This window comes from Hippopotamus amphibius, chromosome 16 (assembly GCF_030028045.1).
Source record: "Hippopotamus amphibius kiboko isolate mHipAmp2 chromosome 16, mHipAmp2.hap2, whole genome shotgun sequence".
NCBI lineage: Eukaryota > Metazoa > Chordata > Mammalia > Artiodactyla > Hippopotamidae > Hippopotamus > Hippopotamus amphibius.
Genome location: NC_080201.1, coordinates 34714668 through 35001449, shown reverse-complemented (window position 1 = coordinate 35001449; position 286782 = coordinate 34714668). Strand labels below are relative to the sequence as shown.

Here is a 286782-nt window from a genome sequence, read left to right as displayed (position 1 = left end):
TGTGGCAGGAGATGATTAGACTGAGACCAGGTTGTGAATGGCAGAGTTTGCTCACCTCTGCTTTTTGACAGGTAAGGTAATTAGATCACCTCTGACTTGTGTTTTCATTGAGATCAGAGGCCTCATCTTCATTCATTGGACAGTATTTATTGAGCACCTATATTTGCCAAGTGTTTTTTCAGGTAGTGGGAGAGTAATGATGCCCAGGACAGTGTCCCTTCTCTGGGGGAACTCGTAGTCTTGTGCTTTTGAAATTACTTCTCACTAGGAAGGGTTCAGTAACTATTTTTGGTAGGGTGTTTTTTTGTTGTTGTTATAGGAATGAACTGGTAATGGTTCGTGCATTTGGAATGAATGGAGGGAATATTGCTACATTGACCTGCTACATTGAAAATATAAAACATACATTAATTTTTATAGCATAGCAATATGGAGAACTAGTGTTTTTGGAAGTCTCCAGATTCTCATATTTTATCTTTTTTTGGCCATGCCACACAGCTTGCAGGATCTTAGTTCCCTGGCCAGGAATGGAACCTGGGCCTCAGCAGTGAAAGCCCAGAATCCTAACCACTAGGCAACCAGGGAACTCCCCAAATTCTCATATTTTAGATAATTAAATGTTACATACATTCATGCACAAGTGGGGAGGTAGGAATCAATATTGTTCTAAGATTTTTAACGTTTTTATATTTCAAACTCTTCCTTTACAGGTGTCGTTCTTCACATCATTATGGAACCATCCATTTTTCACCATTAGCTGTATCACTTTAATAGGCTTGTTCTTTGCTGGAATACACAAGAGAGTAGTTGCACCGTCAATGTATCCTTTACCATGAATTGAGTTTTATTTTCTGAACTAAATTATAGCACTTTCTCAATCTCTAGGTGTTTTTAAAACCTTATCTTGAAATAAAAATTTTCCTTTGACCACATTTATACAGTATAGCTGCTCGATGTCGAACTGTATTAGCAGAGTACAACATGTCTTGTGATGATGTAAGTATTTTCATGAGAAAACTATAGACGTGTGAAAGGACTGAAGTGTTTTGGCTTACGTAAAACAGACATTTTATTAACAATAAATTGTCTCCATGGAATTAATAGGGGGAATATTCGTTGTAGCATTGATTCTAAGACACTTTTTCTTTTACAGTGTAACATCTCAGAAAATTGAGATGCTTCTAATAATCAGTGGTGTCTTACAATTAAATTGGTAGAGTTGAGAGTTTAATCTTTCCTAATGGCATAGTCATGATCCATCTTCTAATTGAAGCTGTCTTAGATTCAGTGAATTACAGTGGTCATTATTGGCCAAAAATGGCTCAGTGGGAGTTGGTTTTGTAAACTTCTGTTATGTATCTCATGCTGTTCCATATGTAGGATTTTAAAGAGTCATAGGTTAATTGACAAGACTGCGGGCATAGGAACCTACCGTGTTTTTAAAAGTTAATTACATATCAATATAAGAATCACTCACAATTTTGATTTATTTATAAAAGCATTTTTACCTTCAATATAAATAACTTTTAAGTAATACCTACCCAGTATAGAAAATTAGAATAAAAAGCCAAAAATAATAGGGCAGAAAGACAGCTGGATCAGTGGAAGAGAATAAGGATTAAACAGTGCAATTTTTTAAAAATTAGTAGAAGATAAGAGCAGTCTTTCAAGCCAAAAGAGAAGAAATAGGCTATTTGTAGTGTTGACACAGTTGGCTCTTCATTTGGAAAAAATGAATTTAGATTTCTACCTCACACCAATTAAAAGTAAATTCCAGGTAAAATCTTAAATAGGTTTAAAAAGGCGTATACATCACACCATAAAAGAATTAGAAGAAAATATAGAAGGATATGTTTATAACCTTGGGATAGGAAAATGTCTTATTAAGAAACAAAACAAATGCCATAATGGAAGAAGTTGGATACATTTAATTGCACCAACATTTGAAGATTTTGTACAGCAGAAGGCAAGAAGTTAAGCAGTAATTAGAAGAAATCATTTGTAAGGTATCTAATAGATGAAGGGTAGCATCCAGAATATTCGAAGACCTATTAAAAATCCATAATAAAAAGACAAATAGTACCTTTTTAAAATGGAAAAGGTCCGTCACAGAAGTGGAAATACAGATGGCCAATAAACATGTAAAGACTGGACAGCCTCATTTGTGATCAGGGAAATGCAGAGTGAAACTGAGGTCATTTGTAATACCTGTCAGATTGGTAAAATTAAGTAACTCCAGTATTGTGGTGAAATAATGCAGCCACACACTGCTTGTTGGAGATATACATTGATGCAGCCATTTCGAAGGGCAGTTTTCATCTTTCTTATAAAAGTGTAATATATGCATGCCTCATGACCCAACCATTCTACTTTTCTCCGGCTACCCTGGTTGGGGGGACCATCACGGAGACAAGTACAAGGTTGTTCATTGTAACATCTTTAGCAGTAGTGAAAAAAATGGAAATAATTCTTGTTTCTCAACAGGGGAGTGGTAAAATTGGTTATGTTAAAGCCACATCGTAGGAAATCAGAAGTATGTCTGTAAATATGGACATGAAAGTATCTCTGAGACACAAAAAGTAAATTACCAAACAGTATGCTCAGTTTGGTACTTTTTTTTTTTAAGTTTTAATTATGTAAATTTCCAAACATAAAAAAGCCAAGAGAAGAGCTAAATGAACTTCCATGTATCATTGGCCATTGTCAACAATAAATCAACTCATGGCCATTCTTATCTCATGTGTACCCCTGCCCACCTTCCCCATCATCAGGTTATTTAAAGACAAATCCCAAGTGATTTATTTTACCCTCAGTGAGCATGATAGAAGCACCAAATTTTTTATTCACTCAGGTGAATGTAAATCCATAGAAACCAATCTGGAAGAATTCATGCTAAAACTGATTTCCTCTTTAAGAGGGCTAGAATTTGAGGTAAATGGAAGGATGACTTCAGCTTGTCTTGTTTGAACTTTGTATAACAAGATTACATTAATGTCCTGTGTAATTTAAAATAGATTTAAAGTGGATTAAAACCATGGTGTTTTTATACAATGGAATACTATACATTTTATATTGTAATAGCAATATAAAAGGGTACAAACTGCTGAAACATAGTAACATTGATGAATTTCAGAAATAGAGTAAAAGAAGTAGATGCAAAAGAACACACAGTGTGTGATTCCATTTACTTAAAGATCAGAGGCAGGCAGGTTTATTTATGGTAAGCAGTTATGTGGTGCAAGGAGTAGGGGGTACCATTGACCTTGGAAAGAGCATGGCGGGGAACTTTCTGAGTGGTGCTGATATTCTGTAGCTTGATCTGGGTGGTGGCAACATGGGTATATACATTTGTCAAAACCCATAAAACCGTAAGATTTGAGCATTTTTATTGTACATGAATTATAACCAGTAAGACAGTAGAAAAACAGTATCAGAGTTATACCAAGATATAAAGGAATTACCAAAAATTAAATGAAACTGAGAATTGAGAGGGAGGCAGAATCCTGATAGCACTTGACCTGAGGATAATAAAATGTGTTCCTAAAAACCACCTAGAATTTTACCAACCAAAGATAATCACTATGTTTTATATTTTATTGTGTATTCTCATTTACTTTTATAAAAGAAAGATGTTATAATCAAGTTTATGAATAAAGAACCATTAAAAAAAATAAAAAGATGTTACGAATAATTCATATCTGCTTCTTTGACCCAACATTAGGATATAAGAGCCACCATATATTGGGCATTAACTGTGTGCGGGGTTCCGGGCCTGTTTTTTTAATCTGCATGATCTCAAGTGAGGTTTTCCATTTTGTTTAATTCCATACTGTCCCATTCTATGAACGCATCATAATTTAATCCCCATGTCCACACTTTGCAAGTTATATATATTGTACATTTTTCATTAGAACTTAAGCTCCATGAGGACGAGGAACTTCGTCTAGTTCATTGCTGGGTCCGTAGCATTTCACAAGGTCTGGCATGTAATAGGCATTCAATAAATGCTCAGTTAATAGCACCTAAATGTACATCTTTACACTTACATCTAGTTTCCTTCAGATAAATTCCTAGAAGTGGAATTGTTTGGATTACATGGTGTGTACTTTTTTTTCCCTTTTTTTTGGATAAATGTGACGGCCTTACAGAAGAGCCGTATCCATGTGTACTGAATACCAGCAGTGTCTGAGTGTCTCTTGTTTCCAGCCATTGGTTTACACTTTAACTTGAGGAAATTAGTGTTAATGTTAGGAAAAGGGGAAAGTTTTTATTCAAATACACAGTTTTATTTATGTTTTATAGACTTCACTTGGTAAGGAGCATACATCAGTCTTGTAATTGGAATTTTATTTTATCCAGTGCGTTGGTTGGCTGATTTTCTGTGGATAGAGAATTCATCAAATATAGATTGTATGTGTGTGTTTTAAAGTACTAAAGATTTTATTTTATTTTATTTTTTTCTTCTTTGGAGAAATTTAGATCTTCTGCGCTTTTTGTAAAATTCATCTTTATTGGAGTATAATTGTTTTGCAATGTTGTGTTTCTACTATTAAAGTACTAAAGATTTTAGAAGAAAGTCCCACACAAAGAACACTTTGAAAACATAATTATTAATTGCTTAATCTTTAGTAAATATGGGGGAGTGTTCTAATGCCCTTTAAGGTTTCTAGATAAGTGGTGATGTTTTTAATAGAACTGTATGTTTTTAAATTTTTTTTTTTTTTTTTTTTTCATTTTTACAGACAGGAAAACTAATTTTGAAACCTAGGCCTCACGTTCAGTGACAATCTGCATTCATTGTTATGGGACTTAAAACAACTTTTCTTCAAAAAGTGATAGAGCAAAAAGCCATAAAGGATTCCTTTTACAGTTGGATATGTGAACGTCATAGCAACAATGGACAAGAAGTGTGCAATATTTACCCAGATTATCTTCATGATGATGACTCAAGTTATCAGTGCTTTGATACCTTTGATTATCTGTGTTTCAGTATTAGTGTCACTTTAGTACTTCAGATCCTGCAAAGGTTTTTGCAGATGAAGTATATATGTATGTTACTAAGTTAAACTTAGAAACAGAACCTCATCCAGTTTTTATAATGTATTTTTGCAAACTACTGTAAATAGCAAATCATTGACAATGTTAAAAAGGAAACGTTATGTGGACTTTGTTCTCCTGCACCAGTATTTCAGGAACATCTGCTTGCCATCTCCACAGCTCTTTAAAACCAGCTATTACATATAGCTGTGCCTTTCATTCTTACACTCCTCTCTTTTAATCATAATGCAGGAAAAACATCGGATTGAGCTTAGACTAAGGAAAATTCATTTCCATTATGTTGTAAAAAATTATAGATGTTTTGAGAAACAATTTTTGTTAAAGTAGATAGTGAACTTCAGCCACTATTGTGATATTTTCCAGTTCATTGTTTTCATTTAATGCTAAATATACTTTATATTTTTTTAATGATTTTAAGAACACTCCAAAGGCTTCTGAATAGACAAGTTTAGTTATAAATTATGTATTGTCTGGGAATTTGATAGTCACCATTTTAGATAATTGGATTTTATGCTGTGGTAGACATGCTGTTACACTAGTTTTGTGCAGGTGTGATTGATCATCCACTCCATCACAGGGATAACTTGGGAGCAGTGCCACAAACTAGAGTCTACAATTCTCACTGTTTAGAGAGTGTTAATGACATACTGTGTATGTATATTAGCAACATGTACTATAATAGCCCTTAGAATTAAACTGTTGGGATTGCTGTAAATATTTTAAAGAACTGGAGGTGCCTTTTACCTGTTTGTTAGAAGATTTTGAAAGGTTTAAATTATTTCATGAGCAATCTTTTAAATTTCATTTAAAGTAAAGCAGAGAATTCAAAGACAGGACAAAAAGACTTTTTAACAAGGCTGCCATTTATCTTAAATGTGTTCATCTTGGCTTTCACATGTATAAAATTTTATTCTTTGAACTGCAGCAATAAAACCCTCTGCTCCTACAAAGTCTTAAGAGGGTATTCTATATATTCTACATTGTTTTATTTCCTGTAAATTTTGTAGGTAAATATGTGCATAAAAATAAATACTTTATATATACTTAGTGCTTGGGCTTTTTCCTTGGTTCATTTTAAGTCTGTAACTGAAAAAAAAAAAATTTTTTTTTTTAGACATACTATGTGTGTCAGATACAGGCTAACATAAAATGAGTCAGATACATGTTGAGTAAAATGAGATATTTTACTGTAATTCTGTGTCCAGTAGAGAAAATTTCAAGTAGCAATTGAAGGTACCCAATTTATTAGGCTGTGAATGCTTTTGATATTTCTTTTTTAAAAAATATTTATTTATTTATTTGGCTGCACTGGCTGTTAGTTGCAGCATGCAGGATATTCATTTGTGGCATGCAGCTAGTTCCCTGACCTGGGGTCGAACCCAGGCCCCCTGCCTTGGGAGTGTGGAGTTCCAACCGCTGGACCACCAGGGAAGTCCCATTTTAATATTTCTTATTTATCGTTGTCTGATAACATTTGGTGTTCAATTAGGAAATGCAGGTTTTCTCAAAAATTGAGCTTTACAAACTTGGATCGCTAGTTTCCCCCAAGACTATAAAGCTGAAGAGGGATTTTATATGTCCTAAATCCTTTTTGGAATCATCAGCTACTTTGTGTATTTAACAAAAGCCTTGAATCTTTTCCCCTAGAAAAATATGTCTGTTTATGTACATGTACTATGCATGTACTTGGAGGGGATTTCAAAAATTTCGTACTGCCAGGCTACTTGGAATCCATTGGCTCCAAGAAAGAAACTTTTGTGACAGTTCCAAAGATTTTTCATACCTTTACTTCTAACAGAACAATTCATTTTCCAAAAAAGTATTTGCTCTGGTTGAAATGGCCCAAGGATCCTGGAGCTTCCCTTGTGGTCCGGTGGGTAAGGGGGGCCCAAGTTCTGTCCCTGGTTGGGGAGCTGGATCCCACATGCATGCCACAGCTAGGAGTCCGAATGCTGTAACTGGGAGTTCACGTGTCATAACTAAGAAGTCCACATGCTGCAACTAAAGATCCCACGTGCCTCAACTAAGACCCCACACAGCCAAAATAATAATTTTTTTTTTTTTTAAAGAAATGGCCCAAGGATCCTTCTCAGTTTAGCTTCTCATCACCAGCACCCTCACTCTCTCATGCGCCTTTCCACACTTAGGAAATTACTGTTGAGTCTAGCCCTCTGACTTTACAGGTGGAGAAGACAGTCTTAAATTTTCAGAGTGACTTTACATTTGCATGACTTATTGAAGACAACTAGGGACTTCCCTGGTGGCACAGTGGTTAAGAATCTGCCTGCCAATGCAGGGGACACAGAGTTGATCCTCAGTCTGAGAAGATCCCACATGCCACAGAGCAACTAAGCCCATGCACCACAACTGCTGATCCTGTACTCTAGAGCCCTCTAGCCACAACTATTGAGCTCGAGTGCTACAACTGCTGAAGCCCGAGCGCCTGGAGCCCATATTTTGCAACAAGAGAAGCCCGTGCACCCCAACGAAGAGTAGCCCCTGCTCGCTACAACTAGAGAAAGCCTGTGCAGCCAGTAAGTAAATAAATTTATTAAAAAAAAAAAAAAGACAACCAACACCAAGTCTCTTGACTCAGATTGAAAGGGTGTTTGTGTGTTGAACTCAAGTCACGAGCCATTATAATGGTATGGTTAAGAATGTAGACTCTTAGGCCAAACTGTCTGGATTCTAATCTCAGATCTACTACTAGCTAGTTTTGTAACCTTAGGCAAATTAGTAACCTTGCTTTTTTCATTTATAAAATGGGTATAATGCCAATCTCCTAGGTAGAGGAAGATAATGTATAGGATATAGGTATATCACCAATCCAGGTTTATATCAAGTATTGTTAATTCATGGAGAGCACTTAAACAGTGCTTGGCTACAGAGTGAGTGCTCAGTAAATCTAGTTGTTAAACCAAACACTGAAAGTAAGAAAAAAACAACAAAAAACCTCATCGTTACAATGTTCCATAATGGCAACATCTCAGTTGAGATAACCATGAGGAAGTTCTGCTTATCTTTTTTTTTTTTTTTAATTTTATTTTTTTTTGGGGGGGGTACATCAGGTTCTATCATCTGTTTTTATACACATATCCCCGTATTCCCTCCCTTCCTTGACTCCCCCCCCTCGAGTCCCCTGCTTATCTTTTGAATCAAGCAAACTCCTTAAATACGAAGAGAAAGGCTATTCAGAATCGAATGATTTAATAAACCGGAAATGATTCTAGGTGTTTTCTCAAGCAACTTCACTGAAAACATTTAAGGCTGTGACTGCCCGATGGTGCTGCTTTTTTTTCTTTTTTTTGGCACACGGGCTTAGTTGCTCCGCGGCATGTGGGATCTTCCCGGAGCTGGGATCGAACCCGTAACCTCTGCATTGTCAGGCGGATTCTTAACCACTGCGCCACTTAGGAAGGCCGGTGCTGTTTTTTTGAGTGGCTCTTTTCTCCTTTAGAACTGGACTCTTGATGGGCATTTTGTAGAGACTTGAGTTAAGCATCCTTCTGGCTGACAGATGGTCTGCCCTCATCAGCAACTAAAGTAGCTCTCTCATTTCCTCTCCTGTTGAAACCACAGAAACTTGAGTCTCATTCTTTTTCCAAACTAAACTTTATATGCTTTACATTAGGTAAGTATAATTTCTTTTTCCACTGAAAATAGGTGTACCTTGTCTGCATCATAGAACACAAAAATTTTTTAAATTCATGTTTTTAGTGAATGATTGTCTGCTATGCAAGTGTGATTTGTGTGAGAGACAAAATAAAAAATATCTTTTACCTGAAAGTTTTAGGTGTGCTCTCTCATCACCTTTGTACATTGCCTTTTAAGTGGCAAGTGCTTTGTTAGGTATTTGTGTGAGGAAGAATTTTTGCACTCTCAGAACTTGTTGTATAGGAGGAATACAGGCTAGTGATAGAGCAGTTATGTGGTTTAAAAGTGTGGGATGCTCTAGGAGCCCAGAGGACACGGGCCAGTTCAGACACAACTTTCTAAAGGTTATTTCCTTCCCATCTGAAGGGTCAGTCGGGGGCGGGGGGGGGGGCAGAGGCAGTGCTTGAATTTGGAGCAGCATGGAGTTGGAGAGGCATTGTGGCAAGAGATGAGGCTGGAAGTAAGTAGGCATCTGGGGTTGGGAGTTTCATGAAGGCAGTGGGAAGCCACCAAAGTGTTTTGGTAGGGAAGTGATTTAACTGGATTTGCATTTTATGATCATGACTGCTGCTGTGTGGACTGAAGGGCCATGACCTGGGAGGGCAGTTAGGAACTGCTGCTGTATAGTTCAGGTGAGAGATCAGGGCTCCTGAACCAGAGAAGAGCTTTTAGTAGTCAAATGCGTGGGACTTAGTGGGAGGCCAAGAGAGGGAGCAGGTGAACATAGGCTACCATTTTTTCCATCCTGTGTTACCTGTTACAGAAATAAAGTTTCCGTGATCACCAATGATTGGAAACTATCATATCTTCTTGGAGAGTCCCTGTGCTCTGAAGCATATTAAAAGCTCCAAGTGGTCCTGCAGTAGAGAAACCTGTTTCCCTGACGTTTTGTGAAACGCCTGCTAACATTCACTCTGGGCATTTGAATATTTATCATGATTTCTGTCTACCAAGTTTTTTTTGAATGTCCTTGCTAGGTTTGAGGAGTGCCAACTGAATGAGTCCAGTCTTTCCCAGGACAACACAGAACTCTTCCCTGCTTTGCATTTGGGATGCAGGTGAGGCCATAAAGCGAGTTTCCATTGCAGGGTGCTTAGTAGGGCTCAGTGGTGGTGGCACCAGTTTCCTCATCAAGCCAGGTCAATGGCATTTTTTCTAAAACTTTAGCCTTGAACCGGTCTCTGGATCTCTCCAAAATTCTGTGAGTTGCCCAATATCCTTTTGATAATGTTTCAGTTTAATCAGCCAAAGTCAGCTTCTCTTATTGACTTCTCTTGTGTGTTCCAAGAGCACACTTTGAGCAGAGTTGACCCGTCCAAGTAAGAGACCAGGGAGCTGCTTCAAACCAAGCGTGATGTCATCTACCAGGTAACGGGGCTTTGGGCCATGTGCAGTGGAAGAGCCCAGGCTGGCAAATTGACTTGGGTTTATGGTCCTGGTTCCTCTGTTAACCACTTGGGCGGGTGACTTATTCTTAAGTCCCTATATTGAGTCCTTGTCATCCATGTATCTTTGCATTGGGAAGATGCTGTTACTGTTGGTTCAATGAATGAATGAATGAATCTTAACTTTGGTATTTAAGTTTTGTACATAATTACACTAAGTTATAAGTTTTCTTACATAATGTATCTAGTTTTGAGGGGAGATTCTTAAGATAGAGGGCTAAATACTAAGATTTGTAATGTAAATAACAGTAGGGAAACTAAAATAACTAAGTCTATTATAACCTCATTAAGTAAGTCAAAAGAGAAATACGGTTTATCCTTGCTAGAAGTTGCTTTCTATATTTTAATTTTCCTACAATTATCTGTCAGTATCACACATTTTCACCTTGCCTTCCCCTGAAAACCATTTAAAACCAAAAAAAACCCCAACAAATTGTTACTATGGAAAAATTTAAACACATGTAAAAGTAGAGAGACTAGTATAATGGACGTCCATGGACCCATCACCCAACTTCAACAGTTATCAACATATACATAACTAATTTTGTCCCTTGTGTACACCCTATTTCTACTTCCTCACTCCCACGAAGGATTATTTTGAAGTAAATCCCAGATATTGTCTCATTTAATCTGTAAACATGCCAGTAAATATCTCCAAAAGATAAGGACTCTTTCAATATAGCCACTATATCACACCTAAAACAATAATTTCATACCATCAACTATTCAGCTCATACTTCCCCAATTGTCTCATAAGTGTCTCTTTTACAGTTGGTTTGTCTGAATCAAGAATCAGATAAAGCAAATTTGAATAGCAACAGTTTGGAAAAAAACAACCTAGGGTCTGGGGCCAGATGGATTTCCAACTGGATTTCAGTTTTTGAAATTCCTATTTCTGAGTTATATCTGATTACATTTGTGAACTCATGTATATAGAATAGTTTTTCAAAAAATAAAGTGACTGCAGTCAAGAGCTTCCACAGTAAACAGCATTATCACAGGGAACATCACTGCTGTCTTCTTTGTGTGTTAATAACTTCGAAAGAAATGGGGACCCCAATACGCAAGCCACAGTGAAAGTCTGGTATGACTGCTGTGCAGCATGCTTAGAGAGTTCTCAGTCCAGAAAAGGGCAGGAGGAAAGGAGGGAGATCATAGGAAGAAACTGGAATGGATATGTTTGAACACATGGAAAATAATGTTGACAAAGATGTTAGACATTTGGAAAAAAAATAATGACAGAATGAAGGGAAGCCAGGATAATGAAAAAAAAAGGCAGTTACTAACTCTAAGAAAAATTAGGTGTTGTATAAGAAAGAGACTGTGGTTTTAGTGGACTTCTTAGAAGGTTAGCAGTGAGCAATATTTTCATTGTCCTAGTAATTTGGACAGTGATTGTTGATTTAATCAAGAATCGTAGTACAGTTTTGTTGGATGAAGAAGAAATGGAGAGGGTATAGGAGAGTTAAGTCCTTACCTACCAGGGCAAGAAGGTAAGAAATAGTGTATGATACTGACAAAGAGTAATAGCTTATCATTTGGGAATATGGAGATAACAGAAACAGGTAGAGGAATTGAGAATGTCTACTTCCTAGATTGGGCTTGGAGTTGGGAAGAAGTAAAGCAAGGGACTGCTGTTCTTCCTTTTATGACTTTTCAAATTGTGTATGTACATGAAATACTTCTTTTCAGTGAGATGGCAAAATAAATACAAGTTTGCTGGGTGGAGTAGTTCATTTTATGAAACAGATATAGAAAGCATTTTGCCCAATTTGGGAGCCCTTGCTCTGCTCTTATAGTCATTTTCTATGTCCCTCTCTTTATCTGGTGTTACTCATTAAAACTTTGGTTTCCTCAAGACTTCCCTGGTGGTCCAGTGGTTAAGAATCCACCTGCCAGTGCAGGGGACATGGGTTCAATCCCTGGTCTGGGAAGATCCCACATGCCAGGGAGCAACTAAGCCCATGCACCACAACTACTGAGCCTGTGCTCTACAGCCTACAAGCCACAACTAATGAACCCACATGCCACAACTACTGAAGCCTGTGTGCCTAGAGCCCATGCTCCACAACAAGAGAAGCCACACAATGAGAAGCCTGCGTGCTGCAACAAAGAGTAGCCCCTACTCCCCTTAACTAGAGAAAGCCCGTGCCCAGCAATGAAGACCCAGTGCAGCCAATAAATAAATAAACTTATCAAAAAAAAGAAAAGAAACAGGGATAGATTTTGCAGGCTTTTAAAAAAACCAGCTTTATTGAAGTTAATTTATATAAAACAACTCTATTATACAGTTTTTAACTGTACAGTTTGATGAATTTTGATAAATGTTGCACCCATGTAACAATCATTGCAAGCAAGATACAGAACATTTCAGTCACCCCAAAGGGCTCCCTTGCACCGTTTCCCAGGCAATTCCCATCCCCAACCCCTGGCTCTGGACAACTCCTGTCGGCTCTATCACTATAGATTAGATTTGTGGTGTCTAGAGTTTCATATAAATGAAATCATAGTATAATCACACAGTACAATTCTTTTTTGTCTGGTTTCTTTTGCTAAACATGTTTTTGAGATTTTTATCTATGTCAATAATGTATCTGTAATTCATTCCTTTTCTTTGCCTTTTTGTTTCATTTACCTGTTGATGGGTATTTGAATTGTTTCCAGGTGGGAGCTGTTATTAACAGAGCTTCTGTGAATATTCATGTACAGGTCAGTGTGGATATATTCACTTTTCTTGGAAATACCTGGATTGGGATTGCTGGATCATGGGCTGTGTGTATGTAATTTTACAAGAAACCACCAACTGTTTTCTAAAGTGGTTGCCCCATTTTACATTCCTACCAGCAATGTTTGAAGGTTCCAAGTGCTATACATGCACTAAAAAGGCTAAAATGAGAAAGACTGACAATACTGATTTAGGCGAGGAGATGGAACAACTGACTGTTGACTTTTGCGTAAATAGGATGCTCTTAAAATGTTCTCCCATCGCTCTGTTTGGATCAAAACCATTTAAGGTTTGTTGCTTTCCAAAGGTTGGGTGAGTTAGATGGGATTTAGAGCAATCTGTATTAGGATTAAATCCTATCAAGTAGAAATGATTTGTTCTAATCTAGGCATTTTTCACAGTGTTTTTTGGCCAAAGAGCCAACAAAGCAGGCAATAGTTTTCAAGGGCAAAGATGTGAATATCCTACAACACAAAATTGACCTGGCTCATTTTAGGCAAGACCACTAGCTATCAGCTTTCTTAAAAAAAAAAAAGAAAAAAGAAAAGAAACTTTTAAAATATTAGTTCTCTCTTTGAAGAAAGTTTTAACCTGCTAGGACAATATTAAAAATTGAAAGAATTGAAAGGCTACATCAGCAATTGGTGTATTTTTGTCACTTTTGCTATTGGCTAAATAAGTGAAATGACAATTTTAAGTCTGAACTTTTTATAGAGAGATTATGTATTTCTTTTGCAAGCACGAGGGTGAGTCAAAAGTTATCCGCACTCTGGTTATATTAAAACTTCTATAAATTCTACAGCCAGAGTGTGGATAATTTTTGACTCACTCTCATATAATGTGGCATCAGCAACCACGATTTTTCAGTTTACTTAACTTTGCATTTTATCACATATGATACAGATTCCCTAAGTAATCAATTTGTAATTTTTTTACTATTTGAGATGCATAAAACCAGGTGTCAGTCATTTTTTAAAAATTCCTTACCTTCATTTTACTTGAAAATTTAATAAATCCTGATTTTGATCTCGCTTAGAAGGTAATGAAAAAGCAAAAATGTGTAATCACAGTTACTTATAAAAAACTGAAGTGATGTTATCCCACTGATCAGTTAAAACAAATAAAACATGTACTAAATTACAATAATCTTTAGATGACCTAAAGCTAGTTTTCACAAGCTCAGTTAAAACCAGATGGGAATATACCAGCTCTTCACTGGAGAGCTAGAAGCACCTAGAGTGAGAGTGGATTCATTGAGAGCTGGGCAAGGAAAGTAAGGAACTACCAATAGGAAGGCTATGTTGCTCACCTGGGAGAAAAAAATAAACTGCAGTATTAAATGGGTTTATTTAGACAATTATGATTTTTTACGTGGGAAATTTTATAAGAACTCCACAAACGTAAGATTGTTTTACTACATGGAACCCTTGTGCTACAACTAACCTGGAAACAACATCCACCAATATTCATATTCATGACGTTGATGTTAACAAAAGGTACCGAGAGCTGATGCAGATACAGGAACCACGGGAGGAGCCCTGAATGGAACAGAGTCTCTTAACAGCGGAGTCTCTAGGCACCAAGGGCAGCACTGATCTATGGCAGGTGGGTGTGGGGGTAATAGGAAAGGAATAGGGACCACATCAGGGAATTGGATTGCATTTCTTTTTAAAATTTTTTATGATTTAAAAATAATTATGCAGGGACTTCCCTGGTGGCGCAGTGGTTGAGAATCCGCCTGCCAGTGCAGGGGATGGGTTCGAGCCCTGATCTGGGAAGATCCCACATGCCGCAGAGCAACTAAGCCTGTGTGCCACAACTACTGAGCCTGCGCTCTAGAGCCCACGAGCCACAACTAATGAGCCCATGCTCCACAACTACTGAAGCCCTCGCACCTAGAGCCCGTGCTCCACGAGACAAGCTAACTCAATGAGAGGCCTGAGCATCGAAGAGTAGCCCCTGCTCTCCACAGCTACAGAAAGCCCGCACGCAACAACGAAGACCCAACATAGCCAATAAATAAAAATAAATTTATTTTAAAAAATAAAAAATAATTAAAAAATAAAAAATTATGCAAATACTACCTACTCATTTTAGAAAACCCCCAAAATAAAATAGTTCAAACCTAAGATATTTAAATAATCTCCTTTAATTCCGCTTATAGTCAAACACAGGTGACACTTTGGTATATATAATCTCCCTCTGTATGTGTTTTTCCAAATGGGATTATACTATATATGCTGCTTTGTAAATTTTGTAAAAAGTATGAACTTTTTACTTCATAGTACCTGGTGAACACTTTTTTTGCCTTATGAATAAACACTGTCAAAGGATAATTTTCAACAAGTTTAAGATTTCACTCATCATATAAACGTATAGCAAGCCATGTGTCGGTTCCGTAATGAAGGAACCAGGAAGATGGTAATATTGGTTTAAAGGAGGAGCAGAACTTTAGTCCGTGAGGAAAAATATGCTTAAAGAAGACTGCTAGGAAACCATAAACCTCCTAGAAAGAAGAAAACATAGACAGAACTCTGTGGTTTTTGGTTTTTATTATTAATTTATTTATTTAAATTAATTTTTATTGGAGTATATAGTTGCTTTACAATGTTGTGTTCATAGGCAGAACTCTTTGACATAAATTGTAGCAATATGTTTTTGGATCTGTCTCCTAAAGTGAAGGAAATAAAAGCAAAAATAAACAAATGGGACCTAATTAAACCTAAAAGCTTTTGCACGGCAAAGTAAACCATTGACAAAATGAAAAGGAAACCTACTGAATGGGAGAAAATGTTTGCAAATGATATGACTGATAAGAGGTTAATATCCAAAATATAGAAACAAGTCAACATCAAAAAACAAACAACCCATTTAAAAAATGAGCAGAAGAACTGAATAGACACTTTTCCACAGAAGACATACAGATGGCCAACAGGCACATGAAAAGATGCTCAACATCATTAATTGTCAGAAAAATGCAAATTAAAACCACAGTGAGATATCACCTCACACCTGTCAGAATAGCTATTATCAAAAAGTACACAAATAACAAATGTTAGTGAGGATGTGGAGAAAAGGGAGCCCTCACACACTGTTGGTGGGAATGTAAATTGGTGTAGCCATTGTGGAAAACAGTATGGAGGGTTCTCAAAAAACTAAAAATAGAACTACCATATGACCCAGCAATTCCACTCCTGGATATATATACCAGTGTGTGTATATGTACATATATATATATAGAGAGAGAGAGAGAACTAATTTGAAAAGATGCATTCCCCCCAATGTTCATAACAGCTTTTTTTTTTTAAATAAATTTATTTATTTATTTATTGGCTGTGCTAGGTCTCCGTTGCTGCACACGGGCTTTCTCTAGTTGCTGAGAGCGGGGGCTACACTTCATTTTGGTGCACAGGCTCCTCATTTTAGTGGCTTCTCTTGTTGCGGAGCACGGGCCCTAGGCACATGGGCTTCAGCAGTTGCGGCACATGGGCTCAGTAGTTGTGGCTCACGGGCTCTAGAGCGCAGGCTCAATAGTTGTGGCGCACGGGCTTAGTTGCTCCGTGGCATGTGGAATCTTCCCAGGGCAGGGCTTGAACATTGGCAGGTGGATTCTTTACCACTGTGCCACCTAGGAAGTCCTCATAGCAGCATGATTTACAATTGCCAAGATGTAGAAGCAACCTTAGTGTCCATCAACAGATGAGTGGATAAAGAAGATGTATATATATACAATGGAATACTACTGTCATAAAAAAAATGAAATTTTGCCATTTTCAACAACATGGATGAACTTGGAGGGTATTATGCTAAGTGAAATAAGTCGGACAGAGAGAGACAAATACTGTATTGTATCACTCGTGGAATCTAAAAAATAAAACAAAATAGTGAATATAACAAAGAAGAAATAGACTCACAGATATAGAGAACAAACTAGTGGTTACCAGTGGGGAGAGGGAAGTGGGAAGGGGATTAAGAAGTACAAACTACTAGGGACTTCCCTGGCAGTCCAGCGGTTAAGACTCCTTCACTTTCACTGCAGGGGACACAGGTTAGATCCCTGGTTGGGGAACTAAGATCCCGCAAGCCATGTGCTGCAAGGTGCAGCCAAAAAAAAAAAAAAAGTACAAACTACTTTGTATAAAATAAATAAGCTACAAGGATATATTGTACAACACAGGGAATATATTTTATATACATTTTAATATTTTATAGTAACTATAAATGGAATATAACCTTTAAAAATTGTGAATCACTATGTGGTACACCTGACACTTATATAATGTACATCAACGATACCTCAATAAAAAAAAAAGAAGATTGCTAGTTAGGTATGAAATTTGTTAATATTCTACAAGACAATGAAATTGTATTCTTTGAGGTTATATTTTCTACTAAATAGAAATAATTTGCATCTCAATAGGACAAAATCATTTGCAATTTATCAATCTGTAAATTATATCTAACTTCATACAGTCTAGGCCAACAATTAAATAGTCACTCAACAAAAGTACATTCCTCTGATTCTCAACCTAAGGCAATATTGCTGCCTAGGAGGCATTTGTCCTCTGAGGGGCAAATTCATCCCCCTGTTTAGAACCCCTGCTGTAGATTTGCACTGTACAAATACACCAAAGGCCGAGGATAGAGTATCTGCTGGGACACGAGGGAGCAGGAGGACGATAGGCAGGCCCCACAGGACAGCCATCGTTTTGGTTTACATCTCCTATCCCACAATGAGTCTCTAACACTCAGAGGAACTGGAAGTAGATCTGAGACTGCGTACCAGGAAAATGAAAATGATTAATGCCAGGGTGCACTGTGGAAGCTTGCTGAGCTATACAGCCCCCAGGCCTGGGTAAAGGAAAGTCCAAGGGAATTTCTGGGGTGACTGAAGAGGATCCCAGGCCAGAGATGAGGTGTTGGAAGCATGTGGCAGGGTGCTGTGGCCGCATAGCTGTGTCATGTAAAAATCTGAGACTGATTCTACATGATTCAGTTACACATCTACATGGGACTCTCAAAGGTTTTCAATGAATGTTGATCAGAGTGTGTTTTAGGAAGATTACCCAAAAAAATGGGAAGGGGGAGAAACAGGAGTCTGAGAGAACAGCTAGTTGCTAGTTAAAACAAAAACTGTCTGCCGATAATTACAAGCATTTTTATTGTCTCAAAAGGGAAGAGGCTTCCAAGCCATTTAATTCAAAAATTCCCTCTTGACAAAGATCATTTGTAGGAAAAGGGGATGGTTGGCTGCATCATTGACACGGATCATGTCAATCATTTTTCGGCTGGATTTTTTAAAATGACTGGTTACGGTCATTTAAGGTTAATTAGACTGGTTAAAGGTCACTTGACTGTCCCTAAGACTGATGATCTTAGGTGGTTCCTGGAAGGGCCCTTAAGTTCATTAGTTTATCATTCCTTTTTCGCAGAAATGTTAATTTCTCACTGGAAAGAGTAACGAAACAGATCCCAAAGTTCTCCCTAAGGTTTTGAGCTATTTATCCTTGTTCATCCCCACAATGAGAGAAATAGCAAGAATCTGTTTTGTCTCCCCCTATTCTGTCTAGATCGCATGCCCTACTCTCTCTTTTTATTAATTTATTTATTTATTGGCTGGGTTGGGTCTCCATTGCTGCGCATGGGCTTTCTCTAGTTATGGTGGTGGTGGGGGGAGCTACTCTTATGGTGCTCGGATTTCTAATTGTGGTGCAGAGGGCGGGCTTCAGTAGTTATGGCACATGGGCTCAGTAGTTGTGGCACACAGGCTTAGTTGCTGTGCAGCATGTGAGATTTTCCTGGCCCAGGGATTGAACCCATGTCCCCTACATTTGCAGGCGGATTCTTTTTTTTTTTTAAATAAATTTATTTTATTGGCTGTGTTGGGTCTTTTTTTTTGCTGTGCGCAGGCTTTCATTTTAGTTGCAGTGAGTGGGGGCTACTCTTCGTTGTGGTGCACAGGCTCCTCATTGCCGTGGCTTCTCTTGTTGCAGAGCACGGGCTCTAGGTGTGTGGGCTTCAGTAGTTGCAGCACATTGGCTCAATAGTTGTGGCTCATGGGCTCTAGAGTGCAGGCTCAATAGTTGTGGTGCACAGGCTTAGCTGCTCCACGGCATGTGGGATCCTCCTGGAGCAGGGATCGAACCTGTGTCCCCTGCATTGGCAGGCAGATTCTCAACAACTGCGTCACGTAGGAAGCCCCTGCAGGCGGATTCTTAACCACCGCACCACCTGGGAAGCCCCACTCTTTCTTGATTATGTGGTCTCTATTCACTTAAGAAATGGCATGCTTATTTTGTGCCAGGTCTTGGCCAGTGTTGGGAAGACACAGTGATGTGTGAAAACAGGCAGTCTTATCCTCACAAGGTTTAGTGTGCAGTTGGGCAGGGTATGGGTATAAGTATTGTGTAGAACTATACACAAATAACTTTAAGTTGTACCTGTAATTTTGAACTGTGCTTTGAAGCAAAGGAACAGGGTACGTGCCATCTCAAGGGAGACCCATCTCAGGCTTCAAATCAGAGGAGGCACCTATGAAGAAGTGACTTTTGCATTCACCAGGACAGGGGTGGGGTCTGGGGCTGGCCCAAAGTCCTAAGGCAGAAGAGAAGTTGGCCTTTTGGAGGGTGGCTAAAGGGCAGAATGCAAGAGGTGACGTGAGATGAAGCTGGAGGCTGGGATGAGACACTGCAGCCAGCTAAGATTTTTATTCCCATCCTAAAAGAAAGGGAAGCCATTTGAAAGGTTTCAAGCAAGGGAATGCATATTAAAAAGTTGGAGGGATATTTATTTTGAAAAAAAAATTACTTCAGCTGCTCAATGGATGGGCAGGGTGGAAAAAGACCAGAAGGCCATGTGGTCAAGACAAGAGAAGATAGTAGCTTGGACTAGGGAGGTTAGGAGATCAATAGCCAGATAAGAGAGACACAGGAAGTAAAACCTACCAAACGTATATGTGCGGCTCCAAGTTTTCCTTGTACCTAAAGTTGGTCTTTGATAGGCCCGAGCTTCTGTACAACTTCAGCTACACCTCTGTGATTACTTCCCAAAATATGCTGTAGTAATTAGTCATTTCCCTTACTAGACAGTGAACTCTTCCTGGGTAGGTTGTCATGGCATGTAACTTTTCTCCTATACATTGTTGACCTGAAAACTATGTATCTATTGGGTGCTCAATAAATACATGTAACTATAAAGACTACATAAGATTCTCCTGTACTTCTCCTTATGAGTACTTACCACAACTGTAATTAAACAGTTACTCATATAATCATATACTTAACACATCTCTCACTAAACTGTAAACTCCATAAGGACCAGGGCAAATGACAAGGGTCCATATCTGTCTTGGTTATTGTTTTATCCCAATGCCCAGCACTCTAGCTCATACTCAATAAATATTTGTGAAAGAATCCTTTTGTTATTTGTTAAATGAAAGTTTCAACCAAACATTTATATGGTGCTTATTATGAGCCAGTCTCTGTTCTTAGCATATTAAACACATTAACACATTTACCCTTATAACAACTCCATTAGGTATATATCATTGATATCCCCATTTCGAAACTGAGGCAGGAATGGTAACTTCTCACGGAGTCCATCTTATCAACTAGGGACTTTGTCTATGACAGGAGCTGTGCTAGGCTCAAAATAAAATCGTGGTTAAAATATTTTTTGAGGACCTACTGCATACATCAGGCTTGGAGTTAGGCGCTTTACATAATATTTTTTTAAGCCTCACAATAAGCTGGCAAGTTAGGTATCCTTAATCGCATTCGATTATTATGGTAATAAAGGTTTGGCAAGTTCACTAACTTGATAAACGTCACTAGCCGGAAGGCGGAGTCGGCTCTACCATTCAAACCCAACCTTCCCCTTCCAGAGACAGCCGGTAGGAAACGCCCCTCCGCAAGGCCTGGCCCCGCCCACCGCCCCCTCTACGGCTGCGCGCTCCCCGCGTCAGCCCCCCCCCGCCTACAAGCCACGCGCACGCGCACTGCTTTCCCATGTGGGCTCCGGCCGTCATCGGGCCCAGCTGAGCCGCTGCACGTAGACCACCCCCCCGCCCCAGGCTGCAAGACCCTGCTGCCAACTGAGCAGACTCCACCGTCCTGCTGTTGCCCTCCTCTCTCGGTCTTCCCCGCAGCGCACTTCGCCATGGGCAAGAGCCGGACGAAGCGCTTCAAGCGACCCCAGTTCTCCCCTACGGGCGACTGTCAGGCCGAGGCGGCGGCGGCGGCGGCGGCGAACGGGACTGAGCTCGAGGAGGACGACGGGCCAGCGGCGGAGCTGCTGGAAAAAGTGAGGCGAGGGCTGGCCGGGCCGCGCGGGCGGGGGCGGGGGGCAGGCTTCGCGCGCGGCACCCCCGGCACGCCGCGCGCCCCCGCCGCCGCGCCCCCGCGCGTGCGCTCCGCTCTCGCCCTGACACTTGCTCTTCCGCGCAGCTGCAGCACCCGAGCGCCGAGGTCCGCGAGTGCGCCTGCGCGGGGCTGGCCCGGCTGGTGCAGCAGCGGCCGGCGCTCGCGGGCCTGGCTCGCCGGGACGCCGTGCGCCGCCTCGGGCCGCTGCTGCTCGACCCCAGCCTGGCGGTGCGGGAGACGGCGGCCGGCGCGCTGAGGTGAGCAGGGAAGGGCGGCTGGGGTGGTGCCTGGGATCCGGGCGCGCGGCGTCTGGCCGGCGCCTCCTGTGTGCCGCGCGGGAGGGTTCATCCTCAGGGCGCTGTCTGCGGCAGCTCGGGAGGGCCGAGAACGGCCCAGGCTCTTCTGCTTGCAGAGGGGGGATTTGAACTCAGGCTTCGGACTCCGGAGGACCCCATGCGCCCCGAACGACACGAATTCCATCCGTCTGCCTGCCGGCTTCACCTGCAGTAGCCACCTGCCAAGTGTCCTCTCCTCAAAGCCTAGCGCACGTTGTACCCTTTCCAGGGAGCGTGCATAGAGTCTTGAGGTTCAGTGAGCTCTTCCAGTATATATGCCAGGTGTTCTAGGTGTGGGGGATTTTGAGCAGACAGGACATTGAGCAAGACAGCCAAGGTCCCTGCCTTCACAGAACCCGTGTTGATGCGGAGACGGACAGAAAACTAGTAAACAGGCGAAACAATATTAGGTTGTAAGAGGTGCTGTGGAGAAACCAAGAGGATGATGAGTTGCGGGTGGGAAGTTACATTAAATTGGGTGATCTTTAGATGACAGTTGTGAACTGAGAGCTGACGGAAGCTAGAGCCAGGCGTGGACAAACAAGGGAAAGAGCATTCCTGACAAAGGGGACAGCAACGGCAGAGGGCTTGGAGTGGTTAAAGAATGGGAAAGTTATGTGGCCGAGCAGAGTAGAGGGCAGGCATTGTAAGAGTTCAGGCTGGAGAGATGGATGAGGACTCGGTGGTGTAGAGCTAAAGGACCTATTCTAAGCAGGAGTGACTGGTCTGCTTTACCTTTTCAAAAGGCCGCACTGATAGCTGTGCAGAGAATGGACTGTAGAGGGGGCAAGAGTAAAGTTAGTATTTGTAGTTCTCACAGTCTGTATTCTGTTTCATTCATTGATTTAACAGGTATATATTGAGTACCTCCTGTGCACCAGGCAGTGGGCTAGGCCTTGGGCATGTGGAGTGAGCAAGGCACACAGTTTCTGTCCTGAATGGATCTTACAGTATTGAGGGAGGTAGGCATTATACAAAAAAATCACACAAGTGTGTAATTACAACCAATGATATTTACAGAAGATGCTATGAGAAGGTGTACCTGGAGGTTCAGGGAAGAAAACCCTAAGGGCATGATGTTTGAGATGAGATCTGGGGGATGAGTTGGGGTTAAGCACTTGACGGAGGAAACAGCGTGTGGAAAGCCCTCCCCGCCCCCCTGGAAGCATACGCACGCTAAGAGCTCCTGGGAGGTGGTGAGGCGTCTTCTCGTTTCTCTTCATATCCTGAGTGCCTAGCACAGTGCTGTGCATTCAGAGGGCAGGCAGCGTCTTTACAATCAAAATTAAATTTAGTCAGGATTGCTTCAGGGAAGGGCATTCTCAGTAGCCTCACCCTTCCTACCCTTGAAGTCTTGATTCCAGGAAAAGTTCCCTTCATGTAAGATCAGGCAGGGGAGCTCCCTGGCGGTCCGGTGGTTAGGACTCTGTGCTCTCTCTGTGGAGGGCGCAGGTGCAATCCCTGCTTGGGGAACTAAATAAAAGATCAGGCAGTGATTGATTCACATTAAAGAGGAGAAGTCTTCCCTCTCCCTGTGTACCATCTCATTCTTGAGAACTAAGTTGTTACAAGACAGAGTCATCTGTTGACTTCATGTAAAGCAAGGATCAGAACAGGTGGAGATCTGTGGATCGGTTCTGCAGCACCTCAACAGGAATCATAAGCGATTTCATCCAGGAAACCTTAAGTCTGGGTAGAAATAGAAATAAACTTGGGCGCTTAATATGTTTTGTGACGTGTGATCTGAAAGCAAAACCTGTTTTAAACTTCTTGCGTAGAAATCTCAGTGCTTGCGGCGGTTTCGAAGTTTGTGATGACATGGTGACCAAGGATATCATGACTCCGCTGGTTGCGCTGCTGAAAGAGGTACGCCCATCTCCCCAGTCACTGCCAGTGTACACACTCAGACAGTGTGGGGTTTCGTTTTGCTTTTTAAGTACTTTGCTGTTAGTTATTTTTTTTTCCCTCAAAACATTCTATAGGAATTGTATTTCTTTCCTGGAAACATGATCTCATCATGGATACTAGTCTCTTGTTTGTCCCCACTACCTTTATTTATCTGCTTGCTAGAAAAGCCCTTCCTAAATTTATAGACTGACTCCCTTAGACCTTAAACTTCATACGATGAAAATAATTCGTATTTATTGGTTGCTTATTTATGTGTCAGGTGCGGTCTTGTGTATTATTTCACTTAATCCTCAGAGCAGTCCTCTTTGGCAGATATTGTTATTCTTGCTTTACAGATCAGGAAGCTGAAGCACAGACATTAGGAATTTGCCGAGAAGACTAGATTAAGTTCTCATATTTCATATCGTGCCACCTTTATTGTATGATGTAGTTCAGGGATTAAGGTGCTCTCCCTCTGTCATGCCTCTGGTCCACTATTCTGTATTGACGGGTAGTCTTCACTTAAGGCCATATTAAGAATATCCAGTTTTGATGAGAGGCATCAGTCTTGTTCCCTTAAGAACAGTGATTCTGCTGGGGTGATGTGCCCCACAGCGGACATTTTTGGCAATGCCTGGAGGCATTTTTGATTGTCACAGCTTCAGGGTAGGGGTTGCTACTGGCCTCTAGTGGGTAGAGGCCAAGGATGCTACTAAACATCCTGTATCACATATATGATAGCCACGTGTACCACAACAAAGAATCATCCCATCCAAAATGTCAGTAGTGCCGAGATTGAGAAGCCTGCTTTAGAAGGTGCGTGGATTGTAGGAGAGGGGCAGAATTGCAGAGTGGTTCAGAGCACCCACTTTGGAGCCAGAATGCCTGGATCTGAATCCCACTTCAGTAGATACTAAGCTGCACCTTCAGCAAGCACTCTGTACCTCCGTTTCCTATTTGTAGTAGGAGATGGGGGATAACAGTTCATCTACTTTATAGGTTTGTGGGGAGGATTAAATGACTTAATAGACATGAAGTGCTTAGCATAGTGCCTTGCACACAGAAGGTATTGTATAGATGTTAGCTCTTATTATGTGTTACTTTTCTTTGCCTTATACACTATCTTTATCACATTAGATAAAATTTTTTGTATTGATTTTACATTTTCACTTAAAATGTGAAATGCTTTATATCCAGTTTGTACAGTGTCTTGTGAAGCTTTCTTGTCCACACTTCTTGCCAGAAGGGCACGGGGTTATGGGAACTGTACTGCTTATGAGAATTTGATGATCTTGTTAACCACTATCATGTTTAGTTTTTGTGATTCTTCACTGTCTTTAGCCTTTCTGTTTAATTATTCTTTTGAACAAAGGTGCTAATCATGGTATTTGGTTACAGTGTAGTACTGGACTGGATTCAAATGAGATGTCTCCACAGGAAAAAAAAGATCAGAACAGAAATTCTATTGAAAACATAGCCAATGAGGCCATAAACGTGCTGTGGAATATATGGTAAGATGCTTTCCAGATGCAGCCTCCTCCTTCAATGCTGTTCAGGCTGCTCCTCTCTCTCTTAAACTGCAGAGGAATCTCTGTTCTCCTTGATAGGCCTGTAAATCTGATGTTAATGCTTGGTAGAAGATTTCAGCAAGTGACCTAAGATCAACCGTCCTTCCCAAGCCCTTCTCCTCATAGCATCGCTGCGTCTTTTCTTTTTTTCTTTCTTTGGGCATGCCACGTGGCATGCGGATCCTAGTTCCCTAACCAGGGATCAGACCCCTGCCCCCTGCAGTGGAAATATGGAGTCTTAACCACTGGACTGCCAGGCAAGTTCCACTACATCTTTTTTTGCTTTACAACTCTTCTCTCCAGTCATTGCTACTGACAAAGATAAGAGGAGTTGCGGTCATTAGTACCCACTGCACCCCCTTGCTGCCCCACTGCCCCTGGATCTTAAGCAGCAGCGGTCTTAAAGCTGGCCAGGCTCCGGTGCAGTAGACACTTTGGTCTGGCATCTGGAATGAGATAGGGACCACAGACCTCAGTGGGTGCTTTATTCATCTACCCTGGCAGGTGCCATTTGACGTGGAAGTAGATGCCTGAGAAGAGCGCCTTTGGCCCCAGTAGGAAGAATACCGTGCTCCATTCCATCATTGCAGCAGTTGGGGGGCAGGAGTCGGGGCAGGCGGATTTGCTTTTAGGAATGGAGATGGTTAGAAGTACAGCCTGGAATTTTTTTTTTTTTTGCTACCCCATTTTATTGTCCCACATTTCTAGCCAGGTTCTAGCAAGAATCTGTCGTAGTTCCTTATTTTCAGTCAGTAGTGATGATTATTTCTGATCTAGAAGCACAAGTATTTCTCAGAATACAAGGTTGAGTTGGACCCTGGAAAGCTGCCTACACAGCAGTCCAGACTTGCCTATGATTGCATCTTAAACTAGTGCATACATTCCACCAGGAGAATTGGAGAGGTCAGATTTGAGGAAATGGCATTCAAGCAAGCTAGTGGGTGCTGTTTTTCATATAACTTTAACTTATATAAATTGTTGAACTTGGAAATTTAAAAAAAATTTTCTTTGAAAAGTGCCTGAAAAAGTGGTCTCCAGAGTGATCTGTCTTTCCTGAGTGCCCATGAGCCCTGTCTATATCATTTCCCGTTACCACAGCTCTTAACATTTTTGTTTCAAAGTTTAGGTTTTAAATTATATTTACACATGTATATATTAGATTATCTTAACACATGTATGCTTTATTTCCTGACTATACCTGACTTTACTGTGGGCTTCTTGAGGGGAGGTTCATAGCAGTGTTGCAGTATCTAGATGGATGGATGGATGGGCAGGCAGAAAATTGTTTATCTTTAGACAACAGGGTTGAATTTAATCATTTAGTCAGCTCTGTTAGCCTGTCATGTGTACATGTGATATGTCTGGAGGAATATTCTTCTCTGGAACCATGGATGAAATTATTAGCTCTGTGTACCCTATATTTAGCATATATGTTAATTAATAACATTGGTAACATTAATTCTGATTCTTTTATTAAAAGATAGTGTAATTTCAAAAATATTTGTCATGACAATTTCTCTGTTGCAGACTGCAAATTCAGTTAAAATTATAGCAGTCTAAATGGAATGAATAAAATTTAATTTTACTTTCTTTTGAATTTGTGCTTTTTGTGTGATAAGTATAGAGCCCTTTTATCCTTACTTGAATTTGTTATTACTGTGATATAGTGGAAGGACAAGGAGGCTGGACCCAAGGACTCACCACTAACAGAAATGTGTGATCTTTGGACAGATCACTTCACTCTTTGGGTTCTGGGTTTCCTTATCCACAAAATTAGGAATCGAAGTAAATGATTTCTAAGCTCTCTTCCATCTTTAACCTCCTGTAAGGAAACTGGCACGTGGGTAAAGAGATTGGCTAAAGATCCGACTGTGATGGAAGTAGACATACAGATAGCCAGTTCTGTTCATTCATGCACAGCGCCTATGAACGGGCATTGGTTTCTTCATCTGTAAAAATGGTGGATGTTTGACTATAACTCTTTGGTTCTGTTATAAAGCCTAATTATTTTTTCATGAATTTCTGTGGTTGATTTCTTAATGTTAAAATGTGAATAGTAAAACTTTTTTTTCCCCCTTCAATTTAGTGAATGCAGTAGTAGAGCAGTGTCTATATTCAACAAAGAAGGGTGTTTGGAGATTGTATTAAAGTATTTAAGTAGGTTTTCCACCAATGTTGACCTGGCTATTTCAGTAGGTAAGTGAAGAAAAGTATGTGTGGCCTTATTCCAAATTTTTCATTCAGACATAGCTTGTTCATTCTACAGGAGTGATTTTTTTTTTTCTCATTATATATAAATGCATAGCTGAGCTCTATTCTGAATCTTTCATAATCTGTGATTAATGCTTTACTTACTCATACAGTTTTCCTGCTCTTGACTCTGAGAGGGAGGAAAGTAATTATGTGAGCATATGTGGTTTCTAGTGTATTACCATTCTTAGAAGCCCTTATTAATTCTTGAAGCTTTCATCTCCCATGTACTGAGAAACAGTGACCCACAACGACCAGGCCTTTGAGCCAAAGTTAATTGGAATGTAGGCTTGTTTAAATGGCTTGTACCACTATCTCATACTTCTAGCAGAATACTTTTGATAACCTGTGCTTTTTTTTTTTTTTTTTTTCTTTTTTCTTTTTTCTTGGGAAAATTTTAAGCTAAAGGTATATGCACATTCATGAACCTGTGCTTTTTTTGAGAGAGGAAAATAAGTGATTGGAATTTCACGTAGGCCTGCTTCCCTTCCAGACAGGGAAAGCAAAGTCTGGCGGCTTCAGCTGCCTTGGCTCTCTCGCCTTCTGTACGTAGGGTTAGAGAGCCACCGGGGGCCCTCACTCAGCAGGGGGAGGAAACAGAAACCAGAGGGTGGGTGGCTAAGCAGAACTCTGGGGGCCAGTGGAGAAATAATGGATGAAAAGCAGTTTTTTTTCCTACCCATCATAATGATAGGCACCTGGCTGTCCTTTTATTTAACTGTGTGTTTCTCCTGGCAAGGACAAGTTTATTCTCCTTACCAAAGTAAGGTATTCCCCTTGCCGATGTTTCTCTTGGCTCTGGTGGAAATAGAACAGAAAAGGAAAAAATAATAGTGGAATAAATACTACTGAGAAAAAAATTTTAAATCATTTTCTCAAAACTGAATCTTTGGCAAAGGGGAGACTTGAGTAAATGTGGATTTTAAAAACAGATGAACTAGGAAATTGGTAGGTGACTTTTAGTCTCAGTGGGCAGTCTTTATTACAGTAAGAATTTCAGGAAAATTCACAGCTTTTAAAAGAAAAACTTCACTGCTCTTTTTGGGCCTTAAGTTTTGTAGATTTGGTTATTTATTTAGTTTTTTTCCTAAGGAACTTTTTAAAAGAACTTTAAAAAAGTGAATCAGAATAACTTTGCATTGTATTATATAACAGTATTTTCCTTGACACTTAGCTAGGTTCATGATTTTTTTAAACAAATGTCAAATACTTTTTTGTTTTGTTTGTTTTTTGTTTGTTTTTTTTTGCGGGGAGAGCGGGCCTTCAGATATTTTTGTTTTGAAAATGAAGCAAGTAAAGTGAAATTCTGATTCCTATACTCTGTATTTTTAATATAGCTTTCTTTGAGCTTGTGTTGTCTTAGCAACCCCAATTTATCTTGGCTTTTTGCTAAAGTGAATTTAATTAGGCTCTTAATGAAAAAAATATTACATTTGGATTTATGTTTATGTACATATATGCTTATGTATGGATTTGTATATAAATGTATTTTGGAAACCAAACTAGAGCACAGCAATAGCATGTCTTTTTGACTAATTTGGATGGGAACGATCTGCTTTGGAATTTTTAGACCGGAAAGAAATAGATTTGTATGGAATTCAGTATCTCAAAGAAAACAAGTTTGGGCTTGCTTCCTCTTTTGTGCTTTAGAGGTCTCTTCTGTCAAACCTTTCATGCAATCCCAATTGTTTTTATGCTTTTAGTTAATTATCTCTAATACACAAGTTTTAAATCCATTGTCTTGTTTTAATGCCAAAGAAGAGTTAAGTGCTAAATGAATCTAGTGTATTAATATTTTACCATCTCTTAATTTGCTCATATTTTTAGATAAAATACTTTTTTCCTTTATTATGCCTCATCAGAAATAACCCTAACTTTTAAGGTAATACTGAATTTCAGAGAAGCCAGAATGTCCCCAAACCCAGGGCTTTTCATCGACAACAGCTACCCTGAGAGTGTTCTCAGTGTACAGGTGTTCAGTCTGCAGGCTGTTTGATGCTGGTCTGTGATGCATACAGAAACTGAGGCTAAGCCTTTATAGATGTTTATTGTAATTTCACATTGTCACGGCAATTAAGAGCCTTTTAAATTATATTCTATAAAAGTATAGTTCTGTAAAGGATTAGAAATTAAGAAAAAAGGTCTTTTATAGCTCTGATAGTTTGGGAAGCCTCATTTGCATGTACCGTGTTTGAGGGAAAGCATGTATGTCCTACAAAAGCTACTTGTGTCCAAAGAAGTTGTAAAGATGCAAATGTTTTTTGATGAGTTATTTTGGTTTAAATTATTGTAGCAGAATTAATTTGTTTCTAAATATTTGATATTTATCTTTATAGCATATTGTTTGCAGACAGTAACTGAAGATAACCCAGAGCTACTGAAATCTTTCAATGCCCCAGCATTGCATATGCTGGAATCAGCAATGCTCTCTCCTGTCAATTCCATGGAGTATATTCTATTAAAGACATTGGTGGCAGGTGAGATTTAGCCATGTGTGATAGTGTGCTTGTTTAGTAACTTGTAGCAGGTAGAGGTGGAGGCCAAAATCCAATCATTCCCCCATTTCACCACATCAGGGCTTTCTGTGCTTATGTCTGTTCTGAAATTTTTAATATTTAAGTGAATAATGTTAAAATTAATTCAAGCCGTTCTGCATAGTTTCAGAGCCTTCTAAGATTAGACATGTTTTAAGTTTAACCAGCTACTGTTGTCTGATAAAGAAATGTCGTTGTCAGCACCCCTTCTTATTTATGAACCAGTGAGTTCAGAAGTTGACTGTAGGCATCTAAGACATGACCCCTCACTTTCCTATAAGATCTTCACCCCCAGCGCTTCTCCCCAGAATTTCTAAATACAGAAATAAGAAATAATCTGATGACATGTTGAGTAGTAGGTAACTTATTTTATCTTTTCCTCTTGTCCTTTGGTCTTCCAGGGGTAATTTTGTTGTGGCCACACTGCACAGTTTGCAGGATCTCAGTTCCCCAGCCAGGGATTGAACCCCAGGCCACAATAGTGAAAGTCCAGAATCCTAACCACTAAGCAACCAGGAAACTGCCCCCATCTTAACCAATTTTAAGTGTACAGTTAAGTAGTATTAAGTATATTTGCACTCTGTACACATTAAACAACTCCCCGTTTCCCCCTCCTCTCAGCCCCCAGCAGCCACTATCCTCCTTTCTGTCTCTATGGATTTGACTACTCTAGGTGCCTCATATAAGTGGAATCATACAGTGTTTTTCTTTTTGTGTCTGGCTTATTTCACTTAGCATAATGTCCTCAAGGTTCATTCCTGTTGTAGCATGTGTCAGAATTTCCTTCCTTTTTAAGGCTGAAAAATACTCCACTGTATGGATATATGACCTTTTGTTTATCCATTCATCCGTGGATGGAGACTTGGATTGCTTCCACCTTTTGGTTATTGAATAACACTGCTGTGAATATGGGTCTGCAAATACCTGAGTCCTTGCTTTCAATTCTTTTTGAATATGTGTACCCAGAAATTATTTTTATTTTAACAGTCACTTTTTTTTTTTTTTAAGTCTGACTACTTAGTGGTAGCTATTCTAGTTTCATGAGCAAAAACCAAAAACCTACTCTCTGGTTTGTCTGTGAGAGCTTGGAATTTTAGTGCATTCCATTCATTCCACTCTTGGAATATAAGAAGCTGCTTAGGAGAGCAGCTCAGGTTGAGCTGAAAGAAATCAAGGCAACTCTATTTGTCCTTGTCAAAGAAACTTGATCGGCGTTCTCTTGGTCTGTTGCTCTCTGGTGTATCAGAGGAAGGCATTGTATGCCAAGAAAGGGAGAGGATTGTGAAGGACTGCTGTAATAAAGGGAGCTGCCTCTGTGCAGAGCTTTTTGACATTTAATAAAAACTGAACAAAGGCAGCGGGATCAAGATTTTTTGAAATTATACCTGCGCTTAAAGAACTACTCTTGTGGGAACTGTATTTAATAAAAGATTTCACTGTCGATTTCTTCGTTCTTATGCTCATTTTTTTTCCACAGGCACAATTTGGAATCTAAAGGACATTATTCCATCCAAGAGTCAGGCAGAAATCATAAATGCCATACTAAAGATCTTATCTGAAGTTCTGGAAATGGATGCTGGCGAAACCGTTATTCAAATGAAGGAGGCCGAAACTCAAAGGATAAAAACTGCTGCAGAGACTGAGGACACATTACAGAATGCCAACGGTGATGATTTGATTGAAGATGATGAAATGGAAGAAATTCCTCATAGACGGAAAGTCAAAAGGAAAACTTTCATTTCAGATTTACTTCCAGTAAGTCGGATTGATGCTTTCAGACCTATTTTCTTTCAATAGGTGTCCTGAGTTTTGTAGGAAAATGTTATAGCAAAGTTAATTATAAAGTGAATTTCAGTTAAAAAAAAGTCATATTTTCCCATTAACTCTCATTATAACATCAGAAATCTCCCAAAGGAGACAAAAAAAATTTCCTAAGATGAAACTTTTATACAGAGAAGATTTGAAAGATGGGGTAGAGCATTGCTTTTGCAGCACTTCAGAAGCATGTGGTCATCTTCCTAATGCTTGTATCTGCCACGTCAGTCACACGTTCTCTCCCAGACTGTCTTCAAACTAAAGGAATTTTTACTTTGCTTGGATTGTCCCTTGCATTCTTGTCTCCTGTTTTAGTGTTTAGCCTTGATGAAGTCACAAGCCAAACTTTCATTTACCCCCCACTGCTGAGCAGAGGAGGTTGGGCGATTGTGAGAATTAATGATGGTTTGTAGTTTTTACAAGACTGGGTAATTGTGGCTTCCTTGTGCTAGTGGGCGTGATGTTGGGGTGAGGGCGAGCAGTCTTGGGTGCAGGAAACATTTCAACCGAGCCAGTCAGCAGAGGTGGAGCCATATTTTGGGAAGTATTCTTCCCAAGGAGGAGAGCAAGTCGTTAGGAAGACAGAGAGGACGGTGAGTTGGGCTTTATTCATCCAGGTGCATGTTTTCTGTGCTTACGCTGTGCGCCAGGCCCTGTGCCAGATGCTGCTGATAGAAAGATGATTAAGACATATTTCCTGTCTTTGGGGACCTTTTCTATCCTGAGGGGATAGACATGTAATTATAACTTATTATAATGCCTGTGCTAAGTACAGTGATAGCGCTGTGCACAGACTTCTGAGGGAGTCATAGCTATAGAATAGGCACACCTGACTCAGCCCTGATGGGAGCAGAAAGGAAGACGCTCTCAGAAAAGGCTTTATGGACAGAATACCTGAGCTGTCTTAAAGGATGGGGTAAGAAACAGCATGGTGAAAGCAGGTTAGTGTTGCCTGAGGGGCCCAGAGGCAGGAAGACCAGTCAGGAGGCTGCTGAAGTCATTCTGAAGAAAGATGATGAAGCCTGAACGGGAAGAACCTAGTAATCTCTTCTCACACTTTGTACCTTCTCACACGTGGCCTGTCCTGAGTCATGTACGATGAACTGAAACTGAGAAGGATCTTAAGTCAGTGTGTTAAAGTTTTGATAGATTTATTCTTACAAGAATTCCTCATGGGCATAAACGCATCAGCATGCCACTGTCCTACATTCACGACGTCTTGTGAAGCTGAATTGGTGGTCTTCTAAAGCAATCAAACGCTGCTGTTAAGAACTGTTTTCTCAGTCCCCACGTAGCCGTTAGGTGCATTGTGTTAAGTGCTGGGGTGAGTATAATAATGCAAAGGCCACCCTGTCCTTGAGTCGCTTGCAAATTGTAAAGCGGCTTAAAAATCATATCACCCCCTTTTGGTGCAGGAGGCATGTATTTGAACCCCAGATTACTCCCTGTCTCACTTGTACATCTGAGTCAGAGTGGGTCGAATTTAAAATCAGCAAAGCAAGATAGGCAAAGGCATAGCTGAGAGCCTTGTCATTCCAAAGGGTGTTTACAGAACACAAGCAGCATCTCCTCAGGCACCACATGGAGGTAAGTTGCAAATCTGGGAGCCACGTGTGGAAAGCAGGTGTAACAGATCAGGGCTTGAAGGCTTTTCTGCAAGGTGGCGTCGTTGCTCTGACCAGGTCACTGTATCCTGCTGGATGCACATACTGTGTTTCCCCACCCCAAATTCCCATCACAGCGGAAGTGGAAATTCCAGTTGGGCTGTCAGGAGTCTTATTAAAGATTGGACGTGCCTGGCTGGGAGTGGGAGAACAGCACCCCTCCAGATTTTCCCCGGCTTTACTTCCCCAGCTTTACTTCCAGGGGCCCTGCAGGGAGTAAGTGGGGATTGAGATCCAGGTCCACCAAGGCGATGTGCCACTGTTTAAAAGTATCGATATTTAACTGTTATGTAGAGATTCACTTTCCCAAGTATTACTTAGAAATGGAATTTCGGTGCTTAGAAAATTCAGTGTTTTCTCCCAGCAAAAGCTTGCTCTTTAAAGCCTGTTGCCATAGCTGAGTAGACTGGATGATTAACATGCTGGTCAGGCAGCCAGTGCTTAAGTGCCGGTAGGGTGCTACGCATCATGCGGCCGTATGCCAGGAGTACAAGTTCACAGCCGGGCAGCTCTGGTCACTCACGCTGCCCGGTGGCTTGTGCAGGGATCAAAACCCTCAGTTGCGTCATATAACCTAAGGTATAATCACAAATCTGTAACGAGAGAACCAACCCAAGTTGTTGCTGTAATGTGCAGAAGCAGAACACTCCCTACCCAGCTTCCACAGTTAGCAGTTATCAAATCATGGTCTGTTTTCTTTCATCTATTTCCCCACCCACTCTCCCCTCTCACTACTGAATATTTGGAAGCAAATCTCAGCTGTCATAACATCTCCTCCCGACTGGTTCATGTCAGTTTGATAACAGTAAGAAGCAGGGAAATGTTCTGAGCAGGAAAGTCAGGTAAAGAAGTGGAACTTAGTTTCAGAGTTCTCCTAAACCAGACCTTCCTGTGCGTGAAGTGGATGAGAGCCCAGCAAGGGCACATCTTACGTAGCTTTGAGTCTCCTCTAAGAAATGTAGTTATTCATTACACACTTGAAGTAAGTAGGAATAAATTTTAGATACATTCTTGCCAGCAATAAAAGGAATAGAAATATATAGGGATTCCTAAACTACATCTATTAAATTAGCAATCTGCTTTTTTTTTTTTTTTTTTTTTAAGAATGTGGTTCAAAATTACAGTTAAATCATTGCACAAGAAATTGCTGGAGAATTATAAATGAGTACAAACATTCTGGAAAAGGAGAACAGGAATGTGTCACAAGATCTATAGATATGTTTTTAACCTTTGATCCAGTAAATCTGAGGAAATAATTTAATCAAGTAATCTGAAATATTCCACGCTAGAGGAATGCTTAATAAATTATAATATATCCATTTAATGGGATATTGTACATCCATTGAAAAGACAATTAGGAAACTTTTGAAATTGGGAATCATCCAAACAACAAAATATACATTATCTTTAGCTTATGCACTGTTTTGGAATATCTGTGTAGGCGTTTCACTTTTCATAGGTGACTTAAGAATTAAAGTCATATAAGTTTATACAGCTCATTTTGAGAATGTTAATTGATAAGTTAGGTTCATGTTATTTGTTTCCAGAAGAAAAAGTCCCCCTCTTTCTTCAGTCTTAAAGAAATGCTAGGAAGCAACAGGCCTATTTGCTCCATAGGCAAGCTCTGTTGGTCATATAAGGGCGAATTGGTAATTCTGGTTAATGGAGTCTTTTCCAAGAAGACATCTAAGCGTCTAAAAGCAGATTTGTTGTGTATAAGTGCCTGGTGTCTGTAATGAACTCTTGTTTTAATCGTTGTATGCTGAGCTACTTCTTAACACATTAGATTAACTTTCAGGGTGAATTCAGTTCAGAATTCCTGAATATTTATCTGTTCTCTCCAGCTAACCAAGTAACACTTAGAGAATAACTGTGCAGATAGATGGAAACCCAGCTGCACAGAGGCGAGAGGAATCATAATGCGTTTGTCCTTCCAGCACTTTATGACTTTACTTCTACTACTCACCCCCACCCATGTCCTCTATTCTAAGTGCAGATATCATTTAGTAGGCTTTAACTAATGAAAGTCACATGAAAATATTTTTCCAGGCGCTTCCCTGGTGGTCCATTGGTTAAGACTTCTCCTTCCAATGGGGGGGGTACAGGTTTGATCCCTGGTCAAGGAGCTAAGATTCCACGTGCCTGGAGGCCAAGAACCAAAACATAAAACAGAAGCTATATTGTAACAAATTCAAGAAAGACTTTAAAAATGGTCTGCATCAAAAAAGTCTTAAAATTGCAGTGTGTTAAAAAAATATATATATATTTCCAGACATTTAAGAGTTGGTCATTTGCTTTTTGTTGTTGTTGTTGTTTTTTTTCTAAGCCCACTGACAAGGAGCTGAGAGAGACCATAGCATTGCTGACAGCACAGCAGACTGCTCTGGAAATCATTGTCAACATGTGCTGCAGTGAAGGTTTGTGACCAGCTCCCATTTCAATATCCTCCTCTGGACTGGGAGGGCAGCTTCCCTGAGGATGATCTTAAATAGTCCAGTTCTGTGTGATCTGCGCTCTTCGCAGATCCCACCGACGATGAATGGGAAGAGCTTTCCAGCAGCGATGAAAGCGACACTTTTATGGAGAGTTCCCTCAGTGAGTGCCGTGGGCAGCTGCTGTCTCCCCTCTGCCTCTCCCATGAGGTTCACGCTGCTCTCACAAACTACCTCATCCCAAAGAAGGTAATCTGTCTTCAGTCCTTGCTCATTGTAGAGCATGGGGAAGGCTTAAGAAAGCTGTTGCTTGTGTGTGCAAAAGAAGCGCGCTAACACTGCCAGGTGTGGGTAGCTGGCAAGATCTGGGAAACTAAACAATGAACAGCACTGGAGGTGGGCTGAAGTATATCTTTATTAAGCCTAACCATCTCACTTAGAAGTCACGTGTTGGAATTTTATAAAGGAATCGTGTGTAAAAACTCTACTCTTTAACCTTTGCCGTACTGTCTTTTCAACATAGATTTTTGAGAAAACTACCTTTCCAAACAGCATTGCAGTTGATGTGTGTTCTAGGAACCCCACTTGGAAACCTTTGATTAGAAAGTAAGAACTTTTCTGTTTTCAAAACCATTTGTCCGTTTGTTATTACATGAAATGATGGACCATCAAATAGAAGATGCCGACTTCGCTCCGATTCAAGAGTTCTGTTCCTGTGTCCTGTGTGTGTTCCGTAGAGAGGTGTGCGCATATGTGCAGTAAGGCACGAGAGTGCACACAGCAATGTAGTTCACAGTTGCCCCAACTTGGAAACAACCTCAACGTCCATTAGTGGCAGAATGGATAAATACTGACATAATCACGCAATAGAATACATACAGCAATAAAAGGAGTCTGAACTAGAACCACCCACAAAAATAGGTAACATTAAACTGTTTCACTTAGGGATGCATACATAGTGGGTAAACCTATAAAGAAAAGCAAGGAAACGTCTGCTATAAAAGTCTGGATAGTGGTGACCTTTAGGGGTCAAGGAGGTGGGGCATGATAGGGAAGCGAGAGGCCCCCTTTTTTTTTTTAATTGAAATATAGTTGATTTACAATGTTGTGTTAGTTTCAGGTGTACAGCGAAGTGATTCAGATATGTATTCTTTTTCAGATTCTTTTCCCTTATAGGTTATTACAAAATATTGAGTATAGTTCCCTGTGCTATACAGTAGGTCCTTGTTGCTTAACTATTTTATATATAGTAGTGTGTATATGTTATTCCCAAACTCCTAATTTATCCCTGCCCCCCTTTCCCCTTTGGTAACCATAAGTTTGTTTTCTATGCCTGTGTGTGTGTTTCTGTTTTGTAAATAAGTACATCTGCATCTTCTTTTATTAGGTTCTACCTATAAGTGATATCATATGATACTTGTTTTTTTCTGGCTGACTTCACTTAGTGTAATAACCTCTAGGTCCATCCATGTTACTGCAAATGGCATTATTTCATTCTTTTTTATGGCTGAGCAGTATTCCATTGTATAAATATACCACATCTACTTTACCCATTTATCTGTCAGTGGCCATTTAGGTTGTTTCCATATCTTGAATATTGTAAATGGTGGTAACATTGTTTACTTCTTTACTTCGATGTTTGCTTTTTAAACCTTTAAACTCTGTATATTCGTTGAGCGCTTTACATATGTCATGTTTCACAATTTAAAATAATTTTAAAGATGCTGCCATGCATAGAAATTTTTCTCAAGCAGATTCCATATGACACATAAATGAGCTGTGCCTCAGAGGCCTTGAGTGTTCAAACAGTTTGATCTGGTAAGATGAACAGTTCACCTTACAAGTCCTTGCTCACTGCCCTAGACCTCCTTCTGCTTACAGATGGTCCCCCTCAGAATCTGACGCTTAGGTTCAAAGTCAGTGCTGAATTCTGTTGGGTGACTGTAAGAGGAACAGACAGCATTCTCTCTCTCCCTTTGCAGAATGAGCACTATACAATGCAGAGCCCTCGTGTGTCTCCAGAGTCTTGTCTCCCTCCTGGATGTGGACCATCTGGGAGGACCTGCAGCCCTTCAGACACTTGCACAGCATCTGTCCCAGCTGCTTTTTTCTCAGCCAGGTAAATATTTAGGCCTTATTGTGAAAAATGACTAGGATGGAGCAGAATTTTGAAGGGCCAGGAACTTGGAGTTTGTAATTATACACTGTCTCTCATCCAACCTGCAAAAACCTTTCCCAAACACTAACAGTCATGTATTTATAATTGCCAGGAGTATAGAGTCAAAACAAGGTATGCAAACAGGCCTCTGGGTTATATTTTTCTTTTTCATTAAAATTGCTTGCATTTAGTTATGTCAGCACAATTAAGGCTGCATCACAAGTATCATAACTATTAGGCTTCATTAAGATATTTGGGTAATTCTCTGTTCTTTAGTTTTTTAGTTTTCTTCTTAAATATGAAACCGTTCGATTTACGTTTGATTGGGTGCTGCGAATGTGTATAACAGAAGTCACAAGTTTTGAGAGCATATAAAGTGAAAAGCGTCCCTCCTTTTTCTCACACCACCCAGTTCCTCTCCCAGAATCAGTCACTGTGACCAATTTCTTGTGTATTCTTCCAGAGAGATTCTTGATACAAAAGTATGTAGGTGTGTTTTTAAGGCAAATGATAAGCTACTATACACACAATTCTACACCTTGCTTTTTTTCTAACACATATCTTTCTGCAAACACATTTGTCTGGTGTAAGCTGAATCTCTAAGTTACAGGTCTCTGATATGGATTAATTTCCTTTGTATACAGAAACCTAGAGAGATACTGTACATAGTTAAGTGTTTGTTTTTTGTTTTTTTTTTTTAATTTTTACTGGAGTACAGTTGAGTTACAGTGTTGCATTAGTTTCTGCTGTACTGGGAAGTGAATCAATTACACATACATCCACTCTTTTTTAGATTGTTTTCCCATATAGGTAATTGCAGAGTATTGAGAAGAGGTCCCTGTGCTATACAGTAGGTCCTTATTCGTTAACCTGTTTTATATATAGTAGTGTGTATGCCCATCCCAATCTCCCAGTTTATCCCTCCCTTCCTTCCCCTGGTAAACATAAGTTTGTTTCTACATCTGTGACTCTGTTTCTGTTTTGTAAATCAGTTAATTTGTATCATTTTTTTAGATTCCACATATAAGCAATATCATAGGATATTTGTTAACTCTTCTTTTTAAATGACCTAGCTGTGGCAGTGTAAATAGATTGCCATAGTTCACTGTAATAGAATCTCATTTAACTTTGCCACATTAAACTATAGGAGCTCAAACGAAACAGAGAGGAAATAGTAGCACTTTACATAGTAAAGGAAAATTCTCCACATTGCTGGCATGTATGTCTGGAGCGAGGGTTAATATGGGAGATATGAATCTGCTCTGTTTCTTTGCAGAACTGTTTAACATTTCCCCTTCTCATAAACAGTACTAAGTCCAAGAGCTGAAACTCTTAGAAGATCAAAATATGGTCACTTTTGACTAAATACAAGGTTCTGTATAAACATTCCTTCAAGAGTTGGTCCCTGATTCTTTAAGACACCTATTTTGCACTCTATGAAGAGGTGCTGTATATTTAATGATGCACGTTTTAGAAGTTCTAGATTAATTTTTAAAGAGTAAGTAAATAAAAGTTCAGAGACTCATTATATAGTTATCAACATTTGTCCATTAATAGATGGAGTTTTGAAGTGCTCTCAGGCTGTGTATTCTTTAGCTGGCACGACCATGTGAAAACCATGCCCAGCCAAGACAGGATGTAGACAGGATATGAGCAGGGGTAGCCCCATCCCCATTTCAAGCCCAGACTGGGCCGGCTCTGGAGTACAAAGGTGACTTGTCAGTGCGAGTTGGCCAGATGATGACTGTTTGTATTTCTCTCCCAGCCTTATAAACCTGAAGAGATCGGGATGGTATGGGGGGCAGGGGGGATGGTTCGCATCAGCCCAGCAGGATGTCCTGGGGAGAGGTGGTTGGGGGAGGACTGCTCTTGCTCATGCCCGCTCCCAGCCACTCATTCCCATGAGCTCCTTGCAAGGAGCAGGGCCGGATAGGGGAGTCCACAGCCAGGCCCCCAGGTGAGCAGGACCTACCCAAGCCTCTTAGTGCTTCCAAGACCTGCTTAACCTGAGAGAACCCCATCTGCTCTAGTTACACAATTACCATCTCCTTCCTCTGGGCCATTTCTCAATGAGAGTCCAGGCAAGGTCCCACAAGCCCCATCCGCTGCCAACATGAAGAGTTTATTTCGCTGGAAATAAGTGCGCATATTCTGTGCCTCTGCCCTGCAGATAACACTTTGGTGTGTCTCTCCTAGTTTGTCTGACTGTTTGTGGTCCCTGGTACTTGCACATTTATTACCTGGAAAGATCACAAGAGAACCATAACAAGCTGAGCCTTAGAGAAATACGGAAAGTTTCTGAATTGTGGGAAAGTGGGAAAGTACAGTTAAACACTTTGATTTTTAAATTCCAGTATTCTAGCTATTGTTGGCATAACCCTGTTATCAGAATGAAATTTTTGATAAAGGATAATTACTTATATTTATACTATTCTAGTATAGTCCTTCCAAACATTTGGGATTTATTAAATAATGTAACCTTGTGAGTTCTATCTGAATAATGTGAGCTGTTATTGAAGAATTTGGTGGGGAGAATGGGGCTAAATTTCTCTAACTTTTTTGTGTTACCATGTTTGAAAGTTAAATCTATGAGGATCATACAGCTGTATCGTATTTGACTTTTTTCAGATTTAATGCTGAAATACACTTCTGAATAGTTATAAAATCTGTGATGCATACGTGCATAGGTTTGTGGTTGACATCAGAGATAAAATGAGCAAGTCTTTAGTAGAATCTGGTTCTTGCATTCAAAACACCAACATCTTTGTCTCCTTCATTTAAAATATTGATCTTCAAGACAAGAAATTTTTAGCAACGTTGTATTTGCAGATTGGGTCAGTTTGTCATTTGCTCCATTATATGGGTTCTAAAATCATTTAGGATTCCCTGTCTCCCTAGATTTTGGGAAGCAGAAAGCTCTTTTTCATTACAATTAGAATAGTAGTAGCATCCATTCTGAGATATGTTTTTTATTCCATATCAGAACATTGCACACCAGTCTGCAAAATTCACCTAAATATAAGTTGCTGCTTGATTACTTGTGGATTGACTCTTTACCTACATTTAGGTGTGCTGCAAATTCTTAGATACTGTACAAAGTTGTTGAGGGGAAAGACATTTTGAATCACCTCTTTCGTTTAACTTTTTTTGACATTTACTTAATTTCTTTTGACAATACCACATGTGTTGACCTTTTACTGAGAGTTTGTCAGAAAGGCAGAGTTGTTTGAACTTCCTACCCTAACTTGGATAAATGACCAGGAATGTGAATTAAATAAAAATCACCTAAATTTAGGGAAAGTATGATTTCATATAATGTAAAACAGTAGCATACTTTAGATTAGGATTTTGAATCTAAGATGATTGTTATTTTCCTAAGAATAGAGGATAGAAAAAAAATTGGTTCTGAGATGTGTTCTAGTTTGTATTGAGTTAGTTCTTCATAACATGGCTTAACTGTTTTATGTGCAGCTTACAAATTTCCAGGGCTACACTTATAGCTTTAATCAAATATAATTTACTTTTCAGAGCCAGTATGGTGACTTTTTGGAAGTTTAATGGTAACGATTTTATACCAATGTTTGAGGACCTGTTTAGGTACTAGGTTTTATGAGGTAGACATTATCACCCCACCTTCCTGATGAGGATGCTGAGATTTTGAGATTTAAGAATTTTTTCACGGGCGTTCCTTCTTTTAACAACTATTTATTTGTTGACTTTATGCCACGCACTATTCTAGGTCCAAGGGATACAGGCATGAACAAGATAAGGCAAGGAGCTTGCATTCTCATAAAGGTTTAATGTCATTTTGGCTAGAAAGGAAGATCATAAAAAGCAGAATGGTATGAGGTGTCACATTAGTTACTGTGGAAGGACCCCTCTGAGGAGGGAACACTTGGGTTGAGACCAAAATGAGAGGTCACATAATGTCACAGGCTGGATTCTGTCCCTGGTCTGTCTGATCCTAAAGCATCCTAGTATCTGTTCTGTGATACTTACAGGAATTCTCTACCTCTTTGTATAACATGTATCTAAAAATGGGAGAGCCAGAAGATATAACAAGCCTTGATTCTAGTCTGTGCAGAAGTTGCCTTGCTCTCATGCAGCCCAAAAAGGGGCATCAGAATCCTTATACGGGCAAGGGACCATAGGGGAGAAAGCCAAGGTGTCACTGCTACGTAACAAATCACCCCAAAACTTGGTGGCTTAAAACAGCAATAATCATGTGCTATTTTTCATGGTTTCTATGGGTCAGGGATTTAGAAAGTGTCCAGTAGAGATGGTTTTCTCTACTCCACCATGTCTACTTCATTGATTCTCAACCAGCCGCAGTTTTTACCCCCGAGGACCTTCATCAATGTCTGGAGGCATTTTTTGTTGTTATAACTTGGGGGTTGCTGCTGGTATCTAGAGGGTAGAGGCCAGAGAAGCTGTCAAATATCCTGAGGCACAGGGGCCCCTACACACACCACAAAGAATTATCTGGTCCCAAATGTCCACACTGCTGAGGTTGAGAAACCCTAGCCTAGGACCTCTGCTGGAAGACTGGGAACCGGAAACATCTGAGGCCTGTTCACTCACATGTCTGGAGGCTGGTGTGGGGCGGTCAGCCAGAACACCCATCTCTGACCTCTTCGTGTGACCTGGGCTTCCATCACGTGGTGGCTGGGTTCCAAGGGTGAGAGCTGAGAGAAAGAAGAGAGCAGTTGCATTGAGTCAGGTGGAAGTCATGCCTTTTACCATCTAGCCTGTCTCTTTCACATGTTTTCTTGGTTGAAGAAGCTACAAAGTCCCACTCAGGTTCAAGGAGAGAGGAATTAGACTGCACAGTCTTTATGGGAAGTGGCAAGCTTCTGCAAGACCATGTAGAACTGGAAATACTGTTGTGGCTATTTTTGGAAAATACAACCTATCACACCACATCAGTTGCTTTCCCTTCCCACCAGAGGGTTAGGTAACCAGCTCACCTGGGCGGTCCTCATCTCACCCTTCTGTACGGCTGTGTTAGCAAAATTGTTTATTGCTGTTGTTCTGGTTTGTCCTGTGTGGGAAGAAGGGACACGAAGAAAAGAGTAAAAATGAGCACACGTGGGAAGGGGAGGTTGGGTCAGTAAAAACTGTGGGAGCCACTGAAAACCAGAGAGGTGTAGTGGTCTGGCCCTGCACAAGCAGCACTTCTTGGCTGGGCAGTGGGCTTGGGTTGGTGAGGAGGCACTCTGAGTTGTGAGATGACTCCACCCTCTGTCTGCCCAGCACCGTGACAGCAATCTGTGAAAAGCTGACCTCAGTCTACAAAGGCTAGCTCAGGTTTATCGTGTGCTAAAGCGTGAGTTAAATGAAAATGCAGCCTCTACAAGTCAGGGACTGTCATGACTGCTTTAATTGTGGTCCTCCTTCAAACTCAAATACACAGTTCACTGGAAGTTTGGGCTTAAATATCAAGTTTTTTTTCTTATAATAGTGTAAATTAACATTTAACGTGCTCTGTTTTGACTTTTTCTACAAAATAGCTCTGCTTAGAGAAAGACCAATTTATATTTCACTTTTGTGTTTTAGATTTTGCTAAGCATGTTGACTTTTTAGAAGCCATAAGTAGTGCCTTGAGGGCCCTTTTGCAAACAATGGCCTCCAAGAACATTCCTCAGGTAAGGTTTTAAAATTTTTATGTGAAACGAGCAAAGATTCTGTATTATGGAGGCAAAAGTTATTACTTAACTATTTTAAAGTATTTGTTTCTGTTGAAAGAGAAATGCATGATCCTTGTAAAGTGAAAACAAAAGTACTTAAAGTATAAAAGTAAAATCTTTTCCTTCTCCCCACCACCGCCACCAAAACAGAGTTTTTTAGCTGATATAATGTATTTGACATGTGTTGTATTTTCTCTGACAGTCATTTGCCTCTTTTTAAACATTTTATTACAGAAATTTTCAAGCGTGTCCTCCGTATCCTCCACAGTGATCTGTCTCCACCTCTGTGATAGGTGCCTTACCACTTTTATTTTTCACTTTTCATGGAGGAAATTTCCAAACGTCCCTAAGAGCAGAGATGATAGTACAGTTACCTGGAAGCATGGTCATCAGGTGTCAGCAGGTTGCCAACATCTCGTCACTCTTGTTTCTTTCACTTTCCCTACATTTTTGTTTTTGCTTCTTGGCATGGCTAAAGCAAATCATATTATTTCACCCATGAATATTTAGTTGTGTGCTTCATTATGTGTCTGTGACAGAAAATGAACGTTTAAAAAAACTTAACAGCAAAAATACCCTTATCCCAAACCCCCAAATTAACAGACTTTTTAAGTTATCATTTGATATGCAGTCTGAGTTCAGTTTTCCCTGTTTGATTTAAAAATGTCTTTTTTTTTTCCAATTGGTTTATTAATTGGAAATTAAATCAGCATCTAAGAAGGATCCACTTATTGTTCTTAGTTGATATTTTGGTCTCTTAAATATGTATATTTTAACAGGTTTGGTGAGATTTAATTTACATGCCATACAGTTCACCCATTTAAAGTATACAAGTCAGTAGTTTTTAATGCATTGACAGATTCTTAAATCTCTGAATTTATAACATTTCCCCTACCTGCCCCCCTTTCCCCATGCTATTTATTCATTGGAGAAGCTATCATTTGTCCTAAAGAATTTTCCCCATTCTCAGATTTGGCTGGTTAAACAATGTCATTGTTTAATGGGTCCCTTTGTCTCCCATATTTCCTATAAATTGGGAGCTAGATCTAGAGCCTTAATTAGATTCAGGATCAGATTTTTTAGGCAAAAATAATTCGTAGTGCTGTATGTATATTCTACTTTTACATCACAAATCACATATTGTTATAAAATAGTAATGTTAAGATCAATCAGTGGATTCACTTGTAGTAGCCAGTGATTTTTGTTTTATAGATCCATTATTTCATTAGGGTTTGCAAAATGGAGATATCCTAATTTTGTCGTTCCTTTTAGACTTATTAGCTGTGATTCTTTTATAAATAAAAACTTTCTATTTCATCAATTAGTTGCTAACTTTGAAATGAATTTCATACCAAAAAAGATAGGGTATGATTCTCCCTCCCCCATCCCACCCTTTTTTCCAGAATAATGGGTTGGTATCCTAGCAGTCTCTAAAAATGACCAGTTTTTTAAAACATCATTATAAACTCATTATTATTTGCTTTACCCTATAGAATATAGTTAATAATTTCAAAATAATGATATTATTACTAACAATAACACTACTAAATGCAGTTTCATATTTCTTTGTGATTCTTCATGTTCTTAGGGGGAAAAATCCCTCTGGGACTATACAAATTACTGTGTTTTAAAGTTGCTTGAAAAAATTCTCTTTGCGGCTTGTTATAAAGTTAGCTTCAGTTGTTTCAGCTTGTTTAAAAGCATTTTTTGTTTGGTTGCTTTAATTTTTATTTTTTAATTATATAAAATATTTACACAGTTTCAGAGTTAAAACTGAAACGATATATTCAGAGAAAAATATGGTGTATACATACTATGGAATATTATTCAGCTTTAAAGAGGAATGAAATTCTGATACATACTCCTGCATGGATGAGCCTTGAGGACATTATGCTACATGACATAACCAGGCACAAAAGGACAAATATTGTATGAATCCTCTTATGCGGGACCTAGAGTAGTTAAATTCATAGGGACAGAAAGTAGAACAGTGGTTACCAGGGGTTGGGGTAAGCAGGGGGCGTGGGGAGACATTGTTTAATGAGTACAGGGTTGCAGTATGGAATGATGCAGGAGTTCTGGGGCTGGATGGTGGTGATGGTTGGTTGCACAACAGTGTGAATATACTGTACTTACTGCCACTGAACTGTACATTTAAAAATGGTTAAAATTGTAAGTTTTATGTATATTTTACCCCCCCAAAAAAAGGATATATATATATACATACATATGTATTTAGAGAGGTCTAGTTTCTGTCCCTTTGCCCCTGTTCTTTCCTTTGTGCCGTTGGAAATCATCCTTTTTGATTTTTTTATTTATCATTCTATTATTGTTTTTTGGAAAACATAAGCAAAATATGTATGTGTTTGTGGTTCATTCCTTTTCTTAAAAGTAGTGCTTCTGCACTTTGCTTTTCTCCCTTGTTAATCATCACCATATGTAGACATGTTTCTCATTTCTTTTTTACAGCTTCATATCACTCCATTGTGTACATATTCCATATTTATTCAAGTGTCTTCATTAATGGATATTTTAGGTGTTTCCAGTCTTTGGTTATTTACAAATACAACTGCAGTGAATAGCCTTTTTACAGAAGTTCTGTGGTGTTTTTGCCATTGTGTCCTTGGGATCGATTCCTAAAAGTGGGCTTGCCGGCTCAGAGAACAGCTGGATTAGTTGGTTTGCTCTAGGTATTGCTGTAGTCCCCTCCTTAGAATCTGAGCCGTTTTGAATCTCCACCAGAACCGTCTGAGAGTGCCAGTTTTGCCAGAGCCTCACCAGAAGAATATGTTGTCAAATATTGGATCTTAACTGGTCAGATGGGTGAGAAAATATGTCTCAATTTTAATTTGCATTTCTCTCACTATGAGGAGGTTGGACATCTTTTCATGTGTTATAACGTCCTTCACATTTCTTTTTCTGTGACTTTTCCCATCTTTTGCCAGTTTTCCTTATTGGGTCTGTGGTCTTTTTCCTCTTTGTATATAAGGACAAATCCTAGGGCTTTGCCCCTAGTCTACAGAAGCAGAAACTCTGGGGAGGGGCCCAGCGATGTCTGTTCTCCAGGTGACAGTGAGCAGGCCTCTTCTTAGTTCAGAATTACCAACTGTATGTAGGAGTGATTAGGATATGTAATAACTTCCCCACTGAGTGTTTGTGTTACTTGTAGAGTTGTGCTGCCTGTAGAAGAGACTCGCGCCAGTCCCGTTGCACATGCTGTTGGAATTGGCTGAGTTTAACATGCTAAATACTTTTCTCTTTCAACAGTGCATGACTCCCGACCAGCTGATGACACTGTGCAGAGCGGGCATCCACAGTAGTAACGTCGGGGTGCGAGTAAACGTGGTTAGTATTTTAGGAATCACTGGCAGCGTCCTAGCCAAAGAAGATGGCACACTTGACACTCTTAAGGTAAAACCATATACTTCCAACCTAAACTATTAAATCATTAGAAATGGGAGAAGAGTGACTATTGGTGTGGGATTTTGAAAACTTCTGTGAACTTCATGAGAAGAAATCATATCAAGAAGTTGCTTACTGGGAACGTCCTGGTGGTCCAGTGGTTAAGACTCCAGTGCAGGGGGCACGCTTCCAATGCAGGGGACACAGGTTCGGTCCCGGGTCAGGGAACTAAGATCCCACATGCTGTGTGGTGTGGCCAAAAAATAAAATTTTTTTAAAAATTGCAAAAAAAAAAAAGAAGTTGCTTACTAAGGTATATTATTAGAGTATACCCTTTGGCTTGATCTGTCTCCATGAATCAGATAGGTACTTGAGGAGCTGGGTTGAGTTTTGCCATTTAACTTTACTCTGGAATTGCTTTTTCAAAAATAAATCTGTCTTTAATGGAAGGCCAAGGTTCAGAGTTGTTACAGACGCACTTCCCTTTGCTGTTGCATTAAATGTGTGCATGTTTTATTCTCCTACCGACGAAGGAACAATCCAGACAGTTTTCTCAGCGCACCAGGCTGAAGCACATTCTGAACAGTGCCACCCGGTTCAGCCTCAGACCACTCCGTAAATTTTAAGTGGCAACTCTGGTAGTGCCAGCACACCAGGAACTCACTCAGCATGTTTGCTTCCAGCATTTTATCTTAGCAAGTTGCTCAGGAACTGCACTGCCAAAGAAACTAAAAGGACAGTAACAGTAAAATTACCCTTGTCGTGCTAATAATTGCTGAAGTGTAGATTACTGATAATGGATAATAAACTGATTATGATTATTATTTTTAAATGAATTCATTTATTTATTTATTTTTATTCTTTGATTGTGTTGGGTCTTTGCCACATGCGGGCTTTCTCTAGTTGTGGCGAGCAGAGGCTACTCTTCTTTGTGGTGCACAGGCTTCTCATTGCAATGGCTTCTCTTGTTGCACAGCACAGGCTCTAGGCATGTGGGCTTCAGTAGTTGCAGCACACAGGCTCAATAGTTGTGGCTTGCAGGCTCTAGAGCACAGGCTCAGTAGTTGTGGTACACAGGCTTAGTTGCTCCGCAGCATGTGGGATCTTCCCGGACTAGGAAGCAAACCTGTGTCCCCTGCATTGGTAGGCGGATTCTTAACTACTGTGCCACCAGGAAAGTCCCTAAACTGATGATTATAAAGTACTTCTTAACTTGCTAAGAGCTTAAAAGTGTGGCTGGTATTTTTTAGAACCTTATTTTGAAAAGATGATACATGCATATAGCAAAACTTTTAGGAAAGTAGAAAAGAATCCATAGTGAAAAGAAGCATCTCCACTCCTAAGCTTCCCATCCCCCAGTGCCACTCTGGAGAGGCAGCCACTGTTACCTGCTTCTTCTCTGTCATTCCAGGGATCCTGATGTAATGACACTGAGTGAGAGAGCACGGCTCTGTACGTGTACACAAACACTGATGAGCACGTGTAGGTGTAATCACTTCCCATCCCTTAAGACTGTAATGTCCAAGGTCCACTTTAGGGGAACAGCAAGTTTTTCTCAGGCGTCACATAGGATTTTTCTATTTTTCCTCACATGAGATTTTTAAAATGTTTTTATTTAGTCACATTTTCAAGCATGAAGAAAAGTAGAAAGTACAGTGAATTTTGTATAGCCATTAGCATATTTAACAGTTACTAGTTTTCTGTCATATGTACTTCATGTAGGTCCTCTGCTGAGTGTGTTGAAGTAAATTAAAGACATCCTGGTATTCACCCCTGTGGGTTCAGTATACATGTCCCTGTTTTTAACTGTCCCTTAAAAATAGGGACAGTTTCCTATATAACCACCATTATCATGCCGTACACAATTAACAGTTGTTTCTTAACATGTCTAATACCTAGTCCTTATTCAGATTTTTCCAATTCCAAAAATACCTGTTTACGGATAGTTTGTTTAAACCAGGATCTGAGTAAAGTCTACGTGCTGTGCTTGGTTTGGGGTCTTCTAAGCCTCTCTTCGTCTAGAGCTGTGCTCCTTCTAGCACCACCTACCACCACCTGTTTTTTCTCAGCTTCTGGGTCAGTTGGCTCATAATGTTCAGCCTTCTAGATTTGTCTGGTTGCTTCTTTGTGGTGTTAAGCTTGTTCCTTTATCCCCTGAATTTCCTGCAGAGTGGAAGTTAGATCTAAAGGTTAGGTTAGATTCAGATTAATCTTTTCAATAAAACTACTTCATAGGTGATGCTGTACCTTTCATGTTATATGATAGGATATTAAATTTAAATACTATCCTAGAGGTTATCTAGACCACTTATATTCAGATGAGAAAACTGAGGCCCAGAGTGGGTAATGGACTGTCCCAGAGTCATCCTGTTATTTATGGTAGAGCTGAAGTTTGGGCTCAGCATCTCCACTCTCCCAGCCATAATACCAGATGCGCATACCGCCTTTAAGACGTAAAGCGTGAAGCAGAACAGCCAAAATAAAATAACTTCTCTCTTGAACAAGTCTTTACAGGTTGGGAGTGGTCTGTTCATTAGCTAGCTAATTGTGAAAAAAATGGATGGTAAAGATCAGCGTGAAGCAAAATGAGATTAAGTAATTCTTTGTTTTTTAACTGTCTTAGAGTGTTTTTCATATAATTTTAAAAACAGGGTTTTTTGTTACAGATAACAGTTATATGCATTTTGACACCACGGGAAAAGTCTTTTTGATGGAGATATATAGAAGGGAAAATTTAATAATTTCCAATATCAGTCTTTCATATATCATTTATGGATCTTGATTTGTTTTATTTAGGAATACAAGCTCTAAGATTTAAAATTTATCTGCTTATATTATACTTGGTACTGTATTTTTATAAATATATGTGAAGTCTTTCGTCTTTTAAAGTTTTAATTTTTTCCTATCATTTTTATATAAAATTTTATGCACGAGTAGTTGTCACATGTAGAGTTAGTACTTATTTTGAAAGCTGACTTAGGATATTGGATGATAACTGTGTTTTGTTGTCCCCAGACCATCGGGTGCTTTCTGCTTGAGGTTGCCACCAAAGATCCCTCACTTGTAGTAGCAGGAGAGGCTTTGGATGCCCTCTTCGACGTTTTTGCAGATGGTAAAGAAGCTGAAAGGGCCTCGGTTCAAATTAAATTGTTGTCTGCTCTGAAGGAATTCCAGCCAGTCTTCAAAACGAAGGTATGTAGTGTTTTATTTAGAAATGCTGAATTCTCAGCATTCAATGGGAGGAGGGCGTATGTGGTTCTCTCTGTGATTCTCAGTGATTCATATAGCACTTTATCCCCAGTTCTGTGTAAATGCTTGTTGGCTGAGTCAGGGCTCAGTCACCCTTTCGGTTGAATCACTGTGACTTGAGCCAAAATGGTGTCGACAAGTTCCTCTTTCTGCAGCGGTTTAGAAACGTTAACAGTGCTTATGTGTAAGCACTACAGTCTGGCCTGCAAAGTACTTTCATACACATGTTAAATTTATTTTATATCATGTAATGCATTATAGGCTGATTTCATTGTTACGAATATTTCCCTTTGGTGCTCTGAAACAAAGGCCAAACACGCTTCAGGCTGGTCTGTAATGGAGAATGTAGCTACCTTCATTTGCCCTTTTATTGATTGATTTATTCATCAGAAGCATCAAAGCTAACTGAGTCAAAAAAATTTTTTTTCAGTAACTGTTTTCTTGGTTGGGGGAAAGCAACCAGAAGTTTTAAAAACAACCTTTGATCATGTGTCCAAGTTTACTGGTTCTCCTCTGATCTGAATGTCTATTTCATTTGGAGAAATAAAAATATTTGTATTTTTTGCTTTTACACTTTAAAATAAACTTTTGCTTTTAAATCTTTGTTAAGAGAATAGAGGCTTTAATGGAAAATCAGCTTACTTTTTTTGCTTTCCAATATGTATTTCTTTTCTCTAACAAGCTTCTAAGGCAGAATTTAATTCCCCTGGCCGGAATTCTATGATAAGTTTTTAGGTGAATATGATCGTATGTCTAGAAATTTAAACTTTTTGAATCTTTTTTTAGGGCATTAAAAAATAGTTTTCTTTTGCAGAGGAAAAAAAATAGTGGCACATGCCATGTACATTTTGTGTCATAGTTGCATCATCGTTGGTTTAGGAACATTAATAATTGGTTTGTTGTTAACATTTTCATGTTTTGGTACCCTACATTTAAAAATGTGGTGATGGTGGCTGACACTTATTGAGTTAAGCTTCACCAGTAGGTGACTTTAGTCTTGGGGGGAGAAGTTGATCAGTTCACTCTTAATTATGCTTTGTTTCAGCCTGTAGTTTTACTTGTTTGTTTGTCTGGGTTTTGTTTTGTTTTGAGATATAATTGACATATAACATAGTGTTAGTTTTAGGTGTACAACCTAAAGATTTGATACATGTATATATTACAAAATGATTACAATAAGTTTAGTTAACATTTATCACCACACATAGTTACAACATTTTTTTCTTGTAATGAAAACTTTAAAATTCAACTTTCTTAGTAACTTTCAAATATATAATACAGTGTTGTTAACTGTAGCCACCTTGCTATACATTATAACCCCAGGACTGACTTCTCTTATACAGTTTAGCCTTGAGTAACCCTGGGTGGACCCTCTTAAATACACGGATTTTCCTCGGTGGTAAATACTCCAGTACTGCGTGATCCGCAGTGGGTTGAATTCGTGGCCGACAGCAAACTTACACTCGGGTTTCTGACTGAGGGGTGGGGAGGTAGCGCCCCTGACCACTGCCTTGTTCAGGGTGAGCTGGAACTGGAAGTGTGTACCTGCTGGCTGCCTCCACCCATTTCACCCACACCCCTCTCCACCCGCTGGGGTTTACTTTTTAAGCAGTGAGAAGTTTTGTTCCCACCCGTTCCCAGCCTCATGGGTAACCAAATTGAATGGTGTTTCTCTAAGCAAAAATAAACGTACCTTAGTATTTTCCCCTTTTACTATCCGAAAGATAGTATAATATGTTCACAGTCCTGCACTTTGTGTGCTTTTACTTAACATTGTCTCCTAGAGACATTTCCATACCAGTACATGGAGGATGTCCACATTGTTCTTAAAGATCACAGGCCCTTTAAACTTATGAAAAAGGAGTCCGTGTGGTAAGGAGAAAATGTCCCCTTTTCCTGCAGCTGCAAGGAAAGCAGATGCAGTTAAGAGTCATTAAACTCTGCAGAAGCAAATGCTTTAGAGAGCAGTTGCATGAACTGTGAACTAGGAAAATAACCCCGAACCTCTGGAACGTCCGTTGTGCTGATTGATTTTCCTACTTAACATGCACTGCAGTGATGGTGATAGTTAATTGTTTTTCTTTTCTCAAAGCTATAAAACCCTGATGAAATTTCTGTTAGCTGCAATGGCAGCATGTAGTTTTTTATACGAAGCTCCTTTGTGAATGAAGCCACAGTTGCATTAAAGGCTGTTTGGTATCTATTCAGCCCCAAATTGCATTTAAACACAATACAACACATTTTACTAAAAAACTTCTCTAAAGCAGCTGTCCTCAGAAGTGCCCCGTAGCAGCAGCAGCCACATCACCTGCTAACTTGTTACAAGTGCAGGTGCTCAGGCCCAGCTCCAGACCTACTGAAAATCAGAAACTGTGTGGATAAGCCCACCCATTTTTTTGAACATTTTTTAAAATTACTTTATTTCTTTACTGGCTCTGTTGGGTCTTTGTTGCTACACGTGGGCTTTCTGTAGTTGCGGCAAGCGGGGGCTACTCTTCATTGTGGTACGTGGGCTTCTCGGTACAGTGGCTTCTCTTTTTGTGGAGCATGGACTCTAGGCATGTGGGCTTCAGTAGTTGTGGCATACGGGCTCAGTAGTTGTGGCTTGTGGGCTGTAGAGGGCAGGCTCAGCCGTTGTGGTGCACAGGCTCAGCCATTGTGGTGCACGGGCTTAGCTGCTCTGCGGCATGTGGGATCTTCCTGGACCAGAGATCGAACCCGTGTCCCCTGCATTGGCAGGCGGATTCTTAACCACTGCACCACCAGGGAAGTCCCAGGCCCGCCAATTTTTTTTAACAAGCCTTCCAGTTGCTAAAATGTGAGAACCACGGCTCTGGATTAGAGGTGAGGTATAGTTCACATACCATACAACTCATTCTTTTAAAGTCTACAGTTCAGTTCTTAACTGTCATTTAAAAGGTGCCCAATCTTAATTTATCTTTATTTTAACTCATGTACTGTGTTCCATTACCTTGGAAGTGAAAATGTTTCACCAAATTCTGACTGCTGTTTGTTCTAAAAATAAATACAGCCCAAATTAAATGCTGACTTATTTAAAGGAATTAATGATGTATACCAAATCACATATGCTATTTTTTTGGCAGATACGAAAAGAAGGGAGAGCTAAATACAGTCCAGATCAGCTATGTGTTCTCGACAACGTGAAGATGAATTTGAGAAGGTTTGTCACTTATCAAGAAACTGTTGAAAAAAGACTGACTACTTGAAAGAGACCAGTCCTTGCACCAAAGTATTCAGTGCTGAAGAACACTAGAGGGTTTCCTTTCAGTGTTTGTGTTTCTGGAAGTCATTTTTTAATGTGTACACTAATTTGAAACCTCACAGAAACTACAGAAGCTGTTAGACATTCTTTTTGAAGCTCTGGGATCTGTGTGGCATTGCTCTCAGAAATGTTTACAGCATGTTTTAATCACTGGAAACACAAAGAGTGGAAACACAAGGAAATCTCAGGTGCTTCTTCATGAGCAGTGAAGATGCTTCCAAACGATCATGTTTTCATTGAATTTTGCAGAAAAGGAATATCCAAAGCATTACTTGGATGCTTTTTTAAGCCATTATCATTTTTATATTAGCTGAATCTTTAACTGAAATATGAAGACAAACTATAAATTTTTTTTGGTGTGAAGTGTATGGATCATGCTTACCGTTTGTGAAGAGGGGAATGAGTTGGAGTCATATTCCACCCTTTAGCTGACTGTGCTACTGGCTCATAAGCTCATTGTCAGCCTCTTTACAAAAGGATCTGATTGGTTGTTGCTTTGTAACATCACTCCTTATTTAATTTAGTATGAAATCAGAATTGGAAGAATGTGTTTTTAAATAAATAACTTTTTAATTGAAAGCTTTACATCTTGGAAAATCTTCTTTTTTAAAATATCAGATAATCCTGTTCCTGGGTGTTTACTTGCTAATGGATCTTGCTTTGAATATATATGTGCTATTAAAAACAAGACTTTACAGCAAGAGTCTCCAGTATTACTGTCAATGTCCTTGAAGTAGTAGGGTGGCAGGTGGAGCAAAGGGAGGGCGTTTCAGTGACATCACTGTCTGAGTGGGGCCCCTGGACCAGGTCCGTTGTCTGTCCATTTGCCTGGTCAGAGGAGTTGTTGGAGATTTGAAAATTTTTTCACTGTAGATCTCAGTTGACCATTTAAAAGGCCCATTACCCAGCATAAGACTTAACTTTAGTTACCATTTATCAACCTTTAGGATCAACTCTCCCAGCAACTTTCAGATGTACAATATGGTATTGTTAACTGGAGCCACAGGCTGTACACAGTACATGCCCCGTAATTTATAGTTGGAAGTTTGTACCTTTTGACCACCTTCACCCATTTTGCTTGCCCTACATCACCCCACCCCCACCCCCCACCTCTGGCAACTGACAGTCTGTTCTCTCTTTGAGTTTGGTTGTTTGGTTATTTGTTTTTTTCTTTTAGATTCCACACATAAGTGAGATCATACAGTATTTGTTTTTCTCTGATTTATTTCACTTAGCATAATGTCCTCAAGGTCACAAATGGCAGGATTTCCTTCTTTTTTATGGTTGAATAATATCCCATTGTGTATATACACTGCATTCTCTTTATCCATACATCCATTGATGGACCTTTAGGTTGTTTCCATGTCTTGGCTATTGTGAATAATACAGTAATAAACATATGGTGCAGATATCTTTTTTAGATTAATTTATTGGCTGCGTTGGGTCTTTGTTGCTGTGCACGGGCTTTCTCTAGTGTGGAGAGCGGGGGCTACTCTTTGTTGTGGTGCTCGGGCTTCTCATTGTGGTGGCTTCTCTTGTTGAGGAGCACCTGCTCCAGGCGCATGGGCTTCAGGAGTTGTGGCACATGGGCTTCAGGAGTTGTGGCACATGGGCTTCAGGAGTTGTGGCACATGGGCTTCAGGAGTTGTGGCACATGGGCTTCAGGAGTTGTGGCACATGGGCTTAGTTGCTCCACGGCATGTGGGATTTTCCCGGCTCAGGCGTCAAAACTTGTGTCCCCTGTGTTGGCAGGCGGATTCTTAACCACTGCGCCACTAGGGAAGCCCCAGGTATCTTTTTGAGACAGTGATTTTGTTTCTTTCAGATCTATACCCAGAGGTGGAATTGCTGGATCATATCGTGGTTCTATTTTGAATTTTCTGAGGAGTCTCCCTACTGTGTTCATAGTGGCTACACCAATTTACTTTCCCACCAATATTGCACAAGGGTGCCCTTTTCTCCACATCCTCACCAACACTTATCTCTCATCTTTTTGAAAACAGCCATTCTAGCAGGTGTGAGGTGATACCTCTTTGTGGTTTTGAGAGACACGTTCTTCCCATGAAGAAAAGTTTCAGAGTTCTCCCTGCTTCCGATATTTATAGCATATATTCATTTCCAAGGAGAATAAAATTTCCAATTTTGTCATCTTTCCAACCTATAAACATTATGCAAAATATCTAGTGCGGGGCCTAGTACATCGTAGGCTCTTGATAAATATTTGTCGAACAAATAAGTGTTAGTGATTTTCTGTCTGGTTAGGCAAGCTTGTTGCAGTTGTTGCCTGCAGCATCACCCTGTGGGACAGTAGGACGTGAGTTATTATACTGGGCATATGCCATCCCCCCAGTTTTTCAGGCTCTGAGGCCTTAGTAGTCTGCATTGCTACCGTTTAATTTTGCTACTCTGAACAAAAGGAAAGATAGAAAAAGACTGAATATACTCTACAGCTGTTTACATAATAGCTCAGCAAGCATATGCATATTATTCATGGCACAGGAAAATAGAAACCATAGTTTTTTCCTGTAGGAAAATAAGACGGCTTTAAAATACAGTTGTTTGCAAATTATCCAGAATAGTCCATTAAAAATACACACTGTTTTAAGAGTGGAAGTACAAGGTCATGTGAGAGCCTTTGTTCTAGAAGATATTTTTAAGTGTCCAACCTGCCATAGCATGTTTATCCAAGGAAATCAAAATCACTGCTTTACTTCTCTCTCTCTCTGCCTTTAAGATGGAAACTCATTTAAAATAGAATTGATTTTGAAATATTCGTCATTTAATTACATTGCTTTATCTGCAGTTTTATCTTTTGTCTTTATCTAGTCTTTCAAAGAAATACCTTTGAGGTATCAGGGTAGAGAAAGTTTCTTATCTCTTCACCGTTCCTGTTCAGCCAGTTCTGTCGTAAGCTTGCTTCCTGCCTTTTTGAAATTGCATGGACCAATACTTGATTGTACAGGCAGACCTCAGAGATATTGCCGATTCGGGTCCAGACAACTGCATTAAAGCAAACATTGCAATAAAGTGAGTCACGAATTTTTTAATTTCCCATTGCATATAAAAGTTATCTTTATACTATACTGTAGTCTATTAAGTGTGCAATAGCATTGTGTTTAAAAAAATAATGTACATACCTTAATTTTAAAATACTTTATTGCTGAAAGATGCTACCCATCATCTGAGCCTTCAGTGAGTTGTAATCTTTTTGCTGGTGGAGGATCTTGCCTTGATGGCTGCTGACTGATCAGGGTGGTGGTCGCTGAAGGTTGGGGTGACTGTTGGAATTTAAGTCACCAGTGAAGCATCTATTGACTCTTCCTTTTGCAAACAAGTTCTTTGTAGCATGCAAAGCTGCTTGATAGCATTTTATCCACAGACCTTCTTTCAGGATTGGAGTCAATCCTCTCAGACCCTGCTGCTGCCTTGTCAACTAAGCTTTTGCTCATTCATAAACAAGCAACTCCTCATCCATTACAGTTTTATCCTGAGATGGCAGCAATTCAGTCACATTTTCAGACTCCACTTATGATTCTAGTTCTCTTGCTATTTCCACCACATCTGCAGTGAAATCTTGAACTCTTCAAAGTCATCCATTAGAGCTGGAGTCAACTTCTTTCAAACTCCTGTTCATGTTGATATTTTTACCTCTTCCCATGATTCATGAATGTTTTCAATGGCACCTAGAATGGTGAGTCCTTTCTACAAGGTTTTCAGTTTATTTTGCCCAGGTCCATCAGAGGAATGGTATCTATGGCAGCAATAGCCTTACAAAATGGAAAATAATAAAACTTGAAAGTGGAAATTACTCTTTTATCCATGGGCTGCAGAAGGGTTGTTGTGTTAGCAGGCAGGAAAACATTAATCTCTCTGTACATCTCCATCAGAGCTCTTGGGTGACCAGGTGCATTGTCAGTGGTCATTAATATTTTGAAAGGCATCATTTTTTCTGAGCAGTAGGTCTCAACAGTGAGCATAAACTATTCAGTAAACCATGTTGTAAACAGATGTGCTGTCATCCTACTTTATTGTTTCATTTATAGAGCACAGGTAGAGTATATTTAGCATAATTCTTAAGGGTCCTAGGATTTTTGGAATGGTAAAGCAGTATTGGGTTCAACTTAAAAAGTCACCAGCTGCATTAGCCCCTGACAAGAGAGTCAGCCTGTCTTTTTTTTTAATAAATAAATTTATTTATTTATTTAATTTATTGGCTGCACTGGGTCTTCATTGCTGCTCACAGGGTTTCTGTAGTTGCGGAGAGCGGGGGCTAGGCGCGTGGGCTTCAGTAGTTGTGGCATGTGGGCTCGTTAGTTGTGGCTCACGTGCTTAGTAGCTCCACAGCATATGAGATCTTCCCAGGGCAGGGATCAAACCCGTGTCCCCTGCATTGGCAGGTGGATTCTTAACCGCTGTGCCACCAGGGAAGTCCCCAGCCTGTCTTTTGAAGCTTTGAAACCAGACATTGACATAACTTCTCTAGCTATAAGTCCTAGATGGCATCTTCGTCCAGTATAAGGCTGTTTCATCTACGATGAAAATCTGTTTAGTGTAGACCTCATTAATGATCTTAGCTAGACCTTCTGGATAACTTGCTGCAGCTTCTACATCAGTATCTGCTGCTTCACTTTGCACTTTTATGTTATAGAGATGGTTTCTTTCCTTAAACTTCACAAACCAACCTCTGCTACCTTCAAGCTTTCTTCTGCAGCTTCTTACCTTCTCAGCCTTCATCGAATTAAAGAGAGTTAGGGCCTTGCTCTGGATTAGGTTTTGGTTTAAGGGAATGTTGTGGTGGTTTGATCTTCTATCCAGATCACTCAAACTTTCTCCATTTCAGCTCTAAGGCTCACTTTCTTCTCATTCCTGTGTTCACTCGAGTAGAACTTCTCATTTCCTTCAAGCACTTTTCCTCTGCGTTCACAACGTGGCTAACTGTTTGGTGCAAGAGTCCGAACTTTTGGCCCATCTCGGCTTTCACATGCCTTCCTCACTGAGCTTCATCATTTCTAGCTTTTAATTTAAAGTGAGACATGTGACTCCTTTCACTTGAACACTTAGAGACCAGTTAGGGCTATTCATTGGCCTAATTTCAATACCGTTTTGTCTCAGGCAATAGGGAGGCCTAATAGAGGGAGAGTAATGGGACAGCCCATCAGTGGAGCAGTCAGAACACACACACAAGTTATTCAGTCCATCATCTTATCCAGGTGTGGTTCGTGGTGCCCCAAACAATTACAGTAGTCAACATCAAAGATCTTTGATCACAGATCACCGTAACAAATATAACAATAATGAAAATTTTGAAATATTGTGAGAAATTCCAAAATGTGATGCAGACACAGAGTGAGGAAATTTGTAAAAAACGCTGTTATCTGTGAAGCGCAAGGTATGCCTGATTTAGCAGATATATAGGACATGAGCAATTTTAACACTCTCTTCTCCATATCCAGAAACTCTTTGTTTTCAGCAACAATAAATTTGTATTATGCTATTTTAAAACATCTGCTTTAAGGAGCAGAACACTTTCTTTCCTTGCCATTTTATTTTTACAAAATATGGATTTATAATATATGGTTAGCCCATATATTCTGTCTCCTTCAAAATAAAGTCTGTCATCGTCTGTCTTGTTACTGCTTAGATTTATTTCCTTTTTTTAAAGTATACTGAAGTATAGTTGATTTATAATGTGTTAATTTCTGCTGTATAGGAAAGTGACTCAGTTATACACATATACATTCTTTTTCATATTCTTTTCCGTTATGGTTTATCACAGGATATTGAATATAGTTCCCTGTGCTCTACAGTAGGACATTGTTTATCCATTCTATATATAATGGTTTGCATCTGCTAATCCCAAACACCCAATACTTCCCTGCCCTTCCACTCTTTCCCCTTGGCAATCACAGATCTGTTCTCTGTCTGTAAGTCTGTTTCTGTTTCATAGACAAGTTCATTTGTGTCCTGTTTTAGATTCCACATATAAATTATATCATTTGGTATTTGTCTTTCTCTTTTTCACTTACTTTGCTCAGTATGCTAATCTCTGTGTCCACCCATGTTGTTGCAAATGGCATCATTCTTTTCTATGGCTGAATAATATTCCATTATATTTATATACCACATTCTCTTTATCCATTCATCTGTCGATGGACATTTTGGTTGTTTCATGTCTTGGCTGTTGTAAATAGTGCTGCTATGAACATAGGGGTGGCATGTATCTTTCTGAATTATAGTTTTGTCTGGATATACGCCCAGGAGTGGGATTGCTGGATCATATGCCAGCTCTATTTTTAGTTTTTTGAGGAACCTCCATACTGTTTTCCATAGTGGCTGCATGTTCCCATCAACAGTGAGAATCAGGAGGGTTCCCTTTTCTCCACACCCTCTCCAGCATTTGTTATTTGTAGATTTTTGAATGATGGCCCTTCTGACCAGTGTGAGATGGTACCTCATTGTATGCTTAGATTTGTTTCTAAGCATTTATTTCTATTTTAAGTGGACTGTAATATTGATAGATTGTCTGCTGCCAAAGAAATTCTCGATCCTTCGGATGATTCTGCCCCAGGACTTGCACTGTTGTGGAGCCAACGCCAAGTCAGGTATTAGTGAGATATTCGTGGCAGGAATAGGAGGCCTGTGGTCACAATGGTGTCCTCTTTGGAGCGGCAGTTTCTTACTAGATCGTTCCTGTGGCTGCACCGTGTCCCTCGTGCCGTGTCTGCATTTCCTGCCTATTTACAGAGCCTGATCCTCCAGCCCTCTCATCAATCTTGTGAGCTACCCTAGAACTTTATAATAAATTCTCTTTTTTGATAGCCATGCTCAGTTTCTGCTGCTTGCAACCTAAAACGCCTGATTGATAGGTATCCTTCTACAACTTTCTGGGCACATCCATCTATACCTACACGAATATTTTGTTTTTTCAATAGGAACATAATGTTCTGCAGCTTGGCTTTTTTCTTTAACAGTCATTCAGGGATGTATGGTCATGTCAGACTCGTGGTTAGATTTTAGAGTAAACCTTCTTAAATGTGAAAAATCACTTCATTTTCACTGGATGGTCTGTTAGATCTAAGCTTGGTAGGTTGGGGTGAATTTGCTTTGCTAGACCTTTTTTTTTTTCAATTGAAGTATAATTGATTTACAAAGTTGTGTTAATTGCTACTGTAGAGCAGAGTGATTCAGTTATACAAATACATACATTCTTTTTCATTATGCTTTATCACAGGATATTGAATATAGTTCCCTGTGCTACACAGTAGGACCTTGTTGTCTATCCATTCAATATATAATGGTTGGCATCCCTAGGCCTGTTCTTGAGACAGCACTTTTAAACGTTCTTTTGTCTTCCAGTGGTTTGGAGAATTGAATCTCCTCATGTGTTGGACCTAATCCCAAAGTTATATTAAAAATAAACCCATGGAAACTATAAGATGGGGGCCAAAGATTTTTAGAAATCTAGTACTTATTTTACAGTAGTAATTCCTAACCTTTTCCAGGTCCTTAATTATGCTGAGAATCTGATGAAAATCATAGACCCTTCAAATAAATGCACTGCATTAGTTATCTCCAGTGTAACAAATTACCCCACATTTAATAGCTTAAAATAATAAAATTTATAATCTCACAGTTTCTGTGGATCAGGAATTCAGGAGCAGCTTAGCTGGGTGGTTCTGCCTCAGGGTCTCACAAGGTCACAGTAAAGATGTCTTCCAGGGCTGCAGTCAGCTGAAGACTTGACTGGGCTGGGGCATTTCTTCCAAGGTGGCCCATTCACTTGTCTATTGGCAGGAAGCCTCAGTCCTCATGACACAGCAACTGGCTTTCCCCAGAGTCAGTATTCCAAGAGAGGGAAAAGGAGAAAGCTGTGATGCCTTTTATAACCTATTTTCAAGAATATGAAAAAGAATATGTATATGTATAACTGAATCACTTTTCTGTAGCAGCAGAAATTAACACAACATTGTAAATCAACTATACTTCAATGAAATTTAAAAATTAAATAAATATAACCTGTTTTCAGAAATAACACACCATCACTCCAACCATGTTCTACTTGCTGTGAGCCACTAAATCCAACCCATACTCAGGGAGAGGAGAATTAAGTTCCGCATCTTGAAGAAAGGAATAGCAAAGCTTTGGTGGACGTATTTTTAAACATACATACCTTTATTCTGCATCGGAGTTCAGACTGTTTATGGATTTTTCATTTCACACATGGACATCAGGTTGAGTTTTGTGATTTTATGCTGAGTTGGTTACTCTTCCAACTTTAAGTCAAAAAGTATTCTGAGCACTTCTAGATGCAATTATCTATTAATTAATTTTTAAGAATTTTATTGAAGTGTAGTTGATTTACAATGTTGTGTTAACTTCTGCTGCACAGCAAAGTGATTCAGTTGTACATATATATACATTCTTTTTCATATTCTTTTCCATTATGGTTTATCACAGGATATTGAATATAGTTCCCTGTGCTCTACAGTAGGAGCTTGTTGTTTATCCATTCTATATATAATAGTTTGCATCTGCTAATCCCAAACTCCCAGTCCTTCCCTCCCCCACCCTCCCTTGGCAGCCATGAGTCTGTTCTCTATGTCTGTGCATCTATTTCTGTTTTCATAGATAAGTTCATTTGTGTCATATTTTAGATTCCACATGTAAGTGATATCATATGGTGTTTGTCTTTCTCTTTCTGACTTAATTCACTTAAGTATGATAATCTCTAGGTCCATCCACGTTGCCTCAAATGGCATTATTTCATTCTTTTTTTATGGCTGAGTAGTATTCTGCTGTATATATATATAGCACATCTTCTTTATCCATTCATCTGTCGATGGACATTTAGGTTGTTTCCATGTCTTGACTATTGTAAATAGTGCTGCTATGAACATAGAGGTGACTGTATCTTTTCAAATTATAGTTTTGTCTGGATATATGCCCAGGAGCTGGATTGCTGAATCATACGGTCATTCTATTTTCAGTTTTTTAAGGAAACTCCATATTGTTTTCCATAGTGGCTGCACCAGTTTACATCCCCACCAACAGCATAGGAGGGTTCCCTTTTCTACATACCCTCTCCAGCATTTGTTATTTGTAGACTTTTTAAAAAAAAATTATTTATTTTTTTTGGCCATGCTTTGCGGCATGTGGGAACTTAATTCCTTAACCAGGGATGGAACCTGTGTCCCCTGCAGTGGAAGCACAGGGTTTTAACCTGCGTGGGCTCTTTGTTGCATGGGCTTCTCTCGTTGCAGCGTGCGGGCTTCTCTCTAGTTACGGCGCGTGGGCTTAGTTGCCCCGTGGCATGTGCGATCTTAGTTTCCGCCACCAGGGATCAAACCCACATCCCCTGCGTGGGAAGGCAGATTCTTGACCACTGGACCACCAGGGAAGTGCCCCGTGCAGAATTTTTAATGATGGCCGTTCTGACTAGTGTGAGGTAGTACCTCATTGTGGTTTGCATTTCTGTAATGATGAGCTAGATGTAATTGTCTATTAACAGATTTCTTTATTCGTTCAACATTTAGTGTTTTATTAAACAAATATTGCCCCCATTGTTATCTTTTCTCCACATTGGAGTGAGAGTAGTCTTTTTTTTTTAATAAACTGCAGCTTTTTAAAAAAAATAAATTTATTTTTTATTTATTTTATTTTTGGCTGCATTGAGGCTTCGTTTCTACGTGTGAGCTTTCTGTAGTTGCAGAGAGCAGGGACAACTCTTGGTTGTGGTGCGCAGGCTTCTCAGTGTCGTGGCTTCTCTTGTTGCGGAGCACGGGCTCTAGGCACATGGGCTTCAGTAGTTGTGACATGTGGGCTTAATAGTTGTGGCTTGCGGGCTCTAGAGCACAGGCTCAGTTGTTGTGGCGCACAGGCTTGTTTGCTCCGTGGGCATGTGGGATCTTCCCAGAGCAGGGATCGAACCCTTGTCCCCTGCATTGGCAGGCGGATTCTTAACCACTGCACCACCAGGGAAGCCTGAGAGTAGTCTTTGAAACATGAATGAACTCCTGTTGCTTCGTTGCTTTTTGCTCTAACACTTCAATGGTCACCATTACCCATAAGATAAAGTTTAAAATCCTTGTCATCCCCTGCAAGTAGCATGATGACATGTTCAGGTTTGCCTGAGAGTCCAGCATAATTTTTTTTTAAAGATTTATTTTATTATTTATTTATATATTTATTTTATTTTTGGCAGCGTTGGGTCTTCGTTGCTGTGTACAGGCTTTCTCTAGTTGTGGCAAGCAGGGGCTCCTCTTCAAGGCGGTGCGCAGGCTTCTCATTGCAGTGACTTCTCTTGTTGCGGAGCACGGTCTCTTAGGTGCATGGGCTTCAGTAGCTGTGGCACACGGGCTTAGTTGTTCCACAGCATGTGGGATCTTCCTGGACCAGGGATCGAACCTGTGTCCCCTGCATTGGCAGGCAGATTTCCAACCACTGCACCACCAGGGAAGCCCTAGCATAATTATTAACAGCACCCTATTTGACTATCAGAAGTGCTCTGGATTAAGATTAAAGGAAACTAATGAGACAGTGTAAGATCCAGCATTGGATCTGGGAACCAGGATAGAAGCAGCTGTAATGGACATAACTGAAGCAACTGAGCAAGTTGAATTTGTAATGTGGACTGGATAGTAGTATTTGTATCACTGTTAAATGTCTCAATTTGATTACTGTGTTTATGAAGGGGAATGTCCTTGTTCTTAGGAAATACACATTGAAGCATTTAGGAGTAAAGGAGCAGGATGTCTCTGACTTTCAAATGATTCAGAAAAAAAATTCATCTATATATGAATGTAGAAAGAAAGAAAGCAAATGGGGCAAAATGTAAAGAAATAGTGAATTGGGTAAAGGGCACATGGGACTTCTTTGAACTATTTTTATATATATATATATTTATTTATTTACTTATTTATTTATTTTATTGGCTGTGTTGAGTCTTTTTTTTTTTTTTTTTTTTGGCACACGGACTTAGTTGCTCCGCGGCATGTGGGATCTTCCTGGAGCTGGGATTGAACCCGTGACCTCTGCATTGGCAGGCGGGTTCTTAACCACTGCGCCACCTAGGAAGCCCGTGTGTGTTGAGTCTTTTTGGCTGTACGCGGGCTTTCTTTTAGTTGCGATGAGTGGGGGCTACTCTTCATTGTGGTCTGTGGGCTCCTCATTGCTGTGGCTTCTCTTGTTGCCGAGCACTGGCTCTAGGTGCGTGGGCTTCAGTAGTTGCAGCACGTGGGCTCAATAGTTGTGACTCGTGGTCTCTAAAGCACAGGCTCAGTAGTTGTGGCACACGGGCTTAGTTGCTCCGCGGCATGTGGGATCTTCCTGGAGCAGGGATTGAACCCGTGTTCCCTGAATTGGCAGGCAGATTCTTAACCACTGAGCCACCTAGGAAGCCCCAACTGCTTTGAACTATTCTTGTGCTTTTTATCAAGTTTGAGCTTATATCAAAATTAAAACTTAGAAAAATAATGTTTTTAAATTAGGGGGAAAAGTTCTCCAGCTTAGACACTAAATTAAATGATCATCCTAACCATAACCCCCTACAGTCTGGTCCTGCTTGACCCCTGGTTTCTGCTATCTGCCTCGCTCTCTAAGTTTTAGCTGTTCTGTCCTCTGTTCCGTTGTTTGAATGCACCTTGCTCCGCCATTCACACGTGTATGCAAACCCACTGTCTGGCTTCTTTTCCCACTTAATCTAGTGAATTCCTATTCATCCTTCAAAACTCAGCTCAAATAGCAATTGCACAGGGAAACTTTCTGTAATCCTTCAGACAAGATCAGGAGTTATGTCCTAGCCACTCACAGCATCTTTTTTTTTTTAAGTTTTTCATCTTTATCGGAGTATAATTGCTTTACAGTATTGTGTTAGTTTCTGCTGTACAACAAAGTGAATCAGCTATATGTACACATGTATCCCCATATCCCCTCCCCCTTGAGCCTCCCTCCCACCCTCCTATCCCACCCCTGTAGGTCTTCACAAAGCATCATGGTGATCTCCCTGTGCTCTGTAGCAGCTTCCCACTAGCTATGTATTTTATATTTGGTAGTGTATATATGTCAATGCTACTCTCTCACTATGTACCATCTTGTACTATATACCCTTCTTTCGTAGCACATCATTCTTCATCAGAATGTTAGCACTTGCCTAACTGTGTGCCAAGCACTCTGCTTCTGAGGACGCCAAGGTAAGGAAAATGTCTTTACAGGGCTTATGGACTCGTAGGAGACAGGCATAGTCGATGTAAAATTACAAACGTGGAAAGTGCTGCAGACAGAAACTACATGCTGCTATGAGGCCATAAGAGAGACTTGCTCTAGTCAGAGAGGTCAGGGGAGGCTTACCTGGATACCCAGGAGTAACCTGAGAGGTAAGAGAAAAACCAGAGGAGTCCAAAGACAGGGGGGCACTAGGGAATGCTTTCAGGAGGAAGGGGCCAAGATCATGGAATGTGGTTCAGGGCCAGGAAGAGGGAAGATGAAACACAGCCACCGGTTTAGTGACTCAGATGTCACCAGTGTCAGTAGTGAGAGTTATGCCCATGGAGTGATCAGATCAGAAGTCAGCGTGGCGGGAGTTGGGGGGGATGTAAGAGGGGAGGAAATGAAGCTTGTGCAGAGACCAGTCTTCAGAGAGATTTGTGAGGGAAAAAGGAGAGAAGGCAGTAGCTGAAGAAAGGAGTCACACATGTTCATTTACTATAAATGAATGAATGAATCTGCAATATATTGGATATGGACAATAGAGCAAAGGAAAATCCCAGGCTGATCCTGGCTTCCAACTGGTTGAATAGCAGTCCATTTGTTGAGAGGGGAAGCAAGACCCAAGTTAGGTGGAACACACGTGTAGTTTGAGTTGAGGAAGCATTTACCTAGGAAGCCTTAATTTCCCTTTTAAACAAGTTGGTTTTTGCCTCTCCTAATGTCCACTCCTGCCGAGACCAGCTCGGCGACTCGAGGTGAGTGGCGGGTGCCGCAAGCTTGAAGAAGACACAGACACAGACTGAAGAGAAAGATGGGACCGGGGGACTCAAGACCTCTCGGATCAAGAGCCCTGCTGACTCATCCCAGGTTGCTTTTATTGAGTTCGTGGGCTAACATTCTCAGGTTACACTCATAAACAATCAAAGGCCTCAAATGACTGGGGCAATGATCCTTGTTTGCCTCCTGGGTCCGAGCTGAGCAGGTGTGGATTTGAGCTGGGTGTGGAGAGCAAAACAGCCCTGGGGGCAGGAGACCTCTCTCAGATATTGGGGGTCTGTGCCCCACCCGTGTTGGCCCCTCTGCGGCTGTGCCTGTCTTAGGTTGTTCCTCCTCTGAGGAATCTTACCCATCTTTGGCTAACCAGCCATCCTTCAGGACCAAACAGGGTGATATTAGTCTCCACGCCCCGCACCCTCAGCTCCTCCACTGCTCAAGCAGGACATTCTGAATCCCATCGCTTGGCCCACATACTTCAACATTTTCAAGGTTTCAAAATGTCTTCCCACACACTCCTGTTTACTGCTTCTCATGGTAATGAGCATTGAGGGTTTCAAAGTCTTAGTGAACGCTCTTCTCATATGATCCCAAAAGTTCACCTTAGTCTCACTATCTAACAACAAAAAAAAATGTACATCTTCATATAGTGGAAGATTCTCAAACTTTGCCTTATTAGAGAAATTTATATCTTTAATTGAAACTACTTTGGTCCCCTTAATTGAGCATTTTCTTATTTTAATGAACAGAAGTAACTTGAGTCATTTTTTTCTGGGCAGAGTGAGAAATTACAATCAAGTAGTTCCAGTATTTGCTCAAATATATTTTTATCCTTCCTAATCTCATATAGGAATCCTAATTATGAGAACACAGTTTCCCTAAAATTTTAACATTTTCAGCAATGTATGCCGGTTCATGGAAAGAACAAAATCTATTGAATAAAGAAGTTATAGTCTTCAGTTACTTCCATTTAGTATGAATGAAATCAGGAAAAATACTTTCCTCCTCTCATTTGTAGGAACCAATTTCGTGAGTTTATTTAACATAAAGGAAATTAGAGTTATTCAAGTAAAATAGGAAGAAATGAAGATTTTTTTGACTGAATGCTATTGAATTAAAGGAATAGTGGATTTGTTTTGGGGCCATGAGATTTTAAATTACAGATAGTGGAATAGGTACAGAACATGGAGCTGAAATGATTTCACAAATGTGTTGGAAATAGTCGCCTTCCTTTTTCCTTTTTTATTTCAAAGATTAGTGTACAAAGTCAGAAAAGAAGTTTAAAATCATGGCCATTTTTAAAACATTACATACTCTAAGGAAATAACTCCATATCATGTAATTTTTTTCATTAAAAGTTACATATGAATTTAATGTTTCACAATTTGATAAAAGTAAAACTGATAAGCTACCAAAAATTTTTTAAGCCATATGAAAGATAAGGAAGTTTTCACCTTTGGCCTTTCACTTTGACCTTGAAGTATAAAGTAAAATAAGTTCTGAAAAATTCAGATGACATTTTCCATTGCTCTACTTAAGTTATAGTTCCTTTGAATTGTTTAATTTAAAAATTTAAAAATTTATTTTTATTTTTATTTTTTTGGCCACACCCCGTGACTTGCAGGACCTTAGTTCTCCGACCAGGGATTGAATCTGGGTCCCTGAAGTGAAAGCACTGAGTCCTAACCACTGGACTGCCAGGGAATTCCCTCAATTCTTTAAAGTTATATTCAGTGGGTATTACATGCATATGTTAAGCAATTAAACAATGCTAGAGAGGTCCTTGAAAAGTTTTTCTATCTCCCAGTTCCTCTCCCCCAAAAATGTACCCCTTCTGGTTTTACATGCATCCTTCTAGAAATGCTCTTTGCATGATAAAGCTCATACATGCATTCTTCCTCTGTTTTGTAGAAAAATGTTAGTGTACTCTTTTCTTTTTTTAAGCTCGTTATTGGAATATATTTGCTTTACACTCTTGTACCAGTTTTTGAGGTACACCAAAGTGAATCAGCTGTATTTATACATATATCCCCGTATCACCTCCCTCCCGCGATTCCCTCCCGCTCTCCCTGTCCTGGCCCTCTAAGGCATCACCCATCATCAAGTTGATCTCCTTTTGTTATACAGCAGCTTCCCACTAGCTAGCTATTTTACAGTTGGTAGTGTAAATATGTCTATGCTACTCCCTCACTTCGTCCCAGCTTCCCCTTCGCCCCCCACACCAGCCCCGTGTCCTCAAGTCCATTCTCTACATCTGTATCTCCACTCTTGCCCTGTCACTGGGTTCATCAATACCATTTCTTCAGATTCCGTATATATGAGTTGGCATACGATATTTGTTTTTCTCTTTCTGGCTTGCTTCACTTTGTATGACAGTCTCTAGGTCTATCCACCTTATTACATATAGTTCAATTTCATTCCTTTTTATGGCTGAGTAATATTCCATTGTATATATATGCCACATCTTCTTTATCCATTCATCTGTTGATGGGCATTTAGGTTGCTTCCATGTCCTGGCTATTGTAAATAGTGCTGCAGTGAACATTATGGTACATGTTTCTTTTTGGATTATGGTTTTCTCTGGGTATATGCCCAGTAGTGGGATTACTGGGTCATATGGCAGTTCCATTTTTAGTTTTTTAAGGAATCTCCAAACTGTTTTCCATTGTGGCTGTACCAGCTTACATTCCCACCAACAGAGCAGGAGAGTTCCCTTTTCTACACACTCTCTCCAACAAAAAATGTTAGTGTACTCTTCATACTGTTCAAGACCTTCATGTCAATATCTTCAAGATATTTCCATGGCAAATTTTATAGAACCCCCCCCCCCCTTTTCAAGCAGCTCCATAGAGTTCCATAGAAGGACTGGAACCATGATTTAATGACTCTCCCCTTAGATAGGGAGGCAGCATTGCATCCAGGTCAAGAGATCAGACTCTGGAGCCAGGTAGCCTGGGTTTGAATCTGACTCTTTCACTCTCTCACTGTGTTAAACTGGACAAGTAACTTAATTTCTGTGCCTCAGTTTTCTCATCTGAAAAAGGGAATAATGACATTAGACCCTTAGTAGGTCTAATGTTGAGGGTTAAGTGGGCTAATATTTGTAAAACACAGAACAGTGCCTAACACATATTAAAAGCTATACAAATGTTTCTTACCTAGATAGATGCCTAGATCATTTCCAGTCTTTTGCTGTTACAGATAATGCTGAAGTGAATATGCTAGTACTTAAGTAAATATCTATGCACAAGATCCTAGGACTTGAATTACTAACAGATAAGAAGTATACACATACACACACATGCTTATATAATGTATAATATATATTATAACACATATTATGTGGTCCCTTCCCACGCATCTCATCTAAAATAGCACACCCTTGGGAATTCCCTGGTTGTCCAGTGGTTAGGACTCGGTGCTTTCACTGCTGGGGCCCAGGTTCAATCCCTGGTCGGGAAACTAAGATCCTGCAAGCCATGCGGCACAGCCAAAAAAAATAAAAATAAATTAAAAAATAAAATGCAATAGTACACCCTGTGCACACTATACTCTCTTACTCTGCTGTTTATTTCTTCTTTAGTACTTATCACCATTTGAGATATACTTTTATTTAGAATATCATATTTTTAATTCCATAAATCGGCCCAGATTTCTTCTCTTTACATTTGGAAAGAAGAATAGCAGCCAGAAACCGGAGAAAACTCCTGTGTTCTAAGTTTTTCATTGCTTTAGAGAGGGCTTTAGAAAGACCAGGCCACCTGGAAGCCGTGTGTTATGTAGCACTCACCTTGCCTTTTCTTCTTAGTGCTGGAAGGTGCAGAAGTCGCTGTTCTGCCTTCCCGGGACTTAACAGGGTCCCTGCAGTGGATGAGAGGCCCGTGAGTCTCTGTGATGTGTAATGACATGGGAAGCCGAATAAATTCTGGAAGAAACAAGAGAAAAGAGGCAACTAATCCTGCTTAGAAGTTTTAGGAAGACAGATGCAGCAGATGCTGTCCTGCAGATCTACCCTCATCCTTGCCCCCTTGGTGCACACCTGCCTAATTTCCAGCTGCCGGCCCCTACATTTCCTTGCCTGTGGACTTTCTTTGGCCCCCAGGTCTTTCTTGGCCCCAGCATAAGAATGGATAAAACCTCCCCCTTCCCAATCCCTCCATCAATGACTAGCAGGAGGAGGTGTAATAACTACCTAGCACACTTGCCCCAGGAAAGGGTGGTTCTGAGGTCCCCGCGTGCCCCAGCAAGATTAAGTCTTCGTTACCGACACTGGTACCCTGCTTGAAAACAAACCCTTCCTTGTTGCCTTCGATCCCCATCTGGGTTTCCTTCTCCCCACAGGTGTCTCCTCGGATCACCTCCCACATAAACTGAAACCTTGGCTCAGTGCCTGCTTCTGGGAGAATCCAAAACAACACAAGACATATTTAAGTTGCGTTTTAGGGGGAAAAGCTGTGTGTATAAAATTTGCAAGTTCACAAATTTATATTCTGGGTGTGCAAGAGTTTTGTGCATTAGCCATACCTGTGGAGTGGTGTTAGTCCTATCTTAGATTTCTTGCCTTAAAAGATAATTCTCATTTCTATTTATCAAACTAATTTCTTTCTGCTGATATCAAAAATTGCTTAGGCCAGCCCAAATCTCTATTTAGAAATTTATTTGATGATCAATTAAATTATATTTTGATCTACTTAGAATCAGAATAATATAGCTATTTAACACAAGTATTAGTGTTAAAAAATACTTCCCTGGTGGCTCAGTGGTTAAGAATCCACCTGCCAATGCAGGGGCCACGGGTTCGATCTCTGGTCTGGGAAGATCCCACATGCTGCAGAGCAACTAAGCCCGTGCGCCACAACTACTGAGCCAGAGTGCTGCAACTACTGAAGCCCACACGCCTAGAGCCCGTGCTCCGCAACAAGAGAAGCCACTGCAATGAGACGCCCTGGTGCGGCAATGGAGAGTAGCCCCCACTAGCTGCAACTAGAGAAAGCCTGTGCACAGCAGCAAAGACCCAATGCAGCCAAGAAATAAATAAATAAAATAAAACATTCTTTTTAAAAAAAAATACTAGTAGGAAAATATGATGGCACTTCCCATACTTGTCATGTCATTGCCAACTACATGGGAAGGAAATTCAAGAGGGAAATCTTTCATCCTAAAATTTGAAGTCGCTGGTGGATTCTGAGGTCCAAACAACTAATCTCAAAGCTGATTTTTCAGATCTAACCTGTGAGCATGTGGATGGAAGTACTTGCTGAACTATATGTGAAATTGCACTTGAAAAGCCAATTGGTAAGTTCTTGTCTAAGAGGAGTGAGGCGAAATGAGATACTGGAAAATCAGAGCAATACACCTAGTTTGAAAAACAAGGTTTTAATCCAGGAGAAATGACAGGTATAAAAAATATAAGAATATGCTTATCTAAATTATTTGAATAGGTCTGGGGATTAATTTAGAAAAATAAAAATAGAGTTGTTATTAAAAAAACATGCTTTTAAGATTTAGACCAGCATAGTCTCCTTACAGCAGTGTTTATGATAGCAAAAGATTGCAAACTTCCTAATGTCCATCTGTAGAAGGGTGGCTAAATTCTGTATGGCATTAATAGAGGAGGAAAGTATATTTACACGTACTAACACCAAGAGATCTCTAAGATTGCTAAGTGAAAAGAAAGTTACATTACAAAATGCACATCTAGGGACTTCCTAGGTGGCACAGTGGTTAAGAATCCACCTGCCAGTGCAGAGGATACAGGTTCGATCCCTGCTTCAGGAAGATCCTGCATGCCTCGGAGCAACTAAGCCTGTGCGCCACAACTACTGAGCCTGTGTGCCGCAACTACTGAAGCCCACATGCCTAGAGCCCATGCTCCGCAACAAGAGAAGCCACCACAATGAGGAGCCCACGCACCACAATGAAGAGTAGCCCCCACTCGCCAGAACTAGAGAAAGCCTATGTGCAACAATGAAGACCCAATGCAGCCAATAAAAATAAATAAATTAATTAATTAAATTTAAAAAACCACAGACATAAAAAAACAAGATGCACATCTGTATTTTTAAGATACATTATGTGTTTTTATAAAGATACATAGGTATGTGTTTAAGGGTATGTGTGTGTGTATTGATTTTTTAAATTATTTATTGTTTGTCTCCCCTACTAGACAGTAAGTTCTATCAAATCAAGTTTTATGGTCACTGCTATACGTACCCCCAGTGTCCTTACCAGCAACTCAGTAATTATTGTTATTTAAGTGTATATGTGTGTGTGTTGCTCTTCTTTCTTTGTGGCAAAATATGCATAAATATATATATATAAATATACTTAAATATAACATCAATTTATCATTTTAACCCTTTTAAAGTGTACAGTTCAGTGGCATTAAGGACGTTCACATTGTTGTGCAACCATCACCACCATCCACCTCCAGAATTTTTTTCGTTTTCCTCAACCAAAACTCTGTACCATTAAACATTAACTCCCCCCACCCCACAGCCCTGGACAACCATCATTTTACTTTCTGTCTCTACGAATTTGACTACTCTAGGTACCTCCGTATAAGTGGAATCATATAATATTTGTTGTTTTGTGACTGACATTTCACTTAACATGTATTGAAGGTTCATCCATGTCTGAGCATGTATTGCATTCTTTTAAATCAGTTTATCTGTTGATGGACACTTGGGCTGCTTCCTGCTCTTGGCTGCTGTGAGTACCGCTGCTATGGGCCTGAGTGTGTACGTATCTGCTCAAGTCTCTGATTTCAATTCTTTTAGGTATATACTCAGAAGTGGAATTGCTGTACGGTGTGGTAGTTCTACTTTTAATTTTTTGAGGAACTGACATAATGTTTTCCCCAGCAGCTGCACCATTTTACATCGCCACCAACAGTGCAAGCTTGCAATTTCTCCACATCCTTGACAATACTCGCTATTTTTTTAAGTTTTGATAATCGCCATCCTAATGGGAGTGAGGTAGTCAATAGTTATTTTTTTGAATAAACAAACCGATATTTCTAAAATTAGAATAATTACTGTTTATTGCATGACATCTTGTCTAAGGATACTAATGTTACAAAAGAATAGTTGTATCCTTTTGAGATGCACTGTTTCAGTTCAACAGCAAGAGCATTGGACTTTCATTTTATACAGGAGATCTAATATACCCTAAGACAAACTATAATGCTAAACCCAAAGTATTGCTTTAACTATGATAAATAATGTCTCTCTTTTGTCAAAGGGAGACCAAAACTTTTGATCTTTCAAGATCCTGTCATATACATTCTCACTTATGGCATGTAACTAAGTATTTAAATACAATGAAAAGTAACATTCACAGTCAAAAAACAAAATGAAACAAAACAAAAGTAACATTCATGACAAAAAGTTAAAACATACAACTACCATATGACCCGGCAATTCCACCACTCCCAGGTATGTATCCAAAAGAACTGAGAAGAGGTATTCAAAGAAAAACATGTAAACAAAAGTTATAGCAGCACTGTTCACAATAGCCAAAAGTTGGAAGCAACCCAAATGCCTATTATGGATGAACAGAAAAACTAAACATAGGATATTCATACAATGAAATATTGTTCAGCCATAGAAAGGAATGCTCATGCTACAATATGCACCTTGAAAACATCCTAAGTGAGAGAAACCAGGCAGAAAGGCCACACTTTTATGATTCCGTTTATGAGAAATATCCAAAGAAGGTAAATCCATAGAGATGCAAAGCAGATTAGAAGTGATGGTTGCATAAGACTGTGAATGCACTAAGTGCCGCTGAATTTTACCCTTTTAGATGGTTAAAATGGTGAATGTTTTTGTAAGTGAATTTTTTCCTTGAAAAGAAAGTAATACGCCTTCACCTAGCAGTAAGAGTGGGCAAAGTACAAAAGAGTATGGAAGGGTATAAGGAACAAATTCTTGCATCTCATGCTTCAAGTCCATTCCTTAGAGGTAATGACTGCCAACAGTTTCTTGTAAATCCTTCCAGAAAATATTGATGCTTAAAATTTTTTTTTTACAGAAACTGAATCATAATCTATACACTGCTCTGCACTGTGCCTTTTCCACTTAATGATATAGCCTAGTGAGTTCTCCATGTCAACATGTTTACTGCTGGCCCATTCATTTTAACAGTTGCATAGCAGTATTTTATTGACTGAACGTACCTTAAATCGTTTGACTAGCTGCCTCCTGTTGGATGCTTAGGTTATTTACAGTTCTTGGCTACAGCAGACAATACAATTTTTTTTTACAATTTGATATATATTTTTTCTTATTAGTAATGTATACATGGCAATAACAATCTCCCAATTCATCTGACCCCAACTCCCCCCCCACTTTCCCCCCTTGCTGTCTATGTGTTTGTTCTCTACATCTGTGTGTCCACCCACGTCTCTACAAATGTCCCAATTTCGCTCCTTTTTACAGCTGAGTAATATTCCATTGTATATATGTGCCACATCTTCTTTATCCATTCATCTGTTGATGGACATTTCGGTTGCTTCCATGTCCTGGCTATTGTAAATAGTGCTGCAGTGAACATTGGGGTGCGTGTGTCTTGACAATACAATTTTAAACATTGTTATTTAAAGACCTTTGTGCACAATGCAAACATATATGTGGGATAAATCTCCAAAACTGGATTTTCTGGGTGTTAAGAACTATACTGTGCCTCTAACTCCTGCCCCCTGCCAAATTTACATCTTGAAATCTTAACCCTCAATGTGTATTTGGAGATAGGGTTTTTAGGGAGGTAATTAAAGTTAAATGCAGTCATAAGGGTGGGGCCTTAATCCAACAGAACTTGTGTCATTTTAAGGAGAGGAAGGGATTCCAGAGATCTCTCTCTTCCATGTGTGCACATTGAGGACACAGGGAAAAAATGTCATCTACAAACTGAAAACAGAGTTCTCACCAGAATCCAACCGCACTGGCCCCTTGATCTTGGACTTCCAGCCTCCAGAACTGAGAGAAAACAAATTTCTGTTGTTTCAGCCAGCCCCCCAGCCTGTGATAGTCTATTAAGGCAGCCTGAGTAAACTAAAACACTGGGACAAAGGACATACACATTTTTAATTTAATAGAGGGACCAAAATAATCCTCTGAAGCTTTAGCTCCACTTTACTCTTCCACACGCAGTAAACAAGGCTTGTTTCTCCCATATTCTCACCAGCACTGGGTATAATCCCCTGTTTAATCTTTGTCAATCTGAGAGACACAAAAAAATGCACCTAACTTTAATGTACGCTTGAAGTTGAGATTGTTTTTCAAATGTATGTGTGACTTTCAGAGTGAATCCTTTATCCTCCCTCTCCATCCCTGAAAGCCCATTATGTGGTATTACATGAAAGCTCATCCAACTCCACAGGGACGTTTCAAGTAACTTTCTTATTCACTTTCCATTTCCTCTTGCTTCTTTAATAATTCATGAGTTGAAATGGCTATAAAAGAAATAAAGGTAAGAGAACATTATTTGGGGGTCTCTCATAGTTGGTAGTAAGATATTTAATTCACTGAGAGTTGGAAAAATGAACTGTAGATCATAAAATGTTATAGATGAACGTAAGCTTCCAGTAGAGTCAAATTTTCTCAACTGCCTGATCGCCACGTGAAATGTATTTGAACAGTTTTAGAATAGAAGTTGTTATTACATGTGTCCATGGACTGATAGAAGTAGGGATGAGGGAAATGTGCAATTTTTGTTCTTTGAGATATGCTGAGCTAGGTTCTTCCTGATCATTCTTCTTTCTTTCTTCTCGGGAATGCCAGGGCACTCTGCTCCAGGGGCTTCCAGGTGCCCCATTCGAATCACACATCCCCTATGCCTGTCCTCCAGGTGCTTGCATTCCAACCAGATGAAAAAGAATGGACTACAATGACAAATAATGATTAGAAAAGACATCCACATGGACCACTGGACTACGAGCGATGTTCTTGACTTATGCCTCTTTGTACCCCAGTGTTAAATGTTGGTGGAATGAGTGAATGTATGTATGTATGAATGAATGAATGGCAAAGATACCAATTACTTAAGTAGCCAAAGGTTTCTTGGGAAGGATATTATTTTGGCCAAGAGGCTGAGCACAGCTTTTCATCTTCATAGGATTCAAAGTCATGACTGTGTAGCCACATTGGCAAAATCTGTGGCTTGAACAGATTGAACAATCAAGATGACCTATGAAAAACTAAAATAGTTTACACACACACACACTCACACACACAAAATGAATTACAATTTGAGAAGCTGAATAGCAATACTACTCACTGTTTTTTAGCCATTAATTCACAAATGTTGATTAATCATTGAACATTCATTTTGATTGTGTTTTCAGACACAGTTTTAGAACTTTGAACAAGGTCAATAATCTTGTGTTGCTGTGGTCCTAGTCCCTCACTAATTATTGAGAGTGAATAATTATGTCAAATATTTTCTAGAACACTGGGGGAAACGGATTTCAGTATATCTGAAATTTGTTACACAGGCTAGTTTCAAAACAGATTGGGGCTACAGATTTGAAACAATTCCACTAACATGATGTCTACAGTGGTGGGGGGGGTGTTTGTTTTTTGTTTGTTTGTTTGTTTGTTTTGGTAAGTGATAATGTTGGCAGTTTCTGTTTGTGGCACATGGTGTGTGGCCTCTCAGAGCTGTATACTGTACTCTGATTCAGTTTTCCTTGCTCAGCAACGGGTCCATTTGTCCTCAGCCTGCAAATTTCAGTTGGCTTTTTTTCACTTCTGCCAAACCAATATGTAAATCCTCCCCCCGCCCCCCGCCTCACCTTATTATTTTGGCCACATTTTTCAAAACTTATCAGACCATCCCAAAACTCCAGGATAACTCTGTAACTTAAATTTTTCAAATTTTTCTTTAATGAGATGCCTTTTAGACTGGATACACGATAAAGAAGGGAAAAACTTGGCACTGTCTTGCATTTTACTGTAGAAAAGGCCCTTGTGGCTTGACTTACATATGTCTGGAAACAGAATTTGCCTTTCTGCTTCTTTGAGAGGCAGTCAAAGCATGATGTGCAAGTCCAAAACGTATTTAGTTCTGTCTGTAGCAAATCTTTTGTTGAAGGATTTGCTTACCACGAAACTTTCTGGAAGGGGATTGGGGGGAAATGAATAATAGACTAGGGTGTTGCTTGGATGGGAAAAGAAGAGCACTGCTTAAAGGAGTAAGTGCTGAAGAAATGATTTTACTTTAGAAAGCATTAAAATTTGAAGTCATGGGAGCTATTTTGTTCTGTCGTGTATGTGTTTAAGTAATACATTTATAGTGTAAAACTATTTTTCAAACAGTTCAAAAAGGTATAAAATGAAAGGCTCCCTCCTTCACGGATTTCTAGTACTTTCATTTTCCTCTCCAGACTTTTGTCCGTTTCTTGTAGACCCTTCTAGAGGAATTCTAGATTTATGCAGTTACACACATACACACACACAAGTAGTAGCATATTAGGGCACTATTGTCCACTTTGTTTTCTCTGTTTTGCTTTTTCATAACAATGTATTCATTCAACAGACATTTATTGGGCACTTAATATATGTTGGATTCGGTTCTAAGTACTCAGGATAGAACAACAAACAAAACAAACTATGCGGAAGAGGAAGGAATTAAACAAAAATGTGAACACCAGTACGTGGGGATCATGGGTGGGTGGGGGTGCGTCTTAGAGTCTGTCAGCCTCACAAACCAAGCCCCTGTGGTCACAGAGCTTACATTATAGTGGGGGAAGACAGACAACAAAGACAGACAGATAAATGTTGCAAATAAGTGCTAAAGCAGAACAATAAAGGTGGCTACATGGAACAGAAGTGAAGGGTGCAGTCCGGGCAGGCCTCCCGGGGGGCAGCAACATGGGAGCAGGAAGGAAGTGAGGGAGCTGCACAGAGAGCTAAGAGAAGTGGGCTCCAGCCTAAGACAGCAAGTGCACAGGCCCTACCTTGTGGGCTTGCTGGAGAGTTCTGTAACTCTCAGCAGACGGGTGTGGCTGCAGCCATCGCTAAGGTGGTAGGACACGAGGCCAGAGAGGAGATGGAGTCAGACGGGATAGGGCCTTGTGGGTGTAAGGATCTCTGAGCAAGATGCAGAGCTGTTGGAAAATTGGGGGCAGAGGAGAAACACTGTTTGGCTTACCTTTGCAAAAGATCACATGGTTCCTGGGGTGAGAACAGACTGGAGGGAGGCAGTGGAAACAGGGAGACCAGTTTGTAGGCTGTTTTAATCATCTCGGCAGGAAACAATGGTGGTTTGAAGAGTTGCCGGTATGTTTCCTGGAAAGTAGGTGGCTCTAGTCTGAGTTGGAGTCTGCAGCACTGAGGGTGGAATGGATGTGTGGTGGGAAGGAAAGAGAAAGGTTAAGGGTTATGGCATGGATTTGGGTCTGAGCCACTTGAAGAATGGTGTCACCGTTTACTGAGATGCCGAAGACAGTGGAAGGAATGAGTTTTGGCAGAAAAAAATCTAGAGTTTGATTTTATTATACACTGGAATGAGAAGAGTATAATCCCCTTTGTATTTTTAAAAGTTCACTCTGGTTGCTGCGCCATGTTGGACTGAGAAGTTAAAGTGTGGATGCTCTGAGACAACAATTGGATGGGTATTGTGGTGGCCCAGGCAAGGAGCATTGGTGGCCTGGGCTCAGCAGAATACGATGGGAGGAGGGAAGTGAATGGACTTGTGATGTGTCCTGGAGGTTAAATAGGGCAGGTCTGGAGGTTGTCTGAAGATAGTAGGACCGATTTTGTTGCGGGGAAGACCATACTTGCCTGATGGGCATAAAGCAGAAGGTGACTCTCAAAGGAGAACAAGAGCAAGAGTAAAACTGGATTGTTCACAGGGGCTTTAGAAACTTCTTTCATGAACAAGTGTCTTGGGACTTCCCTGGTGGCACAGCGGTAAGGAATCTGCCTGCCACTGCAGGGGACGTAAATTCAATCCCTGGTCTGGGAAGATCCCACATGCCGTGGAGAGGCTAAGCCCCTGCGCCACAAGTACTGAGCCTGTGTGCACTGCAGCTACTGAAGCCCTGCACACTTAGAGCCTGAGCTCCACAAGAGAAGCCACCGCACTGAGAAGCCCGCGCACCGCAACGAAGACCCAACTCAGCCAAAACATACGTACAAACATACATACATACATACATAAATCCCCCAATTAAAACAACAACAACAACAAAATAGTGCCTTAGTCAGGCTGCCATAATAGAATACCACAGAAAACCATAGGTGGCTTATAAGCAACAGAAATTTATTTCCTGCAGTTTTGGAGACTGGGAGCCTAAGGTTGGGGTTCCAGCATGGTCAGGTTCTGCTGAGGACCCTCTTTCACGTTGCAGACTGCCAATTTCTTGATATATTTTCATATGGTGGAGAGCAGAGAGAGGAAGCTAGTTCTCTCCTGACTCTCATAAGGGCACCAATCCCATTCATGAGGGCTCCACCCTCATGACCTCATCTAATCCTCATCCTATACCCAACACCCCTCCCCGCCCCCCACTCCTATACCATCACATCAGGGAGTAGGGTTTGGGAGAACATAAACATTTAATCTTAACACAAATAACATGTATTAGTCAGGGTTCTCCAGGGAAACAGAACAGGGGGGATATATATATTATCTATTATTTGGATTTATTATATATATAATATAGATCCAGATATAGAGATTTCTATGGTGATTCACTCTGAGGAATTGGCTTATGCAATTGTGAACTCTGGGAAGCCTCATGATCTCCTGTCTGTAAGCTGGAGACCCAAGAAAACCAGTGGTATAATTTAGTCCAAGTCTGAATGCCTGAGAACCAGGGACACTAATGATATAAATCCCAGTCCAGACTGGAAAAGATGAGACGAGATGAAATGTCTCAGCTGAATCAGCAAGGCATGGAGAAGGAGGTGAATTCCTCCTTCCTCTGCCTTTTGTCCTATTCATGCCCTGAATTCATAGGATAAGGCCCACCCTCACTGGGGAGGGCATCTACTTTACGTCCATTGATTCAAATCAAATGATTGCTAATCTCATCCAAAGCATCCTCACAGACACAACCAGCAATGATGCCAGTCAAGTTGATACATAAAATTAACCATCATACTAAGTAACTATTTTTCGAGAAGTTCTGGACTGCGTTTCAAGTTATGTAGCTTCTAGGAAGAGAATGTTCTAGAGTGAGCCTTTGACTTTTAGTAAGGGCCTTTGTCTTTAGAAATGGAATTTCTCTGCTTCAGCTGTTCAATGACGTGACAAAAGTAGTTGTGGGTGAGCCCCTTCTTAGGCAAGACCACCTTCCCTGGGGTCTTCTCCCTCATCCACAGACTGCCCTGCAGTGATGAGTTGGTCTTTTTTTTTAAATTAATTAATTAATTTACTTATTGGCTCTGTTGGGTCTTTGTTGCTGCGTGGACTTTAGTTGCATCGAGTGGGGGCGACTCTTCATTGGCGTATGCGGGCTTCACATTGTGGCGGCTTCTGTTATTGTGGAGCATGGTCTCCAGGTGCACAGGCTTCAGTAATTGTGGCACACAGCCTCAGTAGTTGTGGCACATGGGCTTAGTTGCTCCGCGGCATGTGGGGTCTTCCCTGATCGAACCCGTGTCCCCTGCATTGGCAGGCGGATTCTTAATCACTGGGCCACCAGGGCAGGTCGGCAGTGATGAGTTAAAAGGAAATGTGGAGTTGTTTTTTTTCCCCATCTTTATTGGAGTATAATTGATTTACAATGTTGTTAGTTTCTGCTGTACAACAAAGTGAATCAGCTATATGTATACATGAGTGTTGGATTTTGGCTGAATTTCTGGGCATTCTCTCCAGAGAGTGGTTGCCCAGGGACCATCATCACCTGCTTTGCCTTCTCAGGACCAATGATGCTACTTCTCTTACAAACAGGAAAGATGGTAGAAGGAGTTGCCTTAATATCCTTGTGGAAACTTGAATCTGAAAAATGTTTGGACTTTTTACAGATTGCTCAAAAATTATGGGAAAGTGCACTCATGCTGGCAGTGTTTTCTTTTTTTTTTCCCCATTGTCCATTAGGCTGGGCAAGCAATTGTTTGTAGGGGCTTTAGCAGCTACCATGGTCATGTTATATGGAAACACCACTCAAAACAGAGATCATCAAGGCAAATCAATAGAGATAGAAAGTAGATTAGTAGTTGCCTGGGGCTGGGCTGGGAAAAGGGACCAACTGCAAATAGGCCCTAGAGATCTTTTCAGGGTTGGAAATATTCCAAAATTGGATTGTGGTGATGGCTGTACAACTCTGTGAATTTAGTAAAAGTCATTAAATTGTATACTTAACATGAGTGAATTTTACCATATAGAAATTATAGTATAAAGACTTTAAACACACACATATGTGTACACACACACACACACACACACACGCATACACACACAGATATTCTCACCAAAGATCCCAGAGGGCACACAATTTGAGCAGTTTTTTTCCTAAAAGTTAGGAATGGGAGAAATTTTCACTATACAGAACAAGATACAGGCTTCCACATCGCCTGTTATTTTGAAGTCTCATTGAAATTTAATTCCCTACTTGGAATCCTCTTTGTACTCACAAAGGAGGAAACAAACATGGTCCAATGGTGTATGTATTCTGCACAAAAAAGGGAAAGTTGTAAACGGTGCCTAAACCCAATATTATTAATACCTGGAGCAAATACTTTATTTTCTAAACACAGAAGATATTAATAACTAGAACTATGTGACTATTATTCATGGTTTTGTGGACTCTGGAGTGGAGTAATATAATCACACACTGTCTAAGATTTAATTATAATGACAATTATTAATAACACCGTGTAGTATGTATGTATGTGCAATTCCACTTCTGTTTTACTCAAGTTAATTAAATCAACAACATCATTCTTAAATTTGCCTGATTCTTGGGTAACTTGCTTCTCCTTTATCCACTCAGTTTTTACTCTACAGAATCTTGCTGTTTCTGTAAATCTTGCAAGTTGAGACCATCAACTCAATATTTTCTTTCCTAAGAACAAGAATACTGAGAGTGAATAGGACATTATATTATGCAGGAAAATGCCTGGGTTTTGATAGCTGTGTGTTTGGCTCATCAATTTAAGGAAGGTGGTTTCAAAGAACGTAATGTTCTAAATAGCAAAATGAAAAGCTTGAGTAATCAAAATGTATTATTGAAATTAGTGTAGTCTTTCTCTTTGGTTACAGTAGTAGATTACTATGAGACAAAACACTGCAGATTTGTTGGGGAAAGTGAATATATTTTTTTGTATTTAAAATTCCCTACTGTTTTTAGACTGGATGGTTTTTGAGGAAACTTCCAGAAGAGATACTTTATGATTCTGTATGCATTCAACACTCAATTACATTGCCTTATCATCCTGCATACAAAGTATATTCCTGCCTCAGGGCCTTTGCACTTGCTATTCTGTCTGATGTGTCATTCCCTAGATGGTCATGGTCCACTCCCTCACTTAAGTCCCTGATCAAATATCACTTCCTCAGAGCGGTCTTCCCTGATTAGCCCATCTAAAAATAGCATACAGTCACTATCCTTTTAGCTTGCTTTCTTCCCCCCACAGCACTTAGCCACTGTCTGACCATATATGCTTGCCTTATTCAGTAGAATGTAAGGTTCATGAAGGGAGGGACGTCACCAGTATTGTTCATCTCTATATCCCCAGATTTTGGCACATAATGATGCTCAAGACATGTTTTTTGAATTGAATGAATTTTAATATGACTTACATATTTACCTTTTTTTTTGCCTCCCTAACCAGACAGTAAATTCATGGAAGGCAGCCAAAGGCCCTGGTTGCTTACTTATCTTCTCTAAAACAATTAGCTCAGTCTTGCAAGGATGCTAAACATTCAACCAAGCTTTACTGAATGAATGCCATAAAACACAGATGTGTGACACAGCTAACCACTCAGAGTCACCTGCAGGTGAACAAGAACAGTAATGTCTTGCCTTTCAGCCCACATTTTACAAAGTACTTTTATGTATACTAACTCATCTGATCATTCTGCTAATAGTTTAGTAGTTCTTAAGGTTTGCCTGAAGAAACAAGCATTCAAATATAACAAATGTTAATTTCTGGCATGTACTATGGCTAATTCTGAATACTTTTTTGAGGGGTGGGGGGGTGGTTTAAATATCATTTAGGGCTTCCCTGTTGGTGCAGTGGTAAAGAATCTGCCTGCCAATGCAGGGGACATGGGTTCGAGCCCTGGTCTGGGAAGATCCCACATGCCGCAGAGCTACTAAGCCTGTGCGCCACAACTACTGAGCCCACGTGCCACAACTACTGAAGCCCATGTGGCTATAGCCTGTACTCTGCAATGGAGAGTAGCCCCCGTTCTCTGCAACTAGAGAAAGCTTGTGAGCAGCAAGAAAGACCCAATGCAGCCAATAAATAAATAAATAAATAAATAAATAAATTTACTTAAAGTCATTTAATGTGTTCTTGGACGTCTGAAAAGATACTTAATGAGATTTAAAATAAATAAGCAAATAAGTAAAAATAAAGACTGTCTTGAAACATATGCATAGAGAGATTTTTTCGAAGAGTGCTTTTTTTTCTTTCTTTCGAAAGGTGTTTATCAAAGTCTTTATGGTAGTTATTTCTAGATGGTGGGATCTTATTTATTTATTTATTTATTTATTTTTGGCTGCATTGGGTCTTTGTCGCTGCTTGTGGGCTTCCTCTAGTTACCCTGAGCCGGGGCGAGTTTTCATTGAATGGTGCCTGCACTTCTCACTGCGGTGGCTTCTCTTGTTGCAGAGCACAGGCTCTAGGTGCATGGGCTCCAGTAGTTGTGGCATGAGGGCTTCAGTAGTTGTGGCACATAGACTTAGTTGCTCCACAGCACGTGGGATCTTCCCAAACCAGGGCTCGAACCCATGCCCCCTGCATTGGCAGGTAGATTCTTAACCACTGGGCCACCAGTGAAGTCCCTAGATGGTGGGATCTTGATATTGTTTACTTTTTTTTGGCTTTGCATTTTTCTCACTTGAAGTTTTAAAACAAATTTGAAGTCGTGAAAAATAATTTTTCTATACAATGCTTTATTATTGCTTAATTTGCCAGTGTGAATAGCATAAAAATATCACCACTCATTTTCCTGGCTATGTAATTCTCAGGACATAGCAAATTTCATTCTGAGAAAACTTTTAATACTGATTTATAATAAAGCAATTACAACAAACAAATAGAATGAACCAAAATTCTTTGGGGTTTTTTGGTGTGTTTTCCATATTTATGCCCATGTTATTCTCTGAGCAAGAAAAAAGGTAGAGCAATGCTTCGTAATTTGTTAATTTTTCACCTTTGCCAAACAAACAAACAAACAAAACCTTCCTTTCCAGGATATTGAGCTCCCAAAATAAGCCAATATCGGGCGTTAGGGGCTCATTTTGGACTTTGGACCAACCATAGAAGGGACACATGAAATGTGCTCACTTATTTTCCTTTTTTCTCTTGATGATTTAAAAACACTTAAAACTCCCTTTTCCTTGTCTTTTCCCCACAGGGATTGGGAAGATATGCAAATAACCACTTTGTGGAAAATCTTTACTGATGCCAACAACATGGTCCCCAAATTAGGCTCACAAGGTCTGGGGTTTTCTTTAATTCTGAACTAAGAAGGTGCACCTTCGGGCAAGTGAGGTTTCTTCACACGCTGAGCAGCTCGCGTCTGTCTCCCGGCCCGGGTGCGTCTGCGCGTGTGTGTGTGTGCAAGTCTGCGTTAAGTGGGTCTGGGGTGTGTGACGGCGGTTTCGAGGCCACGGCTCACTCACTCCGCGAAGAAGCGCGCCCAGCCGCGGAGGGGGGCGCAGGTTTCTCCAGTCTCGGGGTCGCGTGGGGGGACCCTCCGCCGAGGCCTGCGGCTCCCGACCCCAGCCAGGGCGCGGCAGGCCGGGCGCAGGGAGCAGCGGGGTGGCCCGGCAGCCTGCGTCCCGGCAGGGTCCAGCACACACGATCGGGTGGAGAGGGGCGCATTTCCCCCCCTCTAGAACGGTGCTTGGAGCGGAGATCTCGGGAGGGGTCGGAGAAGCCCGGGGTCCCGGCGCTGCAGACTAGGGGAGGGGACAGTGGGCGGGGCGGCACCTCCCATCATCCATTCCCTGCGGAGGGGGCGGCGACCTCCGTCCGGCCTCACACAGCCTCAGGGACGGGGAAACTGAGACGAGAGGCGGCACGCGCGTCAGGGGCGGCCGGATACCCAGGTACGTGCTACCCTCTCCCTAGCCGGCGCCGGGACGGTTGGACCGGGCGGTTGCGGCCCCGGACGCGGCTTCCCGCGGCCTCCCGCGGCCTCCCGCGGCCTCTGTGACGCACGCCGCGGCCTCTGAGGCTGGAGTGGTGGCGCGGCGCGGCAGGGGCCTGGAGAGCGCGGGGGGGCGGGGCGGGGCGGGGCGGGGCGGGGCGGGGGCGGAGCGAGTGGGGCGGAGCCGGCAGAGGCCCCGCCCCGGGGGCGGAGGAGCGAAGACGCTACGGAGCAGGCGCGTCCCGCTGCCGCCGCCGCCGCCGCCGCCGCCGCCGCCGCCGCCGCCGCCGCCGCCGCTCGCCCTTCTCCAGAGCCGCCGCTGCCGCCGCCATTTGCACGGGGACCCCGGTGACAGGGCTCGGCAGAGGGGCGGAGGGAGGGGGGAGGGCCCGCGGAGCCCCCGAGGGCGGGAGCGACGCCGCCGGCGCCGGCCGGGCTCCCAGCGCAACCGCGCCGCCCGCGGCGGGCCCCGAGCAGCAGCAGCAGCGGCGGCAGCAGCGGCAGCAGCAGCCGAGGCCGGGCGTGCGCCTGAGGCGCGGCGGCGGCGGCCCTACGGGCAGCCGGGAGGGGCGGGGGCAGCGGCCGCCGCCGTTTGATGGATCCGAGGATCGCCTGGTTCCAGCCAGAGCAGCTCGGACCGTCCAACAGTCTGTGGATGCAGATCTGGGAGACGACCCAGGGACTGAGGAACCTCTACTTCAACCACCACTGTCACAGCAGCGGCGGCGCGAGCGGCGGCGGCGGCGGCGGCGGCGGCAGCAGCAGCACGGCCACCGGCGGGAGCGGCAGCAGCACCGGCAGCCCCGGCGGCGCGGCCCCCGCCCCGGTCCCGGCCGGCATGTACCGTTCCGGGGAGCGCCTGCTGGGCGGCCACGCGCAGCCGGCGGAGCAGCGGGACTTCCTGCCCCTGGAGACGACCAACAACAACAACAACCACCACCAGCCCGCGGCCTGGGCCCGCCGGGCTGCCGCCGGCCCCTCGGCGTCCCCGTCCCCCTCGGCGTCCTCGTCCCCGCACCCCTCGGCCGCCGTCCCCGCCGGGGAACCCGCCGACCCAGCCTCGGGCAGCAGCAACAAGAGGAAGCGCGACAACAAGGCCAGCACCTACGGACTCAACTACAGCCTGCTGCAGCCCAGCGGAGGGCGGGCCGCGGGGGGCGGCCGGGCGGACGGCGGCGGGGGCGTGTACAGCGGGACCCCGTGGAAGCGGAGGAACTACAACCAGGGAGTCGTGGGGTGAGTGGTGGCCCTGCGGCCTGGCGGCCTGGCCCTTCCTTGCACACGCGCAGCCGGGCACACGCCCACAGGAGGGGGATTGGCGGGGAGCCTGGGTGAGGCCACCCCCCTCTGCCTGCCTTCTTTGCTGCTCCTCAGGGGGCCGATGGCCATCTCTCCATCCCTCCGCCATCCACACCTTTCCCCAACCTTCGTTAGCGGTCCACGCGTTTCCCCCCCTCCCCCTCAGCTCCACGCCTTCTCTGGACATCCCCTCAGCCATCCACACCCTCCCTTCCCTCCCTTAGTCATCCACATCCTCCTTCTTAACCGTCCACATCTTCCCTGGACCCCCCTTACCCATCCACTCTTTCCTCCCATCCCCCCTAGTCAAACACACCTTCCCTCTATTCCCTCTCCAGTCGTGTAGCCCACCCCACCCTGCTCCCCATCATCACACCCCAAAATGAAGTCGCTTAGCACAGGCAAATCATTCATTCCCTGAGAACATTCCTGTGTTAGTGCCTTTTGACGGTACAGGACCTGGAGGTGCTTTCCTTGCCAAGAATAGAAACATCCAGAAAGCTCCTCCCCCTCCCCCAATCCCAAACAGGAATCGTGTCAGCCCTGAAAGGCTTTGCCTGCTGTTGACCCTTTGGCCCATCTCTTTATTTTTTATTTTTAAAAATTTCCTATATTAGCGATACCTTGCTCAGTGGGGAGTGAGGAATGGGGTGACAGTTAAGTTTAGGCTAGTGGAGATGGTGACCTCTTCTTCTCAGGCGGATAGAACTTTCTAGGAGTTCATGGTCCTTGGCCCCAGTTTCTCGCTGTAAAGTTGGCATTCTGGCAGAGACAGCCACTGCTTTTCATTCTAGGGGGTAACTTTATGCTAATGAGTGAATGTTGCAGCACTAATGACTTTCAGTTTAAAGTTCAACTGTTACAAAATGGAATCTTACCTGACCCCTAGTGAATTATGTACATAAGCAGAGACTGTTTCCAGCTAGATTTCCCTTCTTGAAGAGCCCCTGTGCTGGAATAGATTACAGAGTCTTTTGTAAAAATTTTTGTAAAATAAAGCTTTTGTGGTGTGTGTGTGTGTGTGTGTGTGTGTGTGTGTGTAGCTTGAATATGGAGAATGAGCTTTAAAATTACTTTTCATTTTTCATATTTTGTTTTACATTGTGGGCTACAGTAGGCAAATGAAGTCGCCATTAGTAGTCCCTTGTGAAACCTTTTCTTAGATTCACCCATTCAGATCTGCCCTGCTTTGGCAAGCAGAGAGAGTTCTGTGTACCTTTTTGAAGATCTGGGTAAAATGAGTTGGTGGGTTCCATCTGCTTGAAGTGGGCTGGTGTCTGCTATATGCTACTATTACAACTCCCACCTTTTATGGAAAAATGCAGTCAAGCATTTTTAGGACTGGTACTGGGATGCATATAAAACCTGTCCTCACTTTCCAGAGGGGAACCTTTTTGGGTTCAGTCCTCTGTTGCTAAGCTTCAAGGGCGCTCTCCATGGTCATCTCGTTTTAAGAAAAAGCTCATGGTTCCATCCTGTTAGCATTTCCAAGATGAAGCATAAACCTGTGGTTTAGTGACAAGCAAATTGATATTGAGAGATTCTAGTAGTTTCATTTCACAGGAACAAACTCCAGTTAAGTAATCACTATCAACTAAAACCTCGAAGTTCCCTAGTTTCGTTTTACTGAAGCTTCTGCATATGTATGTAGCAACGATACATTATAAATCCAAAATGTTGGCTGCCTCTCTTTTTGATAGATTAGAAATTCTCCTCTCTTCTACTTGCTGTTTAATGTTGAGGATACTGTAAAAGGCTCATATTTGAACTTAGGTAGAAGCAAGATGTTCTTGTTCCTGATTCAAATATTATACTGTCTTCAGAGGGATTAAGGAGAGAAATGTCCATTTCCCAGAGGGATTACTGTTTAAAAACTGATTGTAAACTTGTCTTAAAACTGCTTATCACTTCATCAGATGTTCCATTCTTTTGCCTCCTTCTTTAGCGGATGTCAGCAGTTAAATTTTTTTAATTTTATTAAGCGGTTCCTAAGAGTGTTTTTGTAAGAGTGCCTGGGTGCTTAAAAATTCTTGTGATTTACAGATCCTTATTTCTTGACTTTCACAAAAGTTTTGCTGTTTTTAATACAGGTATTTTTAAAAATCTGAATTCAGAATGCACCTCAGTGTTATGCTATTCTGAAATTAAATATAGTAAAGCTATTTTGAGTTCTTAAGATGACTGACATTTAGCTAATAGGTTAACAAATTGTGGTGGTCCCTGGCCTCTGAACTGATATGACTGTCCAGATAGGGAGAGGAAGAAAAAGCACATGAACAGTGGACTGGAATTGTGGGACAGCTGTATACACACTCTGTCTCACATCTTTGATCTCTCTGTGTTCTCTGTTTTGGCCAGATTGGTTGACTTATTCCCCGAACTCTCCAAGATACTGTTCAAAATTCTGACTTCATTGCCCAGGTTCTTGATTTTTTTGGTTCTTCCTCTGAAATCTTGTAGTACTTGTTTCATGCTCTGGATGTAGCTTGCTTATGTTTAATTTTCCTTTTATGTATATGTTTTCTCTTACTAAGTCACTAGTTAAGATGAAATTTCTTTCTTTCATTTTAATTGAGGTAAGATGGACATTTCTTAAATGTAGAGTAAGATGTTTGGATTTCATCCCAAAGTCTTCATAGTCCTCTTTCAAAATTAAAACTCACCTGGGCTTACCATCTCAGCCTTCTCTGTATACCCCAGATCCAGGGAGTTTGTTTGCTTTTTTTTTTTTCTTTATAAAGTTGCTTTCACTTATTCTGTTTCTTGGGATTCATTCCCTGTCAATGCTGGCTTTTGTGTAGGAAGAAGTCCACCTGCTCCTTCTGATTGTCCATGAAAATGAGCTTTAAGTCCTTTTCTTTTCAAAGGTTTAATTGTTGATCATTATGGAGAAGGAAGAGAAGACAAAAAGTAGCAGACATGGGAAACTTTTGGAGATTCAGAGTCCTTGGTCCTGAACCCAGGTGTCCAGAAACTTCTTGTGGAAGGTGCTTGGTGCTTGTCCAAGCTCATGAAGATAGGCTTGTGTTGGCTGCACTACCAGATCTGTAGATATTTTTTTCAAGGCTTGGATGACTTGCTCAAAATAACGTTTTAGAGTATGAATTTGACTGTGGGACATCAAGAAGTCCTTGCTGGGAAACTTGGGTTTAAGGAATACTTTTTTGAACTGGGATGATGGGGATGGGGATGGGAACGAATGAATGTGAGAGATACTACAAGGTAAGAATGGAAAAGATTCTGACTCCCTTCATGGATTTAATGACAACTTTGAATTTGAGTGACTGGGGAAATGTTAGTGTTATTGTTGAAAATAAAGGTTATGACGGTTAGTTTGGAGCAAAAGGTATGGTGATGTTTAGATAGAACTGTCTAGCAGGGAGGTGGAGTTTTGGGGCTGAGATATAGTCATCTTTACTGTAGTGGGGCGGTGGCCTTCCTTATGTATGTTGTACACTGTATCACAGTAAGTTCAAGATGTTGACACCATTCTTCGGCACTGGCCTTATGGCCTCTGACTATTTCTATACAATATGATCAGTGGAATTGGTGTCAGTGCTGGGCTCCAAAGCGATCAGGCAGATAACATGAAAGAATTTAGAGGCCTTATTCCAAGGGTTTGCTCTAATTTCTGTGCATTTGCAATTGTAGCCCACAGTAATTCTTCAGTGAACTAGGACCGTCAAGTTGTTGAATTTTACATTTTGTTGCTTAAATGTGCTTTCAAGAAGACATTACATTTTCTGCAGTGTAGATTCTACACTAACAATGTATAGTTAGTGTAGATAACTACGCTAATGAGACTTTCAAATCTGGTATACTGCGTTCAACTAAGCTGCTTCCATACCATAACTCATCTTCTATCTAAAATCTGTGACAATGAACACTGTCCAAATCATTGGCATTTTAGCATGTGGAATTTTCTTCAACATCCGTTAAGTTTTTAGGTGTTGAAAGGCAAAAGGAAACAATGACTAGAGCTTGTTGGACTCTGTCCTGGGGTCACAGAGAAGGTTTATTTTTTTTCTGGAAAGGAAGCATGGGAAAGGGGTACTAGAGAAGTCTAAGATAGGGAGGAGGATGGGAGTGTGTGTTACAGCAGTTCTGGTCCTGGTGTGATAGATGGCCTTATATCACAGCTTCTTCCATGAAACCCCTACTAGTAAATCTTAGTGTTAGGAGTCCAGAAGGGTCCATCAGAAGAAAATTCATGGGCTCCCTTGCTGATATAGGACTGGTCAGATAGTTGTGGTTAGGTATTCTTATACCTGCTGAAGCTGAGAAAAATTTAAGCCACTTTTCTATGCAAAGTAGAAAAGCAAGGTGTTGTATGATTTTATGCAGCTTTCTTTTTTTCCTTTAGAGTAAAATTTAGTGGAGGAAACTATTTCAGGATCACACCCACTGCACTGGAGACTGTATGTATTAATGATTTATACACACATAGGTATGGAGTAGTCTTAAAGGGGCTGTAGGCCAAAGAGGATGCTCATTTGAAGAATCAGTGTCCAGTTCCCAGCAGCTGGTCTGAGACTCCTATTTTGACTCTTTCCTACAAAGCTGGCTGGACAGCTCAGCCTGCTTCAGGTATTCAGAGGATGGCCAGTAGAGTGTTCTTTCTAACCCTCTGAATATTTGTCAGGAACTCGGCTGCTACAGAACACCACAAAGACTTTAAATTCATTTTTACCATTTTTAACATGACACAGAATTGTTTTTTTTCTAAGAGAATGTTTATTGAAGTTGAGGATGCCCTTGAGCTAGACTTTTCATTAATTTGAACCCAAACAGCAGGTGCTAATTTATTTCCATCCTTTAAGTTACTTGATAGTATTAGAGACTTCTGGGTCATGTGGAAATTTGAGTTAAGGATTTTGGGAAAAAACTGAATGTGGAGCTGTTTTTTGTTATGCACTGGCTCCTTAATCACTTGAACAGTTTCAGAGTGTGAAAAAAATCTTGCCATATGCATAAGAGATTTCATGTAGTATCTGGTAACTGAACTCTGGAATTGTAGCTCAAGTCATGCTTTCTGCTGAAATAGTTTGAATAGTATGCAGAAGCCTGTGATTTCAAATTAGTTGCTTTATTAAAATTGCTCTATAAAATAAAAGTGCTCATGGAGCCTTTTTACCACGTTCCATATGCTATGTTAAACCTTTTGTGTTTGTTATATTAACCTTCTCATGCATAGCCCCATATAATGTTTTTTAAACTTTTTATTTTGAAATATAGATTCACAGAAAGTTGCAAAAAATAGTACAGAAAGATCCCATGTTCCCTTCACCTAGTTTCTGTGCAGTAAGAACATCTTACATAACTGTAGTTTAATATAAAAACCAGGAAATTGACGTTGTTATAATCCATATCCTTATTCAGATTTCACCAGTCTTATATGCACTCATTTGTGTTGTGTGTGTGTGTTTAGTTCTGTGCAGTTTTTGGCTATTGCAAATAAAGCTACTATAAACATTCATGTAGTACACGTTTTGATGTGAATGTAAGTTTTCATTTTGGGGGGATAAATTCCCCAAAGTGCTGGGTAATTTGGTAAGCACATATTTAGTTTTAAAAGAAACCCCTAAACTCTCTTCTGGAGCCGCTATATCAGATTACATTCCTACCAGCAACCTATGTGAGATCTGGTTTCTTTGCATCCTCACCAGCATTTGGTATTATCACTGTTTTTTATTTTAGCTGTTCTCATATGAGTAGTGATAGTTCATTATGCTTTTATCACTTTAACCTTCTCATAAATAACTCCACCTAATTTTAACTTTAATTTTTATTTTAAAAACTTCTTAACAGTATTGAGAATGTCCTCAATTAATCTCTAAGTAAAATTGACTTAAAAGGGCCTTACTTTTCAATTTGCTTTGATTTTATTCTTAGCAATATTACTTTAACTCTCTTATCTTTGAGTTACTTTGAGTTACTTTGTAGTCCTTTACATGTTGCTTTTTCTTAGAAACTCGAATGAAGTTGAGCTTTATTTTCATTTTCTAAAAACATAATAGGGCAACTTCAGAGCTGATTTCAAAATTTAGAGTCCTTCCTTTCATATGTTATGAGTAAACTTTATTTTCTGTTGGCTTGACTATATTTTGGGGAGTAAGCCCTGTATTTAGTGCTGGCTTTTTTGTTGGTGGTGGTAGTAAGGTTTTTGTTTTGTTTTAACAGTATTTTTATATCTGAAAAATACCTTCATACTGTGTGGAATAAATATTTTATCTTCATATCTATGGTAGAATAAACTGTGTTTCATTGGAACCATTTTCTGGACTGAGAATTGGGACCTGGTCTCTTATTTTTCCCTTACCAGCCCCTTGTAGTCACTGTTTTGATTTTCTCAAAATAGTATAACTTCTAGCACTGTCAAATTTGTATTATAAATTGTAAATTTATTGTATTGAAAATTTCTGCCAAAGCAAGAGTAAGGATGCATTAGGATTGTGGTTGTAGAGTTTTTTTTTTTTTTTAGAAATGTACTTTTTAAAATTAATTAATGAAGTTATTGGCCGTGTCGGGTCATCGTTGCTGTGCATGGGCTTTCTCTAGTTGCGGTGAGTGGGGGCTACTCTTCATTGTGGTTCATGGGCTCCTAATTGTAGTGGCTTCTCTTGTTGCGGAGCACAGGCTCTAGGCACATGGGCTTCAGTAGCTGCGGCACACGGGCTCAGTAGTTGTGGCACATGGGCTTAGTTGCTCCAAGGAATGTGGGATCTTCCCGGATCCGAACCCGTGTCCCCTGCATTGGCAGGCGGATTCTTAACCACTGTGCCACCAGGGAAGTCCCAATGGTTGTGGAGTTTTAAAAGTTATCTTCTGGTAATCTGGATTTAATAAAGTGTTAGGTCTGTGATGAGATTTTAAATTGGATGTCTCTATTCTTAAATTTAGTTATTAACCCTTTGTTTTCTTCTTTAAGATGTTAATACTCGGACTACTCGTTTTTAAAATTAGCATAGTAGCATAGACATATTTACACTACCAACTGTAAAATAGATAGCTAGTGGGAAGTTGCTGTGTAACAAAAAGAGATCAACTTGATGGGAGATGCCTTAGAGGGCCAGGACGGGGTGGAAGGGGGAGTCGCGGGAGGGAGGGGAAATGGGGATATATGTATAAATACAGCTGATTCATTTTGGTGTAGCTCAAAAGCTGGTACAAGAGTGTAAAGCAAATATATTCCAATAAAGAGCTTTAAAATAAATAATAAATAAATAAATAAATAAATAAATAAATAAATAAATAAAATTAGCATATATTCTATATGCTACAAATACATGCTAATTGTCAAAAAAGTTAGAAAATACAGCTAAACCAAAGGAACAAAAAATAGCCCCCATGATACTACTACCAGGACATAACTACTGTTAGCATATTTTGGTATAGATATTTTTAGACTTTTAAATGTATGTATACATATATTTCCTTTTTTCTGTCTATCAATATGGACTCCACTATGGGTATACTAAAATTTTATTTCAATTTAAAGAAAAAAATTTTTTAGATAACAGAAATTTATTCTCTCAAAATCTGGAGGCCAGAAGTTAGAACTGATTTTTACCTTGAAGATTGTTTTCTGCTTTGGGAGAAGGGCATCAGACTATTGTGGGCATACTTTTTTGACTTAAAAAAATGTGTTAATATGACAAGCATCTTGCATATGAAATAATTTCTTTTTTTAAATATAAATTTGTTTATTTATTTAATGGCTGCGTTGGCTCTTTGTTGCTGCATACGGGCTTTCTCTAGTTGCAGAGAGCACGAGCTACTCTTCATTGTGGTGCGCAGGCTTCTCATTGTCATGGCTTCTCTTGTGGAACATGGGCTGTAGGTGTGCAGGCTTCAGTGGTTGTGGCACAGTGACTCAGTTGCTCTGCGGCATGTAGGATCTTCTGGGACCAGGGCTTGAACCTGTGTCCCCTGCATTGGCAAGCAGACTCTTAACCACTGGGCCATGAGGGAAGTCCCTGAAATACATTTCTGCAGCATTTTAAAATACCACATTACCTTTAGTATGACTCTGTGTACCTACTGTGTGTGGACATAGTATTCCATTGATTGAATGCACCCTAATTTATTTCACCATTCCCCAGTTGAACATTTAGTTTCCAATCTTTTGTTTTTAATAAAAGACGTGTTTCTAGCTGAGCCTTTGCCCCGGAGAGGATTATTTCTTTTATTTTTGTACTTATTTTTACTGAGATAAAGTTAGTATATTATCATATTCACCCTTTTAAAGTGTACAGGTCAGTGGTTTTAGAATATTACAAGATTGTGCAACCATCACAGCGATCTAATTCCAGAACGTTTTCATCACCACAGAAAGAAACCCTGTACCCATTATCACTCTCCACTATCCCCTTCAGATCCTGGAAGCCTCATGCAGACTTTCTCTCTCTGTGGATTTATGATTCTGGACATTTCATAAGAATAGAATCATATAATATGTGGCCTTTTGTGTCTGGCTTCTTTCACTTAGCATGTTTTCAGAGTTCATTTATTTTGTAGCATGTATCAGTACTTCATTCCTTTTTATGCCTAAATATTCCAGTGTATGAATATTCCACATTTTGTTTATCCATTTATTAGTTGATGGACATTTGGACTGTTGCCACTTTTTGGCCATTATGACTGGTGAACATTCATGTAGAGTTTTTTTGTGGATATGTGTGTTCATTTTTCTTGGGTAAATACTGAGGAGTGAAATTGCTGGGTCGTATGAAATGGCTATAATATTTTTCATTCCCATCAGCAATGTCTGGAGTTTCTAGTTTCTCCATGTTCTTGTCAATACTTTTCATTATCTGTCTTTTTTATTATAGCCATCCTATTGTGAAGTGGTATCTCATTGTAGTTTTGATTGTGTTTCCCTACTGACTAAGGGTGTTGAGCATCTTTTCATTTGCTTGTAGGCTGCATGTATATCTTCTTTGGAGAAATGTTGCTTGCTCATTTTTTTTAGTGGATTGTCTTTTTATTGTTTTTTTGTAAGAGTTCTTTATATATTTTAGATTATAGACCCTTATCAGATAGATGATTTGCAGATATTTTCTCCCATTCTGTGGATTGTCTTTATATTATCTTTTTTTTTTTTTTTTTTAAATTTTCGGCTGCATCAGGCCTTAGTTGAGGCATGCAGGCTCTTCTCTGCAGCAGGTGGGCTCTGTAGTTTGCAGCACGTGGGCTTCTCTAGTTGAGGTGCGTGGGCTTAGTAGTTGTGGCCTGAGGTCTTAGTTGCCCTGAGGCATGTGGGATCTTAGTTCCCCGATCAGGGATTGAACCTGTGTCCCCTGCATTGCGGGATGGATTCTTTACCAGTGGACCACCAGGGAAGTCCCTATGTTATCTTGATATTATCCTTTGAAGCACAAAGTTTTGTTTGTTTTTTCTATTTTATAAATTCCAATTCATCTATTATTTTTCTCTGTTGCTTGTATTTTAGGTGTCATATCTAAGAAACCATTGCCAAGATCACGAAAATTGACCCCTATTTTGCCTTTTAAGAGTTTTACAGTTTTAGCTCTTATATTTAGGTCTTTGATCCATTTTGAATTAATTTTTGTATGTAGTGTGAGGTAGAGGTCCAACTTCATTCTTTTGCGTGTGGATATCAGGATGTCCCAGCACCATTTATTAAAGACTGTCCTTTCTCTATAAATTGTCTTGCCACGTGGTTATTTCTTGATGATAAAGTTTTAGATTGGAGAATGTTTGTATGTTTTAAGGCTCTTGCCAAATTTCCCTGTGCAAAGATTGGATCAGTTTCCCCTGCAGTAACAGTGTGCAAGAGTCCGAATTTTCCCTAAACCTTCATCATTGCTACATATTACAAATAAAAACAAATACCAGTACAAAAGAAAACAGTTTTTTTTGCCAGCTTTATAGGTAAAAATACTGTTTTACAGATTTAATTTGCACATGCCTTTACATTAATTGGCTATTTTTCTTTTCAGTTTCTTATTTCCCTTGCCTTTCTTTCTGTTGGAGATGTTTGTCTTACTAATTTATAAGAGCCCTTGTTCTGTCCTATTAGAAGTACATGTAATTTTTAATTCTAATTTTATGATTATTTATGGTTTTTATTAGGATATAACTTACATATAATAAATTCACCCCTTTAAATTGTACAGATAGGTGACTTTTGGAAATATATATGGTCGTGTGACCACAGCAATCAAAATGTAGGAAGAAGATGTAAAACATTTCCATCACTCAGAAAGTACCCTCATGCCTTGTTACAGTCAGACCCTTTATCCCATCACTTCCCCTAAGCAACCACTTTTGCCTTTTTTAGGATTTCAATTAAATGGAATTATATATGCTCTGTAGTCTTTTGTGTCTGACTTCTTTCTCTTAGCATGATGTTTTGGAGATTCAGCCGTATTGTATATAATATAGTTGTTGGTTACTTTGTAATACCGAAGAACATTTTATTATATGGATCTATCACAATATGTTCATCCTTTCTTTATGACCTATAGATTTTGTAAACATGTCCTCTGCTTTTGGTTCTGTATTACTTGTTGATTTTGTGCCTCATCTCCAAACAGACCAGAATGATCCACACATTTTTTTGGTTGGATAATCAACTGCTGTATGCAAGCCACTGTGCTAGGCTTTTTGTGGGAAGTAAAGACAGTAAAACATTCTCTGTCTTCTAAGCAATTATGGTCTGATTGGATAAATTGGATAAGGTGGAGCGGTTGTTTTTGACTAATGAGTAAGAGTGGAGATTTTTGCTAATGTTTTGAAAGATTGGTTAGGTTGTGGAGGCTTGGAAAGGAAAAATTGATGGTATTGGTTTCATATGAGAAGTCCTAAAGGGATAGGTTCGATATACAGTGGTCCCTGGGTATCCATAGGGGATTGGTTCCAGGAGCCCCCGTGAATACCAAAGTACGGAGATGCTCAAATCCCTTACATAAAATGGTGTAGTGCAGTGAATACAGTTGGCCCTCTGTATCTGTGGGGTTTGCATCTACGGAGTCAGCTGACCATGGATTGAAATTTTGATCTGTGGTTGGTTGATTCTGTGGATGTGAAACCCATGGATACGGAGGGCTGACTGTGTTGTATTTAGCATAATTGAGATAGATGGGGGAGCAGGATCCACTATGATGGACTGTGATGGTTCACCTTTCTCAGAGGAATTTGAGATCTGAAATTACTTCATTTCTTTTTTTTAAATTTATTTATGTATTTATTTGTTAGCTGCATTGGGTCTTCGTTGCTGCACACGGGCTTTCTTTAGTTGCGGTGAGCTGGGGCTACTCTTTATTGTGGTGTGCAGGCTTCTCATTGCTGTGGCTTCTCTTGTTGCAGAGTGCAGGCTCTAGGTGCGTGGGCTTCAGTAGTTGTGGCACATGGGCTCAGTAGTTTTGGCTCACAGGCTCTAGAGCACAGGCTCAATAGTTGCGCACGGGCTTAGTTGCTCCGTGGCATGTGGGATCTTCCTTGACCAGGGATTGAACCTGTGTCCCCTGCATTGGCAGGCGGATTCTCAACCAGTGCGCCACCAGGGAAGTCCTTGAAATTACTTCATTTCTTAAAACCTTCTTATTATGGAAAGTTACAAACAGTATGGAAGTAGACAGAATAGATAATGAGCATCCATGTACTCATCACACGGCTTCAACAGTCATCACCCCATGGCCAAACTTGTTTCACCTGTATGCCAATCCATTTCCATTCCACGTTATTTTGAAGCAAATTCCAGATGTCACGTCATTTTATATAAATGTTTCTGTATGCATGCGTCTACAGATGAGGACTTAAAAAGAAACCATGATCACGATACCATTAACAATAATTCCTTAGTTACATCAAATATCCAATGTTTATGTTTTCCCAATTGCCCCATAATTATTTTTTTTAACAGTTTATTCCAATCTGAATCCAAATGAGTTTCTTGCATTGCTATTGGTTGAAATGCCTTTTAAATCTTTTAATCAACAGCTTTCTCTGCCATCTGTTTTCTCCCCTGTTAATTTATTTGTTGGAGAAACTGGGTTGTTTTTCCTATAGACTTTTATACTTTCTGCGTTTTGCTAATTGCATTCCTGTGGTGTCAATTTAATGTGTTACATTGTCTCCCTGTATTTTCTATAAATTTGTAATTAGATTTAGAGGCTTGTCTAGATTTTTGTTGTTGTTTGTTGCAAGAACACTTCATAGATGGTGGTGTGTACTTTTCCCAGGAGACATATAGTGTCTGAATATCTTTCTTTTTGTGATGTTAGTAGCCATTAATGATCATTGTCTATAAATATTAGTTCATTATTAGGGTTGTATACTTGTGATATTCTTATTCTCTTGATCCTTATCATTTACTTGCTGAAACACTCCTGAAAAGAGAAGCTTTTCCTCCTCAGCCATTTGGTTGTCCTCAGGGTACAGTTCTCATAGGGAAAATAGGATAAGAGTGAGAAAGGGGATATAACTTTTAAGTAGCTCAGTTAATGAGCTGTCGTCCCTTAGGAAAGAGAAGCAAGGGTGGGCTACAGGAAGCTGAAGTGGGCTTTGGGCCCACTAGTGAGTGGAAAAGTGCCTGATGTGTAGAAGAGGCAGTAGTGAACTGTACTTGGCCTTTGGTAGGTGGCTGGGACTGTCAGGGGAGCCCTTGGCCCACAGCCACACCTGACCTTTGCTTTCAGCTTGTGGTAGCTGAAGAAAACCACGATGGATGTGGTGGCCTGTGAGCCTCTGCTCAGGAGAAAGAATTCTCACAGCCTTAACTCAGCAATCAGGAGTAATACATTTATTTTTCCTTTAAAGTTGGATTATGTTTCTTCATGTTGTGCTAATCTTCTTTAACCTTAGGCTCATGTAACCCATATAGCATTATAGGAAGGATTCCTACTGGGAGTAAATCTTTAGCACTTTACCACTTATTTTAAAAGTTGCTGTTTACATATAAAAACCATGTAGCAAGGTGTGTAAAGGAAGGGCAGTATGACCTCTGTAAAGGAAGGCTCCAAGAAGATGACCTGAATTGAGCCTCTAGGTCATGGTTTGGCTTCAGCTTCCGTAGGAGTTTATGGTTGTCCCTTCTGGGGAGTTTGGTAGGCAGGGAGAACCGTGAGTCCTGGGCAGAGTGGAGATATTCATGGACATTTCTGTTCTGAAGTAGCTGGTCCTCTATTTTTTCTCCCCAAGAGCCGTGTGTGTGTGTGTGTGTGTGTGTGTGTGTGTGTGTGTGTGTGTTTTATGTATACGTGTGTATATATGTGTGTGTATATAATTTTTCTTGGAACAGTTTTACGTTTACAGAAAAATTGAATAGAAAGTACAGAGTTCTCATATACTCCCTTACTTCCCCTCCCCACCCCAGTTTCCCCTATAATTAACATATTGTATTTATTGTATTTGTTACAATTGACAGGCCATATATTGATACATTTTGATTAATTAAAGTCCATAGTTTACATTAGGATTCGCTCTTTGTGTTGTACACTGTGTGGGTTTGGCGAATGTATATAATGACATGTATCCATCATTATAAGAATGATATCACGAAGAGTAGTTCCACTGCCCTAAAAAAATCCCATATTCCACCTATTCGTCCCCTTCTTCCCCTGAGCCCCTGGCAACCACTGATCTTTTTACTGTCTTCATATTTTTGTGTTTTCCAGAATGTTGGAAATCATACAGTATGCGACCATTTCAGGTTGTCTGCTTTCACTTAGCAGTATGCGTTTAAAGTTCCTTTATATCTTTTCCTGGCTTGATAGCTCATTTTTATTGCTGAATAGTACTCCATTGTATGGATGTACGACAACTTATTTATCCAGTTACCTGTTGAAGGGCATCTTGGTTATTCCAGGTTTGGGCAGTTATGAATAAAGCTGCTGTAAACATCTGTATGCAGGTTTCTGTGTGAACATAAGTTTTCAGCTCCTTTGGGTTAATACCGAGGAGTACGAGAGTCCTGGATGGATGGTAAGAGTATATTTAGTTTTGTAAGACACTGCCAAACAGTCTTCCAAAGTGGCTGTACTATTTTGCATTCCCACCAGCAATCAATGGGAATTCTTGCTGCTTCACACCCTCTCCAGCATTTGGTGTTGTCAGTGTTTTGGATTTTGGCCATTCTAATAGGTGTGTAGTGGTATCTCATTGTTTTAATTTGCAGTTCCTTAATGACATGTGATGGCAGGTATCTTTTCTTATACTTGTCATCTGTATTTTCTTTGGTAAGGTGTCTCCTCAGATATTTTGCTTTGTTTTTTAATTGAAGTATAGTTGACTTAAATATTGTATTAATTTCAAGTGTGCAGCATAGTAATTTGAAGTTTTTATAGATTATACTCCATGTTTTGCTCATTTTTAAGTTGGGTTATTTTCATATTGTTCGGTTTAAATATTTTGGATATCAGCCCTTTATTAAACATGTGTTTTGTAAAAAAATTTTTCCCAGTCTATGACTTGCCTTTTCATTCACTTGATAGTGTCTTTTGCAGAGCAGAAGTTTTTACTTTTAGTGAAGTCCAATTTAGCAATTTTCTCTCATGAATTGTGCTTTTGGTATTGTGTCTGAGAAGTCATGACCAAACTCAAGGTCACCTAAATTTTTTCTTAGGTTATCTTCTAGGAATGTTATAGTTTTGTGTTTTACATTTAGGTATATGATACATTTTTTAGTTAATATTTATGAAAGATGGACTGTGTCTAGATTCAGTTTTTTGCATGAGTGTCCAGTTGTTCCAGCACCGTTTTCTAAAAAGACTGTGCTTGCTCCATTGAATTGCCTTTGCTCCTTTGTCAAAGATCAGTGGACTGTATTTTGTGTAGGTATATTTCTGGGCCTTTCTATTCTGTTCCATGTTTAGTCTTTCTCCAGTACCACTCTGTCTTGATTACTTTAGCATCATTGTAAGTCTTGAAGTCAGGTATTGTCATTCCTCTGACTTTATTCTTTTCCTTCTGTATTATTTTGGCTATTCTGGATCTTTTGCCTTTCCAAATAAATTTTAGAATCAGTTTGTTGATATGCACAAATTGTCTTGCTGGAATTGTGATTGGGATTTCATTGAAACTGTAGATCAAGTTGCAAAGAAATGGGATAGCCCTCCATTTCTTTAGATCTTTGATTTCTTTCATCAGAGTTTTGTAGTTTTCTTCATATAGATCTTGAATGTATGTTGCTACATCTGTACCTAAGTATTTCTGTTTTTGTTTTTGTTTTTATGCGAATGTAAATGGTATTACATTTTAAATGCCAGGTTTCGATTGTTTATTGCTAGTATATAAGAAAGCAATTGACTTTTGTTTAATAACTTTGTATCCTGTAACCTTGCTTTAATGGCTTATTAGTTCCAGGATTTTTTTGTTGTTGTTTCTTTCGGATTTTCTACATAGATAATCATGTCAGCAGCAAAGTCAATTTTATCCTTCCTTTCCAATCTATACACTTTTTTCTATTATTTGCTTTTTTTGACAATATTATTTTTATTGAGAAATAATTGACATATATCACTGTATTCACTTTAGGTGTACAACATAAGGATTTAATATATGAATATATTGTGAAATGATTATTACCACAATAAGTTTAGTTAAGATCCATCACCACACATAGTTACAGATTTATTTTCTTATGATAACTTTAAAGATCTATTCTCTTAGCAACTTTCAAATATACAGTATACCCTACTGAATATTACATCCCCAGGACTTCTTTATCTTACAACTGGAAGTTTGTACCTTTTGACTTACAATATATACACTTTTTATTTCTTTGTTTTATTATTGCATTAGGACTTCTAATATGATGTTGATTAGGAGTGGTGAGAGCAGACATCTTGCCTTGTTCCTAATCTTAGTGGGAAAGTATCTAATTTCTCATAATTAAGTAGCTGTAAGATTTTTGTAATATGTTATTTATCAAGTTGAGTAACGTCTCTGTTTCCGATTTGCTGTGTTTTTTTTTTTTCTTTTTCTTTCTTTCTTTCTCTCTCTCTCTCTCTTTCTTTCTCGCTCTCTTTTTCACTCTCTGTGCCACAAGGCATGGGGGATCTTAGTTCTCCAACTAGGGACTGAACACGTGGCCCCTGCAGTGGAAGCACGGAGTCCTAACCACTGGACCGCCAGGGAATTCTCTTGCTGAGTGTTTTTGATTGGGTGTTAGATTTTTTTCAAATGCTTTTGCTGTCTATTTGATATGATTATAGGATTTTTTCTTCTTTCGTTAGCCTATTGATGTGATGGATTACATAAATTTATTTTTGAATGTTGACTCAGTCTTGCATACCTGGAATAAATCCCACTTGGTCATGGTGTATAATTGTTTTTTGTACATTGTTGGATTTGGTTTGCTCCTGTTTTGTTCAAGATTTTTACATCTATGTGCAGGAGAGATACTGATCTATGGTTTTTCTTTTTTTCTTTTTTTTTTCTTTTGTAGTTTTTCTTATAATGTTTGGGGATTAGGGTGATGGTCTCAGAGAATAAGTTAGAAACTATTTCCTCTGCTTCTATTTTCTGGAAGAGTTTGTAGAGAATTGAGATAATTTCTTCCTTAAATCTTTGGTGGATTTCCCTAGTGAACCCATCTGGGGTTGGTGCTTTTTATTTTAAGAGGGGTATTAGTTATTGATTCAGTTTCCTTAATAGATATAGGCCTATTCATGTTGTTCTTTTTTTTTCCCATAAGTCCAAAGGATGACTTCATTTATAAAAGTTTAAAACATGTAAGTTGCAAAATGACAAACCTATTTATCATAATCTAATTAGATAAGGGCATTAGGTAAATTATCAACAGAAAAACTTACATTCTTCCAATGGAAAAGGAGCTCAACTCTCATGGTAGTTACATTTTAAGTACAATAGAGAATCAATATATTATTGCTTTTACATACTTAACGCATTCGTGAGAGTCTAATCTGAGTTTTGTAAGCAGTTTTATCCAACATTACTCTAGTTCCCCACCTTTGGAAGACAAAGCCCATTTCACTTCACACTTCCACAGACAGACAACCCACCCTGCTAGTTCTTAAAGCTATCAAGCTTCTTAATGGATTTCAGGCACAAGATAATTGGTGATTTCTTCTACTTTATCCCTATTGCAATTAATTCCACTTTTCAAACCCCCAACTAGAAAGGCACCGATAATCCCTTCATTTCAATTGATAGGTTTTGCTGCAAAGCATTTTAAAATAATGAGCATTGTTTTGCCCACTCCTCCAAATAATACTTTTAGAAGGCATGATTTCCCAATGGAGATTTATACAGGCCATTTAAATAGAACATCACCCAAATGCACAAAGGCACTAAGAAAAAGCTGGAGGGTACTGCTTACCATTTTAGGTGTGGTCACCCAGACTTATTACAAACTAGATTTAAAAGAAAAAAAAAAAACTTTTCACTTTGGACAATGCAAGAACAAATAGCAATTTAAGTTTGGGTATCAGGTGTCAATGCATGACAGGTGATGAATCCATTTGACTTGAGACAACTTTTCAGATAAGTTTATTTGAAGAAAAATAATGTTCCTTTATTATCCTGTTAATATCCATAGGGTCAGTAGTAATGACCCTTCTTTCATTTCTGACATTAGTAATTAGTGTCTTCTCTCTTTTTTCTCAGTTTGGTTAGAGGTTTATCCATTTCATTCATCTTTCCAAAGAGTCAGCTTTTGTTTCATTGATTTTTCTCTATAGATTTCTTTTTTCACTGATTTCTTCTCAAATTTTAATTATTTTCTTGTCCTTACTTTGAACATAATTTGTTCATCTTTTTCTAGTTTCCAAAGGTAGACACTTAGATAATTGATTTTTAGATCTGTCTTCTAATATTTGCATTCAGTGATACAAATTTTCCTCTATGTACTGTCTTCCCTGTATGCCACAGGTTTTGATAAGTTGTATTTTCATTTTCATTTAGTTAGGACTATCTCTTGAGGCTTCTTCTTTGACCTAAGTTTTATTTAATTTCCCAAGTATTTAATCTCCAAATATTGTATTTGGGGTTTTCCAGCTATTTTTTAATTACTGATTTCTAGTTTAATTCCATTGTGGTCTGAGAGTATACTTTGTATGATTTCTGTTCTTTAAAATTTGTTAAGGTGTGTTTTATGGCCCAGGATGTGGTCTGCTTACAGGTCTCCCCCCTCCCCCAAAGAAATGTGATAATATAAGGTTCTCTCATTTTTATTGTATGTGACTTCAAAGTAACATAGTTAAAAAAAATCAGAATGAAGCAACCCAAGTGTTCATTGATGGATGAATGGGTACACAAAATGTTGTAATATACACACAATGGAATATCATTCAGCTTTATAAAGGAAGGGAATTCTAACACATGCTATGACATGGATGAAACTTAAGGATGTGCTAAGAGAAAAAAAGCCTGTCACAAAGGACAGATATTGAATGATTCTACTTCTGTGAGATATCTAAATTCACAGAGACAGAAAGTGGAACAGTGATTGCTAGGGGTTTGGGGCAAGGGAGAAGAGAATGGGGAGTTAGTGTTTAATGGGTGCAGTTTCATTTGGGGAAGATTAAAAAGTTCTGGAGCAAAGTTTCAGTTATGCAGTATATACAAGTTCTGGAGATCTATACAGCATAGTGCCAATAACTAATAATACTGTATTGTATACTATAATTTGCTAAGAGGGTATATCTTTTGTTACGTATTCTTACCACACACATTAAAAAAATAAATAAAGGGGGCAAGAGGGAACTTTTGGGAGGTGTTAGATATGTTTCTGACCTTGATGGTTGGTGATAGTTTTACAAGTATAGTTATATACATTAAATATTTTACATGTCAATCATACTTCAATAAAGTGGTTTAAAAAAAAGTTCTGTAGATGAATAGCGGTGATAGTTTCACAAGATATATATGTGTTAATGCCATAGAACTGAACCCTTAAAAATGGTTAAAATGGTAAATTTTATGTGTATTTTACCACAATTTTTAAAAATGGAAAAAATATTTAAATCTGAACATTGACAAAGAAAAGGCTGATGAGTTATTTTTAAAATTTCTTTATTCCAAATGTTTGTATTTACTTTGAGACTTACATGACTAGTTGAATTTTCATTGTGATTGATCTGCTACTCTAATTACGTTCAGTTAGGGTTTCTTACAGTTTGATGAGGAATGGAATTTTTATGTAGATTAGCACAAAATTTTATATATGATGAATCTGATACTTGCAGAAGACATTCATGCATTTATTTAAGGACACTCTGCTTATGGAGTTGACTGATTTGTGACCACAAGGTAGAATCATCATGGGGTTTGAGATGTTCTTTGGAGGACATTTATTCCAATCCTTTAAAAAATTGGTAATTTGAACCTCAGAGAGGTTAAATGACTTTACCAGGTTTCAAGTTAGTGGAGTGACTTTATCTTTAGCCGAAACCAGGGCTTCTTACCAGCCCTAGTCTGTAATGGATCTTAGTCATAAAGAGTCTGGTCTCACGTCATATTTAAAAAATAATAACATGCAGCACAGATTGAGAAGTATTACTTAAAAGGATCTTTTAGGGCATGGGTTCCCCAACCTGGCTAATTATCAGAATCCCCTGGACCCCATTGCTATAAGAGGGATTCCTCTTATGGGGATGGGGACGGGGTTGGGGTGGAGATGAGATGCTGAAAGTTCTCCGAAGTTACGCTCAAAATGGAATAGCTTTGTCTTCCCAATAACTTTTCTGTATTGATTAAAACCAGACCAAGTGAACGAAACAACTTCAAAATAGTTATGTGGGCAACAGATATCATCCTAATGAGATGAAGTTTGGCTCAGGCCTTGTAACACTATTGTTTTTTGGATGAAAAGTAAAAATGCTTGTTAAGGAATTTGAGATTGTGTGTAAGATTTTTAAAAAATTTGGTCTTGTAGTAAAAGTGCTTTTTTCCTTTTTTTGACAAGGAGGACATCTGGGGTTTTTTTTAAGGAAGGAAGCGTATTTACATTGTTGGAGAGGTGCAAAGGGAAGTGTGTGTTTGTATTTAAATATGAAGACAGGGCACCTTCAATGCCCTTTATTAGTTAGACTCAAACCGCCTGTGTTCTTATAGATTTGAATTTCCTTAATGGAATATTAGATAAATCACATGCAATTTATTATCCAGAGATTTTTCTTAAATTATAATTATGTAAGTAAGCCATGAATTTATTCTCCTTGTAACAACTCAAAACATTACAGAAAAGTCAGGAGTCTCCTGTGACCACCATTCTTAGCCCCAGCTGCTTCTTCAGAGATAGTGATTGTTTGCAGTATCCTGTGGATCCTCCCAAAACTTTTCCTGCCAGGTGGATTGGCCAAAGAAAATAAATATTATTTTGTAAATTTTGCTTTTTTTCCACATAATATGTCATGGAAATTTTTTCATGTCAGTTCACGTGCTGTGTAGAATTCAACTGTATAGTTGTACCATAATTTTTAAAGCCATTTTCCTACTGGTGAACACAAATGTTGTTTCCACTGTTTCCTATTCCAGAGCTGCAGTGCACGTTCTTGTGGATGGATGCCTCTGTGTGCACATGGGCTGTGACTGCGGGGGTAAAATGCTCAGTTGTCCTCCAGCCAGGTTACACTGCAGAGGTGTTGAAGAGGGGACTCAGGAGAATTTGCAAGTATGTCAGTGAAGACAAGAGAGTAGCAGAGCATATTCACTTTTTTCCTGTTTATAATTGTCAAAAATTTGAGGAGTGTTTTGACTTGCTATGTGGACCCTGAATGTCTGCATGCCCAGTGCCAGTGTGCTGGCTGCTGACTTAGAAATAGTTTATAAAAAACGCTGAATTAGGTTAGTGATGTGAAGATGATTAACAGATAATGGTAGCCAGAATAATTGTGTCAAAACAGCAAGAAATATCAAGAGAATTTGATGAGTTCTGCATTTCCTTTGGTGCTTGCCTTTCATAATAGTGTTAGAAACTTTAGGTTGTATATTTGATAATTTTTCTTGTATATTTGATCACTTGACTGTAAAATAACAAATATGCCATTTCAAAGAAGCTCTTCATTAAAAAGTATCAACTATATATTAGTCTCCATAAACTCTTATTTGTGTCGTAAAAGATCTATTTTAAAAAAATACAATTTTCTTCTACTTGAAAGATCTTATTGCTTCTCCTAGTTTACATTTTGCATGGTCTTTTCTATGTATTTACACAGTCTGTGATGTAGTGTTTTTTGGAGAGGGTAGAACATATTTTCCTGACTATACCAGGATTTACTTAAGCACTCCCATGTTGTTGGACATCTAAGTTGCTTTTTATTTTCTGTTGTAAATAAAGCATGAGAAACATACTTATAAGTGTTGTTACTTTTCAGCCAGTTTCTCCATCTGTGTTCCTCAAAATAAAATTGCTGGATTTCGAATTATGTGTTGCCAGAAAGACTGTGAGGGTTAACAGTGAATGAGGGAAACTTACCACTTTTCTGAAGGCTCCCAGGCTCCTCCCCACCCCCAAGCAGATGGGGCTTTATCAGTTTACTTATTTTTATCTTGGAATAGTGGTTGTGAGATTTTTGCCCCATGGGTTTGTTGGTGTGTGTCTGTGTTTTGAGTTATGTGTAAATGTGTTGGCTGTATTATTATTCTACTTTGAAGTTTCACTAGTGTGTTAATGTTCTTATTTTTTCACGCATAGCAATTTCTTATCTGAAAGTGAGGTAATAGTGGACTTGGCACCATTGAATTAGAACATCGGCAGTTCGTCCTTGGCCAGAAGATCATATGCCCAGGAAAGCGGTGATTACATGAGGGACGCAGCAGTTCCAGAAATGGTTGGTTGTCTCTTCCAGTGGAGAAGAATGCCAAAGAGTTATTTAGATTTTTGTAACTTTCCATAAAATGAGACAAAACTCCCTAAGTAACGGTAAATTTAAGGAAATATAATATGCGCTCATTGGTAGGGAAGTTAATGGTGCAAATGGCTTTTGTTTTTGTTTTTTGCTTTTGACTTTCTGTGGATGCTTGAAGATTATCCTGTGAAACCAGCAGTGCCCAGGAGGGAGCTGAAGTGGGCAGGCTCAGATTCATGGTCTCTGTGATGACATGTGGAGAAGCTTTTGGGACTCTCAGATTAGATTGATTTTGCATTAAAAGTTCTGAATGCCTTAGATACATGTTGACCCTGGAATTCCTAGGCTCTTTTTGGGTCTTAATATTTTCAGTATTTCAAAAAGGGTTAACTGTTTGCCTGTTACTTTGGTCCCCGTGCTAAGTAAAATGTCAAGTTGTTTTGTTTTCAGTTTGTGTAGGTCATTTATTACCTGAATATACAAGTCTTCTTTCTGTTGACTTATAGACTCTCCTCTTCCTCGTTTATTTTACTTTGTAGTAACATACAGGTTAAGGCAGAATCTTTTTGGGCCTGTAATGGCAGCTTGTCCTTTCTTTTTTCCCTAATAACAGCCTCACTGAAATATGTGCAGTTCAAATGTTTTTAAGAATATTCACAGAGTTGTGCAGCTGTCAGAATGAGTTTTAGAACGTTTTCATCACCCCCAAAACAAACGTCATATCCAGTAGCAGCTACTTTCTATCTCTATGAATTTGCTTATTTGGGACATTTCATATAAATGGAATTATATAATATAGGTGTCCTTTTGTGTGTGCCTTCCTTCACTTAGCATGTTTTTAAGGTTCATCCACGTTGTAGTATGTATCATTCCTTTATGTGGCCAAATAACATTTCCCTGTGTGTACATTTTGTTTATCCATTCGTCAATTGATGGACATTTGAATTGTTTCCACTTTTTGGCTATTGTGAATAATGCTGTTATGAACAGTTTTTGCGTGGGCATACATTTTCAGTTCTCTTGCATAGATACCTAGGAGTGTTCCCCCTTTTGGTTCTTAGTATCATTTTGAGCCTGGTGTACTTTTTTTTTTTTTGGCACACGAGCTTAGTTGCTCTGCGGCATGTGGGATCTTCCTGGAGCTGGGATCGAACCTGTGACCTCTGCATTGGCAGGTGGATTCTTAACCACTGCGCCACCTAGGAAGCCCGAGCCTGGTGTACTTTTATAACTCCCCTACTTACATGGAAATAGTGTCTAATCGTGTGTGTGTGTGTGTGTGTGTGTGTGTGAGAGAGAGGGGGGGGGGGGGGGGTGGGCTGGGGCAGGGAGAATGACTTATGAATGGCTCTAGGGTTATTTTCACCCTGATCTTATTTGTACAGTCTTGATATAACTGGCAAAGTAGCAAAGCTCCAAGTTGTAGTTGTTTCCAAGTTCTGGCTTATTTGGGAATTTTTGCCTTTTATTGACAATTTTCAGTTACCTGCAGTAAGTAATTATGAACCAATCTTAACTGTATTACTAGCCTGGAATGAATTTAATTCTGTGTAGAAATGCTGCAGTTTTTACATTAATTCTAATGGGAATTAGTGTTCTTTTAACTTGCAATTTTGGAAGCAAGCACAAATTGTAGGACCAGTAATGGTCTCACAGTGAGAGATAGTAAGTCTGGCTAGTGAATGCTGATTGACAGCTCTGACTGCTTGTTGATGGCAGCTTAGCTCTATGGGGAGAGGGGAGGAACGGGAAGCAGAAGGTGCCCTTGTTGGTAAGTTGGGAACATGGCTTATATCTGGGCTGTGTGCTCATTCATTGTGTAGAATGGCTAAAGGAAGTTTTAATTCTTTATTATGTAAACTTCTGATTCTTAGTCATTTCAGATTTTTGTTATTAACTATTTCAAACATGTGGAGAGGACCCCTGAGTACTCACCACCTGGATTTAACAAATTTGACTTTTTCTTTCTTTTTCCCTCCCTCCTCTTTTCCTTCCCTTTCTTTTTTATTTTTTCTTTTCTTTTCTTAAGGAATACAGCTTTTCAGATACACTTGAACGCTGTTTGGCACACCTCCCATTTACCTTCCTCCTTTCCCAGAGGTAACCACTTTTGCAAGGCAGATGTTTTTATGCTTCTGTGTTTACATCCATAGCAGTATATACCATTGGTGTCTGTATTTTTAAACATTACATAAATGGTTTAATTTTTAATTCTAACTCTGTAGCAGTGCTTCTCAAATTAAGATCTTCATAAAATATTTTTGGCAGATATCCAGTGTTAGCTTAAGTTTTTCTTATTGTGATAAAATATACATAACATAAAATTTACTATTATTAAGTATACAATTCAGTGGCATTAAGTACATTCACATAATTGTGCAACCATCACCACTATCAATTTCCAGAATTTTTCATCATTCCAAATAGAAACTAACTACCCATTAAACGATCACTCCCCATTCCTCCCTCCCCTCCAGCCCCTGGTAACTAACCTCTATTCTGCTTTTCCTTTGAATTTGCCTATTCTAGGTACTTCATATAAATGGAAATATACAATATTTGTCCTTTTGTGTCTGGCTTATTATTTCACTTAGCATAACATTTTTAACATGCGTATTATAGCATATATCAAAATATCCTTCGTTTTTAATGCCAACTAATATTCCACATTTTGTTTATCCATTCATCTGTTGATGGACATTTGGTTTGTTTCCACCTTTTAGCTATCATGAATAATGCTTTGGACATTGATGTTTAAGTATCTGAGTTTCTGCTTTAAGTTCTTCTAGGTTTATACCTAGGAGTGGAATTGCTGGATCATATGGTAATTCTACTTTTTGAGAAACTGCCAAACTATTTTCACCTCAGCTAAACCATTTTTAACATTCCCACCAGCAATGCAGGAGGGTTCTGATTTTTCCACATCTCACCAACACTTGTTAATTTATGTTTATTTGATGATAGCCATCCTAGTGGATTAAAATAATCTGATGGTATTGATTTGCATTTCTCTAATGACTAACGATATTGAGTATCTTTTCATGTGCTTATTGAGTATTCATATAGCTTCTTTGGAGAAATGTCCATTCAAGTCCTTTGTCCATTTTTGAATTGGGATTTGATTTTGTTGTTGAACTGTAGGAGTTCTTTGTATATTTTAATACTAATCCCTTATGAGATATATGATTTGAAAAAATTTTCTCCTATTCTGTTGGTTGTCTTTTCACTCTCTTAATAGTGTCATTTGATGCACGTAAGTTTACAATTTCGACAAAATCTGATTTATCTGTTTTTTCTTTTGTTGCCTGTGCTTTTGGTTTTATAGCCAAGAGGTCATTGCCAAATTCACTGTCATGACTCTCCAGCGTTTCTTCTAAGAATTTTATAGTTTTGATTCTGAAGTTTAGGTCTTTGATCCATTCTGAGTTAATTTTTGTATATGGTGTAAGGTAAGAGTCCAACTTCATTCTTTTGCATGCGGATATCCAATTTCCCCCGCACCATTTGTTGAAAAGACTGTCCTTTCCCCATCGATTGCTCTTGGCACCCTAGCTCAAGTTATTTTTATTACAATGTAAGAATGCACACAAGGATAAATTTCTTATGCTTAAACGATTACAAAAACAAAACAACCTGGACTTCCCTGGTGGTGCAGTGGTTAAGAATCCACCTGCCAGTGCAGGAGACACAGGTTCGACTCTTGGTCTGGGAAGATCCCACGTGCTGTGGAGCAACTAAGCCCCTGCGCCACAACTACTGAGCCTGCACTCTAGAGCCTGTGTGCCACAACTGCTGAAGCCCACCTGCCACAACTACTGAAGCCCGTGTGCTTAGAGGCCATGCTCTGCAACAAGATAAGCCACCACACTGAGAAGCCCGAGCACTGCAACAAAGAGTAGCCCTCACTCTCCGCAACTAGAGAAAGCCTTCGCGCAGCAATGGAGACCCAACACAGCCAAAAAAAGAAAAAACAAAAGCAAAAAAACCCAAAACCCAACCAATTAAACACAGATAAAATGACAGAATCAATAAAATTAAAATTAACTGTATGGGACAGATGATGTTTTACTCAGATCAAATTGCTACTCTCAATGTAAATATGCTATTGCTTGCTGTGATTTTGGGAATGCACTGGAAATGCCTTTATTACCTTGCCATGTGGCAACTCAATTCTCTCATCACTTTTCTCTATTTTTTTAAAATTTATATTTTATTATTATTATTATTTTTTATTTTATTGGCTGCATTGGGTCTTTGTTGCTGTGCGCTGGCTTTCTGTAATTGCGGAGAGCCGGGGCTACTTCTTGTTGCAGTGCGTGGGCTTCTTATTGCAATGGCTTCTCTCATTGTGGAACATGGGCTTTAGGTGCTTGGGCTTCAGTAGTTGTGGCACTTGGGCTCAGTAGTTGTGGCACATGGGCTTAGTTGCTCTGAGGCATGTGGGATCTTCCCAGACCAGGGCTTGAACCCGTGTCCCCCGCATTGGCAGGCGGATTCTTAACCATGGTGCCACCAGGGAAGCCTGTCACTTTTCTCTATTCTGAAAACCATAAAAATTTTCAGGGGTGCCATTTGACCTTTACTTGGCATATATGTGTGATACATGTATCAGATCTTACCCTGTTCTTAACTTTTAGTACAGACCAATCAAAATCCTACCGTTTGACCTTATCCTGATGGTGAACACAACAGCACACTGGCTGGGGAATTCCTGGGCAGCTCTGTTTCCAGGGAAGCACCTGGATGATCCAGAACAAGCTTATGCTAATATTATTAGAGTAATATTGCAGTGAAAACATACGGTTTAAGAATTCTCATAGAGAACATATGGACTTGGAAGAAGTTTCTACAGAGCCATGTGGCATGTGGGATCTTAGTTCCCCGGCCAGGGATCAAACCCTCTCCCCCTGCATTGGAAGCTCGGAGTCTTAACCACTGGACCATCAGGGAAGTCCCAGTTTCAGTTATTTTTATTATAACTCCAGGTTTTTTTTTTTTATTGCTTATCTTTAGTGCTTTTCCATGTTATTGCTTTTTCTCTTGATTACAACCAAAATAAAGGCTGGTATTCTTAATCTCAGATCATGATGTATGTTATTTAAATATAATTTTACTGCCAGAAATCTGTCAAAGTTGGCCTTTATTGCATTAGTTTTGTTTTATGTGGTTAATATGACCCTCGAATACCATGTCTTCTCACTGTTAAATTCTCAACTGAGTTGTTCCTGTTTGAAGTGTAAGAATGCCAATTTGATTTTAAAATACTGGAAGTGAGTTATGGTGAGGTAGAGCTGTGAAGAAAGAACCTTCATGTTCCTCTGGTTATAAATGCCTTTGGCATTTGTTTCTACTTGAAGACAACTTTTTCCTAATGCTTTTTTGAGGGAAGAACATCTTACCTCTTCAGACAGGTCTGGGGGCAAATGGCTAAAAGACATGAACTAAAACACTGGGCTCTCTCCTGACAGGAAATCCCCTTCATGCTCTCTCTTTCAATTGTTCTAGTATGTAAATGAGTTTCCTATTTGTGTGAACTCCTTTATTTAGCACCTAAAATCAAACTCTTTATCTTCTCTGCATGACATGAAGTTGTGCCCTAGTCTAATTCTTGGATGTAATTAAATACTTCTATTAAAAATATAATGGTTTTCTAAATTTGTGTCAAGAAACAACCAGAGAATCATATTTATTAAGAAAATGACCTTTTTAGTATTTTCACAAGACTAATAGCATAGAACCTAGTTCTTCGGTGATGTGTCTGTGTTGGCTTTTTTTTTTTTTTTTAAAACAGTGCAGTTTTAAATGCTGTTAAAAATTGTTGTAAAATATGTAAAAATAATTTTTTATAACGTAAATTACTTTTAAAGGTACAATTTAGGGGCATTCAGTACATTAGACCCTTGAACAACACAGGAGTTTGAGCCCCACCCTCTGTGCAGTTGAAAATCTGTGTATAACTTAGAGTCAGGCCTCCTGACCCCATATATGCTGTTCCTCCATATCCACAGTTCATTTTTTTTTTTAACATCTTTATTGGATTATAATTGCTTTACAATGTTGTATTAGTTTCTGCTGTACGACAAAGTGAATCAGCTATACGTATACATGTATCCCCTCCCTCTTGAGCCTCCCTCCCACCCTCCCCATCCCACCCCTCTAGGTCGTCACAAAGCACGGAGCTGTGCTCCCTGTGCTATACTGCAGCTTCCCACTAGCTATGTTACACATGCTAGTGTATACATGTCAGTGCTTACTCTCAATTCGTCTCAGCCTCTCCTTCCCTCCCTGTGTGCACAGGTCTGTTCTCTACATCTGCGTCTTTGTTCCTGCCCTGCCACTAGGTTCATCAGTAGCATTTTCCTACATTCCATATGTATGGAATGTATATATATTTTTTTTTTCCCCAAACAGAATCCCCATACCTGTTAAGAATTCCCCCCCTCCCCCCAATTTCCCTTCTCCTTAGCTTCTGGCAGCCAATAATCTGCTTTCTGTTTCTGTGGATTTACCTATTCTGGACATTTCATATACATGGATTCATACAATATGTGGTCTTTTGTGTCTGGCTTTCACTTAATGTAAAATTTTTAGAGTTTATCCATGTTGTAGCATGTATCAGTACTTAATTCCTTTTCATATCTATTATATGGATATATCACATTTTATTAATGATAAGTCTTTTGGTTAGCTAAATTTTTAAAAATTATGGTAAAAATTACACGTAATATAAAATTTACCGTTTTGGCCATTTTTAAGTGTACAGTTCAGTGGCTTAAGTATATTTACATGGTTGGCAAGTCATCACTGCTACTGTCCATCTTCAGAAATTTTTCATCTTCTCCAACTGACATTTTGTATCCATTATATGTTAATTCCCCATTCTCTGCTTCCCCCAACCTCCGGCAATCACCATTCTACTTTCTTTCTCTATGGTAGAGACTTGACCATTCTAGGTACCTCATATAAATAGAATCATATGGTACTTTTTTTTTAATTAATTTTTTTTGAAAAGTAGTTGCATTACAATGTTGTGTTAGTTTCAGGTGTACAGGAAGGTGATTAAGTTATACAGATATATACAAATATAAGTATTTTTTAATTATTATTTTTTTTTAATTTATTTTTTGGCTGTGTTGGGTCTTCATTGCTGTGCACGGGCTTTCTCTAGCTGTGGTGAGCGGAGGCTACTCTTCGTTGCGGTGCACAGTCTTCTGTAATTGCAGCACGAGGCCTCAGTAGTTGTGGCACTTGGGCCCTAGAGCATGAGGGCTTCAGTAGTTGTGGCACACGAGCTTAGTTGCTCCGCAGCATGTGGGATCTTCCTGGACCAGGGATCGAATCTATGTCTCCTGGATTCTTAACCACTGTGCCACCAGGGAAGTCCCCTGTATTCTTTTTTTACATTCTCTTCCGTTGTAGGTTATTAGAAGATATTCTGTATAGTTCCCTGTGCTATACAGTAGGTCCTTGTTGGTTATCAATTTTTTTTATAGTATTATGTATATTTTAATCCCAAACTCTTAATTTATCCCTCTCCCCGCCCTTTCCCCTTTGGTAAACATAAGCTTGCTTTCTATGTCTGTGAGTCTATTTCTGTTTTGGAAATAAGTTCATTGTATCTGGTATTTGTCCTTCTTATTTCACTTATGGTAAATCCCTCAAGGATCATCCATGTTGTAGCACGTCAGAATTTCCTTCCTTTTTAAAACTGAATAATATTTTATTGTGAGATACATAGATCACATTTTGTTTATCCATTCTTCTGTTGATGGACATTTGGGTTGCTTCTACCTTTTGGCTGTTGTGAATAATGCTGTTATGAACATGGGTGTACAAGCATTATGTTTGAGTCTCTGCTTTCAGTTCTTCTTGCTGTATACCCAGAAGTGAAATTGCTAGATCATATGATAAATCTATATCTGACTTTTTGAGGATCTGCCATCCTGTTTTCCATAGCAGCTGCACCATTTTACACTCCTGTGAGCACAAGTAGTATGAGTTCCAGTTTCTCCACATCCTTGCCAACACCTACTGTTTTGTTTTTTTGATAAGAGCAATCCTAATGGCTACTTTAAAACTGTATTTTAAGTTTTAATGTATAATTGTTATTTCTTTAAAAAAATTTTATTTATTTATTTATTTATTTATTTAGCCTGTGCTGGAATGTATAGCTAAATTTTAAAATATAGCTAAGCACTTAGAAGTTAACTGTCTTTTTTTTTTTTTTTTAATATCAGTAACAAGTATAATCTTAGTTGATCCTTTGGTATGAACTGGGATGGGAGCTTGGAAATGTTGAGGAGACAGTTGTTACTATAGTACTTCTAAAAACTGTAAGTACTAGAAGGAGCAAAGGGTGTCTGAAAAAGATGAAGTGAGGGGGAGAGGTACTGATGGCTACCATGTTAAATGACTGCTGTTTTGGTGGACCTGTCTTATAGAAGTGACTAGTCATACCCTCTTGTCACACTTGTATATGTGGGAGCTCATGGAGTCCCAAAGCCTGAGAGGGTCAGTAGGGCCACTCTAAAGTGTACCAAGTGCCAGGCTGGGGTGCCAGTGTGGGCTGGAGCCTCACAGAGCTGCTGAGTGGTCATTAATGTCCCTGATTTGTAGATGCAGGCCCTGAGACTGAGGGAAGTTGGTAGCTTCTGAAAGATCATTCAGCTAGAAAAGTCTTAGCTGGGATTTGAGAGTAATTTTACCTCTGTGATCCTGATGGTTGGTGTGTTCAAATGAGGAGATCTTTTTTTCCAGATTTTGTTATGCCATTGATTTTCTCTGTCATCTTAGGGAGATCAGTTATTCCCTATTTTTTAAAAAATTCTTGGGAATGCCCTGGCAGTCCAGTGATTAGGACTCGGGGCTTTCACTGCTGAGGGCCCAGATTCGATCCCTAATCGAGGAACTAAGATCCTGCAAGCCACACGGGAAGGCCAAAAAAAAAAAATCTTTTAGTTAGAAAGTAACTCCTGCATAGCCTGCCTCACAGAATTATTGTGGATGGTTGAATTAGGGAGTAGTTAACAGCTCTTTGAAAAATATGAAGTACCATGTAGAAGTGAGATGCTTTGTCAAGGGAAGGCCCCTCTAAAGCATGCTCCTGTCCCATCAATATCACTTCCAAAGCCTAGCACCACAACTGGGAACTTGATTCTTTGGAGAAACCCTTCAGCTCTCAGTGAGTTTACTTTCCTTTAATGCTGGTATTAAGCATGATGGATGCTGAAATAGTGAAGGGGCAGAAGTTAGAATGTCATGGTAAGAACGATCCGCTAGCAAAGCAGTGGAGCCCACATTTAGACCCCAAGCTGCGCTGGTTGATGCTGGACAGCTACCAGTGTGCACAGTGATGGCCCCGAGTTATGAAAACAGAAGGAAGGCTTTTTATGTCTGGTATAGTGATATAGCATATTTTTCATCATGATAATATTTTTAGAATGCAGAGAGGAAAGTTTGGCAATGCTTATATATTTCATTTTCTGTTAGTTAAGAGGTATTGTTTTATTATCACTACAGGGCCTCTTTAAAATAACAAAGTGCTCACAGTGTCTTCTAAAAAATGTATATGCATAAACATATATAGATTTGGTAGGCTATCTGAGCTCTTTATTTCGTCCATGCATCTTAAATTTTTTAAATTATTTTCAGAGATTAAGGATAAATTTAGTGGGAGTCTTTACAAAGTTGATGAGTAAGCATTATTATTATAAAGTGCTGTATGGCCAAGTATAGACATATTAGAAATACTCTTGAAATAGTAATCATCAGGCCTCACTTTGGAGTAGAAGAAATAATATAGAAGAACTTCACAGTGCGTTGCATATAGATGTGACTACTAATAACTTATGCAGATTTTAAGAGAAGTTAGGTGGTAAATGAGACATATGTACAGTTGACCTCTGAGCAGCATGGGGGTTAGGGACACTGAGTCTGCAGTCGAAAATCCATGTATAATAGAGTCGGCCCTCTATATCCGCAGTTCATTAGTGTCTGCGGTTGCTCCGTATCCACGGATTCAACGAACACGAATCCTTTAGTGCCGTAGTCTCTACTATTGAAAAAAAAAATCTGTGTATAAGTGGACCTGCGCAGTTCCAACTTGTGTATTTAAAGTACATTTGGCCTGTGAAATTTAACATGGTGAAACAGTAGCAGGTTTAGATAATTTTTATAATCAGTGTTTAAAATGTTATGTATATCCAGAAATGTGTCTTCCTGTGATCTGCTGGTTGGCTGCTCAATGAAATTATCAGGTGTATTGTTTCTGTTTTGTTTGCTATTAATTGGGTTAAGAAAATTACCTAGTTAGGAAAATGGTAGGGGGGTTGATTTATTAAGATAGTGGGTTTCTGTTTGACTTTAAACATTTTTGTTGTTATTGTAATCTTAGTGGCTTGTTTGTGAACTTTATTTAGGAGGAAGCTACATACCTAGAGTTGTGTCTTTTACTTTAATCACCATCCATCATCATCATTGTCATCATGAAAGCAAGACACTAACTACCATGTTGCTTTATTCTGGCAAAAAGTGTAACAGATACTTTTTGCTGAAAATAACTTTTATTGAGGGAAGCCTTAAATGAAATTTGTCTGCTAAAAAGAATACAACTTGAGTAAACCAGGAATATGTAGACACTTCCATAACCTGATAAAAAATGACATTTTCAAACCAATATACAATATAAAACACTAGAAACATTTTGTATTGAGTCAGGAGCAAGGCATGGGTGCCTGCCCTTACCAGTAGGTACTGTTTGGCCTTATCTTGGTAATTCTAGCCCATGCAGTTGGGCTAGAAAATTGTCTGGCTGGTCATAAAATAAACATATAAAAGTCATTAGCTTTTCTTTTTTTTTAAAGCAGGTTTGTTTATTTATTTATTTGGCTGAGTTGGGTCCTCGTTGCGCACGGGCTTTCTCTAGTTTTGGCAAGCGGGGGCTGCTCTTCTTTGCAGTGTGCAGACTTCTCATTGCGGTGGATTCTCTTGTTGCGGATCATGGGCTCTAGGTGTGGGCTTCAGTAGTTGTGGCTCTTGGGCTCAGTAGTTGTGGCGCTCTGCTGCACATGGGATCTTCCTGGACGAGGAATCGATCCTGTGTCCCCTGGGTTGGTAGGCACATTCTTAACCACTGTGCTACCAGGGAAGTCCTCGCTTTTCCATATAAAAGAAAATATTATTTTAAAAAGGAAAGAAGATTTCACTCACTACAACATTAAAACCCATAAAATACTTTAAAACACAGCTAGAAATGTGAAGAAAATAAAAAAAAGTTACCGTGGCATAAAAGACTTGAAGTCAGCTCATTAATTTGTTAATTCATGTAATTCAAAATAAAAATCTCAATGAATTTTTTCTGAGGGGGGAGAGTGACTTGTTAAAATGATTCTGAAGAGCTGCTGGAACAATAAACAGACAAGAATAGCCAAGAAAACTATAGTTTTGAAAACTATAGTTTGTGTTTGGGGAGGATTAGTTTTGTACTATCAACTATTTATAGATTTATACAAAAATTTTGAAGTGTAACCTGAGCCCTAGAATAGACAGAAATAGCAATAGATCTGAAAAGAAAGCCTAAGACCTGACCCAGCTGTGCATGAGTTTAATATATAATCAAAGGCTTTGTGTGTAAATCAGGATTTTTTCCAAGTGCAAGGGAAAGAAAACCAACCATCTTGGTTTAAGCAAAAACTAAAGAGGACATTTATTTTGTCAAGTGCCTGGGGTACCCTTGGGTTGGTACTTGCTTCAGTTATTCTAGAGGGGGCTCAAATGCTGTCTCTCCCTGACTTTGCTTCTTTCTCAGAATTGGCTCCAGTCTCTCCTGTAGCTGATGGGCTTCCTTTTTGCAGCTAGAGGAAAAGGAGGTGTGGTTGTTGATACTTCCAGGCTTCTATTTTTACAGCTTGAGGTCGAAGAAGAAAATGACCTTCCTTAGTGTCAGTATGTGAAATCCTGAGGAAAGACATCACGTAGACTGCTGGGGTCATGTGCCCACCCCCGGCCGTGTCTGTCGGATGCTGCGCTAATGGAGTTATGCGTGCCTGCTGCTATCCAGGACTCTGCTAGCTCTGCTTTGCAGCCTCACCAGAATCACTGGTGAGGGAGAGGAACAGTAGGGAGAGGAATTGTTCCCCAAGGGAAGGGGGTGGGGGAGTAGAATTACTGAGGGAAGCAGGGGACAGGCCATTGGGCAGACTGGAACTGCAGGTATACACTCAATCATTAAGGAAAGGATGCCGTATTTAATAAAGGGTGCTGGACACTTGATTAATTACTTGGAAAAAAAAGAAGTTATGGAACTTCGCTGGTGGTACAGTGGTTAAGAATCCACCTGCCAATGCGGGGAATTGGGTTCGAGCCCTGGTCCGGGAAGTCTGTGCGCCACAACTACTAGGTGCTCTGGAGCCTGAGAGCCACAATTACTGAGCCCACGTGCTGCAACTGCTGAAGCCCACGTGCCTAGAGCCCGTGCTCCACAGCAAGAGAAGCCACTGCACTGCGAAGCCTGCACACCGCAACAGAGTAGCCCCCGCTCGCCACAACTAGAGAAAGCTTACAGGCAGCAATGAAGACCTAACACAGCCAATAAATAAGTAAATAAATAAATTAACTAAATAAATAAAAATTTTTTAAAAATTAAAAAAAGAAGTTATATCCCTACCTTTCACCATATTCGGTTAAATTCTAAATGAATAAGTGGTAGTTAATTTGACAAAAGGAAAAAAATCAAATAACTGGAAGAAATATAGTCAGATTTTTAAAGTAGATTTTATTATTTTTGAGCAGTTTTAGGTTCACAGCAAAATTGAGTGGAAGATACAGAGATTACTTCCTATTTTCCACCGGAGTAGTACATTTGTTAAAATCAATGCATCTCCATTATCACCCAAAGTCCATAGTTTTCATTAGCGTTTACACTTGGTGTTGTACATTTTATGGATTTGAGTAAATGTATAATAACATGTATCCACTGTTATAATGTTATTCAGAATAGTTTCATTGCCCTAAAAATCTTCTGTGCTCTGCCTGTTCATCCCTCCCTCCCTTCAACCTCTGGCAACCAATTTCCTTTTACTGTCGCCATAGTTTTGCCTTTTCCAGAATGTCAGTTAGTTAGAACCCTACAGTATGTAGCCTTTTCAGATTGACTTCTTTCACTTGGGAATACACAGTTAAGGTACCTCCGTGTCTTTACATGGCTTTGATAGCTCATTTCTTTTTAGTGTTGAATCATATTTGTTGTCTGCTTGTACCATAGTTTGTTTATCTGGTTGTCTACTGAAGGACATCTTGGTTTGGGCAGTTATGAATAAAGCTGCTATAAACATCTGTATGCAAGTTTTTTTTATTAATTAATTTATTCACTTATTTATTGGTTGCATTGCATCTTCATTGCTCTGTGTGGGCTTTCCATGTTTATGGAGACCGGGGGCTTCTTTTCATTGCAGTATGCACGCTTCTTATTGTGCTGGCTTCTCTTCTTGTGGAGCACGGGCTCTAGACGTGTGGGCTTCAGTAGTTGTGACTCACGGGCTCTAGAGTGCAGGTTCAGTAGTTGTGGGATCTTCCCGGACCAGGGCTCAAACCTGTGTGCCCTGCCTTGGCAGGCGGATTCTTAACCACTGCACCACCAGGGAAGCCCCTGTATGCAGGTTTTTTTTTAGCTCATTTAGGTAAATACCAGGGAGTGTGATTGCTGGATCATATGGTAAGAATATGTGTAGGGTTTTTTTGTTTGTTTTGGCTATGTCAGGTCTTAGTGGCAGCATGTGGGATCTTCCTTGAGACACACGGGATCTTTTTGTTGCAGCGCAGGCTGTCCGTTGTGGCGCGCGGGCTTATCTCTGAGTTGTGGTTTTCTCTCTCTAGTTGCGACATGTAAGCTCCAGGGCATGTGGGCTCTGTAGTTTGCGGCACTCAGGCTCTCTCGTTGAGGCACCTGACCTCAGTAGTGGTGCCACGCAGGCTCAGTTGCCCTGCAGCATGTGGGATCTTAGTTCCCTGACCGGGGATCAAACCCACGCCCCCTGCATTGGAAGGTAGATTCTTTACCACTGGACCACCAGGGAAGTCCCGAGTATGCTTAGTTTTGTAAGAAGCTTCCAAAGTGTCTTTCAAAGTGGCTATGCCATTTTGCATACCACCAGCAGTATATGAGAGATTTGTTGCTCCTGGTCCTGCTAGCATTTGGTGTTGTCAGTGTTTTGGATTTAGACCATTCTAACAGATGCGTAGTGGTATCGGACTGTTGTTTTAATTTGCAGCTCCCTAATGACATATGATGTTGAGTATCTTTTCATATGGTTATTTGGCATCTGTGGGGATTTTTGTTTGTTTTTTTGTTTATTTTTTTGGTAAGGTATCTGGTCAAGTCTTTTGCCCATTTTTAAGTTGAGTTGTTTGTTTTCTTCCTTGAGTTTTAAGAGTTCTTTGTGTATTTTGGATACCAGTCCTTTGTCAGATTATGTGTTTTGCAAATCTTTTCTCCCAGTCTGTGGCTTGTCTTCTCATTCTCTTGACAGTTAGGTATTTTTCTAATCTCAAGGTAAAAAAGCCTTTTGAAACATATAGGAAAGGGAGACTTAAAAGCAGAGATTGCAGACTGAAATCCTAATGGCTGGATCAGACCTGCACATATGTTACGTTTTGCCTGCACTATTTTGTTTCTTTTATCTTGTGAAAATTGTGTCCAAATTTTAAAATAAAAATTTTACCTGCAAGTCTGGATTTCTGGCTTATCTTGAAAAATGGGAAGTGTTGGCAGTGCTGGACTCACATTCGTATGTGGCAAGCAGTGGCCAGCATTAAGTGGTAGCTGCTTCCTTCAAATGGGTTTTCCAGTTAAACCACCTTCTACCACTACCTAACAAGCCCCAACACTGCAATTGCATATGAGTTGCCTTTTACTGTTGTAGTCCTATTCATTTACCGTAGCTATCTTTTCCTTTCAGGCAAAGATTCATAGGTGTAAGTCCATTAGGAAAAAAAAAAAGGTTTTTATGCACATTGAAAAAACTTCACAAAATGGAAAGGCTAACCACAAATAGTATTTGCTGTCTATAGCAAAAGGTTAATAGCCATAATATATAAAAAATGCTAATGAACCAGTACAAAAATAAGGCAAATGCAACACAAAAAATAATAAAAGTTTCTCTTTAAAAATAATTCCTGAATGACTCCCGACAATGAACTACCACTCAATAAGTCCTTGCTGTGCTTTCTCCAAAAATAAATAAATAAATAAATAAATAAATAAATAAATAAATAAAAAAAATTCCCAGTACTCTCAGTGCCTCATACTTAGATGTTTAGTAAATAGCTGATATTTATTGAGGGTTTACTATGTGCAAAGTAAGCAGTAAACCCTATGCCTAGCCCTTTCTGTACTCTTGTTTAATTCCTATAGAAACTCTCCAAGATAGATACTATCGTCCTTATTTCGCAGATGGGAAGTAGGCTGGGAGAGGTAGAGCACCTACTCAGACATACCTGTCAGTAGTGACGCAGGGGTCTGATTAAAGAGCATGCTCTTTAAACTACTGTGTTAATTCCATCTAACAGCTTATTGAAATGAGTTGAAAAAGAGAGAATACAAATGTCCAATAAGCAGGGAGAAAATTCCTAACCTTATTAGGAATCAAAGAATAAAAACAAAACACTCTCCGTTGGTGTGGAGGTTGGGGAAGGACCCTCATGCATTTCTTTGGGAGACCATATCAGCACCCATTCTGGCAGAGGGCATTTTGGGAATATCCTTCAAAACTCTTTAACTGTTCATGTCTTTTCACCAAGGGGTTCCACGTGTAAGAATTTATTCTAAGAGAAAAATTAGAGTTGATTACAGATTTATGTACAAAGATAGCATTATAATGTGAATTATAGTAGTGAAAAATTGGAAACAGCCTAAATGCTCAGTGATGAGGGATTGGTAGAATAAATTAGGGTATACAGGCATACCTTGAATATAATGCAGGTTTAGTTCCAGACCACTGCAATAAAGTGAATATTGCGATAAAGCAAGTCACATAAATTTTTTTGGTTTTCCAGTGCATATAAAAGTTATCTTTGCACTGTTATGTGATCTATTAAGTGTGCAATAGCATTAGGTCTTAAAAAATAATGTGCCTACCTTAATTAAAAAATACTTTAATGCTAAAATGCTGTCATCGGACAATACAAGGTTGCCACAAACCTTTAATTTGTAAAAAATGCAATATCTGCAAATTGCAATAAAGCAAAGCTAGTATCAGATGACATGTACAGCGACTGTGATATAGTCACTGTGTTTTTCCACTGACTTGAAGATGGTATGTGGAGTAAAGCAGTTTGCAGGAGGTATTTGGTGACTGTGTGTGGCTGGTGCCTGGTCACCACCGGCTGTGTTTGCTGCTGTTTACAGGGTGGAGCTATAGGTGATTAAGTCATATCCAGCAACCCCACCACCACCCTGTGTGCTCTTCTAAACAGCTGTAAATGTCCTTATCTCTTTCAGAGTTCATTTTGTTGTTGTTACATTTTTTTTAATAAATTTATTTATTTATTTATTTATTTATTTTATTGGCTGTGTTGGGTCTTCGTTGCTGCACACAGGCTTTCTCTAGTTGTGGCGAGCGGGGGCTACTCTTCCTTGTGGTGTGCGGGCTTCTCATTGCAGTGGCCTCTCCTGTTGCAGAGCACGGGCTCCAGGCGCTTGGGCTTCAGTAGTTGTGGCACATGGGCTCAATAGTTGTGGCTCACGGGCTCCAGAGCACAGGCTCAATAGTTGTGGCGCACAGGCTTAGTTGCTCCACGGCATGTGGTATCTTCCTGGGGCAGGGATCGAACCTGTGTCCTCTGAATTGGCAGGCGGATTCTTACCCACTGCGTCACCTAGGAAGTCCCATGTTGTTGTTAAATTTTAAAGAATATAGGACCTTGATAGTCTAGGTTTATAAACATTATGTTTTTGATGTACATGTAAATGAATTCATTGTGAATCAGTTTGTTTTTGTTTTTTCACTTAAGCTTTAAAAAATTCTGTAAACAATGCCAGCACTTATTCAAAGATCTCAACAGTAAAGGGAAAAAAACAGTAAATTATGAAAGCCTTTCTCCAAGTTAGCCTTGTTCCCAGTTCCGTTATCCGAGGTAATCATTATTAACAGTTATGTAGGGGTCCTTAAAAGTGAGGTGCCCTGTGTTGGTTCTGTGCCTCGTTTACCAGTACAGGAGAAGACAGTGCAAGTGCTTGTGTATTTATACAGCAGTATCTGTTCTTAAACACCAGCCCCTCCAACCAGAGATAAACAAATAAATTTAAAATAAATTAAAAAATTTTCATATTAGAATTGTATGGGTTAAACACATCCATATTTCATTGTTATATTTAAGAATATAACAAACTTCTGTAGAACGAACTATTTTTATTGACATTTGAACTTGTAGGTAAGGAAAGATTCAGCCTCGTTTATTTATTTATTTATTTTCTACTCTGTAAATATTTGAGTACCTTCCATTTGGGAAATAAATCTACTAACTAAGCTTTTATTTCAAGATATTTGCTCTTAGTTGGGAAATACTATCAACTGTTCTTTGAGCTTCCCAACTTTCTCCAGATTTGGTTAGATCTGCTCAGAGTGGTGAGGGAGTTCAGAATTTTTACTGGAAGGGGGGAGAATTAATGTCTAGAATTAGATAAAGCAACTCTTAGGTAATAGTTTCTTTCCTCTTGACTCTCTTTTCTTTTTCTTTATACTTGCTTGAAAGCAGTAGCAGGGTTGAGTGGTGAAAGTAAGGGGATTGGAAGAAGTCAGGTGGTTTTCATTATCTCCCTTCATTAGCAGTAAAGGGAGAAGGGACAGAGAGGAAATCAAAGAAAAACCATCCTTATGAAACATTGGCCTGATAAAACTGTGGTCCAGAAATTGACAGCAACAGATGATGGCATTTAAAAGGAATGCTCTAATTTCTAGGAAGGCAGGTATGAGCACCTCTTAAAAGAAGGAAAAAATGAAAACTTTATAATTTAGGATACAGAGACAAGTATCCATTCTCTGCAGTTTTACTCCCTTGTCCTAACCAAGTAGGGGCTGACACAGCAAATAGGATATTCCTTAACTATGAAAAACAGTTTTGAATGCCTACAAATGTAGTTTGCAGACCTAAAATATGTAGACTCTTTTTTCCTTTTAAATGATTTTACATTGTCATTTGTATTTTCTTTCTTTCTTCCTTTTTTTTTTGATATTTATTTGGCTGCATTGGGTCTTAGTTGCAGCATGTGAACTCTTAGTTGTGGCATGTGGAATCTAGTTCCACCAGGGATTGAACCCAGGCCACCCCTGCATTGTGAGCATGGAGCCTTAGCCACTAGACCACCAGGGAAGTCGCTCTCTCCTGTTTTTTAAAATCTTAGTATACAATGAGAATTATTTGGAGTGTGAATACTTCTCTTGTATAAATAGAAGAGGTAGAGGGCTTTTTCTTTTTAGCTTTGATGCTGGTAATCTTCCTCAAAACAATTGTAAACTTCAGCCTTTACAAAAATTACATGCTCATTGTGGATATTTTCTTATAGCCATATCTCTATGCACATGCAGACTTATTTCCTTAGCCTACATTCTGAGAAGTGGAATTACCCTCTCTAACTCTAAAGGACATCTGTAGTTTTGAGGCCAAATTGCCCTCCTTTCTGGTTCTGACATTTTTCACAGTGTGAATGTCCATTTCCCTGAATCCTGGTACCAAGCTCATTTTAAGGCACACAATGTCCCTTTTATGATGTGGACACAGGTGTGGGTGGATGTACAATATGTCAGCTGAGGGTCCCTTCCTCAAGAAGTGCTTTGCTATACTGCGTCCTCGGTCTGGGAACACAGAGCTGAATCAGAGAGTTGAGTCAGAGCAGGGAGGCCTTGTAGGTGGGGGACTGGCTGTGAACTCGCTGGGACTGACTGCTGGGCAGGAAGGTAGGACTAGGACTAGAGCGTCAGGAGCATTGAGGAGGAGCTGAAGTAATGCTGCTTCTGGAAACTTGACTGAGGAGGTCCTGGTTGAGCTCTCAGAGGCTGAGTAAGAAGGTATTCCAGGCACAGGGCCTGCCTGTGCAAGGGCGGGGCTCTCGAAGAGCCTTGGCATGTTCCTGCACAGTTCTTTGTGGCTGTACTGGGGAGAAGAAGCATCAGGAAGTGACACAGAAAGCTTGAGGAAGGGTGATCACGTGGAAGTTGGCCCAGAGAAAGGAAAAGCTAGGGGCAGGGAGACCAGTTTGGTTTCCATTTTGGGGAAACAACTCAGGGGAGAAAGTGCAAGGAGGAAGACTAGGCTTTGGAGGAAGACTAGGCTTTGGAAGAATACAAGAAATTTCATTTTGAACTTACTGAGTTTGAGGTGACATCTAGGTAGAGGAGTCTAGCTGGCAGCTGGAAATATAGGAGAACAGGTGTGTGTGTGTGTGTGTGTGTGTGTGTGTGTGTGTTGTGTGTGTGCTGTGTGACAATTTCTTTGTAAAAGTCAAATTCTGGAGCCTCCTGAAGATGTCACTCAGACTGCTCTAGGGATTGCCCTAGGGCTTGCTGTTACTCACTTCTCTTGCTGCCTACTTGCATTTGAAAAAAAATCAAACAGTACAAAAGGGTATATATAAATGCCTGTACCTCAGACCTCAGTCCTACCCCCTACCCTCGCAGAGGAAACCACTGTGAGCAGTTTTTATGTATTCTTCCAGAAATTTGTCTTGCATATACACACACATTGAAGTCCCTAGAAAGTGTGAGTCAGACAGCAGCAGAAACTTACTACTATACTGACTGCATGTTGCAGTGTCTGCTTCTGTGAGCCTGGGTTTGGGGTCCCTCTCTGCTCAGGTCTTCCATGTGCCTGGTGTGTAGCCTTTTTGTCTGCAAAGCTAGGTTATTAGAGTAACTTGAGTCTTTTTAAGTGTTGTTTTCTTTAATGATATTTTTTCCTGTTATGAAGATCTTGTTATAAAAATATACAATGGTAATTAACATGTGTGCATTTTAAAAGTTAGGCTATATATATCAATGTGTACTTTAAAAAAAGTGAGTCTCTCCCTACCCTCAAATTTGCTCACCAGGTTTAATCACCATAAGCAGTTTGGTATGTAGACTCTGTTCTGTGAGGTGGAGGGTGGGGGAAATACGCATACACACGGGTGTGTGTGCGCACACACGTGTGTATTTTTCACATAGGAGAATGAAAAGATGACAAGTGACCTATAATCTCTCCAAATAGATAATGATGATTCCTGTTAGAGGAGCAAACAAATACACACTGGTGGTTTAAAGGAAATTATAAAATTATACAGTGATATAAAATAAAAAACTAGTCTCCCTACCTCCCTAACTCTCCTGCCATGCCCTGTCCCTCAGGTCATCACTGTTCACAGTTCTCCTTCCAGAAAATGTGTGTGTATGTGATTTATTTATTTATTTATTTATTTAATTGGCTGTGTTGGGTCTTTGTTGCTGCGTGTGGGCTTTCTTTAGTTGCGGTGAGTGGGGGCTACTCTTTGTTGTGGTGCGCAGGCTCCTCATTGCTGTGGCTTCTCTTGTTGCGGAGCACGGGCTCTAGGCACATGGGCTTCAGTAATTGCAGCACATGGGCTCAATAGTTGTGGCTCACAGGCTCTAAAGCGCAGGCTCAGTAGTTGTGGCCCATGGGCTTAGTTGCTCCGCGGCATGTGGGATCTTCCTGGAGCAGGGATCGAACCCGTGTCCCCTGCATTGGCAGGTGGATTTGTAACCACTGCGCCATCTAGGAAGCCCTGTGTGTGTCTTTTTAATGCACTTGAAAGGGATCCTTTCTTTTAAACATAAAGCAACAAATCTTAGATCTTTCTCTACCAGCTCTTCATCATTCTTTTTAATGGGTTATTGGCTATAATTGAAGGGAAGGTCAATGAATACTCCTATGATGATATAATTGGAATCATATGATGGACATTGAGGCTGTTTCTTTTTTTTGGCGGGGGAGGGTTGCATTGGGTCTTTGTTGCTGCACGCAGGCTTTCTCTAGCTGTGGTGAGTGGGAGCTAATCTTTGTTGCGGTGCAAGGGCTTCTCATTGTGGTGGCTTCTTTTGTTGTGGAGCACAGGCTCTAGGCATGCGGGCTTCAGTAGTTGCAGCATGCAGGCTCAGTAGTTGTGACTCGCAGGCTCTAGAGCGCAGACTCAATAGTTGTGGCACATGGGCTTAGTTGCTCCGTGGCATGTGAGATCTTCCCAGACCAGGAATTGAAACCGTGTCCCTTGCATTTGCAGGCAGATTCTTAACCACTGTGCCACCAGGGCAGTCCCAGAGGCTGTTTCTAAATTATTTAGTATCCTAAATCATGCTATGGTGAATATCCTTGTTCCCTCATGGAAATATTTCTGAAGGATGAAAAGAAGGGGATTTGTTTTTAAACAGCTTTACAAAAAACTGCACAGATTTAATGCAGATATTCAACTTGGTGAGTTTGGACACATGCATGCCTCCATGAACCATCACTGCCATCAAGGTAATAGATATATCCAACACCTCCAAAAGTTTCCTTGTGTCCCCTCACTTGTTTTTTGTGGTAAGAATACAACCTGAAATCTGTCCTCCGAACAAATTTTTAAGTGCATAACGCAGTATTGTTAACTACAGGTGCTGTGTTGTACAGCCTATCTCTAGAACTTATTCATCTTGTTTAACTGAAACTTTGTATCCAGTGACCAAGTCCCCATCCCCCACCCCTTCGCTAGCCCCGGGCATCCACCATTCTATTCTCTGCTTCTATGAGTTTGACTTTTAAATATTGCACATAAGTGGAATCATGTAGTATTTGTCTTTCTCTGCTTGGCTTATTTCACTTAGCATAATGTCCTTCAGGTTTGTCTGTGTTGCAAATGGCAAGATTTCCTTTTTTAAGGCCGAATAATATGTCATTATAGTCATAGACCATGTTTTCTTTATCTGGTCATCTGTCAGTGTACATTTGGGTTGTTTCCATATCTTGGCTATTGCGAATAATGCTGCAGTAAACATGAGAGTGTAGGTACTCTTCCAGATCCTGATTTTAATAAAAGGGGAATTTTAAAAATTATTTGCATAAACAGTATTTATCACTTATTAATACAAAAACCTATGGATAGGTTGTAGTAATTTATATTTTTACACATAGCATGTGAGTGCCTCTTCCATATATCCTGGTCAAAATTGGTTATTATTAATCTTAAAATTTTGGGGGTGTGGAAGTATCTTGTTATTGACAGTAACTGAATAGAACCTTGTCAATGCCTTCATGTAAGTCTGAAGTTATAATTAACGACGATTACAGTTATGGAAACTGGAAAGCTTGACCTTGGTGTGGCAGTGTTCTCAGGCACATCGCAAGCTGGGCAGGCGTCCCTCAGGAGGCAGGGTTTGCCCCTGAACAGGTCTGGCTGAACTGCAGGGGGTAGTGTTGAGCAGAGGGGCCAGCCGTGGGGCACCTGCCTGCCTTGGCCTGGAGGCATTAGGGAGACTGCCCTGTTGCCTCTGGTTTTAAGGGCACAGAGGCTCCTAAGAGACTCACAGCCCAGCCCTGGGCAGCCCAGCTGAAAAGGTGTGAAGCAGTTCTTCCCTTTGATAGCCAGAGAAGTTGAGCCTTTGAGGGCCATTTTGAAAGGCTAGCATTTCTCCTCTGGTAGAAATTTTCTCAGAGCAAAAGTACTTTTTTTTTTTCATGTCTCTGTTTTGACCTAAATTATCTGTGAGGTTGTACTTTTTAAAATATAGAAGCTATTTTTTGTTGATATTTCTTCATTGTCACGTTAAATTTTTGTATTATCATTAATTTTGAGATTAAGGTAAATTTTACCCCAGCAAATTAATTTTGATTCTCACTCCTTTTTTTAGGGGGGAGGGATATTCGCTCCAGTTACATAGTCACTTCTTTTATCATATTGCTTTTATATTATATACTTTTCCTTTAAAAACAGGGAATGGGTATGGTTTCTTGCTCACTTCATCTTTTAAAAAGAAAACATTGATACCCTAATAGAGGGCATTTTATTTTGGTCACTCAGGAACTTTGATCACAGGAGAGTTGTATATTATAATTTAAGATGAGAAACTGTAAGATTGGGTAGGTAGCATACAGCATACTTACTAATTTAATCATATTGAGTTTTGACCCAGGTGTGGAACAAACTGAAGTTTTCTCTGAATAGTTGATTTCAGAGGCATAAAGTTACATGAATATGTGAAAGCAAAGTTTCTCTAGTTTACAGCCTTTATTAGGTCATCATGTCACTCAAAAGCGTGCCCAGCATGTACTAGGCACTCCAAAAATGGGATTCAGTTCCTTTAGGATTTTTGAAGCACCTAGATGTACATGGCACTATGCCAGTAAAATCATGCAGTCCACAGGGATAGAGCCCCTCACAATTATTTAAAAATCTTTACTGGAAGTTTATTTCCTAAATATACCAAGATTTCTCACTTAGTTCTTTAAGCATTTTACACGTAGCTTGTTAAATATAGACGAGATAGGTAGTGATGTTTGTGTTTGGTGTGGGTAAGGAGATGACCCTGGCAAGCCTGAGAGGGGTCCTCTTGTTCTTGCTGTTGAAGTATGTTTTTAAGAGCCCTCCTTTTTTTTTCCTTATTCCTCTTTACTCCTTCCAATATGGCAAATGCAAATCAATAAAAGAAGTAAGGTAAGCTGTAGAACAATGTTTTCCTAAATGGGAAGATTATTATTAAAGTTTAGGCTAGTCTTGATTTCAGGATTTGTCACGTAAAACTGTAATACCCTGCCTCCAAATTAATGTGCTGATTAGAAACCTAAAAGCCTAGTGATAAACAGGAATTTTAGGATCTTCTCTACTTTTTACCAAGTTTAAAAATCTCCTAGAAGACCTTTGTTTGCTTCATGGTCATCTAGTTTTTTTATTTACAGTTGTAGTGACGGGGACCTCGCTACCTTGCAAGGCAACCCCTTTCCATTTCCTGAAGCTGTCATCATTGGAAAGTACTCCTGTTCATCTGCAGCCTGCCTGTGGCGGAACAGTGGAGAATATATGTATTACACATCACCAAACTGCTTCAAATGAGTATTTCTTTTCATCGTTAGATGGAAACTACCCAGGGCAAGGATCATGTGTGACTAGCCTTTTTTCTGGTAATGCCTCAAACACAGGCACTGGAAAGTGTTCAGAGGGTGAGTTCCATATGTCTTGAAGATTAACTGGAAGCCGGGCTAAATATTTTTTGCCTGTATTTGAATTCGAAAATGTGTAAGCGAGTGGGCCTTTGTAGAGTAGATAACGACAGTCCGATGTAGGAGGTTTTTTCCCATTGGTTAGACACGGAAGTATTCTGCAGCGAGGTGCTCTTGAGCCGCAGGTGAACTGTGATGTGCATGGCACGTGACGCGGTTAGGGAAGACGCCCACCTGCCTTGTTGATGTTTGCGGTCCTCACCCCTGCCCGAAGTGCAGAAGAGCAGCGCAGGCTGCGGAGTCTGCAGTGACTGGTCGTTTAGCTGTCGTCCTCAGGAAGCTGAGGAGGATGACCTTAGAGAGTACATTAAAATCTGGGAAGCTTACAAAAAAATCAGAAGATCCTAGGGTACCTAGGAGCATACCATAGAAGTCTTGACTGCACCTACAGAACTCCCTGGTGTTTTAAAATCCAGTTTTTCTGTGGTATTGCCCAGTGAACAGGCAGAACGCTGCTGTAAATCATTCCTTACCAAATGGCCCAGGGTCTGAAACTAAGGGCCTGAAAAGGCTCCTGGTTGCCAACCCCTAGGTTGTGCCTGAGGACACCGAGGCCAGAAAGCACCAGTCGCTTTTCGAAAGGAACATAGCTGCCCTCAGGCAGAGCCTGAGTCTGGAACTCAAGTTTTTTGACTCTGTCTAAAAATAAAACATCAGAAGAGGCAGAAACTGTTGATTGCTTACTCAGCCACATTTTAAATGTTATAGCCAGTGGAGGTGGGGACTTAGACATTTTTCTTCCCTTTCCTTATGACCATTTTGGATCTGCTGGTGTTTCTAACTTCCTGTGAATCCTGTCCCTGCTCTGGACCTGAATGAGCTTGCTGCTGTGGACATACCTCTCCTTCCAGGTTCTGTTACTTTAAGGCTGCCCTGCCTACCACTGCCCCGCAACGTGCTCCCCTCTGGCACTTGGCACCTTTGCTATTTAACTAGTGCCCTTCTTCTGGCTTCCCGGTCCATCACAGCTGTGCTAGACTGAGACATCCTCACTCTGGTTTACCTCCAGCTACCTGGAGCCAGGCCTCCTGCCTTGTCTGTGTGCAACACAAGTTTAGCAGATTTCTTCTTATTTTATCCTCAGTTTTTCCTCCTAAAGGTAGCTCTTCACAGTTGCACCAGCTTAAGGAATGCTATTTTCATTTTCTTCTGTTCTACAGTAGTAATTGACTACATTCAGCTTCTTAGCTGCTTAGTTTTTCCTTTCCTCTTGTTCATTGAGTCCCCCAGCTCCTCAGGCCTCAGCCCTTGAAGGCATCCTCACTTCTCTCTTTCCATTGCTGGTCATGGGCTGCGGCCCAGCCATTGTGTCTGTGTGTGTGGCATTTCTGGAGCCCATTTCTTTCCTGCCACCATCCTCCAGGCCTTCATCTCGTCCTTCTACAGTTGCAGTAATTTATGAGCCACTCTCTCCGTATCCAGTCTTGTCTCTTTGCCAAATCCATTGGCTGCACCATTGCCAGATGAATCTTCTTAAAATGCTCCATTTTTGAAGTCAGTCTTTCTCTGGTGCCTCTCAGAAACATTTAAATAGTTCCCTGTTACCACTGGGGAAGGTCTGAACTTCTTAGCTTGTCGTTCAAAGCCTGCTGTCATCAGGTGCTGGCTTCCTCTCAGGTGGTGCTCCTCCCTCTGCTCCTCCCTCTGCCGCAGGCTGTGCCCTTTGCTCGGTGCTCCCTGAGTGTGCCTCGCACGTCTCCGTCTCAGGAAGTCTTTTTAGCTCCTTCATGGAGCCTTGTCTGCCAGCCATTCTTTTCAGGTCTTTGCTGATATTCACTGGCTGACCTGTTCATTTGACACTTAATTCACTAAGCAAACCTTATGAAAGACATGCTGTTTTGCTCCTGTGAGGAATGGATTACAGAGGGGTAAGAGGGTCATCCCCACTGCCAGGAAGCTTGTCTCTGTCACCTGGATTCTGTATCTTCTTGTGTTTATATCTACGGGATCAAAAGTGTAAAGGCAGAGGCCAAACCTTACACTTGAAATTTAAGAAATTTAAAAACCACCAGCACCCAGCAAGTATTCTGCACAGGCAGATAATAAATGCTGTGAAAGCTGCTAGTACACTTCCATTAAGACTTCTTGGAATTTGGAATTTCTTGTTTTATTTAATCATTTTGGCATTTTGATTAAGTTTTGTACATTCCCATTTTAGCTTATCATGAATTGTAACATTAAAATTAAGTTGAGAAATCTATGAATGTAAAATCGTCAGTTGAGTTGTAATACTTAATTAGGTAAGATTATTTAAGATAGTGATTTCTCATTAGATTGGCCTTGCCCATATTAACTTTCCTGCTTTTTTTCTTCAGTCTGCATGAAGAAATCAGTGATTTTTATGAATATATGTCTCCAAGACCAGAGGAGGAGAAGATGCGGATGGAGGTGGTGAACAGGATCGAGAGTGTGATTAAAGAGCTCTGGCCCAGCGCTGATGTGAGTACCTTTCTGGGTAGAAGGATGCTTAGGTGCTTAGGTGGTAATATCACTGTGTATGTGCATCTATAGAGTTTTGGTCTAATGAAATTTTAAAAGCAAACAATTTTCTTCAGCCTTTAGAATTTTGGGCTTCCTAGTTGTTTGCATTGAATTGGATGACTTACTTAAAATTATTTCTTTGCAGTACCGAATAGCAGCTACTAAAGGCAAACTATTTTTAGGAATCATTACTATTAAGAGAAGAAAGACACATCAAGCCTCCTTGTAGTAGTGGGTTACTTGGAACGTGATGTATCAAAACCCGGTTACTATTTTGTTCTAACCTGTCAGTATGAACATTAGATAATATGTTTATAGCCGAATGCAGATGTCAAGTAGGAATTTATGTCATTTGAAGTTCATTTTCATGGCTCATGCAGGCGTGTGTTCTACTCTCCTGAAACTGTTGTTTTCTTCTCTTTCTCTGATCACTCCTTGTCTCCTAGTATAGCTCTCACCCAGCGAACACAACTTTCGCCCAAGATTTCCTCTGCTTCTTTGTGGTTCTCATTGTTGACGCTCACTTTTTAGGGCTCCTTTGAGGTCTGTTCTACAATATTGTCCATTCAAAGAAGTAACTAATTAGAATCCATTACATTGTGTTATATAACTTTTCTTTAGACTCTGTCATGGGTGGCAAAGGCAAAGCCAGGGTAGTTTTTTTGGTCCAGCTGACCAAACAAAGAAGCTTCAAACGAGACACTATAGGTACTGGGAATAGGGGAGGACACGAATATTTTATTGAGCATCCACTATATACGACATTGTTTCTCCTGTGTGACCTAGATCGGCAGCTTTCAACTGGGGACAGGTTTCTCCAGGAGGCATTTGGCAATGTCAGAGACGTTTTTTATTATCGTGACTGGTGAGGTACTCCCTGGCATGTAGCGAGTAGAGGCCAAGGAGGTTGCTAAACATCACATGATGCACAGGACAGCTCCTCAAAACAAAGAATGACCTGCCCCGGAAGCCCATAGTGCTGAAGTTGAGAAACCCTGATCTAAATCATTCCTCCTCCTGCTGAGGTGGGGGATTTTATCCACATTTTTTTTTGCAAATGAGGAACACGAGGCTGTGATTAGGTTCCTGGGTCCATCTCATGTCAAAGGTTGAATTTTTCTCATTGTTCATCCTTTATTGGAATTATACTTGTATACACATATCTGCCTGAGTCTTCCATTGTTCTCCATGATTTGAGGTAGCATGTGTCCTGGTTTTATGCCACAGCATGATGTTATAATGACAGTGCCTGGTGTTCTCTGTGGAGATGGCCTACAGGCCGGCACTTGCCCTGCAGTTGAAGTAGTCTGACCCTAATTCAATAATTTTTGAGAAGACTCCTTTTGAGACAACAGAAGTTAAGGATTTGTGTTTGTGTCTCTAGATTAGAAGGGAACATTAGTGACCTGAACATTACTTTTGAAAGGTTTCTATTTAAGTCTACATGTTTGATATTTGAGCCTAATAAGCTTAAACTATATTCCAAATGTCTGCCTGTGAGACATGGGATCCCGCTTCAGGGAAGGCATGGTGTTAGAAAAAAAAATGCTCCTGTAGTACTAAAAATTACCAGTAGAGGGTAGCAAAACCCTGCATTTCTCCATAGTGTGGTGGCTTTTCATCTGATATTTTAATATAACAATTTTTTCTATTTTAGGTCCAGATATTTGGAAGTTTTAAAACTGGCCTGTATTTACCTACCAGGTTAGTACATTTATGAAGCTTTCAAGGGATTGTGCATTTTTCGAGAATGTATTCATTTTGACTGTTGAATGTGTAAGAATAGAAACAAAATAGATTTATGAAACAAAAATTCACTTTCCTGGATTTTATTCGAATTATCTTGAGGTAGAATATCACTGCAGAGAACTGCAGAACACCATAACTTAACCCACTAATACAGATGTTAATGTAATATTATGGTAAAACACCTGATTATGCTGTAGAGATTTGTATACCCTGGAATGCCAGGTCTCTCATTTTTTAATTAAGAACTCATACAATTAGCTCCTGTTCCAGAGTTCTGACTCAGAAATTCAGGGTACAAACTCTTCTCTGAGGAAAGTCTTGGTCTTCTCAGGCCTCTTGTTTATTTCGGCATTCTCAAATGAGGGTTTTTTGGCCCATAGCTGGGGGCGTGGGTGGGGTGTATGTGTTGGGGATGGTTTTGGGGGATAGTAAGACTTCCTTGAGGAGTGCGTACCTGTTTTCTAAGAATTGCAATGCTTTGGTGTTTATGAAGCAAGAACATTTCATCGTGTTTTTGTCTTTATCGTGGTAAGAGCACTCAACATGAGATTTACCCTCTTAGCAAATGTTCAAGTGCACTGTAGGCGTCCATCAAGTTTTTCATTTGAGTTTGATTCAGTCTACTTTACCCAAACTTAAAATGTGTTAAAGTGGATGGGTTCTAGCAATTTCCATTCTTCCCATTGCTGTCCTAGGCCTACAAAAGCCATAAAATATTTAACTTTGAGTTCATTAATATTTTTCCTTATTTAGGTTCTGAGCCTCAGCAAAACCTGAGTCACTCTTCTAAAAATTTAATTAAATTTTGTGAACAGGTGCTACATTCCTCTAGTTCAGATTTGAAAAGGGCACAAAAATAATTACAACGAAAAGTCTGGATCACACCTCTCTCCCCCAGTTTCTCCCCTTGGAGGAGCTGCTGTAACCAGTTCCTTGCACATCCTTCCAGAGATATTCTATGCGTATAAAAGGAAATGTGTGTATCTTCCTTTTTTACACAAATGGTAGCATACTAGATGCACTGCCTGCATCTTGCTTTTTATACGTAATAACGTAAGTCACAATCAGTTAACCTCATTCACTGGGAAGGTCTTAAGTTTTTTAGTACCAGAAGCCTTTATGAACAGGAAACATTAACAGGTGTTTTTGAGGTTTTACTTCTTTCAAAATCACTCTGGGAAATGACTGGGAGAAGGAGGAGGTTGTTAAAATCACCAATTTCTATTTCCTGTCTAAAAACAGTCCTCACTAACCCATGTAGTCTTCATTGGGCAGGGTGAGAAATGGGTTTCCATTGTACCAACTTGCTGTCTGTCGCTTAAATGAGTTAAAGCAAGAACAGTTTCTTACTTCTTTAAACAACTCTCGTGTGTGCTCTGTGTTCAGTGACATTGATCTTGTGGTGTTTGGGAAGTGGGAGAACCTCCCCCTCTGGACCCTGGAAGAAGCTCTTCGGAAGCATAAGGTTGCAGATGAGGATTCGGTGAAAGTTCTAGACAAAGCAACTGTAAGTTCTTCAACATTTCATCTTAAACTCTCTAGTTACTTATGCATGAAACTTGTAAAATTACAATTTAATTTTGGTGAGCACAGTCGGATTGTGAGTGAATTATTCTTTCCTTTTGTTAATGATCTCAATGCTTGTACATAAAAAGTGTATTTGTGAGACAAATGAATTATTCTGGTTATACATTTCTTTAAAAATATTATTCAATTTTATCATTCATAATACTGTAGATTTTTTAATATAAAAATATAAGTAATAATATGGATATCTAATAAAGTCTGTAGTTACACAGATGTTGCTCTTCTGTCATTTTGTATCCTTGAAGAACTATATTAATTGAAATTTTGTATATCAATTCATATTTTAACTAATGGAATGGACATTAAAGAATTTTCATGGAGGCTCATTTTATAAATAAATATGTCTGTTTTAGAAGTTTGGATTTTCACGTATTAGGTTTTATTAGAGCACAACAGCTTGTACTGTTTTTTATTAAAAGCTGTTAATTTGGAAATCCAGTCTGTACACAGAGTTTGCTGGCCAAGTTTTCTAACGTGTGGTAGACCTAGAGCTTTTTTTTTTTTTTTTTAAAGAATTCCTTATCTCTCATATAAATCATTCTGTCATTTTTTATTTGAGAATAATTCTCACATTTTAAGTTCTCTTGTTAGGTTGTTTTTTGGGCTCTTTGTAAAACTGACCAAAAATACCAGTGACTTATTGTGTGTGACTTAAGAATCTAGCAATTTTCTTATTGGAAACAGTTTGGTGCTGTGGGCTGACATTCATAATTCTTGATCTTCTTGAGTTGGAATCTGTCCTTCAAAGCATATTAATGTCGAGAAAGGTTTTTGTTACCCGATTTCAAACCTCTCAGTCAGTAGAAATTACAGAATATATTGCATGAAGTTAAATGCTAAATATGTAATGTAAAATATCTAGAATGCCAAGTCAGCTATGGTACAGAGTGTTTAGAATACTCAATGTTTTTATGTCCTCAGTGAGGAGGTCGAGACTTCAAGTCTGGTAACCTTTCATTCCCCGATTTTGTCATTTAATTTGTTTAAAGTATTTAAATTTTACCTTTCTTCTCTTTCTAGGTACCTATTATTAAATTAACAGATTCTTTCACCGAAGTGAAAGTTGATATCAGCTTTAATGTACAGAATGGTGTGAGAGCAGCTGACCTCATCAAAGATTTTACCAAGGTCAGAGAGTTTATAGTGTTTATTCAGTAAAAATATTAGAAATGGAGTTGTGTTTTGAGATTCTGTTGTGGTGGTGTTCTGATATACTTGACTAAACTATTTTTATACATGTATTGCTGACAGATGCTTCTTTTCTGTGCAGTGGTTTTACTTTCCTTGAATCTGCTTGTAATAATCAGTAATTTATAATGTGACCTCAAGTGAGAATTAAGGGTTGAGGAAGCTTTTGAAGAACTTCTCTGCTCTAGATCCCTCCTCTTAGGGAGGTAAGGGCTGAGTCATGCTGCACAGTTGATTCTTGTCTGCTTTCAGTCTCCAAGAGTTCAGATTAAGACCGTGTCTAGGGAGCCTTTTCTAGATTTTAATCTCCAAGTCACCTGTAAGGTAGGTCCTGCAGGTGTCCTTACCTTACCTTGAAGTGATTCAAGTCTGCTTCTGCTTATTCTGTTTTCTTCCCAGATAGGGCAGAATCTGTCAGCATCATCTTCAGAACATTTCACATGTTTGAACACATCGCTTTTTTCTCCCTCAACTAAAACTGTACTGCTTTGGCTTATATAGAATTATCTTTTCTCTCCATTCACAAGTTTTTTCTTTAGCAGCTCTTTGGGTTCACCTTTTTCTGTTTATGTGAGAAAAAATTTTAACTATCCTGTGGTAAACATTATATTGTTATATAAATGAGCAGAGTACAGAAAAGCAGAAAAAGAAAAGAAATATCTGTAATCCGACTCATTTGGAGGTATCGGGTGTGTATAAAATTTCTTTTTACCAGAAAAGAAACTTTTTAGAAAATTGAGAATAACATGCTCGATAAAAAAACGTAACAGTATAAAAGGGTTGTGAAAAGTGAGTCACCCTCATACCTTATATGCTTAGATCCGCTTCCTAGGATTTGCCTTCATCAGCTTTTTCTCTTTGCTTGTTCATCCTCATCTTGAAATTTTTAGCAAAAGGAATAGCACACTATATACGTGATGTCTCATACTTTTTTTTGAACTTAATATTTTGGAGGGTTTTTCTGTATCAGCACAGTCCGGGTTCCTTCGTTCTTTCCACGGACTGCACGGTTGTTCCTTGTCAGGGTGTGTCGTGCTTTGTGCAGCACTTCCCCAGTGCTGCTTCCAGTGGTGTTTTCTGCTACAGAAGGTGCTTGGTGGACATCCTGCCATGCCTGCATCTTTCTTTACACTAATGAATTGTTTGTAGGAAGATTCCTGAAAGTGGAATTTCTGGGTCAGAGGATACATGCAGAAAAAATTTCTGATGGAAATTTGCCTAATTGTTCTTTAAAGAGACCACATTTCTGAGTTCAGCTGTAGTGTTTAAAAATGATTATTTCTCCATATTTTTGTTTCTTGTACTTGTTTACTTTGATATGATTTGCAAAAGTATAAACTTTTTTCTTTCTTACGGAAGCAGTTTGTGTTTATTGTAAGTGTCAAGAAAAGAATGGAAGTCACTGGTAATCATACGAGCCCTGTGTGATGGCTGTTGACCTCTTTCTCCATGTCTGTGCCTGTGTTGTTCCCCTCAGCATCCCTGGCCTAGGGCCTGGCTTGTGGAGCGTACTTAGTGAGTGTGTGCATGAGTGAAAGACGGACTCACGCTGTCCATATTTGCCAGCGTGGGTGTTCTTACCCTTTCTTTGAAAAGCATGGAAGGTGGGTCTGTGTGTTCACCTGCCTGCGTGGAGGACAGTAGGCAGGATGGCTGCTGCTCCTGGGCTCTGCAGAATCACCTGAAGGACCCTGGCCTGCCCATGGAGTGCCACCTACAATAAGGGATTCTTTAATATCCCACTGATTTAGTGCCCTAAGAGATGGGAGCTCTCTTAGGTGTAGTGGTTAGGACTCCGCGCTTTCACTACAGGGGTCCCGGATTCAATCCCTGATTGGGGAACTAAGATCCCACAAGCCGCGAGGCAAAAGAAAGAGTTTAGACGTTGTCCTGTACTGTGTCTGTTGCCTATTTACAACTGAATCTTATTCGCTAAGGGTCATAAATGAGTGTCACAAAATATGTATTGCTAGTGTTTCTGTCCTGTAACAAGTGCTTGGATGCCATCATTTACATCTACATGTTGTAGACTTCAAATGTGAGGAGACAATCCTTAATTACTTATAGTTTTTTTATAGCTTGTTTTTAAAATAGAAGATTAAGTATATTACATATCTCCACCAAAGTTTGTAATGTAAGGACCAGTTTATACTTAGAGACAATTTATGCGGTTAATGCTTAGAGTTATTATTGATAAAGGAATTCATTGAAAATATAATTTTCTTTTCCAGAAATATCCTGTATTACCATACTTGGTTTTAGTATTGAAACAGTTCTTATTACAGAGGGACCTTAATGAAGTATTTACAGGTGGAATTGGTTCTTATAGTCTCTTTTTAATGGCAGTAAGTTTCCTTCAGGTAAGTTATACCATGCTAGTGTACACTAAACATTTTTTAAAATAAATCAGTTGGGAATCATTTCGGAAAAAATTTAAATTAAGCTGTAATTACAATGTTTCCCTTGATTACTTAAGACTTTCCCCTTTAAACTGGGTACCTTTTTATAATTTAGCAAATAAGTACTTTAAAATCCCTAGGGAAGAATTTTTTTGTTTGTTTTTAATCCCATGTGCTCTGTGAGGGTGGGTCAAAAATTATCCACAGTCCGGTTATATTAAAACTTCTGTTGGCTGCACTGCCTTATCAGCACTTTCCATTCAAGCCTACTGTCTCCCCAATCACTGCTGTGCAGGTCTGAACGTGTTACATCAGTTCATTTGTAACTGTGGTGGGGGCAAAATGGATGCCCCACTTGTGATTTGCACGAAAGAAGAGCAGCGTGCAGTGATTCATTTTTTTGTGGTCTGAGGGTGTGCATGTCCGCACACTTCTGCCCACACTGTCAACACTCTGCAAAAACTTTGTTTTGAGGTGTTAAAGCATCCTCCCTATAGGGGGGATCTTGCTCCTTTGGACTTTCATCACCTGTTTGATCCCCTGATGAAGAAGTGAAGACAGCGGTGCATTCATGGCTCGCCGCTCAGCCTAAAACATTTTTTAATGAGGGAATACAAAAGCTTGTTGACAGATGGACAAAGTGTATTGAAAAGCAAGGAGATTATGTTGGAAAATGATATTTGTCTTTTCTAAAAGTTAATTAAATTCTGCAACCAGAATGAGGATAATTTTTGACTCACCCTCATAGTATTTCACTGCAGATTTTAACATTCAGAAGTATGGTGTGGTTTCCACAGGTGTAAATAGTAATATAAATGCCAAAGATATGAATGTCGTCTAAGCAAGCACTCTTGTAAGTTTAGCTGGAGTTGAGCCTTGCTGTCTGGGTGAGGTGAGTGGGAAGTCGTAATATCATCAGTGCACGTATTTATGCGGCGCCGTGTTGCCAGCTGCCTGACTCTGCTGGTGAAGCAGAATGACTTCCCTGATGTTGGGCCAAGCCGGCCCTCTCAGCGTCTTGGAGCAGCTGTAAAATTCAGCCTTGTAAACTGTCCCCCACAGTTCCACCCACACCCATGGGGCTTTAATTTAATTTAGGTTGTCTGTAATAGAAGTCCATTACCTATTGACTGCTATGCTCAACCAAAATTATAGTAATACTGTTCATAGAAGTTAGAATGTCATTTATTATCCTCACCTTGAATTTAGAGAAAATCAAATATAATTTTTTTTTCTTCTCATTTTAGTTACATCCCAGGGAAGATGCTTGCATCCCCAATACAAACTATGGTGTTCTCTTAATAGAATTTTTTGAATTATATGGACGACACTTCAATTATTTAAAGACTGGCATCCGGATAAAGGATGGTGGTTCCTATGTGGCCAAAGATGAAGTACAGAAAAATATGCTAGATGGCTACAGGCCATCCATGCTTTATATTGAAGATCCTTTACAACCAGGTATTGAATTTAGGTAAATTTACGGACATTCAAAGAAAAGGGCATTGGGAATTCCCTGGCGGTCCAGCAGTTAGGACTCCACACTTTCACTGCTGAGGGCCCGGGTTCAATCCCTGGTCCGGTTCAATCCCTGGTCGGGGAAGTTTGCACAAACTGTGCGGTGTGGCCAAAAAAAGAAAAGAAAAAGAAAAGGGTGTTGTCAGTCATCATATTGTGTTTTAAACTCTCTTCAGATGAAAAATTAAGGATTAACTTGTAATTGCAGTTATTCTTTTTTACTCAGATGTTTTCTAAGCAAACACATGAACATAAACACACACAGCAGAAAAACGCATACTTCCAAATGAGTCGAATTGGGGGTAGAATCCATTCGACTCTTAAAGGCAAAGGAGAATGGGTAGTAACTGTTTGGGTGGGTTTGTGTATTTCCAGTTTGGTGCCATTTTTCTTCTTTCTTGAGTCTTCACTGCTCCTGATTTTAACCAGTTGTCAGCCAGAGGAGGTTTAAGTGAGGATTCTGAGGTCCTTAGAGGGAGTGAGCACGCTCATATGTCTCAGAATTCATGAGAGAAAGGGTACCAAGAGACAGTTTATTTTCCCTTTGGACTCCTTCTTCTCTCTTTAATTTTGCATAGTTTCCCTGTGCTTTTTCCAGCTTTATGTTGGCTTGAAAGTGAGCAGAAAATTAATTCCTCCTGTCCTTTCATGATGCTTTGTTTGTTTGCTTGTATGCTAATTTTTCTGGGCAATATTTTTTCCTGATATAATTGTAAAATATTTAGATTCTGTTTTATTGGACTTCAATGGAAATGCTTTTAGTCATTTGCTTTAATGTATTGACTTTAAAAATAAGGAAAGGGAATTAAGAAATAGAGTAGTTACCTAGGAGCCCTTTTCCGGCTTAATGAGCCATCTTATAAACATTAATAGTTCTGTGTGGGGACTTTCCTGGCGGTCCAGTGGTTAAGACTCCATGCTTCCAATTCAGGGGTTGTGGGTTCGGTCCCTGGTTGGGGAACTAGGATCCCATATGCTGTGCGGCGCAGCCAAAAAAAAAAAAAAAAAAAAAAAAGGAAAACAACACAGGTTTTTTTCAGCAAGGTGGTCCTTGCTTTTTAGGAGCTCATAATTTAGTGCAGGAGAAGTTTATATAGCTAACAAGCAAAAAATAAGTATTTCTAATTTAGCCTGGTTTCACTCTTAGGGGAAAACAGGCAGTTACTTCTTTTATTTGCATGACTGTGTATGGGATAGTCCTGTTGGGCCCGAAGACATTTAGGCAATTTATATGCCATATATTTATGCATGATCCACATGTTTAGGGCCTGGGGAGCTGTGGGACCAACTAACAGCTCAGATTTGGAGTGCGGCTCTAGCAGGGTAGTGAGTGTGCTTGCTTTCCCAGAAGAGGGCTCCTGAACATTTGGTTCATGTTAAGCCACGGTAAATTTTAATATCTTGTGTATATATTTCTTTTAAAGGTAATGATGTTGGAAGGAGTTCCTATGGGGCCATGCAGGTGAAGCAGGCCTTTGATTATGCCTACGTTGTTTTGAGTCATGCTGTTTCGCCAATAGCAAAGTACTATCCCAACAACGAAACGGAGAGGTAAAAGTTTAACTAAAATCAGCCCATTGGGTCAAAATTGGTTGTGGCTTCTTATCTTCAAATTAATGTACCTCCCCTCTTTTTTTTTTAAACACTTGCAGCATATTAGGTAGAATAATTAGAGTAACAGATGAAGTTGCCACATATAGAGATTGGATATCAAAGCAGTGGGGCTTACAGAGTAGGCCTGAGCCTTCATGCAATGGTAAGAGTTTTTCATTGATTGATTGACTGAGTATTAGAGGCTTTTCTGTGTTGTGTGTGCTTAATGGGAAGAAACGTTTTCCAATCTTTTGCCACTTTTTCAGGAAATGGTGTTACCTTGATAGTAGATACTCAGCAGTTAGATAAATGTAATAATAATCTATCTGAAGAAAATGAAGCCCTTGGAAAATGTAGAAGTAAAACTTCGGAATCTATTAGTAAACACTCTTCAAACTCTTCATCAGGTCCAGTGTCTTCCTCTTCTGCCACACAGTCCAGCTCTAGTGATGTTGTAAGTATGGAGACGTAGTTTTTTAAACCTAGACCCTAAGGAGTTCTGTTGTTGGGGACAATTCTGTCTAGAGAGCCAAGGCTAACTCATTTTCTTATTTGTTCCTGGGAAATTTTAATATCTTTAATGATTGTATTTTTTCTCAACATTGTGTTAAAGTTTTCAAGCATACAGCAAGAAGTGAAAGAGTTTTAGTGACCATCCCTATGACGCACCACCACTAGATTCTTATCACACTTACCCATTCATTCACCAGTTCATCTTATTCTTTGATACATTTCAGTGTCGCAGACATTAGCACACTCCCCACAAAGTACTGTTGTGTGCTCACCATTAACCACAGTTCATTGTCGTCCAGTTTTTTCTTTTGATAGAAAATTAACATATAAGGAAATCTTAATTATACATTTTCTAAATTTTAACAAATGCATACACACGTGTAACCCCAAGTCCTATCAAGATATAGACTAGTACCATGACCCCAGAGACTTCCCTCTTGATGTTTTAGAGTAAATTCCCAATCTTGCCCTCAGAGTAACCACTGTTATGATTTTCTAATACCATAGGTCAGTTTTGTCTGTTTCAAAATTTTATATAAGGGGGATATATACTCTCTTGTTTTCCATTTAGAAATGTACAATTAACTGGTTTTTTTTTTTTTAGCGTATTTATAATATTGTGCAGCTATCACCACTATCTAATTCCAGGACATTTCCATCACCCCCCAAAAGAAACCTATTAGCAGCCTCTAATTTCTTCTGTCCCCCCATGCCCTGGAAATCCCTAGTCTACTTTCTGCCCTATCCTGATTGAATTTTTTAGTATCAATTATACCTACACTTACTTATCCTCATCAGAGTTAATTTTGAGTTTACTTAAAATTGAGACCTACTAATAAAATGGGCTTTATTGACTTTATTAAGTGTATGACATAAAATAATCTAAATATGGAAGAGACAGTTTCTTGTTGTTGCTGATGACCGTTTATCATAATGAAGTCAAACCCTCACATGCAGAATCTACCTGTGTGCTCTTCTGGTTCCTAGAGCAGAGCTGTGGAGGACAGAATGCTGAGCTAGGTGTCACAGACACAGAGGGGCGGAAGCAGAGATGGCCTTGAGAGGGAGCACTGGGGACTGAGAATATGTGTCTCCGAAATGCGGGGCAAGTGTGAGGGTGAAGGGTAGACCTGAGGAAGGAGTAGCAGTCATGGCCCAAGCAGCCCAGAAGCAGGTGGTGCTCAGCCCAGTGTCTCTGGGGAGTCCTCTCCACTCAGTGTGTTTGGTTGGAGGGAGCACTGGTTTGTCGTTGCAGACTCTCAGAGACTGAGCCTTATAAAGTGATTGTTTTGTGTTTGGTTGAAGACCTTGAATCAGGGACAGGGACCCAGGTCCTCACTCTTTACCGTGCTCGTCCCACTATACCATGGTTCATTTTCTGTAAATAAAAATGCAGATAAACTTGGACCTCTGTGAGCTCCTTCAAGGCCGATTAACAAGGTCAGGCGTGGGCAGTGGATTTCACAATGAACAGAAGCCCTCTGATAAAATAAGCCACTTTAAGTGTTTGGAGGAAAACTTAAGCAATTAATTTTGTAAATTCCTCAGTGTGCTTCCTTTAACTCCCAAATGTTTATTAGACTTAGTCCAGAGAGCACTTAGCTGAAGTTGTTTTCCTTTCTTAATATTGAATGTCTAAATGATGACTGTGTCACGTTCTAATTCATATGACTTGTGTTAGGATTCCGATGCGACACCATGCAAAACCCCGAAACAGCTGCTCTGCCGCCCGTCCACTGGGAACCGGGTCGGGTCGCAGGATGTGTCCTTGGAGTCCTCTCAGGCAGGTGGGAAAATGCAGAGCACCCAGACCACTAACACACCCAACAGCACCAACAAATCCCAGGTGTGTGGAATTTGTGTTTTTGATTGTTAGTATTCAATATAGAATATTTAGAGTTTTTTACATACATATACATACATACATACACATACATACATACACACACATATACATTATGGGTTCGAAGAAAGCTCTAGGTTAAAGAACAAATGTACTTTGTTCTAAGAGGTTCCAGAGCACGACAGTGCTTCTAGTAACGGGATGTCCTGAGGATCTTTGTGAGACGCCATTGTAGCATAAGCCTTTGTGGGAATCTAGCGACTGGTTCTTGAACATGTCCCAGCCAACCCACCTTATTACAGATTCAGCATTAAAAAAAAAATTGCTTCAAGTTATAAAAAGGTTTAATTGTACTTGAAGTAAACTCACGTGAAGTTTTTGCATGACCTCATTGCAGTGTGTGCACATCTGGGAATAGCACATCCTTTTTTTGTTTTAATATTCAATACCTAGTTGCCTTTGTTGAAGTGATCAGACAGCAGTCAGCCATGGTCAGCTGATTAGCTTTGACTTAAAAAGGCCACAGAGACACCCTGTTGTAAGCTTTCCAGTTGCCTAGAATGTAATTCATGATGAGCAATGAAGCAAAATGAGGGGAGGAGGCCATTTCATACTGGCCTCTGGCCTAAGGCCATCACACCCTCTCCCAGTACATCAGGGGCCCTGGAGAAGGCCCCTTGGCAGTAGAGATTGACTGTTATGTCAGTCACCTCAGGTGTGAGGACTCGCGGAACCCACTTTACCTGTACAGCTTTAGTCATGTGTGCCAAACACAGACTCGTTTAGAAATGGCAATTAAAGTGACATGTGATAGCAGGAAAGGAGTGGCCGGCCTTGATGACCCCTGACCTGGCAGCACACCTGCATGTCTAACAGCTTCTCCCAGTAATGCCCTTTATTATGTGGTATGTTAGTTGATAGGTTCCTTAAGAAGAGTCTTACATTCCATGTACTCTGTTAAGATGGCAAGGCTTCTTCTTAACAGAAGTGGTCTGTGCTTTTTGATATTTCCATCAAAAAATAATGTAAAAGTTTTAGAGCCCAAGGGAGTTAACCCCTGTAGCATTGTTTTCTGCCTGCTAGATAAGTCAGCATATTCCTAGCTATGAAAGCTCCCTGAGGCAGGTCTTAGCGAGTGCTCTGTTGAATCTGCAACACTGATGTCTTTTTGACCGCTTTCCTTCTCTGCAGCATGGATCAGCAAGGCTCTTTCGTTCTTCCAGCAAAGGCTTCCAAGGTACAACCCAAACAAGCCATGGTTCCTTGATGACAAACAAACAACATCAAGGCAAATCAAATAATCAGTATTACCATGGCAAAAAGAGGAAACACAAGAGGGACGCCCCCCTCTCAGACCTTTGTAGATAGTCGGCATTGTACGATGGACTGTCTTCTGTGTGCAATGATCTCATGCTCAGGACAGTTGGATAGGGACTCCTGGGAGACATTCGGGAGCCTTACACTGTTCAGACGTTGATTTAGCAACTGCGTTTTTTCCCAGCTCGCCACGGAATGGATCATGAAGACTGACAACTGCAAAAACAAAAAGCAAGCAAAAAAGGGGAAAAAAAAAAGGCTGCTCATTTGATAAGTCATATGCTATAACAGGGTCATTTTAAGATTTAAAGCTTGAATGTAAAATAAATCTATTTCTCATTGGCTTTATGCAGAGTTATAGGGAATAGTATTCAGTGTGGGGTAGGGTGATAGAAACAAGAAACAATTTCAGAGGATGGGGTGGGGAAGGAAAACACAGGTATCTTATAGGAAGTCCAGATTTCAAAGGGGAAAGTGATCTGTGCATGTTTTTTTTTTTTTTTTTTAATATTTTTGCATATATTTACCATTTTATTGTGTGTATATATAGATGACCATATAGGAAAATTGATATTTGTAATAGTGGATTTGTTAATACTTTTTACATAACATTACTGTTTAAATTGTAAACAGATTTTTCTCAGGATTAGTTTGAAAAATAATCTGAATTGTCATCTTAACATCCATCTATAGGGAAGTGATTAGTTCTATTACTGAATTTGTTTCCTCAGCATTGAAATGACTTAATAGAACCCTTGTGACCTGCTGCAAAAATTTTCCTCTCTAAAGAAAAGGTTATGGTGGCAAATGATGTTTATTTTATTTTGTAAAAAGGAAAAAAATACGTACTATGTACTTTTGTGTAAACACTGAAAAAATCTCTAGTCATCTCTAAGAATTAACTTGCAACTGTTTTCTATAGTGCTGTCGTCTTGGACAGTGGGCAATTACATGACTTTGTGTTTGTTTCCTTTGCAGTCTTTTTTTTTTTTTTTCTTTTCTTCCTAATAGGAAAAAAAAAAAAAAGGCCACCCGCATCTGGTCCCATTCCTGTTGCAGTGAAACCTCGAGTTCCACAGACTTTGCATGCTGGCTTCTCTAACCCTGTGTGCTGCGTGTGCTTGTTTTTCTCATCTCTTATTCTTTTTTAAATTCATGCTTAACTACTGTGGGAGAGAATAACTGTAAACAGCTTTAATTAAATCATACTTATAAAAAACTATTTTCTTATACTCCACTTTATGCTTTTGGTATTGTTGATCTTTAAAAATTAAATGGTCTTTGATAATGGATCTATTTTGTATTGCCTTATTAAGACCAAATACTTCTTGTCATCCCATTCTTTATCCTCTCCTTTCATGGAATTGTTAATCTTTAATTAAAACTTTTTTAAACATTGGCTTGTTTCAATCATACTGTAAATTTTGGTTGTGGTCAGTTTTGAGTGCAAATGAGATGTATAATTCTGTTATTCATCACATGCTGAGTTTGAAACTCGGTTGGGAATATTGAATAGAATGTAAGTGACGTTTCTGAAAATGCTTTCTTTCAAGGCGAACGCTCTTATGTTTAGCATCAGTGTGTGTGGCTCTGTTAAGTACAGCCATTTCTGAGATGAGATTCTTTTATAAATATATACATATAAAGTACTATTGGCTTTTAGGAATTTCTTTTATATACATTTATGAAATACTGAAGACCAATCAGACCATTAATGGACACTTAGTGCAACTTTTTATAAAGAAAATAATGCTAAAATAAGACCAAAACTGATGTCATCACTGAAATTAAGTTTTCAATATGTTCGTATTTTAATTCACAACGGAAAAATGTGTTCCAAAACTGGAAATTCATAATACTTGTGTAAACCGTGGAAGATTTTAAATGTGATGTTATTTTGACAATGTTTTAAATTTTAGAGTCACATTTTATTCTGATCAGAATTTTTATCAAGATGTTGAGCTTTTGTTTTTTGGAGCTAGTTTGTCATAACATATTGTGCATAATCACAGTATTTATTTTCTAGGACTATTGTGAATGTGTAGAGTTATGTTTACTGCTAAGGGAACAATTATTTATAAAATAATATTAAATCCAGTATTAGCTGCCTATTTCAGACACTTAATACTTGCAGAGATCCATGTTACATTTACCACACTGAAGTTTTTTTTTTTTTAAAGAATCACCCTCATTGTTGAAAGTAAATGTACTCTTAGGGTGCAGATATTAGTGTTTCAATAAGCATGTGATTATATTAAGGTGGTGGTAGCGGGAAGATAATCTTGATTCCATTGGGAATCTTAGGTTTTCGTAAATTTATTGGGAAAATAGTTTTTCCTGTACTGCTGACGTTTCTTTTTGGTAAACAGTATCTTTCTAAAAGAAAAGCATGAAGGAGAAATTGAGGTGTGTACCTTTCCTCAAATGACCAGCATTGTATTCGTGAATACTGTGTATCTTGCAATGAACGGTGTGGAAGCTGTTCATTTTTCAACCTGAAGTAAAATACTTTCAAGAACTTTTAGTTTGCCTGCTTATTTGTTTTGTACATTTCATCTCTGTATTTGACTCGTGTCTTTTTTGAGTTTAAATGCTTTCTATAAAAATTTTGTGACTATGTCAGAAACGTGCCATTTAAATATTATAGTCCATCCACATCCACGAGTCATGGCCTTTCCTTTGCTCGTAGTGGTTGAATGGGACTTTACAGATTCTGCCTCACTGCGGTGACAGTTCTCTGGTCGTCACCTATGCGTACCTGGTTGGTGTGGAAGCTCCTTAAAAAAGTCATAATAAACCTTTAAATACTGGTTTTTAGAGGTACTGATGGGTCAAAGAGGTGTCAGCACAAAACCTGAGTTGTTATGCTTTGATGATAAAGTTTAATGCATTTTTTCTTCCAGCTTTAAGGTGTCCATGAAGGTGCCCAGTTTTTAGTGTCTTTGATTTGTTTGGAGATGTTGTGCATGGCTTGCAAATCTAGCTTTGATCTGTGGGATCTACTGGTTTTGCATGTAGTTGCCCTTCAACAGTTGACCATATTGTATTTTTGTCCTGTTTTGAGTGTTTTACCTTTACTTGCATTTCGAGCCTCTCGTTAACGTTTAAGTTATTTGCTCTGGCTCCAGATATTCCTGGAAAAAGTTTTCACAGAGCAAAACATGTGCGGTAGGGAGAGCGTTTTTAATAGTCTTTTTTCCTTTGGAGTCTTAGAGCTCCATGTGTTTTCTTTTCATTCCCTCCCCCATGATATGGATGGTGAGTGTCCATTGTATTTGCCTTAACCTACAGCCTAGCGTTTGGGGGTTCTGTACTATGGGTGGGTCACCAGAATATGACTGCTCTGAACTGCAGGACCCTATTGCTGTGACATGTATTCATTGCAAAGACCTCCCCGATGATTAGGATGTAGTTTTGTAGCTTGCTCTGTAGAAATCCCTAGGAATCACCATTATCAGGTATTATAAGTTTTGCTGATATTTTTATTGTTCATGACATATCTTCTCAACTTTAATATTGATCTAAAGTTTGAAACCAATCAGTTCCCTCAATTATCACCTGCTGTTGATGTCTTAGTGTTTCAGTCCATAGCTCGGAATGTTGATAGGAAATTAGTTGCTTCTCAGTTAACTTTTCAAGCATTAGATGGTAAACTATAAAAAAGATACTCCCAATTTTGCTGTGATAAGTATTAAAATGTCAAAATTAACAGAAGAGTTTATACTTATCCATCAGTTCTTACTCTGATTAAACGGAATTAATGGAAAGCGATATTCTCATATTTTGTAAGCAGAATATTCAATAAATGACTTTATTAAGTCTGAGTAGGAAAGTTATATTTAGTAGTTACTTTATCCTAATTTTCATCAGTGACATAGTTCATCTAGTGAAATATGTAGCATTGAAGTGGAAGCAAAGATATATGTAAGTAATTCCTTGGAATTGGTGTCTTTACCTTGTCTCAGTTTCTAAACCTCAAGTCTCTTAACTGCCTGCATTTTTGTCAGAACATTTATGGGTGGGATGATGTTAAAGAACAAATTTTAATATGCTTCTTGATAGTTACCATAACTAAGAAACAATCTTAGTAGTAACTAATCTCCAAATTTTACCGCGGAGATTTGCATGACTTGAAAACTGCGTCACCCAGAAGCCTTTTTCTCGACCATCTTCTTGTGAGCTGACTTGACTTTACACTTTAAGCAACTTTTTTTCTTCAAAGAGAATGAACTAAATACCTGTATACATTGAATGTTGACAAAATTATTACCCAGAGGAAATGCTTATAAAGTCTGCTGATCTGTTTGATATCCAGAGCTAAATATTTACTTAAGGACAGTGTTTAGCTAATAAACTGCTAATGTGCTCATGTTTGTTTTGCTTCTGTCAGGCTGGGGTTTTGTTTTTGTTTTTTTCTGAGCATTTGGCCTTTACATACTTGAGTATGTGCCTTATTAACTTTAAGTTTAGCCTAGTCCATAGTCCGCTAGCCTGAAGGAGGTAACACTTTAGAAGGAGGTTGAACCAGAGAGGTGGAGATAAGTGCATCCCCTTTGATGACTAAAAACTTGAGGTATCTCCTGGATTTACCGAGAGAAATGTTAGCCATGTCAGTAAGAAGAGATGCTAACAGGGAAGTCAGGTGTTCTCATTTTGTGTATTTCAGCAAACGTGTTGATTGGTATTTGCACATCATCTTAATTTTGCCTTTTAAGTCCTTTTGGTTCCACACAGCCACGGCTTCTTTTCGTTGCAGCAGCTTCTACGTGTCCTGATTACAGGGAAGGTCTCCACTAAGGAAACAGTCTGGATGAATTTGTTAGGAGTGTTGTTTTATCTTAAAGGTCCTGTGGTAACGGGAGATTATGAAGTAAAGCAAGCTCGTCGTTACCCACTGGTGGGGTGGGTGGGGAGGGGAGAAGAAAGGCCTAGGAGAAGCATTCTCTAAAACCAGTAACTTGGTGAAGTTTAGTCCTTGTCTCTTATGAATTAGTCTGCCATACCCTTAAAGAGAATGAGGTTTGCTGGTTATCAGCCACTTTCTTTGAGTTTAAATTTCTCTTCATCTTTCCCCTTGGGTTCTGTGCAACTCATAGCTGTTCCCTAAATCATTTCATATTACCTTTTATACTTGGTTGCGACTTGTCATAGTATGTCTCTTTGTCCCTAAAAATAATCTCTGAAATTTAAGATACCCTCTCTCTGATGTTTACATATTGAAATTTTCAGTCACTTTAAAAAGAAGTCTTTTGAAAGTCCTGTGATGCTAAAACAATTCAAAGATTTGTTACAAATATCAGAGTCTTCACACTGTACTCACTACTAACAAGCACCCTCTTATGTGGTGTGAAAGATGAGAAGTTAGGTGGCAGCCAGTGTAGGGTCTGGATAGGAAACGTGAAAGACTATTGAGATGAATATTTTTTAGTGGAATGTACATAGATATATGTATATATTTAGCAGTTTGATGAACCTGTTTGTTTTTAATAATCTTTTATTTATTTCCTTCTTTGATTAGCATTGCCTTCTGTGTTAAGAAATGCGGACTCCTGTGAGGTGCTGGAGGTTTGAATCATCTTGAAAGCTTTCCAATCTTGTCTAGTTACTGCTGCAGAGGCACTAAGGAATTTACCAGAAAAAGAGATTTGATAACAAATGATTTATGAAATCTCAGCATGTCCTGAGGTCATGTCACTGGGCACCAGTTACCAATGCTATGAATGAATTGCACATCTGGAAGCTTTTTTTTTTTTTTTTTTAAAGCTAATGACGATTTCTTCAAAGATGTCAATTGTTTGCCTTAAAAATTTTATAAATTGCATTTCTACACACATCCGCCCCCAGTGCTTACCATTGGGTTTATTATTCATAATCTGCAATTCAATAAAGGTTTTGTGCTTTGATTTATCTTCAGAACCTCTGGTATGAGCCTTTATGTAAGACTTGAATAGCTACTTCAAAAAAAATTATCTTGTAATTCTAAGGACAGCCCAATTAAGGCTGGTAAGAGGTTTTCTTGTATCTGTACCGATAGTATTTCTGTGGGTTTTCATTTTTTTAAATGCCAGCAGTGGAATGGAAGATGCTTGAAGATGCTTTTCTTTTTTTCTTTTTTTCCCTCCTACCCATGTTCTAGCCAAAGATATCCTTTTGGCCTCCCCATAGCCATTGCAAGCCTGTGGGAACTGACTCCCTTGAATTTGAATATTTGCAAATATCAACCCAGTTTTATCCTTTGCTTTAATGTAAGGGGTTGTGCTTGCTGTACTAAAAATTGAGATACCATATGTTCAGTGGAGCAGATTACACAGACTCTTACAATAGAGTAATGAAAATGTTAGGTTCTCCAAAGAACAGAGAGAAGCAGGGTTAATAATCAAGTGCAACTGAAGCATGTGTTCAGAATTCTGCTCACCCAGGGAGTAGAGCTGGCACTCCTGTAATATGGACCAGTGGTGCTTGCCTGGAACCCAGCTGAGTGGTGGTGGGGAAAATCCTGGCTTGTTTGCTTCAGGATAATTACAAGCTTGGTTTCAGGTGAAGAGTAGCTCAGCAGTCTGTAGGCAACTGGCTGGTAAAACCAGACTGCCCACTCCAGCCTGATTTCTTTTGTTCACCTTTTACACATTTACTGGAAATGTTCTCTTTAAAAAAGCAATGAAGTATAATCCTGTTAAATAGCATCCCAGAAATTTCTCAAAGTAAATTAGAAAATTAACAATATACAGGACAATTTTGTGCATATACCCAGACACAGTGAATTTACTTAATTTCTCAACTAATATATGAATGTATGTTCCATTGTGAAGAAATGTAATATGTAAAGATATCTACATAAAAGGAGTTAGTTACCCTTCACCCTCTTAACCCTTTAATGTTAGAGCCAGCTGCTTTAATATTTTGGGATGTACACTTCTAGATTTTAAAAAATGCGTTTCCATGCATAAACATATCTGCACAAATATAATTTCAGAGGGGTCTTTTCCCCTTGGACATGAGTGGTATCATTCTGTAGTATTCTGCAAATCCCCTACCATATAGAGAGATCTTTCCATGTCAGTACACATACACATCTACTTCATTCCTTTTTATATGCTGACATCTGCTTGCATGTAGCTTTGGTAAGTTCACATGCAGATACCCCAAGGCTCTTATAAGCCAGTAAGCACTTATGAAATAAATGTCCAGCACTTTTCAGGACAACTTGAATAGGGGTTTTATAAAGTATGGCTGTTTGATGTCTCTTTCCTTCTGAACTTTTACTGAGAAAAAAGTGTCCCCCAGTTTTATCGTTTAGGTGAATTTTCACGAGTTGCTTTTTGATATTTTTGCTAGGACTTAAATGTTATAAATGCAACATGGTTGTCTGAAAATGTACCCTGCTACTTTTTTCTGTATTTCCATGTAAAAAATTGCCCTGGAAAAAATATTAGTTGTATTGATCATTTCCACCTGCCCCCTAACTTAATCTTTTAAGACCTGTTAATAAGTGTAGCAGGAACAACCGTAAAATTCTCTCTAAAAATAAGTTATCTGTCTTAAAGTAGAATGCATTGTACAGTGAGCCCAGAGAGGGAACTCTGGCAGGACAAAGATCCAGCTATTCGGGTCAAAAGAAGGCAGAGAACTGCCTTGGATTTTATTGGAAAAATCTGCTGGAAAATATTTGTTGGAAAAAGGATGAACGGTAGCTGTGGAAAGTTGCAGATGGTGATCTCCCTAATCTTTAGGAGCTATCATTTTCTAAAGAGGTACTTTCCTTGAAATCACTTTCTTAGGCTGATTGTAGAATTTCTGCTCTGATCTCTGTTCATGCTACATTCAGTAAAGTCTGATGAGATATTCTCTATTTACCAGGTTAAGTTAAGAATGCAACAACTCTGGCTTTTAAATTGGGACCATTTTCACTTTATAAGAAAAATGCTTTACAATTCTTGCTTATCTAAGAAAACCATTTAAAAACACGGATGAAATAAAAATTCACATAAGACAATTTAAAAATAAAACTTTTCTCTGCCTGTTTGGGCCTCCTCCCTCCCCTCTAGTGTGCACTGCGCATCTGCATTTTGCATTAATGAGCCCTCCCCAATGGCAGAAGTACCTGCTCAAGCATAAAGATCAATTTTTCTCCTCCTGGTACCAGCCATGTAACTCCTTAGAAAATAACATTCCTTTCTCTATCCTGTAAGGGGTCATAATAACCTTATACATGCAGACATCTGGTGAACTTTATGTACAATGCCAGTGTATCATTTCCCTTAAAGATAGCAATTGGTGCAGAACAGACTGGTCAGATGACCTGGGGAGATACCAGTCTGCACCTAATAGAAGTTCTTAAATACTTATGACCTTATTAATGTTACTAGCTATATTACTTGTATTCTGCCTATTTTACAAGATTATTGTGTCTTACATTACCAATGTGTGACGGAGCCTCAGATAAAATTAATGGTGATTAGACAACTTGATCAAATATATAAGATAATGATTGTAACAGTGTAACTCTAGATGTAGGCAGAAGCAATAAGAGGGAACCATTTCCTGGACCGTAACAGACTAGTAAGACAGGCGGTCCAGAGGCTTTTGGCTACTGTTAACAGGGCCTAGTCTGGTAATAGCAAATTGAGTGGCCTATCAACAAAATCCTTGCCTGACCTGGGAACAAGCATTCTTGGGACAAATTGGTCATGAAATGCTTCCCAAAACTTAGTCAAAATTAAGACCAAAAGGCGAGGGGTTGTCAAATGAAGAATGTTGCCCACCATCCAGTCCTTAGCCCCTGCAGCTGCGGACCCCCAGTACACCCTGAAAGGAGTTCAGGGTGAAGATCAGGATGAGGCACTTTGTGCTCTGAGAAAACTGATAGACTGGCCCTCGGATAGTTAATATTTGCAGGAGAAAATTTTATGAACTCAGTTTCTTGTATCTTCCCATACTTAAAAAACCATTAGCGACGACGCTTGTTCCTCGTGGCTAGCACCAGCCAGCGACCGAGGTGTGTGCTTGCTCGCACACACACCCCTCGCCAAAATCACACCTATACTGGCCTCCCCACCCTTACCTCTTCCGTACAGTTCGCAGAGCTCTCCGAGAGACTGTCTCCTGGGTTATAATCCTCAGTTTGGCCCAAATAAAATTTACCATTTCTTTCTTAGGTTGACTATTAAATTTTTTTCATCAACAACCCAAACTGATATGGGAAATAATGTTTGGGAAACAGCATACGTTTGTGTTATATGTGTGTTTCTAAAGCAAGTAACTAACTCCAATTTGAAAACCCAGGATTAAAATGCTGTTGAAGAGAAACCCATCAGAGATAAAAATGTCAATTTTTTTTAATTTATTTTTTTAAATTTATTTTTAATTTTTTTATTTTTTCCAAAAAATGTCAATGTTTAATGCCAACATTAAAATGAAGGGAAAGGAGAGGGTTAAAAGTATCAAGTGGCCTAATCAAATGGTGTGTCAATCTATAATCAAAACAGCTATTGCTCAATTTGGGTTGCAAACCACTTTGTACTTAAATCACTCAGCAGGTATCTTCAGGAATGTAGGTTTGTGCAAGCACTCGAAATAGTTGAAAAGTGATTACATCACGCATCTTTGTTTTTTAAAATCCAATTCGAGAAACCAGTGCTTTCACATACGTAGGCCAGACATCACAGGAAGACCCAAGTGAAGGGGGAAAGGAACAAAACAGTCTGTGGAGATAGGAGTGTGTAAGGCAGCCAGGCCGGCATGAGGGAGCCCTAGGTGGTTGGGCTGGGCCCTGCCAAGAAAGTGAAAAGCAGGTGGATAGGGACGGAGCAGCAGTTTTCTTATAGTTTAAAACAAATAGTTCTAAAAGTTTGTCTCCCATTCCCTCCCCCTGCTTTCTCGCTCCCCACTTTTGTGGGGGGTTGAGTGTTTACTCTGTGTCTCTAAATAATATACCTCTAATGCTCTCCTTGATTTTTTGTTCTTGAAATTGTCTGTTGACTCCCCACCAACCCTGAACTTCTGTGCCCCAACCTCCCAACACAGTTCTATTGAATTTTGCTTACCACAATATGCAGTGGTTGCATTATCATGACTGTGTAGATGCTGTTCTTATCCACTGAGCTGTATGATAACATGACTCATTTTTCTGCACAAGTTATTTTGTTTTTCCTGGAGTTTTTTGTTTTTAGTTTTCCATGTTAATTCACCCTAAACTCTGCCAATTTTCTAAGCCTCTCCAAATGCTCAGGTGCATCAGAGGTGTCTTTCCTGGAGCTTTGGCCAGCTGTGCCCATGCACACATCACCCTGGTCTATCCCATCTCCACCTGGACATTCCCATCACGTATACTGTGTTGCAGCTCCTGTTCTCTGTATCCCATGCTTCCCTCTTTTTGTGATCAACTCTCTCCTCTCAGCACACATTCCAGTACTCTGAAAAAGGGTGCACAGACAGTAAACATCTGAAAATGTCTTTGTTTTTCATTTATGCCCAACTGATAGTTTGGCTGGGTATAGAATTCTGGGTTGGAAAACATTTTTCCTTCAGAATTTGAAAGCATTCCTTCATCACTGCCACCGTTGTGAGAAAACCTGGTTGTAACCTTTTTTCCCCCCTCTTGAAACATTTAAGATCTCTTTGGTTCCCAATGGCCTGAAATTTCACTATTATGGAAATTTGGTGGTTCTGTTTCCGTCACTTGTACTGGGCATTAGATGGTCTGGGCCCTTCTGATCAGGCACCGCATGACCTTTAGTACTGGGAAATCTTGAGTTCTTATCTTCCTTTCTTTTGTTTTCTCAGGAACTCCACAGTTATTCTGATATTGTGTCTCCTGGACTGAGCTCTCATTTTCTTATCTCTTCTTCCCTATTTTCCATCTCTGACGTTTTATTCAACTTTATCATCCAACGTTTCTGTTGGCTTTTCATTTCTGCTATCATGTTTTCCTTTGAGGGTTTTTTCCCTCAGATGTTCCTTGTCAAAAAATAGTAGCCTATTTGATGTCATGGTTACAATGTATTTTTTGAATCTCTGAAGATATTAATGATATAGTTTTCATCTGCCTGTATAGTCTCTGTGAACTTTTGTCCCCCTCTTGTTTTCTTAGACTCTGTTTTTTCCAGTTAGAGGCTTTCCTTGGATTCCTGGTGTTTTCTGGTTGCCTGCACATGTATAAGAATGGGGCCTAACAAGCTTGTGGGAAGCTCTGGACTCTGAGGGTGATCAGGCTTGATGGGGGAGAGGAGAGGATCTTCAGGGGTTCGCCAGAGAATTCCTTCAGCCTGGGAGTAAGGGTCTGACTGCCAACACCCTTGGGGTGTGGAGTGTGTCTCAGCTTCCCTTATAAATTTGCCTTTTAAATTTCTCTTTTCCGATATCTGGGCTTGGTGTGGTCCCATCTAGAGACTGTTTTAGCTTTTCCAGAGAAAAACCCTGCAGACTTCTGCTTGAGTGGGGAGGGGTACTCAGCTGGGTGGTGGTAGTCAGGGGTGGGGGAGACACTGGCATTCTTAATTGCTCTTTAGGTTCTCAACCTACCTTCTTTACTTGAGCTCTATCCTGTGTCCTGAGATACCCAGCACTTCCACTTTCTGAGACTTTGGAGCTTACCCCAGGATAATTGGGATTGAGTCTTATTTCCCAGCTGCCAGTGGAAGATTCAATTTCTCGTGTCTGCCAAGTCAGTACCACTGGGCCACTTGCTTCTCACCTCCAAATTCATGCTCTTTACTGCCCTTCTCATTTTCTTCATTTTTATGGGCCTTAAAAAATCCTTTCATTGCTGTTTTAGTAGGTGTAAGGAAGCAACAGGAGTAGGTAATGGGTTCAAGCTACCATATTTCCCCCCAATTTTATTGAGATACAACGACACACAGCACTGTATAAGTTTAAAGGTGTACAGCGTAATGATTTGTTCCGGTAAGTTTTCTAATGTAAAATGGGTTTGCCAAGGAGAAGGGTGTAGAAAGAGTATAACCCAAGCCTTGAGAATCACTTAACTCAGGGAGTGGCATGAAGGAGAGGATAGATTTCCAGTCCTTCATATCTTTGGATTGTTTTGTTTTTCTACTGTGAATTACATATCCCCTCTCCAATCAAAAATTGATGGCTGCACAGCCCATCCACAGGTACTCAAAGAGCATCTGTCCATGGCAGGTGCTACTGGAGGGAGTGAGGGCAAGAAGAAAGCTCCTTCTTCCTTAGGGGTAAGTGACAAGGACCATCTGGCTGAGAAGGCTAACGCAGCTCCACGTAGCAATGAGTGAAGAAGCTGTACCAGGACCGAAATGACAAGCACCAACTTGCATGCTGTCCTGCTTGGCCTGATAAAGAGACGGGTTGTGTTTGCTGAGATAAGCAAATCATAGCTTCCCTTGTAGTGATTTATTTTAGGTTTTTGAATCTTCTCCCTACACAAGTCAAGGCCCCTGAACTGTTTGCCTACCACAGAAAATCATTCAGGAAACGAACGCTAATGGTTTTCTAGCAGACAACGCAGGCCCTCTGTGGGGGACACTGCCCCTGGGGCAGTTAATGAGGGACTCTTCAGACAAATGTGCTCTGGAGGTTTTCAACACAGTGGATAATTAAAATCACAAACATACTTGATGTGGACAAAGACCCCTCTCCTGGACAGAGACATTCAACTTTTAACTGCAGACCTTCAGTGTAGGTTTGATTTCCTATGCAGATTTCTCCACTCCAAAATTACTAAAATATCTTCTTTTATAAGGTTTGTTACCACACACAAAGATCTTAATCTGCTGGTTGACTTGTTATTACTGATGTTTTAGCATGGTGTGAGGTGCTATCTAATAGTTTTGCCTCAATCTCAATGGTAGCCAATTCATCCAACACTATGTATTCCCTTCCTGATTTCAAATGCCATCCTTGTCATGAACTAAACTCACTTTGAGCTTTTTAATAAATGCATATTCGCAGACCCACCCCAGGATCAGAATCTCTGGGAATAGGACCCAACCATATTTGGAGACCAGTGTCTTAGAGCCTTGCCACACAGGCTGGCCTGAGGACCACTGGCATTGGCATCACCCGGGGGCTGGGTAGAAGGTAAAAATTTGGTGACGACGCCAGACCTGCTGCATCAGAAACTCAAAGTGGGCCCCGGCAGTATGTGTTTTCACCAGGCCTCTGGGCGATTCTCATACTGGCTACCGTCTGAGAATCACTGACAGGGGACTGAGTATGCAAGAAGGCGACTGCTGCTGAGGTGACCACAGCACTGATGGAGCTATCCTGGCAGTTCATGGCGAGCACTGTTGCAAGCATCATGCTTAACTCACTTTCTCCAGCTCTGCTTTCCTGTCTGCTGTCAAGACAGTTGGTCATAGAGTTGCATAAAGATGACACACACGACAGGGTGGGAACGCACACCATTGCTCCCTGCCCCCCCGCCCCACATCACTGAAGGGCTGGAGGCTTCTAGCGCTCTGCATGGAGAGGCCAACGGAGGGAGAGCTGAACGCAAGCCCCCGCTGGGCCATCCCATGCCCAGGGTTCCACCTCACTCTCCAGGGCTGACCTCCTGCAGCAGAACACACTGCCGCAGGGCTGAGGCACTCGCTGTTCTTGAGGCCTTGGGGCAGACAGGTGGGTCCCCTGACTTCCCGGGGGGTTGAGGGGGAGGGGCTGCAGGAGGTAGGCGGGACACAGCTCCGAAGTCAGCTCTGCTGAGGATTAGGTGTGCTCACTGCCTTGCGCACTGCAGGGCTTCCCATTTCCTGTGGAGGGAAGTCCCAGGAGCTGGGAAGATCTTACCCTGTGAACTCCCGGGAAGCAGCAGTGACCTCACCAGGGCTCCAGCCCAGGGGGCCAAAGGCCACCGTCTGGACACCCAGAGGCTGTGGGAGCCCGAGGAGGTGACGGACCAGGCAGGGCTTGCCGCTGACGGACAGAAATCTCAGCTGGGATATTACCCCCCGCCCTCCTCCGCCCCAAATCTGGAATGGAAATCAGATGTTCACCTCCCAGCGTCCTATCATCTGATTCCTCATAATAGTTCCAAAGTAGGTGGCCTCTGGACTGGCTTCTAGGCCCACTGCGGGATCAAGGCTGTGACACATCCAGGGGCTCTTCCCCCCCCCCGCCCCCCCCCGGGGTAAGCTGCGGTACCTGGGCCCGGGATTCCATCACAGGGTCCCAAGTAGACCATAGGTCATCAACCTGCTTATCATGGGATCACCTGGGGGCTCGTTAAACTGCAGATTCCCAGGAATCTTTGCTGTGGGGCTCTGGCCTCTGAGGTTGGACCTGAGAAATGGGTATACCAGATGCTCACGTGATTCCTCTCAGCCAAGTGGGAGCCCCAGGGATTCCACGGAGGGCATAAGGGAGCTTTGGACAAGCGGGAAGGGAGAAACTCATGCAGGTCTGTGAGTTCAATGCCCTCCTGGTCTGGATTACCCCTTCAGTCAGCCTCCTTTGTCCCTCCCAGCAGTGACTCAGAGGAGGGCTTTCTTGCTCTCCCAGCCTGGGTGCCTCGGAAATAGGACACATTTTTTTTTTTTTTTTTTTTTTTGCTGCCAACTCTGGGGCCCCACCCTGGGTTGTAGGCAGCGGTGAGTGGGGTCACGACGAGGTTACGACACCTACTTTCTGAGGCGGGTTTTGGTGTTCCCGGTGCCAGAGGAGAAGGTCAATAACGGCCGACTCGCGCGGGTGCCGGGGCGGCTCCCCGCGCCGGACCCCCTAGGAATTTAAGGCCTGAGTGACACGGTAGGTTTCGACTAGTGTCCCTCATCTTGGCAGGAGGGCACTAGACCGCCGTCTGTGGATGCTTCTAGAAACGGGCGTTACTGGCGGGGGTGGGATGGGGCTCTGGAGCCGAGACAGCTGAAAGATTTTGCTAGAAAGTGTCTCCCTCTGGGGGTGCGGCTGCACCCGGCGCGTCCGAACACGTGTGGGACAGCGGGGAAGAAAGTGTGTTTCGGGAGGTTCTGCGTCCTCGCTCCCGTGCCGAGGGGGCCGGGCCGCGCGCTCCCACAGCCGCGCGGGGAGGCGGCGGCGGCGGCGGGACGCTCGTGCGTTTTCGGCGCTTCTGGTGAAACCCGAGCAGCCTGGCGGCACGCGGCGCCCGGAGGGGGGCCGGGGGCCGGGGGCCGGGGCCGGGGCCGCCCTCCCTCCCGGCCGCGGGCCCGGGTCGCGGAGCTCGGGGCTGGGCCGGGCGGCCAGCGGGGGGCGCCTGCGGCCGCTCCGCCGCCCCCGCCCGCGCAGCCCGAGCCCGCCCGCGGCGGCGCGGCCACTCGGGCGGCGGCGGCGGCGGCCGGAGCGGGAGCGGAGCTGCGGCGGCGGCGGCGGCAGGTGAGCGCGGCTCGGGCGGCCGCGGCGGGCGGGCCGGGCCGAGGGGGCGCGCGCCGCGGTTCGGGACCCGGGGACGCGCCCGCCGGCCGGGTCCGTGGACCCCCCGCGTGGCAGGGCGTCGGCGTGGGGGCGTCTGCGGTTCCCTCGTCTCCCGCCCGCCCGGCAGCACCCGGGCGGAGGGGTGCGGGTGGCCCCGGGCGGCCGCGGCCGGGCCCCTCGCTCGGCCTGCCTTCCCGGGCCTCGGGAGCTGGGGGGGGGGGGGGGGGCGGGGGGAAGTGGGGGGCGGGGGAGAGAGGCGTGGGGCCGGCCGACGGCCCCTCCCCCCGCCCCGCGGAGCCGCCCCCGCCCGGTTCCCGGCTCTTGCTCTTTCTCCGGCCCCAGCTTGGGGTGGGTCTTCTCAAATGCCCCCTCCGTCAGGCACTGCGGGGAGACGTTTCCCAGACAGGACCCCAGCGCAGGAACTGGGGCCCAACCCCACTTTCCGGATGACAAGACTGAGGGACGTTGGCTCTGTGCCCCCCGGGTCTGGCCCGCTCCGACCACTCTCTTGGAACGCCCACGGGCTTATGGTGGTAAAGAGGGGCTGGTTTGTCAGATTTCCCAGACTCAGGCAAAGCAGGGGTCCCTGGAAGGTCAATATAGGCTGTTTAAAGTAAAAAATAACTCAAAGGGAGAAGGCTCAGGTAAGGGCAAGACTAGGGGTCGGGGTCGGAAGCAGTCCAGCCACAGTCCGCAGCGAGCAGGACCCCTCACCAGTAACGGGGGCGGGGGGATGTGTGTAGATGGGAGAGCCTGTAAGACTTCTGCTCTGACTTGGATCCCCACTGGGGGAATCCCGAAACCTAACCTTTTCCATGAAGGGCGTGGTAACCATCCCTGGTTTTTGGGTAAGATGCTGGAGGCTTTCTCAGTGTGGGCTGGAGTTGTTCTCTCTCCTGGTTTATATCTTGGGTCCCCTTCCTCAAAGGCCAAGAACTCACGTTCTTTGTGAGTCCCAGAGGCAAAGCTGAAAACTGAGGGTTTGGGCCATTTCACTAGAAGTAGAGCCTTTAAGGTGAGGATCACAGGTGCCCTTGGTGGTTAGGCTGTGCCTGGAACGGCCAGATCTGGGCTGGCCTTAGGTTTAGGGCTGTCATCGCTGGCTGAAGCCTTCTCAGACCTGGTACAGGATGGTGGTCAACAGAAGCATGAATGAATGAATGAATGAATGAATAAATGACCAGCAGGACAGCAATGGTCTCAAGACGTGAGGCTGAGGGGACTTGGCTGGCTGGGGCTCTGGGCTCTGAGATGAGGGCCTCTGGCATTCAGTCCCTGCTTTCAGATGTGGGCAGGTGCCCTCCTAGGGGAGGGGAGCATGTCCTGCTGTGGACCTGGAGCTGTGGGGTCCAGACCTCCAGTATAGTGAGGAGGCCCCACACGAGTGGCCAGTTGGGTCTGGGGGGGTGGAGTTGGGTCCACAGGGTGCCTTTTGGAGCTGCCTCCTCCAGTGCTGAATGTTCGGGATCCTCAGATGCTGTCTTCTTCATCAGGCCTCGATGCCCTCAGGCTTTCGGGAGTGGTTGCTCTTGGACCTTTTATGGAGGAAGGCAGGAAGAGGTGGGAGAGTTCCAGTTTCTGAGGTCAGATGGCTTACAAAGCCCTGGCACCTGCTTTGTACCGTTTGATCCTATTCGTTAGGGCCGGAATGATCAGCACCATTTAGGGGTAGGAAAGCTGAAGTCATCAAAGGTCTAGGCAGGTTAGGTCTGGAGTGGGGACTAGGGCCTGGCCTTCCGGTCTTCCCATCCTGTTCTGGCCTGGTTCTGGTGGAGTCTGACTAAGTACCCATCGGGAGCCTGATCCCACCCCAGCAGGCAGTCTCAAGTGGGCCCATTCAATCCCCCTCAAGGTAAAACACATTGCCTGCCCACTTGCCTGCCCGCCTGTCTCTTCCTCCTGTTCCTGCCAGTTAATGGCAGATGCTCTGGGGTTTTGCTGCTCTTGAATCCGCTTCCTCTGTAGCTAGGCTCAGAGGGACTGCTGTTGGGGGGATAGTGGCTTATGTTGCCTCTGTGACCAATTCTAGCAAGGGAGCCTCGAATGGCCTGCCTGGGCAGGAGGCAGAAAAGTGAGGTGGGCGTGGTCACTGCACTTGTAAAGCCACTGGCCGATAGGGGCGACAGAGTGGTTGCACCTTGACCCCAACACCTGTGTAGAGAGAGGCTCACAGAGTAGGCAGGCCAGAATGTGCACTAGAAGGATGAACTTGGGGGGAGGGGGGTGGTCTTTATTGGGATATATTTGGGGGCGTTTGTTGATTGTTTTCTTATTTATTCATGCTTTCTGTATTTTCAAAATTGTCTACAATGAAGAAGAAAAACAAAACTATTACTTGTTCTAGAAAATTTTCCAGAGCCATCCTGCTTCTGAAACTTGGAATTGGGTTTGCAGGTGAGGTCTGTAAACTTCCAAATTTAGTGAGACGTCCAAAGGGAAGGTCCCAGGATTTGGAGACATTTCAGCACAAAGTAGCCTCCAGAATGGCCTGGAACTTAGGCAGAAGTTACAAACTTCTTGGTTGGTTGCAAAGCTTCTTGTTGGCAGTGTCGCCTCTCCCGCTGCAAGTCTGCTGGCTCACAGCCAACTGTTGGAGAGCTCTCTGATGGGGTCTGGCTGGCAGGTGGACAGGAGTCAGAGGTGATGGAGGCAAGGTTGGTGGCAGCTTCCAGGCCCTGAGCCACACCCATCTGGGAACCAAAGAGAGTTTTTTTAAGCTGATACTGCCTGGCTTGGGTTGGAATTGGGGGTAGGGACTTTGGCCAGAGAAGAGTGAATGAGTCCACATCCCTGTGGGTCCTCACTAAGGAAGCTGGGTTTGTGGGATCATCCCACAGCCTCCTGGTCCTCTTTGCCCATAACAGGGGTTGCATGATGCCCTGGAGTCCTGAGTCCTCGCTGCTGTGAGAACTCCACTCCCACCTCCAGCCCTTGCTCTTGCTATTCCTTCTTCCTATAAACCCTTCTGTCCAGTGCAGCTCTGTCATGTGTCTTAGGATTTGCTCAGCCCCCCTTGGACAGCTAACCTCAGGGGTCCCTTTCAGTCTGATGGTTTATCAGTCAGGGACATGGCCTGGGGGCCAAGACTTTTGACTTCAGGCTCTGTCCCTGGGGTATTTGCCTTCCTTTGATTTTGAGTCGTGGGCATTTGCACCTGGACTGTCACTTTAAGAGAGTAAAAAGAAGGGCAGGTGCTGTGATCCCCTCCATCTCCCCACTGCCCAGCTTGTCTAGAGGGATCTGAATGGGGCCCTGCAGGTTGAGGTGGTGGGCATTGGGTCTGGGCCATTGCCAAGTGTGGGGAGCTGGCAGCAGGAGGTCCAGCCAGTGTGTGCCCAGGAGGCCACCCCTTCGGTTAATGACCACCTGCCGAGTGAGGTGGCTGTGAGCAGCCAAACACCTGTTTGCAGAGGGAGCCACTATTTTCAGTTATTAACAACCAAGGCTATTATTTGCAAGCTTTTATGCCTGGAGGACAAGAACACACGCTCTGGAGGGAACCTCTTGGGCTTGAGTCCAAGCTCAACATTTCCTAGCTGTGTGACTCTGGGCAGGTGCTTTAACCTCTCTGAGCTTCAGTTTCTTATCTATAAAATGGAGACAGAATAAGAATACTTATCTCAGGGGACTTCCCTGGTGGCACAGTGGTTGCAAAAAAAAAAAAAAAAAAAGAGTAAGAATGGTTATTTCAAAAGCCAAGAACAGTTCCAGATTAAAAGAGACCAAAGTGACATGACAATCAAATGCAGTATGTGAATCAGGGCTGAAAAAAATTACATAAAGGACATTATTAGGATAGCTGATGAAACTGGATATAGACTGTAGATTAAAGTATCAATATTAAATGACCTGATAACTATATGGGTCCTGATTCTTAGGAAACATGCACTGAAGTATTTAGGGGTAGAGGCTCACTGTATAAGCAGACCACTCTCAAATATTAAAGAGAAATGTATGTATAGACAGATAATAAAGAGAGACAAAATGATACAAATAAGCAAATCTGAATTAAAGTATAGGAGAGTTCTTTGTAGTTTTCATGTAACTTTTCTGAAAGTTTGAAACTTTCAAAATACAAAGTTAAAAAAATGCCTATCTAATAGTATGAATGAAATGACATTAACTCATGTAACTTAGAACAGTGCCTGGCACTCAGGGAACATTAGCTGTTATTGTTACTGTTGCTTTTTATTATCATTAATATGGACAAAGTATATGTCTTTGTCTTATCTCATCGTCCCAATACTCTGTTATTTTTCCACTTTACAGATGACAGTTGAAGCCCAGAGAGGTTAAGTTATTTGCTCAGGGCCACGTAGCAGTGAGTCCAGAGCATCAATAGAACTGCTTAAAATTTATTTTGGATTAATTGCCAGCATCTGAAGCCATGAGATTTTATGTAAAACCCAAATTTCTTTGTTTTCAGTTAGGTATATGTAATATATATATTTTCAGTTATGTATATGTAATTTTATACATATATATAAATTTAAAAAAATACATACTTTTCAAATGCTTTTCATTACAGATGACTGCAAGATATTGAATATAGTTCCCAGTGCTATGCAGTAAATCCTTGTTGTTTATTTTATGTACAGTAGTGTGTATCTGTTAATCCCATACCCCTAAGTTATCCACTCCCCCACCCCCGTTCCTCTTTGGTAACCGTAAGTTTGTTTTCTATGTCTGTGAGTCTATTTCTGTAAAAACTCAGATTTCTGATTTCCTTTGATAACTCAGAAGGCTTGCAACACTGGGCACATTCCTTTGTGGCAGCTACTGGCTGAAGCTCGGCAGCGGCTCCTCTTTACGCAGAGCTTGGGCCTCCAGGTTGCCATAGCCCCATCCAGCCAGCCAGCCTCGCTGGTTGATGTCCCATCTGGTGTCTGGGGGCTCTGAGTTTGCTGTTCTGGGGGAGTGCCATTGTATACCTGATCCCAGGGCATCAGGCCAAGGCTGGGGTTTTTCCCCTCCCTCCTGGTGTCCCACCTTGGCTTCTCCCCTCCCCCACCTGCTCCTGCCTCCAGAGGGTGCAGCATTGCACCTCCTTTGCGCAGCCTATACTTGAGCACCTGCCGTATGCTAGGGGAGGGGTTGGGGGCTGCAAGGGAGGAGGAGGAGGAGCCTGAAGTTTTGTGGCTCCAGCCTCTGTATTCTACCATGTTCCTAGTCTTCCTTAGTCCTGCCTGCAGCCCTAAGCAGTGCGCCTGGCTCTTCAGAAGGGGTACAGAGCGGGGTTTGCTGATACCCCATGAGGAGGGTGTAGGAGGAACTCACAGAAGGGCCCACAGGCTGCAGTCTTCATCTTGGTTTGGTGTATGTAGGTGGGCGATTATTTCTCTTCCCCAAGTCTCTGATTCTTCCTCTGTAAAATGGGGCTGTACCACCTTCCTGAAGGGTGGTCAGAAGATTGGAGGGACTAGCCTGTCCGCCCGGAGCAGGTAGAGGTCTGGGGATGTGGTCATGGGGATTGTTTCATCCCACATTTGGCCTCTGATGCCCCTGGTTCCCCACCACGCTGGGTGCAGGGTCACCAGGTGCTCAAGAGGCAGAGGAATGAGCAAAGGCTGGAAATGAGGGCACCAGTCCACAGGGAGTGGGGGAGGGGGAGGCTGGGCAGGCATTGTTGATGTGGCCTTGTGGGTGCCTTCTTTCCCCATCTCACAGAGGAGGGAACGGGCTCCGGGAGGAGGTGGGAGGTGCTCACTTGGTGGGTTTGGTGTCTGACAGTTGGGGAAACGGGGGCTCAGAGAGGCAGTGTGGTCTTGAGAAGTCCCACAGCCAGGCAACTCCTGCCTCCTGGGCCAAGACTCTGAGCAGCATTGCTGGGGAGGAGGAGAAAGTCAGCTCATATTCTTATTTTCAGATGGCTTGAATTTTGTGTTAATTACAGAAATAATTCACATTTATTATTAAAAAATCAGAAAACCTACGCAGTAAAGTAGGGAGAAAAACCAGAATCTGCACTTATTAACGTAACCCATTAGTGTATTGGTGTACATCTTTCCAGACAATTTCTTGTCTTTTTTTTTTTTTTTTAACATATGACAAGAAAAGAAAATAAGGGTCACAACCTTTCTTGTGTTTGTCCTGCTTTCCCCCAGGCTTTGGGAGTGGAATTGTCGGGGTTCCCAGGCACATATCAGGCTTGCTCCAGCATTTGGTACTCTAGGAGCCCTGGTTGATTTTTCCTTGTCCCCTATTGCTGGACATTTAGGTTTTTTCTAGTATTTTTGCAGTTAGAGCTCTGCGCTAAGTAGCCCACAGCTAAGCCTTTGTACACGTTGGGGATTCTTTTCTGTAGGGTTTGTGGCGCTGCAGGCTGGATGCAGGTTTGTGGTTGGGCCGCGCCTGGGGGCATGGAGGTCCTGGGTGCCCCACTCCCGCTGGTAAACTGCTTTGCGGTCAGAGAATGAGACGGGGAGGGGCTCCCACGGGAGGGCTTTGCCAGGAGAGGGGTTAAGATGCCGCCGCCCTGGCTGGTACTGGAAGCCTTTAAGCTCCTGTGGGGGAGTGTGGTGGAGGTGGAGGCAAAGGAGAAGGTGGCCTCGGCTCCAGGCTGGTACGTGATGGTGGAGTCTGCAACCCTGCAGCCTCCTGTGCTTCTGCAGAGGCGCCTGGGGTCGTGTCTGCCCATGCTTGGCGTTCAGGCTGGGAGAGCATCCACCCCTTCCAGTTGGAAGCAGGGCTGAGGCTGATTCTGCGTTACTAGCTCTGAGCCTCCCTGAGGGTGGGGGGGGGGGGCATTTCTCATCTGTAGGAAGTGGCTGAAAGTGACGCCTTCACTGAGTGAGACTCAAGTGAGACAACAGATGCCAGAGCTCTTACAGTGACAGTGTTTCAACATTTCATTATGGAAAAATTAAACACCCACAGAGGAAGACAGAATAGTATGTCCACCCCCACATACCCATCCCCTGGATGCCATGGTTTCCAGCTCTTGGCCAACCTGGAGTCATCTGTGCTCCCACACACTTCCCCCTCTCCAGACCTCATATCACTTCATGTGTAAAAATCGTAGTACAGGCATACCTTGTTTTATTGCGCGTTGCAGGTATTGTGTTTTTTTATGCATTGAAGGCTTGTGGCCACTTTGCCTTGTCAGATGATGGTCTAGCATTTTTCAGCAATAAAGCTTTTTAAAATTACGGTATGTACATTTTTTAGACATAATGCTATTGCACACTTAGTAGACTACAGTATAGTCTAAACATAACATTTATGTGCACTGGGAAACCAAAAAATTCATCTGACTCACTTTATTGCATTATTTGCTTTATTGCAGTGGTCTGGAATTGAACTTGCAATACTGAGCAAGTATTCCTGTATATATTCCTAAAAGAGGAGGAGTAAAAAAAAAACAAAAAGACCCAACAACCCCAGAGTATTATTACCACACCTAAAACTTAGCAGAATTCTTTAAGATTATAGTTATCCATTTAGTGTATTGTGTTCAGATTTCCAGTTAGTTTCATACATGTCAAAATGCATGTTATTTTAGTTTTTTAGTTTCAGGATCCAAATGAGGCCTATGTGATGAGATTGGTTGATGTATTTCTCAGGTCTTCTTTCATCTGTATGATTGATACTCTTCCTCTCTTATGCCTTTTCTTTTTTTTTTTTGAGCTTCCTATAATGCTTTTAACATATTTTTTTACCCACTGATCTAATTTAGTTTAAAAAATTTTTTTTGAAGTTTGTTTATTTATTTATTGGCTGCATTGGGCTTTTGTTGCTGTGTGCGGGCTTTCTCTAGTTGCGGCGAGCAGGGGCTACTCTTCGTTGCAGTGCCTGGGCTTCCCAATGCAGTGGCTTCTCTTGTTGTGGAGCACAGGCTTTAGGCGCATGGGCTTCAGTAGTTGCGGCGTGTGGGCTAAGTAGTTGTGGCTCGCGGGCTCTAGAGTGCAGACTCAGTAGTTGTGGCGCATGGGCTTAGTTGCTCCACAGCGTGTGGGATGTCCCGGACCAGGATTGAACCTGTGTCCCCTGCAGTGGCAGGCGGATTCTTAACCACTGCACCACCAGGGAAGTCCTTTAATTTAGTTTTGACTTTTTTCCCACACAAGAGCACATTGGAGATGGGGTTGCAGACTTCTACTGGGAGGCTCACATTGTCTGGTTCAATCTCTTTTTGTGACCTTCAGTAACTTTAAGGAAGTAGTATTTTTAATTATCACAAAAACCTTCCATTTCACTTGGTTATAAGTGGTGCTGAGTTTGGCACTGGGTGGAGAACTTCCAGTCTCAGGCCATTGTTTTTCCCTATTCCTGCTTTTTCTTCATAGTAGTCGCTTTTCCCTGTTATCTTTTAATTACATGGGAGGTATGTTTTCATTATAAAAAATTGGAAAACAGGCATAAACAATAAAATATGAAATTAAAATTGTGCTAAATTTTATCATCTAGTGATAAGTCCTAAGATTTGAAGTATATTCTTCCAGATTTTCTGGTGTACAAAGAAATATACGTGCATCTGTGATATTGTTAAACGAAAGGTCGAACTTCACATGCAGGTCTGTTTTCACCTTGTGGCATCTCCATAACCTCCTTCCCAGGATCTGCAGGGAAGGGCATGGTCTTCCTCCCTGTCCCTCAGTAGTTCACACCAGGCAGGGTGTGGGGAAGGACAGGCGGCTGCTGGTGTAGCCCAGCTGCCAAGTTTTTCAAAGGAAATAAGGACTTTTGGTTGGCAGGGCAGCTGCTTTCACATCTGTTCTTTTAGAATTCTCTGCAGTTACTCAACACACTGTGACCTGGACTGCCCCTTTCCTTCTCCAAAGTCCTGTCCCCGAGGCCTGGCAGAGGCTGGGGCCATGGGGGTCATGGGAGCCAGCCCCCTGCCTTCTGGCAGGCAGTACCACCAACATGATGCAGGGTTGTTCATTTTTCCTTGTCTGGCATTCACACTGGGACAAGCAGCGGCTGTTTAGATTTCTGCATGGGCGGGGCAGTGGCTAAGGGGGCTGAGTTTGGTTGCAAAGATGCTGTTTACTTATTAGCACATTTTTTTTTTTTTTTTGGAGTGGCTTTGTGGCTAACCCCGGGTCACCCCTTAGGACCACCACTGATTACGAGCGAAGGTCCTTGTTCCATCCTATAACTTGTAGTTGGTTGCATGACCTCAGTCACTTCCTTCTCTGGAGTGAAGGAGTGAGCCAGAGCATCCCTACATGTTCGCAGCCTGGGCAAGGAAGGGATCCTAGTACATCCCTGAGCTTGCTGTCCACTGGGGAGAGATGAAGGCAGAGGGGCTGGAGGTGAGTTGCTGCATTGGAATGTACCCTCCCCCGCAGTGTGAAAAATCATTCTGGGAGGAGGGTGAGTGACAGGACCACAAGGCTGTGCCTGCCTCAGCGAGGCTGTCTCCTTGGGGATCTCAGTTCAGTCCTCTTGGCCCAGAGTGTGGAAGAGCTGGGGGCCTGGAGGAGGGGGACCAGCAGACCTGGCGCCAGTACTGAGCCAGATTGCTCAGGGTGAGCACTGCTGTCTGCACAGAGTGGGTTCTGTGTTTCTGCTTTGTGTTCTTGTTAGGAGACTCTGGGCACAGATCAGTTTGGCAGAAATGTCATGAAGGCCTCTTGAGTGCCTGGTACTGAGGAGGGGTGGGTCTGCTGGAAAGAAGAAGTGACCCTCTGTCAGTCCTGATCAGGTAGGGATGCTGCAGGGAGAGTCTTGACTGGGGCTGGAGGATCTGCTTCCGAGGTGACTCAGTCGCATGGATGGCAGGTTGGGCTGGCTGTGGGCAGGAGGCCTAAGTTCCTCACCACAGGGCTGCTTGAGTGTCCTCACAGCACGTTGGCTGGCTTGCCTCAGAGTGAGTAATCCAAGAGGGAGCAAGCTGGAAGCCATAGTATCGTTCATGACTTCAGAAGTCAAACACGTGATTTCTGCAGTATTTTATTGGTCACCCAGGTACTGTGGGAGGACACCATACAAAGGCATGAACACCAGGAGGCAAGGGGCATTGGAGGCTGACCACCACCGTGGCAAAGACGGGCCTGGCAGCTTCCAGCTCATATCCTCCCAGCCTTGTGAAATGAGAGCATCTTGTTTTCTTTTTTTCCATTCAGTTCCAACAAAAGTCCCAGAATTCAACATTTTGAGCCACATGTCCATTCTGCATTGGACAGCCATTAGGAGCCCACTCCTGAAGGGCTGGTTCCCCAGAGGAATAGGGAGCTGTTACTAGAGGTGGAAGTGGATGCTGCAGAAGGAAGGTAACAGTGTCTCTTCTCTAAGGAGAGTCCTGTGGCCCCCAGGAGGTGATGATGGGGCATTGTTTCCTGAAAGAGGTGGCATGTGTATTTGTCTTGGCAGGATGAATAGCATTTTGACCATTCCTGATGGCAGAAAGGCTTGAGCCAAGGCATGGCAGGGTGAGGCAGCTGTATCATGGGGCCAAGGGAGATCAGGATGGAAAGATGAACTGGGCCAGGTGTGGGGGCTCAGGAGGAGGAGCCAGGACTTGACTCAGGAGGCACCGTGAAGCCATGGAAGGTCTTTGACCAGGGCAGGCATGCAGCAGAGCAAGGGTCTGGGGTTTGGAACCGAGAAAACACCCTTTGTCTGGCCTCCCTTGTCTCCAGCTATAATTGAGCACTTACTGTGTGCCTTATACACATTTCTCACTTAACCCTCACAGCCTCCCGAGGAGTTGGATGATACCATCCTGACTTTACAGATGGGCTCCCTGAGCTGCCAAGATCATGTAACCTGGCCAAGGTCACTTGATGGGGACTCTGATAGCAGAGCTCTCAGCCTCTTCATCCCACACTCATGGGACAAGGGACTGGGTTGGGGTTGAATTGCCAGCCTGATTGCTCAGAACCCTCTCAGGGCTCCTCTGGGGTGTGGTGACTGCAGTGTAGGTGGTTTCTGTGCTCACACTCCCTCTCAGAAATCTGCCTGGAGTTTGAAATGCACTGGGCTGCTGGGGGGTTTCTTCCCGAGGGGAAGGGGATTGACATCTGCTTTGTCAAACGGGGCCAAACTATTTGTTCAGTGCTCAGCGTTATTTGTCTCTTGGCCGACTGCCAACTGTGTCTGCCTTGTTTTTGCTGCAGTTTTATTCCTTCTTGCCCACTATTTCACGGCCTTGCCAGTCTCTGCAGCCTTCTGCTCCCACGCACCAGTCAGGCATTAGCTGGGCTGTCTCCTGGGCCTGCGACACCCTCCCTTGGGCTCCTTCCTCCAGGAAGGCCCTCAGCCTCCCCCAGGTGGGTGAGGTCTCTCTCCCCTGAGCGGACCACATGTCTTGCCTTCGCCGATGCTTCTCCCAGGTCTTTATGCCATGTCATTGGTGGGCACGTCTTAACCCGGAGCTTGGCTGGCAGGAGCTGTATCTCAGTCACCCTTGTGTCCCCAGCACCAGAGAGGGGTCCTGCCCGCAGGGAGGAAGGCGAGTGTTGCTGACTGGAACAGGAGAGGGTCGGGCTGTGATTTGTACCTGACACCTTGAGCGAGCAGAAACCGGACTTCCCTGCCTGATGCTGAGAAAGCCCACCGTTACCCCTCCTTTGGGGGAGTTTCTCCAGCAGGTTTGGGAGCACTGAGTGCCAGGGCTTGGAGATCTGGGGCGAGGGCACCTGCCAAGGAGGGGCATAGTGGGATTTGGAGCAGCTCATCTCCAGGGAAGCTCTTCTTTGCTCCTGGGGAGGGTCAGGATGTGAGTGGTTGAGAGCACAGGCCATAGAGTCAGACAGCAGACAGTCCTGAGGTTGAATCCTGGCATTGCCTTTTTTTTAAGCTTTGTGTGCTTGGGTAAGTGAGTAGCCTCTCTGAGTCTCAGTTTTCTCTTCTGTAGAATGGGCATAATGGCAGGACCTCCTCATGAGGCAGTGCGTGGTGGCAGCACACAGGCAGTGTTTACATGGTGATCCTAGGGTGCGTTAGCCTGTGTGCACAGCTCCTGCCTGCTGGAACCTTGCAGTTGGTGTGAGGGTTGGGGTGTCAAGTGCCAGGTGCCTGGCGCTCGGGGAGCAGCGGGTCAGCAGAGAAGAGTCTGCTTCCTCTGAGAAAAGAGCTGTAAGGGAGACCTGGGGAGGGCAAGACGTGTCAGCCGGGAAAATTGGGCTTTGTTCCCTACTTTGTTACTGAACACTAGGGTTTACTGTCAGGATAAAAGGTGGACGATGATCCCGGGTCCCCATGTCACATGCTCAGAGGGCTCCTTGAGGACCAGGAGGTGCTTTACCCCTCTGTTTTGGGAGGTCTCTGTGCCCTGCTTCCCAGTTCTTCCTAGTCTGCCGCCTCACCACTGAGCACCCCGTGATCCCAGTGGGGAAACTGAGGCTCAGGGCCTTGTGTGAGTGGCGGAGCCAGGATGAGGCTCCCTGCCAGGCTGCTCTTGCTTCTAATTGCTCATTAAGGAGGTGTTTACTCCCTGCCCCCAACAGTCGTCGCCAGGATTCTAATGCAGGCTTTTGGTGCTCGTTTTACTTTTTGAAAATTGTTCCAGCTTAAAGCTTCCAGTTTCTGTGAAGCCATTGGAGCCAGGAGCCTGGCCTGACAGCTCCCCCCATTCCTGTTGAGGGCTCTGCTGTGGCTGGGAGAGCACTCCCCCCTCTGTCCCCCCCACCCCTGCCTCCCCGCACACCCAGAGAGGCGCTGAGCTGAGGGTTCAACACTAGGCTTTCTGCTGCTCCCACCGCCAGAGCAGGAAGTTGTGGTCCCAGATGTGACTCACTCTCATTAGGTAGCTGGTGGAGGGAGCCTTCGCATGTGTGAGCCTGGACGCTGGTCGAGGAGGGGCAGGCGCCGGTCACCTCTAAGCCAGCTCTGACCCTGGCCCAGCTGCCAAGGCGCCCTGGAGGAGAGCCAGGTAAAGTGGGGAGGGGGGGATGGGGTGCCATCTGTCCTATGGCCTGGGCCTGAGGGGACCCCTGGGCAGCGCCCGTTCCCACCAGGTGGGCCTGGCCTGGGACTGGAGGTAGGGGAGACTTTGGAGCCTGCTGAGCAGACAGTGGGGGGAGGGGGAGTGGGGGGAAAGAGGGGGAGGCCATGGACAGAGGAGAGACACCTTGTCACCAGCGTTTCCCAGCCTGACCGGAAGGTGCTGTTATGACTGTGGTGGTGTCCATTGGGCTTGGTCCACCTAGACTGCCCTGACCCACAGACTCTCAGGTGTCCACATTTCTTTTCAAGGTTGTAATTTTACAAGTACACTTTACTTTTCTCAATGAAAGTGAAAGTTAACTGGGGAAGAATAATTCAATTTATTTTGTTAGATTAAAAAAAATAAACAAAAACCAAACTCTGAACGTGATGCATGCCCAAGAGGCAAAGAACCAGATGCTCAAGAAATTGGAACAGACTCTCCTTCCCTCCAAGCCCTCCTAGCCCAAGGCCCCGGGACCACCAGTGTGGACTGTGGGGAGTGGGTTTTTCTGGATCTTCGTGCCACTCATCCAGACACAGGGTGAAGCAGGTGTCTCTCATCTATGTCCTCACATGGGCTTCCTCCCTGGCCAGCCCTGGGGGGAGGGGAGGGGGGAGGGAGGGAAAGCAGAGGCCTGCGCTGGGCCTCTGGGAGACAGAGCCCCTGGTCCCAAGGCCTGGATGGGCGGCTGGCGCCCAGACTGGACCTGCCTGGAATGGCTGTGTGACCGTGGGCTGTCACCCGCTCTCGCGGCCACAGACATGCAGGTGCACAATGTGAGGGGTGACCAGACCAACATTTCTCAGGGTGGGGGCCCTGCTCCTCAGATGGTTTTCGCCTGTATGTGGGTGAACGTGCTTACAATGTAGGTATTTATTTTAATATGTCACTATTTCAGAAAAAAATCTGTAAATAGGACTTTGGATCTGTGACTTCATGCATGTATTTTTGCCTCAGACCAGGCTGAAGAAGACACAGACATGAAACAGGTAGACTTAAGAGGAAGCGCAGTGGGACTGACTCCTCAGGAAGTGCGGGCGTCCAGGGCGGCGCGGCGTCTGGAAGGCCTGTCTGAGCGCCTTGTTTCTGACCAGGCTGCAGGCCTCCCCCTCCAGATGGGCCCTGGGCTTCCTGGAGTTTTCCTGTGGCTCCTGGTGCGGGGGAGGGGGCTCTCAGAGGGTGCAGATTCTCTGCCCTCAGCACGGAAGGTGTGAGCTTTGTGGGGGACGTCTCCAGTGGTAATTTCTTGAAAAGAAGTGACTGTCTACTGACAGCCATTTTCCCGGGGGTGGGGGCTGAGGCTGGGCTCACGGGGCCTCTTTGCCAGGCGTGGGTCCGGGGAGGGGCAGTCTTCTGGTGGGCCCTATGGAGATGGGGGCTGGTGCAGTGGAGGGGGGGAGGGGAGCGGGCGGGATGGGGAAGGAGCGGGGCTTCCAAACAAGCTGGAGGTGCTTTTCACCAGGAGACAGTGGCTTTGGGGCTTTTCACCAGGAGACAGTGGCTTTGGGGACGTGCATCTCCCTTTACAGTTTTTAACTTTCGGTTTAACCCTTTCCCTGCCTCCTCCCCTGCCTTGTGTGGTAGTATCATCTGTCCCCACTTTACAGAGGAGAAGCCCGAGGCCCCGTGGGGCACCGTCTTGTCCTGGGCCACACGGGGAGGCAGCCCCCAGAGGCATCCCCTCGCATGCACCCCTTCGTGGAGAGCTGCCACGTTCGAGGCCTGGGGTTGGGGTCAGGGCGCTGTGCCTCCTCTTTGGAGAGGTCGGTGAGGGGAGCATAGTTGAACGGGGGCTCTGGGTGACTTTGGAGGCCTCGTGGGGGGTGAGCCTTCCTGGCGGAGGGTCTCGTCTGCACCCACCACTGGGTGGCTGGGGCTGAGTCAGGGTTCTCGCCCCAGCTGGGCCGTGTGTTCTTGGACACGCACTGGAGCCCTGCCTCAGCGGGAAGGTGGGTGGCCCGGTCCTTTGCATTTTCCGTGACTTGCCCTCCCACCATTCCTGGGGGTCATCGAGGGGTGGCTGGTGGCCTGTCCCTTAGTGCTCTCTCCTCGTGTCCTGGGTACATTCACACTGAGCTGAAGGCAGCTTTCCACACCCTAGGGCCTCTGAGGGAGCAGGCAGAGTGGGTCTCCCTGGGTACCTGAGTCAGAGCGGCTGATTCCAGCCTTTTGTGGGGTCAGGTCTTAAGGATGAGAGGGAAGTACTGATGGTGGAGCTTTGGGGTGTTTACTGTCTTTAAAAAGACCTACGTAGCCAAGAGCTGGGAGTTAGTTTGGCTCAGTGAATGAGGTCTCGGCATCTGAACAGCAGCCAGAGAGGCAGGGTCTCCTGGAGGTCGTTGGGTCTAGCCCCCTGCCTCCAGACAGAGCTGGATAATGGCCTGGGTTCAATCCCCACTCTACCTCCTCCTGGCAGTGTGTGAGATGTGCAAGGGATTGAGCTACTTTTTTGCATCTGTAACGTGGGTGGGCTCACGGTACCCAACGTACCCGGTGGTTGTAGGATTAAATGAAGGGGTGTACGTGGTACAGCTGGCACAGAGGAGCCACTGCCCAGATGGAGGTGTTTGTCATTATTGCTGTTGTGTAGCTTTGTTTGGGGCTCTCTCCTCCATCCTGCCTTTAGTGAGAGGAGAGGGTGGACCTTCCCAGGGAAGGGAACCTGGGAGGTGAGGGTGGGCAGGGCTGGCCCCTCAGCATCACTGAGGGGCCTCCCTGGTAGCCTATAGCCTTGGGGTAATCACTGTCTCTCTATTCCTCAGTTTTCTCATCTGTAAAATGGCGGTGCCCAGGCAGGTTGCTGGGAAAGTTAAATGCATGAAAAATGCTTCCCAGACATCTGAGACCAGCAAGCTCAGGCCTAGAGGTTTCCGGCAGCGGTGAGCCCCCCAGCCCCCTCCGCTACCCGGGGGCCCACCAGCTCTGCCCCCAGCTGCCCAGCCAAGCCTGCTTGCAGAGTCTCCACTTGCCCACCTGTGGCTGCTCCTGCCGTCACCCCCCAAGGAGGGTGGCACGGTGCCCACCTGACAGCCATCGGCATCTGGCTCAGCCTGCCGCTGCCCATGGATTTCACAAGGGGCTGCGTCACGGCTGGGGCATTGCCAGTCCCGGGCGCAGACCTGCTGGGCTGGAGCACCTCGCTTCCTCGTGCTCCCCGTTCCCATGCCCCACCCACCCCGAGCCTTCGTAGGAGGACGAGGTGTCGGGGTGGGCGTGAGCCCTGGGCAGGCGTGGGCTTCCCTCTTGGGTGGCCCTTCTCCCGTGATGCCTCGGGATCGTCCTTTCTCCCGCCATCTGCTGGTCTCTTTGTCGGGTCTCTTCCACTGGCATTTTTGGAGCACTAAGTGCTGTGTTGGGGATAGGACTGAGCCCCCCCTGTTGTCAAGATGGGCTGGGACGGCTGACCTTGGGCCCTGGAGGGGAAGCCCGTGGGGTTCCCAGGTTCCTCTAACACGCGCGTCAGTCCGTTCCCCCCCGTCTGGGGTCATACTCGAACCCGCCACCCCCGGCCCCTGCTCTCTGTTGGGTTCCGTGTCTCCGGCGCTCTGGGCCCGCCCCCTGGCTTGGGCAGCAGCCGGCTTGCCTCTTTCTGCCGTGTGCCCTGCAATCCCCTCTGCTCAGAGTGCTTCCCCACCGCGAGCCCCCCTTGCCTCATGCCACGCCCCCGGGGTCCTCAGGCTCAGGACGGGAGGCCGCTCAGTGTGTCTGCTCCACTTGGCAGCGCCCCTTCCCCCTCGGCTCTGTGTGGAGACACCCTCTCGCCGGTGCTGGGGGTGCCAGGAGGGCCCTCCTCACCCCTTCCTCTTCTTTGTGCCTCTGTCTGCCCACCCCCCGTGACCACTGGAAGACGTTACCCTGCAGCGGTGCCTGAGGGAAAAGAAACACACGGAGGCCTTTGTTGTGGGTGCCGCAGTCCTCAGACGTGATCCTGGCCCCCAAGGCCCACCTCCTCTCGTGTTCTGCTGAGTGGGGCTGGAGGTGATGGGGTGGGGGTACCCATGACCCAGGGGGGAGCTCGTGCCCACTTGCAGGTAGCAGCATGGCAGGCCTGGCGTTCGGGCATCCGGAGGCCCCCGGGAGGGGCGCAGTCAGTGGTGTCCCCACCCACCTTCAGGACCCAGAGTACCTGATGGAGGCCTCTTTGTCTTCCAGGACCCAGGCCTTCTTGCCCCTTGAAAGTGGCTGAGTTCCCTGCCTCAGGTGCAGCGGACTTGGGTGGATGGTTCCTGGCATCCCTGGCTGCCGGAGGCCCAGGATCCAGGGTTGCAGCCCCTTCTCTACCCAGATGGGGAAACGGAGGCCCGGAGGGCTCCACAGCCTCGGGCCCAGTGTGTTTCCTGGTCAGAGCTGTTTGGAGGCATGTTTCCCCTGGCCTCACTCAGTGGGGGATGTGGACTTGGGGAGGTCGTCCTCTTCTCCTGGCCTCAGTCCCCCCATCTCTGCAGTAGTCACGCTGACTCTACTTCTGCACACCTCCTTGCCGTGCTGGCCAGGGACCTCCCAGGGCTGCCCATCCCTGCTTCCTGAGCCTTACTCCTAGGCCTCTCCTTCAGGCCCCATCCGGCTGGGGGCGGAGGAGCCCTTTGAAGGCAGCTAGAGGTGTTGCTTTAATGGGGTCCTGGGCTAATGGGGAAGTGCCCTCTTCTGAAACACCCAGACTCCCTGGAGCCCCTGCTCAGGTCCCCTAGGTAAGGGGTGCCTTAGTGCCAGGCAAGGCCTGGGGCAGGGGCTGGTCCCCTGCCATCTCTTTGCGAGACCCCACTTTCTGGGCAGGGGAGTAAAGGAAGAGAAGAGCTGCCTTTTCGGGGCTGACAGGAAGTGAGGCCGAGACCCCCAGGACTTTGTTGTTGAGGTCTTTCTTTGTTGCAGGCACCCTAGTCCTCAGCTGGGTTCCTGCCCCCCAAGGCCCACCTCCTCTTTGTCTTTCTGTCTCTCCTGGGTCCAGCTGGTGTTGATGGGGTGGGAGTGATAGCGGAGTTTCTCAGGCCCACCCCTCTTGTTTGGAGCTGGCTGGGTTGGCCCCAGCCGGCTCTCCCTGTGTGCCAGCCTCTGTGTCAGGCCCCTGGGCATTAGGTACCATCACCAGTCCATTCTGCAGATGAGGAACCGAGGCCCAGAGAGGTTAATTAACATTCCCCAGGTCACACAGCTCCTCTGATGTGGAGCTGGAGTTCTCGCCTGTTTGGTCTCAAAGCCTGTGCTCTCAACCACTGGGCTTTCCTGCATTCCTGACTGCCTGGCCTGAGGCTGGGCCCTTGCCCACCCTGGCATTTCTTTCCTCCTGTAGCTTTTGGGCACATATCTCTTCCCTCCCCCAACATGGGCTCACAAGGGACCCTGCGTCCATCTTGTCTGTTGTAGCTTCAGCACCTCACCTGGTACCTGGCATGGGTAGGAGCCCAGTGAGCACCTGTTGGATGGCGGTGTGGGGGCCTTAGGCTGGGGCCTGTTTCCCTGTGGTAGAAAAAACACAGCAAGGTCAGCCCCCTTTCATGTGTGAAGTTTCTGGATTTATAAGGAGTTTTTATAGCCACAAGGTCATTTCACTGCCAGAACAGGACGGAGAGCGGGGGAATAGTTTCATCCCCATCGCTCAGGTGAGAAATCGAGGCCTGAGAGGCAGGTGACCTGCCAAAGCTCACGTAGACGGGACCAGGGACACCAAGGTTGGGGCCCAGGTCCTGCAGTTCAGGGTGGGCTGTGTTTGACTCAGTTCATGAGTTTGGGATTTGAGTGTCCCCTGTGCGCCAGGCAGTGTTGGGTCCTGAAAGTGGGGCAGTGTGTAGCCAGACCTCCGCCTTGGGAGTGGCCTCACATAGGCAGTGACAGGCCAGGGTTTCTGTGCTGTGATGGGAAGTGCAGGCACTGAGTCCAGACTGGGCAGCCCTCCTGGAGGAGGTGGCAGCTCAGCCTGGCTCGGAAGGGCGGGCAGGAGTTCGCCAGGCAGAGGGAGTTTGGGGGCGGGGAGGTAGGCAGTGCTTTTAGGCTGCCTGAGCCTGGAGACGAAAGGGTGGGGCTTGTTTGGGGAACCGAAATAAGTCAAATCACACAGCCACGAAGAAGGCCTCAGGAAGCGCCGGAGGAGCTTGTTGGCTGCAGGTGAGCAGGTCTGGGCTCGTTTTCCTTGGGGTCGCGGACAGGTGTGGGGACCCCTGGTGGGAAATCCCAGGGGAGGCTTGGGTTTGGGGGGTCGTGTTGCTGCTGTGCACTGAGACTCCATCACAGCGACTTCCTGTGCCCAGCGGAGTCTGGTTCCAGAAGGCAAGAGTGTGTGGAAGGAAGGGGTGACCCACCAGGAATGGGGGGCTTGGGCTCGAGGGACAGCTGTGGGGGAGGGGCTCCGAAGCCCCTGTGTTTGTGGCTCCGGAAGCCAGGCTGTGGTTTTAGGGAGTGTGGGGGAGTTCTGCTGGGGCTGCTTCCCCTGCAGAAGGGCTCTTCCGGGCTCTGGGCTGGGCTTCACCAGGCAGCCCTCCCCTTCCTTCCCCGGGTGTGCCCCCTTGACCTTGTACAGTTCTCAGGAAGCCTTGGGGAAGTGGGGTCTCAGCATTTTGGATCAGGGCCAGGCACCCTGGTGGCTGGCACTGCGGGAGTCAAAGTGGGGGCTCTGGGCTAGGCCGTGGCTTCGGGAGCTAGACTAGACAGTGATGCCTCGCTGGGTTCCACGGATGCTGGAGAGGCTGTGGCCCCCAGCAGGGCATGCTGAGTCCTGCATGGGGGTGCCTTTCCATCTGCGTTTTCCGCTGACCTCTCTATGGCTAGCTTCTCTGGTAGTATGGTGAGAAGGGACCTCACAGACCCCTGGAGGAATCAGGCCCAGAGAGGGCCAGAGGCAGAGGTGGGCTGGACCTTAGGTCTCTGTTCCCTGCATTTCTTTGCTTGTGGCAGGTGGGGAGACTGAGGCAGGGGGCTCTTCACAGCATTGCATGGGAGAGGCAGGAAGTATGACAGGAGGGTCTTTCCTGGTTGGTGTTTAGTGCTCTTTCCCACTTTCTCTTCCCCAGGGCAGATTGCTTCCCCAAATGAAATCTGCCCGAGGGCAGGGGCTCCTCCAGTCTTCCCCTCACCCTACCCTGGAGGCCAGGCTCAGGGCCGGTCCCTGTGTGCCCATCCAGCCCAGCCCAGGGTCGGGTGGAGGTAGGGGAGTGGAGCCCCAGCCTGAGGGGGCTCCCAGACTGTCAGAAAAGGGGCAGATAGTGGCCTCTGTGGGCCACAGTTGCCCAGGGAGGCTTCTTGGGGGAGGATCCCTGAGCTGAGTCTTGGAGATGCCAAAGTCAGCATTTCCCAAATAGGATTCCTTAGAGATTTAATGCAAAGCCTCGTGAACCAAAAAGACTGGGAAATATTTAGCTGTGTTTAATTCAGCAGCTTGCTTTCCTGCAGGACTTCTCAGAACCTTTAATTTGATAATATGTACAGGGTATCTTTAGAGAAGGAGGAAGAGAATGCTAATCCCAGAGCTGCCTGTGACCAGAAATTGGCGTATGTGTGGCTCTGTGTGTGTGGCTTTTCACGGCCCTGCTATTGTGCAGAGCAGACCTCAGGAAATGCAGACATAGGGTGAAGGAGGAGCCTGGGCCTTGGAGTGGGATCCAGGTTGAATCCCAGCCAGGAGGCTTTGGACAAGGAGCTTAGGATCCCAGAGTTGGTTCCTCTGGCGAGAAATAGATTGAGAGCACCCCTAACCCGCCCTAGGGGTCAGGATGCAAGGACCTTGCCTGTTCCCAGCGGGTGCTCAGAGACTGAAGGGTCAGGGATGCCTGCTGGCGGGTTTCCTGCCCTCTCTGTCTCCCAGTTGGGTTCAGAGTGTGCAGAGCATGTCTTGAGGGCTGGGTCTTGTGCTTTCTCTCCTCTCTGCAGCCCTAGAAGCCATGGGGTGAGGACCCGATGCTGCCTGGAAGCTCTCTCTGGCTCAGGCCCACCTTCCTTGACCAAGGGGCCAGCTGCTCCCTTGAGGTTCAGCTAGGCACCTCGTGGGGGTGTCCGCCCACGGGACGGGGATACTGCTCATGCCCCAGAAAGCAGTCTTGAGGCGCTGACACTGTGCTGTCCACCCCGGAGGCCAGGCCGCTTCCAGAGCAGGGTGGGGGCTGTGGCCCGTGGTAGGGTGTGCTGGAGGGGCAGGAGTGGCCGTGGGCCTGCACCCAGCCCTCGAGGCCCCGTCTGCCAACTTGATAGTGCGTGTCATCTTGACCTGGGTGTGTTGTTTCAGGTGCACCCCGCCCCCCACCTGCATCACCTCCACTGAATCCCCTCAAGGCCCTGGGTGGCCAGAATGTTATCCCATTTTTTCAAATGAGGAAACTGTGGCTCAGAGAGGATAAGTAACTTTTTCAGGGTCATGCATCTTAGACGTGATGGACCTGGGGCTCTTTTTTCTTTTCTTCTTTTGTTTTTAGGCTCTATTTATTTTTTGTGTATTCTCATATATATTTATATATGTACACACACCCCCACACCCTGACAAACATGGTAGGAACACATCTTTCCATGTTAAGGTCTTTATTTTTTTTACTTTATGTATTTATTTTAAAAACCCCTTTATTGAGGTGAGTGACATACAAAAAGCTGTGCATTTTTATTGTATACAACTTGATAAGTCTGGAGGTAAGTATGCACCCGTGAAACCATCACCACAATCTGTGCTGTAAAACTGACCCTCACAGCCTAAAGTTTCCTTCCTCCTTTTAAATATCATTATTATTTTCATAAGAACACATAGAATTTACTGTCTTGAAAAATCGTTTAGTATACAGTACACTCTTGTTAATGATAGGCGCTGTGTATATGGTCGACCTTGTTTTTCCTATTGAAAACTTAAAAAAGATTGCACAAGCTATTATAACAACAGAAATATAAGCTGAAAATGAGGAGAAGTGAGATTCATTCACTCTGTCAAAGCAGCAGTTTTGGTGCTTCTGTGTCCTGGTTCAGTCCTAATCCATTCCAGGCATGACCTTCACCATGTGTATTTTTCACAGGATACCCTTCCACAGTATGGTTCAAGCTGCTGCATCTTTTTGACAGCTGTGTAGTATTCTGCTGTAAGAATATATTGTGATTTATCTTCTCCAGACTGATACATTGTTTTCAGTCTTGCAATTACAAATAATTCTGCAATGAATAATCTTGTACACATGTGAAGGTGTTTGTAGGATAAATTACTTGAAGTAGGTTTGTTAGGTCAAAAGCTGTGTGTGTACATTAGTGACTCTGTCAGATATGACTAAACTGTCCACCCCAGAGGTTGTGCTGAATCACATTCCTGCCAGGGGTGAGTGTGAGTGTTTGTTTCCCCCCAGCCTGGCCAACACAGATTTATGAAATGCTTTGATCTTTGCCAATTGGGTAGGTAAAAATAGTTTTCCATAGTAGTGTTTAATTTGCATTTCTCTTGTTATGGGTGAGGTCAGCTTCTTTCCAAATGTTTAAGAGATTTGTATTATCTTTCTGTGATGTTTCTGTTCCTACTCTTCTCCCATTTTTCTATTAGGTTATTGTTCTTTTTGATTTGTAGGAACTCTTTACATATGAGGGAGATTAGCTCCTTATGATAAAAATTACAAATGTCTCTGTAATGTCTCGCTCTTTTCATTTTGCTTTTGATGGTTTTTACTATGTAGAACAATTTTTTTAAATTGTAATTGAATTTATCAGTCTTTTCATTGTGGCTTTTAGGTTTTGTGTCAGGTTGGAAAGGACTTATTCACTACAGCATTATATGAGAATTCTTTCATGGTTTCTTATTCTCCTTGGAAATCATCCTGGTGTAAATTATGACTTCAGCTTTCTCTCCCTCCTCTGGGCTCTGCTGACTTTTTTTTTTTTTTTCTTTCCAATTTTCCTTTTCTTTTTTTTTTTTTTTTATTTTCTTTATTTTTTTGGGGGGTACACCAAGTTCAATCATCTGTTTTTATACACATATCCCCTATGCTGACTTTTTTTTTTTTTAATTAATTTTTTTTTTGGGGGGGGGTACACCAGGTTCAATCATCTGTTTTTATATCTGCTGACTTTTTAAACAGACAACTACAGTGCAGAAGCTAAGACTTAAACCTAAATCTTTCTTGCCCTCACCAGGACAGTGGATACTCTGGGTTAAATCTGCTGTTACCAGTGGACCCACTGTCTGGGTGGGCCACCAGGGGTAATAGAACAGAACCCACTGTTCTGCCATCTTGGGCAGGACCAGCACCACATGAGGTCCCTGAAGGCCAGCTAGACTTCCCCTTTCTGTTCTTCTTTATCGAGGGGAAAGCAATCAGGAATGAAACATGGGCATGAAAGTGTTTTCATTCTATTTTGTTGTCTTTTTTTTTTTTTTTTTTTAATGGCGTACGGGCTTAGTTGCTCCGTGGCATGTGAAATCTTCCCAGAGCAGGGCTCGAACCCATGTCTCCTGCCTTGGCAGGTGGATTCTTTACCACTGCGCCACCTAGGAAGTCCAGTATTTTCATTCTAAAAGGGGAGCCTAGTGAAGGTAGTGGTTAAAGGAATGAATCACTAATGGTAGAATTTCAGGCAAGAGTTGGGGGGCGCGGATATAGCTCTTCTTTCCAATATGGGAACCTGGTTGTTTAGTTAGTTAATAGACATTGTTGCTTGAACATCTCCTGTGTGCAGAGCCTTTTGCAGACACCTGGGGGAAGGGATCACCATGGTGTCTGCCTTCTGAAAACTTGTGCCTGGAGCTTTCTTCTTGACACCTGGCCTGATTGCTGGCACATGGAAGGTGGTAGTGCACATCTGCTGAAGGAATGAATGCATGAATCTCTGTCAAGATGAGTGAGTGAATAGATGAACTCTCCCCAGGCAGTCACTAACCATCATTAGAATTGGCAGACCAGATGTATTACCCCTGGCGGCTGGAGCCTTGGGGGTGAGGGGTGACAAGGTATTTGTGTTTTAGAGGAGAGGTTGACTAGGGTAATGCATAATCCAGAGGAGAAGTGGAAGGGAGGGTTTCAGGAACAAAGAACAATTCCCTGCCCCACCCCTAGAATTAGCTCTCTGGGGCCAGGTGACGAGACACACAGGCTTTTCAGCTTTTTCTCTGTTCCTTTCGTTTTATGATTTAGCCTCCATTCCTTGTCCAGCCCAGAGCTGGGCCTCAGAGGTTTAACATAACCACCTCCTTTACAAGAGGGGAAACCAAGGCCCAGGTAAGGGTCACAGAGCATGTTGGTGGCAGCGTTGGGACTGGAACACAGGTCTCTAGACCCCAAGACTGAGTGGCAGCCTGTGGTCCCTGGAGTCTGGGGTGGGGTCAGCCCTGGGGGTTCTTGGGGAGCAGGGCTGTCAGGGGGCTTATGCTATTGGGGGACTTCAGCTTCTGCTCCTGTCTGGTGGCTTCGCAGACTGTCACCTGCAAAGTGGAGATGGAAAGATAAAGTGGAGGGCTGTTAGGGGCTCTGCCCCCTTTACCCCCTGTCTCTTCTGTTTGGACCTCATGGTTGAGCTTCCTCAGCTCTAGGAATTGAGCCTTCCTTCTGGGCTCATTTGCTGTTTTGTCCTCACAAATTTGGTCTGTCGGCCATGAGGACCTGCACCTCACTGTCCCCTGAACCTGGGTGTCAGCACTTCAGTTTACTGATGAGAAAACTGAGGCCCAGAGTGGGAGAGACTCTGCCAAGGGTGGCAGAGCTGGGATTTGAACGCAGGCTGCCTGCCTCCCAGGCACAGCTCACCTGGGGAAAGTGTGATGGAGCAGGTGCTTCCTGTTCTGAGGGAGGCCCTTGTCTGTTTTCATCATCTCCTGCCCTAATGCCCACCCCACGTCCTCACCAAAGCTGCCCTGCCTGCCCTCTGCCTCCTTTCTACCTGGTTCAGGATTCAAACTGGTTGGCTCATCCATTCGTCTGTCCCACAAGCATCATCCAGAGCCCAGCTGTAGGGCACAGACTTAAATCCCACAGCGGTTTGGTGAGGCACATGCGGGGATGTGGGTTTTTTTTTTTTTTTAAGGAATGATATCTTTTTTTAAAAAATATTTATTTATTTGATGTTGGTCTTAGTTGTGGCATGCAGGATCTTTTCGTTGTGGTGTGCAGGCTTCTCTCTAGTTGTGGCGTGCAGGCTCCAGAGTGTGTGGGCCCAGTAGTTATGGCATGTGGGCTCTCTAGTTGTGGCGCACAGGCTCTCTAGTTGTGGTGCGCAGGCTAAATTGCCCCGTGGCATGTGGGATCTTAGTTCCCTGACCAGGGACTCTAACCCACGTTCCCTGCACTGGAAGGTGGATTCATAATCACTGGACCACCGGGAAAGTCCCAGGTGCGGGGATGTTTGATAGGAGTCTCGGAAGGCCTCCCGAGGTGGACCAGTGCCCGGGAGAGAGTGGTGTGGGGAGGGAGGTTAGGCCCCGGCATGAGCTAAGGCTTGGAGAGGCCCTTAGTCCCATGAGGTTTCCTGGGTGCCCCTTTGTGCCAGGCCGGGGCTGGGCAGAGCTGGCTCTTCTTCATGGTGCTCTGGGTCTGCTGAGGGAGGCAGCGTTAACATGAGAGCAACAGAAACAGAAAGTCAGCAAACAGAAAGTCTGCCAGTGACCCAGCCCATCAGGTGCTGGGCTGGCCTAGGGGGCTAGACTGCGCTGGTGGGTGTCTGCCTGCAGCACTGCGGTCGCCTGCGGGGTGGTGTGGGCACAGGGTCTGGCCTGAGCGGCCCGAATGGGGCCTCTCCTCTTCTTAGGCCTGCCTGCTCTGCTTCACACCCCAAGGCCCCACTTCCCCTTTCTGGGGCCACCAGGCCCTATGCAGCACTGGGGCCTGCCAGGGCAGGGCCAGAGGAAGCCAGGCTGGGTTCCTGCCAGGACTGCTTGGGTGAGGAAGTGGGTATCCTGTCTCTGTCTGTGAAAGCTGGGGTGGGCTAGAACTCCTCCAGGGGTGTGGTAGGGCTGGGGGTGCTGCCTGATCAGCCAGTTCCGCTGGGGAGGGCCTAGTCCTACAGTTGCAATTAGAGCTCACAGCGCCCTATCTCCAGCAGGTCTTCTAGCTGAGGAACCTGGACCCCGCCTGTCAGTATTTGGCAAGAAGACCCCAGTCCTGTCTTGGTTGCAGGGAAGGGAGAAGACGGTGTATATGGGGTAGCTCAGAGGGCTTCCTGGAGGAAGAGGCCCTCCTGGATCTTGGTGGCTGCCAGGAGGCTCCCTGGCATGCCTGCCTGATCTTGCCCCTGGAAGGCAGAGGGAGGTACCCCACTCTCTGTCTGGGGCATCGAAGGGGAAGGGCAGGAAGGGGTTGGCATTTTGAAATGTTATGGGCTCCGTGGATGTCAGCAATGGGAGGGTGATGGGTAGGACCCAGGGTGGCCTGTATTCAAATCTCAGCTCTCTTTTACTAGCTGTGTGACCTCAGGCCAATAACTGAATCTCTCTGTGCCTCAGTTCCCACATCTATAAAATAGACACAGTAGTCTTACTCACCTACACGGCAGGGGTGCAGATCTCGAGAGACTGCAGTGCTGGGCACACAGCAAGCACTCAGTAGATTTTGTGATGGTCTGTCCCGCTCACTCACAGGCCCGGGGGCTGCAGGAGGCTCAGAGCCCGCCAGGGTCGCTGCGGAGAAGAGCTTGATTCTACCTGGGCTCCCTAATTCCTCCCGCATGGGAAGAGTCTCTGGAGGGTCCTGGAGAAGATGTGGGGAGCCCCTCCCCCCAACCTGCAGTCTTGGGCCCCCTGCTGCCCTGGTTAGTCTGGGACAGGGGGACAAAGGTATGAGCTGGAGTGGGGGAGGGGGAGGGTTTCCCTCCCTGGCCTGGTGCCTTCCGCAGGAGGTCTTAGCCAGGACTGGCTGCATCTGCAGGGACCCACTGTCGTCTCTGAGCTGACTTCTCTCGACTTGGACGCCTCAAGGGGCCATGAGTGCTTTCTGGACTCAGCAAACTGGGGCAGGAGGCCCAGCATGGACCCGGGGACTCTTGGTTCTAAGTGCCAGAAGCTCACGCTGGCTTCAGCTGTGAGGGGCATTGATTCCCCCGGCAGTAAATTGAGCCTCAGACAGAGCTGGATCTGGGGGCCCCAACGGGTATGTTCAGGGCTCTGTCTCTCTCCAGCTGCCCGTGTGGGCTTCCTTCTCAGGTGGGCTGTCTACTGTGGAGGCTCAGGTGGCTGCCAGCAGCTCCAGGCTACTGGCAAAGAGAACATCTTTTCCCCATGGGCCAGGAGAAGTCCCAAAGAGGGTTCTCACGGACATGGTTTCGGTCACATGTCCATCCTTAAACCAGTCACTGGGGCTTGGGAGAGACTGTGCTGTTGAGCCAGACCTGGGTCATGTGGCCCCTGAACCAGGGGTTGGGAGAGGGGGAGAGGACCACGCCCAGCAGAAGCAGGAAACACCCTCCCAACTGGACCATTGGGGGTCCCCCTCCTCCGTGAGATGGGGCTGCTCTCCCACCAGAGTTATTGTGAGGTGTGAGTGACAGTGAGGGAACCCCAGCTCCTCCAGGTGAAGGGGCCTTGACGTCTCTGCTCTTGGTGTCTTTGGAGTTCACACAGGACCCGTGAGGTGGGGGTGAGGGAGTGACAGGAAGGCAGGGCCTGGCTTGACCTAAAGTCGGACGTACAGCTAGAGAAGTGCCCAGTGCTGGGGAAGATTGCCTTGGGAGGGCTGAGCTGCCTGTCACTGAGGCCTGCCAGCTGAGGCTGCAGGAGTGCGTGTTGGGGATGTGGCACAGGAGTCCACCCAGGGGCCCAGAGGCGCCCTCCCAGTTATCAGCTGATTTGGCAACTGGCAGAACTGGAGGTAGGACAGAGGGGCCTTGAAACCTGCCCTGACGGCAGGCGCCTCTGGGTCTCATTTGGGGGGTGGCCCCTGGAGAGGAGCTGGCCTGTGGAGGGTGGAGGTACCTGTTGGTGCTGGGTTGTCTGCAGGAGGGAGAAGGGCAGTCCTTCCTTGCAGCCCTGCCGTGCACTGCGGGAGCGGGCGGGGGCCCTGGGGGGGCCGAGGCTCCGTGCCCGGTGCTGCCCAGTGTCCTCCTCCTCTCCCGCCTGCCGTTGCCCAGGAAGTGGCCTAATTAGATCCCTCAGAGGAGTGTTTACCAGGCCTGAGTTCCCAAGACTCTCAGAATCTTTCAGCTAATGCCTCTCTCTCCATGCCTGGCTCAGCCGGGCTTTGTGTGCCTGGAAGGGCATGTTGGCATCTGAGGGTGCAGGGCTCTGTGGTGTGTGTGTGTGGGCATGCGTGTGTGCATGCACACAGATGGAGAAGCACACTTATGTGTGTCTTGGCCACCCACAGCTCTGCTCTGGGGGCTTTGCCCGAGGAGTGGAGCAGCTGCAGGGAGTTGCCTTGGCTCCTTGGAGTTCGGGGTTTCTCAGCCTGGCAGTCCCGGTGCACTGGGGTTTGCGTCAGGCTAGAGGAACAGGCAGTGTTGTGTGTACTTTTGGCAACTGGTTCAGTCCCCGAGACCTGCTGGAAGGAACTCTGTGGGGAAGCCGTTCTCAGTTCAGTGAGACAGTGAGGCTGGGGCGATGAGCCCTGGTTTGGGAGCTGGCGGACCTGGGTTTGAATCGCGGCTCTTCTACCACCCAGCTCCAGCTATGTACTCTTAAGCAAGCCACTCTGCCTCTCTGGGTTCAGTTTTGCATCTGTAAAATGGCTGTAACATGTTGGCTTTAGCAGGTTATGAAGGCGAGAGTAGAGCTGTGTGTGCAGGCACTTGGCGTGACAGCATTAGAGCTGTTTTACCCGTGCCCTGGAGTGGGGGCTTCTCAGGGCAGGGACCCTGTCTTGTTTTGTGAACCCTTCAGCACAGGGCTGGGCATATATGGTTAGTGCTCAAAAAATGCCGCTTGTGGAACAGAACTGGTGAATGTAGATTTAGAGGTGGCAAATTAGTGGGTTGCACCACGCAAATTTTATGAATTTTTTTTATTGAAGTATAATTGATTTGCAGTGTTGTGCCAATCTCTGCTGTATGCCAGAGTGACTCAGTTATACACATGTTTACGAGAGTACATTCTCTTTTTATATTCTTTTCCATTATGGTTTATTACAGGAGATTGGATATAGTTCTCTGTGCTATACAGTAAGGCCTTGTTGTCCATCCATTCTAAATGTAATAGTTTGCATCTACCATCCCCAAACTGCCAGTCCATCCCTCTCCCTCCCCCATCCCCCTTGGCAACCACGAGTCTGTTCTCTATGTCTGTGAGTCTGTTTCTGTTTTGTAGATAGGTTCATTTGTGCCATGTTTTAGATTCCATGTTTGTGATACCATGTGGTATTTGTCTTTCTCTTTTTGACTTACTTCACTTAGTATAATAATCTCTAGTTCCATCCATGTTGCTGCAAATGGCATTATTTTGTTCTTTTTTATATCTGAGTAGTATTCCATTGTATATATGTACCACATCTTCACTTTATCCATTCATCTGTTGATGGACACTTAGGTGTTTCCATGTTTTGGCTGTTGGTACTATGCAAATTTTAAAAATTAGCTGCCAGCATTTGATAATTGGTATTTCACGTAGAAATCAGATTTTAGCTTGTCCAAACACTGTGGACACTTTGGCAGCCCTGGCTCAACCCTCCCCCACCAGGGTTGCCTGGGTTAAACAGGTAGTTGCCAAGGCTTGTGGACACCTGCCTGGGCCCAGAGGGAGCAGAGGGGCCAGGACCCCTGGCAAACAGCCCCTTCCTCCGCCCCCAAATATGTGGTTTTTCCATTTTGTGCCTGGAGTTTGAGGAATAGGAGCTCCCAGATAGAATAGTGCCACAGGTGGCTCCTGATCCTAGGTGGCCCCAGGTTACTCAAGGCAGCTGGTACTCACTGGAGGGGCTTTGCTTAGATGCTGGGACTCTGTGTACCCGGCTATTCTGTCTTTGGAGGCTCTGGACTGACTTTCCTTTGCAGCTTCCACAAGTGGCCTTTTGCACCCTTTGTGACTGCCCCGAGCCTTCCCATGTTTTACTGCCTCCCTGCCCTCTGCCACCTGCTCTGTCCTGGATCCTGTCTCTGGGGCAGGCCTGGAGGATGTCACAGGCCTCGACTCTTGGTCCAGGGCTGCTTCCTTGACGCAAGGTTCCTGCTGGGAATATGGCAGCCACCCCAAGCTCCAATCGCTGCATCTAGGGATTGCACATTTTTGGGTAACTTTCTCTCGCTAGAGACTGGGAGCCCTAGGGAGAGAGCGAGCCAGCCTAGCACACAGGTGGCATAGTGGGCCTGGTGTGCCATAGGCATGATTAACAAGCCTTTTGGGGGTAAGCGAATGAGTAGTTAAAGGAATGAGTAATTATACGAATGGTGCTGGGGAAAGAGGGAGCCCCTCTGGGCTGAGCATTGCAAGGCTGGGGTCTGCTCTCAGCTTTATCGTAAAGGGTCCGCTGTGATCTTCTCTGAGGTTCAGTTTTCTTTTCTGTGAAGCAGGATTTGAAGCTTCTTAAATTGTTGTCCGTGGGCTCTTTTAGAAAAATTCATTTGTATATGGAAGCTTAACATAGTATGAATGCAAGGGGGATGCTCTGAGTGAAGCTGGCGTTAGGGTCTGAGGCACAAGACGCACTGAAAAGTTCTGGTAATCAACTGAGTGAGGTCTTCGCACAAGAACCATTGGTACAGAAGAAAGCCTACAAAGAGACTTCACATGCCTGGCCACCTGACTGAGGACACAGGTGGCTCCACGGAACTCCTGAGGGAAGGATGGTGGCTCCACTAATGGCTGGTGGGGTAATTAGATACCCATTCAGAAAAAGAAGCTTGATCCCTGCCTCACACCGTACCCAAGAATTCCTTGAGGTGGATGAGAGACCTACATGTGAAAGTAAACTAGTCAGACTTCCAGAGCAGTGCTTTCCAGTAGAAGCTTCTAGACGATAGAAGGGCTCTCTGTCTGCGCCGCCCAATGTAGTACCCACTAGCTGTGTGTGGCCGTTGAGCACTTGAAATGTGACTGGTATGGCTGAGGGGCTGCAAGTTTTTTTTTAACTTTAAAAATGTTTTTAATGTAATCATCATGCTATTATGCTTAAAAAATTAAGTGTAATTTATTAATCCCACCTTCAGTTCCTGTTTAGATCTCACCAGTTGTTTCAAATTTTTTTTTTGTAGTCGCAGCTTTTTAAAATCAAGATCCAGATAAAGTCCATTATATTGCATTGGGTTTGTAAGCCTTTTATATTTATTTTATTCTGTAACATCCCCACTTTCTCTCATGTCACTGACTGGTTAGTAGTGGGTTATTTGTCCTGTAGGCCAGTAGTTTTCAAAGTGTGGACCAGTGGCTTCGGCATCTGCTGGGAACATGTGAGAAATGCAGATTTCTTGTCAGGCCCCTTCCAGTCCTACTGAAACAGATGCTGGGAATGCAGCCCTCCACGGCCTCAGCTGGGTACCACTGCTGCTGACTAGCCCACATCATAGATTTGGCTGGTTGCTGCCTCTGCTGCCATGTATCTCCTCCAGTTAGCCTCTATATGCGACTGAATTTTTAATTTCATTTTTAATCACCTTTAACTTAATTTTTGATAGTCATGTGTGGCTAGTGGCTACTCTATTGGACAGCACAGTTCTGGGAAACACAGGGGACCAGCTTTACAACCTTGGGGTGGGCCAAGCTTTAAACAGGACCTAAAGGTTAGGTTTGGTTCAGGTTGATAAATCAGACCCGGGGCTGTGAGGCCTGGCCCTGCTCTCCCCTGATGCCAGGCTTCCCAGTCAAGGTCAAATCTTGGTCTGCTTTGTGTCTCTGCAGAGCTGAGGACCGCGTGTCTGTTCAGTCGGGCCTGGATGCAAAGGCAGATGCCGGCGGTGCAGTGAGCAAGGCCTGGCAGCTGGAGCAGCGCAGGCCACGTGCACCCATGGAGCTGCCAGCCGAGGGGGCGCCTGCCCAGCCCCGCCTGCCAGGCTCGAAGGGGCCAGAGGCCTAGGCGCACAGGGGCGGGTGTCGGCAGGCAGATGCTGCCCAGGCCGTGGGGTTTCCTGTGTGGACTGCTGGGCGGGTGTGACAGAGGTGGACGATGCCGACCAAGGGGCGCTACTTCCTCAACGGGGGCCCCGACCAGGATGTGCTCTACGAGAAGTACCGCCTCACCAGCCAGCACGGGCCACTGCTGCTCACGCTCCTGTTGGTGGCCATCACTGCCTGCACCGCCCTCATCGTCATCGCTTTCAGCTGTGGGGTGAGTGGGGGCAGCCTGTGGGCGGTGGGGGCTTCCCTGGCATCCAGGTGTCAGCTCTGATGCTTTGTGCTGGGGAGGGCTGGGCAGGGCAGCATCTTCTTTAAGCCTGAGTTTCTGCATCTGTTAAGTGCTGTGGAGCGTATTTAGGCTGGAGGAAGACCTATTTTTTATTTTAATTTTTAAGTCTGGCATGGTTTTAGATGTTACATTAATTTTGGCAAACAAATTACCCTCACTTTTCTCCACAATGGAGTTTGATTCTAGTGAAGGCCTGTGTATCACTGCCCCCACTCCCAGTACCATGGCAGATATCATGAATCAGTCCCAGCACTCATTCTCCTGGAGCCTGCAGGGTGGGCCACAATCTTTTCAACAGAGCAGGCACCACTCATATTATCTCTGACTTAAGTGTTGCCCTGCTACAGCCATCACCTTTGTGTGGCTTTTGAGCACTTGAAATGTGACTAGTATGACTGAGGAATTGAATTTTCAATTTTATCTTTAACTGATGGAAATTTAATTTTGAATAGTGACCTGTGGCTAGTGGTTGCTGTATGGGACGGTAAAGTTCTAGAAGAAAACATCAGAGACTACAAGGTGTTAACAGGGTCAGCACCGAGCAGGTGCTCTTCCAGTGCTGCCTGTATCTCTGTGGGTATAAACCCCAGGGCCTTTGCTTTGTCGTCGGCACATAGTTACTGTGCACCTACTGTGTGCCGGCCCCCAGATCAGTCTCTGTGCTCATGGAGCTTAGGGGCCGCTGGGGGAAACCAGGTGCGGTCCAGCTGTGAGTCGTCTTCCCTGTTAGCCTGCCCAGTGTCGCGCTTCTGAACCTCTCCTCAGGCTCTTCCCATCTGGGATGCCTTTGGTCATTATTTCCAAACGTCCATTCATTCTTTAAGAGTTAGGAGCAGTGGCATCTCCCCCAGGAGACTTTCCGCAGCTTTGCTTCTGTGCTCTTGTGCCTGTGGCCTGCAGGTGCGCACAGAGCCCCTGGGGACCCGGAGGAGGCCTGCGGGGGAGGGGTGGCAGTGAGACCATCCCAGGACTGGGCTGGGGAGGGTGCTTAGGGCCCCACAAGCGACTGGGGAAAGGTGGTGGTGAAGGCCTGAGGTAGGAAAGAACCTGATGTTTAGAGGGAGGATGGAACCCACCCCCCTGGAGGAAGCCACAGGGGACCTTGCTTAGGGCAGACTGGACAGGTTCACCCATCAGGCCTCCTGCAGGAGGTGGCACCCTGCTGGGGAGAGTTCTGGCATTTCTGTGCATGTTTGCCCCGCCCAGGACCACTCCAGGCACCAGGCTGTCCTGGGGACGGCGTTCTTCACGCTTGCTGTGTTCGTGGTTCTCTACGCGCTCGTGTACGTTGAGTGCCTCGTCCGCTGGTGGCTCAGGGCCTCGGCGCTGCTCATCTGGGCCTGCCTTCTGACGCTGGGCTACGTGCTGGTGTTTGACTCATGGATGAAGGAGGCCTGTGCCTGGGAGCAGGTAATAGGGCGGGGGGTGCCGGTGGCCCTGGGGGTTGGGCACCGCCAGCCAGCTGCGCACTCGGTAGCTCCTGCCCTCTCTGGGCATCAGGTCCCTTCTGGAGATGGGGCCTGCGCTGGGTGTGCCAGCCACGGGCCCTTCCCTCTCTCTGGGCTGTGCTTCTGTGACTGAGAATGGGCCCTGGGCTGATCTTCTTCTCTCAGCTCTGCGCTGGTGAGATGGGGGTGAGGTGGGAAGAGGGTCCACTTGAATGTCTGGCTGTGGCGTTTCTGGAAACGCCACATCTCCAACTCAAAGAGGCAGAAAGGCACGCGTTGGCTCCTGTGTCAGGAGAGGCCCTGGGGTCCGTCTGGGGCTGCAACAGGACCAGATCCTGCATTCTCTCGGCTCCACTTTCCTCTGTGCTGTTTCGTGCCCTGTCAGGCCACCCCCGGCGTGGGACAGAGAGGGCTGCAGCACCTGCAGGCTGCCGCGCCACCGGCCTGCCCGGGCCAGCCGCAAGAGACAGCCCTTGCCCAGCCAGCTGGAGTAGCACTGGCTGGCCCGGGTCACGGGCCCAGCCCTGGATGGTCCCTGTCCCCAGGGGCTGGCCCCTCTGACAAGTGGGGCTGGGTCCTGTGATCGGGGTGGGGTGAGGCTCACGGAAGCCATGCAGATGGGCAGCTCTGGGGAGGGTGCAGCTCCCAGAAGGGGCGGACGCAGGCAGGCGGGAGCAGCAGTGGCCCGCTCGGCTCTGAGAGCGGACTGGGCCGGTGGGGCTGTGCTGCTGGGGGTGGCGGGTGAGCGGGCCCTGCCCAGCCTTCCAGGAGTTACCACTCCTGAGGAGGGAGAGCTGTGGGCAGTGGGTGCCAGGCGAGAGCTCCCTGGGTCACGAGGGTGGTAGAGGCTCAGCCTTGGCCCCAGATGGTAAATCAGCTTGTAGGAAATGATGCCGGCTGGGCAGATTTTGATTTTTTTCTTGTTCTATTGTGTGTCTGTCACTGCCTCTCACCACACAGCGTTGGGGAAGGGGTTGACCTGAGGGCAGAGGGTGCCAGGGGCCTAGCCTCAGCGTTCAGGCTTCCGGGGCCGTCCCCATTAGCCGAGGCTGCGGAGGGACCCCACGCTGAGCCGTGGGTGGGGGCGGCATGGCAACCGTGCTCATGACGCGCTCTGTGCAGATGCCCTTCTTCCTGTTCGTGGTCTTCGTGGTGTACACGCTGCTACCCTTCAGCACACGGGGGGCTGTCGTGGCCGGGCTCGTCTCCAGCACCTCCCACCTCCTCGTGCTCGGCTTTCTGATGGAGGCCTTCACCACGCCCAGCGTCCCGGTGGGGCTGCAGGTGAGGGGCGCGCGGGGGTCTGGGCGTGGGGTCGGCTAAGGCCTCGGGTGGGGATTTGCTTTGGGCTGAGGTCAGCCAAGGCTGGAGTGGGTGAGCTGGAAGCCTTGGAGATAGAGGTGTTTGCTGACAGGTGGCCTCAAGGCCAGGCTTTGTCCAAGTCAGCAGGTGCCCTGCCCTGCAGCCTTTTCTGTGCTGGCCTAGGGCACCCCAGAGGCTCGGCCCCTCCCTCGAGCCCTGACCCTCGGGCCTCCTTCCTGGGTCCAGTGCACTGTTGCTGGGTGAGGCCCTGTTCCCGAGCTTTCACCCGTTCACTCCAGAGCCACATCTAAATAGGGTTGGACAGCCTGTCTTGCATCTTTGTGTTGAGTGATTATGAACAGTTAGTGGTGATGTACAGATGTGTTTTCCTTCTGACCAGGCCTGGTGTCTGGTCTGGGAGGCGGAGGCCAGAGCTCCGGGCAGCCAGCCTGGCGCTGTGCCTTCCGCAGCTGTCCTTGGCATTCCCCCTGGGCTCTGGGCTCTGTGAGGGGACGTGTTCCTGCCTCCCTGGAAGTGGCTGGCTTCTCTGGTGTCTGGGGCCTGAGCTCTTCTGCATGGGGGAGTGCCTGGCGGATGCCAAGATAGGCCTGAGTCCTGGTCCTGTGGTCACAGCGACTCACTAGGAGACCAGCCCCTGTCTGAGCCTCAGTTTCCCTGCCTGCCCGCCTGCCCCACGGAGGCTGCAGCCCGAGAAGGTTGGGAGCCCAGGGGAGGGGGTGCCGTCACGAGCCCACCAGGAGGGCAGGTGTCCGGGGGCACGGGCGAGGCCTGATGCTGAGCCCGCCATGGCCTGCCTGCAGCTGCTGGCCAATGCTGTGGTCTTCCTGTGCGGGAACTTCACGGGAGCCTTCCACAAGCACCAGATGCAGGATGCCTCCCGTGACCTCTTCATCTACACCATGAAGTGCATCCAGATCCGTCATAAGCTGCGCATTGAGAAGCGCCAGCAGGTGGGGACCCGCCTCCCCTTGGAATCACAGCCGTCCCCCGCCCCCCGTCCGCAAGCCGTCCCCCAGGCCCCACACCCTGCGGCCTTTCTCTGAGATGTGCTCACTGGACAGCATGTACGTGGGGCATCTGGCTGGACACCCATGCCAGTGTCACCCCAGGGGCTGCTGGGGACAAGGCAGGGTGTGTGTCCATCATGTTGGTGGCGGGACCTAGGCCAGCGGCGATGCGGGGGCGTGGTGGGCAGAGAGGACAGAGGCCTGGGGCATGATGCCACCCCTCCTGTGTCCCGTGTGCCAGGAGAACCTGCTGCTGTCCGTGCTGCCTGCCCACATCTCCATGGGCATGAAGCTGGCCATCATCGAGCGGCTCAAGGAGCGCGGGGACCGCCGCTACATGCCCGACAACAACTTCCACAGCCTCTACGTCAAGCGGCACCAGAACGTCAGGTGGGCGGCTGGCCGGGCCGTGTGCACGGTGTCTCCCAGGGAGTTCCCAGCAGGTGGCCCCTGTCCTCCTACCTGGAGGCCCAGGCCCCTGCCCGGCCTCAGTCTCCCCATGTGTTCCCCTGGGGGTGGGAGCAGGTTAGACCAGCGTTGGGGGAGATCCACTGCCCCCTAAAATTGTTAAACTGCGCACACATGTGACTGCTGGGAAGAAAGCGGTCTTTTCAGATGACTCTCAAAGAGGCACAGGCCCCCCCCCAAAAGCAGGTGAAGCCCCCAGGTGACTGTCAAGGGCCCCCCGGTTTTGACACTGCCTTTGACTGATCTGAAGGGGCTGCAGAGCCTTACTGAATGACGCTGAGCTGAGGAAGGCGTAGATGGGGATGCTGTGGGCTCCATCCTGGTCCTCCGCCTGCCGGCTGAGCGTTACCCTGAGGCTGGCCCACGGCCTCTGGGTTGTGGGTAGTCCAGGACTGCAGACTTGGCAGCTGGGAGATGTGGTGCAAAATGCAGCTCTGGCTTCCCAGCAAGTCTTAATCTTCCTGGGCCTCAGTTTGCTCATCTGTAGAATGAGGGGCCTACAAGGGCCATGTGAGGAGTAGATGTGTGAAAGCGCTGGGTGTGGAGTTCAGCTGGGAGGAGCAAGCAGTCGCATCTTACCAGGGCTTTAGTTCTGAAGTCTGCAGAGGTGAGATCCAGGTATGGGGAAGGAGAGGAGTTCCCAGGTGCCTACAGATCCACCTGTAAGGGCGCCATTCAGTCACCTGCAGTGAGGGCTCTAAAGGGGCTGGGGGTTCCAGATGGGCCCTGCAAACTGGGGCTTGCCCCATTTTGCTTTGATGTGAAGCCTCTGGAGCTTTAAATCGACCTCGTGGCCGGAGCTGCTCTCCCATCCCTGTGGAGGTAGAGGGCTCGCAGCGGTGATTGAGTGCGGGGCTGGCGGATGCTCAGGGGCCCTTGACCCTGACCCTCCTTCTGGCCCCACCCCACCTCCAGCATCCTCTATGCTGACATCGTGGGCTTCACGCAGCTGGCCAGCGACTGCTCCCCCAAAGAGCTGGTGGTGGTGCTGAACGAGCTCTTCGGCAAGTTTGACCAGATCGCCAAGGTGAGCCCACTGGCCCGTGCTGCCTCCTCTCTGCTGATGGTAAAGTCAAGAGCCCTTCTTACCACATCCACGGGGTGTCCTTTGTCCAGTGCTGTGCTGAGATGGGCATGGGGAGGCCTGGGCTGAATCTTAGCATTCAGTCAGCAAAGCTTCCGAGGGCCCCATGGTCAAAGTAGAGGTTGAGCCAGGATCCTGTATCCCAGATCCCAGAGTGTGAGGTGTCTGGGGAGACTGTCAGTACACACTGGGGAATGCACTGGGCTTCTCGAGTTCAGAGGGGGGCTCTGGAAGGCTGCCTGGAGGAGGAGATGGCTCCATCCTCACTACGCAAGGTCAGCAGCCTCAGCCTCAACTGGGAGCATGGGAGACTGTGGAATGCCAGGCCTCACTCAGAATCTGCCTTTTGATAAGTTCCCAGGTGAGTAGTCTGCACATTAAGGTTTGAGAAACCGAAAAAGAAACTGAAGAGGAAAGGAACAGTGTTAGGGGAAGAGGGAACAGCATATACAAAAGCCTAGAGTAGAAAGACAGCTCTGTGTGCGCATGCAATGAAGGCGGCTCGGGGTGGGTGGGAGACAGTGTGCTGGCCAGGAGCATGGTCACAGGGTCAGACATGCAGGGACTTGAGGGCTGAGGTGAGGAGTGGAACTTGACCTGAGGACCCTTGAGTATAGCAGGTGCCAAGCAGGGAGGGCATTGGGCAAGGAGAGTCTCCAGGGTGCAGCCAAGGCGGGAGGGGTCTGGAGACCAAACAGGGCTGAGCTGAGGTCTCACTGTTTTGTCTTCACGAGCAGCACCCAGCTCTGGGGGTGTGTGGGGGTGGGGTAGGGTGTGGAGGAGCCTCCGTTATTCATGAATTTACCATGTGGTCCAGAGACCTGCTGAGTAGCAGCCCTGGCTGCCCTCAGGTTGCTCCCGGCCTCTGTGCTGTGCGGTTGGGAGAAGGGTGCAGGGGGCGGGACTGGGGAGTGCCCAGCCCTGCTTCCAGTGGTCAGCACGACGTCCTGAAAGTGGTGGCCACTGAGTAAAGACTCAGGTGTAAGATTTAGGGCAGTGGCTCTCCATCCAGGCTGCATGTGTGAATCACATGAAAAGCTTAAATAAAACACCAGTACCCATGCCTACACCCATGAGAGTTTTTAAGAGCCTCCGGGGTGACTCCATGTGCAGAGAATCAGTGGTTTAGAACTTGCTGGGAGGCAGGTTCTGGTCCCACGCTAGGAAGAGCTGCTCAGTCTTGGGAGCGACTGCCTCACCAGGAGTGGGCGCCATCTCAGAGAATGAGCTTCCCATCACAGGAGGTAACCAAGCTATAGTTGGCCATCAGTAGCCAGGGCTGCTCTGGAGAACTGTCGCCCCTGGGTACTGTGGACTCAGTGACTCTGAAGGTCTGTTTGTCCAGGAGCCTTCCTTCAGGAGCTTCCGTCATGATTTCTCCTGGTGGGGGTTCCTAGAGGTTGGGCCTTATGTGGACCCAGGCTCCGTCCTCACTACACAAGGCCACAGCTGGCTCTTTCCCTGCCACAGAGCCAAGGACCTGCCCTGGCCATTTAGGACACAGCCCGCCTTCCGTGGCAGGCCCAGGAGGCAGCCTCACTTTACAGATGAGCAGAGGGAGGCTATGGCAGGTGCCAGGCTTCAGGCCACAGCGTCCAGTCCCTGGGCAGACACAGCAGGCAGGGCTGGTCCCAGCCTTTTCTGCTATCAGCAATCAGATTCCAGAACTGTAACCTCCTGGCGAGGGCGAGGGCCTGCTCTTAGAGATGTCCGCACCGCATCTGGGCTCAGGCACCTTCCGCCCCCCCCACAGTCGCACAGCTTCTCCAGTTTGTAAGTGTCAGGGGCGCTGGGAGGAGCAGCCTGGGGAACGTGGCCTCCGGTAAATCCCTGACAGCGGGGCTGGACCCAGCCCGGCATCCCTGACAGCGGGGCTGGACCCAGCCCGGCCCTGAAGGAGATAAGGGCAGCGGCGCCCTGAGCCCATGCCTGGGTGTCCCGGCCCTCGCCAAGCTTCTGCTGCTTTCTAGGAAAGCAGTGTCCTCACTTGCCTCCGCCAGGCCAGTCAGAACTCAGCGTGTGCCAGGCGGGGCCCAGCAGGGAGCAGCTGGCACACACTCAGATGGGTCATCGGAGGAGGGCTGAGGAGGGGACGGCTCACGAGGCCTAGCTGGTAGGGAACCTCGAGGGAGGGATGGTGCCTGGCCTGGTCATTGGCGCCGGGGGGTCACCCCCAGGCCTGGTGGGCATGCCAGAGAGTGGGCACTGGATCTGGAGACAGAGGGCACCCTGGTTCTAGGAGCCAGCCCTCTGGGACCCTGCGGGAGGGTGCTGGGGCAAGGCTGGGTGCTGGGGCCTCTGTAGAGGGTGGGATGGGGAGTAGACCGGAGCCCAGTAGGCAGCTCCTCCTTCCTGTTCCCTAAAAGCCCGCCCCCAAGGCCTTGATACTGTGGCCGCCTTTGCTGAGGGCTTATGGAGGGTCAAGTAGCTGTAGCACCACCTCAGATGGAACCCCGGACAGCCTGCTTGGGCCTCCCCTGCCCCTCCATGGGCATTTTCCTACGTGACCCCACCCTCTCTCCGCCCTCCCTAAACCCTGCATCCCTAGTAGCACAGCCGTCTCTCGGGTTGCCTTGGTACCTGCTGACCCCAGAGCTCATGGCGCCCGCCGCCGCTCTGTCCTCGTCTCCTCTGCTTTCTGCGCTTCACCCACACGGGCTGCTGTGCTCCGTCTCACACAGCTTTCTGGCCTCGGGATCTTTGCACGTGCTGCTTCCTTCTGCCCAGAATGCTCTTCCTCCAGATCCTGGCGTTGTTTCCTCCCCCTGTTCCTTTATGACTTTGCTTGAATGTTCGCTGAGAGGCCTTCTCTGGCCTCCCGGGAACTTCCTCTTCCCTCCCATTCCTCATTTTTCTCCATAGCGCTTATCGTCATGGGTGTGTGTAGATTTCGTTTATCTGGTTTAGTGTCCAGCTCTGCCACTGGCTGCAGGGATTGTTTTCTGTTTTGCCCACTGCCGTGTCCCACTGTCTGGGGCAGGGTGGGGCCCTCGGTAGATGCGCACACATTGCATGGATGAATGAAGCAAAGGTAGCACCTCCCTAGAGGCCCTCAGGCGGCCGCCCTTGGTAATGCTTGCTTTCATCCCTGACACCTGCTCGGGGTTCCTCCTGCAGAGCCCCTGTGCCCCCAGTCCTTTTGCCAGGCCCAGAGGCGGCTGCTGGTGGCTGGTGCCCCGGAAGAAAGCCCCTGGCCAGAAGGGAGCCTGGCTGACTCTGGAGGGTGTGGGGAGGTGGCCGACAGGCCTGCTCCCTGGCCCCCGGGCCATCTGCTGACCAGGCCTCTGCCTTGCCCTGCAGGCCAACGAGTGCATGCGGATCAAGATCCTGGGGGACTGCTACTACTGCGTGTCGGGCTTGCCCGTGTCCCTGCCCAGCCACGCCCGCAACTGTGTGAAGATGGGGCTGGACATGTGTGAGGCCATCAAGTAGGTACCGTGGGCAGGCCCAGGGCACCGGGGCCTGTTCCCACGGCGGGCCCCTCCTGCTCCCCAGGGCACGCCGGGGACGCGTTGTCCCTGCTTTGTAGGTGAGGAAACTGAGGCTCCAGGGGTGCGGGAGGCTTACCTGGACCACTCAGCAGTGTGTTTGCATCCCTCCCGCTGGGCGCGTTGGGACTCCGCATCCCAGAGAGTCTTAGGTGCTCAGCTGAGGGCCATGAGGATGGGCAGCTGGGCTCCGTTTCTCCCGAGACCGAGCCTTCGCAGCAGCAGGGGAGCTGGCAGATGCAGGGTCCGACTCCAGGCCTCCGTCTGCTTCCTGCTCCCCGCGTGAAGACCCTGGAGATGGGGGACCCGCCCTCAGAGCTGCAGGGGGACCCCCAGCCTAGCATCCAGCTCCCCACGAGGCTCTCCCCGTGAGCAGCCGTGGTCTGTGCTGGAGGTCCGTGGGGGTGGAGGGCCAGGCAGACTTGGCCAAATGGACCAGCGTTCGGGGCAGGGCAGGGCGTGGCTGGGCTGCCTGGCAGTACACAGCTTCTGGGAAAAGCCAGCTCCAGCGTGTCCTCCCCGTGAAGTCTCACCAGAAAAAAACTCTGCCAGGGAGTCAGGGGTCCAGGTCATAGCCTGGCTCTGTGTCACCGCCTGCGTGACCTCGGGCTGGTGCCACACCCCCGGGGCTCCCTTCCCTCCCTGGAGCACGTGGAGGTTGTGTGGGACCCTCTGTTCCCTCTGGCTTGGACCGCCGCAGGCTCGGTCCATCCCCAGCCCTGTGGTGGGCACACAGCACCGGCTGCTTCCCAGATCCTCCCCCGCGTGGCAGAGGGATCTGGAGGCCCTGCTCATGTTGGGGGTGCCTTGTGCCCCCCGGGAACTCTGAGTTTGGGCTCCTTGTACTAAGCGGTACTAGCAGCTCCCAGTGCTCCTGTTTCCCAGAGATGAGAGGTGTATAAGACACCCCAAGGCTGGCCCCATGGTCTTTGTTTCTGCTGGGTTTGGGGTCATGTCTGGATCCCCCTGCAGCTGGGGCTGCCAGGCAGGGTCACACCCAGTGATAGTGTCTGAGGGCCTTCCGCATGAGCCGTCGTGACCAGCGACAGTTGGAATTCTTCCTCCTTTTAATAGCCTTTGAGCTTGGGGGCAGCCACACTCCTAGAGACGGGGGCTCATTCCCTTGCAAAGAGGTAGCCCCTCAGGCTGAGAACGTTCTCTTCTGCGGGCCGGACGCGCCTTGTTCACGTACGCTCCCCACAGCCTTGCTCTGCCCCCACGCCACAGCCCGTATCAGGGACCTTGAGCCTGTGCTAGGCTTTAGGGCCCCTCCAGCAGCCCTGGCTGGGGTGGGGTGACTGGCCTCTGCCCCAGGCAGGTGCGGGAGGCCACAGGCGTGGACATCAGCATGCGCGTGGGCATACACTCGGGGAACGTGCTGTGTGGCGTCATCGGGCTGCGCAAGTGGCAGTACGACGTGTGGTCCCACGACGTGTCCCTGGCCAACAGGATGGAGGCAGCGGGAGTCCCCGGGTGAGGCTCGGCCAGATGGCGGCAGGGTCCGAGGCCGGGAGCTGACTCTGGGCTGCAGTGGTGGGGGGTCAGCACGGGGTCAGAGACGGAGTCAGTGAGCTGAAAGTGGGGGGAGCTGGCCTGGGCTCTGGCCTACTCAGCCCTGCCCGCTGTGCGCCCCGGGGCGGGGGCCTGCCCGCTCTGGCCCTGCTGCTGTCTGACTCGGGTCCCCTCCAGCCGGGTGCACATCACAGAGGCGACGCTGAACCACCTGGACAAGGCGTATGAGGTGGAGGACGGGCACGGACAGCAGCGGGACCCCTACCTGAAAGAGATGAACATCCGCACCTACCTGGTCATCGACCCCCGGGTATGAGACTGCGCTGCGGCCGGCCGGGGGGTGGGGGGGGTGGGGCTGTGCTGGGGAGCCGGGTTCCGCCCCGCCCCTCCCCCCACTGCGGGGACGGACCGCGTGGAAGGAGAGGGGGGGCCTGCCCGGGGCAGGAGTGAGTGCCCCGGCACCAGCTACGTTCTAGGCCCCAAGGGACGACTTCCCTGGGCCTCGGTGCCTACCTCAAGCTAATCTGAGTAAAGCTCTCACCGTCAACTGGGTGCGTCATAAACTTTCTAGAAATAATAGTCACTGTTAGTTTATTTTTCATGAGGTTGTCACCAATCTCCCAGATTTTCAAAAGACACATTTTAAAAACATGCCTTGGATGGGAGTCAGGAAGCAAGGAGGGGCCAGGGGGCCACAGGCAGGAGCCTCCGTGTGTCCTGGGTTCTGACCCGCTGTGTCCGGCTGCCCGGCTGCTGCCTCTGTGTTCTCTGTCGGCCCCGCTTTCTTCAGGACCCCGTGGTGGGGGAGAGGCTGTGGGGCTGCTTCTGGGCGGTGGGTCCGGGTCCTGCCCCCAGCCTGCCTGTGCCTGCAGGGGCCGTTCTTTCCCGCCCGCGGGAGGCGAGCTCATCTGGGCCCTCAGTGAATCATCCTTGGGGCTTGCTCAAGAATGTCAGCTGTGGCTGGCTCTTTCCAGCTGCCTCTCGCTCTGGCCTTGGCTGTTCTCAGGGCTGGCCCGGCGGCCAGTCTCCGGGGGAGCTGAGGGCCGGCCTGGGAACCTTTCCCGACCCCCTCTGGCTTCATTCTACTGACGTTCCGGGGGCGCCCTCGGTGGGCCAGCCATGCTGAGTTAGCATCCAGGCGAACCCCTCCTGGTACCTTGGGGCTGCTCCAAGCCCACCATCGTGGATACCACCCAGCCCCTCACCCTGTACCCGCACCTCTGACCACCCACTTCTGTGACACACCTTCCTTTCTCCGCAGCCTCCTGTCCCTCCACTGCCAGGTTCTTTCCAGTGCAGGACCTTTGTCACTGCTTCCCCCCGCCCCAGCCCAGAGCCCTCTTCCCTCTGTCCCAAACGCTCCTGTTTAGCCTTTCTACTGTTTACTGTTAGTGTGCGCTCCACGCGAGCAGGCTCAGGGTGGGGGTCCCTCTTCCCCGGGCTGTAACCCCCGGTCCTGGAACAATGCCTGGTACAGAGCAGGGGCCCGGGTAGCTTGTGAACGAATGAGGCAGAGCCCTTGACCCCAAGGTGGCGGCAGGTGTAGCCCTCTAACCCACCTGCAGGGCTGCCTGGTCAGCAGGTAGGACTGCAGACGCCCAGTCAGACTCGTGTTCCAGATGAACAAGGGAGAAGGCTTTAGTACAGGTGTCTCATGTAGGGTTAACCGGGCATCCAGTGTTTTCTCTGGCAACGCTGACTTCCCCTGTGCTTACTTGACTTTATTCATTCCCATAGTTGAAAATTCAGAAAGCATGGAGGGTGTGTTATAGAAAGGTTTCCGCACATCCCTGTCCGCAGCCACACGTAGGAGACCAGTGTGGTGAGTGTGCTCCTTCCAGAGGTGTCTGTGCGCGTGTAAGCAGAGGGGAAGACTCCATCCTCTTTGCTGAGTTGGTGGTACCCCCCCCCCCCCCACGAACTTTGCTTCACCTGCAACATGACTTGCAGACCTTCTGTTCTGTGCACAGAGACCACACTCAGCTCTTCTCATGACTGTGCTGCACGCACCACGCGGAGGTGTGGGCAGGTCCTTGCCCATCTCTGGCTTCTGTAGGCTCGCATGTGTGAGGCCCCCCAAGGGATGCGTGTGCAGAGGTGGCTGGTGGGGCCTGCGAAGGTTGCAGCTGCTCTCCGCGGGCCCCGCTTCTGCATAGATGCATTTGTACCCAGAACTGATGGATCTTCAGCACACATGTAATTTTTAGGGACAGTGTCTGGCTTCCCTGCCCTAAGAGGGAAGTGCTAGTGACCTTGAACTTGAAGAGCTGCGTAGAGTTGTGGGGAGGCAGAGAAACGTGACCTCCCCAGACCCCCAGGGCAGGTCACTCACGCAGGGCGTAGCTCACCCTCAGGGCCCTGGGACTCTCTTCACAAGGGTGAATTCCATGCCATTCCCTCTGGCCTGGCAGACACATGGCTCAGGGTTTAAGAATGTTTCTATCCCAGAAGGAGGCAAGAAGTTTCCAGGAAGGTTGCTGCTTGTGGCTTAATGAGTGTTTGTGGCTGTAGGTGTTGGTCCGTGTGAGTGTTTGTGGGACCCCTGGAGACTGGGACTCCTGGAGGGCAAGGATGCTAGGGGGTGAGGGGACTCGACAGGCCTCGAGATGGCCTGAGCTTGTCCCTGGGCGCCTTGGAGGTCTCTCGCCTCCCCCTTTTCCAGTCCTGTCCGGCCTTGCCAGCTGAGGATCGTCCTAGGAGGGTTGTTGTTCTTGGGGTGGGGGGTGGGGAGGCAGGGCTGGGCCCCCCTCGTTCAGGGCCTGGCTGAGCCACCGTGTCCCTGGCATGGCCACGGCAGGCTTGTGGTGGACAGTGGACCCGTGCCGGGGTCTGGGGGCTGTGGAAGTGGAGCTCCCTGGAGTGCTGCCCCGTGGAGAGCAGCCCTGGGTGGGCCGTCTCTCCGCGTTGCTGGCTAGCACTCCCCTTCCTCCCGGCTGCCCCCACACGAAGGACATGTGCCGCCCCCCATGGGTGGGCAGAGCAGGATGTCTGTGGCTTCCCTGGGCGCCATCTCCCCCGGGTGCCCCCACTGGGAGGGGCCGTTGGGCTTTCAAACCCAAGCAGCTTCTTGGGCCACATGGGGCCTGCGGGCTTGGGCCCTGACCCCACCTCTTGCCCTGGGGAGGCAGAAGAGGGTCTGAGGGGCTGTGCACAGCTGTGTCTGGGGCAGGGGCAGGGCCGCGAGCCGGGGCCTCCCCGGAGCCCAGCCAGGAAGTGCCCCGGGCTTCCGCCCGTCCCCTAGGGCTGCAGACCCAGCAGCGTTTTTGCCATTTTCTCTTTTTTCCCCAGATGGGCCAGCGCTCTGGGCAGCATCGCGTTTCTGGGGGAGCAGGATGGGGGCGGCCCCTTCCTGGGCTGAGAGGGGAGGGGTGGGACAGGCTGTGTCTGTGTCTTCCCGCAGAGCCAGCAGCCGCCCCCGCCCGGCCAACACCTCACCAAGACCAAGGGGGACGCGACCCTGAAGATGCGGGCATCTGTGCGCATGACCCGCTACCTCGAGTCCTGGGGGGCGGCGCGGCCCTTTGCGCACCTCAACCAACGCGAAAGCGTGAGCAGCAATGAGACCCCTGTGGCCCACGGGCGGAGGCCCAAGGTAGGACCTCCCCTCCCAGAGAGCTGGGAGCAGGGCCCGCGGGAAGGGGCAGGAGAGCACACGCTAAGGGTGTCCTTCTGTCTGAGCCTCACTTTCTCCATCTGTAGGATGGTTTTGGGCTCTGCCCTGCCTCCCTCCCTCCCTCCTGGGGCCCTTGGCCCATTTGGAGAATGCTCCAGGGTGGCTGGGGATGTCCCTGGCCTCCTGGTTCCCCAGACCAAGTTCGGCTTCAGTTTCCGGTGCCGACAGCTTGGACGGTCTGTGCATCTGAGTCGCGGACACGATAGACCCAGTCCGGTGACATGCATCAGGGCCCCGTGTCCTGGAGAATAACTGTCTCCCCCTCCCTTCCCTTCCAGGCCGTTCCCCTGCGGCGCCACTGGACTCCTGACAGGTTTGTGCCCTGTCCCCTGCCTCCCTGGCCACGTCCTGCCCCAGTCACCTCCTCCAGGCAGGCTGCCCTGAGCAGCCTCTGTCCAGGAGGGCAGCTCCACAAGGCCCAGTCCTAACTATGGGTTTTGCCATGGCTTGGGTCAGAGTGTTTCTAGGAACCAGAACCTCACAATGATTGAGTTCCTGTTGTATACCCACCCTGTAGTGGGATCAGTGGGGTTGGTGTGGTGGAACCCTGGGGTTTAGTGGAAGAGACCTTTGACAGGGTCCTGGGGGGTCTGCCCTCTGCTTCTGGCTGTGCTGCTGGCGGCTGGGTGACGCTGTGTGATGCTGGGCCTTCCCTTGCCCGGCCTCAGGGGGACCCCCTGTCCCTCCCCCATCCTGCATGAGGCTCTGGGACCTCCTGCAGGCACCTGGGAGCCCCACTTGGGTGAGTCATCTCGTCCACTCCCCTGCCTCTGGGCAAGTGGATGTAGGTTCCTGGGCTGATACCCTTGTGGGTGTCTGGTTGCAGAAGTTCGTCCCCCAAGGGGCGGTCAGAGGATGACTCATATGATGATGAGATGCTGTCAGCCATCGAGGGCCTCAGCTCCACGAGGTGAGGCTCTGAGCCCTCTGCTCGCCCCTGCCCCCCTCAAGTAGGGACCCCCCCGCCTCGTACTCATGCCCAGTGGCTGTGTCCATGGTGCTGCCTCCTGAAGGTGGGCCCCTGTCCTCCACCCCACTCCCCTCTCCCTCTGAGGGTGGGCCCTCCCACGCCCCCCCACGCCCCCCACGCCCCCCCCCACACCCTGCCTCCTCCGGGCCCCATCTCTCCCTGCCTGTGTCTCCATCCCACAGACCCTGCTGCTGTAAGTCTGATGACGCCTCCACCTTTGGGTCCATCTTCCTGGAGAAGGGCTTTGAGCGAGAGGTGAGGACCTCTGAGCAGCCCCAGATCGGGGGCTCCAAGGCTGGGGTGGGGCAGGGGTGCCAGCCGTAGGGCAGCCAACACCCCCAGAAGGTCTGCGCAAGGAGGGTGCTGGGAGTCGCTCCAGCTGCCCTTGGGGTGGGCACAGGGCTCAGTGCAGCCTGTTGGAGTCTCTCCCAGGTGGCCTCCCCTTGTACCTGACATGTCCCCGTTAGTGGTTCGCCCACGTGCGTGTGGGAGACTTTGCTCCCTTCAAATGCCAAGCCTCAGCCGGTGCTGATGGGGCCAGTGCACACCTTTGGGTGACAGTGTTTGCCTTTTTAGGAAAAAACCCCAAATTCAGTATCGGTTTGATGGGACCTGATTGGTTCCCCCTTCTGGCTGCTGCAGCACCATGCTTGTGTCCCGCTGGCGACCATTCACTTGTTTATTGAGGGCCTGCTGGTTCTGGTGATGTCCGAGGCATGCACGTGTGTCATTCCACCCTCACCTGCTGGCCAAGGTGGGCGCCGGTGCCCATTTCACAGACTCTGAAGTTTGGGGCACCTTGGCCTCAGGTGTGACCTGAGACAGTGGCCCAGCCTGTGGCACTCTGGTGCTGGGACCCCTCTGTCGCTTCTGCCTCCAGGATTGGGGGGCTCCCTGCGTTGCGGGGGGCCCCTATGTGGGGAGCTTGGGGCCTGGAGGCAGGTGCAGTCACCAGGAGAGCCGCCCGGCAAGCCTTCTGCTGGCGGTGAGGCCTGGACAGGCTGCTGGGCTCCCTGAGCGCCAGTTTGCTCGCCTGTGGCAGGAGCCCTGTGGGCTGAGGTTTTGCGATGACGCCGGGTGTGGAGGGGGCAGCAAGGTTCCCCACCTGACGGCTCGGGGCTCGAGCCTGGCCCTGCTCCTCGGTTTGGGGTGAGAGCAGCCCCGCCACTAGCCCCAGTCGCAGCAACCCCAGAGGTTACGTTTGGTTCTCGTCCACGGACTTGGGCTGCGGGCTTTACAGGACCTCGGAAATAAAGTCAGAGATCTGGGTTGGGTGGGGGAGGGGAAGGTATTGCCTCTAAATATAAGAGAAACTGCAAAGTGGAAACAAATGAAAATCGTTTGTTCATGGTGACGTAACAGCATCACCTGGAAGTCCAGGAGGGGATGTAAGGTGTTTTTTAAAGATGATACATGCGAGGCAGGGTGGAGCCCGAGAAGGGGTCCCAGCAAGCAGCCTGCCCTGCGGGGGGGCCTTGGCTGCTGGGCCTCCCCTCACAGTCTCTGTCGCCGCCAGTACCGCCTGGCGCCCATCCCCCGGGCCCGCTACTACTTCGCTTGTGCCAGCCTCGTCTTCGTCTGCATCCTGCTCGTCCAAGTCCTGCGGATGCCCAGGTCAGTCGGGGGGTGGGCCGCACGGTCAAGCGCACTGGGGTCAGGCTGGGAGGGGGGGTGACCTTGCAGATCCCAGCAGAAAACCTGCAGAAAGGGGCTGGCTGGTTTAGTCACTTTAAACCTCAGAGCCCCAGAAACTGGACCTGGCACTGTGGCCCCCATAGCTGGAGTTGCCAACGTTTATTTTTAGTTTTAATGGAACGTGCTTGCGCTCTGAAGCCACAGGCCTCCCCACTCCCCGATGCCTCTCGCCTTCCATGTGACCTGTTATCTGTGTGGCCCTGCAGGCATTTCAGTTTTTATTGTGACTGTTGCCTTAGGTGTTTGGAGTCCTAGAAGGGCCAACTCTTAAAACCATAGCCGCCACCTCCTCCGTCTCAGGTGTGGAAAATTGAAGTCTGGGGGGTTAATGCCTTATCCAGGGGCGTGGCCAGTACACAGGAGCCTCTGAGATTCACACTTCTGCCAAAGGGCTGTGTTGCAGGGACAGGGACAGGGGGGCTGAGGTCACAGGGAGGGAGTAAGGTCAGCCAGTTGGCGGCTTCTGGAAGGGGAGTTAGGCCGAAGGATCCACTAGGATTGCGGTTTAGGATGTGCTTAATAAAGACGAGGTAGGGAACGCTTTTAGATGGTGTTTATGTGCCAGACAGGAGTCTGAAGGCTGTAGAATCCCTTATTTCTTGTATACTTGATCCAGAAAGGGGGGCGGGATGTTGGTCTTGGTCTTCATGTCTTGGCCAGGCCTTGTGTGGTGCTTGTGGGGCAGCCGGACCATGGTGTGCAGAGTACCCTTTGGCTGAGTGTAGGATGGCTGTTTGGGAGGGGGCGGAAGGTGAACTGAGGCGCTGGGGGTGGGGAGGATGCCTGTGGCTTGGCCCTGGGCAGCGGGTCCCCCAGAACTTAAATTTTTCCTTCCTCTCCAGAACGGAGTCTGTGGGGGTGTCCTTCGGGCTGGTGGCCTGCGTGCTCGGGCTGGTACTAGGCTTGTGCTTTGCCGATAAGTTCTTGGTGAGTGGGGAGGCTGGGCCCACCGGGTGTCCGGGCTGTGGTGGTGCGAGCACCTCCCCGCTGCCTTGCCCCACCCTCTTCCCCGTGACCTCTGTGTCTCTGGCCTGGAGGACAGTCTGGAGGCTTCTCCCAGGATTCTCTTTCCTAGGTGCGAATGGTCCCCGAGCCGCTGTGGCTGCCCGCAGCCCCGAGGGTGGGGATGTCCCTTCTTGTCTGCGCACCACGTGTCCTGAGCTCTGGGCCGGGCGGGCACAGCACTCCTGAGTCCCCAGCGGCGCTCTCGGACGCGCACACGCTGCGGGGCCCCTGGGCTGTGGGCCCCCTGGGCCGGGCCTCCTGCAGGCTCTCCTTCCACCTCCGGGGGGCGGGCGCTGGGTGAGGACACTGCGCTTCCACAGAGGTGCTGCCCGGCCCGGGGGACGTGCCGCGCCGTCTCCGAGAGGGTGGAGACGCGGCCCCTGCTGCGGGTGTCCCTGGCCGTCCTGACCATCGGCAGCCTGCTCGCCGTCGCCGTCCTCAACCTGGTGGGTTCTGGGCCTGGCGAGGCCCCTTCGGGTCACGCACGCGTCCGGGGAGGGGGGAGCAGGGAGCCGGCCCGTCTCCAGATTCTAGACTCCTCCTGTCCTTCTGGTGTGGCGCGTCCAGAGCCCCGGGGGCGGGCCCTGTGCAGCCCCGCGGCGGCTCTGAGCGCCTCACCCTGCATCTGTCGCGTCAGGACTGGGGGCCCCCAGAGCGCTCACGTGGCCGACCCCACAGGGCCACCACAGTGTCCTTGATGCCCCAGCCCCTGAGGAGGTCCTGTCTCAGCCTCTCGGAGGCCCAGTCTCCTCACCAGGGACGGGCCGCCCCGGGCATGAGCTGGAGGGGCCACGTGGGCCCTGCTTCTCGAGCTGGGCTCACGTGCTTCGTGCCCAGACGGCGCCTGTCCCGGCCCGTCCTCCCTGCTCTGTCATGTAGAGCCAGCGTCTCCCCCACCTCCGCGTGCCCTACACTTGGGACTCTGTGCCCACCTCCCTGAGCGTCCCCTGGGGAGAAGGGGGCTCATTGAAAACACTGCTCCCAGCTTCTCCCCACTGAGCCAGGTGCTGGGGTGGCGTCCCTGTGCCTTCCCTTGACTCCCTCTCCCCGCAGCGAAAGCTGCCGTCTGTGGTGGGACGTCAGGGCACAGAGGCTGCGGCCGGGCGTAGAGCGGGGCCCGGCAGGCGATGCCCGTGGTGCTCTCTGAGGCCCGGGCCCTGCCCTCCGCCCCCTCCGGGCCCCCAGCTCCACCTGGCTGGGGCAGACCCTGGAGCCCCTGGGCCGCCCCTCACAGGGACCCGTCTTTTCTGCAGCCGCTGATGCCTTTCCCGGCTCCAGGGCTGCCGGCTGGCAACGAGACGGGTCCGGAGGTCGTGAGCAGCTGGGAGGGGACCTCGTGCGAGTTCCTCCCGGTGAGTGTGTCCTTCTGGGCTCCGTACGCCCTCACTGGGACTGTCCCTGGGAGCTTGGAGCACACTGAGTGCCTGAGCCTGTGGGCTGTCCTGGGGGAGGCGGGAGAGCAGGGCCAGGTGTGGCTGAGGGGTCTGGGTGCTGGCCCCTGGGTCCAAGGCGAGAGAGTGGGAGCGCCCCATGCTGGTGGCTGTCTCCCGACCACGCCCGTCAGGATCTCCACGTGTGGACGGGGAAGTGGGCGCAGGGAGGCTGACACGTTTGCCTCGTAAGCAGCAGAGCCAGGACGGGGGCCAGGCGGGTCGACAGCAGAGCCGTGCCTGGAGCGCCCTCCCGGACAGGATGTGGGCTGTGAGACTCGAGGCGGGGCGTGGTGAATTTGAGCCTGTCTCTAAGCGGCAGAAAGGTTATGGGGAGGGGATGGGAGAGGGGACATCGGAAAAAAGCCGAGGCAGGTGGTGGGTAGGTTTCAGGTGGTTGTGTCGCAGGGAGGAGGTGGGGGAGGATTGGGAGATGACGCCAGAGGCAGGTTCACTCCAGCTCTGGGCGGAGCCTGAGTGTCAGGGTGAAGAGCTTGCTCTTTATTCTGGGGGTGCTAGGGAGCCACAGCGTGGTCTTGAGCAGGAGAGTAACATGGGCAGGGATGCACTTTGGGAGGGACCAGCTCATGGCAGACCTCAGACCACTGCCAGGACCTTGTCACAGCTATACAGCACCTGCATTTTTATTTACTACATTGTTTTAACCTTTAAATGAGTTCACTTACCATAAGTGGAAGTAGAAAACATAGTAAAAACAATACAAGTAGAGAAAGTTTTAGATTCCGTTGCCTGCTCCTTGTTAAGGGAGGTCAGCGAGGCAAGAGAATGAAGCTGAAGACACACTGGCTCTTCACGGACTCCCCCTGTGGCTAAAGGTGTCCCTCCCTTTGGTGACCTCTGGTCCAGGAGGTGCCTCTTGGTGACGGGAGGTGGTGGGGTGACCGACATCCCCCTGTCTCCCCAGTATTACACCTGCAGCTGCATCCTGGCCTTCATTGCTTGCTCTGTCTTTCTGCGGATGAGCCTGGAGCTGAAGGCCGTGCTGTTGACCGTGGCCTTGGTGGCCTACCTGGTGCTCTTCAACATCTCCCCGTGCTGGCAGTGGGACTGCTGCGGCCACAGCCTGGGCAACCTCACCAAGACCAATGGCACCCTCAGGTGGGGCCACCTCGACTGCGGCCCACTGGAGCGCTTTCTGTTTTGTCACGTCTCAGTGTCATTTCAGACTCAGGCGCTTCTGCAGCCATGGTCCCCTCTGCACTGGGCACTTTGTGGGCTGGACTGGCAGGTGGCAGGTTTGCACTTTACAGAAGGGGAAGTGATGGGCTCAGGCCCCGGCTCTGCAGCGCTAAGAGCTGAGTGCGACTCATTTGCAGGGAGTGTCCCTGGTCCCAGGAGGCTGCCTGGGTCATCCTGTCTCTAGGCCAGTCTGGGGGCGGGGAGGCGGAGGCTTCAGCTCTAGCCCAGTCCCCTGCTTTGAGCCGTGTCCTGGGTCTCCAGAGTTCTGGGGAGGGCAGTTGTCTCTGGTCTATTCCCAGATAGATGAGAGGAGCTGGTTTGTGCGTGGTCCTGGGGGCTCTGGGCCTCAAAGGCGAGGGGCCTGGCTCCCCTTGAGCTAAAAGGCAGGAATGAGATCTGCTCCTTGCAGGTCTGGCTTGCACCTGCGCATTCCTGCTGCCCACCTGCAAGCCCTGCTCACCTTGGGCTCTCTGGCTGCCTTTGGCTACTCCCCCGCCTGCCCGGAGTGCTTTCCTTCAGACTTTGCCATGGCTCTTCCTTGTGACCCAGGTGTGAGCTTAGATGTCACCTGTCAGCCTCCAGCATACAACACGCTTTTCTTTACAACCTGAAGCGTCTTGTCTGCCAACCATGAGAACATGAGCTCTGAGGGCAGTGATCTCCCACTCCTGTTCACTTCCCTGCGGGCTGGCAGTGTGTCTGGGACTCACGCTGCCCCCTGCGTTTGGGGGGCTTTGGGCGGAAGTGGAGATGACGCCTGCCTTTCTCCTTCACATCCAGCAGCTCCCTGTGCTGTTCACGGGATCTGAAGACAATGATCAATTTCTACCTGGTCCTGTTTTACACGACCCTCCTCATGCTCTCCAGACAGGTACAGCCTAGGAGGCGCCCACCGCATCCCTGGCTCATCGTGGCTGCTCTTCTCTCCTTCGGGAGAGGATGGGGGTGGGGCTGGGGTTGCCTCAGATTTGGAGCAGCACATAAGATGGCAGTCTTTCGGGAAGCTCTGGTCCCTGGGTCAGGGGTCCCGATTAAGGGTCCTTAACACCCATTAGGACACAAGTGACTTTTAATCCTGAGAGTCACCTGAGAATAATATGAGTCGCCCTGACTGGGGTTTTAAGGCCGCCGTGGGGTGGCTGTTGAGCTGGAGACACTTGCCAGGGCTACGGGGTGGGGGTGCTGGTGGGCAGGCTCTGTAGCCCGCAGGTTATGAGTGCTCTGCCCTCGCTCACTGCTGCCAGGACACTGATGCTCCCCCGTCCGCAGATTGACTATTACTGCCGCTTAGACTGTCTGTGGAAGAAGAAGTTCAAGAAGGAACACGAGGAGTTTGAAACCATGGAGAACGTGAACCGCCTTCTTCTAGAGAACGTCCTGCCAGCCCACGTGGCCGCCCACTTCATTGGTGACAAGTTAAACGAGGTATGGGCAGAAGGGGCTCCGTCGCTAGGGTAGGGAGACTGAAGGTACAGATGCAGTCCTGTGGCGGGACGTGCTATGGCCACAGGGTGCTTTCTGCACTTGGTTTCTGTGGCTCTTGGTCTCACGGATGCACCCAGGAAACAACGTGTGGTATTAGCTGTTAAGAACACAGGCTTCGGATCAGAGGCCCGGGTTCAGGTGTGACTGTGGACAAGACAGCTCACTGCCCTGGGCCTTGATTTCCACGTCTACAACATGGGGCTGACAGTACTTGGCTGGCAGCATTGTTGCAAGGATCAGTGTCCAGGTATTTGTGATCTGGACCATCTGCTGATGAAAACATGCATTTCTCCCAGTTCTCTGTAGCAGAGAGTTTTGTGTCTGTGGATACAGGCAGCATAGACCCCAAGGCCTCCTGATCGTTACCTTGTACTACCCCGCGGTTCTCAACCCCAGCTGTACACTCAGGGTCCTTACAGGAGCCCCAAACCAACCCGAGTCTGACCCTCCCCAGCCAACCTATACAGAATCTGCTTTTTGTTTGTACAGCCAGGTTGAGAACCACTGCTCAGCCCCTCCTGTCCCCTTCCCATCCCCCCCCAACATCTGCTCTTGGAGCACGAGGAACCGAGGAGCCGCCTCTCCAGTCTGCTTCCTCATGCCCTCACAAGGCCCAGTGGCCATAGAGTCATGTTTCTTCCCACCCCCAATCCAGGACTGGTACCATCAGTCCTACGACTGCGTGTGTGTTATGTTCGCATCTGTGCCGGACTTTAAAGTGTTCTACACGGAGTGCGACGTCAACAAGGAAGGGCTGGAGTGCCTGCGCCTGTTGAACGAGATCATCGCCGACTTCGACGAGGTAGGGCCTCCACACAGCCTGGAGAGGGCAGGGCGGGGCCTGGGGCACCCCACGCCCAGTTAAGATGTGTGCTGTGGCTCCCTTGGCGGGGGGGAGGGGGGGCACACATGTTAGTTACACAAATGATAAAAAGTACATATGCATTTGCCTTTCTTTTTTTTCAGTATGTAATTTGTTATCATCTCTGTGAGGGACGGCTTGTTTAGATTAGATTTAAGTTGTAGAATAGTTTGATTTCCTGCTAAGCTCACGCTAGCAACCTGTTTCAAAGGACTTCATTCAGTTTGGGCTTAACTCGTAGCTGCAAGTAATCGACATTCCTGCGTAAGTACTGTTGAGCGGGGGTGTCTGCTCCTTAGTAGGAATGAGACCAGATGAGAATGGAAGAGACAGGGAATGTCAGGGAACAGAGACAAGAGGGAGGAGCAGGGAGAGGACCCAGAGGTGTGAACTCAGATGAGAAGGGCCCAGCATGAGAACTGTTTGCATTAGAAGTGGTGCTGGGAGAGAACCCTCCACCCTTCTCAGAATCTCAGATGGGTCTGGGCTGCAGCTGTGTTATATGGCCCTGCTTCCCTTTGTTCTGCAGCTGCTGTTAAAGCCCAAGTTCAGTGGTGTGGAGAAGATTAAGACCATCGGCAGCACGTACATGGCAGCTGCAGGGCTCAGCATCCCCTCAGGGCATGAGAACCAGGTACCCAGCCAATCGGATGGTCTCAAGTCCCAGCCCCAAATGAGGGGAAGTTCAACAGCAGCCCCATACCGACCCTTTACTTACAGGGGGCTTCTCTCCATTGTCCCCTCCTATGAGCGAAGGCAAAGGAGCTCACGGCTCAGCCTGAGGGAGGATTCTGGCGGAGGGGTTGGGGCAGGTGGCCCCTCACCAGGAGGGGAGCCTCGGTACACCTCTGCCCAGCAGTGGTCCCCCATGGGTTCACGCCTAGGTGGGCGCACAGTGCTCCCTGGCCAGGGGGCTCTGGAGCAGCCACCTGGTACCTGGCGGAGGCAGGAACACGGGGTGTGACTGCCCTGCAGGACCTGGAGCGGCAGCATGCCCACATTGGCATCATGGTGGAGTTCAGCACTGCCCTGATGAGCAAGCTGGACGGCATCAACCGGCACTCCTTCAACTCCTTCCGCCTCCGAGTCGGTGAGGCTCTGGGAGGGCGGGCTGGGCAGACCCCGCCTCCTGGCAAACCCACTCTCAGTCTGATGTATGTTGCCATCTATTATGAAAAGTTTTAGAAATCCCTGTTTGATCGTACAGCCCCAGTGACTGGGTAATTATTCTTTCCTTGCATAATATTTATGAAGTTACCTTGGAAAGTTTTAAGTAAACAGGAATATATCACTACTGGGAATGGAAAGCCCAAATACCTGGCTGTATGCAGGTGACCTTAAATACACTGGGAACAAAGCAAAATTATGAATCTAAGTAGTCACTGTTGGCTGACAGGGCCAGTGCTCAAAGAGAGGTGTTAACATCGGTCCCAGGCTTCACGTCCGGTAAAGCAAAGTCTGAAAAAGATGTGAGGGAGTGCTCTCCTCACATCCCAAGTACCATCTCCTGTCACAGACTTGGGAAGCACTGTTCCAACCTCCATTTTAGTCATTTTGTCAAGGCTTTCTGTGGTCGCTGGGTGGATTCTGTGGCCTTACAAGCCTGAGGCTTTGCCTCTGTGATCTGCCAGCTGCAAACATGTTCTTTAGGCATAAACCACGGGCCCGTGATTGCTGGAGTGATTGGGGCACGAAAACCTCAGTATGACATCTGGGGAAACACAGTCAATGTTGCCAGTCGAATGGAGAGCACTGGAGAACTTGGGAAAATCCAGGTAAACACTGAGCTTGGGGAACCCTGGGCTCAAGGTGGGGAGAACTTCCCAGAGGTGAGGGAGCCTGGGCGGGCATCAGTCAACTGTGGGATTCTAGCCACAACATTCGTGAGGGAAACCGGACCCTGTGGGCTGATTTCATCCCTTCCACAGCAGGTTTTCTTCCCACTTCTGAAGAATGAGGTTTCTTTTCCTTTTCAGGTTACTGAAGAGACGTGTACCATCCTCCAGGGACTAGGTTATTCTTGTGAGTGCCGTGGACTGATTAACGTCAAAGGCAAAGGCGAACTGAGGACTTACTTTGTCTGTACGGATACTGCCAAGTTTCAAGGGCTGGGGCTGAACTGAGGGTGTCTGGTAGGTGCAGGACATGCTGGAAGCCGGATTTCCTTCCCTGAAGCAAGCAAGTGTGGGGAAGGCTCAGCCCCATGCCCGTCACAAAGGCAGTCCAAGGGACTGGCCATCACCACCCCTAGCAGCTGGCTGTGCGTGGCTTCCTTGGACCGGCACTAGAGCATTTCTCAGCTTGAGGCAACCACCAAGCCTGACACCTCTGTGCTGTCAGAGTCTGCGATGTGGCCTTCAGCACAGCAGGGAATGGCTCATTTGTGAGTTTCAGACCCTCTCCCCCCAGGTGCTGTGGAGGAGACCTTAGAGCATGACCTGGAAGATCCCCCACTGCCCCCCCTCCCGGCCTGTGCACTGCACAGGCGAGACGTTTCTTGTCCAGGATGGGTGGGGACTCCTTTTTCCCCAGCAGACCAGTGGCAAGATTCCACATCTCTAATACATGCATTCTGGTACACAGAGTAGAAAGGGTGTTTTAAATCTATAAATGGTTTCAAACAACAGGGAGAAAACCCCACAGTGGACACTTCTTACTTCATGTCATCTTTGGCATGTGTCTGTTTTAAATGGATACATCATTAATGAAGGTATTATCCTTTAAATGACTTCTGAGATGCTAGACAAATTCTCTCCAGTGTAGCCTCTGCCTTTGTAACCACTGACACATAAGTGGGGCCGCCGTCCAGTGTGAGCTTATGGGATTAGCTTAGCTGTGGGACGGAGCTTGGAGGAACATGGCTCATAGCAGAAAGGCAAGGAGTGACATAGCCTTGGCTTTGAATCAGACAACCAGAATTTTGAGATTAAGTTTAATAAGCGAAAAGTCTAGAAAATAAGATATATGCTGTTAGTCCTTATCTGGCTTGACTCCTCATGCTTTTTTGAGCACCCCCTGCAACCTTCAACTCTGTCTTAGCTTTATACTGGAAAGGAGTGGAGTCTGTGTGGAGAGAACTTGGACAGCCTGTAGTTCTTTCCTTTCCTTCAGTGCTCATAGCTAGCTTTGAAGAGCTTCAGAACTAAGAGGATCTACTCAGCATCAGCATGTGTAGCGGTTCCCGCATCTGGGAAGCCAGCCCCCTCACAAGTGCTCAGATGTTCTTGTTCTAAACTGAATGAATCAAGGCAACTGAAAAAGCCAGGTTTGTGAGGTGGGGTCTTACCGCACTTCAGCTCCAAAAGAATTGAAATATGTCAACCTATGTCTGAAGGTGAGGGATAACCAAACTGCCCATTCCCTTTTCTGAATTAACTTCACTGCCTCATAACCGAAGTATCCCCAGGGTTTCTAGTACAGCTGAATTTCACTACATAGCAGGAATTCTTAGTCAAAAGTCATCCATGAACTCCCCTGAAATTATACAGAAAACCTTGCATTTGTGAGACTTCAAAAGATTACACAGCGTTGCAGACAGTGACTGAGCAGCCAGGTTTGCCTGGGACAGAAGGCTGTGGGGTGAGCCGGCACCCCAGCCACGGGCAGGGAGGGGGACTGGAGCTGAACCTGCTGTCTGTCTGCTGGTGGTCCATCTTGTTGGGGGCTGGGTGGGCTAGTGGCAGCTCTTATGTGCTGCATGGAACTGGAATAGGTAGGAATAAATCACAAGAACTTGCTGGCCTAAAGGAATTTCATGGTGAAAGTGCTGGTAAGGGAAATAAGCCTTACTTAAATTGCCTTTTTATATACCAATTGGTCATCTAAATACCATGCCGAATCTAGACCCTTAAAATCAGGAGTGACCAGGGACTGTTCAACAGGGGTCTCCTGAGAAGTCAGGAAGGTTCGGTCACTGATTCTGTGTAGACACACAGCAGTGTGCTGGGCCTCTCTGAGGTGGACATACTGCTACTCTTGCAATATGCAAATTAATGTTTTCCTCCAGCAAAAAAATCCCAATTGGGAGTTGTAAAAAATAACTGGTTACCATTCATGTATTTTTCTTTCACTGTGTTCAGATAAGAAAATTAAGTTTTGAGTTTTTGATGTTGAGATCATACTGTACAACTGACCATAAAAATCACTGTTATTTCTTATAAATTGTTTTCCAGTTACCAAGTCATTTCTTCATAGGTGTCATTTTGCTTTATGACAAGACAAATATCTTTCCTAACACTGACCTTCTCTATGGGTCAGGGACCTGCTTCAAACTTCTACTAAGGTAGCCTCACTGATGCTAGTGGAAATCCCACCTGAAGTTTTCTGGTTTGCTTAAGAAAATATCCTAACAGAAAAGATCATTAACCACTGTATACATTGTGTATATGTACAGAAATACGCTTTGAGAAAGTACAAGCAAATGATTAAAGGTTATTCTATATACTGAATATTTATAGATCTGTAACATTTGTTTCAAAATGTTATATTTCATTTTTATAAAGTACCAGTGTCTCTCCTTTGTTTAGCTTTTCATTAAATTAGCAGTTTGGAAAATCTGATGTCCTAAAGTGTTTCCAATTTAAATGTTTTCTTGGTCTTCAGGAACTTACCTTATTAGCTAAGTAGATCTAAAGTTTAAGAGTTGGTTACTGCCTGAATTATATTAGAGATACAAATTCTAAAAAGACTTGATAAATACATATTTGAACTGATTCTTTAATTCTCTTGGCATATGATTTCAAGTATGTTTTTGAAAGATTAGGTCATCTTCTCTCTCTTGAGAGATTCAATTTTCCTTCACCCTACTTGTTCTTATTAAATGTTAATTTTCAAAGTCAAGAAAATAATAAAATAGCTTCCTGCCTGGGTGTTTTACAGAAAGGCTCCATACAGTCTGAGTAGGGTCTTAAAATTAATTTGTTTACTGAAATAGGCTACAGTCTAGTGCCTGGTTATAGAAGAGGACCACATATCATCATGTCCTACTTAAATAATTAAACTGCTTAGGTACTTGACCTGTGCATTTCAGACAAAAGTAGATGCGTATTAGTTTAGGGGGCCTGACAGAGGCATAGGTGATCTGTGAGAAACAGTAAATAGAAATGTAAGCTTTCCTTTAAGCTTGGTGATCTCCTTATGTATTCATGGGTGATTTAGTTTATCTTATTTAACTTATCCTTTTACTGTAGTTCCAAATTACCCTCTGACAAATGGCAAAAACAAACAAAAAAGGAACACTAGACAAGTTAGTGCTATGAAACTTCTGATATGTTCTGTTTTGTTTCTGTGGTGGTGGGATGTCCCTAATCCTTCTACTAAGGACATCATTCCCAATAGGTATATAGGGGACACACTAGGAAATTCTAAAGTTTAAGTGAATTTGTTTCCATGGTGTAACAGTGGAAAATCTCACTGGATGGGGATTTTAAAGAAGGGTTTCTCAGTCACTGTCCTGCCTGTGAAACATAAGGAAGCAGCACAATCACTGCTTTTTGGAAGAGCTTTGCCCAGGTCCACTCCCACCCACTTTCTGCTCAGTATGGCAACAGGTCAAAGTCATTCCTTCCTCACAAGGCCACTTTTTAAATAAATCATCAAGGTGAAATCTGGTAAGTCAGGAACCATCTGGTTACAATTTCCTTAAGAAGAAGTATGGCAGATGTGGGAAAATGCGGGATTTCAGTTATTTGGGGAACTTGTTTTAATGGATGGTCATAAAAAGGGTGTTTTATTCTCTAAGCTTTTCTCTAGCACTTCATCCTCAGATTCAGGGAAAGATGAAGGGATGACTTAGCTGATACGCACACCACAGCTCACAGTCCCAGGGTCAGCTTTATTACCTAACAGAAGTCCAATCTCTGGAACATTAAAATTAATTGTTCCAAAGTTTAATTAAAAACACAATTTACAAATATTTAATATCTTCTGAAAAGCATTTCCAAGTTAAGAATGAAAAATATATATACATAATATATAATCAAATACCAGTTAGCTTCAAATCCCATCAGGTCCACACTCAGTAACATCAGTCTTCTTAGCTCCTTCAAAATCTGGAAGAAAAAAAACAAACCCTCTGTTCAGCACTTTTCTCTTTTGATTAAAGAAGGGGTGTGAAGGTGAAGCGCGTAAGTGCTGACAGCCCCTCTTTACTGTGCTCAAGGTTAAAGACTAGGTGCAGCGCTGCAGCTTTGTTTTTTGCAATGTGTGAGATCTTTATTCCTTAGACAAGATGGAAAGAAAACTAATTTCTATATTAACAGCAGAGATAAAACCTTTCAGATGTTACTTGGAGGGAGAAGACTGATGTTTTACTTTTACACACACTTAGCCCTCCACTCTCCTGGAGAGATGCGGCACTTACCTTCTGTTAAATCTACAAAGTTGTTTTCAACGACTGGGGAGGGGATGGAAATCCCCATCGCTTTTCGGACTCCATATGTGCTTACAATATCACCTGGAGTTACTTGCTGTGCAAGTTCTTTAAGGTTATTGGTCACTTGTTCGGCTAGAAAGAAAAAAAAAAACCAATATAAAGACAGTTCAAGGTACTGAAATGTGGTCCCTTTAGATAACTTAAAGAAAAACCCAAAAGCTCAATAAATATATAAATGCAAAAGACAAACTGTCCATGGTATTCACTTCAGTGTTACTTTATCGTGTGGTATCAAATACTCAGAAATTTTCCCTTTAAGCCCCGATTCTCCTACCAGAGGTACAACATACCAAGATGCATTTCTCTATATGAGGGACCCAAGAGACAGATCATGTTGGGGGGGGGTCTGGTGCTCAGACGCTCATTCTGGGCTTCCTGCAGCTCTCTGAGCAGCTTGGTGGTCTCATCAAGTTTCCTCTGGAACACTTCCGCTTCTGTGTGGTAAGAAAAATAATTTACTAAGGACAACACGGACATGCTTGTATTTGATCTTGCGCAATAAACTGAGTACTATGCTCTGGGTTTTGCTATTTATTGGTTAGTCTTCTCTCCTCAAAGGAGTAATCCTGCTCAGATGAAATCAACACAACAGACATGCTTTACTATTAACTGAAGCATGGCCAGTCAAGGTGTTGCTGTTAATCTGTGCTACTGTGACATTAAATCTGGACTGCCTGAGTCATGAAGTATTTCCTTCAAACCCTCTGGAGACACTCACCTTCAGAGTCAAAAACTTCAACTGGAGCTCCAAAGTTTGTTACTGCTTTCAGTGCTATAAGCCTGTCTTGATTATTGGAGTTTAAATGCCCTGTTGGTTCGATTTCTGTAATCTGCTTTGAAAAAAAAAAAAAAAATTTGAGCTCGCTAAGCCCTGACAGTGCTAGAATGAGAAATGAGTAAGATGGCTTGTGTTTATAAGCCAAGTTATTTCACCTATTTAGAGTTGTAGTTCTGATGCCTATAAAAACCTTTAAAATGTCATTCTCAAATCCTGGCAAAGTGTCCGTAAATCACACTTGTCAGTAATGGAATGGTGTTTCTTTTAACAATTTGCATCACTCATTTCATCGCCACTCTAAAGATAACAGCCTCGTTACTGCCTACACTGTGAAGTGCTTTTGGTGACTGAGACAGTGCTGCAGTTTCTGAGGTTCACAAGCAACGTTTCAGTCTATACATCTGCACTCCCTTACGGTAGATCTTGAATATAAGATACTTTCTGGGTCTCCTCTGGGCCCCAAAGCCAGGCTGTTAGAGAGAAACATGGGAGAAACAAAATTCTAAAAAGAGTGGAGTCTTACTTTTGGAATCACAAGACTCAGAGCTCCCATAAGCCCAACCCCGCTTTTCAGGAACAGATCAATCCTGACAATGAGTAACCAAAAGTTAATGGTTCCATTTATCCTCTGGTATTGCACTCTGAGCGTGGACAGTCTGAACATCCGATTTCTCTACCGACATACGGGCTAAAAAATAAACATGTATGGTGGAGAAAACCGTATCAGTACATACTGATGCTTATGGTTTCCCATTGCGGCTGGGCCCTTACAACTCTACTCAATATACTTCTTACCCAGCTCTCCTTCCCATTCTCAAGATTTCTTTCATTCTTGCCCACTCACTAAGCACGTGACTTTGCTCGGCTCCTCTTTCTTGGAAAATGACATGATTTTGTAAGTACCATTTGCATCTATCTTTACTTGATCTCACATCTTCAAGTTTTCTTTCCCTTCAAAGGTGCTCACATCTCTCTGATCTTTAACGTCCCAGTTTTCCTCCAGTCGTTTAACTCATGGCACCTTTATCTTGTCCCCACCATTTTACTGAAATTACTCTGATTAAGGTTACAAGTGACGCCTGCTGGTCTCCTCTTAACTGGGCTTCTGTGCAGCATCTAACACTGCTGGATGCTTTCCTGCATCACCATGGCTTTCCTACCTTAACTACTGGTCTCTCCCGGGTTCTGTTCTTTGGCCTTTTCCCAGTCTATGTGTTCTGCCTGGAAAATCTCATTCACCTAATACCTACAATAAATCCACCTTGACACCAGTGACTTCCAGATCCACATACCTCCAAAGATGTCCCAAACCACACTCATCAGCCCTGAAACCGAAAGAAACTTCTTTCCCTGCCAAAGGTGTGCTCCTTTTCCTATATGTCCGATATGAGCTAACAATACTAATATGTACCTCGTGCACCAGGTCTTGTCAATTTTAGTTCTACTGTATTTCTCTTTATTGTACATCTTCATTCTTTTCCATTATATTGTTATCTATGCAAAAACATAACTAGCATAAGTCCCATAGCTTTTCACTGATCCCCTCCATCCAGCCCCTCTCTCTCATTTTATCACAGCAGTCTATCTCCTAGAATAAAATCTCAACTTCTTAAGCACTGCATATACGACTCATGTGGTCCTCAATACCTTTCCTCCTCTCTCCAGGTACCCCGTGCTCACCCACTTTCTGGGCACTCTGCACACGTGCCCTGCCCGCTCAGATCTATTTACATCATTACACATGAAGTTCTACCCACTTCAGATGCCTGGTCCTGTGTTGGGAGAACCCCGTTCATCCTTCTAGACCCAGCTCATCCGAAGTCCCTCTGCAAGGATCTCCTCAGCCGTCCAGAGCAGCTGGCTCCCCCGACCCACGTTCCTGCAACATGCACCTTCACACTGCACGGTGACCGGCTCTAGCTCCCTTGTTCACGTGCTGTCTACTGCACTCACTGCTCCCGTGTTCCCCACAGGCAAGAAAAGTTCTTTCATCTCAGTAGGTAAAAAGTTTCTTTTAAAATAAAAGCTCTATCATTTAGGCTTTTTAGCTTATTCACCATTTAAATACTTCTTATGAAGAATAAAATGTAATCACCTCTATTTCTTTTGCTGTGTCCAGCGTCCTAGTCAGGCCTTCATCTTCAGGAGATGACTATAAGGATAAAGAAAAAGACTTTATTAAAAGATATGTAAAAAGGCAAATACCAAGGAAAATATAAAAACATTAAGAGTTTCATGGCGAGAAAAAAGGAATAAGAATGTGGATTACCAAAATGTAACCTTTTAAACCAAAAATGAATTAGATATAATTATCAGCATTTTGAGAGTATTTTGTGAGTCCAGAGTACCTACTATTGATGACTTTGAGACTGATAGTTCTATGACCAATCAAGAAGCAACATGCATGTTTAAGAAGGTACTTGGTAAATAGCATACAAGGACCTAAATAAATAGAGTCTGTTTTCAGCAATAGGTGGTTGAAATCTCTGACAAAGAGAAGACAGGAGAACTCCAGGGCGTATTTCACATGAAAAGAGGCAATATTCTCAGACAGCAGAGAATGCTACAGACAACGTGCAAACTTTCCATAATCCTAGTCTTCAGAGATAATGTATATGTATATGAACAATATACGCATCACGTGCAAAAATCAATGACGACCTGTTATCTTTTCTTGAAAGGTTATACTGTGATTTATCTGATTCCCAGTTTTAAAAAATTAAAAACACTGTATTGCTTATATATAACTTCTATCTTAGTTTTCTAGTATAAATTCTGAGAAGAGGAACTGCTGGACCAAAGGCAGAGAAACTTTAAATTTGAAATATACTGCCATATCAACCAAATGAAAGATATACAATTTTAGTTCAAGACTTTTAATTAATTCAGATTAGTTGCTGGGAAGGGTACAGTAAAAAATATTTTTGAATTGATGTAAAGCTGAATGTTTTTTGGGTCATGTGAAGAAAGCAGTTTACGTGCTAAGATAGAAGATTGTACAGTGGTTCTCACTGAACTTCAGGCGCTGACTTAGCTTGGCTGACAGGTCTCCTAAGCACCAGCAGCCACAGGTACAGCGAGGGCAGAGGACAAGGCAACAACAGTCACAGCCACCAGGAAGAGTTACAACCCCCCAGGAGATACACGGTTCCTCTAACTACGGTGACAAGGACATGCGGGAGATCAACTCTCCTCTACACTGAAGGAACATTCTCTGATTTTAATCTTTGAGCCAAGTCTCTGAATTATCCCAGATTATGAACTGTGTCCAACTGAACTGGAGCTAGTTTACAAGTGTTAATAAAAGACAGCAATGAGGAAGCTTTTGACTTTTTCACTTGAGGCTCCACCACCGTATTATTACTACATAATAAGGAAAAGGACATTCCCTATGATTTTAGTCAACTCAGTGTCAAGCCAGTGAGCAAGACTTCCTTTTTTTGTTAGGGTACATAACACGAGCTGACTTCTGAGTTATAACCCCCATTTCTGATTCCCACATTTCCAAGATGAGGAGAGAATGACAATCACCTGGCCGTCACAGATCCTGGTAGCTGAGTTACTCGTTTCCGTTCATTGTTCTCCACCCACGGTCCCCACCCGGGCTGGGCTGTCTTTTCAGAGGAATGGAGCTCCGCCGTCCCACTGGTTAATCCCATGGTTTCATAACAATGATGACTAACACTTGGGAGCCAATGATAAATCACCCTGTTTCTTTAGCAGCATTCTTACCATCTCCGACTCTTGCAGGGTTCTAGAATGTCCTCCTTTTGTTAAAACATCCAGTAAACTATCTGCCATAACATACGGATAATCTTGGCATGTGGCCAAAAACTCGTGGATGCTGAAAGAGAGGGTGTTGGGAAACTCACTTTCATATAAATCACCTCCACTGGTGTAATTTTCCTATCATAGACAACTGTTTCATTAGATATCCTTAATTTATACCACGTGATGTGAAACTTTCCACCTAGACACAACACTGTATTTACATATTTATCAGTGGTCAATTGATCAACATGTGAGAATTAATATCAAGAACACCATGAGAGGGAAATGCTCCTGGGGAAAAGTTCAAAGAAAAACAAGACCTCAGTGATGGAGGGGACCACGGCTCAGTCCGTGGAATTCTTTGCTTCTCCCCTTCACTTCTTTCCTAAGGTGACCGATTTCACCTCAGGACTCTCATATGTACTAAAAGACTCTCAAAGTTACACCTCCAGTTTGGACCACACTCTTTGGACAGTTCCATTTGGAGGTTTAATGGGCTCAAATGTCCAAAGTTGAGTTGCTGGATCCCTAAGTAGTCCTTCTAAAATCCTCCCCTTCTCAGTAAGTAGAAGCGTCCTCCTTTTAGGCTTGGTCTAAAACTCTGGAGTCCTCCTTGACTTCTGCTCTCTCACATTCTACTTCAGTGAGTCAAGAAATCCTACTGGCTGACTACTGATCCCTTCGCAGCACCTCAGCCACCACTCCCACGATCTAGTTCTCATCTGGATTATGACAGCAGTTTCGCAATTTCTTCCCTTGCCCCTCTGCAATCTGTTTTCCACACAGCACCCATAGTGATCCTTTTAAAATTATAAGCCACACTTGGTCACTACTCTGCTCAAAAGCCATCAATATTTTCCCATCTCACTTAGAATAAAATTCCAAGTCCTTACAAAGATCTACTCCGACCAGTTATTTCCCCTATACTCTTTCTGCCCCTTACTGCTCTTCTTGGTCTTTAAATGTTTCCGGCAGGTTCCCGCCTCAGGGCCTTTGCACAGCTATTCCACTGGTTGGAATGTTCTTTCAGATGGCAGCAACATTTGCTTCTTTACCGCCTTTAGTTTTGCCCAATGTTCACTTAGCAAAGCCTTCTTTGATCACTCTATTTAAAAACAGCACCCCTTGCCCAATCCTAGCACTTTCTATCTTCCTTTACTTCTTTACTTTTCTTCAAAACACCTGTTACCACCTGACAGGAGGGCATGGGTCTTTGTCAGTACTGTTCCCCAGTGAAATCCACAGTATCTAGAAGAATGCCTGGAAGATAAGGCACCTGCAATGCCTCCATGTGGATGAATAATCCAGAAAGAATTTATTCAAGCTGGTGGTCTTGAAGAGGTCTAAAGGATACAAATGGCTGATCTTAAACCACAGTCACTGACTTAAGGACTCTTGCCTTGTAAAAACACTGCCACCACTACCACCATACATATACAAAACCTCTTTGTCAGAAAATCAGGAGATTGGTTCATCTATTGGGTTAAATTCTTATACATGATGAAAGTTAACAAAGTGCCAGTGCCAAGGAGGAATAACCCAAGCTCAGTGCCCCACCCCAAGCCAGAATTCCAGTAAATCAGTACAATGTTATGCTGATGGGATGCAAAGTACCCAGCATCCTAAATAAGAACACAAAGTTATCTTCCCACAGAAACGTGTAATAAGGGGTAGCTGAGTGTAACTGCAACAGTCTACTGGTCCGTGACAGGTCAAACAGGCTTGGATGTGGGTTGCCTTAGGAATCAAATCATGTCCTACCTCTTATCTTGGGGAAAATGTGTTGTGGCTTCCCAAACTGATCAAATTTGAACAACTCACTGACACACAAAAATGTTACAGTAAAGCAGGTGGCACATCAACATTCTGAAGTAACAAGCTCCTGAATTTTAGTAAGTGAGGCACACAGCATCTTTAAAAAGATATTTTTGTAAGAATTAAAATACTGCAGATGCCAACATCAGAAAATATTAGGGAGATACATTCTTTCTTTAAAATATATAGTTTCTATTAAAGAATGATGATAACTAAGGGTTTATATAATTGTGGTCAATTAAAAAAACTACTGAACATATTTCCTACTATTTGAATAACTCTAAGTCTATCAATAGATGCGGCACTCAGAATACTGATGAACTGGTGACTCACCTGAAATCACTTGGGAGATCAGAGTCTTCCCCATAGGCCGAATAGATTAAATCAGAATCGTCCTTGCTGATATTTGCAAATGTGGAGTCATAATGTGGTGCATAAGAACTGTAGGGTCCATAATTCAAGTATAACACTGTTGATAAAAACACACACACAAAACCACAATGCCATTCTCTAACTTGTATGTCAATCTACTTTTTTGTTTATTAAAGATTATTCCCTTCTAACTTTGCTACTTCATTGACTGGTACACAAATTGAAGGCAAACATTTTCTCCAAAACTTATATTTGTGAAATCACAACTCAGGTGAATCTTCTCCCACAAAAGGAAGAGGAAAAAAAGAAATAACAAAACTCATTTTGAATATTAATACTGATTTTTCAGTTTCTTCTAAATAAAACAGCTAATTAAGGTTGCAAAAATACCATAAAGAAAGTTAGAGTACAAAGTAATACATGGTAATTATGTTTCTTTTCCTCAACTCCTTGAGAAAGAGAGAGGAGAGAAAAAATTTGACTATCATGTGGGAGCCTTACCTGGAGTTACTTTGTTCCTTTTATCTTCTTTGAACCCCTGCAAAGTATTCACTCCAGACTGAAGTCTTCCAGTCGTCATCCCCAGTCTCACAGGGCAGTAGCCTGGTTCTAAAACATAAGAGCGAGCACAGTGGAGGCGGCTCGTGTGGCAGGGACCCGGATGGCGCTCTGCAGAGCGTCTGCGTGCACACTGCTTCGTGCCATCCACGTGACTCTGGCCAGCCCTTACTCTACCCATTCTTAACGTAAGGAAATCTGAGCTTAGAAAGGCAGGAAGGTACCCAGGACCCAAACCTGGTCCTTTGCATCATACTCCACTGCCTCCTGGAATTCTTTATAACCATGTTGCACTTCACGTTAAAAAATATGTTTAAAAGTCAGACTTCTTAAAAAAAAAATCTTTTTTTTTTTTTGCCGTGTCCCACGGCATAAAAAAAAAAAAATCTTTTTTTTTTTGCCGTGTCCCACGGCATGTGGGACCTTAGTTCCTCGACCAGGGATTGAACCCATGCCCCCTGCACTGGGAGCATGAAGTCTTAATCACTGGACTGCCAGGGAAGTCCCAAAAGTCAGACCTTTTAACGTTAAGATGATAGAAATAAACCAGCAGAAAAGGTCAAGTAAAAGACTAAGGGAAAATACCTGATTAAAGAACTCCGAATACATTCAGGACAAATTAATCTCTACAAGAGGCAGACTTGTACTGCAGGGAAGAATAAAGAATAGCCTTTAAAGACGTGATGTCTGTAAATCACGAACGAACCCCTGTAATGATGCTGGAAATCTGTGATACAAGCATAACAACTGAGAAGGATGGTGTCAGGAGAAAATGTGGTCTCTAACAAAGTCCAGCAGAAAGGATGTTTTCTCCTGAAGAAGAGTTCTGATTTTTGTAACATGACCATCCTGGAATAGAGTATACTGCCACATGTGATCAGTATGATTAAGTAAAAGCACTTGGGAGAAACTTCAAACATCTAAATGAGAGCTTCTTTCCTTGGTAAGCAGTCTGGAATTTGGTGTCCTAATTGGTACTAGTGCCTCCAACCAGGAGGATGAAGCTGAGACATGGGCATCTTCTACCTTAAACCAGTAAACTGGCCTCCTGGGGAAGCTGCTGTAAGTGTGAGGGGTCAAGCCAGCGTTGGCCACATGTGATGATGCCTACAGGAGCAGGAAACCCAGAAAACCAGACAAGAGCAGAGACCAGACCTCAGGTAAAAGAAAGGGGAAGACCTTAAGGTGTGACCTAAATGAACTTAGTTGCAACTCTCATCACCAAATTTTCATCACAGCTATACCAAAAGAGCAATGTTCTCAATTCTGTGGCATTTTCTTTTTTTTTTTTTCTCTTCTCTCTCCCCTGTGGCATTTTCTTTGACTGGAGACTCTAAAAAATTCTACTATGAAAAGTTCATGTAGAAGTAAAAAATGAGTTTTGTTTTGAAACAAACAGCACCAGTTCCTTTCCTTCTAAGTAAAGGAGACTATCAATGTTCTCCTCCTCGGCATTTCAAGAGTGGAATGCAGTGCTCAGAGAGCACTGACAGGCTTGCATCAAATGCATCAAGCTCTTCTCTGCTTCAAGGCTGTTTTTTGTTTTGTTTTTGTTTTTTTAATCTATTATCCCCCAATGCCTTACTCACAACTTTGGGATCAACTTCAACATCTCTTAAGGAAGCCTCCTCTGACCCCTAGACACAGATAGGTACATCCTGTCACTTACGACTCTGCTGCTCCTCCTCCGACAGACTGAATCATGGTGCACAAAGCTGCCACCTCTTCACATGGTTCTTTTTGTGTCCTCCTTTCCCCACCCCACAGAACATAAAAGGAAGGGACTTGTCTCTTCCTGTTTTGTTCCCTTTTATACCCAGCTCCACCTCAAGTGCCTAACACAGTGCCTTGCTCATAGCAAACAGTAAATACTGGAGACTATGTTCTGAGGTGCAGGAATTTTGTCATTATTCATTTTTGTATCTCCAATTATCTCTTTCCTAATGTAGTATGAAAACTGGTATTTATAAAATTAACATTCTCATGCTTACCACATGATTTCCCCCTCCCACATGAATGACATAAATTTTCCATTCTTACATCAAATTTTAAAATATTCCCTATACTATTTCCATTAAAATATCATTTGAGAAAATATAAGTATGACTGAGGTTCTAAAACAGTGACTCCCAATCTTTATAAACTTTCTATCCACCAGAATGAAAGATATAATGTTATTAACTAGATACAATTCTATTACTATTAAGGTACTACATGGCATATATATTCATTTCATTCCCTGAAATTAAAAAGTCTGTTAAATTTATTATGCCATGGTCTGAGGGTTTTGAGATACTTCAAAAAGTAACAGCCTTCATACCATAGTCTCTTAAAACCAGGGCTAGAAATGACTGCCTAATATTCTGGCTTTGTTAATGGCGAGATGATATTCCAGACGTTTTATATTTTAAAGAGCACTTGATCTGTAGCACTTCTTTTGGAATGAAATAAAGTTAGGCGAGCTGTCAGCAGGAAGTACGTGATGCCGAGCCAAGTTCTTTATGGAGGATAATACAGTTGGGTTTTTATCAATATTCAGACTTGTTGCTTTAAAATATTAACCCAGACCACTGCTCTTTGCCAAATTAGCATCAAGTTCATGCCACAGTCTAATTCTGTGAACCTACCTCCTACAACAGGATCCACAGGATGGAGAAGTCCCAATGTTGTTGTTCCATCTGGTTTTCTCCTTTCAAATTCACACTGCAATGACCCAAAGTACTCAAATGGCATAAATAGTTTTATATACCATATATACATATGTTGCTCACCAGAAAACCCTACCTTAGTTTAGTTAAATTAACAGCAGTGATCATTATACCCAGATATTAACTCTCACACCTGTCTCCATGTACACAGATGTTGATGGGTTAAAGAAATGGAAGTTAGAGAAATCTCAGAATTTTAAAGAACTATGTGGGTCCTTAAGGTCACCGAGTTCTGTTCATTCTATTAAAAAAGGATACTGAAGACCAGGGAAGGCGAGTGACTTGCCCAAACTCATGTATTATTAATTCATTTGGTTTCAGAACCAACATGCTAAATAAACAATATGATTTCAAAAGACCAGTGTATAAATGTTTTCCTGTAAGCTTAAAGTATGTGGTTCAGTTTCCAACTTTAGAACACATTATATCACTTAAAAAAAAAACAGAAAAACCGAACAACCCAAACCCCTTTCTCCAGTAACAGAGGATGATATTAATTATATACTTTACAAACAAGTATATTATCACTTTATCTTCTGTGAGTGTTGTCCTGAAAAGCTCTATGGCAGATATGGATTAAAAGTATGCAAGCAACTTAAAAACTAAAAGTTTCAGACAACCTGAATCAGTAGATAATGGAAAAAAAAAAAGCTTGATCACCTGACTATTAACAAGCCGCCTGGTCAGCTTTCCTCCAGATTCCTTAACAATGCGGTCAATCTGCTCCTGCTCTCTTTCTAAATTACTGCTTTTAAATTTATCTTCGAGTACATCTTTGTCTTTCCTGAAAACACATATTAATACTAAGTAAAAAAAAAAAAAAAAGATAAGATGAAAACATTAAAATGTAATTCCAAATATGAATACAACTAAAGCGGAGAAATTTGCACTACTGACACCAATTAAAACTTTGCTCCTTAATGACCTGGTAAGGGGCCCTAATACACCAACAGTGAAGCAAACCAAGTAGATTGGTTAGTTCCCTCCCTTCTTGTGCCCAGTGTTATTTGCTTTAAACTTTTTTCTTAGAAGATTCACAAAAATGAAACTACCTCAAATATGTTTTAAAAGGGGAGGGGCATACAATTTGTTTTTTTTTTTTAAGTCCAATTTTTAAAATTCAACTTGTCACAAGTTTACTTTCTTTGCATTATGACAGCAGAAATCCCACACTGCTAACTAAAACCTTCTCCCAGAGTTGACAACAAGGGGCTGGGCATCAGAGCAGGCACTGGTGCCAGTGGGATGCACATGACTGCGCCCAGCCACACCAGCTGCTGCCCAGTAGGACCAGTGGTTCATTACTGCTCCCATCAGCTGACAATGAGTGGAAAACATGCACACACCTCAGCGACAGCCCATCTGTTTAAAAAGTAGCTTAGACTGTGCTTAGGCTTAAGTGTGGTCTCAACTCCTTTGTGGAATGAGGTGATGAATACACACTTTTTTCTTAAACAAAGTAGTTCCACTAAAATAAACTCACAGACAATATGAGTCCCTAAAGATAATTTACTGGTTTTAAAACTACTTTCATACAGAAGAGATATTCAGAACTATTTTCCAAACTGTGTTTGGACAATTCCATATAGTGCTTTGTATGAGAAGGGGGTATCAAATCACCAAAATGGAATTTCAGGACAAAACCCAACCAACCATGGATCCAAGGCAGGCCCCCAATCAGTATTTTCTCCCGTTACTGGCGTGAAAAAGATAGCTTAACCTTAATATTCCAAAGAGTCTTTACTTTTTATTTTCCTTATTGGGACTCTTGAAGCCTTGTGCCTCAGTGTCTCCAGAGTCTTCCCTCTCTTTCGGCCAGCTGCAGCTGTCCTCCCCACTCTGCGAGGTGTCTGTTCTATCTTTCTGCTTTCGACTTCTTTGCAAGTCTGCCATGAAGTCTATGCTCTGCTTCAGGCTCTGAATTCTCTCCTAAAAATATTCAAAAATATTCTTATTGCATGTTTGTCATTCATTTTTAAAGTAATGCATTTTTTTCCCCCACGAGAGTTTGCACTTGTCCTGTTATTAACTAGGGAAGAAAAACAATTAAATGTAATCATACCAACAGAGTAGAATATTTAGGAACCAGCACAATAAAGTCTATTCCTTCAATTCAGATAATTTCCAACACAAGAGAATGCTTATAACTTTACTGCATCATCAAAAAGTTCACAGAAGAGAAAGTGTGAGCAAAGACTATTTTTTGCAGCACTAAATTTAAAAAGTAAAATTTAGTTTAATGGTATGTTAAAATTTTACATTGAACAGAATGGTTTATCGTCTGAAACTGAAGAATTATCAGGTATTTAAAAACCCAGAACATGTGAACATGTGAAGATCCCTTACATTCTGGCATCCTGGGATGATCACAATGATTCCGGCATTTTTCTGTGTGAAAATATGCCTCAAGGAAGATAAAAAGGATGCTAGCATGGTTTCTTTTTCAGAGCCCATAATGTTCTAACCACAGAAGTACTGTTTTTATTTTGTGAAACGTGCTGAATTTTCCACTGCATTGATATGGCTATGAAATTTTCATCATTTTCATTGTGGTCTTGAGGTTTCTGGACAAATGTTAAAGAGGCAGATATGTTCCTCGTGACTATTCTGCCTTTTAATTCTGAGTGCTGTCACTGGATAAAAGATGGAGTGCAGTCTCCTTAGGGCTGCATAGCAACAGCAGGGAAGACTTCTGCAGAATAATAGAAACTAGAACTGGAAAGGACTAGAGGTCATTCAAATAAGAACAATGCAGCCCAGTAATGCTAAATGACTCACCTAAAGTCACAGAACCAGTGACTAAGACCAGGCCTCCTGTCTCTCACGATGGGACCTCTCCTCATCATACTCTGCTGTATTAGCAGTGCAGACTGTGAAGAGCCTCAACAAATGGGCCCCATTTTTACTGGACTATAATTTTTTTAAATAAATAAATTTATTTATTTATTTATTTATTTATTTATTTATTTATTTTAGTGGCTGTGTTGGGTCTTCGTTGCTGCACACGGGCTTTCTCTAGTTGCGGTGAGTGGGGGCTACTCTTCCTTGTGGTGCACGGGCTTCTCATTGCAGTGGCCTCTTGTTTGCAGAGCACAGGCTCTAGGCGTGTGGGCTTCAACAGTTGCAGCACATGGGCTCAATAGTTGTGGCTCACGGGCTCTAGAGCACAGGCTCAATAGTTGTGGCACACGGGCTTAGTTGCTTCATGGCATGTGGGATCTTCCTGGGGCAGGGATCGAACCCGTGTCCCCTGCATTGGCAGGCAGATTCTTACCCACTGCGCCACCTAGGAAGTCCTGGACTATAATTTTAAAATAATCTTAAAACTATTTAAATAATATATTTTATTGTAGACAAAGATATGGGTAGAGGAGAAAATAAAAACCTTGTTAATTTATTATCCAGAGAGGAAAAGTGTTAACAGGTTTAACAGTCTAGTATTTTTCTAAGCATTACATATATTAGCAAACTGAAATTACACTGAACATTTTGTAACAAGCAAATTTTTTTTTTGGTTAATAAACTGCAAGTTATCTCTCCCCCTGTATCATTAAATATTCTTTAAAATATTCTTAACAACTGTATAGTATTTCATCCCACGTACGTCCCATGGTTTAAATAACAACCCCCCTACTGGACATTTAGCTTATTTCCAAGTTCTGATATTATAAATAAAAACCTCCAGGAATCCCTATGTCTTTAGAATAAATCCTAGGAGTAAAAATATTACGTCAAAGGTAATGAGTATTTTTAAGGCTTTTGATGTTTGCTGCCAAACTGCTTTCTAGAAAAGTTGTAACCATTATTAGTGTTTGAAAGGTTCACCAGTATTTGAAATTTTCTCTGAATCCTTGGCAAACTGATTAGTACCATTTTAAAAAAATTACTAATATGATTTTTAAAAACATGTTTTAATACTTAAAAATATTAGTGAGTGTGATTATTTCTGTATGCATTTACCGACCACTTGCGTTTCCCCTTGTGTATGTCACTTAAGCCATTTCTTAGTCATCTATTTCTAGTACCTGAAATGGAGGTTGGCACATAGTAGGTACTCAATAATTGGTTAAATGAATGGGCTTAGATCACAAAAGTTCTCAGTAACCTTTTAATTTCCATTCTAGAATTTTATAAAGCAGAACCTACATTAAGAACATTTTCTGATTTTTAGAAAAACATAATATGCATAAAATTGAAGTAATTCAACTAGAGAAATTTTCTGAATTTCAACACAAGTCATGGAAAAAAATTGAGTTTAATTAATTTTACTTTGAAAGCAATGTCTTTCTTTTTTTGGTAACTAAAATGTCTCCAAATCAGCACACTGTTTATCAGTTCTCAATTTTACAAATGACTAAAGGGTCTGACTCTTTGCCGTTAATAACAGCTAACACCCACTGACTGCTAACTCACATATCAGGTATAATTCTATGAGGTAAGTACTACTGTTATGCCATTTTACATAATGGAAAAAAGGCTAAGAAAGGTTACATGGCCTGCCTAAGGTCACACAGCATCTCAAGAGCAGAGCAGGACTTGAACCTTGATTAGCCTGATCCAAAGCCACTTATGCTACAAATAATAATGTTGATACTATAATGCAGCATTTAGTATCTATTTAGGAGATCAAAAGAGTTATTCTGTGTATGTCTACTCTTTATAAAAATAACATATCTACTAATAGTCACTATTTGTGTGTAACTGAAACAATGATGAATGATTGCTCTTACAGTCTTTACACTGAATTCAAAAATAGTTATCTTTGAAAAGACACCATTCATGGAAGGGTGTACTGGGTTCTCTTGGGAGATGTGCTATTAAAAGAGTAACTTAGAAGGTCTAAATTTAAACACTTAAAAATCACTGTTGTAAGGATCTCTCCCATCTAAGGGTGGAGAGAACAGTCAACAGGAAGCTATAACACAGGATGGGTAGGGCTCCTCAACAGGAAGAGATCTGAAAAAAAAGGAAGACAACAGAGAGAGAAAAGGGAAAGTGGAAAAGAAAGTTTTTTCCTGTGCTTCCAGCCATCCCATCCCCAGTAAAATGCAAGAGACAGTGCAATTGTTTGCATGTTATATTAACCACATTATTTGAAGATGAGAAAAGAGTGACAGAACAAAGCTGAAAATTTTACTTGCATATGTTATGTTTGCAAATTAACTTTATCCTAAAAATTCAATGTACATATTTTGGAGTGACTAAACATTGCATTTGTTGGGTGCACTTTTACTTCAAATACAAAAATAACAAGCATTTGCAGGTTTTTAAAACTGGAATATGGCTTGGTTCTGGATTCTGAGTTTTTCTGCAAAGAGTGGGATAAACATTTTACATTCCCCTTTCCTCTGCATATTTTGCCAAAGATGGGTAACTGGCTTACATTATGGTTTCCCAAGTCTTTAGGAAACGGTAGGAATTGATGTTGTCTAAATATTAGGAGTGCAAGAATGATCATCAATCCAAATGTTTTTCTCTCCTCAGTTAAGTGTATCCAAGAATCTTTCAGACCCAAGCACACAGACACTAAGACATCTGCACACCAAGGCAATTCTTTAAATGTAAAACTGTGACACAAATGATCACCATAAAAACTGGAAAACCACGTGCCATCTACACGACTCATTCCTACTATCTTCTAACTCCCCTGAATTTGAGCCTGAGTCCTTAATTCCAGTTTCTTTCTCCTTCTCATACCCACTCATTTCTTCACAAAATCTCTCTCCTATCTTGTTCTTCTTGATCTCCTCCCTACTCTCTTATCTAAAATCAGCATATTAATGCTAGCAATTATCTTGCAGATCTCAGATTAAACCTTCTCTACAGATGAGAACACTGACACCAGGGGTGGTTAATGGGCCCAGGGTGGCCCAACGTCCACAAGTTAGTGAAAAAGAGCTAAAACTAGAATTCAGTCTTCCGACTTCCTGCTGTGATAAGGTGCCAGGTTTGTCTCAGTTAATTTTCCATCCTACTCAGAGCTGTGAGTAAAACCTCAAAAGACATGATTTATCTTGTTAGCTCTCCTCTTCCCCCAGCAGATGCACATGATCACCTCAATTTGCCCTTCAAGGTCTTTCATCAGCCACCGCTCTGAGATGAGACTCCCATCACTTTCTGCCACTATCTACAGTATCTCTGTTTTGCATAAGTTATCATGTTTAAGCTCCCTCATGAAGCTTGATGATGTGTCTGTGTCTCTGCACACGTTTCTCCCACGTAAAACGCCTTACTATGCACCAGTTCTTGTCCTTCAAAGGACAGTCTGCTTCTGTGGGGAGGTGGCTTTGAGACAATCCCAAGTTATTGCTCATTTGTATATTTTGTTTCTTCCTACTCGAAGGAGTACCTGTGCATCACCAGAACATTAGATTCCATCCCTACAACGGGAAATAGAGACCTTTCTTTCTGAAAGGTCTCATAACTCATGTAATCTATCCTGCCCTGGAATTCAAGCTGATGTCTGTCTCATAGCCAGTGTAAGTCTGTCTGGTGAGTACCAGCTCATCAGCCTCTAAATGACGAGCTACCAGTGAGGCCCAACATTTACTCGTTATCAGCTCCAAGTGAGAATCTTCCTGCTTTAATCTTCTTCTCTATGTTAAAATTTTTTCTCATTTAATATTTCCTACTTTAATATGATCTGCCTACAAAATAAAACCAGTACTGTATTGCATCTGTACCATTATGACCAAAAAACAAAGGGATATAGATTTTATAATAATTATTATTTATGACAAAGAATTCCTTTACCTGGCTAAGAATTTTCATTCCTGAGTGCAATAGCTTCTTTGCAGCTTTATAATAAATGGTCTCTGGTTTGTTATAAATCATAGCATTAGTACACATTAGTTTGAAGTTATCCTGCAGAGAAAATATTAGGGAGGAATGCATTAAAATGAAACAAAGTACCCTCCTGTCCTGGTATGAAATCATGCAGGTACTCAAAAAATTAAAAACAACCACCCCCAGCAAAAACAAACCAATAAACCCCCATCCTTTTCTATTATTGTTTACTAAACAATATTAACAGCAATTTATTAAGTTTTAAAATTCACTAACAAAATAAATACTGCTAAATTAATTTAAATATCTTACTATACTCCTTTCCAAATTCTTAAACATTCTATAGTAACTATATAAACGTTAGATCCTGAGATAAAATTTTAAAATGGGTTTCTTCAGTACAATCTTACTACACACAAAAAGAATTAGAAACAAATACTTCTATCTTACATTTAATAATTTTTAACTGTGTACTTCATTTAATTAAAAAATATTGTTAGGTTTTAAAACAAACAACTTCCCATTACTGAATTAAATATTTTATTTCAGATCTTGACTGAAAACTGGGACAATACTAAATTATCACAATACTTCCTATCAGGTTCAAATTAACTGAGCAAAGATGGCAAAACATTTACACTAATTTTCTTTTAAGTGTTTGGATACTATTATAAGCTAAACAAAATTTGCAAAATGTTGCAAAATCATGCCAACCTGAAATAAACCATACAGCCTCAAAGAGTTACAGCATGTAACTGGAGCAGGCAAATTATCAAAACTGTACTTTCGGTTTAAGTTTCAAAGTATGCACATGTGCTGGAGAACTCAATCCTACTGCATATTTTCATGGTTAAGTAATTTTTACATTGTATAAATGCGAGAGTGATTATGCCAAGGCCTTACTAAGTTAAAACGATAAAAACCCAACCAAAAAGAATCTGACCCCCAAATTCCTCCTCCAAATTTAAAACAAAATCTTTCAAGGCCCACTATTTAATATCTAGTGATGACAGCTTAGAACACTTAATGTAATGAAAATAAGTAGACTCAATATTATTTAAAAGCATATGAGAAGACTGATTCAAGGGTCACAATAAATTTGGTATTAAATTTAAAATAGAAAAAATGAAGTATATGTGGATCCTCAGATCTTCGCCAAGTCTCTATAGTCAGTAGGATTTTGCTAGGTCCTGGATCCCTAAGAATCTGACGAAAGCTATGGATCCACTCCTCAAGTACACACATGTAAGACAAAGGTGAACACAAAACTTTCATGTAATTTTACAAGGTTCCTGGTCCCCCCTAAAGGCTCATCCATGGCTACCCAAAGGACCCCAGGTTAAGAACCCTTGTTACAGATATTCTGAAAAGCTTCCATTCCATTAAGAATTATTAAATATATATTTGGGGGAAGGAGAGGCAAATGAGGGGAGACACTAGATGACTATTACACTAAATGACCACTGGGCCTATAACTGGCAAGAGAGTACTGGATTATTCTACTGATCACAGGTCTGATCTGTTAAGGCAATTTGTAGATTCCATGAATCTTAACTGTCATGCGCTAAGTTTTAATGGACTTTTGTGTAATGGCACTTTGTCATTCATAAAGCTGAATGACCTTTCTGCATACTCTTCATGTAATAATAAACAAAACACCTTGAACAGCCTAATAAGCTAGATAAGCTAATAAACATTACATTGGGCTATTGAATTTTCCTGAGGAAAAACTGAGGTAATGTAGAAAACTCCAAAAAGTTAAAAATACTTTTTCATTTCAGTTATGATAAATCTTAACCATTTGCTCAAAAACACTTAAGGGGCATACTTCTACTCCTTCCTGTCATCATAAGGGAACGATCAAAGGAAAAATATTCACAAAAAGGAAAAAAAAACTGAAAAATTTTCCATTAAGCAATAATAAGTTCAGAAATATCCTGAAATAAACAGTTCTAGCCTAATTTTCACCAGATGAAAAGCTGAGAAAAGTTTCCATTTCTCTGAATACAGAAGAATATGATTCAGGTTTTTCAGAGTGAAATATTATCTGTAAATATTATACATTCAAGTTGATAGTAAAGATAGGTCTAAATGCTAGTGTTATTCATACATTTCAACTGATCAGCGTGGATAAAAAAAAAGAGAAAATGTTTACTGTCTTATTTTTCCTTTTGTAACTGATTAGGGTCTAGCCCCTAGGTCAGGTGAACACTACAATGTTCACTGAGAAAAAACAAAGAGAACAGATATTATCTAAACCAGTTACATTTGTGATGATTTGGTACAAAGCAAATTAAAAAAGAAAACACACAGTTCCTTTTCTTAGGATGATTAAAATGAAAAGTATAACTTGGAAACCAACATATGTATTGAGGCTATTTAAAGATGGAAAAAACTTCAACTATAATATTAGGCAAATGTATCATCTTGGTAGCTTGTAGGTTCTTTGTAATTTTTAAATTTCTTTCTTCTCAAAGTTGAAGAAAATGCGCTAAACAAGTATAGCTGAAGTGAACTCAGGGGGCAAGACTTTCATTAAACTAGGAAATGTAATTAAACTTGCTTAGTATTCCTGGACAAGCCAATTTATTCTCTATTTTAGAAGATGTCTACAAATAGAAAAAGAAACTACTCTAAATCACCTTCCATTAAAATACTGACTTCATTCAATATCTTGTAATAACCTATAATGGAAAATAATCTGAAAAAAATATATATAATTGAATCACTTTGCTGTACACCTGAAACTCATACAATATTGTACATCAGCTATACTTCAATTAAAAAGATATATAAATTTTACCTGTATGATGTGAAATTAAAAATCAAACATCTTTTCATTTTAAAGGTTGAGAAAATATTTTATAGAACACATGAAATTCAAAATTTTACCAAAATCCACAAAATAATATAAGATAGCAGATGGCTTATTTTGTCTGGTTTCCTATCACCAAGGTTAAAAATGTTTTCTAAGACAAAAAAATACAGATTTTAGGTAATAAACTTGAGAAAAATTCTGAACATCAGACATGCAGATTTCCGCCAAGATTTTGTATATGTAGGATCCAAAAGTTTGACTCTCAGTTGAAGAGATGTTACTTTGTAGCACAGCTCAGTCATTCCTCCAACACAACATAAGTAACTAGCCTTACCTTTAGTTCTTCTATGGACTGGTAATCATTGTTCTTGATCTTTTCTTTCATGGTACTAAAATCCATTGGGTGTTTAATGATCATGGAATAGCCGGGAGCAATAAAATCAGTCACAGGAAATGAAAAGAAAGCACTTGGGTCTTTTCTGTGAAGACAAGAAAAAGGCAATTTTATTTTCACTACAAACAAATCTACTGGTCAAGAAGCATAAGTTAGAGGAAACCCTTCAGATTTAGAATTTGTAAAAGGCTAATGTGTTTTTCACTGAAAACTGAAGTAACGATTTTAACGACTAATAACTATATAACAAGGTTAAGATGTTCTACATACAAACTGTATCCTTAAGACAGAGAATCTTTTAAAATATGCAGCTTAATTAATCCACAGCATCTCTAACATAGGGAAAGATGGAACAAAATAAGAAATCTAGATGAACTAACCAATGTCTTGCACTCTGGGAGATTAGTAATATGCATTTTTATCAACCATAGAGGAAAAAGCAGAAATAATAACTATGAATGCACACCTGCAACCTTCCATGTTGGTTTCTAATTAGGCTTGGCCTCTTGGTGGGCCACAGAGCTGCTGCAACCTCATGAGTACAGCTGACTCTCTGTATCTGTGGGTTTCCCAAATGTGGATATGGAGGGCTGACTGCATTCACTGGACTGTTGCCATTTCATATAAGGGCCTCGAGCATCCTTGCATTCTGGTATCCACGGGGGCTGCTGGAATCAATCCCCTGTGGATACCAAGGGACAACTATATATATTTTCTTAATTCAATGGATACGACTTCTACTGCGCATGTAGGGGCGTGCTCAACAAAATGACCTTAAAAAGGTCCTCATAATACCCCCAAAGTTGAGACCCAGTGCTTTCTATCATAGGTTCTTAACTCTGGCTGTGCACGAGAAGTATTAGAGGAGCTTTAAAAAAAATTCCAGTGGGGGTGGGAGGCTTACCCTAGACCCACTACATGAGAATCTCTTGGGGGAAGGAGGGTGGTCCAGGCACTGTTTTTTCTGGGGTTGAATTTTGGAACTTCCAGGATAGACAGGGTTGTGAACCACTGCTCTATAATACTGTTATTTTCCTCTGGAAATCTGGCATATCGAACCTTTCTTACTCTAAATAATCAAAGCAATAAAAATAGTTTAAAAAATAATAATAGCAGCAATTTAAAGAATGTATTTACCACATGCCAGAGAATTGAGGTATTTTATATCTAATCCTCACAAAAGCCATCAAGGAGGTGGTATCCTCACTTAGAGATGAGGGTACTGAGGCTCAAAGGTCAAATGATTTGTTCTAGATCATAAAGCTGATAAAATACAGAGCAGGAATCTGAATTCAGGTGTGTGTGAACCTGCCTTTGTTCTTCCCAACAGGATGCCTAAGCAGTGAGACTAAAAAATACCAAGAACAAGCAAAAATGTCCAGTCTGGAACTTACACATCCACACGCATACTCTCCATGAAAGTTACTGTGAATAACACCAAGAAGCGTCTCTGGAGGACCTGTGCAGAGTAAATTATCTACATCCCCTAAAACTGGTCATTTTAATATAGAGTCCCACTTGGTTTGACCAAAAATGCTATTACTATTACTAAACTTGAAATATTATACTGTTTACCAGCATTTGTGCTGAGCCTCAAGGATGAAGAATCACTAAGGCTATTAAAAAAAATGTGGTTCTGGGTTCTAATTCCCAAAATATTCTGAGCAATGTGAACATCCTTAGACTAAGAGAGATTTCTTTTAAGGAGATGTCGTTACCCTATATTCTGGTCTTACACTGCAAGAAACAAAATTAAAAACTAGCCAAAAATGCTTTATAGTCATATATTCTAATTGAGTTGGAATGCTTAATACTTACCTGGTCACTCACTTGGGACAAGTAATGAATAATTTATTCAAGTGTAAAGGCTTGAGATGTAAATTTCTCAACTGTTCTGTAACACCAGTAATTTCTGATTTTCACTGCAAAGCCGAATAGGTGTTGAATACAGACAACACTAGAGGCATTATCTTAAAAAATTATTTATGATATGTTCTGGGGTTGACACGTAAGTCCAACATGGTGAGAAGAAAACTCATTGTTAAAATGCATGCCCTATACCCATGAGTCCTCTGCCAATAATATAAATGTATTTGAGCTAAAAAATCAAATTCTGAGTAAACTGAGGTATCAAAATAAATATTTTAATAAAGATCAAGTTATTCTTTTCCTTTTTAAGAGCTTGACATTGGTTTTAACAAGATATTGTAATTTTTAGAACAAATTTCTGCATTTAAGAGAGGGTCACAAATCTTATTTATGGTATTTTGTTTTTTCTCCCAGACTTGGTAATTGCTGAATATTCACAGCAGTGATAAGCACTACACAAGCACACAGAAGGTGTTTTCATCTATTAGCAAATGGAAATATCTATATCGTTTAATCCTGGTTTAAAGCTTTAACATCAGAACTTACTTTAGATTAAGCAGAAATTTGCCATTAAGAGTATTATGTAACACTCTTCAAGCTGCCAGTTAAAACAAACCAAATGAGAACATCTAAAAGTCAGCCTCTTAGAGTACTTCTATTGCCAGGCAAAATATTTATCATCCACTTTAAAATCAAGTACATCTGGATATAGGCCACAAAATGTGACTTTAAATAATAACAGTAATAAAAAGACGTGGTTTGGATCCTGTATTTCCCATTTCAATTTCCATGTTATAAAAATGTTGGACAAAACATTCACCTCTGCAGTTGTCTCATCAGTTGATTCAAAGCTTCTTGCAGGGGTGTCTGTTCCACTTCTAAAGCAAAGAAGAAAGGAAAAGCATGTTTTAAAAAGGAAGATTCTAGAGAGTACTGTTTAGCTTATTTTCTTCCTATATATAATTTATACTCATCATTAAATATGTCATATAGAAATCCCATTTATCTTTCAAATAAGTTGAAGTACAAGAATATCAAGTTCAAAACTGAAGCTAATTTAAAGCTCTTAAGCAGTGATATAAAGAAAGCTTAAAAAAAAAATTAACAGCTTTTAAACTTTAATTTAAAAGCTAAAAACTCAGTCACTTTCCCTGGCTATCATCCTTAAAATAATTTCAGCCTCCTCATTCAGGGCAGTTAATTCAGAGTTATTCCAACCTTCTTGTTTGGCTAAAGAGCTTGCAAGAGGCTTCTCAGGAGGCAAGTCTAATCCTACAGGGGCCTGACACTGGAGGTCTTTTTCTGCCTCATTGTCCACACGGTCCCGATCTCGCTTCTTTTTATCCTCCTAAATGGAACAAAGGGAGACAATTTAGAAATACTTCAGAGTCGATACCTTTAAAACAAATCATTTTCATTTCAGTGGAAAAAAAATAAGACACCACTGAAAAGATTATTAATAATGAAATCTTAATGTATTTTACTGCCATCTACTGGAAAATGAGAGAATATACTCATAAAGGGGAAAAAAAGTGCTTCTATATGCTAGAAATAAACAATTAGAAAAATAATACTATTCACAAAAGCAAGATAATATACCTAGGAGTAAATCTAACAAAAGATGAAAAATTACGAAACATTATTGAAAGGCCATTGTGGAAGACCTGAATAAAGGAGATATACCATGTTCATGAACTGAAAGATAGTCAATTTGCTCCAAAGTAATCTATAAATAAAATGTAATGTCTATCAAAACTGTAAGACAGGATTTTTCATGAAATTTGACAAGCCAATTGCATAATTTATCTTGAAGAGTTATTCATCAAGAATAATCAGAACAGTTCTGAAAAAGGTCACAATAAAATGTCTTATCAGATATTAAATATTTGTATAAAGTGATAATTCAGACAATGTGGGTCTGACACAGGGCAGACAAACAGACCTACAGAACATATCACAGAGCCCAGAAACAGATCCATGCACATAGAAAAGTCCTGATATATCACAGAGTGGCATTATAAGTCACTGACAAAAGGGTAGTGCTGGGACAACTGGTTACCTACATAAAGAATGTGAAATTAGATCTCTACCTCGTACCACATGCAAAAGTAAATTTAGATAGATTAAAGACAATTTTAAAACTTGAGATAAAGTATAAGAATCTTTTTTTTTTTTTTTTGGCGCACGGGCTCAGTTGCTCCACGGCATGTGGGATCTTCCTGGAGCAGGGATCGAACCTGTGTCCTCTGCATTGGCAGGCGGATTCTTAACCACTGTGCCACCTAGGAAGCCCCGTAAAAGAATCTTTATGACTCAAGAGTAGGGAAAGATTTTTGTATCTATAAAGCTAAAAGATAGCTGTTGACTGAGAAACACAAATAAAGTATTAGCAAAGATTACATAAAGAGCATCTACAAATTCATGTAAAAAGGCAAAGAACCCAACAGAAATGGGTAAAGGAGATCACAGGTAGTTTCCAGAAAAAAAAAAACCCAGAAATGTTAAGAAACATGAAAACTAGCTTCAAGCTCCTTGGAACTCTGGGAATTATGAATTTAAAAACTGGAAAGCACTTCACACTTCTATGATTGGCAAAAATTAAAATGTCTAAAAATGTCAAGTTTTGATGAAAATGCGGAGAAATGGGGCTCTCATGGCTTGCAGATGGGTGGGTAAATAGGTACAGCCATTAGGAAAACAACCCTAGTGAAGCTGAAGCTACCTTTGCCCTACTTCTCAGCTATTCTACTCCTGGGCATATACCCTAGAGCAGGGGTCCCTAAACCCATTACTGGTCTGCGGCCTGTTAGGAACCAGACCGCACAGCAGGAGTTGAGCAGTGGGCCAGAGAGTGAAGAGCTAGTGAGTGAATTCATCTGCCGCTCCCCATCGCTAGCATTACTGCCTGAACCATCCCCCTCCCCGATCCGTGGAAAAACTGCCTTCCACAAAACCGGTCCCTGGTGTCAAAAAGGTTGGGGACTGCTGACCTAGAGAAACTTCCTTTTACAAGTGTACATAAAGACATGTACAAGAATATTTATTGCAGCACTCTGTGAAATAGTAAAAAATTAGGAACAACCTACTAAAAGGAAAATGGATTAATAAATTATGGCATACTTACATAGCAGGTAAAATTAACGGGCTAAAGTTACACTGTATCTGCATGTATTGTATTCAGAAACATAATTTCTGGAGGAAAAAGTTGAGAATTATTACAATATCAGTTACATAAGTTTTGAAAATATATGTGTATTTTACACATGTATGCAGAAGCAGTAAAATTATAAAAACAGGTTTGCATGAGATGCACACCAAATTCATGGTTCTCTCTAGGGAATGAGGAAGAGGAATGGATTCTGGGAGGGTACACGGAAAGCTTCATCTTCTTCTGTCCTCTAATTTCTTAAAAAAGAAAACACCAAAACCAAAAAAAACGAGCAAAAGGCAAAATGTTATGATTTGTTAAAGCCAAATGGTTGGTATCTAGGTGGTAGTTTTTTTTTAATTGTTTTTTGCATTTTAAACATTAAATTTTATAGTAAAATTGTCCAAAAATGTCTCTCTTATGCTCACGCTCTCAATAGAATCTTATTTTCTTGGCCTGTGTCCTAAATATTGTTCTAGTATCTAGAGCAGTGGTTCTTAAAGTGTGGTTCCCAGACCAGCAACACCAGCATTATTTGGGAAATCACTAGAAATGCAAATTCTGAGGTCTCATTATGGTTCTCAAGCTTCAATGCGCATCAGAATCACCTGAAGGTCTTGTTAAAACACCAATGACTAGGCCCTGTCCCCAAAGTTACCGATCCAGTAGGTCTAAAGCCTGTGAATCTGCATTACTAACAAGTTTCCAGGCTATGTGAGTGTTGCTGGTGCGGGAACCACACTCTGAGTATCACTGATACAGAGCTTCATAGTCCATTCTCAGAGTCCAAAGCATCTAATACAGAATACATGATTGGTGGAAGCTCCAGAGAACAACGTTATAAACTGTACTCAGTGCACACTTGGTGTCAGTTTCCTTTAAGTTGATTGCTGCCTGTTTTTTATGGCCTCATGATGTATTTTGGAACAGCAATTTTTGACTCAGGAAAGTTTTGTATCTTTTCCCCAGAAAAACTGGCATGAATATTTTGCAGGTTGACAGGTTTAGGATGTCTCTTTAATGGAAAAAGACCCTCAGAGACAAGACCTCTTCCTATTAAATGCAAATTGTGGATAGAGGACAGCTTGAAAAGCAATAAGCGCTCTCCTAGGTAGAAAGAACTAAGGCCGTGGTGCAGGAAGTCTAGAGTAGGGGCTGGCAAACTTTTTTGTTGGTACATGGCCAGGTAGCATATATTTAGGCTTTGTGGTCCATAATGTCTGTCACAACTACCAACCTTTGCCGGTATAGCTAGAAAGCAGCCACAGATAATATGTTAATGAATGGGCATGGCTGTGTTCTAATAAAACTTGACTTATAAAATCAGGTGGTGTTGGCTCTAGTTTGCTGAGACATGGTCTAGTGGCTCAAGTTCTTGTTCTTGCTCTAGCTTCATCCTTAACACACTGTGACCTTCTCAGGAACTCATTTACTCTCACTAGGCCTCTTATCACCTGCAAGGCAGAGATTCAACTGTTGATTTTTATTTACCTTACAGAGTTTATAAGATGGTAAAATGATCATGAAACAGAAAAGTTGAAAAAGTACCAAAGGAAGGTACAATGTCTCTGAACTACCCCTACCTGGTAACTTTATCTAGTTAGCCTGATCTACAGTAACCACTTTACTATTTGGTATGGCAAGAAAACATAGCTTTCTGGGCTAGAGTCCAAAAGAGAAAAAGAATATAAAAAACACATACTTGGAAACTACCCTAAAGTGAAAGGAGATATTGTAACATGTTATTGCCAGACTAGAAATTAGGAGATCTAGCTTCTAATTTACTAGAATGTAAACCCGAATAAGTTATTCCACTGTTTTAGTCTCAGTTTCACCTGTAAAACGAGAGGCTTTGATCTCTACAGTTCTCTCTCCACCTAACATTCTGATTCCTACTTTCCAATTTTCTCGTGCTGATTCCAAAATACTATAAATTCTATTGTTAAAGTCACTTACTAAAAGTAACAGATATGTAAAACCATAAGTTCACACAGTTCTGGTTAACAGCAGTTTAGTTTGCTAATCACACAGAGAAAACTACACAAAAACACTAAAGCCATTTAACTACAGTTCATAAAATGGGTTCAAATTTTGTCTTTGTCACTCATTAGCTATGAGATCATGGCTTAAATACATAATTTTTTGGGGGGGCGGGGGGGACTAATTTCCTCATCCTTAAAATAGACACAACAGTACATACCTCAGAAGATTGTCTGGAGGATTAAATAAGATAGTGATGTGAATTTTTAGCGCAGGGCCTACCTGGCACATGGTGAATACTCATTCATTCATGCATTCAATAAATAAATGAAGTTCTACTGTCTCAATACATCCTGGTGAATAAACAAACACAGCCCTGCCCTTACGAAGCCGAGAGTATAAAAAGACACAGACATTAAACAACTTAGTAAAAAAAAAACCTAAACAGATTTCAAGGATAGAATAACTGCTGGGTGAATCTAATTTAGACTGGAGAAGTGTGGGAAGGCTTCTACAAGGAAGTAATATCTGAGTTGAGATCTGAAGGAGAGAGAATTTAGCCAGGTTGGGGATGGCAACAGAATTTGTGTGTATGAAGGTCTTAGGCAGAAGAGAGAAACAGCAGCTATTTCCATAACTACAAACATATTGCACTTATTTCAGAGTGGATTCTAATTTATCCCTGACTCAATGGCAAGTTATTTTATTAATCTGTAACACTTCTGAAGTAAATCTTTGCTCATATTATTAATATTATAACACTCATTGCAGTAAGTTATAGACACATTTGTCTCTTTCTGGAGTTCCTGGTGGGCAAAGGCCCAAGTTTTACTCAGCTCTATACCCCCAAGCTCAATAATACCTAATACATGACATTTGTAGAATTAATCAATCACAAGAGACAGCATGAAACAGGAGCATGAAAGCATGAGAATTAACAGCTGAAGTTCTAGGTTCTAGTTCTATCCTTCAGACTGGCGACTTTTGTAGGAGATATAAATATACACACATCTATGTCTATATTCAAATAATGCTGCCAGTGTGCAAAACAATTTCAGAACTTTGCTTTAACAACTGATTTTAGAATTCAATTGAAAAAAATCAGTTTTATTACTTTGAAGCTACACCTCGTCTTTGGCTCTAGGTTGAAAATAGCATCTGCCACAGTTGAGCTCTTACCTCTGTGATGCTTTCACCTAGTTCCCCAAGGCAGAATGAGAAACACTTTCCTCTGGTCTCCCAGAACACTTAATTCATACCTCTGTTATAATTCACCAGGCCATGAAGTTTATCCTATTATGGCTGATTCCCTGGCCTAACTCTGAGCTCCTGTAGAGTAGGAACTGTATCTTATTTATCATTTGAGTCTAGTACATCATAGGTTTCTGGTAGATATTTGCTGAATCAATAAACAAATAAATAATCCTTCTATCAGAGGACCAACACTACTCTTATGACCTTAGTCAGGGTCCTTTCTTCTCTGGGAAGATCTGTGATTAAGAGGACCACCTCAGGAGGGAACAGCAGAGTGGGAAAAAGGGGGGAGGATTTTCTACCAACCCAAATAAGCCACAGCAGCCCTGAGATCCTGGGTGTGGCAGACTCACAGAAAAGAAGTCAATGAATTGTGTTTTGACAGAATTCCCACTTTGCTCAACAATTACAGTCATTCATTTCTCCTCTAGCTATATGCTACATTACAGTTAACTCAGCAATAAAATTAGATACTAATAGTACCTACCCCATAAAGCTATTAAGTATTAAAATAGTAAATATAGAGAACTCAGAACAATACCTAGCGGTAAACACTCAAATGTTAGTTTTTATGAGTATGTGTGTCCCTTGGGACCTAGTATAGTGCTTTAATAAAAACGGGAATTTACTGTATATGAATAAGTTTTAAATTTTCATTAAAAGTTTTACTTACATTGGGACTTTCCTAGCACCCAGTGGTGAAGACTCTGCACTTCCACTGTAGGGGGTGTGGGTGCGATCCTTGGTCAGGGAATTAAGATTCCACATCCCACATGCCGCGTGGTGCGGCCAAAAAAGTAAATAAATAAAAAATTTTAAAGTTTTACTTACATTAATTTGAAAAGATATATGCACTCCTATGTTCACGGCAGCATTAGTTATAACAGCCAAGATAGAGAAACAATATGAGTGCCTATCAATGGATGAGTGGAAAAAAAAGATGTGTGTACACACACACACATGCACATACACACGAAGCATTACTGAGCCATAAAAAAGATGAAACCTTGCCATTTGCAACAACGTGGGTGGAACTTGAGGGTATTATGCTAAGTGAAATAAGTCAGACAGAGAAAGACAAATATTGTTATGATTCCACTCATATGTGGAATATAAAAAACAAACAAGAAAACAAAATAAATGAACAAACCAGACCAAAAAGACCCAAACACATAGATACAAAGTACAGAGCAGTGGTTACTACAGGGGAAGGTGGGGGAGGATGAAATGGGCAAAAGGAATCAACTGTATGGTGGACGGAAACTAAATTTTTGGTGGTGAGCATGCTGTAGTGTATACAAAAGTACAAATATAATGCTGTACACATGAAACTGATAAAATGTTATAAACTAATGTTACATCAATAAAAAATTAAAACAAAATTTTACTTAACTCTAGCATTGTGAATAATAATATCCTACATGTGTTAATGCTCATGATTTTAAAAAATTAAAGAAAAACACCTGATTTATTCTGATAACATCCCTAGCAGCAGGACCAGACTTAACTTCTTTGAGCATCTAAACCTGAAATTGACTTGCAAAGCTGTTAAGACAGAATTCAAGTTAGGATTATGCTTTTCTGAAGAACAGGTTTGAGTTTCAAAAAAAGAATTTAGACCTCTCATCTGAGCTACTTCAGTGAAAAGCCTTCTAAGTAGGTCTCCTTACACCCAGGCTCTACCCTCTTCAGTATCTGCTAGATACTGTTAACAGATTACCACTACTAAGGCTCAACTTTTTACCATTCTTCCACTCAGGAAGTTTTTGACTCTCTACTGCTTACATACTCAAATTCAAACTCCCTACTCTAACATCTCAATTGCCTTTCAGATCTTATACTCCTCTTCATGTATTCTGTGCTTAAAAAAGAGAACTGCTTTATGTCTCTTATACACACCCTCACATTTGCCCACTTTCATGCTACTGTTCTTAATTCTCTACTGGGTACGCAAGCTTCCTTACCTCCACAGTAATGCTGTATTCTGTTCAGGAATCAGCTTCTCAAGCCAGCATATAAACGAAAAGTGGGTTGTCAGATTACCTTTGAAAATACCTGAAGTAGCCCATAAAGTATAATACTCATAGCTTTATACACATGATCCTTTATGTTTAATTGTATGATTAACTATATATTCTGAGCTACAGCAATAGCTCAGAACATATAGCTGATCCCATGTTGACTGTAGTGTAACATCACTATACTCTGGTTTCTAAAGACCAGCAGGCAAATTCTTTGCCAACTGCTTGGCATTCAAATGTTTAAAGGGAAAAAAAGGCCAACACACTTTCATAGGGGTGATGTGTAGATTATGGCCTGATGAAAACTAAAGCATGGGGACTTCCCTGGCAGTTCAGTGGTTAAGACTCGCCTTCCAATGCAGCGGGTGCGGGTTCCATCCCTTGCCTGGGAGCTAAGATCCCATGTGCCCCCTGCCCGAAAAACCGAAACGTAAAACAGAAGCAATACTGTAACAGATTCAATAAAGACTTTAAAAAATGGTCCATATCAAAAAAATCTTAAACGAAACAAAACAAAACCCAAAACTAAAGCATGTTGTGCTCTTAATGCTGTGGTTGGTATTAAATACCACTGCTCTACAGGGAGAAACACTATTGATCCTATCTGTTGGGGCATTTTAAACTAATACAAGCAGAGCCTTCCTACTCAAAAGAAGAATATTACTTAAGACATCTTTGAAAAATTATAGGGTTTTGTGTTGTAAGCATCTGTGCTTCCCCAAAACTCTATCTTCTCCTTATTTTCCTAAGTAAAAGATTCCTGATTTTCATTAGGATATAATGCTCCAACCCCTTCCCCCAACTAAAAGACATTTCCCAGCCTCCCTAGCAGAGAGAGTGGATAAGTGATTAAGTTCTGGCTAGTGAAATATAAGCAGAAGTAATGAATGCCTTTTAGAAAAACATTTTAAAAGGGAAAGGGCATGTTTTATCTTTTTCTTATGCCCTTCCTCCTTCCTGCTACATGGAACTGACAGAAGAGTTACCAGTCCCTCAGAAACACACATACTCTAGGCCCTTTCAGGCCCACAGGTGTCACACAGCTGACTTTCCCCAAGAAAACACCAGAGGTAACTGCTGTTCCTAAAACTCCCTGGAGATCCAGAGTACAGCTCAGAGAAAAGTGTCCTTCTGAAGTCTCCCTAGCAAAAGAACCCTCCTTTCCCCTCCCCAGTCCAGCCTGGAAAAAAAGGGATAACCCAAACACCCTCTACAGAATCAATGACACCCCAGAAATGTCCCATAGTCCCTGGCCCTGAGTCCTGGGGAAATGGGACCTTGGGCAAATTTACTTCACTTCTTTGAGTTTCCACTTTACCTTCTGTACAATGGAAATCATCCACCTACCTGCCCTACTTTGCAGGGTGTTATGTCCAGATGAAACATCTTAATTGCATCTTAAAAAGCATCTTAATTTGCAATGAAAAACACATAAGTGGCTAATGATATTTAGAACCACAATCAAGAAAGGGGCAGAGGAGGGGACTTCCAGGAACCTATCTTGAAGATATCCTTATAAAAGTATGCAAAGAGATGTCACCAATGAGGTTCAATGCAGCATTATCTGTAACATTTAGAAGTTACATAAAATATGGCACAGCAATAAAACCAAATACAATGTAGTTAATAAGAAGATGAGATAATTGATAAACCAAGAAATGAAGAGTATGAATATGTTAGCTGGCATAACGGCAGTAACTGCCAGAACTGAGACCAGAAGCAGTTAAAAGGGGTTACCTCAACTTCCAGTTAAATGCAATGATGGCGGGAACAAAGAGTACAGAAGAGATGACAGTGGATGAAAGATGTCAACACACTTGGGAGAGGAAAGGCAAGTGGAGGAGTCTGCAGATCAGAGAAAGCAAGATACCTCCTGCATGCAAGGAGGGAGACAACTGTGAGAAAAGTTCTAACCCCAGAAATCTGGAAAAGTGCACAACTTTGGCGGTCTCTGTTCAGTGATGCCCACAGTGAAGGCCATCAGCTGATTCTGTCTGGGCACAAAGCATATAATCAGCCTTTTTGTGCTTCACATTTAAATACAAATAGATTACAAAGGCTCAACAGATAACTAAATGGTGCTTTTAACTCAAAAGGAGGAGACCAAATAAATAAACCGAAGAACTTGAAGGGAAATAGAGACAACGCAGGAGTAAAAGAAAACTTAAAAGAAAAATATCAAAAAAACCCATCAATTAATATTTCAGAGAAATAAAAGATACTGTATGTTAAAAGAAGAACAGCATGCTATTAAAACAAGGACAATTAGAGAACACGAAAAAGTTCTTGGAAATTCAAAATATAAGATATGAAATAAAATTCAAGCGCAGAGCCAGAAACAAAGTTTAGGAACTCTCTTTGAAGGAAGAACACAAAAAATAAAGAGGAAAAGGAGGAGAAAAAACATAAGAAAATTAGAGAATCAGTCCAGAAGTCCAACATCTAAATGGCAGGGGTTCTAGAAAGAAAGAAGAGAGAGAATGGAGGGAAGGAAACTACCACAGAAAAACTTCAAGCAAACATCTCAAAAGTGAAGGCAAGCATATTCATTGTGCAACAGAGCACTGAAGATAAAGGGGAAGATTCTAAAAGTTTTGAGAAAGCATATACTGGTTATGTACAAAGGACTAAGAAGCAGAATGCAACAGACTTCTCAACAGCAAATCTGGAAGTCAGAAAACAACAAGCAATGCTTTCAAAATTCTGGAAGAAACTAATTTCCAACTTGGAGTTCCACGCTGAGTCAAACCATCAATCTATGTGAGAAAAGTACATGAGAGTAAAATAAAGACTTTCAAACATGTAAGAGCTTATAAAAATCTACCTCCTATGAATGCTTTCTTAGGAAGTTCACAGAGTTAAGACTCCACCAGAACAAAGGAGTAAATCAAGAGGAAGATATGGGATCTAGAAAGCTGGCAAAAAAGAGTCCCATGAGGCCTAGAGAACAACTAATCCAATGTAGAGCAGGAGAGGACAGAGGGCTACAAGATGAATGTTTCAAAAAAAGGGGAAGTGTTTCATATATGCAGAATATAGAAAAATGGTAAAAACCAACAGGTTTGCAAGGCAGAAACAGAGACACAGATGTAGAAGACGAACATATGGACACCAAGTAGGGAAAGTGGGTGGTGGGTGGATGATTGGGAGATTGGGATTGCCATATATACACTACTACTAAGAAAAAAACCATCAAATTGTACACTTGAAGTATATGCAGTTTGTTGTATGTCAATTGTATCTCAATAAAAGTTCTTAAAGAAAAAAAAAGAGGGGGAAGTATTTGACCATGTGAAAAACAGAAATCAGATGGCTTTTAAAAATCTGCTAGAGTTTGGGAAGAATCAGTACACGATAACCAAACAAATGAAAGCAATTAACCAACTGGTCAAGATCAGATCTGTATTTGTATATAACATCTGTCTCCAGTGAACAACAATAGAAATAAACACTGAATATTGATTTAATCAAGAAATGACATATATCTACACTGGTAGAATGCAGGAAGAGAAATTGGGGGCGTGGAGCAGTATAAGGATGCTAATTTAAATTCTTATCTTCTGTAACATGATGTCGGTAAAAGATGTACATATAAACCAGTAAATAGCAATATAAACCTACATTTAGAAATGGAGATAAATATCCAAAGAAAAAAAAAGTTTGGGAAGTAAAACTTGAGGATGGAGCAGAAGGTTGCTTTTATATTAAAAGCCTTGTAGTACTGTTGAGTTAATTTTATTTTTTTAATTGGAGTATAATTGCTTTACAATGTTGTGTTAGTTTCTGCTGTACAACGAAGTGAATCAGCTATCTTTATACATACATCCCCTCCCTCTTGGACCTCTCCCTGCCACCCCCAATCCCACCCATCTAGGTCACACAGCACAGAGCTGAGCTCTCTGTGCTATACCACAGATTCCCACTAGCTATCTATTTTACACATGGTAGTATATTTATGTCAAACCTACTCATGAATTGCCTTACTCCTAATAATAAATAATTAAAACAAATGAACAAAAAACAAACTGGCTACCCTTGGAGAGGAAGACTAAATGAGGTACCTGAGTGAGGAAAACTTTCTTCCCCTCCATTTTGTTCACTTGTGTATTACTTGAATTTCTTTTAAAAAATCATATGCATATATGGCTTTTGTAATTTAGGAAAAAAAAATAGTTTTATACACTGTCACAGTCTAAACAAAGGCAATAAACACTGGGGCAGAAAGGCATATAATTAAGAAACTCCAAAAAGAGAATCTCTAAGATTTAGTGATTTACCAATGCATTTAATCACACGGACTAGAACATTTCTGTTGTATATATAAACATAAAAAATTATAAAACTAAACCTACACAAATCTAGCTTCAAGATTCAGTAGTTGATTCAATAAGTCACTTCGTGACAGGTTAAATTTGGAAAGTGCAGAAGAAGTCTAGCCCAATTCCAGGTATGTATGTGATCATCTTTGGAAGGCAAGTTCATTATTATTACTATTTTACCCAGCTTACAAACAGAGATGGCAGCTACTTTCTTTTTTTCTTTCTATTAACTGCAAATGGTTAAGAAAATGCTTATTTTTATTACTGGTGTCACATCCCTTAAAGGTCTCTGATCACATTATCTCTTCAACAGACTCAAACTCAAACAAACTCATTTGTTTTAAAATATGAAAGTTGTTCATTATGTATTTGGCATTATGGTATTTATTTCAGAACAAAACTTGAATCCCGAGAGATCCCATTTACTTTTGAAATGGCTGTTTTCCACAAACCTCGAACACCGAGGCTTTCTTGAGCATGAGTTCTACCTTTCCTAGACGAAAAAACCACTCTTTGAAGCAGCTCCTCAAAATCGGCACTTCGCTGCTCATTCGCCAAATGTGTGAGCACAACTAAGTACAATTAAAGAGTTGTTGAAACTCGTAGACGATTCATGAACAAGTCCGATTTTACAGGCGTTGCAGCATCTCAGGAGACACAAAGAAAATACAGCGAGGTTGGCAGCGGGAGCCGGCAACGCTCAGACAGTGGTATCACCTGCAAAGCTGAAGCAACGCAACGACCTTTACCTTGACTCGTCTCCGTTTCCTCCCCTTTTCTTCCCCCGGAACCTGCTTCTCTCCTTTCTTTCGCTTTTTCCGCTTTCTGTCCTTGTGTTTGTCATGATCGTTTTTGTCTTCGAAGAGGCTGGAGTCGTGCCCGGAGCTGCCCGTGGAGAGCTCGGTGACTTCGTTTCCCCCCACTTTGAGGACCAGCTTCAAGGGCTTCTCTACATACTCTTAAATGAAAGCAAAGGGCCTCGATCAGAGGAGGGCCTCGCCGGGCAGCACCCACGACGCAGTGACCGCCAGGCGGGGAGAGGAGGCGGCGCACAGGCCGAGGCGGCCCGGGGCGCGCAGTGGGCGCCCCGCGAAGCACCTGTTGAATGACGGACAGTCGCCAAGTGGACGCCCCGAACGCTCCCAGGGCTCTCGGGACCGCCTCACACCTCCCAACGGGAGACCCTCCCGGGCCGGGGGTCTCGGGTTCGAATGCCGCCCCCGCCTGGGGGGCTGCGCGGCTCAGGCAGGCCGCGCCCCCTTCGCGGGTCCGGGCCTCCCCGCGGGAGGTGCGGCCCACCTCGGACGCTCGAGGGGTCGCCTGGAAGGTACGAAAACCCCACCGAGCCGCCGCGGGCTCGCCGGCCCCCACCGCGGCCCGCTCCTCACCCTCGTAGAGGTGTTTGTCCGACTTGTGCTTCTTGTGCTTCTTGCCCATGTCCGACCGGGCCCCGGTGCCCGCCCCCCGCGCCAGGCCCAGGCCGTGCGGCGCCGCTTCCGGTCCGGGCCAGGCGAGCGGAGGGCGGGAGCGGGGCCCACGAGACCCCGCGCCGCGAGGCAGGGGGACGGCGTGCGCCGGGCGGCGCGAGGCCTCTCACGAATAGACCCAGCCGCGCCCAAACGCGCGAGACCCAGCCGCAGCCCGAGAGCGGCCGCGGGTCGGGGAGCGGCCGGCGCGGAAGCGGGAGAGAGGGCCTACCGCGCGCGCACAGAGCGGCCGGCTGCGCGTGGCGGCCCCTGGTGGCTGGAGGTGGCGCTGCAGCCTGAGGCCCGGGGGCGGAGTCCGTCCCGGGGGCGGAGTCCGTCCCGGGGGCGGAGTCCGTCCCGGGGGCGGAGTCCGTCCCGGGGGCGGAGTCCGTCCCGGGGGCGGAGTCCGTCCCGGGGGCGGGGCCAGGGCGGGATCCGCCGCGCTGAAGCTCTCTTCCTGCTCCGTCTCTCTCCCTCCCTTCCTCTCCACCTCTCTCTTTTCCTTCCCTCCCTTGAGTCCTTCCCTCCCTCCCTCTTCCTCGCTGCCTCCTTCCTTTCTTCCTTTTTCTTATCTTTTTATGACCCTTCCTCCTTTCCTGACTCCTCTCTTTTATCCCACTTTCCCTAGCTTCTGTCTTCCCTTTAACAATATTTGTTAAACCTTGTACTGGATACCAGATCCAACAAACCCAGCGCATCGGTAACTCAAGGATTCTAATCTTAAAAACAAAACAAAACAAGACAAAACAAAACAAAAAACAAACCTATGTGATGATATGTAAAGGCCTCTCAAGACCTTAATTAAAACAACACCAACAAAGTATGAAGCAGAGTGTATTAGGTAAGATGAATTTATGGAAATAAATGTTGTTATCTGCATTAAAAGGCTGTGAAAGATACATGAGAACTGTTAACAGTGGTTATCTCAGGTGAACAGGACTGGGGGTAGAGTGGATTGGTTTCGTTTTATGCTTCTCTGTATTATTTGAAAATTTTCTCATGTACATGTTTAATTTTTTTTGAAATAAAAAGAAAGAAAATTTAGAAATTAGATTGAAAAAATGATGAAAATGTATCTGGATCCACGCCAAGTGGGGGTTCAGACTAACCCTATTGCTCTGTAGGTGGACATCCACTCCTCAATCCTGTTTTAAGCCCTTCTTCTCATTCACTTTTATCCTTAGATGCTGAGCCCTATTGGTGAGATGAGTTATTCACATTTTTGCTCATTGGCATTTACCTAAATAAAATATTAAGGTGTGTTTTTACCTAAATAAGATGTTAAGATGTGTTTAAGATAGCACACCCAGGGATGATAGTGTCAGGGAAACAAAATGATGTTGATGCTTTTCTACATGACAACCTTGTAAAGTAGGAAGGGCAGAAACATTCTTATTCCCATTTTACAGATGAGGAATGGATGCCCAAAGAAATTAAGTAAGTAGCCAGTAAGTTGTAGAACCAGGCTTCAAATCCAGGTTTTCTGTATCTGAATCATAAGCGCTTTTTACTTGTGAACATGACGAAGGATGTCTTGATTGTCTCTACTCTTAGAGTTACAGTGCCCTGTGTGTTTTCAGATAAACCTATAGTCACAGCTTGCTCTCAAGAAAGGAACTGACATTAGTCATTTATACTTGAGTAAGAGTTTGGACCTCTGGATTACTTCTCCCAGGAAGAATTGTAGCTTTAACTTGAATTGAAATGGTGAAATGGTTGACTTGTAATTCAAGGTCCTATGGTTAGAGAATGACAGAAACCCAGTTTGAATTATTTCAAGTAAATAAAAAGATTTATTGGGTCACATGTCCAGGAAGGGCAGGAGTAAAGCCTGACTGCAGAAAGATGGAAACCAGGGCTTTGATGCTGTGAGGTCTCTCTCTCTTTCTTTGTCTCATCCCTGTGTATGTTTGGCTCCATTTTTACCCCCTGCATGGCTGAAAACACACTTACCAGTAGCTGTATCCTGAACAATTGGGAAAAGGGTCTCATTCTTCTCTGTCAGCTTCACCTAGGAAAAAATTTCAGGGAAGGGCTCTGATTGGCTTGGCTTGGGTCACATGTTGTATGGGCAAGGGAATGGGAGATCGATCCAGCTTGGATAAAAGTCCACTCCTATGGCCAAGAGGAGTTAGAGTCTGTGACTGGCAGTCCCCACCAGACCCCAGTGGTTAGCCAGGGAATTTGAGGTTCCTTTAGAAGAGGGGAGCTGCTTTTTCACAAAGGCTGAAAGTTTGTGTCTGTTACCTCCTTGTAACAAGCCTCTCTGGCATCTGCGAGGTGGAGGTCAGAGTGGAGCAAGAGGGGTTGTGTTGGAGAAGGGAACCTCTGTTGCTCAGAAATCATGACACCAATGCCCCCTAAGTATAGAGCAAAGCTTGATTTCAGCTTTTCAACCATTATCTATAACTCCTTTTGCTTTAAGCAGAACTGCTATGCTGTTTGGGTCTGGCCTCCACTGTGGAGTGGGTCTGGCCTCACTCCAGGGTGAACCTGTGACTTTACCTGCCTTGTCCCCATCATCCAGTATGGTCCTCCAGGGCAGGGTTTGGTCTGGGAAGCACAGGACCTTTGTGTCCACAGCAGCTAGCACAGTGACCGCTACTCTGCAAAGGCCCCTCAGAACAAGCTCACTCTGTGTGTGTGTGTGTGTGTGTGTGTGTGTGTGTGTGTGTGTTCCCTCTGAGCACCCCGTGATGGAGAGAAAGGGTCTGGTTAACTCATTTACATTAGGGAGTTAGTAATTTCCCTCCTTTCCTCAACAGAGATCTCACCTGGGTCTCAGAGTATTCACAGCAGTGAAAAATGAGCAAGAACCTGAAGCAGAAACCACTTCACAGAAGAAAGTTCCTGGGAGATAGAAACCTCAACTCATTTACTTTTTTTATTCCCAGCCCAAGGACAGTGCCTGCCACATAAAAGGCACCAGAAAATTCTAGTTGAAATGAACCATTTTAGAGTCAGGAAGAGTCTAAAATGACCCTGAAGATTCCTACTTCCTGGTGGTCACTTCCTCCAGTTGAGCATGGACTGGCCTAGAGACTTACTTCTGACCGTAGAATATGGCACGGGTGATGTGATGTTGCTTCTGTGATTCAGTTCCAGAAGATTGTGACTTTCGTCGTTAGCCAACTCTGTTGTCTTCTTGGCTTGTGTGCTTCAGTGAAGTAAGCTGCCATGTTGGAGAAGCTCACGTGCAAGGAGCAGAGGGCAGCCTCTAACCAATACCCAGCAAGAACTGAGGCTGTCCGTCTAGCAGCCCTTGAGCCATGGGTCCTGCCAACAACCACCTGAACTTCAAAGTGCATCCTTCCTCAGTGGAGTGGAGTGGAGTGTTCAGATGAGACCTCAGGCCTGGCTCACACCTTCACTGCAGACTTTGAGAAATCCCAAAGCAGAAGCTATGCTCAGACTCATGACCCACAGGAACTGTGAGATAATAAATGTATGTTTACTTAAACCACCAAGCCTTAGAGTAATTTGTTATATAGCAATGAAAAGCGTGTACAAATATCATCCCAAACACGGAAACTTTCTGAGCCTACTACATATCTCAATAAAAAGGACTGAAATGACAGAAACTGAGCAATTGCCTGTGCAGGGGACTTGGCTGGAGTGTTGCCCACGCTGTCTAACCCCTTTTATCCTCTTCTAGCCAGGTGAGAGGAGCACTCTTATCCCCATCCCACAGGTGAGGAAACTGAGGCCTGGAGACGTCAGGTGATTTATCCAAGGTCACACAGCTTGCCTGTCTGGGATCTGAATCCTTGTCTGCTGACCTCCAAATCCCACATTCTAGCTGTTAGGTCACACTGCTCTTCCAAAAGAGGGTCAGATAATCTCCAAAGTCCCTTCCTCCATATTTGGAGTAGCGTTAGATGAAAACAAATTCCAGAAGACGAAGACAAATTCCATATGCTCACATAAACATGTAGAAATGGGTGTTTGTGCCTTGAAAAGGATCAGAAGGTAAGTTAAAGAATGGAAATGGTTTTGCTGTTTATGGAACAAGGGGAACTTGACCAATAAAAGATGATTACACAACTTGATGGACCAGCTCTCTAATGGCCAAACTTCAGATTTTGTGAGATCTGTGTAGAGGCATGGTTCTGACGTGGGCTGTGAAGGGAGGCTCCTGGGCAACAGCTAGTCACCCCTCATGAGGAGAGGGAGCTTCTCTCATGCATCCTTATTGGCTGGCAGAAGACAAGGAGCACAGTCTAGGGCGAGGACAAGGCTGGCTCTGTACCTTGCTTAGTCCCACCCAGTACCTTCCTACAACACTGGGCCTCTGTCACTTCCCTTGCAACCTGGTTTGTTGCACCTTCATCTTGGAGGCAGAAGGGGTGTCTTCTCTTTCCAAGGTAGACTGGCGTGATGCATTTCACCAGATCCCTAGAACACAGCCCCTGATGCTTTTGGGCGTGAATAACTGCTGTGACACTTGTTGAGCATCTGCTGTGCACCCATCACCAGCCTGGACCCTTCCTCAGTGTCCTCCCTGCAACACCCAGAGGAGGATATAGCATGTTCATCTTACAGAGGCAGCATCAGGACCAGACAGGAGCCACCTATGTTACACAGCCAGTGGGTAGAAGTCAGAATCAAAACAGCAAAAGTAAGACCTGGTGTAGAGTAAGGGCTCAATAAATGTCAACTGCTAATATTAATTTTAAAATATTCTATGATCCTTTAAAAACATGATTCAGATAATGTCACTCACCTGCTCAAAACTGTCTCATGCCTCGCTCTCTCCTTCAGAGTCAGAGTCAAACCCCTGACCTTGGCTTTCACGGCCTGATCTGGCCTCATTATCTGTCCAGCCCCGCTGGCTGCCCCCACCACCATGGCCCGGCCACACCAGCCTCCTCACTGGTTCTAACACACCCAGCGCCACAGCCTCCAATCTTCCCTGTGCCTAGAACACTCCCCCCTCAGCTCCTGGCCTGGCTCCTGCCCTCATGTCACCCTGGTCTCTAGGGTGACTGCCTCAGAGAAGTTTCTGGAAAGCAATCCACAGCAGCACTTCTGACTCCTTAGCTCCGCATGGCTTTGCTTCTTTGTGGAGTTACATATCAGTTACCTGTCTGTGTGTGTGTCTGTCCACTCTCCCCACTGCACTCCCAGCTCCTCGAGGACAGGGACTGGGTCTGTCTCCCTTTCACTGTGTCCTCTGCACCTAGCACAGTGGCCGGGCTCAGCGCAGGCCCTCAAGAAATATTCATTGGATGAAGGAATGAATAATTACTACTGTTTTGTGATGATGATTTCCTCCCACTGTCCTCCCCTGAGGGTCTTTTTGTTGGGGACAGGAGGTAACTGGTGGCCTCCGGGAGAGAGGAGGAGGAGGAGGAGGAGGAGGGGGAGGAGGAGGGGGAGGAGGAGGGGGAGGAGGAGGGGGAGGAGGAGGAGGCAGGCACTGGGGAAGGCTGGCCACTGGGGGGTGTGGCATTCCCAGGAAATGGCCTCTGCCTGGCCCGAGACTCTCTACAGTTGCCCAACGGGCCTGAGGCCGGGGCAGGCCAGGCCCTGAGCAGACTAATGACCCCGAGGTGTGCCAGGCTCCCACCACAGCTGGGCCTTCCGACCCTGGCACTCCTGTGGAGAGGGCGCCCTGGACACAGCTGATATCCCGGACCCCTGACCCTGGGGTAGAATGTGGCCTCTCTTGGTTGGGGCAGTTGTGGGAGAGCCAGTGGGGACCCTTTACAGGAATCCCCTTATAGCCGACAGACAAAAAAGGCTTACTGGGGAGCAGACCCCCTGATCTAGACACACCGAAAGCCCTGAACATCAGCGGCTCCCACGACCTTCAGCTCTGCCCTGCTGTGTTCCCCAAAGCCCCCTCATGCAGCAATGAGGCAGGGTGAGGAACTCCCATGACTAGTTGTCTGTGGGCTACTGCTTCTTCTCTTGTCTTCCTTCGTCTGAGCCTCGGTTTTCTCCTCTGAGGAATGGGCAGAACCAGCCCTGTGCAGCCTGTGTGGTCGGCATGGGGCTCAGGGTAAGTGAAAAGCCTTTTTGCACAGTGAAAGCCTTCCCAAGGAAATACAATGGGGAAGGAAACGGCCCAGTCTCCTGGGTACTCTGGGGGAATGGGGGGAGTGGCATCCCCCGAGCCCAGGCCCCTTGCAGCTGCAGTAGGTGCCCTAGTTCAGCAGCAGAGGTGGGCCTACCCAGCACCAAACTGTTGGTGCTGCTGGGAGAGCCCCAGAGGGGGCCGAGGCTGGGTTGGTGGGCAGCTCTTTGGGGATGGGCCTGAGGTGATTCGCAGTGACAGGCTGTCAATGGTGCAGCTTCCAGGGTTGCTCATGGTTACGGGTAGGGATGCCCCAGCCGCCTGCCTCTGAGTGAACAAAAGAGGTGGCAGATGGCAGCTGTCCACGTAGGGGTCCTGGGCTGCCGCTGCCCTCATGGCCCTGGAGTGGCTCGCTCAAGTGCAGTGAGTCCAAGCCATGGTGCCCATTGCAGACAACCCCAAAGTCATTTGGGCTCAGATTCTGCCGTGATAAAGATAAACGTGGAGCCCTCGATCAAATAGGAAACACGAGTTAATTTTTGCAAAAGGTGTAAGGTTTGTATCCTGATTCATTTTTTTTTTACATATGGATGTTCAGTTGTTCTAGGACCACTTGTTGAAAAGATTCTTTTCTCCATTACTTTTACTCCTTTACTACGTGACTCCTGTTAGCAGATTATATTTTTAGGCATCTATTTCTGGGTTATCAGTGCTGTCCTGTTGATCTATTTGTCTATTCTTTCATTAACACCACACTGTCTTTTTTTTTTGACATTGAGAGATTTTTATTTTTATTTTTACTTTTTTCCTTTTAAAAGAGTTTTATTGAGTATAACTGACATACAATAAACTGCATATATTTAAAGTGTACAATTTGATTTTTTTCTCATTAGTCACCTATTTTATACATATTAATGTATATATGGCAATCCCAACCTCCCAATTCATCCCACCCCAATCACCACCCCCTGCTTTCCCCCCTTGGTGTCCATATGTTTGTTCTCTACATCTGTGTCTCTATTTCTGCCTTGCAAACTGGTTGATCTGTACCATTTTTCTAGATTCCACACATATGCATTAATATACGGTATTTGTTTTTCTCTTTCTGACTTACTTCACTCTGTATGACAGTCTCTGGGTCCATCTATGTCTCTACAAATGTCCCCATTTTGTTCCTTTTTATGGCTGAGTAATATTCCATTGTATATATGTACCACATCTTCTTTATCCATTCATCTGTTGATGGACATTTAAGTTGCTTCCATGACCTGGCTGTTGTAAATAGTGCTGCAATGAACATTGGAGTGCATGTGTCTTTTTGAATTATGGTGTTCTCAGGGTATACGCCCAGTAGTGGAATTGCTGGGTCATATGGTAATTCTAGTTTTAGTTTTTTAAAGAACCTCCATACTGTTCTCCATAGTGGCTGTATCAATTTACATTCCTACCAAGAATGCAGGAGGGTTCCCTTTTCTCCACATCTTCTCCAGCATTTATTGTTTGTAGATTTTCTGATGATGCCCATTCTAACTGGTGTGAAGTGATATCTCATTGAGGTTTTGATTTGCATTTCTCTAATAATGAGTGATGCTGAGCAGCTTTTCATGTGCCTCTTGGCCGTCTGTGTGTCTTGTTTGGAGAAATGCCTATTTAGGTCTTCCGCCCATTTTTTTGACTGGGTCACACTGTCTTGATTGGCTTTATAGTAAGTCTCAACGTTGAGTAGTCTGTGCTGCAACTTTCTTCTTTAGTATTATGTTGGCTACTCTGGGTCTTTTGCCTCTCTATGTAAACTTTGCAATCAGTTTGTCAATATCTACAAAATAATTTGCCGCAGTTTTGATTGGGATTGCACTGAATCTATGCATCAGTTTGGGAGGAACTGACATCTGGACAATACTGAGCCTTCCTATCTGTGAACATGGAATATCTCTCCACTTATTTAGCTCTTTTTTGATTCTTTTCATCAGCGTTTTGTAGTTTTCCTCATAGAGATCTTGTACATATTTTGTTAGATTTATACCTAAGTAATTCATTTCTGGGGGGGGGGGCGCTTGTGTAAATGGTACTGTGTTTTGAATTTCCAATTCCACTTGTTCACTGCTGGTATGTAGGAAAAGGATTGACTTTTGTACATTGACCTTAATTCCTGCAACCTTGCTGTAATCACTTATTAGTTCTAGCGTTTTTTCAATTCTTTCAGATTTTCTGCACAGATGATCATGTAATCTGTGAACAAAGACAATTTCTTCTTCCAAATCTGTATTTTCTTGTCTTATTGTATTGGTTATAATTTCCAGTATAATGTTGAAAAGGAATGGTGAGAAGGGACATCCTTTCCTTGTACCTGATCTTAGGAGAGCTTCAGGTTCTCACCATTAGATACGCTGTTAGATGTAGATTTTTTTGTAGCTATTCTTTATCAAGATGAGGAAGTTCCCCTCTAGTCCTAGTTTACTGAGAGTTTTAAAATCATGAACGAGTGTTGGATTTCATCAGATGCTTTTTTTCTATCTATTGATATGATCATGTTAATTCTTCTTTAGCCTGTTGACGTAATGGGTTATATTAAATGATTTTTGAAGGTTGAACCAGTCTTGTGTACCTGGGATAAATCCCACCCATTTGTAGAGTATAATTCTTTTACATACATTGTTGGATTCTATTTGCTAATATTTTATTGAGGATTTTTGTATATATGTTCATGAGATACAAAAATAGGGTTTTTTTTTTGTGTGTGTACCTTTCTTTCCTTGTAATGCTTTTGACTGGTATTGGTGTCAGGGTAATGGAGACCTCGAATGGGTTAGGAAGTATTCCCTCTGGAATAGAAGGAAGTATTCCTTCTACCCTCTAAAAGAGATTATAGAGAATTTGCATATTTTCTTCCTTAAATTTCTGGTAAATTTCACCAGTGAACCATTTGGACCTGATGCTTTCTCTTTTGGAAGGTTATTAATTATTGATTCAATTTCTTTAATAGATATGGACCTATTCAGATGGTCTATTTCTTCTTCTGTGAGTTTGGCAAATTTTGTCTTTCAAGCAATTGGTCCATTTCATCCAGATTATCAAGTTTGTGGGCATAGTTGTTTATAGTATTCCTTTATTATCCTTTTAATGTCCGTAGGAACTGTAAGATGGCCCCTCTTCCATTTTGGATATTAGTAATTTGTGTCTTTTCTCTTTTTTTCTTAGCCTGCCTAGAGGCTTATTGATTTTATTTATTTTTTCAAGGAAGTAGCTTTTGGTTGCATTGATTCTTCTCTATTGATTCCTTATCTAACCAATTTTTACATCTTGGAAACAAACACATTGAAATTTAGGTCATTGATTATTAAAAAAGTAAATGTTGAAACATTTAACTTAAAAGATAAAATACATTTGCACTAACAAGACGCTGCTTTTTATTTCTTACACATAGGAGCTCTGCTTAATATTTCATTTGAAATAAGAGGTTGCTAAAAATCTTTGAAAACCACTCAATGATATGATCTCCAGGGGCCCTTCCATGGCTCTGTGATTCAGTTAGATTAAACAATGTTGCGATTAGATGTTTTTATTTTAAAAATATTTATCTTTTAGTAAACCGTAAAGCCATACAGATCAGTCAGGTTTGGATATGTGGTCGGATAAAGTCACCTGGAACATGATTATCAGATATCAGAATGCCTGGTCCTCATCCTTGTACTGCTCAGCCTTCATGTGAGAGTCAGGATGATTTTGTTTGGTGGTGTCAGAAACCCACCCCAATGAGGCTGAACTTTAGGTATGGCTCCATTCAGAAGCTCAAAGGATGTCATAAGATTCATGCTTTCTTTATCTCTTGGCTCTGCTTCCTCTGCACTGGTCCTGTTCTCAGACAGGCTCTAATGGCCTCCAGCGGCTCGAAGCTAACATTCTCATAGATCTCAATTCAGGGAAAAGAGAATGCTCCTTCCTCTAGGGATCTAGCAAAAAGTCATGAGATTATCTGATTGAACCGATTTAGATCACATGTCCACTCTGAACCAATTACCATGAAGGGGCAGTGGTGGGGGGTGGGGCAGGTGGCCCTAATGGTGTTGGATTTCACTGACAAGCCAAATCTAGATCATAAGTCCACCCTGGAACTTGGGTGGGAGACTGGTGCCACCTAAACTCTGTGGCCTAAGTTGAGATCTCCTAGAAAAATTAGGGTGCTGTTACCACAAGATTGGAGAATGGATGCTAGACAGGCAAAGCCAATTCAGTAGAAACAAAACAGTTTCTAAACTCAGTGTCTCTACCTGCCTTGGGGGGATCACTGCTGTGAGGGTCCAGTGAGAGGAGGATATAGATAACAGGGAGGACTGGTACCTGTCCTGAGATGGTTGCAGCCTGGAGGCACGTGGCTGTGCAACCTTGGCTGGCAGGCAATACCTGGTTGAACAGACACATACAGTATTTAATGAACACAATAGGCTTCCCAAAATGTGAGCTCTTAGCCCTCATGAGACTGGTCACCAATGAAGGGCTGGTAGAGAGACTCTTTCTGACTAATCATGTTGTGATTGGCTTGGTTGACACTGCCCTGCTCATACCAGAGGCAAATGTACCCATTTGCTCAGGAAAATGCAATCAGGGAGGCTTTTTCTGCCTCACTCTCTCCTTTGATCTTGTCTTTCAGAGGTCAGTTGGGATCAGACTTGGAATTGCTGACATTGTCAGCCCCAGGACAAAATCTGTGAGGCTCAGCCAGATCTCTTTATGCCAAATTTGACAATGTCATTGGGCTATTCGCACTTGGAACTGCTGATGGTTTGTTATAATTGTTGTTTAATCCTCCGTGTAGGTGATTTGGAAGGTACTGATTGATGAATGCTCATCTCTTTCTAGTTTCTGAGGCAGAAAAAGAAAAAACAAGTTTTCCCTTTATTCAGGAGGAAAAAGTTTAGAAGGTGGAATGCAGCCTTCTCCCTTTTTCCTGCCTCTTCAGCTTTCACTTTGGGAAAAATCCCCTCCTCTAAGCTTTCCCAGATGTCCACATTAGGAGGAAATAGCCCCCTCATCTATGTGTTCTTGACATTGACTTAGTGAGAGCCGCCATTTCCCAGCTTCCACTCTGTCTCACTCTCCATCCTCTCTTCCCATGGCAGCCAGAGTGACCTTACAAACACAGATTAGCTTAGACTGTACCATCACCCTGTTCACAACCGTTTGGTGGCCTTCCTTCGCTTTCAGATAAAACCTGCGCTTTGGGGGAATTCCCTGGTGGTCCAGTGGTTAGGACTCTGTGCTTCCAATGGAACGCAGGGCATGGGTTCAATCCCTGGTCAGGGAATTAAGATCCCACATGCCATGTAGCATGACCAAGGAAGTAAAAAATAAAATAAAACCTAAGCCTTTTTTAAAAAATTGAAGTATAGTTGATTTATAATGTTGTGCCAATTTCCACTGTATAGCAAAGTGACTTGGTTATACACATATTTATATTCTTTGTTTATATTCTTTTCCATTATGGTTTATAACAGGAGATTGAATATAGTTCCCTGTGCTTTGTTGTTTATCCATTCTAAATGTAATAGTTTGCATCTACCAAGCCCAAACTCCCAGTCCCTCCCTCTTCCCCCCCACCCCCCCCCCCCTTGGCAACCACAAGTCTGTCCTCTATGTCTGTGAGTCTGTTTCTGTTTTGTAGATAGGTTCATTTGTGCCACGTTTTAGATTCCACATATAAGTGACATCATATGGTATTTGCCTTTCTCTTTCTGACTTACTCCACTTAGTATGATAATCTCTAGTTGCATCCATATTGCTGCAAATGGCATTATTTTGTTCTTTTTTATGGCTGAGTAGTATTCCATTATATACCACATCTTCTTTATCCACTCATCTGTTGATGGACATTTAGGTTGTTTCCATGTTTTGGCTATTGTGAATAGTGCTGCTAGGGGTGCATGTATCTTTTTGAATTAAAAAAACCCGAGCTTTTGTCCTGGGCCCTCCTCTCTGACCCAATTCTGTGCCATAATCCATTCTGACTCTGACGGATTAGAATATATAATATAATATACATTATATACTCTAATATCCCTAATTTTAGTCTTAAACGTGCCACATTCTTCTAAATACATGGCCTTTATACATGCTGCTCCCTTATTTTGGAAAGCTGTTCCCACATTCTTCATACAGCAGGTTCCTTCTTATCTTTTTCAGAAAGGTAACCTCACATGAGTCTCTTTTAGTTTCATAGCACTCTGTGCATTTCCTGTTTCCTTTAAATACAACACATTTGCCATTGCTTATTTGTTTATTACCAGTCTCCTAATCAGACTGAGAGTTTCATGAGGGCAAGAGCTGTTCTATTTTTCTGCTTTGTTTACTGCTATGTCCCCTGCACCTGGCACTTAGCATGTGCATAATACATTTTTTGTTGCCAGATGATTAGAGGGTTGGGGTTCTCTCTTAGGGTAGGCAGGACTTCCTTGTGCTCTTCCTTCTGGCCACCACTAATTTCTTCTTCCAAGAGGGGATTAGGGGTGGGGGTTGTGTCACACTTACCTCTGTCTCCCTCAAGGCACTTACCTGGTGTTTGGCTCACACTGGGAGCCCAGTGGGGGCTGATGAATGAATTCACATCACATGTGCTCTTCCCACCAACCCCCTCAACTGCATAGCCAGCCACTCTTGGAAGGAGCAAAGATAGCGACCCGCAGGATGAGACTTCAGAGGTGCCAAGCCACTGCAAAACCTAAAACTCTCTCTTCCACCGGTGAGTTGTGGTCCCTGAGATTCCGGCACAACAGAGCCAGGACAAGCTCTAAGGATCATTGTCCAAGATGCAGCACACCTGGACAAGGTGTTGCCTGAACTGAGCCTAGTGATCTCCTCCGGGGAGGGGGGCAGGAATGAGTGGGCTGGAAGGGTGGGGAACGCAGCGACAGTCCCTGAGCCCCCAGGCTCTCACTTCCACAGATATTCATTCAGCAAATAGTGATTATGTTAGAGTCTGTGGGGGCCTCAGACAAGAACAAGACACAGCCACTGACCTCAGGAGGCTCAGAGTTTAGTAGAACTTGCCCCTTTCTAGCTATATGCCCTTGGACCCATTACTTAACTTTTTCAAAGCCTCGGTTTCCTCGTCCGTAGAACGGGGTAATAAATGTACCAACCTCATTGGTGATAATTCAGTGAGCCGATGCATGGAAAAGTGCTTAGGGTAGGGATGGGCTTAGTAAGGGTTGGCAGTGAGTGTTATTATTTGCTAGTCTCAGGCAAGGATGGGAGTAAGGTTAACCTCCTGTTTACCATTGTCTCCAGGCAGAGCTGCCCTCTGGTGGTAACTGTGCAGAATGACCATCTGTCCTGGGACCTTGCCTATTCTGCCTTGTTCATGAAGCTAGCCTTGGTTCTCAGCCTGGGACCATTTAGGTATATATATGAGGAAACTGTCATATAAACCTTTACCAAGCAGTTCTAACTGAAGATATTCTAAAGAGTAAGGGTGCTGGGAATGGAAGTATCTCAAACTTGGGCATCTGGGTGGGTGGTAGCAGAAAGAGGTGGTGCTGGTTGGGCTCCCTGTCAGTTTTGAGCAGGACGGAAGCAGAGGTGGGAGGAGTCTACATTTGGAGAAAAGAAGAACCAGGATTCAAAAAAGTTTGCCAGGCAGGCTTGATGGTATCCTGGCTCTGCCCCTAGACAGACCTGGGGTGGAGTTTTATTTTGACCATTTAGTAGGTTAGTGACCTTGGGCTAGTCGACCTCTCTAAGTGCAGTTTCATGGAATGGAAATAGCAGTGATATCACCCCTGATAGGTTTGTAGGAGAACTTAATGGGATAATGCCTGTGAACTATAAAAGTATTACTGTAATCCATCAGTTCCAAGACGGGCTTTTTAAACATTTCCCATTTCTGAAATTGGAAGGAATTACAATCCATGGTGTAACATAATTTAATCGCTTTTAGTTGTAACATAGTTTAATGGGCGGTTCATAAAAACTGTGTGTATTGCAGTCAGGGGCATCTCATTAACAGATATGATGAGATGGTAGTTGAAACAGTAGTCATGGTCATTTCCTTCCCCACTGCTACCCTTGCCCAGGAGCTCTAAAAGAAGAGAAATGACACCTTTTCGTGTGTGTCCCCTCAGAGCTGAGCACAGTGTCTGGCACAAATCAGCATTCAATTTTTAAAAAAATTAAAAAAATTTTTTTTTCCAGCTCTTTATTGGAGTATGATTGCTTTACACTGTTGTGCCAGTTTCTGCTGTACAGCAAAGTAATTTGTAATTTTTATTTTTTGGCTGTGTTGGGTCTTTGTTGCTGCCTGCAGGCTTTCTCTAGTTTCCGTGAGTGGGGGCTACACTTTGTTGTGGTGCACGGGCTGCTCGTTGCAGTGACTTCTCTTTTTGCGGAGCACAGGTGCTAGACACGTGGGCTTCAGAAGTTTCAGCACTGCCGGCTTAGTAGTTGTGGTGCACGGGCTTAGTTGCTCCGAGGCATGTGGGATCTTCCCAGACCAGAGATCGAACCTGTGTCCCCTGCATTGGCAGGCGGATTCTTAACCACTGAGCCATCAGGAAAATCCCTCAGCCCTCAGTTAATGCTTTATACTCTGAGAAGGGCAAGTGGCCAGCTCAAATGTTCGACCAGAAGCGCTTTTGACAAGCTAAACGCAACCTTCTTACCTTCCAATTAACTTGGCAATTGAGGAGTTGTCCTTTGTGTGTTTTTTCTGGCCGCCTAGCATCCATTAACCTTATTTCTGAGAGCTGCTGTGGTCCACCCTCACCCATTTAAATGAAGTACAGAGGGAACACTTCCTCACCACCCTCTCATGCCCCCCACCTCCCCACTCCCAGTGCCTAATATAACTGGCATAGCACATCTCTCTGGCCTCAGTGATTGATCCAGGGATGAACATATGACCCAATCAGAACCTTTCAGATACAATGAGACTTTTGCCAGTGTAGCTGCTGTCTGTGCCCCCACCATAGACCCTTGGCATCTGCTGTTTCCATGAACACTGGCTGAACTTCCAACTGTCAGTCCTTGGGACTCCGCCTGAGGGCTCTCTCAGGCTGCTGGAGCCCACTGTGCTCACATGTTGCAGCAAGACAGAGTGCCAGTCACTGCCACCAGGAAGCAGCCAGGGCTCGGACTGGGGTGAGGAGAGTGGCAGGCCTCATGTGCAAAATGTGAGTCCTAGGCCCAGCCCCGGAGTAGCACTCAACCAGTAGCTGATGGGAGCTGGTAGATAAACGCTGCGAGTCCCCTCTGGGTGTGTGCTCTACCCTGTTTCTCACAGCTCCCCAATGAGAGGAGGCCCTGGACGCCTGCAGAGATAACTGGCTCAGTAACACACCCTTTATTGGCTTCTTTTCCTTCCCTGGCTCACTTCCCCATTCCCGTACCAGCGTTTCCTGTGATGACTTCCCAAGAAGCCACTCGTTTTCAAATCCTTGTCTTGGGGTCTGCTTCTGGGGAAGCCCAAATCAAGACACCTGTTGGCTATGGTTAAGGGATGATACAGCTGCAGGAGCTGCCGCAGCAGCTGTCTTGCCAGCCATGGCGGGGCAGACCCTCCAAGAGTGGAGCCGACATGGAGGTGAGCAGAACCGAGATGGCAAGTGAGGTGATCTTAATGAAGTTCTGCTATTAGGATCACACACCACACTTCAGACACTTTATGAAATTCCCCATGAGATCTCTCTGTGCACTGGTATTTTCTCTCCTACAGCCAGGCACCTCCTCTCTTCTCCTCTCTCTGCCCTTTCCAAAAATTCTATTGTCCAGAACGATTCATCTCCGTCTCTTGGCTTCTGCACTCACTCAACAAAATTAGTCTCCTTTGGGATTTACCATTCTGGAAGTTGTTCAGCTGTGGGAGGGGAATTGGAAAGAAAAAGTTAAAAGGAGTGTGTGAACGTTGGTGGGATGGGATGTGGTGTGCGTGTGTGGTATGTGCACATGTGTATACGTGTGTCTGTGCTTCTTGGCAGGATTCGTCTCACAGACTTCAAAGTCAGAAGTTACAGGACAGACTTTACTGGGAAATCAGGTGAGAACCTCAAACCAGGGGCTCCCCCCCATCTCTTTCTGTCTCTTAGGAACCTCTTGTTTCTCTCATCTCTGCTGTTCTCAATTATCTGTCTCTTTCTCCTCCTCTCTGCCTTCTTCCTCTGTTCTTCAGAGGGTCATCCATCCACACGACTTAACAGACCGACTCTAGTTTTCAAATTCTCCATGGGGAATCTGACAGGCTCCGTTCAACTGCCAATAGATAGCTTCCCTTGGACCAGCCCCCACCTCTTGTCCAATCAGCTGTAGCCTTGGTGCTGGGGGCAGGGCCTTGGGGGAGGGTGGCCAATGAAATATCCCCAACAGCTCCACCCCTTTCAGGTGCCTGCTTCCCGAGCTTCAGGACAGTATCTGGGAGCGAAGATAATAAGTCAATCGTGACTGAGTACTTTAAATCAGGCAGGGGACACACGTTACCAGCTTTTTAATGAAATTTTATCGAAGTATAACAAGTGCACACATCTAAAGTGTACAGTCATATACGTGTATTACTTCTTTCCGTTTTTATAGCAACTCAGTGATTACGGGTGTGATGCTAATCTTTAATGTACAGGTATGAAAACAGGCTCAGCAGAGTCCATTCACTCGCCCAGACAGTGGATCTGGGATTTGAAGCCAGGCAGTACAATTCTAGAACCTGAGTGCGTGACCACTACTGTACACTGCTCATGTCACCAAGTTGCCTTCGGGGATAAGCATGACCTGTGGTCTCGGGTAGTGACGGGAAGACAAACAGGTGACATTCATTTGCAAAGTGTGTCGGGTGCTGGGTGGAAGAACTCCAGCCCAGCCCTCTCTTCTTGGCCATCCTTCTCCCCCTCCCCCTCCTGGCCACTTGGTACCTTCCTCTGCTTTTCCGGGCAGCACAGCCGCAGCTGGAGACAGCCTCTGGGAACCACCAAGAGTCTTTATGATGTGCAGATGGTGTTTCCGCCGAGCCCCTCGCTTTTCATGTCGGTGGCCTCTGGGAGCTGGGCCAGCCCAGATGTCCCTGATCGTGAGAAAGGCTCCCCTGGCAAGACTGGCATAAGACGCCAGCGACGGGGGCCTCTGGCCAGCTCTGGCTGGGATCTTTTGGTGAGGGATCTTGGCTGGATGCTTGTGAGGTGGACGATTCTGTGTCATTTGTGTCCAGCCCTGTGGATTAGGATGGTGCATCTGCAGAGCCAGGAACATCACTTCTGAGGCTACAGACAAACAGACAGAGACACTGCACAGCTAGCTTTTCAAAGGGACTCTAGATTGATCTCTTTTTTCCGTGCATGTTGTTTTATCTGACTCTCAAGCTATCTGTGGGCACAGACTGCCTCTCCCATCAGAGGAGGTGCCCTCCTGTGACAGGACCAATCTCATCCCCATCAGTGATAGACTAGGCCAAGAACAGGAGCTGTGTATCTCCTCCATCAGACTTGGAGTTCTTCGATCAGGGATAACTGTCTCTGCCACCGGGGAAAATGGAAGTCTGCTATCTGCTCTCAGACTAGGAGTTCCCCAAGTCGGGAAAATGTGACTCTCTAATCAGATTGGGAGTTTTCAAGGTTGAGAACTATGTATTTGTCTCTTCCATCAGGCCGGAAACTCTCCAGGCCTGAGGTGAGTGTCTACCTAATCAGACCAGAAGCTCCTGAGAGTGGGGCAATGGCATTTCTTCTTCACTCTCTTCCCAGAGTGTTCAGACAAGGATCTGTCTGCAAGGGATGCCTAGTATAGGAGAAATGTCGGTGGAGAATCCTAGGGAGCAGGCAGCTTTCATCCTGGGCTCTGCAGGCCTGCCCTTAGCCAACCACCTGGGAAGGGTGGGACAGTGCCAGCCAGAGTGAGTGCTGGAGATACATGGGTGGGAACGACCAACTGTGAGACTGATGGGCACCTGGCCAGGGTCTGTCTTGTGACCTGCTGGAGAACCCAGCTTTTGGCTCAGGGCTTGCTCCTTAACAGGAGCTCAGTGATGAGGGCTGAATGATGAATGAATGAAGACCTGGTTTCTGCCCTTGAGATGCTCACACTCTACTAGGGAAGGAATGAAGCTCACTTTTCTTATGTGCCTCTATGCATTGGACACAATATCAGGCTCTTTAATGTATATTACCTTTTTCAATTCTCAAAACCACCCAAGAGGATAAGTTTTATTTTCTCCACTTTACAGATGAAGAAATTGGGGCTCAGAGACCTGTCCAAGGTCTCACAGATGGTGAATAAGGGAGTTCAGATTTGAACTGAGGTCCTTTGATTTCCAGACATGGGCCCTCTCCGTGGAAAAATTACTGTCATTTAATTTCAGAGCTACCTAAGACGGGTGTGTATGAAGTGGCATGTAAACTGAGGGAGAGAAAGGCTTCACAGAATGGGTGATGTTGGATATGGGTTTTGAAGGATGAGCTGGAGTCCACCAGACAAAGAAGATGGGGAGGCATGGTTAGAAAAGGAGAGATGTTTTGTCTACTTGGAAGACTCCCATCTGGGGCTTTGGAGTAGCTGCCCCCTCCCCCATGTGGTCTTTTATTGCCCTTCCTTTGCAGGAGCTGGACTTCCTCCTTCTCTTCGAGAGGACACACAGCCTGATCTCATGCTGGCACTTCCCTGCCGAGATGCCAGGAAGTCTCTGTGGTGAGTCTCCCACTGTGGCGCCAGGGCCAGCTGGGCTTCCAGGAGGAAGGAAGGGAGGTTGGGGGCCAGCTGTGATGAGAAATTTCCTCTTGGGCCCTCTGAAGAGGGCAGGGCAGTGGAGGAGGGGCTGGGACCCAAGTCCTGCCTCTGTTCAGAGAGAGGAGGCAAAGAAAGATGGGGATGGGTGAGTTGTCCCCCAGGCCTGTGACCAGAGGCCTTCTCTCCATGGTTTAGAAAGCAGATGGCAGTTCATCGCATCCCCCTGTGCGTGTGGACATCCCTTAGATACCTTTTCTGGGGACAAGTAGGTGTTATATTTCCCTGGGTGGGAGTGCAGAGTAGGTCTTCAGTAGATTCTTGGTCCTTGACCAATGGTCACACTTTGTGAATTCATCATTTTGCTAAAACTGGGTAGAATGAAGTTTAGCTCTTAGTTGACTCATCAGGGTCCAATTAGAATCAGCTTCAAGGAGGTCAGAAGGAAGCAGCAGAGACCCTCTAGATCTGCGGCTTTTAAATTATATGTGTGTTTTCATCAGCAGAACCTTAAAACAAGCCTGGAGATTTTACCTGAAGCCTCATGTGTTCAACAGATAAAAGCAGAGAAGCAGGGACCCAGAGGACAGCCCACGCAGCTTTCTCTTGACCCCACTGTGGCCCCCTAAGGAATATTCATGAAACCCAATTCTTCTCAGCACCCGAACATCGCTGGTGGACTCCAGCTCTCAGATTTTACCACTAGGACAACTAAGGCACTGAGAGGGGAATGATTTGTCTGAGGTTGTACCAGCAGTGGGTATGCGGGGTGGTATCTCCCAAATTCCTGGACTGAAATTCAGTGTGGATGGAGGTGTCTGTTCAGTTGTACTACTGGCTCTGGTGCCTGCTCCCCCAGGCTCCCCATCGAGGCTAGTGGAGCGCCCATGGCCAAGGCTTTGGGCTCTGGGCACTGCTACCCAACAGGATAAGAGAAACTCTGCCTATGAGGGGAGGCCCTGCCGCTTTTGCAAGAGGGCCAGCTGAAGTCCAGAGAGGGCCAGGCTCTGGATTACGTGGATGTCAGCTAGGGCATTACTGTAGCACTGGGTCAGAGTTGCCTTTGGTTCTGTTCCTCCAGGATCTTCGCTTGTCCCAGGCTCCGTCGGCCAACGGAGACCCTCCCAAGGGCCCTGGCAGAGAGCCACCTGCCCAGGCTTTGCCCAACCAGGAGCCGTGAGAAGCAGGTTCTGATATGGAAGTTGCCAGGGCGTTACTAACGGGCTGTCGGTTGCAATTAGAACAGCGGCCTTTCATCTCCCCGCCACTGCCCTCCTGCTCAGGACAGCCTCGCATCAGCTTCCCATCCTGTCCTGACTCTGTCTGGCCGGGGTCAGGCACCGCTCCTGAGGTGGGACACCAGACAGAGGCCCGGGTGAGCAGGCCTTGCTGGGAACCATCGCCAGGGCCTGGCTCTGGATCCAGCTGTGGAGTTTCCCAGGGCCCACTGGGAAACTCTAGCGGCCTTCCGTCCATCCCTCAGCCCCGCCTGGCATGGCCGGGCCCCTCTCTGAGCCTCGGCCCGGAAGGCTGCATCCACTCCAGTCAGGCCTGGCCGAGATTACCTAGGTGTTCTGGTGACTTCTGAGGGCCTCGCATGAAAGATAACGCCCAAATCAACAAATCTGCCATTGTGGCTTTGAAGAGACTGTTTCAATCACTTTATTTTGTCTTTATGTCAGGTTTGCCAGATGGCTTGGGTCTTTCTGAGGTCCTGTACCGAGGGGGCGCAGAGAGAACTGGTGCAGCTTCAAAGCTCCTTTTTAATCTTTAGCAACATCACAGCGGCTGGGAAACTGCCTCGGCTCCCTCAAGTCTCTCCCACAAAAGAGGCGCGGCCCAGGCTCTAATGAAAGCCAGATAAAGGGATGGCTGGAATCAGAAACAGAGGGAAAAGAGCAGTCGTTAGTCTTTCTTGTAGCTGTTTCAAAAGAAATTCTAAGACAAATTATGGCTTTGGGTGTTTTTCTAAAAGGACTGAAGCAGGGAGAGGAGCTGGGGGAGGATGCTGTGACCCTTCAGCACCCTTCCCCTTGCATAAAAGGCAGAGGAGACGGAAAAAAGGCCGAAATACAACAATAAACTGTCCGCGTGCGCGTGGGGATGAAAGCCTGGCTGGCATAATTATGGGCGAGTGTGCTCCGAGCGGGCGGGTGCCTTTACCTTGCCGCCAGCGCTATTAATGATGAAGCTCCCTCCTCTTTCTTCCCTGGAAGGGCCGCCTTTGGTTTTTGGGAAGGGGGGTGGGGGGCTGTGCCACGCGGCTGACATTTGCCACAGGCTGTGGTCGTGTGACGCACTGCCCCATCACATAAGGGTCCAAGCGCCCTCGCTGGCTGCCAACGCCCACCACCCACGAGAAGAAGGCCAAGGCGCCCACGGGTCAGCCTCCCTTCCCACTCGCCCTTCCTTAAGGTTTCAAGGTCTGTCTCTCGGGACCTGGGGAGGGGTTTTCTCACCTGCAATTCTGCCCTCACACGCAGGGATCAGTCAGGGATCAGTCCCATTCTAGGGGACTCAGAGGGGTTGGGGAGCCTACAGCTGTCCTTCTGTGGCACGCACTGTCTTAAATGCCCACCCTCAGCCAAAAGGCCAGGCCTGTCCGGTGCTGCCGCCGTGTTCTCCAGCAAGGGTGATGCGAGGGGTTCCACTCAGCTCCTGCCTCCCCTCCCATCTCCCCTCGGGTCATCTTAGCTCCTGTGGATGGTTGGTCAGCTCCTTCGCAAGGCCTTGAGGAAATGGGACAGCTAAGATTTGATAGGCAGACAGGGAGGAGGCAGAAAGCTGGACCGCATGGGGAGCCTCCGCGGTAGGGTCATGGTGGACATTTGGGGTACACTGAGCAGTGTCCTTGTGAGGGCGTCACTAGCTTTGAAGGTTGGTGAAGGCCGACAGAGTCACAGGGTGCCAGCCCTAAAAGGGCCCCTCACTGTAGAGATGGCAGCCTGAGGTCCTGGGACCGGAAGGGCTTAGCTAGGGTCACACAGCAGGTTGGGACAAGCAAGACCTCAAGTCCACGTTCCGCAGCAGGACTCAGATACTCTGAGAGAATGGGGGACTTGTGTGACGTGGGGTCAGAAGACAGTTCAGATCCTGATGAGAGAGTTGGATAGGGTCTAGCACGTTCCCTCCAGCGCATTCCCTCCACACTGCCCCTCTGCCTCCTCCCTTTGCCACTTTGCAGGGCTCAGCATCCATGGACTTTGGCCTCTGGAGCCTTGGCCGAGAGATGTTCTTGGGGGTCTCTCAGGTCCATTGCTTAGGGTGCGGTCACATGAGGGACATCCTCCTGTGGACGTGTCTTTACTCACTTCTCTGGAGGGCCTTGCTGTGTGTCTGAGACTTGGGGAGAACGGAAACTAAAGAAATGTAGCTGCCCAGCTTTTACTTGCTGGTGTTAAAAGGTCTTCCCACTTCACCATCTTGTTCTCAGCTGCAGAGAGGAGAGAGTTAGAGGTGTTGACAAGTGGGCAGGGGAGGGGTAGTCCCATCTCTTTCTGTCACTTTCTGCCTGTGCTCTTTCCCTGCATGTCTCCTACTTTGTCTGTCTGTCTGCCTGTCTCCTCCTCCTCCCTCTCCAGTGACGTCCGGGCCCAGGGCTCTAGTTTTGTTCTTGGCATTGGGACCTCCATAGCCCCTTGTGTCCCCATAGCCTCCTAGTACTTCTGATGTCTCATCTTCCTGCTGCACCTGTTGCTGTGTGAGGAGCTGGGGGTGCTGAGAGGTGGGGAACCCCTGGAGACTGAGGGGTGCAGGCTAGCTGGAGGGGGAGGGGATGGCAGGGTGGCAAGGGCTAGGGTGCCACATCACACTTCCTTCCTTTGGGCAGAGCCAGGCAGGTGGCCTGCCAGGCCCCTGGGCTACCTTAATGAAGGAGAATTTGGACAGGGGTTCTAACCACGTGGGGCTGGATTTCTTCTGCTCTCCTGGGTGTATGGTGCTCACCCGACACCAGCCAGCTTCCCCTGTGGACAGTATTGCACAGCGGGGAGTCACAGGCTCTGGGCCCACATTCCTGAGGTTTGAATCCTGGCTTCTCAACTTCTTAACTTGGGAAAATGACTTACCCTTTTGGTGCCTCACTTTGCTTATCTGTAAAATGGGACTAATAATTGTACTTAGCTCATAGGGTTGTCATGAGGAATAAATGACTCACTACATGTAGTGTGCTTAGAACAGTGCCTGGCACACTGGTACTCAACAGATCTGAACTACTGTTGCTGTTGTCCCCATCTAGATGGCTTCAGCCCTCATCACCAGCAACAACTAAGTTGAACTGAACCAGTTCTCATGCTTGGGTGTTGTTGATGTACTGGGGTAAGTGATTGTCTTTTTTCTCTCTCTCTTCCTGTCTTCTGACTACAGGCCCTCCTTCCTGGGGGCCTATTCTGTGTAGTTCTAAAGGGGGTGTAGCACCTGCTGGGACCGTGTGACACAGGCCTGGCCAATTCCTCAGGCCACAGTGACTGACTGGCTTAAGGGGGTCATGGAACCCAAACCAGGCCAGAGTCCTCCCCAGAATTTTGCTGCCAGAATTGTCAGGAAAGATGGTTTTCCATCTTCTGAGACCCAAGTTCTAAGGATGCTGTAAGCTGGAATCCCTAGAAACCATCTTCTCCAGCAGCATAAAGGAAGCTACGGTAGGAGGAAATGAGGCCATCAGGTCAAGGAAAGTAGAAACAACACATGAAGAGGGTGAGAGAGAATGAAACCCTGACTCCAGCTGTGTAGGTTTCCTGGTTTTGTGTATGCATATGACTGAGCCAAAATTGCTGTTGGCACTTAAAGCATTTGACTTGGGTTTCTTGCAATTGAAAGAGTGCTGATCAACGGCAAGGCTGGCTTGATTGCCTGGGAGGCTTGATCTCATGCTCACAATACTGTCACTCACAGGAACTCATAGCTTCTTCAACAGAGGAGCCACGCCAGGAGAAGGATGCCGAGGAGGACCAGGCGATAAAGGCTTGGGAGTCAGAAGCAAGAGTAGCTGGGCTGGAGAATTGGAGTTGGCGTGGGTTCAGCAGAATATGAACCCTCCTGATGGTGGTGATCGTTGAGCTGGGCTTGAATTCAGGGTCTCGGAGAAACGAAGAGGGGAACGGGTGAACATTCGAGGGGAAGGGCACAGCATGAGCTAAAGGCTCAGAGGAGAGAAAACATTGGTTAGAAGAACAGCAGCCGGTCTGGTCTGGATAAAATGTCAGGTAAGCGGAGAAAAGAGACCTGGAGGCAATGAGGCTGGAGAGTTCTGTCAGGGTCAGGGCAGGGAAGGTCTTGAGTTTCAGGTCTAGGATCTTGGATTTTTATGGGTTAGGCAATGGAGAGCCATTGAAGTGTGTGTTTGCTTTTTTTCTTTTGAAGTGAAGTTGAAAGATTCAGAGCTGTGTAGAGGACAGTTAAGGGTGGGAGGATGAAGTCAGGGAGTTGGTCAGAAGACCAGGTGAGAAATAATGGTGGTCTGGGGTTGGATGGTTGCCTAGAATGGATATGGAGATCATGGGAATTTGTTGTTTTTATGTTCAGCAATCGCTCTTGTTTCTTCTGGTAAGAGTGTCCCCATTTTCCTTGGGGAAACTCCTCCTCCTCCAAACTCAGTTTGTTTAGTCTGGGTGGGACTGACCTCACACCCAGACCTAGGGCATGGATTGTGACTCTGGCCTAAGCTAACTCATATATCCATCCCTTGATCGCAGGAAATGGTTCAAGGATGCCCGTTGTCCCAATTTGGGCCAGTGAAAGTCAGACCCACTATTTTTGTGAGTTAGGGAAAGGGAATTCTATTTTCCAGTAGACTTGTGGCTGAGAGGAAGTGAGTCTGGAGCTTTGGGGGCCCCCAAGAGGCAGAATGGCTCAAATAGATGACCTCAAAGCAAATTTCTCTCCATGCCTCAGTTTGTTCATCTAAAAAGTGGTCACAGTGATGTCTATCTTGTAAGGTTGAACTTTTCTATAAAGTGCTTGGCACATAGCTGGTGCTCAATAAAGGCTTGCTTTGTTGCTGTTATTATTTTTTAAATTATTTATTGTTATTTCTCAAGGTATGGAAGCATGGAGGAGCATGAGGGGGTGTGTATTTGTCGGTCTTCTTTCAGTTGCAAATAAAAGAAACCCAAATCAGACTGGCTTAAAAAACAAAAGGAAGTTGTTGGCTCACATGAGAGTAGAGTCTAAGGGTACTAATGAATTTCAGGCAAGGCTTGATCCAGAGGCTCAAATAATATATCACCAGGATATTGTCTATCTCTCCATCTTTTGGCTCTGTTTTCTA

The 286782-nt window shown here is 43.8% G+C and overlaps 6 protein-coding genes across 26 annotated transcripts in view; 4 read left to right on the top strand and 2 right to left on the bottom strand.

Annotated features, from left to right (window-relative positions):
• Positions 1–6102, top strand: part of CNEP1R1 (CTD nuclear envelope phosphatase 1 regulatory subunit 1) — a 12430-nt gene extending 6328 nt beyond the window's left edge. The window contains exons 4-6 of the mRNA XM_057713181.1: positions 711–820; positions 942–996; positions 4743–6102. Of these exons, the coding sequence (XP_057569164.1) occupies positions 711–820; positions 942–996; positions 4743–4784 (207 nt within the window). The 3' untranslated portion in view covers positions 4785–6102. The remainder of the gene's footprint in view (positions 1–710; positions 821–941; positions 997–4742) is intronic.
• Positions 6103–20865: 14763 nt separating this feature from the next.
• HEATR3 (HEAT repeat containing 3) lies at positions 20866–54085 on the top strand. 3 transcript variants are annotated; one of them, XM_057711785.1, is made up of 15 exons: positions 20866–21183; positions 21327–21499; positions 23356–23443; positions 24863–24975; positions 27119–27228; positions 29619–29759; positions 31294–31571; positions 35622–35712; positions 35819–35976; positions 36251–36333; positions 37710–37846; positions 43442–43530; positions 46840–46983; positions 49990–50166; positions 53328–54085. In XM_057711785.1, the coding sequence occupies exons 1-15, from the start codon at positions 21040–21042 to the stop codon at positions 53448–53450; spliced, it is 2049 nt and encodes a 682-aa protein (XP_057567768.1). In that variant the 5' UTR covers positions 20866–21039; the 3' UTR covers positions 53451–54085. The 3 variants fall into 3 exon arrangements, with proteins under 3 accessions (XP_057567768.1, XP_057567769.1, XP_057567770.1); XM_057711787.1 differs by lacking the exons at positions 20866–21183; positions 21327–21499; positions 23356–23443; positions 24863–24975 and adding an exon at positions 25270–25289; XM_057711786.1 differs by lacking the exons at positions 20866–21183; positions 21327–21499; positions 23356–23443; positions 27119–27228 and having other exon boundaries at positions 24867–24975.
• A 31095-nt stretch (positions 54086–85180) lies between these two features.
• Positions 85181–155088, top strand: TENT4B (terminal nucleotidyltransferase 4B). Of its 5 annotated transcripts, none has more exons than XM_057712864.1 (13): positions 85181–85718; positions 86382–86995; positions 135384–135507; positions 137207–137253; positions 138685–138805; positions 139906–140013; positions 142305–142433; positions 143720–143933; positions 145415–145541; positions 145643–145746; positions 145850–146037; positions 147778–147942; positions 149131–151902. In XM_057712864.1, exons 2-13 carry the CDS (start codon positions 86415–86417, stop codon positions 149305–149307), a joined length of 2085 nt encoding a protein of 694 aa, XP_057568847.1. In that variant the 5' UTR covers positions 85181–85718; positions 86382–86414; the 3' UTR covers positions 149308–151902. The 5 variants fall into 5 exon arrangements, with proteins under 5 accessions (XP_057568847.1, XP_057568850.1, XP_057568848.1 ...); XM_057712867.1 differs by having other exon boundaries at positions 85625–85718; positions 86477–86995; XM_057712865.1 differs by lacking the exon at positions 85181–85718 and adding an exon at positions 154775–155088 and having other exon boundaries at positions 86214–86995; positions 149131–149176.
• A 7675-nt stretch (positions 155089–162763) lies between these two features.
• LOC130838059 (proline-rich protein 2-like) lies at positions 162764–167288 on the bottom strand. Its single transcript, XM_057710834.1, has 5 exons — positions 167113–167288; positions 164056–164806; positions 163852–163947; positions 163018–163199; positions 162764–162926 (listed from the first exon to the last, which is right to left on the bottom strand). Exons 1-5 carry the CDS (start codon positions 167286–167288, stop codon positions 162764–162766), a joined length of 1368 nt encoding a protein of 455 aa, XP_057566817.1.
• ADCY7 (adenylate cyclase 7) lies at positions 162827–224030 on the top strand. 13 transcript variants are annotated; one of them, XM_057713055.1, is made up of 26 exons: positions 162827–162849; positions 196164–196590; positions 197875–198078; positions 199239–199400; positions 200240–200389; positions 200688–200836; positions 201830–201941; positions 205299–205426; positions 206801–206959; positions 207176–207308; positions 210399–210590; positions 210950–210984; positions 211498–211581; positions 211824–211896; positions 213158–213255; positions 214179–214263; positions 214662–214787; positions 215595–215693; positions 216697–216890; positions 217755–217842; positions 218241–218396; positions 219112–219258; positions 219848–219952; positions 220294–220408; positions 220969–221093; positions 221295–224030. In XM_057713055.1, exons 2-26 carry the CDS (start codon positions 196429–196431, stop codon positions 221439–221441), a joined length of 3228 nt encoding a protein of 1075 aa, XP_057569038.1. In that variant the 5' UTR covers positions 162827–162849; positions 196164–196428; the 3' UTR covers positions 221442–224030. The 13 variants fall into 13 exon arrangements, with proteins under 13 accessions (XP_057569038.1, XP_057569033.1, XP_057569034.1 ...); XM_057713050.1 differs by lacking the exon at positions 162827–162849 and adding an exon at positions 163872–163974; XM_057713051.1 differs by lacking the exon at positions 162827–162849 and adding an exon at positions 164503–164559.
• A 1101-nt stretch (positions 224031–225131) lies between these two features.
• Positions 225132–262026, bottom strand: BRD7 (bromodomain containing 7). Of its 3 annotated transcripts, none has more exons than XM_057713064.1 (17): positions 261731–262026; positions 261092–261300; positions 248839–248968; positions 248441–248498; positions 245692–245836; positions 242507–242617; positions 237498–237682; positions 236414–236537; positions 235673–235748; positions 232989–233096; positions 232449–232584; positions 230262–230373; positions 228625–228681; positions 226470–226584; positions 226042–226185; positions 225680–225823; positions 225132–225368 (listed from the first exon to the last, which is right to left on the bottom strand). In XM_057713064.1, exons 1-17 carry the CDS (start codon positions 261777–261779, stop codon positions 225313–225315), a joined length of 1959 nt encoding a protein of 652 aa, XP_057569047.1. In that variant the 5' UTR covers positions 261780–262026; the 3' UTR covers positions 225132–225312. The 3 variants fall into 3 exon arrangements, 2 of the variants coding, with proteins under 2 accessions (XP_057569047.1, XP_057569048.1); XM_057713065.1 differs by having other exon boundaries at positions 226470–226581; XR_009049770.1 differs by lacking the exons at positions 225132–225368; positions 226470–226584 and having other exon boundaries at positions 225685–225823.
• Between the last annotated feature and the right edge of the window lie 24756 nt (positions 262027–286782).

Excerpts from the sequence above, each read along its gene's own strand:
- BRD7 (XM_057713064.1), bottom strand. The coding sequence starts at position 261,779 with ATGGGCAAGAAGCACAAGAAGCACAAGTCGGACAAACACCTCTACGAG. Across the intron at positions 261,301-261,730 it reads GGACAAACACCTCTACGAGG|AGTATGTAGAGAAGCCCTTG; the intron begins GTGAGGAGCGGG and ends CTTTCATTTAAG. Across the intron at positions 228,682-230,261 it reads CCCTGCAAGAGTCGGAGATG|TCATCTCCTGAAGATGAAGG; the intron begins GTAAGAATGCTG and ends TTATCCTTATAG.
- HEATR3 (XM_057711785.1), top strand. The coding sequence starts at position 21,040 with ATGGGCAAGAGCCGGACGAAGCGCTTCAAGCGACCCCAGTTCTCCCCT. Across the intron at positions 21,500-23,355 it reads ACGGCGGCCGGCGCGCTGAG|AAATCTCAGTGCTTGCGGCG; the intron begins GTGAGCAGGGAA and ends CTTCTTGCGTAG. Across the intron at positions 35,713-35,818 it reads CAACATGTGCTGCAGTGAAG|ATCCCACCGACGATGAATGG; the intron begins GTTTGTGACCAG and ends CGCTCTTCGCAG.
- TENT4B (XM_057712862.1), top strand. The coding sequence starts at position 86,355 with ATGGATCCGAGGATCGCCTGGTTCCAGCCAGAGCAGCTCGGACCGTCC. Across the intron at positions 142,434-143,719 it reads TGGCAGTAAGTTTCCTTCAG|TTACATCCCAGGGAAGATGC; the intron begins GTAAGTTATACC and ends TTCTCATTTTAG. Across the intron at positions 147,943-149,130 it reads ACAGCACCAACAAATCCCAG|CATGGATCAGCAAGGCTCTT; the intron begins GTGTGTGGAATT and ends CCTTCTCTGCAG.
- LOC130838059 (XM_057710834.1), bottom strand. The coding sequence starts at position 167,288 with ATGGGTGTGGCTCAGGGCCTGGAAGCTGCCACCAACCTTGCCTCCATC. Across the intron at positions 163,200-163,851 it reads ACCAAAACCCGCCTCAGAAA|ATTTGGGGCGGAGGAGGGCG; the intron begins GTAGGTGTCGTA and ends TTTCCATTCCAG. Across the intron at positions 162,927-163,017 it reads GCTTCCCGGGAGTTCACAGG|AGCTGACTTCGGAGCTGTGT; the intron begins GTAAGATCTTCC and ends AATCCTCAGCAG.
- ADCY7 (XM_057713056.1), top strand. The coding sequence starts at position 196,429 with ATGCCGACCAAGGGGCGCTACTTCCTCAACGGGGGCCCCGACCAGGAT. Across the intron at positions 207,309-210,398 it reads ACCTGGTCATCGACCCCCGG|AGCCAGCAGCCGCCCCCGCC; the intron begins GTATGAGACTGC and ends GTCTTCCCGCAG. Across the intron at positions 210,591-210,949 it reads CCCACGGGCGGAGGCCCAAG|GCCGTTCCCCTGCGGCGCCA; the intron begins GTAGGACCTCCC and ends CTTCCCTTCCAG.